Raw genomic sequence first — 288,358 nt, forward strand, 5'->3', positions numbered from 1 at the left:
TGTAATTGATGGAACACATTGTAAAAGTTTCGTCTTGATGAGTCTGCAATGTAAACCCAGTAAGTTACATGTAATTGTTCCAAGCTGAGTGATTCCAGTTGGGCTAAAGGAGTTTAAACACTGAAAGGCTACAAGTTAATTGGATTTTTATTAAGTTTCTGGTCAAGACAATGAATCTAAATGAATGAGTAGCTGTGTAGATTTAAACTCACTTTTTAAACTCCGCACAAAGTACAGCAGGCTGTCAAAAACAAATAAGGAATATGAGTTAAAGCCAAATTATCCTATTAACTTGTTCGTATTCTAACAGGCAAACTGAATCATTGGCTTCAACTTTCACCTCCACTGCATCTCTGACATCAGCGCTCAGTAAACCATTGAGAAGAATTTGGCAGCTCATATCTGGCTCTAATTAGGAACTCTGTCAGTTCTGTTTGGAACAGAGAGATGCAGAGAAAAGTCGTGGAAGGAGGTTTTAATTTGAGCAATCACAGATAGTCTTACAAAAAATTTTTCATCATAAATAGAACTTTTCACTTGCCTGTATGCTCATACTTTAATATGAACAACTCGTACCCATCAATGTTCTCCCCAAAATGTTCATGACTCAAGCATAAATGGTTTAAAAATGCAAATATATTCGTGTTCATGAAAAGTAACAGAGGTATTTTTCCCACCACATGAGGATTATGTGAAGGAAACAGCCAGTGGTTTTCACATTGAACCAACATGGTGGAAAGTGAGGGTGTTGTGGTTGGGATGGTGGATGGGTGGATATGGCCTTAAACTCTAGTGACCTGGGTTTAATTCCCAGCTCATACAGAGGACTTTCCTACTGTGAACGAAGCTTGAGTTTTTAGCAGATATACAGTATTTCTCCTTCAACCTTTACCAAAATCTTATCCTCGCTTCGAGAGTTTCTCAACCATAATCTGAACCAAATTATTTTACTTGCCTAACCATTACCCTGTTCTTAACCCTAATGCTATAATTTTTGTTTCAGGGAAGTAATCTTCACATGATTTATGTTGACAACATGCATCAACTCTGCAATCGAGATTGCAGAGTTGTGCTCATTTCACTTTGTTGGATCATGTTCACATTAATTCTACAGCCACAAGTTAGAATATAAAAACAGCCCACTTCACTGTATATTTTCCAAAAATGTATGTCTTCAATCATAGATTGCAGGTATTATATACATTAGCACAAAGCTGCATTATGCCTTAGTACAGCCTGAAAGAGCCACTAGCATGACCTTAGACTTGTTCATTTGAATTCACTGAATTCACTCACGTTATGTCCAGAATCCTAAGCATGACCAAAACATTAGAAATTAGAAAATTTGAATAACCATGAACATACTTAAATGCTCATTTACTAAACTTAATGTGGCAATAAGTGTATATTTAGGCCAAATATGAAACATAAGGAAAAAAGAGAAGTTTAAATACTAGTAAGAAGACTGCTTGTTTTCCTGCTGTATAAAGTATCACAAGCCATTGTTGTTCTGCTGACAATAAATGCCACTGTAATTTATGATGTAGTGCAACAGACAAAAAAAAATCTCCCATACAATGTCAGTACACTTCTCTAATATGGATATATTACTTTGTTGTTGCTGTTACCTCCACTTTTCTGGGACAATCTTTTGTCATTATTTATCTTGAAAAAGCATTCACACAACCACAGACTGGTATTCAGTCGATGATGATTAGATGGATTCAGGCCAGGGAAGAAAAGCAGCTCAATGCTTGAGTAAACACACATTTCACACACTGATGGCAGAGGCTCACAACGAGATCAAACCATTTCATTTGTCTGCCACAGTAAAACGAGCTATAGACTACACACAAACGTACAGAGGCAATGTGCAATCAACATTTTTAGATTGCACTGGATAATTTTGACCGTTAGCTGGGTAGATGTACCGCCAGTTATAACAGTAATTATAACAGAATTAATAATAGCATAACATTATAGATTGAGTAATGCTGCATTCAGCATTTATCTCACATTATGTTTAGGATTGCCATTGAAAACACTTTTATAGGATCACTGAGTTTACCCACAAACACTCTGCCTAAGTGAAGTTATGATTACTATAATGATATAATGTGCTAACCACCTCCAATTTTTCCCCCCTCAACACTGAAAGATTGATGGTGGCCAGTCAGACCGTTCCCCAAGGAGTCCTTTGAAACCCTAAAACAATGTTGATATAACAAAGATTCATTGTGACTTTTATAAAATAAGTTGTCTAATAAGATTGTGAAAATGATTTATTGCCTTTAGAGGGGAACATTCCTAATTCCTAATAAGCTGCAATAATTTTAGAGCAATACGCTTCATCTAAACTACAGCAGTTATACTACAGCAGACGTAATGTCTTTTACTTGCATTTGCAAACAATGATTTTTATTTTTTTTTTCTGAGGGCTTTAACCACAGGAATTTGACAAACTCCAGCTATTAATCCTGGTTAAATACCAAACTTCAGACAGCACAAATATAATTGTAAGCCAATACAAAGTCTCATCTGGGTTCACAGTTTTAATTTGTTTTAATGTTGCAGTGTCCTTTCTGTTTATATTGCTGAATTCTACATTGTCTTTGAAAATTTTTAACTGATTTAGATTGACGTGGTAGAGTATTCATTGTGAGTGAGTAACAATTTTATAGGATTCCTCTGGAGTCGTGTCAGCATTTCAACAGGAAACTGCATTCCAGAAAACATCATATCTCTCAAGACTGTGAAAGATTGTTCACAGTGTGAAATGCAGTGGTCCCTTCCAAAAAAAAAAAAAAAATCTGATCAAAAGCTGAAGCTGAGCTGCGAATCATCGGAGGAATCAATCATTCTATGATCATATGCCACTGCTGCCTGATCCAAGTGTTGATCTGACTCATCACAAGCTTTTAAATCAGCCCTCAGATCCACTAATTATTCACTGTTACTTTTGCTGTGGTTCACTGGCCTTTTTAAAAATGGATGGAGTCTCTCCTGCTGACTGAAACATGGTTTCAATAACAGCACTGTAACGATTTGACAATCATCATGGTTGCCATTTGCCACATCTGAAATCAGCACATTCTTGGCTCGACGCGTCACCTTGAGGCAGCTCCAAGGAGCCATACCTCTTGTGAAATGAATGCACGCTCCTCTTATGATATTTCTCGCCAAGGTCAAAGGTTAAAAAGTCTCAGCTGACAAATAATAGTTACACTGACCTGAGGCAATCGCTTGAGATACTGTTTTGCAGTGAGTGAAAAGGAGCTTGATTTGTCGTTTGGCCAGTGAAATGAGCTCATCATTACCACATGAGGCAACATCTGGGGTGTAATGAACAACGGCAACAGCTCCGATTGAGAATGGCCAAAAATGTCTTTTCACCTTTACAAACACACAAGACTTGGCCTAAAAACTTGATGTCAGATGTTTAGTATTTCTTTGTCATTTTCATGAGTAAATATGCAGCATTTAAGTTAAAATTCTGAACAAACATCCTTAGACATAATTTGCTAAGAGTTTTACTCTCAAAAAGAAATTTGGTTAATAAGGGTTGTGCTTTAATCAGAATTAATTGACAGTGGCCTTTTAATATAAGCAAACAGCTCATTATGTTTTGATTCAAATGTCACTAAATCCTGATTTACAACTAAGCTCACTTCACACCAGTGAGATGAGACAGAAACACAACATTTCTTCACCGAGATAACCAAATGTATTGTTAAGTTTTTCAGATGAGAGGTGAAACATCCTCAAGAACTTCAAGCAGGTCTGAAAAGACTTTAAAGAAATTTAAAGACTTAAAGAAACTATGTATTGATATAGGTGTGCTTTGCTTATAGACAAATTGAGACAGATTGAGAGGATTCAGGTTTTCACTGTTTTTAAGACTGAATCCAGATCTTTCAGATCTTGATTTCTGACTCGCCCTTGACAGTAGTGTCCTATGGACATAAAACAAAATAAAAACTACATTTTCCTTAAACTGAAGGGGTCTTAAATAACCAAATGCAGCAACACTCAGACAGCCTTGGCACTGCTGAATGGGACATTTATTCTCTCGAATCACACTGCCTCTCAGGCCTGGAAAAAATAAAGTTAAAATAAATAAATAATAAACTGTCTTGTTTGCGCTATCTGTTTACAGAACCAGTGATAGAATGTAAAGTGTATTCACTTTAGGAGGATATAGGTACAATTATCTGACAGCTATGGACGCTAGCTACCTTAGAAATTAAAATTTTACATACAAATATATACATGATAAATTTCTTATTTACCATGTATTATAGATATACAAACTACCCAACAATACAAACAACACATAGTTAAACATACCTCAGCCAACTACAACAGTAAAATGCTGCTTGCATGCATCATTACTCCAATTATTCCAGTAATAGAATGTACTGTATATTAGGGGCCATTTTTCTGCTTCAGATGTACTTCTACCTTTGTTTTTTTTAACTCTATGCAGAGTTTTCAAATGTAGGGCACTGCATCCTCTTAAATTCCATTGCCATAATTGCCCAAAATGCCTGATTACATCATGTCAAATATCCACAGAACAGCATATGATGCATCCATGAACACAGGATGTAAAATCCATGAACACAGCATCATACCTCTCCATTTTCAACACTGTCAACACACTTGACACAAAACACCGCAACCTGACATCATGCTGATGGGTTTTTACTAGGTGTCATGAGGAGAGGAAAACAAACATAACATATGTTTTTTAGCTGTAATATGCTTTTCATTACATTCTGGGGCTAAGAAAATATATATTCCTTTTTATTCCCCTGCCAGGTAATAAAACCCTACTTGATTATTGTGCTAAAAATTAAATAAACCTTAAGCTGGATTTTATGACTCCAGACTTCCTGCCGAGTTTTGTAAGCAAACTGGAGGTGACTATCAGGGCACTACACTGTAGTATCAAACTCAGGGAATGACCTCACATCAAACATAACACAGTGGTTGACTTTAGTGTTGCCATTCTTTTATGACCACAGTTATTTCATTAAGCTTAGCAGTGCGATATTTTGGACTGAGTGATAGTGTTGTTCTGTCTTGCTCAGAGTCAGTCAAGAATATCAATAACAATTTCATGCCTGCAGGTTCCGCGGGGTGATACCAGCAGGTTGTGTTTGCATACCTTAGCACTTAGTGGAAACACTGGCTGAATCATTAGTGGAAAGTAACAACTGTCCTGTTGACACATTATCTCAAACAGCACATTCTCACGTTATATCTCATTTATTTATACGGCTTTTGAGGCAGTTACCAGTCTTGAAAATGTATGAATCCACTGAGCACTTCTGCACATCTCCAGCTGCAGGTGCTGCAGCTGCATTTCCATTTTGCCAGCAAGGTGAAACTTTGAAATGGAAACTTTAAGTTTCCACTTCCAATGAGAGATATGGAGTTAGAAAGCGACTTGAAAACAAATATTGTTTATAGTTTTTCAAACACATGTTGCCAAACACATGTTGGTTGGACTGACAGTGTTTGCCTGTGTAATTCATCTTAACTGTAGTCTCTTCCTTTATGTCACAAGAAATCAAATACATCACTCTCAATTATTTAGCTTTTTCTTTGTAGTAAATTTGATGGACAGTGGAATGTTTTAGGTGTCTCCCCGAGACAGTTCGTCCAGAAATCTAAACTACACTTCTAAAACCTCTCAGTGAAGCAAATCTGTCATTGTAAACTAAATGTTCAATTCTCCCAATCAAAGCACATGGTTTTATTAAACTGATAAGCCTCAGAGACTTTTCTACAGTTTGACAGTGATTAGATTCAGGCCAGAAAAGGGTGCAAACTAAGTCAAGGATATCCTCACCGCACCCTGCCTCAGCAGACGAGCTGCCTGCTGCCTCATGCGCAGTGCTATGCTTGCTATTTTCCATCGTTCAGTCTCATTCCAGCTCTGATTTCAGAAAAAAACATGTTTATTTAAAACATGCGGGCCCTCTTGCACCTCTTTCCCTGTTTTTACCACTTTTCCCCCTCCATCTTTCTTTCTCCTTGCCTCTGCCATTTTCTTGCCTTCCTTTCTCTGTTTTATCCCCCTCTCCCTCTCACTTTGTTTGTCCTCTCCAGCATGTCTCCTGTCCTGTGGTCTTTCTTTAGTGTCCATATGCTCTTAGAATTAAAAGGAGGGAATGGAGGGAGAGAGGAGGTGGGCAGCTCAACCCTCCTCCTGAGGGAGCATCTGCTTCTCTCTTTCCTCTTCTTCACAGTCATCTCCCTTTCTCTCTCTCTCTCTCTTTCTCTTGCTTTCTCTGTGGACCAACAAACAGCTCTGACCTCAGACGGTTGGACACATTATGAAGGAGCAACATGATATAAAACAAGAAATATGCAGCCAAATGACAAATCAGGTTAGGGATGTGGCCGAAGTCCAGTACATCACAAATATTTGCAGATAATTGAAATAACTATCCCCCTCATATGTTGTAATCTGACAAAAACACCTTTTCAACTCTGATACTTTCTGATATTGCGTTTAGTAACGTCTGGGTAAAATTAAAGGTCATGTTCCCCTGGTGTGCTTCATAACAACCTACAAAATGTCTAAGCTCAGCTGCTGTGTTTTTCTTAGTCGTAGAAAAACTGACATTTTGGAGTATTCGCAAAGCAAAACCACAGTAGAAGGTCACCACACACATGCACTTACACATGTACTTTGCATAAAAGGCATAGCAATTTTGCTTTAAGCTGGTTATTCCAAAGGGGCACCAAAGAGGCTCAGCACTGTCATTGCACAGCAAAGAGAAAGAAAAAAAATCTGAGTCAGAGGTGAATGTAAGTATGAATGTCTTGGGCTCTATCCCTGTCTTCTGTCTAGCTCATGCTGGGATGTTTATGGTAGATATGCTGCATTGCCTACTGTTGCATTCATGTTCAGATATGACACCATTTCCACGAATCTGGGTTTAACTGCATAAAACAATGAACTTTGACTAATGTAAGGCATCTTTTTTTTTGTTTTTAGGCACTTCAATATTAGTAAGTTCCAAGTCAGATTTATCAGAGCTCTCAGAAGAATCTAAGTTTCCCACTCGTAATTCAGACTTGGAAGTTCATGTAAACCCTATTTAAAAGTCAGAAACGTGTAATTACAATAACTCTGATATGACATGAATGAGAATAGGTCTCAGCAAGTCATGAATATTAATCCATAATTACTCTCAGCAATCGAAACATTGGTGAGCAGGATCGTGCTTCAATTAATCCTCTGGCTTTTCGGCATTTAGGGAAATATACTTATTTGCTTTCATGCCAAGAGTAAAGATGAGGAGATCAATAGCGCTCTCATATTTGTTTGTTAGATATGAAGTTACAGCCTGGAGGTGTCTGGCTTAGCTTGGGATAAAGACTGGAAACGTGTAATCCCTGTAAAACCACAGATTGTCATTTTCACACTTAACGTATAAACTGAACAAACTTCAACACTGAATGAATCTGACTGTTTACTACTTGTAAAAGTATCTTTTCAGCTATTTATGTGCAGATAATTTGAGATTTGAATGCTGTCTCACGGTGTGAACACACATCTTCATTTATTGATTCTATGTTTTCCCAATATCCATCAATGAACATGGAGAGCAGTGTTATGCACTCAACATGTCTATAAATTACCAATGAACCCAATAACACACCCTGAGCAGCCATTTTCCATGAGCTATTCATGAAATGACTGATATAAAATTTCATATCTCCGTACAATACTTTGAAACGTCCCATGAAATACATCATCCTCATGTTGCCCATGAGAGACTGAACAGCTGTTTAAAGTGAGCCGAGTAACAAACTTGGCCCCTAAAACACAGGCGACATGTACTGTATGTCTCAGCGGGTGAAATAAATGCTATAATAAAATTATGATAGTGTCAATGTTTCCAACCTCCATGAAGGGAGAGAAGTGAGGTCCAGGCACTCATGTCAGAAACAAGGGTTTTTGTTAAGCGACATATAAATTTAAATGAGTCCTGTTCACATGTGATATTTAACCAGTATTTCACCAAATTCAGTGTCTGTGGTTGGTGGTGTTGCTTTGCTTTTTATCACTGATCCATAAAAACCTCCCTCTTCTGCCAAAAGTATGAAGCTACGAATTCAATTTTGCGTCATTGCATGTCAGATTTTTACCTTTTAGATGATGTGGATTCCAGATTTCAGCTTACTCAAATATCAACCCTAACAAAGCAAAGCAGACTATTTTTATTTTTAAAAAATATGGAAGACTGGAAGTCACTTAATTGTATTGTGGTACAACAGAACCAAACCCCATGCTTTTCTATGATTATGTAATTACCTCTCAACTACCTTTTCACTCCTTCTTGCTGTCTATGTCATTAAAGTTGCCTAAAATACAGCTCAGCTCTTGCATGTCTTGTGTACAAAATTACCCCCCCCCCCCCCCCCCCCCATTGTCTGCACTGCCCCAGTCACACAAACATGGACTAAACCTGCAGGGCACCATGCCTGCTCTGCTGACTCAGACCAGATCAAGGCGTGGGGAGTCTTCTTTTTGGCATTGGGGCAGGAGTGCGGATCTGGAATTGCTGGGCATCACGCCATGTGACGATGGTGTCACACTTGTTTTTTGCGTGTAAATGCATAGCAGCGTGCTTTATATCAATAACATTACACAAAGGGCTTTCCTCACCGCATAGAAAAGGGTGTGTGAAGGGAACATGCTTCCATACAGTTGATGATTCATGTGTCCTCTTAAAGATAAGACTCCTTTTTCAGGTTTCCATACAACATGTCTGTGCTTGACCGCCACGTACTGCCTCAAGGTGAAGGGTTTGGTCCATTTCATAAAACCATAAAGCTCCTGCTACATTAAGCTGCAAGCCTGCTGCAACTGCATCATCGAGTAACAGATGTTTGTGACATTTTACATCCAAGCTCTCTCTCCCTCATGAGCTTGCCTCACTCTAATTCTTTTCTATGTACTTCCCCCTCATGCAGTGTAAACTCCTTCTTTGATGTCAGTGCACCTTCTGGGACATGTACCAGGCTTTCCCGTGGGGTTCACTGAATGCATAGTGATGATGCACTTACCTAAGCATGATTAGATGACAGGCAAACAAAGCAGCATACCACAGCAACCAGAGTTTCAGCGTGCTGTAAAGTGGGGGGAAAAAAAGGGAGAATGGGGAAAACAAGGATAAGAAATAATGACAAAATCATGCTGTTCGTTTGGCAACAAACGCAGAGCAACACTTCAGAGGGAATCCAGGGAGACTGAGTAAGCATATTTGCTTTTCTCTCTGGAGTGCCTTCAGCGCGTATCGAGGTGGACCGAAGATTAGGCTGTTTTGAGTTCAAACTTGTGAATGACAAGTGATCTGTCTGTTTCATGCTTTTCATCTTCCACTCCGCTTCCCCTTCTTGCGCAGATACAAGGTATGGTTCATTAGCAGTGTGAGAAATGGGAACAGATCTCTCACGGCGAATGAACAGCCCTGTGTTTTGTAGTGAGGAGTCTACCAGATTTCTACTAATTACAGGCCAGAGGGGGTACAAGCTGAACCAAACAGCTTAACACACATCAGAGAAGAGAATGTTTCTGCCCTTCAAAGCCTCATGAATGAATGTTTCCCCAAACCACAAGCTGCTAATATACTGTAAAGAGAGCTATATTAAGTGGAATATGAGCCAAATAATGACTACTCTTATACAGGCCTCTGCATGTTTATGTTTTATCTGCTTTATGCTTTTTTCTGTCTTACTACAGCCATACCTGAATACCTCTGTAATAGCTCTGGACGAGTAAATACAAGACACATTCAAGTATAAACCCTCAACAAACAGTTTTCTCCTTTTGTTTTCTGTTCAAAGAATAGTTCAACATTTTCTGAAACACGCTTTATTTGTTTTCTTGCCAAGAAAAGATCTACCACTCTTATATCTGTTTGCTAAAAATCAAGCTACAGCCAGAAGGTGGTTAGCTTAGCTCAGCATAAAGACAGGAAGCAGGGGAAACAGCTAGTATGGCTCCGGTCGGGCCAAGAAATATTCCCATACAAAACGCTGTAACAAACAAGATATAACAAGTAAAGTAGAGAGCTTAAGAGATGCTGGTTTGTTAACTTTTTGACAGAGCCAGGCTAGCTGTTTTCCAATCATAAAGGTAAACTACATGTAAGCTTGTGACACTCACATGGAAATGGTATCAATCTTCTACAGAGGTCTGATAAGCTCATTTGAGTCTAACCCCACACTTTCAGATTATTTTCATTTTCAAATTTGTAGTCTTCAGCCCAAACCAACGCTGCCTTTAGTTACACCATTTGAGACAGTTTTTATGGATGGCTCATTCCATGAAATATAAGCATTCTGGATGTCTTCTGCATGTTTTATGTATATGTTCTCAAATTCAGCTTTTCATACTTGGTATGTTTGGAGAGTTTAGACTAAAGTTTTGTGTTTGAACAATGTTTGGCTGCACAGCCTGACTTTGGGCATTGCTTAAATGGACTGACCCCCCATGTGTCTGAATTTTCATGTGAAATATATAAAATAACCTTCCAGAGGTGAAACACGTCTGCATGCTTATCGCCCCCTAACTATGTTCTGCAAACTCTAACTCCCCCCATTTTCTTTTTCTTCTCTCTCACGGACACACACACACACATACAGTGTCAATGCACACACAGGTGAAACAGACGGTTGGAAATCCAAGCTATTGATGGTTACCTTGGGAAATGCCAGAGTTTGGGCAGAATAGACCTAGCCATTTCTTCCCACACCTGCTGCTTTGTGTCATTTTATCCCAGAACATCCTCTCTGTTCACCTTATCCTGGCTTTTCCCGAGACAAGTATAGGATGACTGGCAAGTGCTCCAAAATAACAGTCAATTAATAAAAAGCAGTAACAAAGGCGTTTTGGGTTTTTTTTCCTTTTTTTTTTTATTTCAGAATATTTACTGTAGCTTCTATTTTCTTGCAAAAATAAACATAGAGACTCAGCAGAGGTAAAGTTGTTGTAGGTCGCTATGAATTGTCCATTTTACTTTTTTAAATGGGAAATTTGTCATGTAGAATTTATTGCAGTACAATTCATATATAGAATATTATTTTCACTCTCCCTCAGCTTTCCTACACTAGGATACTGAGGTAACCAGAGCAGCTAGTGGATCCAGTGACATTGGATACCACCAAGGAGAATTGACTCCTTTCTCTGAGCCACGGGAAACACAGGATGCAATCTAGGCCTCTCACAGTCGGCACGCTATCTGGCAACACTGGCCCAAAGCTTGGGTTACCACCTTACCCTCTTCTCTTTGTGCATCTCTCCATTCAGAGGAGAGAAGGATAACTATAGCTGTTTTAGGCCCTGAGGTCAGATTAACGGCTTTTACACACCAAAGTGGCTTGTTGAGATCATTAGGACTAGCTATGAATCAACAGGAAGCAGCTTAAAACCCTGATTGTCGACTGCAACATTTGGAAATATTGCTTTGAAAACACTTTATAAAGTATGTTGGTAGTTTATTCCCGTGTGATTTCCTCTGCGTTCATATGAAGAAAACACCGGAGGTCTACAGAATTCATACACACGGATTTTACTCAGTCCTGGGAAACAAACTTAATCTGAATGATCCACTTTCTCAGCACATAAATTTCTGACATAATTAAACACTTCTTAGCACATCACCAAAGAGGCGACTGATGGTAGGAGCGTGTTTCATCTGTCCCAACTGGAGCTGTAATGTTTGGCCAAATAAATAGAGGGTATCAGCTTTCCCACAAGCCCACTAATTAAATGAGAAGGCTTTTTTTAGAGCAGCGCTGCTTTGAATCATATCAGCATAGGTTAGATAAAGCTACATCTTGATACGTACAGCATGTGGAACTCAAGCACAAAAGCTGGGAAGTTAGAGAAAACGTGTGAGTCTGAAATACTTAGTCTTTGAATTTTAATCAGATTTGTTTCCAGAAAAAATATTTGCCCAATCAATCATTTCCCTTAGAGAGCAAGACAAACAATCATCACATCATGGATCATTAGGCAAAATGGGCACCCGCCTCGATATGCCTGTGCCCAGCAAGCCAGCTAAGAGTGGTATAGGCTGTGGTTTTGATCAGCATTAACTATCTTACATAGAAAAGTATGCTGTTCGCTTCAGTGGAAAGAAGCTCTCATTAGCAGATATAACAACTGTAGGCACCAAAATGCAGTCTGGGAGACAATGGCCTCGGGCCGAGTTTATACAAAACAGTGATTGGCTTCTGATTAAAATATTGGCAAAATAAAAAGCTGTCAGTATGTCACTAAAAGTCAATTTGCCACTCGGTAATTACAGCACTTCATTGGCAGGAAAAAAAAAAAGCACGGCTGGGAAGAGACGTAATACACTGTGATTTTATACAGAGGAAATACGGTTGAGTGAAGGAGGGAAGAGCAGCGTTGGAATGAAGGTCAAGCAGCACCTGTTTAACATCAGCAACTAACAGCAGGAACATGAATCTAACCATCTGGGTACAGCTCTGCCCATCAGATTACTGCTTGGCATGCAGCTGCATGGTTTTGTCTATGTGTGTGTATGTGTGTGTGTGTCTGTGTGTGTGTGTGAACGAGAGAGAGAGAGAGAGAGAGAGAGAGAGAGAGAGAGAGAGAGAGAGAGAGAGAGAGAGAGAGAGAGAGAGAGAGACAGATATTCAAGAGTATCTGAAGAGAAAGTGCCAAAAATGAAAAGCAGTGCTAATTTCCAAGACTACTCTGCTGGTGGAAGCGCTTGAGGAACTTAGCAATTATCATGTCTGACTAACAGGGCTCTATGGGTTTAACCTCTCATCTCCGTGGATCCATGTACTAAAATCTGCATAAACCAGCCAAACCGAGACTATCCCGCCAATATAAGACCAGAAAAGGGGGGACATTCACTAACCACCGCATCCACTAAAGTTCAGCCTCTTGTAGCAGAGTTAGAGGGATCTGTCTGGGCTCACAGAATTTGAAGATACAGTGAAAAAATAAATAAAATCCAGTTTTAATCATGTGTCCTTGTGTTGGTTGTTTGGGCATTCATATATCAATATCCCTCTTTTGTCACTTGCTGTAAAAAAGTAAAAATATTTTTGATGATCATCTTGAACTCGGGGGCGTAGACATAAATTTATCCACTTAAATACGCCACAAGTTAACCCTGCTCATCAAATGAAACCTGATCAGTAGCCTGTGGATTGTAGTAGCTAACTGATATCCTTTCAAAAGCTTTGTTTACATTTCCAAAATGGGTGACCAAAAATTAGGTCTGTTCATTTCCGGTTCATTCATTTCTCCCTCCTGATCTGACAGCATGGGTGAGGAGGATGAGGAGGCGCACTGCTCCTTTTGACAGAAAGTTTTGAGCGATCCGGTGATGCATGAAGCATGATGCATGAATTTGATTCAAAGGCCTTGTAAACTTTGATTTTTGATGCTGTGGTCCTTACCACATAGTCTTCTGCCACAGGAGACATTTTTGTCTGTATTGTTTTGTCTGTGTGTCTCTTCTCACTGGTTTGAAGTGGGCAGGGCTCTCTGCTGGAGAATATGATACTTCTGTGCTCCAGTCAGGCTTTAGCAACAATTGAAGTGTGTGTTTTTTTGTTGTTTTTTTTTGCTGACGTTTAACTTTAATTGTTGTTTTATTTAGCTGTGAATATATGCTGCCATAGTGAAAGACTAAGGATTTGAAACCAGCTTTGCGAGGGACCCTGCTGGCTATACCCAAACATTCACATTCCATCAGGTCTGGTTGACTTGCTTCAAAAAATAATGAAGCATGCAGTCGCAGTTATCACAACCATCTTTCTAGTCAGTAGTAAGTTAATTCTATGCAAATTTCAGCGTATGGATTCAGATGGATGAGCGGTTAAGCCCACAGAGCCCTGTTAGAGGGTTCACCCTGTGTGAAATGAAACAAAAGATATCACATTTTTTGCTGTGAGTGGATTTAATGATCTCAGTACTGTGGTCTAGATCCATAGTCTGCACCGAAAACATGACCCTCAGTTAATAAAACACTGGCCCGGGATCGTTATTTACCATTAAACCTCCTTGTTGAGAACTTAAGTCTAACACAGTCAGTAGTCAGTATCTTCGATATCTCCTACAATAAGTGGAGTTTACTGCAGCCTTGTGGCTCTGCTGAGGGAAAAATAAACCTAATGAACTGTTGTGCATTGACAAACAGGATCAGGAAAACAGCATGTACTAGTTCTTTTCCTCTGAGAAGGAAGAAACAGACAAGAGATACAAAAGTGCATCGAAGCAGCCTGAGTGTGTGTGTGTATGTGTGTGCCAGAGGGCCAGCTAGGCATTACTGCCATTGCAAACAATGCCTCAAGTTTCTTGTTGTGTTACCCAATCTACTGTATGCTATTTTAGCTAATCTCTTCTTAGATGATCCCTCCAGGCCTCCCGCATGTGACACCTGTTGTTTACCTCTCAGTCATCTGGACACAAACAGCCTCGCTGAAGCCCTGACAGTTGTTCTCTGGGGAATGTTGAGGAAGCACGTGGAGGGTAACATCTTCTGTCCCCACCTCCTCCCCCCCCGTCCGTCTCTCCTCTGGACTCCACCACCGACAGCTGTGGAGTGGAGAGTGAGGGGATGACGTCCTCAGGGGTAATTGCACTGAAAAAAAAAAAATTGAATGTGAGGTCTGAGGGGATAAGTAAAGAGCCGTAAGCCAGGACCAAAGTAGCCAGGCTAACAGAGAGAGGGAAAAAGCAAGGCAGAGTCACATAAGAGAGAAGGGGCAAAGAGCGTAAACCGACACCAGCCTATTATGACGAGCATCACCAGCACCACATCTGCCTTATATATAGCTTTTAGGCTGCTGTCAGTTTCAGTTTTCCCTCTCTTTCTTTGTATCTGTGTGACTCTCACTCTTCTTTTCTCCACAACTTCCACCTTCCTGCAGCCCCCCCCACCCCCACCCACCCCCCTACTCCCCCCACCCTACCCCCCAACTGTCTGTCAATCACAGAGTGGTGTCATGGTATAAAAAATGTATGCAGGCTTACCCACATTCTTGTGTCTGAGCTCATAAGTGAAGGTTTCATGCACATGGAAATGACTGAATACATATCTGAGGATTTTATAGGTGCAGTGGAGCATAGTCATTCCCTGAAATTTATCAGTGTTGGCACATGGACTTCAGGTTGTGTTTTTTGCAAAGTAGTGCAAAGTTTTTGCAAAGTTTAGTTGAATTTCTTGTTGTTCTGTGGGAAATGCATTAGGAGATGTTTAAGACAAAAAGTACATTTTACCAGATTTATAAGTGAATTTCCCAGAAAAGACCTCTGTGCATTACTGTACATTTAATTTACTTTTATGGTTCAGACATTCCAAGAAGTATTTCAACCCAGGACACTTAAAGGGAACAACAACAAACTCAGTGCATTAAATAGGAGCCAATAGCATTAAATGCATTTACTCAAATCAATTTATGCAATTTGTTGCTTGAGCAAAAACCTGCAACATTTACTCATAAATCACTAAAGGGGAGAAGCATAGTAACAAGGAAAGAAGGCTGCTATTGGCAAGTTTGAGTATATCCACAAATACATTTAGTTCAACCTACTGTAAACTTAATCATGAAGAGAAATACAGTACACAGTATAGGGTGAAAACTGTTTAAGCATGACTTAGGGGCGAAGCAGAATAATTGTACTGAAGACAATTTGTGAGATATCAGTTGTCAGTCAGAGTATAACACCTAAAATAAACCTTCATGAAGTTGCAAATGGAAAATGTCACAGCAGACACAGAGGGAAAGTCAATAGTTTTACAAGTATTTGGTCACAAAGTATTGTAAGTTGGTGCTAGATGAAAAGCTAAAGGTCACCAAAGTGAGGAAGAGCAGGAAACGTGAATGGGAGTAACAAATTTAATGGAAATCTATCCAATATATGTTGAAACATTTAACTTAAAACCTGCTGTTAAAGTGATTAAAAACATTCATCTTAAGGAATTTCTATCAGAATAGCATGACATAAACACTGTATAAGCGCACCATGTATAGGAGCAGAAAAATAAGTGGCTCAGTCAGTCTGAGCCTTGGTTGTTTTGCATGAATTCTCATGCTATTTGCATGAGAGTCCTCCCACAGTCCAAAGATATGCAGTTCAGGTGAACTGGAGGCTCCAACTTGCCAATAAATTCAATACTGTACGTCAAATGTTACAAAATACAGTACACTTAATTTGTGCTGCCAAATACTTTTAGCAGGAGTCATAATTGTTGTTTTGACTGTGTTCGATATGTGATGGACTGGCAGCCTGTTCAGACAGTTTCCCTGGCTTTGCCTATCGGCAGTATCAGCCATGGCAAATCACATAGATCCACATGTTTGCAGTGCTGACATTGTTTGTAGAAGGTTTTGTACGGCCGAGTAACAACTCACTGCAAGGAAGGTATATGCATAAAACACTGCACATCCAACCTCCACTGTGTGTTTAATGTGACACTATCTTCTCAATCTTGGCGAGCAGTTTTGGCTGCAGGCTACAGAGTTTTCTTGCATCGTATCTGATACACAGCACAGCTATTCTTTTCCTATCTCAGTGTGAGAGACGCTTGGATAGACATGCAGACGGTTCCTAGTTCCTTGTGGTTCCTCCATCAGCTCTGAGCCTGAGTGGGTGGCTGACTAACTGGTCGACTGGCATTTCCCCAGAGACACAAGGAATGACAAAAACTTAGAAAAACAAAGGCACACCAAAACCCCAATTGACTTGCACAATAAAAATCCTAATTAGCTACTGGCAATAATGATAATAAAAATATAGTCTAGACATGCTGTATTGAATAAAAAGTGGGGATTTTATGAGAGCGTAATGCACAGTTTAAAAAAGCCTCCACAATATTGTCTGCAATGCCAGTGACAGCTTATATTATCTTGTTTTATGAATAATAAAAAAGCTTTGCAGTTTTCTTGTTTGCTGATGTAAGGGGAAAGTATGCGGGTGGGTGTGAGTGAAGTCTGGGTCAGACTCGCACGCTGGAAACAGCTCAGTGTTTCATTAGCTTGCCTACTGTTGCTTTATTGTTATTGAAGTGGCTGTTAATTTAAGCTAAGTATAATGAAGAGCCAGTAGAGTTAGGGATCATGGTATACTCTTCAGCACAGTAATTCTTACAGAGGGCTTGTGTGTGTGTGAGTGTGTACTTGCATGCAGTATTTGTTTAAAGTCACCATTTTGTTTTTTACTTTTACACACATTTTAAGAAGCAGAGCTTAAAGGAATAGTTTGACATTTTGGTAAACATTAATCTTTTTCTCTCTTTTCTTGCTGTGACTGATGAGAAGATTAGAAAATGTTGCAATACTTCTTTAACAGCGTGTCCTACCTGTATCTGGAAACTGGAATTCAACCCCTTCATTTACAAATCTTTGCTAAACTCAGAAGTTACAGCCTCATTTAAAGACGTCCCACAAAGTGTTTTTGTTACAGTCATAAAGTGTTCCTGCCTTTAAAATCTAAGAAGCAAGTTCAAAACTACAGACTGCAAGAGTCCAAAATGTCATTTCATTCCCAGTATGCAAAGTTAGATATTAAGAGAGAAAATATTTTTGATTAGATGCATCAACATACTTATTTGGTATCTAAGGGGCCAAAGGGCAGATGGTTGATAGGCTCTCAGATGTTCGTTTGAATTGCTGGCCTAACTGAACATTGTTTACCTTATTGGGAAATGTGTTGAGTCCGTGCCATGTTTTTAACAATGAATGCGACCAGAGTCTTTGTCAAGTAACATACTGCCACTCTGTTTTATTGCGTAGAGACAGTGTGGCGATGCTGGTTGTCGCCACAGCGGACGCACATAAAACAAGTCGTTCTGTAATTTTGTTAATCATTTACTGCACGTAACAAATGTGGAAAAATCTCTTGCACTCTGTCGTGTTCATTCTATATTATATAGTGCACTCCACTAGTGGAAATGTGAGCGGATTTTCAAGTATGGTTGAATGTAAAAAGGCATCTATTTTTGTAGACCTCTGGTGAGGAGCTTTTCCTGATGTCTGCAGTGTGCGGGTTCCCTTCTACTCTCTTTGATCTTTTTCTGGAATCAAATGTAATGATTGTGGCTAACTTTGAAATCTGGAAACACACTTGCTGTGTCTCATTGCAGAGCTCCTTTGCACGGCTCTCGCTGGCACATTTCAGCTTCTGTTTTCTGCTGTTTTATTTATTTTAAATATTGGACAGTTTTGAGGTGGGCTGATAACTCTCTCACATCTGTCCTGTAGGCTAAATATAAATATACAACCAGAGGGAGGTTGGATTAGTTTAGCATAAAGACTGCAAACAGGGGGAAACAGATAGCCTAGCTCTGTTCAAAGATGTAAATAAATCTACCTTCTACCTCTGCTAAAGCATAACTTATTAACATGTTACATGTATATCTGGACTACTTCTCAATGGTACTGCTCCTCTGATTCTCATTCAGATGAGTAAGGTTACATAAAACTGAATGGTGCCACACAGCTAATAGCCTATAGCTTCCACTATGTTGGAGACTCCAGTTTTATCCATTCCCTCAAAGGTCAACACTGTCTAGAAAGTTTGGAATCAATCATTAGCAGGAATTCACATCAGAGTTCGCCAAATTCAAATTCAACGCAAAAAACACCACACAAATCTACTTCACCTCCATGAGCGAGTGCACTGATCACAGTGAATCCACTGTAATAAACTTGTAAAGTTGTTCATGTGATAGAGTCATTACGCTATACATCAGCCCAGGAATTCATCTGTCATGATCGGCTAAAATGAAACCTATGCACCCCGAGTCCTCCTTTGCATTACAGTGTTAGTGGACCACAACGGAAGCGATGGTGAATTACAAATTCCTGGAAAGCCCATGTACTTTTTATGTCCACTAATGTTATACACTTTGATTTGACAGCTTGAGTGAGTAATGTACATTAACTGAATCTACTAAGGTTGATGTAAACTACAGCCTCACTTTATACATACTCTAATCTATTTTCTGCTGGAGTTCATTATTATTTACTTGGTAATAAAATAACATTCCTGCTTGGTATAATATACCACTTCTTCAACCTGCCACATATTTATTTGTTGTAACTCTACTCTTTAAATGGCCATACATTTGTGCTCTTCACTAGTTGGAGTTCTTCTGCTCTTCTGTTGTTTTTCTTGGTCATCAAACATTATCAAATATCAGTATATAGGGAAACACTGATAAACAGAACCTCTGTCCCAGTCTTCTTAGGCTATAATGGTAAATGGAATTAGAGCAGAGCGTGTCTTTTATGTGGTAATAGGCCTATTTGTTGGAGTTGGGGGACCCTGCCTTCATGTTACTTGAATGGTTTTATGGGGCAATATATCTATATATAAAAAAGATCGTTTTACCACAAGTGCCATGGAAGGTTTTTTCCATGTGACTGTGCATTTTGTAGTGAAGATATAGAGTTTTTGGTTTCTCTCTCAACCTACTTCAGTATCATTTAAAAGTAAACTGTCTTTAACCATCAACACATGCCAATATTATAAATGTGGTACAAGTAAAAATAATGAATTTTGTGTTTAAATACTTGGAGAAAAGCAGTTTGTGAATGATAAAGTCCCTTTATTATTTTCTTTTATTTTGCATTGTGCCATTTTTACAAGGTGTTTTTTTTAGCCATGCAAGTGGCGCCGCTCTATGGATGATGCTAACTTGCTAAACCAAGATGGGGAAAGTGGGGAAAGATTGTGTGTGTCACAGTGAGCATGTTACCAAAGCACCACGGCTCCTCAGTCCAGCGTCAGAGAGCCACGAGCATGGTGTTGTTATTAAAAATTCTGAGGAAAGTTTAGTAATATATCAGCAGGTGCTTCCTCTCTGTGTGATTCATGGGGTTTGAGGCAGACGAGTGAAGTCAGTCGTGTTTTCCTTGACATGGGAATACCCGTGTCTCAGATGTGCCAGCGTATGCTGCATCTGGAATCTGATTTCCGCACCTTCATTATACAGTGTAATGAGGTTGGGGCACTTCAGGTTAGGAAGTTTGTATAGACCATAAATCTGTCACTACATGCATTTAGACTTCATATTCCAACTTGTTGAGGGCTAATTTGGCAATATAATGAGCTTTTTAAAAGGATGTTTTCAAGTCCTGTTAGTGTGAGTAACTTAAAAAAGTGTTTTGAGTTGTTTGACAGCATGTTTCTGAAATGCTGTGTTACTCGTGTGCTACTCGTCTTTACAGATGTCCTAAGTTTAAATCTTAGGTACAGAGCAGTTATCATTATGACGCACACAGCACCAGTTGACACATGCATACAAGGTCCAAAATAAGAGTTTATAATTTCAACTGAACAAAGAGTCTATTATGGCCGACACAGGGGTAGAGAGAAGACGCTGACTGCTGATATTTCTGTTTGTTTAAACTTTTTACTCACAGTGAAACAACGTTAATTTTGGTTTGCGGGATGTTGGTGGTCTGGGATTGTAGAGCGGTGTGAAGAACAGATGGTCTGAGTAAAACCTGTTCAAAAACACACAGTGCACTGTGGCAGTGAAGCGTCTTTTCTTCTCTTGATTGTGAAATTTCTTGTTTTGTAAAATAAAGTGACAGATCACAGCCCTGGTGAGACGGAAAATGTTTGTTTTAAGCTTTTGTTTGATTTTCTGTATATTCAGTACAATACGGTAATCACAGAAGAGAACCATCTAAAGACACCATACTTGTTTAGCAATCAGTGAACGCAAGAGAAAAAGAAAGAGCCCCATTCCCAGCCGTAGCACACACATGGGAGTCTGTTCCCACTAGTGTCTTAAAATAGTCTCCGAGGGCTTTTCAATTATACAGGCCACGCTGTAAGAAGGGACCCAATCATAAAACCAGAGTGTTTACCTCCTCTCTAAATCTTTCTCTGCTTTGATTAAGGGGACAGAAGGCGGCTGGGAAGCTGGGATAGAAAGGACAAGGCCAGGGGGAGATAAAGTACAAAAACTGTAGGAAACACAATGAGAGCTGTAATTGTCAGTCATCTGTGACTTGAGGCCAGCAGAGTATCCGCCATAGTGTTAGAACAGTCCTGTAACACTAGAAGTACAGAGGGAGAACATGAGTGGGGTCATTAAAGAGGCAAAGTTAGGTCAAGGTGTGTGAGGCTGAAGTTCAGGTAAGTCTGCATTAAAGGGGCATTTCTCCATTTTACATGTCAGAGTCGATTAACTCATCATGAGGCATCAAGTCTGTGAAAATCATTCACCTGAGAATCTCAGCTTAGTGTGAGTGTGCTCTCCGTTTGTGTAAGCTCACAAACGGAGAGCGTGAAGGTGGGGGTATACCAGGCAGGGAGGGTTTAACAAAAGAGGCTATCAAGTTGCATTATGGGAAGTGTAGGATCCAGTGTTTTTGGAGCTTGACCCATATTAAGGAGGTAAAATCAGGATATCTTTGCTTCTACTGCTTCAACTTTGACCATTCTTTTTTTTTTCCTGTCCCTTGAAAGGCCCTCAACATTATCACTAAATCTCTGGAGCACTTCCAAACATCCAATCACTGAGCTTACAATTCTGTCACATGCACCATGAACGACAGGTGGAAGGTTACTGCGTTGAGAAAACAGACAATCGGCATCACCTCCTGGCTCAAACTTCAGGCTTCATGCACATACACGAGAATGGTATTGATTCTCATGTAATTCTTTGCTAGTGAGCCAATTAGCAGAATTTCAGTGCTCTTACAAATTAAGCACAAAACATGTCAACATTATTGTCTTTTCTGTGTGTCATCATCTTTAATGTTTAACACAGTTAGAAAAGGTTTTGTCCTCAGAGCCACAATACCGGATTCCCTCACTGTCATGACGTAAAATGGAGCACCACCTGCAAGCACACACACATCTGAAAATGTGTGTGTGTTTTACTTTATGTGCCTTTATAGAAACAAAGACTCCATACAAGGGTGTGGATGTGGTTATAGAAAAGGATTTTGCTTGTGTTTCCAGGTTTCATTGTCCATTGCTGCTTTGAGGAACCAGCCTGACCTGTTTCAACAGAGCCCCGTCTCAGTAAATTACAACGTAAAGGACGTCTTTTATAGCACACATTGCCATTCATGTCGCACTGCAGGCGAAATCATGATGAGTCGCCTTTCCCTCAGCTAAACAAGCACTAAAAACAGGACATTACTATCCAGGGAGCAAACTGTTTACTGCTGTCATCAAGGAGCTGATGTGGAGGCATCAAATCCTCCTCAGGGCTTAAAGACTGCTGAGTTTTTATCTGCTCATGTCTTTATCAGGACATATAAACAGTAATGGCTTTATTATTCGTTCTTCTCTTCTGTGTGTTCATATTTATTCATTTCCCCAACCTGAAACAACAATAAAATGAGCTTGATAATCTAGGTTCTGCCAGTTGTATAAAAGCACTGTAACCGATAGACCCGGTGATATGAGTCACTGGGTTCACAACGAAAAGCAGAAATCGTTTTCAGTTATAGCTGTCAAACACCCACATTTCTCAGACAAGATTGTGTCCATTTGAAATTAAGTATATTAAAGAAATACTTGTTTTTAAATGTCGGACTTAGGCATAAATCATTGATGCTCATTTAAGGGTAAATTTGATTTTTGTTGATCTTTAATTCAGCAGGTCAACCTCAGCATAAACAGCCCGTCTGATCTTTTTCTGCTGGCTGGATGCTCAGGGGATTATGTTTTTTAACGAGCTTCTCCTCACAGGAGGTAGATCATCCCTAATCAATATTTCAACGCATATATTAACATTATCCAAATTGATTAAGTGCCTTAGCATCCTTAAATGTTGTTTATCAAAGGAAAGGTCACTTGATGTATTTTGGCTGTCCAACAGGGTATCTTCCTGAGGCTCCATAAGAAGACATGGTGTAATATTGATCAATGGTTTAGCTTAGCTTAGGTTTATCATCACTAATGATTCATAAGTAAATGTTTACAGATCCCTTCAGAGAAACAATACCGGAAACAACTGTGTGTGTGTGTTTTACAAGTAAGAGAAAATGTTAAAGGCAAAGCAAAAATAAATCGGGTAAGACAGTTAAATCATTATAACTGCTGTATGCAAATCAAAGATCACATCAGTGAGAAAACACAAAATTTGCCATCAGAGGCAGATGACTCATAGTTCACACTCTGCAAAATGTCTCACCCCTGTGGCTGTGTTAATCCGCTGCTCTGTCTGTGTTGGTGCAGGGTTCTCCAAGGTTTTAGGGTCTTCAGCAGTACAGCAAAACGAACTAAGACATGTTGAGAGGAGCTCCAGCAAACACGGTGTAAAAGACCTTCCAGCACGAACCTGAAACAAAACAAAACAAGCTTACTGTTGTTATTAACATCAAGGCAAATGATTCATTTTCGATTCACCCACAGCACAAATATGCTTGTTTCGACAGTGAAAATGGAACATGGCAGTTGTGGCCAAACAATGAGTGCGAGTGCTTCTCATCTTCTTTTCTCCTTTTATTCTATGTCTGCAGGCTGATGTAAGTTCAGTCACTGAGTACGACTGAGTCCAGTTGATACATCATTTGATTCAATTTGAGAACAAAGTATTAAATAATTAATCCTGGCAGAGATGGTGATTTTTAATGAACACACTGTGTTGTGTGATGCCTGTTTAATGCGCCGTTTGGCACATAGAAGGAGGCAAGATGATGTTACAGAGTGAAACTCGTGCGTTACTTATTTTTTATTATTTTTTTGAAGACAATGGAGAACAGAGAAGTCATTTAAAACAAATCAGCACACTCCTCAGTCATTCTGCCTCTGTGTGAACAAGGGATTCCAGAAGAAACAAAGCTAAAAACATTGTTTTGGGTTTAATTGCATGTGCATGAATCAGCTTCCTGAATTGAAAACAGTTTTGCTACTAATTTGAGACATAGCAATGCTCACATCAAGCTGCTTTGGTCCATATATTTTCAGATCAGAAATGTGGCCTTGGTGCACTCTTGTTTGGAAATCCCCATCCTGAATGATAGATGTGAGAGAATTTTTCAGATGTAGAAAATTAAGTCATGTGAATAAACATATTTTTGAGAATTCCCACCAGCTGACACAGATTGTTTCTCTGGCTTTTCAAGCGAGGGAACCTTCCAGTCTGTGATCCATTGAGGAAACATGGTCAACTGAGGACAGAGTCACTTGTGATTTAATTTTTTTTTTTTTTTTTTGGAGTGTACTGACTGGAGTGCCATCCATGCTCTGACACAATCTGCTCCATCTGTGTAGGTTGTGTCAGCTGTGTGAATAAAGACAGAGATTTCATGTGTTTTTATATCGAGTCATCAAGATTTTCAGTTTTCTCATCACCTTCTGTTCTCTGCAGTATGGAGATGCAGCATGCAGCTCTCAGCTTATAGGCCTCTTATCATATCTGGTAACATTTGTCATTTATAAACCCACATTCACAAACATTTGATAGGTAGGAGGTAGAAAAAAACAACATGTGTGCATTTTGGTATAACATGACACCCCACTATTTTATAGCATTCGAGATTCCACTGTATCACACACTGAATCCCCATTTGAAAGCATAGGCCAGATCTTAAGTCATGAAATTCACAAAGCACTACACAACACTTACAACACAGTGGAGAGAAAACTGTGTCGCAATCACATTCCACATTCTGAGCGAGGTTTTAAAATCCAACCCTCCCTGTCTCTCACAAACATAAACAAGCCTATGGTTTGCAGCTCATTCATGAATCTACGTCTTTGGAGTTCCTGCTTGAAAGTGTAAGTCTACCAGTTCTGACTCAAAGCCAAGGGACGCCCTTTTTCTCTTTTCTCTGTCTCAGCTTTGCAACCATTCATACCCAGTGGAGCGTACGCTCCACCCAAACAGTATCTCCATGGTGACACACATACTGTATATAGACCAGCCTTTAAGGTGTGTGTCTGTGTCTCTGTGTGCCTTTTTTCTTTTTTTTCCACTTCTACCTAAACGGCCTTTGAACCGTGACAAGGTTTGAAGACAACGTCAGCAGATAAGGGGTTTCCCTCTTTGTGGCCTCTGGTTGCCCAGGCAACATTCCTGAGTCGATAAACATTAGCCCAGACTTTAGCTTGCATACCAGAGGATCTCCCAGGAAGTCCGAAAGGTTTTCCTGGTGTGTTGTTGTTGTTGTTGCTATAGTAGTGGCTGCCAGCCAGCGAGTGCGCACAGGTGAAAGCAGGTACACCTACTGCTCCTACTTCTACCTGTTTCCTTTTGATGGAAACAGAACACCAGCTTTATAAATAGGCAAGGACACACCTGAAAAACGTCACAACTGACATGACACTGTGGGCTTTCCCAGATACAAAACATCACAGTCTGACATGTTTGTATTGGAAAACATAGACAATGTACCAACACGATGTCTGCATTGACTTTATAGTTTGTGAGGAGCAGAAACTGTGTAATGATCCTCACTCACATCATCCAGAAGATCATACTCTGGTCTGTAAAAGAATAATTTGCACCATCAAAGCAGCACAGAGGGACTCTAAAAGACTAAGGAGAGTTTTCTGACCCGACCCTCGAAAAAGACAGCGTGCATGGTCGTGTGTGTGTGTTCGTATGCGTGTGTGCGCACATGATTTGTCATGGTCACTAGGGAGGCGAGAGGCTTGCAGCCATTCATTGCAAACACAAACCAGGGCCATCTGCATGCCTGGATCCCCTCCAACAGCAACACTAACACACACACGCACACACACACACGCACACACACTTTACATGATATCATCAACTGGGTGTCAGTGGCTGTAGCACCTCATCCTTCGACGTAAATGTATACGGTCTGGGACCAAAGCAGATGTTCTATGTACTGTGATAACCTAAAGGAGTTTATGGCAACAATTCAAAACTCACATGTGATGTTGAACAATTAACCCTGCATATTAAGTGAAAACGGTTTAAATCGAATAACAGCTCCTACAGTGTTTGTAATGGTTTTACATTACACAGATTGTGAATTTGATATGTCTTGCCTCAGGTCCTGGTTTCACTGTTGTTGGGTAATGTTGAGAAAACAAGTGAAGCATGTTGTTATGAAACAGTGACTGATGCTGTGTAGCAGCAGGCCAAAGTGAAAATGCCTCTTTCCCTGCCAGAGATTTGTATTGGAAACCACAGAACCATGGCACAGAACTACACGGGCCTTCCTCTAGCACTACACAGATCCAATTCCATCGAAAAATTTGTGTATGTGTGTGCGATGGTGGGCCCAGCACACTTATGGGTCTAAAAAGGTTTCATTTGCTTTCAGTCGTAATCCTAACTGAAACTTTCTCGAGTGTCTTGTCAATTTCACAGCAAGAAATCAAAAATGAAGATAAATGATCTGCAACAAGTTGCCAAGCTGCTTACTGGAGACGTGATCAATGCAATGTCATGTTATAATTTGTGAGTGAGCTTCATGAAGCTCTTGGCAGTCAAACAAAACTCCAGGTGAAGATAATTCAATTGGCCAACGCAGGAAAAAGTTGGATCTTTTTCCTTTGCAAAATATGAAGTCGATGTTTTTCTCAAATGTAAGCTGCTCTGGAAATTTCAAGGAATTTTCAGAGATGGACTCGTCCCAAAACAGTCGAACCTTGAATCTTCCATCTATTATCCACTCTGTCTTTGTCTTCTCTCATCTTAAATGGAAATGTTTTGAAGAAGACATCCTTAACTAATTAAGACCTTGAGGCTGTCCTCTTGATCCAAGTTGCTAGGATACACCAACAACAGCAGTGGATTCCCAGCTGTATATACTGTACAGTCAACCATCCATCACGCTGGTCCCCTTCCCTCTCAAACTCCAAAAACTTGCCTTTGAACCTATGATTGCGAACTGAGAAAGAAAAACATATTTGATAGTCACAGTGTGCGAGTGAATCATGACACGAGACGGTCTGCTGTGTCCTCTTATCAACCATCCAGACAGCTTATACGTATGGATGATTAATCACAGAGTGTCCAGATTGTGCTGGAGCCTCTTGAGCTGTAGAACTGTCATTAAGTGGACAACTTCATTTACCAAAAGGCTCATTTGAAGTTGTATGTTTTTTTTTTTCTTTCACTTTCAGTAAGTTAATGGCGAAAGCAAACCCAGAGGGAACACTTGTTGTTCACTGAGAGCGCTTTGAAGTTTAAAGGGACAGAAAACAGATTAGATTAAATGCAGCCATGAGTTATCACTTATCAGACAATCTGATCTTCAGCAATCCCTGTTTTTCCAGGTGGGTTTTCAGATGAGTCACTCAGAGGTTTCGCAGGTTCTGCTAGTTTTGTGCTTGGATGTTAATAGATGCAATAAACTGCTACCAGCATGACTGACAGTCCTCACTAAGGAAGAACTAAACACAGTTACGTGGCAAAGCTTCATCATAAACTGCAATCTCACTCTCACTTCTTATCAAAGATATTTTCATGTGGTGTTATGTAACGGCTATCATTTAGATAATTAACGATAAACTAACGAACTTCCATGCTTAATTTGTCTCATCACATCATTTCTCATCCTTTTGGTTACACTGCCATCTTAACATATAAATCATATCTGCATTTCTCCAACACTCGTTTAGATGTACGGACTTCTTACCGAAGTGACATTTTCTTGTTGAATTCCTGCCAGCTACAGTGGACTCACTCACCAGACCACCTGCCTAGACTGCTGATAATCTCGGCATGATTGTGTACAACAATCTGTTGAGTCAGGCTGATCACAGCTGCACAATTCACGCATATATCCCAACATCTCTTAAAGAAACATTGCTTGTTTATTACCCCATCCCCTGCTTTCATATCACACACGCTGAATATTTTCTGTCTCTATTTGTGCGGTTTTCAGAACTTTCTTTCTGCTATCTTTACCTCACAATTAATGGCAACTTTATAGAGTTGCAATCAGAATATTGCATTATTCGGCTATTGCATTCATTAGTGTAATTTTGTCTGAATAATGATGTCAGTCAAAGAGATAAATCCTAAGTGTGGGTTGTACAATAATTTCAAATATGTGTGAAAACAAGCCAGATATCTGTTTAGTCTACATATACAGAGGGACTCTACTCAGATGTGACACTCCCTGCTGTTTTGGTATCTTATGGTGCCATCTAGTGACAGTTTCTCGGTGCAGGCAAGCAGTTATCATACCAGGTTACAAGTAATGCAACAGAGGTGGGAGAGGTCTGAAGAGGTGTTGTGCAAGGTAAGGGTTGATCTGTAAGGTATCACCCCACTCCCAGTATAATTGTCTTAGTCATAGTAACAGGGGTCACTCCCTAGAGACGATCATATAGTGCTTGAAATTTGTCAAACCATCCCTTATATCCTGTGTGACTCATTAAATATGGGGGGGGGAGTAGAGTTGGTTTCATTGATTTCATTTAGAATATCTATATAGATCAAAATTTAAAAAAAAAATCTCTTGCAAAAAAATGTATTTATGGTTGTAGGTTGTAATGCACCCCATGGTTTACAGCGTAATTTTGTTGTTTAAGTGAGGTACTAATAAAATATTTACAGTCTTTATAATTAAAAAGAGAGAACAGCTGGAAACAAGTTTACCTCAACTGCACTGCTACTGAGGTGGGTTTCTATTTTCAATCAAGAGGGGAAAAACTATAACATACTGAAGTAATGCAATAATATAAGACAAAAGATGTAGGTGGATGAAAGACAGAGAAAGCAAGGAGAAGGCTGTCATTGTAAAAAAATGCATAATGTTTAAAGCAAAGTAAATTAAATTCAAAAATCAATATGATTCAAAGTGTAAAATGTTTGCTGTGAAATATCTGGGTAAATATGCTTCCAGGCACTATATGGAATCAAATGATGCTTAAATCAGATGCAAAACCATATTTAAATGTAACAGTGGGGCACAATTACACAGCTGAACGTGTCAAAACCTGAAATTAGCAATCATTCTTCACTTGGTAGCCACAATGACACACTCTGGGGTGCACTTAGACACCTTGGACACAAACAAGTAATAGAACAAGCACAGAGACAATACAGATGATCACCTTTTCACCTCTTGCGGCTGCACCCGCCTTCAGATTGGATCTGCCAACGCCCAAGGAGTGACTAACTCACTGACAAACAGTCATCACTCCTCCACGGTCTGCCAAGTGTCCGATGATTCAAAGCATGGACAGCGTCCAGGCAAATGCAGTGAGAGTGAGAGCCTGTGAGCCATTATTGGGATGGATGCGTCACTAAAAGAAAAAAAAAGAGAAAATAAGTTGTTTGGATAATGTTGAGGGGAAAAGCCTAGAAACGTTTCATCTTAAAACAAATTAATCAAACAGTAATTCAAAGACCAGGGAATTTGCAATTCAGTTTTGACAATTGAAACTAAATAACAATGTGTAAAACAAAGAAACAGTTTACATAAATGAATAGCAGTGCCTGAAGAAGGAGATTCAGTTATAATGGAGAATGCATATTTAGTAGCCTAAGTGTTTATGTGTTAGCAAGTTTTGGAAGTGTAAATCCAATGATTATGCGCTCTGCGGTTATGATTGTTGTTTTGTGTGCTTTGTGTTGAAGCCACAGACAACATTTTCTGAGCAGGTGTTGTTTTATTTTTTCATCTCTGCAGTTTAAAAATCTTGAGATTTCATTATTTAAAAAAAAAAATCAACATTTGATGGATTCATTCAACCTGATTCTTCAGTGTTGATTCTTCTACACAGAAAGTGTTTCTGTGGTAGATGACAGACATGTTAGCCAATTAAGGGGAGACAAATGTCTTCGGAAATGGACTGGGCCTGTCTGACATGTGCTCTTAGTGCTTCCTTTACCTCTCTGAGACAGACATAAATCAGCCGACAGTGTCACTTCTAAGACGATTTAAATGCAGTCAGAGTCACAGCTGCATGTATCTGAGTGATCGATGGGTTTTAATATCTCTGGTCCTTCTCTCATTCAGGTGAATGGGCTCAAACAGCTATAGCATACATCCTACAGTAGGTGGCACCACATAACATGAAATGAATTCACCACCACCACACCTGAACTTGCAATGAATAACTGGTATAAATGATAATGGTTGTCTGACGCTACAAGCCAGACATTGTATTGTTTCATTATTATTAAAGCCATTGGTAGCAGTACTGGTGGCAGTAGAATTGCTATTGTAATGTTAATTAAACAGGTTTATCATTCGCTTAATTGTCAGTGTGTTTTCAGTTTTCAGTCCCTCAGTCTCTTTGCAAATTTAGATCTCAGTCGGTTCATCTTTAATGAGGCCAGACTCCAAAAAAAAAAAAAAAAATTAATCAAAGTTTCACTGTAAAGTTCTGTGCTTTTTTTTCATCAGCACCAATCTGGTTTGGATCTCCATGCACACTCCCACACACATAAACCCACGCACATACACACACACACATAGAAAAACAAAGAGAAAAAAATATGAACAGACACGGTAATTACTGTGTGGCCACTGGTGACAGCAGAGCAGAGCTCCATCGCCACACTGAGGTTTTGATGTGTCTTTATCCATATAAGCCTCTTTCTTTATGCCTCACTGGTCACTGTGCAGCACCAGTCTGTGTCTTCCTCGTCTCATGCACACACTGTACTGTCCTGACAGCACTGTGTTCAGTTATAACAGAAGAAAAAGAAGCCTAAGCTGGTTATGCAAACCGTACAACATATGTACAAAGGATGGCGGCAAAGCCTTATTCTGAGCAATGTCTATCAAAACACTCAAAAACAGATTCTGAGACACAGTTTCTATGACTCATATTATGTTATCTTCCTCGGCCATGAATCACTGAGGGTGGTCATTTAGAAAGAATTCAACAAACTGAAAAAATAAATGGGTCATTTTCTGCCATTCACAGTCATTTTGTTTTGTGAGTAAGACTGAAGTAGACTTTTCATTGATCAAAACTTCAACAGGTTTTTCTGGTGGGCTCGTCCTGAACAGAGGCACGTTATTGTGGATTGCTCATTATTGATTAACATTGCTGACTGCATTTACATGACATTCCTCTCTCAAAGCTGCTGAGGGAGTAAGAAGAAAGTTCTAATCTACTACTTTTGTCTGTGTTTGACAGCTGTTCGGTGATTTACAATAACAAACCAATCATTCTTTATTGTCAAAATGATCTATGATGTTAGAGCATGTCTGAGAAAATGAGTCTACCGTAACGATCCGCAGGAGTCCAGCCGACAGCAAGATGAATTACAGTGCTTTGCTGGCACCCCTGCCCTTTCTGACCTAATAAACAACAAAATATGCCACTACCTGCGAGTCATGTCTCTGATTGGTGCAAAAGCCCATATGGACTGCAGTGTCAAGTGCTATCTTGAATAAGATAGGTGGTACAGGGCTTTGTGTTGAGCTGAGGAAACTCTTTCTGCCAACTGTTGGCTGTGCATCACACCTCTCATCTTTTTTCTACTATAAGTATAGATTATAGATCAGTTAAAGATCAGTTACTGAGCAATTGCTCTCAGTGAAGCCCAATTTAGTATCTGACACTTAATGTGACTATCAGGCTGAATAATTTAGATCAGTGAATAACAACTGGGGGTACTTGTACCCCAGGGGGTTCTTCTACAGTTCACTGTGGGGTACATGGAAAGATTGTGGAGAAGCTCAACTAACTAAAATAAATTTTAAATTCTGATTTTTTTTTTAAATGTTCACACAATGAGTCAGCGGCAAAGCCAGAAAACCTTACTGCAAGTAAGACTGTGTGAAAAAATTCAAATCAGAATTATCTGAAAAGAAAATAAATAGTTAAAAAATGTTCAGCAATTCATAATTTCATGTTGTCTCTCAACATCAGTCACAACAAAACAAAAATCATCATAGTAACAGCTGTATAAACACCACTATGCATTTATCATCCAGACCATGGGAGGATTATAGAATTTCTACATATATTAGTCTGAAGAAAAGTCAATGCTACATAGCTGTTAGTGTGGAATCCATCAGGTCCTTTAATTGAGCCCGTGGGCTGCTGCACTGCCACTGATGGTACTGAGCCTGGGGCTCACCAGCACAGACAGTAATGAGCCTGACTTTTCCCCCCGTAGCTAGTGATAAATGACATGGGGCCATAATGGCTCTGCTCTCTAGCATCTGATTGACAGCACAGTGCAGCAGGACTCTGCCCAGTGACACTGTGAGGGTTTGAACACATAACATGCATTGAATTTTCATGTAACTGAAAAACATGACAAGAAATGTGTTTGGTTAAGAAGTGTAAGGGCAAGGGGTCACCTCTGTGATACTGCGAGAGGGAAAGTAATGATGTAGATGCTAGAGCTTTATGTGCTTTATGTCACTCATGTGTCCATTTAATTAATAAACGATTTTCCCTTTGCAAAATTTTTTTTTCGTGTGTGTGTGTGTTTGATCAACAGTGTGAACAGTGAACTAAAACTGCTTTCATTTCCCTTTTCTACACAATCTCCCTCTAAAAAAAACCTTTAAAAAAATCTTACTAAATTGAAGACTTTGATATTAAAGAAAAAACTTGTTTTTTAGCAACAGAAACATGATATCTGCAAAAAAAATCAATGACTTATCTCTCTTAATGCCATAAAACATGCAAGTTGGAATTCCTGCCACTTTGAAAAGACAGTACATTTGCTGTGTTGGCCACAACCCCATAACTGAGGCATCACAAGAAAGACCAGCATGTCCACTTAAAAGGACAGTACGATTGAGATAGATTCTATAAATGATACTTGACCTAGGGGTCTCAGACTCATGTCTTCCACAGAGGACAAAAATGAATTCCCGGGTCTCAGGAGGATAAGCCATTAATAGGGAAAAAAAATTATTAAGTTAAAGCTATTAGTAAGAACAAGTTTAGGGTTGCCTTTTTTCCAATTATGAATGTCATCAAATCCTGTAAAATTCAATATGACTTGTGATTGTATACAGATATATCATGAGAAAATTCTAACATGGCCTTTAAATTTAAAGTGGAAAAAGAAAAAAAAAACATGGATCTGCTTTGCAGCTGTACTTAACATCCATCTCAGCCCAGTAGTGTTATCTTGCATAATTACACTGCTGCTAATTGGTAGTTCGGCCACAGATGCATTCAGCCGACTGATGATTTTGAAGGGCTTGCTGCACCTACACGCTGTGGACAACCCACGTACAGAGAGAGCGACGTAATCTTTGTGTGTTTGTGTTTGTGTGATGTGTGTGTGTTGCAGACAGAAGGACAGAAGGACGGACAGACAGGCAGAGGAGGATCTCTTCTCTTCTCTCGCATCAGCATCGCGGGGTTTAATCGCTCTTTCTCCATCGCCGAAGCGTGGGAGGCGTCTGTCAAACCTGTGGAGCGTCTGTCTGTCTCACTCTCTCTCTCTCTACCTCTCTCTCTCCCTGTCTCTGTCCGTCTGTCTGTTCGGAAGACACTACACACACCGTCTGTAGTAGTAGTTTGGAGACAATAAACCAGTTTCACTGCTCTTTGGGGGGGGGGGAAATCTCCGCTGTCATCCCGGAAGACTCATCACAATCTCGCCTCAAAGGAAGTTGAAGCAAACAGGTGCGTGGACCACAGCTCTTTGATTTCTCCTTCTCTTTCTCCTTAAAACATATATCTTTAAAATTCTTAATTATATTCTCAGCTGCTAAATTATTTAATTTTCCTTATTGCGCTTCAATACAATAGGCCAGCTTCCTCTGTTTATTTATTTATTTATTTATTCAAATGAATAGTAAATCCATTCATGGTTTCTCAGCTGGGCTGTAACCAGTTCCTACAGGTGGGGTTTTCAGCAGCATCAGGGCAGAGCAGGGCTGCTTGTATCAGCGGCACACATAATTTCAGACGGTGAAATATTGGCCTGACAATATTAAGAGAAAAAAGAAAGGAAAAATATTGAGAGAAAAAAAAAGTAGGGCGGTGGCACCGTTTCTGTGTCTTGTCACTTGGTTTTTAATACCGAGCGCTTCAGTTGATCCGGGAGCGCCTTCTCATTGCGCCTGTTTTGACACCTTCGCAGCTGTGGTGTGCGAGTGATTCGGGAGCCATGGACGCGTTAATGAAGGGTTTCTCTAAAGCCAAGGATGGGGTCGTGGCGGCGGCGGAGAAAACCAAGCAGGGAGTGACTGGGGCAGCTGAGATGACGAAAGATGGGGTCATGTTTGTCGGTGGGTGCTGGGAATTCATCTCATTGATGGTCAATTTATTTGAAAATGGGACAGGAGGCTTTACAAGTTGTTCTTTTATCATTATTGTTAATATGACACACACCTGTGAGCCTGAATGGAACACTTCTAAGCTATTGTATTCATATTTTTTTACTAACTGAGTTTCATCTGCATTTCCTTTCAGGTACCAAAACAAAGGATGGAGTCACAACAGGTAAAAACCATACATTAAAGCAAACCTAAATGCATTTTGAAAAATCAAATGTATGAATTTACACATTTTGCCACCAGCTTATCTTGTTAACGCCCAAGAAGGATTTTTACACAAGTAGATCTTAAAGGCAAAAAGAGTATAATCTCACTGGGTCCTCTGGTGGTCGATGAGAGCCACATACTCTAACTCCACAGGTGAGTAAGTGTCACATTTCATGGCCTAACTCAACACAACCGGCCTAACTCCCCATGGGCCATTCAGACCTTTCCATTTCTCATGCATAACAAGCAGAGAAGCCAAGGGAGGCTGCTTGCTGTTGGCATCCAGGGAAATGGCTGTATTGCAGGATCCTATGCATTGCAGCAAGTAACGTTCATGTTTTGGAAACAGGGATTATAAGAGAAACACAGGATGGCAGAATGTATTATTAAAGCCTCTAAATAACGGAGGACGGATGATGTATTTTCTCACACTGGGACCAGGTGGCCTACATTAGAGCCATGATCTGATAATCTGCTTTCAGGACGTCCATAGGCAGAGATGATGTCATGATTAAGAGCCGCTGAGTCATGATTAATAATTATGTGTTGGACTCCATCATGACACCGTGTAGAGAACTGGTTCCCAATCTTTGGGGTCACAAGTAGACATCACTTGTGACTTGTGACTAACTGTCTACCAGGTGTGAAGTCCTGGCACTTACATTTATCTAGTAATGCTCAAGAAAAAGGAAAACGCTAGACAAAATTAAAAAAAAAGAGAGATTATTTTGTGCCCTGATCTCCAGGTTGGGAATCTCTGGAGCAGAGTTGCATTAGTTGTATGCTAAAAATGACAATGTTGATAGATATTTGCGTTGTTTTTTTTTTGTGAATATGTTCACATGAATTTCACAGAAAACAAATGTAAATGCAGATCCACTGATCAGGAAAAACCACATGACACCACCATGCATTGTTCAGACAATAAAAGGCAGGGTGAAACTCAAGGAAGACTATGGGAGGGTTTTGAAAGGAAAAAGCCTCCAGGCTGTTCCTGAGGATTTCCAGTCAAACAAACGACAGTATAGGTGATGATCCAGTTTTAAATTATTCTGTAGGGCTTTTCAAAGAGAGGCAGCAGAGTATTTGATAACTCTTATAACTCTTTGCAGATCTGCAGTGATGCATTAATGGGTTGGATCACTTCAGTATTGACTTGTGATAATCCCCAGTGTTTCCAGTTTTATTACTTTTTTTTTTTTTTTTAGCATTTGCAAGGAATTTCCTGTTCAGTAGGATCAAGCCCTCTGATTTTGGTGACCTTACAATTGTTCCTTTAGCAACTTCCATCGGATCAAACTAAGCTCAGTGAATAGTAAAATCCTGTCACTGATTGAGACACAGCTAGTAGTAATTGTAATTTCTATTTCCCGTCAAAATCTATCACTGAAAGCTGAAGACAAGCCAGTAAAGGGCGGAGCCACTCAAATTACATTTCCTTCCGATCACTGTGGAAGCTTTGAAATCGAGTATTGCGAGATCTGTGTCATGTTTATCCTTTTATACGTGCCAATCCTCACAGGTATTGATACTCTGTAGGGATACACCCTGCTGAAATGTCCTCCCCCTCTCTTGTCCCTCCAGTTGCAGGTAAAACTGTGTCTGGAGTGTCTCAGGTGGGTGGAGCGGTGGTTACCGGGGTTACGGCTGTGGCCCAGAAAACTGTGGAGGGTGCAGGCAATATCGTTGCTGCCACTGGATTGGTCAAGAAGGATCCAGCCAAACAAGTAAGAAAGACTTAAAGTCGAACTGAACATGCAATTCAGTTTTGGGAGGAAATCATACATATATCCTTGGTGTGTGTTTTGATTTGACTTAAAATGCTAGATGACAACGCATGATGGATGTTTCTCCAGACATATCAGTATACAGTGAAAACATACCTTTAGCGATGGCAGTGTGCAGCACAACACATCCCTCCATTTCATGCCACTGGCTGCCAGCTATGACTCTTCACGGTGTCAAAATGGCCTCCTGACCTTGAGTCATTTGTCATCACTTCTCATCTGCTGTGTGTCTTTCTTCTCTGAAATGAAAGCCGTTACATATTGTTAGCTTTTCCTGCATTGTTCATCAGTCAGTCTGGCCTTCGTTTGCTCAGAGGAGAAGGAGGTAAAGGCAGTTTACCGTAGAAAACAATTTACTGCTGCACCACACACGCAAATATGAAAAATGAATCTCTTTGCTCCTTTGGGTTCTTTTAGTCTATATTTTGCTGTCTGTGTCTTTCTATTTCAAACTTTCCTTCCGTTTAGTTTCAGATTTTGCTGACTGTTCATGTAGATATAGTTAGGGTAACGTCTTCAGTATTTTTTGGGGAAATTTGGGGGCTTAAGCAACGTGGGGGGGGGAGTTACAATCTACAATTACAAAATCCATGATTTCCCATTGATGGCAAAGCAAAACTCAGACAGACATAGCCCCCGGGAGGAACCCGGGGCTGTAAGGTGCACTCAAGTGTTGATAATGATAATGATGAAGAAGACTGCTAGCAAGTAAACATGGTTGTAAACAATGCAAGCTTTAAAATAGTCACAAAAATCTTTATGAGGAAAGAAATGCATCCAACTCTATTTTTTTTAGATTACAAGTTTAGAGCACTGCTTGTAAGCACAAGTTTTGCTTATGTACAGGAAAACCTTGTGGAGCGCCTTTAACTACAACTTGCATCATGTACAAGATCCTCACCCTGCGTCAATTGCACATTTAACTAACACCAGGTCTTAGAAGTGCAGGAACAATTCAGCATTCAAACAAGACAAATTTTACAGATGGACCTCATGCTCTGCTTTGCACCGAAAAACTCTGCTATCACTGTTTTTCTTGTTGTCAAACGAGCGCAGTGACACCTCCCCGTACCTCCACTGTTATGTATCTGGATTAATAAGGTGTTAAAATCGGATATAATTCTGAGGGGAGGACTAAATTTGCCTGTAATTACCCTCTTCTCTCATAACATCGCTGTGAGTAGCAGGAAATGATAAGCCAATCAAATATTTCCCTTGGCAACGCAAGCACTTTGTTAAATGTTTGCTGTGATGCTCGATCTCCCATCCCTTAATTAGCGATGAAACACAGGGGAATCCATAACAACAATGCGATAACAGCACATGCACACACATGCACGCACACACATTTCTTCAGCACTGCTTTAATTGGCTGTGATTAGTGAAAAATGCCCTATAAAAAGATAAGATACCAAAGAAATTATGAAGTTGTTCACCTGCCACTGGTAACAACTGGCACCTGAGCAAAATGTTTTTCAGCAGTTCTGTTACTGAGGTAATCAGCAAATTTTTTTTGTTGTTGTCATCTTTTGTTGCCACCGTGCATTGGATTTCACTATCAAAAGGTGGTATTTCCCACAAACGTCCAATCATCTTTCGTAGTACTTATTAAGGCAGCTAGATAACTAATCGTGGCGTACACCCCGAAGGATAAAACAGTGACGAAGTTCCACCTGGAATGTGATCAGCCTCATTATGAAGAACCCTGACAAGCCAAACTGGCAGGCAGCACAGACAAACAGATGGACAAACAGAGAGTTTGTGGACTGATTGATGGAAAGATGGCAGACTGACTGATAGATGAACAAACACACAGATTTAAAAAAAAAAAATTATAAAATCCTGGTGTTCCCAGTGAGAGATTGACATGCAGACAGCAGCAGATTGTCCTCATTTAACCATCGTTCCCAGGCGGCTCAGCCATTAAACGTCATTAATATTGATTTTATTTAAAAATTGATGCCAGGTTGAGAGAGCCCATCAAAGATTGTCTCCTGTGTCTGACACACACACAAAGACACAAAGACACACACACACGGGCAAACAGAGGGTAGTAGGAAGCTGAGCCTCGATTAATCTCCTCATCTGGTTGTTTCACCAATTCATCAGCTGCTGGTGACTCATATCAGGAGACACAGAAGCCAGAAAGGTAGAAGGAGAGGAAAATGACAATGAGATAGAGGAGCAGACACGGTGGTGGGTAGAGTGGTGGACAGCAGAGGAGGATCCATGACAGAAAATAGAAAATGGTCTCAACAAACACGTCTTATTGCTCAGATCTTTTCAGCGACATGCAATAAAAGAGGCTGCTGTATTTCACGTCCCCAGAAAATTGCTCTGAAACAATACAACAGTCATTGTAGGTGAGGTATTACTTCGATTTTGCTTTTGAAGGCTGTGGTTTACACGAATGTTTCAGGTTTGATTTGTCCTAAAAAAAAAAAAAAGACTGAACAAATCTTAAACTTTTGGCCAAAGTTTAATCTGACCACAGTAAATATAAAAGGCGACATTTGTTGGCATACTGTAGTCCAAGTATGCGTTTGTGTATGTGTATTAACATGAGCACACGTCTCTCTGGCTCTGCTGGGCGAACAGATGGATGCTTGATGGGTGGTGTTAAATGCAACAGCATGAGGAGATGGTGCAGTAACTGGTTTAAGGTTATGTCAGCCACCAGTGAGCGCATCTCACACACACACACATCAGCAGACTGTGACCACTCTCCATTAAGGAAGGTCAATTCAATGGCACGGTGCAATCAAGGCATCCTTTTAGCCAGACAGGAAGAGACGTCACTCCCCCCTATTCATTAGTGGTTCATGGCTCGTCTCTTCCTCTGCAGCCCACGGACTCAAAATGACCACCAGTCATAATGACCCAGACAAAATGAGTGCAAGTGCCTTTTAATCTATCAGGGGACGAAGAAAGAGTGGGATGAATTCTGTGTGTTGTTTAGATTCAAACGTTATTTATTTTATTTTTTTGCTACGGGTTCATCACAAGTTGGCCGTCTCCACTCTTTTGTAAAGGCCATGACAGATTGATGTGCCAGAGCAAGCAAGGCCCAAAAATTCATCATCTGTAAATGCCCTTCAGAATGACAAGTTTTTTCTGGTCCATCTGTGGGACAGTATCATTTGTAAGTCACATCACGTTTCATAATTTTTCTCGAGTCTCATCTGAACAATCACTAGAACATTTTTTCTACACCTATAGCACCTTTTTTTTTGAGATCTTTCTTAGCCGTCCACTGCTCATCTGGTTGAAAACTGAAGAGGAACACCTGCAAACTAAAGTCTGCATAGTGTATTTAATTATATTCATGAGTATAAATTATTGCATAATGGTAGTTAGTACATTCAGATGTTCTTGTTCCAGTAGTCTGGTGGTGCATTCTGTGTCTAGGGCTGCAACTGCTGATTATTTTTCATCAACGACGTTCATTATTTTTTCTCAATTAATAGATTAATTGATTTCTGTATAAAATGTCTGTGGTCATTTCCCACAGTCCAAAGTGGCGTCTACAAATTTGTTGTTTTGTCTGTCCAACAGCTCAAATTCTAACATTACACATACATGCTTTATGTCTTGTTCCAGAGTGATGACGCCTCAGCGGTACAGAACATGGCAGAGTCACCGGTTGATACTGACCCTGCTGATGCTACAGAGGTAAGACTCCACTAACAACTGGCTACGACCAATAATATAATATGAAGCTGCATGCACTAAACAGTTGGGTGTGAAGCATTTTAGTTACAAGAGTGATTTAAAACTCCCTCACCTGTGTTGTTATACTTCAACTACACAAAGTCTTTGCCAGCTGAAGCCCAAAAACATTCCTCCTACCATGACATCTTAAAAGTTATGCACAGGTTTGTGTATTGTATGGCATTCAGTGAAGATTTTAATCCTTAAAGCTTTTTAAATTGCTTACATTTTTGTTGGCTTGTTCTCCGAAACTGTTTAATAATCTTCCTAGGCTGAAAAACAAATCAACATTTCTAAAGAGAAACCCTGCTAAGGACAAAGACTGACTTTGAGCACAACAAGACAGCAGCCAGAGTAATAAATGAGCCATTTTAATGGCTGTTGTAACATTACCTCAACTGGTTCTCACAGTTTCTGAGATTTCATGTCATTATGCTGTATTGGGGAGTTTGGTTCAAGGTTAAAATGATCACATCACAGAAAGTCATTTGCCTGTTGTCCCTTGTCTCTCACAGGAGGACACCGATGACAAAACTGACTAAGAACTTCACAATCAAAGATCAATGATCGAAACATTCCATGTCGCTCTGCCAAGTCCCGTCGTGCCTCGTTTTGGTCCTTTATGGAGTCTGTGCCCAACGTCTGTGGGTGTGTGTGTGCGTGTGTGTGTGTTTGTGCTGTTACGTATGTCTGTAGAGCTGTAAATGTTGTAAAGAAAGACAGCTGCTGTATGAGTGTGCACATGCGTGGATGTGTGGGACCTCAGGTGTGTGTCCCCTGTGACCAGCTGTCATTTACAGTGACTCCCTCCCACTGAGAAAGCCACCTGGTCAACGTGTGCGTGTGTGTGCTTGAGTATGTGTCTATATGTCTGTTTCCCGTCAACTGTGTGGCAATGTCAACAACTCAAACATGGAAATATACCACAATTTACCACTTCAAGCACCTAAGTGTCTCTATATAAATGAACAATTTACAGTGATCTGGTTGAAATGGAAGCATAATGATAGTCTCTATTTTTGTCTGTATACTGTCACTGTTTTTTGCGGTGGACTATAAAGTGCTGAGCTCTTTGTGCATTCACATTGTATTTTTTAAGTTATCACTGCTATAAGAAATATATCTCATACTGAATGGACTTTTGAAAACCAAGAGCATGTAAACTACTATTCAGCTTAATCGCTGTGATATGAATTTATTTGGATTTAAGTGTTGAATAAAATATGTAAAAAGTTGAACTTCTGCTTGTTTATTTGTATGCTAACATGTGGGGCCAATAATGTTTTTAGACTCTATATAAGAAGAGGTCTCTGTGAGGAATAATCAAGACTATAGAAATGTGAGGATATTAATGGAACGCAGAGGTCTAATAACAAACCACAGATGACGCTTTTGCATTCACTCCATGGAAATATGCAAACAGACCCTCTCTGAAGATAACATTTGCCTGTGACCCTCTATTAGGGCATATTGTTGCCCAGAGGTGACAAAAACTATTCTCAACCTTCACACCCTCCCATTTATAAATAGTTTAAATTTTACATATTAATAATAATATCTCATGACATGATGGCAGTGATGAGTCAGATGAGGAGCTAAATCTAAATAACTTGTGTAAATTAAATGAATGTAAACACCGTGACGCCTGAACTCAGCTGAAAGTCAAGTCATCTTATTCGTCCCGTCACCATCTCATGAGACAGAAGAGCGAAAAAAAAAAACAGCTGGTCAATCCCTTGACAACAGCAACTACAATGCATGTGTAAGTGTGTATGTGTGAAAGCACAGCTGTGAAACAATCACCTGGGAGACAACAGAGGACGACATGTGCTTGTGCACCAATAACATGTTGCTGTTTTAAGGATTTTAGAAAGATAAGAATTTATGATTAGATGTGCCATTTTATTTGGCGCATTTTCATCAGAAGAAAACACATCTTTTGACATTTGGTTTAAAGGGAGTAATAATCCTGCCTGTGGCCACTGAACCAACCAGTGTGTTATTATAATAAAGCATGTTGGCCTTGACTATGTGCTGTACCCAGCTGTCCAGTTGCAGGCTGTAGTGTGTAAGAAGAAAGTAAGAGGAGATCAACATGCGTGTACAAAGATCTGTCCTTTCAACCAACTCCAATATTTGTCCTCTGAGAGACAGTTCTGCTCCATTAACACCACAACCACCAAATGCATCAACAGCTCCTTCCTGAAAGGTGTCATGTCTCACCACCTGCACTGGGATTTATTGCTTACTACACATCTGTCTACAGCTGCAGTCCATCTTTCTCTCTTTTTTTAACCTTTTGTAATATGCTATCTTAGTTAAGCTTGACAAATCCTGATGTAATTTGACTGTTAAGCCCCAGCTCATGGCACTATCCAGTGATAAAACATATTTACCTGGAATGATGGATCACAGTTCAGAGTTTAAGTTAGCATGTGGAGTAACTCTAGATACACTGGCAGAATGTCAACAAGAAGGTGGAAAAATACAGGAGGATATTAGGTTTGCATAGAGAAAGTGGAGGCACTTCAGCAGAGGAATGCTGCTCTACAAGCTGAGCTTCAGGCCCTGCAGACATTAGTGAAGAGTATGATCTTAAATTAAAGGTGACGAGGGAGCTCACGGATTCCCCTGCCAATCAGAAAGAAGGGGCTGATATCGAGTGGGGATACCTTGAAGACGAGGCTGATATTTGGAGACTCAAACCAGAGTATGAACCTGGATGAGGCTCCCAAATGGTTGTAAAAGACGTTTATGTATAAGTGAAAAGACATACAATCAAAAACAAGGACAAGGCTTGATGTGACGGCTTACCTGTGAAACATGCTTCAGATGTCGATGAAACAGGTGCCCACAGAGAGAGGTGGGGGTTGAACAGTGGCACAAGGATATGTCAGACATTCTGAAGACTTGTATATGGACACACGAGAAGGCCACCGGGACCTGTTGCACATCAAGCTGAAGCTGGATGCAGAGACTGTCGCCTTCAGGAAACTGATGGAGGGCAAGGAGAGGAGGCCTGTTCTCGTCACTGAGGCTGCAACAGGTGAGATGATTAAAAAGGAAAATGATGAAGTTGTTTAAAAAATAAAATCAGTTTTACCTGTAGAATAAGAATCTCATTTCCTTTCTCCTAACTAGCATAAACTGAATAATAGCAACTAAGCCATCTTGTATTGCTGGGGGTGTCTAAATGTCAGTCTGGGCTTCAGGGACCTTTAAATCCAGGGTGCGGATATTTTAGTACAGAATAAACCTTTGGGATGACTGTTGTATAATAAAACCTTAATATTCTTTCAATGTTTCTGTATCCTGAGCAGCAGCAGTCACACAGAGAACCATAGATCTTTCAGCACTAAAGGCCAAACCAGCCAAACTTTAACCAGCTCTTCCTGTCAGACTTGTCAAACCATACATGTAACTCGTGTGTACCAACTCACCTGTGAATGCCTGTTGTACTGTGTCATGAGAATGGCAGGTGACAAGGCATGTTAGAACATGCCGAAACGGTCATACGGCAAAGCCTTTGACCTAATTTCTAAAACGAACCTAAAACGAAATTAGTTTTTGTTAAAAACCACTTGAACCTTGGAAATGTTTAAATGACATTTTAAAAAAATGGTTTTCTGTGTATTCCAGTGTAGACACTGGTGCACTGCTGGATGGTATTTTCCTTCATTAGGATGAACAAGGGGAGGCTAATGCAGTTTACGTGGAGACAGTCTCACTCAGCATGTGCTAATCTGCAGCTAAAACTGCCTGATGAGATAAAAGTGAGAACACTCGTAACTGCCACAATAATCACAACATACCACATCACCCCATAACTAAAACCTTGTCTCAATTTGCTGACGCCTGCCTGATTACCCCCATTTAATTGTATTCCATTGAAGATAAGTGGATCTACAGCTGTCACTCTGTTTAGGGAGGCTGTAACGCTTCTTTGTGTATCCGTCTGTCCTCACACATTCCTGCGAGGCTGTGAGTTAATTCTCATTTAAAGAATCAAAAGATAAACTGTCTTCACTCTCGCAACGACAAACACAACAATCCAAATGTTTTGTGTAACTGGACTGCCTGTCATACATACTGTAACATGTAAAAATGACTAATGCAAGTAGTCTTCACTGTGTTTGCATTATTAATTCCACCTCTACCATAGCATTCAGCAGTGAATTTATTTCACTTTTTTTTTTTTTATTTGTGGTGGGAGTAACCCTGACCTTACTTTACTGAGCTTGACTAGAAAACCTAACAAGCTGTTTGCAAAAGACATCATTAAACATTAAAGTTATTTATTTTTTCCTGGATTTTAGCACACTGCAGTGATGGATTCTGGAGGGAAAAAAAGGGGGGAATGGAAACCAAATATTCAGTGCTTTGTTGACTGACACTTCCAACAACAGTATCCACAGTCACGTCAAACGCCTACATCTGAATATTTGACAACTTGGTGTTTAATCCTGACAGCCATTTCTCAAACAGTATAAAGCGTGTTACAAGTTGAATTTGTCCTCACGATAAAAGAGAAGCTATACAGTTCCTCAAATTTCAGCCTTGTACAGGTTTTTATCCAAAGCCGAGCAGGAGAAGTCCATATGAAAAGGAACAGACGAAGGAGACAGAAATTCCGCACTTCACTTCCTCTTCTTCCTCTTTAGTGCCTTCCACTCGCCCTCCTGAGTGGCCAAGCTGCCAAAAAGCTCCTTCACCTTCCTCTTTCTCTCTGCATCTCTGGAACACATAATTTAAAAAAAGGTCAGAGGCTTTTACCGGAGACATTTTAGTCCACTTCCACATTGTAGTTTCAGTTTTATCCGCACCTGCTCATGACTTCGTTGAGCTTCTCTCTGGCCAAGAAGCGCGAGTCCTTCCTGATCTCCCTCAACGCGCCCTTGAACTCCTTCTTGTATTTGTGCTTCAGTCGCTCCTTTTCTCTCTCCTCTCTGGTGCCGCCACGCTTCTTTCCATAGTCCAACCTGACAAATATCAAAGATATGAGCGAGACATTTAAAACAGATGCACAACCAGACAATTTTTCTCTTTAATCCCATCTTCTGGATGAGACAATTCATTTTGACTCAATTAAAAACAGTCTTTCAATTCATATCATTACTGCATACACTTCAACAATCTTGGGTGTGAGCAGTTTCAGAGGAATGGGCTTCTTCTTTTCAAAAACCAGCGGACTGTGAGTCACAGGGACACTGCTGATGGCCTCCAGGATCCCACTGTGAAGCTCCTGCAACAAAAACAACATTAGCACAAACTTAAAATAAGATACAGTTTCTGATGGCCATCTGATGAAGATCCAAACTGAAAAAGAGAGAAACAGACTTGCTATATCAAGCTTATATGGCACCCAACCTGTAAAACCTCTGGTAATGTTTGGGCTGGAAGATGTTTGGAAAGCAGTGTTTGGATTGGCTGGAAGATGTGTGGAAAGGACTCGAGGTCTTTGTAGATCAGGCAGCACCGCTTCACCAAATCCAGGCAGGTAGACAAACACATCAACCTGTGGAGAGACACATAAACTTAGATGAACATCTCAGTTTTATCATTTACTGTTCGCCTCATGGTTATTAGTGTCCCTACATCAGACCTCTAACATCTCAACAACAGAGCAGTCACATGTAGAGAACTCACCATAGCAAATGACACCAATCACCTCAATCCATTCTTCTTCTTCTACTTCTGTCAGGCTGTAGATACAAGACTTTAAAATATTGGCAGATGTTTTGTCCCTTCTGACACAATCTTTCTGAATCCTATGTATATGTGTGTACCTTAATGTGACCATTTGTATATGAGTATATTTGGGGGTATATGTGGGGGAATGAATGCATATATGACCATATGTCCACTGAATGTATTTCACGCAGCTGGGACGTGGTTCACAAATGACTGTTCCTTGCAAATTGAAAATAAATTTGCAAGTCCCACAAGGCCCTTGTGTGCTCTTAGATGAGCTACAGGTTTGGCATTTGTTTTGAATATTGAAATGTGCTGAAATTACCACGTGAGGAAATTATCTTCTCAGGTTGCAAACTGAAGATTATATGTTGCAAATTTGGCGGAGCAGGCCCCTGTATGTTTTTCTTGCACAGCGTAGTCATGTTACTGCAAATGCTTCCATCTTGTGGACTCCAAGACAAATTCATGTTGTTCTGGGGACCAGCAGAGTTGCAAAACACCACAAGATAGATGGAAAATGATTAAAACTTCCAAAGTGGAAGCTCCTTCTACTGTATATACAGTGGGTACGGAAAGTATTCAGACCCCCTTAAATTTTTCACTTTGTTATATTGCAGCCATTTGCTAAAATCATGTAAGTTCATTTTTTTCCTCATTAACGTACACACAGCACCCCATATTGAGAGAAACACGAAATTGTTGAAATTTTTGCAGATTAAAAAAGAAAAACTGAAATATCACACCATAAGTATTCAGACCCTTTGCTTGGTATTTAGCAGAAGCTCCCTTTTGAGCTAATACAGCCATGATTTTTGGGAATGATGCTTCAAGTTTTTCACACCTGGATTTGGGGATCCTCTGCCATTCCTCCTTGCAGATCTTCTCCAGTTCTGTCAGGTTTGATGGTGAACGTTGGTGGACAGCCATTTTCAGGTCTCCCCAGAGACGCTCAATTGGGTTTAAGTCAAGTCTGGCTGGGCAATTCAAGAACAGTCACGGATAGCCACTCCTTCGTTATTTTAGCTGCGTGCTTAGGGTCATTGTCTTGTTGGAAGGTGAATCTTCGGCCCAGTCTGAGGTGCTGAGCACTCTGGAGAAGGTTTTCGTCCAGGATATCCCTGTACTCGGCCACATTCATCTTTCCTTCGATTGCAACCAATCGTCCTGTCCCTGCAGCTGAAAAACACCCCCACAGCATGATGCTGCCACCACCATGCTTCACTGTTGGGACTGTATTGGACAGGTAATGAGCAGTGCCTGGTTTTCTTCACACATACCACAAAGAATTAAGGCTCCATGTGGGCTTTCATGAGTCTTGCACTGAGGAGAGGCTTCTGTTGGGCCACTCTGTCATAAAGCCCCGACTGGTGGAAGGCTGGAGTGATGGTTGACTTTCTAGAACTTTCTCCCATCGCCCGACTGCATCTATGGAGCTCAGCCACAGTGATCTTTGGGTTCTTCTTTACCTCTCTCACCAAGGCTCTTCTCCCCCAATTGAACCACCTCAAGGATGATCAGAAGAAATGGACAGCACCCGAATTAAATATACGAGGGTCACAGCAAAGGAGCTGAATACTTATGGCCGTGTGATCATCATCATCTTCGTCCACTTATCCAGGGCCGGGTTGCAGGGGCAGCAGTCTAAGAAGGGACACCCAGACTTCCTTCTCTCTGAACACTTCTTCCAGCTCTTCCAGGGGAACCCCGAGGCGTTCCCAGGCCAGCCAAGAGACATAGTCCCTCCAGCATGTCCTAGGTCTTTGGCTCAGCTCCTTCTTCACCACGACGGACCGGTACATCGACCACATTACTGCGGAAGCTGCACCGATCCGCCTGTCAATCTTATGCTCCGTCCGTCCCCCACTCGTGAACAAGTCCCCAAGATACTTAAACTCCTCCACTTGAGGAAGGAACTCCCCTCGAACCCGGAGAGTGCAAGCCACCCTTTTCCAGTTGAGAACCACGGCCTCGGACTTGGAGGTGCTGATTCTCATCCCAGCTGCTTCACACTCAGCTGCAAACCGCCCCAGTACATGCTGGAGGTCCTGGCTTGACGGAGCCAAAAGGACGTCATCACCTGCGAAAAGCAGGGATGAAATCCTGTGGATGAAATCCAAACTGGACTCCCTCCGGCCCCTAGCTGCGCCTACAAATCCTGTCCATAAAAATTATGAACAGAACCGGTGACAAAGGGCAGCCCTGCCGGAGTCCAACATGCACTGGAAACAGGTCTGACTTACTGCCGGCAATGCGAACCAAGCTTCTGCTCCGGTCGTACAGAGACCTGACAGCCCTTAGCAGAGGGCCTCGGACTCCATACTCCCAGAGCACCTTCCACAGGACGCCACAAGGTACACGGCCGAACAAAACACATGTGGACTGGTTGGGCGAACTCCCATGAACCCTCGAGCACCCTATAGAGAGCATAGAGCTGGTCCAGTGTTCCACGACCAGGACGAAAACCGCATTGTTCCTGCTGGATCCGAGGTTCGACTATCAGCCGAATCCTCCTCTCCAGTACCCTGGCATAGACTTTCCCAGGGAGGCTGAGGAGTGTGATCCCCCTATAGTTGGAGCACACCCTCCGGTCCCCCTTTTGAAAAGAGGGACCACCACCCCTGTCTGTCAAAAGAAAAAGTGAAATATGGCCGTGTGATGTTTCAGTTTTTCTTTTTTAATAAATCTGCAAAAATTTCAACAATTTCGTGTTTCTCTGTCAATATGGGGTGCTGTGTGTACATTAATGAGGATAAAAAATGAGCTTGATTTGAACTTGAAACGATTTTAGCAAATGGCTGCAATATAACAAAGACTGAAAAATTTAAGGGGGTCTGAATACTTTCCGTACCCACTGTAGTTATATACATGAATTTCTGCTCCCCTGTGCTCAGATACACATATTCATCTCTCTACATTCACTTTAATGCAGTGTAAACTCACTCTGTCCTCCCTTACCCGAGGCCTGCTGTATCACCCTGGCTGTAATTACCACAACTACTACACTCGGCATACACAGCTGTTGGTGTGTCACTGTACGGCCTGAAGGAATGCAGAAATTAAAATATGACTGGGCACCAGGTGTGAGGAACAGGAGTCACATGCAGCGCTGTTTTCATATCAGTGTGGGGAAGACTGGACGAGGTCAGACCGCTTAAAGACGATTTACCAAACAGTATTTAGGCTCATTATGACTTAAAATACTGCATAAGAAGTGCTGCTTTTAAATGAATACAATGGGTTAATTAGTGAATGCTCATCTTTTCAGACAAAGATGTTTAATGATTCTGAATCTTATTAACAGATATAAGATGCATTAAAGATTAAATTACAGATATAAGTTTATTCCTTGTGATGCATAGATTTACTCATTGTATTTTGTTTATATTTACAAATGATGCAGATAAAAGAAATTTGAAAACATTTCTTTGTAACGTAACCACTTCTGACTGAGTGTTTTATGGCATGTTATGGGCATTAATTTTAGTTGAGTACAAATAAAAATGTATGTTCTCACAAACAGTGCACAACCATGGTCCACTGAAGCCTGTTTGCAAGCTTTGCTTTGTGCCCACACACCAGCTGCTGTGTGAAAACCGTGCTGGCGACTCATCAGAATCACACGAGTGGATGTATCAGCGCTGAGCCATAAAGTCTGTACAGGTAAACAGACATGCGGTTATAGGAGAGATGTGTGTGTCATGTTTGCATGCTTCAGTTTTCACAGAAAAACAAATGAGCTTGTCTTTTTTTCACTTGCATAAATTAATCGCTCTCACTTTATCTCTTCCTTCCTGTCTCGCCGCTTCGTTCTTCACGATCTCATTCAGGTCCAAACTGAACATGAGAAGCTGTGTGAAGACAAAAGGTTTTCTCACACTTCGTCTCCCTTCATCTCTTCCTACTGTGCCTATAATTGTCTCCAGGCAAGTGTTCACGCCTGTTATTACATGGTGTTGTTACATACATTCGATGTGAGATCTGTTGTTTTTGAAGTCTCTGTAGTCAGCTGTATATACACAACATGTCTGACACAACATGTCACTTATGGAGAGTGTTGGCTCAAATTCTGAAATCAAGTCTGAAATATGTAAAAGAATGTTAGTGTCGTCACCATCCTGCTGACGCAGCTGGTTAAAGGACAGGTTCACATTATATATTTATTAGTCGCTGTAATCTTTCCCTTTGTCTGTACTGGCTGCGAGAAGATCCACGGTCCTCATTCTGTACCAAAATGCATCTCAAAGCTCAGCTGAAGCTAACACAAAACTTGAGCAGCTTGAGACACATCAGGTTACATTTTCCAAAGCATCTCCTTGACGAGCTGAGGGAGGTCTAGTAAAAATTCTATGTCATTCTGTGATACTGAAACAATTTGTGACTGATAAAACGTTTGATCAGTTTATGGTTTTGGGGTTAGAGCAGATTCTTTGCCTTCAGGTACACCACACCCACACTCTTACCTGTGTTGGTCTCTGTCGAGGTCATTTTTGAGTTCCAGGTGCTGGGCAGCAGACAGTGGAAGGCCCTTCTTGCTCCAGCTCTTGCAGGACTCGGAGTCTGACAACACCAGCAGATCACTGTTTTTCCCTGATGGCCTAAAAGGAGGCACCACAGTGTACCCTGCAAGACAATGTCAGTCTGTCAGCTCTGCTTCACCTTACGGAAACTGAAATGTGCTGTGAAACGTGAAAGTCCTGTTACCTAGAGAGGTCTTATCCTGCACGGCCAGGTGTAGCGTTCCAGCCAGGAAGTTGATGAGCTCAGGCAGGAAGCGCTTTGAAAACGAGACATACTCCACTGCCAGGCAGCACAGCAGTAAACCTGACGTTACATCCTGTAACGATCTCACTGGACACTGAGGATTTACAAATCATGGACAAAAACACACACAGGTATGTTTGAGTTACAATTCACTCCAATGTAACAGCCATGTAAATGCTGAGTGTTTCAGCTGCAGCTCTGGAAAGAAAACTTCACACACCTGTTGTCATCTCTAAATTGTATAATGAATAATTGAAAATGTCTGAGGTGTACATATGAAGAAAAGCACAAAAAAAAGAATGATGGGTAATGACAGGACGAAGGCTGGATTCAAACAGGATGAGAGAAGGCTCTGTGTACCTTGGTGAGGGCCTGGCTCATGTAAAGCAGTGCTGGAGTAGTAACTGGGTGCCTGAAGTCTGAGGTAGGAAACAGCAGGGCTGTCACCTTCAGGTAGATAAGCTTGAAACAGACACACAAAAACACACAGATGAAAAACTGCATTTGCTAAATACATAAGAAAATAATACACAACAGATATTTTCAGTTGATGCCAAAAGCAAGGGCACAAGTTCCACCGGGGACAGGGCAGAGTATGTCTAAATCACAAATCTATACAATTCCACAGGATCGCCGTCCAAAATTATGATACAACTGAACCAACACCTCTTTTAATCAGTTTCAACAAAATCTGAAAATTATAACCTTCAATGAAAGAATTTTTAGTGGAAGACAGGTGGAGGTTGCTTTATAAAGGCTGACACATCAGTCATCGGCCTTTATGCTGCTCGAGAGGGAGACTGCAGGTATGACTGAGGGCTGAAATAAGCACTTCACCTACATGGTTCTGGATAAAAGAAAAATTCTAGTGGATATTCAACATGTTTATGATATTCACAGCTACTCATCCATACCATGTCTAATGCTGGGAATGCAACATGCCCTTTGACCTCAAGCACCTCCTCCATGCTGTGACCGGCATCTCCGAGGACACTCTGCATATCCTTACAGGCTACTTCCGGGAACATCTGACACAGAGCGTACAACTCTCTACAAAGGATTAAAGGAAACAGTAGAGAAAGAGTTGAAGAAACACATTTGGGTTTGAGCACTAAATATTTATATTCAGGTGTGAGAAGGAAAAGACGCTCTCTGGACTCACGGTATGAGTTTATCTATGGTGGTGAGTTCAGGTGGACTCCTAGTGGCCAGTTCTCCGATGTACTCCAACAGAAAGCCAAACAGTTTCTGAGACAAACGGAGATAACGTTGTAAAGTCATATGGCACTAAATGAAACCTGAAAGTAACCACAGTAATTTACAAAAATAAAAGCCCATTCCATATTGTACCTGCAGTTTGAGCTTATTGCCTACAGCCAGACTAGGGTGGTTGCACTTCTGAGTCCGGGCCACGATGAGGCGCTGGTTGTCAGGGGTGTGGCCACAGAGCAAATCTTTCAGGTCAGCATAGCTCTCTGGAGCTGGAGAAACACAGAATATAACAATTTATTCAAATGTGGTGAGGATAAATGCTCCTCTCAGCTTCACTCAGGATAGTTATATATATCTACTAAGTCTCTATTTGAGATGAAAATCAGATTTAAGCCCCAAAAAAAGGCAACATAAGAAAAGCACCTAAAAATTAAACGGTTTGCTTTTTTAAAAAGCTTTTTCTGTGTGTATTTACCAGTAAACGTGTAAGGAAGCTCTGCTTTAGCTGCCTCCTGCTGGGCCTTCATCTCCTCTTTGCTCAGACTCTTCTTGGGTTTGGCAGTGGTCTCTTTATCCTCCTGTTTACTCTCCTCGTCCTCGCTTTCTTGCTCAGAGTCCAGATCAGAGTGGCCATCTTCTTCTTCACTGCTGCCCTCTTCCTCCTCCTCCTCCCCTTCCTCCTCTTCCTCTTCATCTTGCTCCTCTGCCTCTGAGTCATCCTCCTCACCGCTCTCTTCCTCTTCTTCATGTTCATCCTTATCTTCCTCAGACTCCTCTCCAATATTCCATTTTCCATCCTAGACATACAAAAGATAAGTGAATGAAAAACATTCTGCACTGAAGCAAAAATCGAGTATTCCAGAGAAAAATGAACCCACAAACCCTACATATCGTGTTGTCTCATACCTGATAAGACAGGGTCTTCTTGTCATCTTTATCCAGGATGAAGCCGTCATTGAGGTCATCAGCAGAAATGTGGCTCTGACTCTGCGCACTGTCCCCGACTTCATCTCCCATCATCCTCCTCAGACGGTCAGCCTGAAAAAGGCACAGAGCAAAAGAGATCCACTATCAAACACAGCATTAAAACATGTTAAAACTGAAGTACTATGTGATAATGACAAGAAGCTGGTCGCACAGATCACACTCGCACGGTGAACGTACCTCTAGTTTCTGCAGCTTCTCCCTCTCCTCCCTGGCGAGCTCCTCTGGGGTTTTCATCTTCTCTGAGGGCTGAGCCTTCATCTCGAAGCCGAGCTCTCTCACCATCATGTCGTACTCGTCCAGCTGGAACCCACAGAGGAAGCAGAAGGAGAGCAAAGAGATATCAGGCTCTGCCACTGATGAAAGACAGAAAGCACAAAGCGGAGGAACAACAACATGCTGCTGTTTGATTGGTGCATCCCTACCTTGGGCTTCTCCATCTGCTTGTCGGCATGTTCAGCTTTGGGCGTCTTTTTTGCCATCAGAGCCTGGATGCTCTTCCACTCCTGATCCAGCTTCTCAGTCAGCTCCTGTGCCTCCTCTCTCTGTACCTGCCTTTCTCGCTGAGAGAGGAACCCAAAAGTTAACCATCTGGACCAAGCCACATCATCTCCTCCCGAATATCATTACCATCATTAGCCAGAAGAAAACCATGACCCTCAATGAATAAAATGAAATTCCACAAGATAAACAGTTTAGTCTGCTTGTTAGCTTATATACACTAATAAATACAATGAAAAGGTCAGTGTGGACCCAAATCGAGATGTTAAGGAGTCTCATCAACAGGAGTGTGTTACCAGCTCACCTTCTCCTGCTTGGACTTCTGGATGAGCTCTTCAATGAGCTCCTGTCTGGATTTGGCCCTCTGGCTTCCCTCCTCCTCCTGCTGCTCCCCTGATGTTTTCTTTCTGAGGAGGCCCCCTCCTCCTCCTCCGAAGTGGGAAGCCGTCAGTTCAGCTGGATGAGAAAGAGAAATACTGTCATTATTATATATCCGCATCGTCATCTATAATATAACTTATTTGACTAAAGCACACAAGAAAGAACAAGTGATACATCCCAAATGCATGAATTCAAGACACAAAAACAAGTGTTTTAGAATGATAAGAGGAAACAAGCTCAAGGTACCATATCAACTCGTGTTAAAGTAAGCATCAGCATGCAAAAACTTAATTTAATAAAAACCAAATTTAGCATTTAAACTTGGACAACACTCACCTGACAGAAGTCCTTTCTCTTCTGATTCATCATCACTATTCATGATGTCATTGAATTTCTCCATTTCAGCCAGTGATTGGCCATAGTGAGTCAGCTCTTCCTCCTCGTTCAGGTTGTACACGTCCTTCTTATCATGGACACGCTGAGAGATAAAGCATAAAGTTGATGCAGACTGAGAACTGGGCATACATCATCAAATTTTAGTTACAGAGCAAGATAAACAACTTAATGTCTCAGATATAAGCATTCTGATATATTAGCTCTTATTTTCTAATTTTAAACTTTACAAGTCATATTCCGAGCCCAAAGGAAGAAGTGCATAAAATCTCGTCTTAGTCTAAAAGTTTGAGCATCAAATGATTCATGTAAACTTTCAGAAGGCCAAAGTCACAGAGTGAAGTTAAAGCAGGGACAAAGGGAGCATTAGACAGTGATTACGATATCCGTTTTCATGTCAAGACTTGATGTCCCTTCTGTCCTTACAGGTAATACAAATGCATTTCCACATCACTGACCTGTCTCTCCATCGCAAACCTCTGTAGGATTTTGTCTTCTGGTGCCATCTTGGTGTCATACTCTCCAAAGCGTCTGTCAATGAATTTGTTGGACTTGTTCTTCTGTTTGTATTCTTTCAGGAGGGTCTCTTTCCTCTGCACATCAAACATTAAAAACACTGCATGTGATTCTTTTTCACTCCCTCTCACACAAAGATCCAATATGCTTCAAAAACAGTGATTATTTCTCAAAGAGTGAATTTGTTCACTTTGAGTGAGTTAAGTCCAAAACCACAAAAACCCCACATGTAAACATATAAAGTCATAACATAGAACAAAAATGTAGACTCGTACAGATTCTACTTTGTTTTGTTCACAGTTCTTTCTGTCCTTACAAAACTCTCAGTCCCTCCTGCAGAAAATCCCTCTCCCAGCATGATGCTGTGAGCACCAGGTTTCACAGCACAGAAACTGTTAAATGAGTGGTGAGCTGTGACCCACGGCTGCCAGATATAGTGCTAGAAGTAAAAGTTTTAATCTTTTATTTTGTTTTCTCATTTCATCTGAAACACAGAATATTTTGTATTTTACCCAGAGGCTGCTTTCATTTGATTTGTATCACACTGGCATTTTCCTCGTTTATGGCCTTTATTAGCAGTTTCAGTTCCCTGGGTGTTTGTTCAATTGGGGCATCATATTTGCAAAACATCAAAAGCATTTCATAAATGGCTGAGTTAGAAGAGACTCATGGAAATAAAGGCCATGTCAGTCTTGGGCTTAGGGCTCCTAAGTTTTTGGTCTAAGAGTAATTCATAGAGCCTTTTATTGCTAAAACCAGATGATATATCAGTAAGAAGTTAGAGGAAGGCCAGAGAACTTTCAAGACACAGCACTGTCTGTCAGACACAGGTAATGCACCAGCCTTTCCTAAAATTAAACAGATAACGAACTTTCAAAAATACAATTTGATGGCGGTTATGTTCATTAGGATCCAATCAGCCCATCAATTAAGGTCAGTATTCATTACATTAAATAGTCTTCAATTACAATGAATACAGTTGATTTCATGGCCATCACTGGATTACCCCATAAAACTGGTGCTACATGTAGAACAACCACATCAAAGGGTGAAGATTTGTTAAGTCAGCTACAGAATTTCACAGCTTATAGCACACTGATGCTTTTAAAATTCTTTTATATGGGGCAGGCCAGCATCCCCACACTGTCAAGACCATTCATTTTGATTAAAAATCCATTAGATAGTATGGAAGAGCAGCTAATGTTTAAAAGCTTTATTATGAACTTTTAAAGATTTAAAAGGCCACCCAAAATGAGAGTTTAAATACAGTTATCCTTCATTTGAATGAAGGGCTTTAAATACACTAAAGATGTGTTGCAATATAACGATTTTGAGAAAAGTGGCTGGCAGAAATGCTCTGGCTGTGTGACTGCTTGCAGCGCAGTGCAGTGCTCTGTGTGTTGGAGAAGGGGAGTAACAACATGAGATGTTCTCTTACCTTGATAATGGCTTTGGACCGAGACACACCAGGCAGACCCACATCATGCTTGGTTTTTCTCCCCAGAACATCAAATTTCTTCTTGTTAATTTTCACCTCAAAAGGGTTGTTTTTGATCTCAGTAGAGGCCTTTGTCTTTCGGACCTTGTCAGCAAGGCTCCTCTTCTTCGGTGCCTTCCCCATCTGTGGCAAAGCAGCCGACTGATGAGCTAACATCACTGACTTACAGCGTCATTGTACAACGTTTTCAATAAAAACTCAACGTTAAAACTTTAATGCAGGGAGAACTTAATACAAGTGCAAGGGTATGTTGTGTACGCTGTTTACACATTATACATATATTCAGAGTGGAGTATATTCATAATTGATTCATGAAATCAACCAGAACATCTTTTAAAACTCTTATTCAAATGAACACTGAATAACAAAAGTGGAGGATGGTAACCTAGCTAACACTAGCAAGTGTCAGCTAGCTAACATCATTGACTTACAGCGTCATTGTACAAGCTAACACTAGCTAACCTGGCTAACACTAGCTAACAGCATTTTTTAGCTCTACACTGACACACGTGTAACTGCAATATACGCATCAAAGCAAAAGCATAAAAAGCAATAAATACGATGTGATAAAAGTAAAAAGTAGAGCCACTTCATAGATAACTACCTTACATGTGAACCGACACCAGTTTGAAAACAAACTAACGTTATCAAACAGGCGGTGTTTACCTTTCAGTCGCGTTCAGGAGTGAAGTTATTAAATCCAGGCGGAAGGAAACATGGAGCTCTGAGGCTCCGCTAACGCCGAATTTAACAAAAAATACTTAAATGTTTGACTATCCACGTTGTTTCAGAGAGTCGCCATTTCCAGCGTGCCTGAGGTCAAAGTTTAAAACAAAGGAACAGACAGAGGCGACTTCCGGTGCAAAACGGCCTGCAGCGCCCTCCAGCGTCCATCCTTCAAAATGAGGGCACGGATTATACAGAAAACTGGGTATTTTTTAGAGCAGCCCGCAACAATCGCCAGGACAAATACACAAGGTCTTATGCAGCAGCTAACAATAATACTCATTTTCATTAAGCATACAATCTGGTACAGGTATGGTGAATCATTGGATGGTTCACTGTGAAATTTGGTTCACACCTTCATGGATCCCAGAGGCTGAATTTTAACAACTCTGATCTCCTTTTGTTTTGTCAAGAACAACCATCAGGTCATTTTGTCCAATGCTTTGGTCAGCTTTTCAGCTGCTTCGTAATATTTTGGCCTGCTCCTCCTTTGACAGCAACTTCCACTGTCAACTCACAAAGCAACACACAACTACATGTGATGACAGACTGACACAAACACAAGCATGAAAACATTATCAAATACACAAATCCACATTAAGAGTTCTGGGTCATCATGCCTCAAGGAAGCCTCCCCACAAAAAAACAGGTGGTTGGACAGTCTGAATCACCTGTGTCATCTGTCCACCAGGTGTCAGCGTTTTCCCTCTCTTTAAGTCACAGTAAATGCTTGAATGAGCTGCAGGAGCACTTGTGGTGTGAAAAACATATCTGGAGAGTCTATGATGCACAGGTACATAACCATAATAGAGCAGTGAATGTTTCTGCAGAAGGTCACAGAAGACAAGAGCATGAATTCAGGCGAAGATGAGACCACAGAAGAAAATGCCTGGCAAGAGCCAAGCTATCAACTTACTAGCAGATATCTGTTTCGCATGTAGCCACATCACTGAAAGAAAATCCTGTCAATTTCGCTCATTTACCAATTCAATTAATCTGCACTTCAGTTTAATTATGTGTACTTGAGCTCAGCCAGTAAGGTCTTACTGGGTGTGGATAGTTAGCTAGTTAGCTAGTTTTAGTAGACTGTCAAATAAAAAATCATAATAAGCACCACAGGAACATATTTTGTATATAGTGTAAGGTAGTTTCAGTGGCTTCAAGCCATGTGGTCAATCCACTCTACAAGGTTAAAAGATAAATCTGAGGGGTTGTAATCTATGTATTTTATTTATTTACGCTGAGATTACATGTAAATGATGAATGAGAGAATGAATACAGTCACACAATACAGATTTTCAAGGTAGTGTTGTTTATTCATGGCTGTAAAAGAGGCAGAACCATGAGAAAAAAAAGAGGTGGAAGTATTAAGTCTGTAGATGGTATAATGATGATGAGACATTTAAAATTGGAAGTAGTTCAGACAGAGAATACAAATCGGCATAGCTGTGGGATTAGAAAAAAAACTATATGGTGGACTCAAATTAAAACCATGAATACAAGGACTTCAGTATTATTATCAGCACACTAAAGCTAAAATAAAAATAGAAATCAAATAAAAAGGAGTAGTTACAGTCTTTTAAAGGACAGTACACGCTCTAAGCACTCTACACATGCAGTCCTTCAGAGTTAGACATTCTCAGCTTATATGTAGCGCTGTAGGTAAACCACCTGCAGTGAATTAAAGGCCAAGGTTTTTAAGCATCTCAGATTAGGTGAAGCTTCCTGTTAGTGTTGCCTTTTGGTTCACTGTGAGTTAGACTGACAAATGACTAACCCTTTAAACACAAGTTAGGAAGCAATGCAAGGAGATGGCCTTGGTATTAATGCCCCGCAACCTCAAGCACAGCTCAACTGCAATCACACCGATGCTTACGCATCAGTGACAAAACAAAAATGTAATTGCTTCTCCAGTGTACATTGCGTCTTTACTGCAACTGGAAACACACAGGTATTCAGTGAAAAAGTTCTGTTTGCGTCTGTCGTACACAGGAAAGTCGAGGTTGAGGGTTCTGAATATATGATTGATCATGCAGCTTCGCAACAGTGACAATGTCGTTCACATGTTCCGTAACAACTGTATCTACTTCTATGGCTGACTGTGACTATCTAAAAGCAACGTGTGGGATGAGTTCCCCGACAGTGGTTTATAAAAGAGGAAGTTCACAGTGCTCTCTCACAGCAAGTCGTTATGGCTCAATCTACTTTGTGAGAAAAAGCGTAAAAAAAAGACATACTCAAGAACAAGGTGAAATGTGTTATCTCACACAATACATAGCACATCTGCCTGTTTCTGTCTTTCTCAGAAGCAAAGGGAAATCAAGGAGCAAATGCAAAACAAAGCCAAGAACCAATAATTACAATAAAAGAAAAACATAAAAACTGAGAATTCAGGGTTTTTTTGTACACATTCCTTCAAACTGAAGACTGAAGAGCCAGTAGCAAATACATTATCAACCCCTGGGAATGATCAGCAAGCGCAATGCTTAATTACACTTCCAGGGATGACTCACACTTCGCTGTGTGTCACGCTCATTATGACTATGCTCAAACGACCTGCAGGTTTGCAGCACCGCAGACGGGTGTTTTTAATGAATCCGGTTTGTGAAATTCTAAATCAAACTCCCACATCATATTAAGACCTAAAGCACAACACAATAAACCGGTACGTTAGGGTTGTGCCAAATGCTTGTGGGTAAAAGATCAAACCTCTGATGTGATTAATTATGAATGTAGATGACGTCAAAATATTGGATTGTGGACACATTAATATGGATTCTGCGTGACTGCATATTCCACGGGTAAATAATCCACTGAAAATATTCCAAGTGTACTTCTCCTGGCCTGCTAACATGTAATTACATGGGTGCACTGTGCAATTTGTAGTTCTCACTGTCAGAATTGACCACCAGTTAAATGAGAGGGTACAAGCTTCTCTTTCTGCGTTCACTGTATTTTAAAAGACACTTTGACATTTTGATACAATCCCTATACATTCTAGTGGTTTCAACAGTTTAGTAATACTCTTTTCTTTTTAAAAAAAATGCGGGTGATAAAACCCTAAAACCTCACCTCGAGTGTGTGGGCCTGTAGTAATAGACATGCGTAAAAGGCCAGAAGGAGTGGACAAGACTGAATGCATCACTCACTCACAACTAAAAGCCTCTAATAATTAAAAACCTTTATGCAATCATTTTTACACTGTATACAAAATTGGCACACACTAACGAGGAAAAATAGGTTAATAAGCCAGCGAGAAATGATATCAAAACAACAAAAAGCGTAACTGTGTGTAACTGTGGCTTGCTCGGGGGGGTGCAACGATAGCAGACAAAAAGCAAAAAAATGAAAAGAGGCATTGGCCAGCCTTGAGGACCGATCCAACATTCTCCAATCTAGGACTCAGTCTTTTTTTTGTTCTTCTTTAGGAAGGAAGGAGTGCGGAACTTCTTTTTCTTTTTGGAGGGTGATTTGCTGGGAGACTCGTCACCCTCCTGGTCGCCAGCGTCAGTGGGTTCCTCCGCCTCGGCCGCGTCTGCGGTGGCAGGGGCAGGGGCGGAGTCTTCGGCAGGAAGTGCTGGGGCATCGGAGGGGTCGTCGGGCGTTAAATCTGGAAGGGTCTGTCTCAGGGTGGCTGCATCGCTCTCATCCTTATAGGTTTGGTCAGGCAAGGACTCTGGTGGGGGGCGGAGACGGTGAGAGTTATTGATCTCGAAAGACAAACCGATGGATCTGAGCCGCTGAGCTTACACATCAATGAGGCTACTACAAACTGACCTCTGGATAAGCTGTAGAACCCACGATTTTCTGCTAAGCCTCTTTAGTCTGGCTTCTTTAGTCTACAGCATCTATCCTTGACTTTGAGCCTTTTAAAAAATATAATTATGTTCTCTATTGTGCCTTAAAGTACACTTTAAGGCATTTTTAATATTTCCATAAGCAACCCTCCTAATAAAAGCCAGAAGAACACATCACAAAACACACTCTACTAAAGTAATACACCAGACACCTTAACATGCACTTTTTCTCAGGTCTTAAAACCCAGACCAAGATGCATATACAACTACAAAGTTTCTCTTTGGGGCTCATTATTTTACTTCTTACCTTTGAGACTGATGCTAAGCATCAAAAATAAGACTCTGCTCTTATTAATCAGGATCTGTTCTTTCTCTCTGACTCCTTTTACACTTCCTATTCTGACAGGCCAAAGCTGGTGCACACTCAGCGTTTTTGTTTTACCTTCATTTAAACAGGCAAATCTTAATGAGCGCAGTTCCCTTGCTCATTTGCACCCTGTGTACAAACAAACAAAAGTGAAAGTCTACAACACAAAAAAATATTGCAATGCTTTCAGAGATTTTAATAAATAAAACCACACAAGTGAGGTTACGGAACAAGTCCGAGGAGGGTCTAAAAGGCAAATGAATTCCAAACTGGTGCAGCTCTCTGGATCAACTGGTGTCAATCCAGAGGGTCTGCTTCAGTAGACCTCCAGGGATCAGTGGCCCACACAGCATTTAAACCACTGCTACAGGCTCACGCTGTGCAGTCAGGTGCCAAACGACTACAGCCCTGCTCATTTTTAATGCTGCTCACATGCTGCTGAAACTAGTGCGAAAACCATTCGCCAAGACCTGATCAAACACTACACATCAGTCTTCATTTCACATCTCTCATGTCCATCAGAGAACAGAGGTGAGGCCAAACAACATAAACAGGTAAAATGGACACTAAACACCACACAGACAAGCTTTGGGCTTCAACCGCCTTTGAAGCTGAACCAACAGTGAGTCTCAGCAAAGCCAATCAAAAGCCACACTCAGATAAAGCACTGATGTACCTGGTAAAGGACTCGTCTGTAAGACAAACAACATTCAACACATTTTCAAAACGTTACCTGAATTTTCCATGAGACAAAAATATACACAGTCATATAACACTGACAGAATGTGCATATGTGCAAAAGAGGTTGGTTAATTTGATAGTGACTCGTTGGCAGGAAGAGAAGAGAAGTTATCTAACGGAAAAGGTTTGGTAGGTTGTGAGGTTTACTTCAGGAACATCCTCCACTTTTGCTCAGAGCAGGTTACCATCAATCAGGTAAATGGGACTCGAAAGCTTGATATTACAGATCCAGGGATCACTTCTCAAATAGGACTGCTAGGGAAAATGTTTCAGTATGACCTCTTCTGGTAATTTCTTGCCATGGTCATTTCATTTTTTAAAAATGTTTTAACAGAATTGGGGCAAATATGGGAGATGAAAAATGGAGGAGCTCTGAAATAACCCCCATCAACACCGAGACAGATTCAGAGGAGTTCAGAGAACCGAGTTAAGACCGACTGAACAGTCACAAACCCCCGGCAGATGGGTTAGTTCAGACCACAGAACAGCTCTGCTATCGAAGCCATGCAAAGAAAAAGGGGTAAATGATCACACGCAGGCGTTGGAGGGTGACGGGGAATTAAGGAGGGTGGTGAGGAGGTGGAACAGTACGTACTTACTATGGCAACAGGTACTCTTTTGAATTTCCATCTCCTGATTGTAATCGCAGCCACAAAGAAGAAAAAGCACAAGTAGAAACAAATGTCTATGCAGATCAAACCACAGGCACCGAGTTAAAATTAAAAAAGGAAACAAAAATGTGGAAGAGGAAAAAAAAAAACCACCAGAAGAAAATTTTTAAAAAAAGAATGGTTGGGAACCATTCTTAGTAAACCCCAAAAGATGGAGAATGGAAGTGAAAGGGTAAAGGAGATACTGTACATAGAGAGACATATGTTATATAACAACATTTCGGGTATTAGATTACACCTGCGATCAAAGATTTCCATCCCCCTCCCTCCCTCATTACACACGATGTGTAATGTGATGTGTAATATTGCCAATTATTGTTTAAATACATGGCAGTAACATAAGATTTTTAGGGCCAGTCCTGGTATCATCACAGATGATACTGCTGGCATAGGTGTAATCCAATAGTAATAAAGACCAAGAGGGAGAAAATAAAATTAAAAAAACAAAACAAAAATAAACTGAAAAGTCTGCACTGGGGTCCATCACAGTAGCTATATATATCATATCTTTGTCATTTGCAGTCTTTCCAAACTATTTCCTGACATTAAGCTTTGAGACTGCCCTTTTACTAAGATTATCTGCCCCTGCAATTATCCATCTCTTAGGATAAACCTGATGAAATACTCTTTAACCTCTTGGCCTGTTATTACAGAAAACACAGCACAGCATCTGTAGTAGTATTAATAAAGACCACAACAACAACAACAGACCCCAAGACAGACAGGCAGATGTATGGGCAGGAGGCTTCGCATTCCCTTTGTTGACCCTAGAAAGATTCAAACCACCCAGCCAGAGGGCCGGAGAAACCCATGCTGAGCCAGACAGGTCGGGCCACGAGAGTCGAGTATGTCAGGCCAACGTACCTTCCTCTGCTCTGATTGGGGTGCTGGGTGGTGTGGAGGTGGGTTTCGGGCCTTTGGGCTCCTCCTCAGACTCTACGAGCTGCTCCGGGTCTGAAAGGAATTCAGCAGAAATCAAACAGTAAGAACCTATTTACACCTCATGAACAGTGAACACTGACAGCTCTGCAACACAAAGGGAAGACAGCACACAGAACCAAACCAGGGAGGAAGCTTTAATCAGGAGGACACTGCAAACCCTTTAAACAAATCCCAGTAAAATCAACCTTTAAATGTCCCAAAGAGCCACAAAAACTACCATTAGTTTTTATGGAAATCAGTCAGAGGCACAAGAGGGAGAGTGGACACCAACAGAGATATTTTCAGGACAGGTTAGCAAGAAGAGAAGGATGACACCATTTTTCATGTCCACACATGGGATGCTCTGATTGGATGACTGAGCTCAGGACACAGCTTCGTCAAAGGTTAGAACAACACTCCAATGCAAAAGCGTTTTTTAGACTTGAGGAGAGAGCATCCTGAAAGAGAGGGGATGGGTTTCTGTCTCAAAATGAGCCCTTCCTCACATCCTCTCTCTCAGCTCCTCGTCCAATCAAACCGCAGAAAGGTATCTGATCTGCCAGAGCTCTGATGCCTTTGGACAAGACATCAGAGGGGATGGGGGGGAAAAATAATCAAGCAAAGGCTTCAGAGATTGAACTGTGGGTAGGGAGGGTGCTTGCGCATGTTTAAAAAAAAAAGGCAGCAGACTCCAAACCCTCAGAAAGAGGAGAGGACACAGCAGACTGGGATCCCCAGGTTCCCAGTGCAGCAGTATGTAGTGAGGCGGACCAGGGCTCAGCAGGGGAGGAGGCGGGAAGCGGAAGGCCAGAGTTTAGGCAGGACTCCGCTTCATCTGGTGTACCTGGAGCCTGATCTGCCTTAGCTGCCACTACCACCGACGGCTCCTTGCTGAGGGCTCGCAGCACGGCACAGTGGAACTCCTTATGTGGGGAATCCGGTGCTGAAAAAACCTCATCTGCGGTCGAAAAAACGTCATCTGCTAGCGTCCCTGCAGAGTCAGCCTCGCCCTGAGCTGGCTCAGCCCCACTGGAGAGGCCGAGGGAAGAGGAGCCCTGCTCGAAGGCTGGTGCAGCAGGTGTGGCTGCTGTAGGCGGGACTTTCTCTAAGCTGGGCGAGTCAGCTGTAGACTGTAGAGTTGTGGCGACTGAGGCTTGACCTCTCGGTAGAGTTTCAGGCTCAGGACAGGATACACTGGAGGCTGATCCCTCCCTACTAGCGTCTTGTCCCTGCACTGTGAATCCACATGCATGTGTGTATGTGTGGAGAGATAACATCACAGTTTGGCCAGTCTGAAGTTTATTAGGTTTGTGAATAATTCTGCAGAATGGCAAATGTTTTTCTCCTTTATTACAAGAATATTTTACAAACAATTATATGTCATTATGTTTAAAATAACTGTACATAACATGTAGTATAACCAGAGAAGAACAGCTCAGGTGATCCCTGCTTAATTCCTCTCCTGTATCCATGCTTGCTGTGTAGACTTATCTAACCTACATTGTTTTTCTCAGTGTAATTTTCTTTCCTTGGGGAAGGTCAAGTAAAAGTGAACACAGAAGGAGAGAGCTGTGAATTAAACAACACAATTCCCTGATGTCCTTGCAACTTTACCCTGAGAAGGATTTAAAAAAATGTAAGTCATTAAATTCTCATCTGCACTGATATAAACCTCATTATACACCATTATCAAAACAGAGGGGGATATAACCGCAGCCCATTACTGAGAAAAAAAAAAAGCTGCCATTTTGACAGATAATGCTGGCTGTCAGTTTACATTACTGAAACTTGGCTTAAAAAAATGTACAAATTGCTGGTAATTTCTGTGAGACCTGACCACTGTGGTGAGCAGACAACTAATTTTTGCGACTATTATTCCATTCATAACAAAATACCAAAAATTCAGAGCCTTTACCTTCAGACCCTTTCTGTTTCTGCTCCACCTCCTTGCGGTATTCCTCCAGCTCCTGGTCGGTGAGTTTGGTGAAGGGGTTGGGACCCTGCTTGCTGACGATAACCTTGGGCTGGTACTCCTTTTCGATGATGGCCTTGGATGCGGTCACAAGCTCCCCCTTCAGGACACACAGAAGAAAGGTGGAAAAAGATGTTGAGGTGACACAGACGACAGTCACTCTAAGGTTACACATTGAAGGATTTAATCTACTGGAAAATAGCTGCAGTGTCAAATGCAGAAAATCTCAGTCAAATAACTTCTCTTCAGAGCACAAGCTAGAGCCAATAGGCCATTTGAAAATGTAAGTAGCAAATGTTATGATGTAAAATCACAGGTTACTTCTTGTTATATAAAGTCATAGCAGGATTTTTCCTTTTTCATCCCATACAATAAGGCTGCTACATAAAAGCCAAGCACTGACAGATTTGGAAAAAATTTCAAGGCAACAGTACATTACCAGGCACACACGCTAATCAAGGCACGACTAGAGTAAACTAACATAAACGGCAAGAGTTGAGCTCTTTAAGCCAAAAACATTAATTTTAACAGTTTTGGCTTCACTTAATGTTTTTTAAAAATTGTGTGCAATACATGCAGTAAACACCACCGTCACTGGATCTAATGCCTGCCCTCTTCACTGCCCACCTCAGCTTGAAACAATACACTTCAAAACAATGGTGAAAATCTCTCCTGCAGACAGACTCATGACAGCCGGGGTCTATCTTTGGCCTCAAGGATCCTAGCTGGCACAAGAACACATTAATTTAACTATCTAAAGTTCTTTGGCCCTAGAGCGCATATACATGCAGAAAAAGACTAGGTCACAAGACCACAGAAACATAACAAGAGAGAAATTTGCCTCATTCTAACACTGTTATTCACTTCATTCCCTTCATCTGTACAGGCCCAGAAATCAAGTGCCTATCTGCAGGCTCAGAGGAATGACTGGAGGGTGATGTGAAGTACAGGTGAATAGTATTTGTGACTGGAGCAGTAAGTACCTTTCTAAATGATTTAGCAGGACTATAGGACCCCTCGGACACATCAAGGCCATCAATAGTGTCTGTACAGTCAGACAGAGGGGCGTCCTGCAATAGTAAACCCAGTGAGGTGGGGGGCACAACCCAGCTCTTAAACACCAGCACATTCAAATTAGCAGTCTGGCAGGCAGGCGTGAATGTGTGCAGACATTCACAGACATACCACCTTTCACACACACACACACACACACACACACACACACACACACACACACACACACACACACACACACACACACACACACACACACACACACACACACACACACACACACACAAAGGTGGAAAGAGAACAACAAAATCTCGCTCAATTAGAAATTCTATTACTTATGTTACTCAAACAGAAATCTCTTCATTAAAGAGAGTGATATAAGTAACTACTTAGGGTAACATATTTATAGTCACAGCAAATGGGGCCAATTTGTCAACATCATCATAACCGCTTCACAGTAAGGACACACACTTAGAAATCTCCAAAACGTTTTAGAGCTTTAGAGTGCTTCATTTTAAGTGGTTACAGTTCAGAAATGATTAGACAATAACAACACAACTGCAGGCTTATATGTAAATCTGTCTTTTCAAAAGTAGATGCATTCTTTGTTAAAAATTTGTGTGCAAAAGTAGAATTACTTGTTTACTAATTACTTACTTTCCACCTCTGCATCCACTCATACCATACACACATACACAAACATCGGAAATGCATGCAAAGAGAGATGGTTCTGGAAAGAGATGTGGGATTGTGACAAGCATAGCAGTGATGGAACAAAGAGCCTGAAGCATGCATTGTAAAGACAACTATTCACACAGGTGGGGGGATATACAGTATGTGGTTCATACGATCTGATCCGTAACAAAACAACAACTCATCCAGGGCTCCTTTGGTCTGACTATTGACATGCTGGTGAAGTTTTAGGGACACCTAAAGCTAAATTAAGACTTTTAATTTGACTGTGTTCTGCTTCTCGTGATGTTTAGGTTAAAACATTTCAAGTCCGTGTAGCAGATGTGTGAAGGGAGGGTAAACCATGCAAACTGAACTCAAAAGGCAAATTTTAAGCAATTTTCCCATGTTTTGCATTTGTACCTCTCAAAAAGAGGATAAAGAGATCATGCACCGGAAAAAAAAGATATTATCGGACTGTAATGGAGACATTTTGTTGAACTTTTCAAGGTAACAGCCTTAACTCTGAACTACTGAGAAGAAAAGGCAGAACCAATAAAATCCACAAAGAAATGAAGAAAAAAAAAACAATGCATGATAATGGAGACAACCTGAGCTGGCAGGTCTGGAGAGCAGAGTGAGGTTACCTCTCCCACATACTACTCACCTGCCAGATTGACCATCTCTGTGGTTAAAGAATAACGTCACAGTTACAAAGTCACCCCATGAAAAAATGTGGAGGACATGTTTCTTTCTCTTCGTTATTAGTGGTGAAGTTACTCCTTTAGAAACTGACGTCTGATCAGATTACATTGTATTTTTAATTGCAACAAATTTCTTACATTACAGCTCAGTGTCGAGGACAACTTCACACACAACATTCACACACTGCAGCGTTTTGCTTTAAGGGGTGACTCCGGACCTGGACAGAATAATTTTTTTAGTTTTTTTGAGTTTAATTTAGCTCAATAGAGGAAACCAAACGACACAAACTCTCTGGTATTTTATCAGTATGTGAGTCATATTCATCTCCAGGTCAGGAAAGCTGTAGCAGCCAGGTTTTTTTTATGTGCTTAGTTCACAGACTGACCTGGGTAAAGGTACGTTCCACCACCGTGCTGGCACACAGAACCTGTGACTGGGGCCCTGCTGTCTTTATGTCCTGCAGGTTCTGCTCCCGGATCTACAAACAACATGAAGGAATAATAAACACCCAGTACATCCTGCTCAAAATGCTTCCATCTTATCTTAGATATGTTTCACAAATGCACAGGCAGTAAAAGGAGTAAAACATTTATTGAGCTAGAGACACAGAGACAGCAATACTAATAACCAGAAATCCAACTACAACCAAATATAAAACAAAGCTGTGTTACCTTATTCCTCATTTCCAGGACTTCCTTTGGGTTGGTGTTCAGTGGGATGAACTGATTGGCTACGGCAGCCTGGCGGAGGCCGTCTTCCTTTGTCCACTGTAAACACCACGTAACGTGTTAGAACACAACTAAAACCAGAGATACTGACTGACATGAAAACCCAAGCACAAACTATGCAGGCTTCACAATACAAGAATCATGCTGAACTGAAATGGACAAAGTTGGATGACTGTCAAAAGGTCTGAATGTAAAAAGTGAACCAATGATGATGAGACACATTTAGGAAAAAAGGTGCAAGTTTGGTTTGTATTTTAGTACGCTGAGCAGGGGATTGTTCTGCATCATTACCTCTGTGATGCTTATTCATCAACCTATGGTATTAGATTATTTTCCCAGTAATGTGGGATGATATAATCTAACTGAGTCTAGAATGTTTGATTTTTGTACAAGACCCAAATGGAGCGAAGCCTAAATTATGTAAATGGAGAGCATTAGGACACTCATGATACATGACAGATTCTATTTTTTGTGAGTGTTTTTATAAATTGTTAACTAGAGAAGGAATTTATAAAGAAAACGACTTGAGACTATGAACACATTTTTGATAAATTTAGTTTTAAAATTTATAAATAATCCTACTCCTTCACACAAACTTGCTAACCTGCACTAAGCTTGTGGAAGTGAGTTATACAAGTTATATAAGAGAAACAGATGTTTTTAAATTGTGCTTTTACATGTTACCTTGCATCTCTTGGTATATTTCCTGTGCAGAGGAGCTGCAAAATGTGATATGCAAAGGAGATGAAGTTTATAATTTTATAAGCAGCTGAGAAGTTAAGCTTGCATGACAGATTTTGAGAGCCAGCACCGAGGGGGCTTCACACAGGAGCCACTTTTATGTTTTTAAAAATAATGTGTAGGTGATTTAAGAGAATATGTGGCATTCATCAGTTCCTTATGCGCTGTGAGTTTATGAGTGGTCCAGACCTCTTGTATGAGTTATGTACAGACAGTCTGACTCTCCGAAACTAGGGAACAACAATGATTTAACCTGAAATCCTTATGTCTTAATCTGTATGGATTTAATTAGGATAAGATGTCGTTTCTTTTTTCGTCTGCTAATTTCTGACAGCAGGACAAGTTCAGCACTATGAAGGTCTTCTTTTTTCTCTATGGAAACATCTCTGTAAATGAAAATAGTCCACAACCTGAGCACAACACGTATCCTTGAAAGGCAATTTTAGGACTGAATACAGAGATTTAGGATAAGAATACAAGAATGTTCTTCCACAAGGACCTCTGTGTTTTTAAACATCTCTCAGGTTATATGCTCCTCCGGGCTTACTGCTTTAAAGATGATCAGTGTCAGTGATGCTCTGTCAGAAACTCATGAAAAAACCTTGTGCAGGACAACAACCATTTGTCATCATCATTGATGTACTATTAGAATCAAAAACAAACAGAAGGAGCACACTGAAAATCAACCGAAAACATCACAGAATGAGAAAAACGGTGAGAGGGTAGGGGAGGGAGTGGGTGGTGGCGAGAGGTGAGGGAGAGTGAGGGGTGGCTGGGTGGGTGACTGAGACGATGAGGCTGGCTTACGAAGCGAGAGTGGCAGTGAGGGGTGAGCTGGCATCACCAAAGTCATTTCCCAGGCTGATACACAACAACAAGGACGACAGAGATAAGAGAGAAACACACCCGAGGACACTCGCCCACGTTGGGACAAAAATTTAAAAAATGAAAATAAAAATAAGAAATTCCATTGTCACAACGCTACAATATAAAATATTTTCTCAATGTGAAAAAAAAATATCCCATCTACTTTTCGTAAACCTGGTAATGCTCAGCATGATTAAGGGGAAAAACAGTCTGCACCCATTTCTTGCACCAAACTGAATGAGCAGCGCGTGAATATACAAATCAAATCGTCAGCTTCCATGCAAAATATTTCATTTAAATCTTTTTAAACTAAGCATGTAATCTGCAGTGAAAAGCGTAAGCTCATGACTTCATTCCTGTGTTTACTCTAAGCTTGGCTGGTTAGCTGCCAAACCAGGGGCTAGATGAGGAAGGGTTTCTTGATGGAAGTAGCTGGGTTGGGTTGGTTGAGTATGAGATGAACATGTAAACACGATATACTCACTGAGATAGAGTCTCACAACACAACATTTCCTACTTTCCCAACAGGAGATAATTGATTCAAAAGTCAGGTCAAATTTCATGGCTTTTGTTGCTTTGTTTTTTTTTTTTTCTTCAAACAAAATCCATTCATGCAGGCCTTGAGGTATTTAAAACAATTTTCAAACTGAAACCAGAAATTAGAGAGAACAAAAATAATAGAGGAAACGGAAACATACAACTGGGAGCAGTTGCAGGTGTTTGAGAAAATTAGAAAAGCAGGCTGCATAACTCTTTTGCCAGCAAAGTATTTGCTTTCTGCTACCATACTATTTTTTTTTTATCAAATATCTATCATGTGTCTAGCATTATTCTGGAAGTTGAATATTCTCAGCTAGAGACATGCCACCTCCCTCCTTTATGCAGGCAATGTAAATCTCATGAGATGTCTAATAAATACACTTTGTGAGCAGCCTAAGGAGCAAACTCACACTTGGAAAGTTTTGACTGATATTCCCTCAAATCTCACTGAATCTCCCTGACTCATCTTGAGCAACAAAGTTAGCCAACTTCAAGATGCAGAGACAAAGCTATGTGTATTACAGGGTGAGCAACAATGTGGCAACAACATCACAGAGTCTCTCCACATTCACCTGCCCACTCGAGGACTCATGCCACACCCCTGCCTCTCGCTCCTCTGGGAAAAACATCCAACACCAACAATGCATTTCACTACTACACATGCAGTGGGGGCATGCTGTGGGCAGCTGGCCCGGCATCATGAAGCATTAGGAGACCAGAAGGGAAAAAGAGGGTCAACAAATAATCACAGCTATGCCACAAGGTAATTAACAGAGCAGAGGTAGCTGCATTAGAAAGGTGGGTTAATAGGACATCTGAAATTACAGTGTGAGTGAGCTTGAAGGTAGTGAAAAGCAAGAATTCCCTGACTTGCATTTTTAGCCTGTGAGAAGTTAAAAAGGAAAGATAATCAGATTTTGACTCCTCACTGTCCCCAGGCCCTCAGGATGCCGACCACCTACCCAATTCCACCAACAAGGTAGCTGTAAAATCTATACTATGAACAATAAGGTAGGCACAGACCAAGCAGTTGGTTATACAGCTTGGCACGCAGACACCGGACGAGAGAGACTGCAGCAAGGGTTTGACGTGATCGTGTGTTATGTTCGTCCACACCTTAGGCTTCGACTTGGGGCTGCTGCCGTCGGGCCCGTCCTCGTAGGGCTCGTCGGGCCGGCCGCCGGCATTGAGCCAGCGGGTCTTGTCGCGCTGGCCGCGCTGGAAGCTGTGTTTCAGCGGGGAGCGAGCACCTGAGTCGCTGTCCTCCCCGTATGAGTAACCACCGTGGGCAGAGGGAGCGATCTCCACATCACTGTACTTTTTACCTTTGTCTCGCAATGCCGGGCAGCGGTAAGGATAGCCCGTCCTGTAGCCCTGGGAGACAGGAAGACACATTGATGAGAAGTTTCTTTTTATTGCTGTGAAATTTTCATTTTTTTTAACCTTTTCTTTGTACCTACCAAATTGTCAAGCATTCTCATGAGAGCCTCAAATTCCTGCTCCCCGACTTGCCACTTGGGGTGTGCAGAGGACCCGTCGCCAACTGGCTCAGGGACCCTCGGACGTGACTTGTATTTCCCCGGGTCCAGCATCACCAGATTATCTGGCCCTCCAGCGCTGGCCAGTGTTCGCACCTGGAAAATATTAAGGGGATATACAGACAGAGAAACCACAGACAGACCCAGAATACAGAGGGGGGGAAAAAATGTTGACATGAGGACATAGACAGACACACAAACATCCAACATAATGCACACACATACGGAGAATAATGAAGAAAGTGAACATATACAGAGAGATATGGAGAGACAGGAGACAAAGACAATTGTTATGAAAAATGCAGACACACATATGGAGCAAAATACCACAACACCAAATGGAAATACATGATTTTCTCTGTCATACTATAATGCACAGTAACAAAGTGATAATCTGTATTTTTAAGACGTAAATTAACGTTTAGTTGCAGCCAAGAAATGATATATATCCGAGGGTATATTCTGTTGTACAGAGAGTGATATAATTTACATTTAATGTCACAGTAAATCAGGTCAACAACAACAATCACTTAAATAAGTTTTCCAGAGCTCAGCGTGTGTCCTACCTGGATCTCACAGGCAGTGACCAAGTTGTGGATGTAGTAGAAAGCTTCTTCCACTGTTTCGCCTACGGAGACCAACCCATGGTTTCTCAGGATGAGCACCTGGGACAGAGGAAAAATTAAAACTGGGAAAGAACAGCCACACAAAAAACATGACCACTGGGCTAATTAACAAAAAGCATAAATTTTATGTGTTTCTGAAGTTATAAAATAAGACTAAACTTTCTAAGTAACATTTCTCGTTTTCAATTTCACATGCACACTGACACACACACACTGCTGTTACCTTGCTGTTAGGCCCTAGGTTCCTCTGTATAAGAATACTTTCCTCCTCATCCACCAGTATGCCATGGTAGTCATGGTAGGTCACCTCACCCAGAGACAGTGCCTCAGGTGAGATGGGCAACAGGCCGCATTTCATGGCTGATACCTGTAACCAAACAAACAAGGTCACATGACATATGATGTAAGACTATAATGAGCCTATGTCTGAGTTTGTATTGTATATAATTACTGTGTACACACTGCCCCTTACCGCTGCACCCGCAGGTGTGTGTACATGTACGATACACTTGACATCGGGTCGTGCAGCGTAGATGGCAGAGTGGAGAGTGAAGCCGGCCTGGTTGACCCCGAGGTTGGTGCTGCCCCGGTCCACTATCTCACCTTGAAGGTTTATTTTCACCTGGAGGGCCAGGGACAAAAATGCAGTTCATTTTTTTGTCAAGTTCTAGTTAAGTGCAACATATTTTAATCTTATTAGAAGTGAATTTATCTAAAGAGGAATAAGAAATTCAGAATTCAGCACAGATTCTCACCAGACTGGAAGCAGTGACTTCACTGTACAGGAGCCCGAAAGGGACAATAAGGAAACGCTCCTGGTCTGAATTCACCCTGACCTACAAGACCAGAGGACAGATTACACTGTTACAGGGAAAGTGGCTCCAAAAGGGCTGGATAAAATCAGTTGACATGGTCTGTTGTATTTTAAAGAAACTCACTGTGAGGTGGTTGTAAATGAGCTCGGACCAGCCAAACAAGTCAGCGAGCCGATAAAAGGCAGCCAGCTTGCAGCGAAGTAGCTTCTCGCCCTTGTCATAGGAGATGGAGTCTGAGCCGCGCAGGTCATTCACAGGAGTCACCATGCCCAAACCTGAGAGGAAGAGGTGGAACAAACAGAAAGACAGTGTTCGCTTACATGGAAGAGGTTGAAAAATAATAACAGAAAAACGCTGAGAAGAAAGAGACTATGAGTGAAAAAAATACAGTGCTCTGTACAGAACAAATTAGGGCCATTTCTGATTCTCTGACAGCAGGAAAGGAAAAAAATCTCACTCAACAGATAATAACAAGTAGATGGAATCTGCCTGCTGAAATCTGACTGGCCACTTTGTCCAGAGATTAACTCTGGCATACGCCGCATTACTCATTGTGAGCACAGACGTAGCAAGGTTGAGGTCAAAAAGTCGCACACACTCATTCTCTTCTCTGCTTACTCATGTTGAGCGCTGCCATGCCTCCTTGCGGTGCAGCGGGATACATGGAAGGCATGCTGGTGGTCATGAAGTCTGCGATCTGCTGCAGAGCCAAAAGGCTCGTGGGCGTCTTCCCCTTCTTCAGCTGATCCTGGATCATTGTCTCCAGCTCCTCGCAGAATGCCTGCCGGTCATCAACACAAACACAAAAACATGTCAGTGCAAAAAAAGAAACTCATAGAGGCACAATGACCCAAAAACAACAGAAACAGATAAAAGAAGGTTTGCTAATGATAGATTTTAGCCAATTTATTATTTTCAGTTCCCGCAGAATGCTTCATATTTTAAGTTGCCTCTGTTTTCAATTTATTTTTTCATTTTGGTATGAAAATAAATCTGCAGGAACTCACATGCACCATTCAGGGCCTGTTTTTCAGGGCTTGAATACATCAGTGCTTTTCAAACATACAATAGGCCTTTAAACAGTGCAGTTCTCTGTCCTGGGCATTCAGCTGCTCACAGACACGCTGCTGATGGAGAATAAACTGGATCCATCATGTGATGTTGAGAGGGGCTGCTGTCTTTACACTAAAAACAGCCTTTTCACATTTTTAAAAACGTCTGTTATGGCACTGTGTATTTATCAACTGTGTCCTTAGCATTTTGTCAGTTCATGTAGTGAATAAACAGCAAATGTAAGGGTTGTGTTTTGTGCGTTACCAGCCTGATCCATGATACAGAAACTACTGAATCTGAATATATAATAAACACGTGAGTTAAATATATATGGTCCACTGACCGGGCTCTGTAGTATCATGGAGACCCTCTTCCTCTGCTCCATCATGTTGAAGTCCTGCCGTAGGTCGGGCGCCATGTTCCTCTCCCTCTGGTACTCCGGGTTGCTCTCATCCACCCGGTCAAAGTACCGCTCCTTGTGGGGGGCGGTGGTGGGAGGGGGGGCCGTCACTACTCCGGCACCTGACTCGCCGTTCATCCTGGGCCGGTGACCTCTTTATAACAAGGAAAAAGACGATGTGATGTATATGCCTACCTCTGACCCTCTGCAGCTTTCTGACCATCTTTTTTCACACATCATAACTGTTAATACTGATCAAAACTAACTGTCTGCGGGACGGACGATTATGGCCTAATCATTCAGTGCATAAAATGTAGGGCTCGCTTCCTAAATGTGCAGAAAATACATATTTATCATTAAGTAATATGAAAAATATCAAGTAGGAGACATTAAGATGCTGATAGAGGAAATACAGAGAAAGTTAGTATGAGCTTGGCCAGTCATTAGCGCAGAAAGCCAATCACCCCCAGACCACACTCGCCTCTACTTCCTGTCATGGTCATGTGGCCGCTCTTCCCTGCCCAGAGAGGTTTTAATTGATTTCCACAATGTGTTTCCTGGAATCCACTCAACTGTCAAGGCTGGGTGAAGGAATGGAAAATAAACACTGGAAATATAACCATAGGTTTCTTTACCATTCAGCCTCAGAACAAAATTAGAACCAAGGAGTGTTTGTTATCATGGATAACAGATTTTTGATGCATGTTGTCAACATAACTATTATTGTATACCAGGGCTGCAAGTAAAACTTATACTTCATTAATATCATAAACTTATCATTATAAGTTTGGTTTCTAAAAATTTCAGAAAATATTGAGAAAAGTCCAAGGTGATGTATTCAAAAGATATTCAATTTACTATAATTGAACAATTTTGTCAACAATTAACTAGATAATTGACAAAATTAACTGGCAAATTAATCAATAATGAAAATAATCGTGAATCGCAGCCCTTGTTAATACATTACCACGCGTTCCATTAAACTGTTGCCCCAAAAGAGTTAACTGACAACAACAGAGAGTGATTTAAAGACATAGAGAAGACAGAGACGGATTTCCAATGGATCCATGTCCATCCAACTGGTGGGTGTACGTGAGGATAAATATCCTCCAGCTGTCTGTCACAGAACAGACGACTCAAGCTCTAACTCTGAAGGATGCAGACAAACCTATGCAGCATAGGAAGTGTGTGTGTATGCAGGCATGCATGGGTAATGGAGGGAGCGCCCTGGCAGAAACTGATGCAGCCCATTAGTCCGCATCAATACAAATGTTCAGCCAAAACTGCCATGACAACTGCAGACCAAACCCAAAGCATCCAGTATCACACTGAGAGCTGACAGGCCCTCTCTCTGTTTCTGACCACTTTTATTGGTCTTCTGAGATTTTCCACAAAATCAAACCCAACAATTTTCACAAAGCTCAGGTCGCCTGCTCCAGTGAAGGTTTCTGTGTCTTCATGCTGTTCGGCTAATTCTAGGCCAACACTTTTTTTTGTCTATTTTCACCTCATAAATACATAACAATAAAATTTAAAGACTGAAATGTTAAAATGTATAACAGATGGATAGGATGCATGGCCTTCATTTTACATCATTTTGGACTGACAGATTATAGTTAATACCTAAAAACTGTCCATACTTCATTAGTTACTTTCACATCAATATTATACATTAATTTACAGTTAATTACATTTAAATATGTGGTTTAAAAGCAGCTACATACTCTCTCTGCAGTCATTCAGGAAGGAAAGCTGTTCCCTTCTGTCACACTCGTGTGATCAGAACATCAGTTACTGAGAGAAGAATAAGGACATTAGCAATTAGCTCTTCTGCCAAATACACTCATTAAGGAAAGCGTCCCATTCCCTGGCCTGTTATTAATATAATTTTACCTCCAAAATGTAAAAATCTACTCAGATTAGTTTCATTCTGCAAATGCAGCAAAAACAGTGAGATGCACATGAAGATCTGCCACATATAAATTCTTGTCAGCCTTGTTTCCAAGAAAAGGGGCTTAATGCTTCTGGACCACCGGTCAGCTCTCATTCCCTTTGGTTTGACTTGTTTATGCTACGTTTGTTTATTGCTAGAGGAAAAGAGAAAACAAACATGTTTATTTACTGATGATTACTGATGTCTCATTTTAAAATATTATTATCCACTGTGGTTTGTTTATTGTGCTTTTTATAAACTGCCAATTATTTTTCATTAATTGACAGTTGATTAGTTGTTTTGTCTATAAGATATCCAAAAATAATGAAAAATGCTTATGATGTCCAGCCAACAGTCCAAAAGCCAAAGACATTCAGTTTACAGTGATATATGAGAAAGAGAAGCAAGAGATCTGCACATTTGAGAGGCTGGAACCAACCAATCAATTATCAAAATAGTTGGCGATTAATTTTGTGGCATTTTACTAATCTTGTGGAGAAGTCCATTATGGTTACAACTGCTGCCACAGGCAATAGGTATAGTGACCTACTGGAGTTTTACCCAGAGCTATTTTATATCTAAAAATCTGTATTCAGGCTTGATATTAATGCTAATCTTGCTTGCTTAAAATGACCCGTCTCTGCACTGCAGGAATAGTGTAATAGGATCCTTTCAGTTGTCTCTTGAGGCTGCCATTAGTCCAGACAGTCCTGCACTGCAGTGCACACCACAACAAAACTGCCAACACCTGCAAATACAGGGTGAATGAACCTGTGTGTTTGTTTAAGTATCGCTAAAACTGCCTGAAGGAGAAAGATAAAAAGAGGAGCGGCTTTCTTCTGTTTTTTTTTTTTTTGCTGTGTGTCAGTGCTATCACCCTGATACCAGAGTAAACAATGTAAGGAATGGTTAAAGAGAATACAGGACGTGTTGTGCATTAACAAAAATTACGAATGGAGTAAAATCAGGTAATTTCCACTGCCATCTAAAGGAGCATCTGAGTAAACTCATTCCCCACTGCACTCTGCCTCTCCACAAATGTTAACTGAATCACTCCATCTGTGCAATACTAGACACCATTCTTTTTCTGTTGCATATAAACTGTGCTAAAAACAAATGTTCAGACCCCAGAGTTGTTTATTTCTTCTGGACAGCGTAACAATAACAATGTCTGTAAGATGCAGGAAGCTTTACGCATAACGTTGTCATCTCATAAACGCAGGCGCCCCCGCCTCACCGTTTCTCCTCTCTCCTCAGAAATATGTAGGTGCAGGGGCTCGGCTAGCCTCCGCTTCTGTTAAGAGTACGATCGCTATGGCAACCAAACACATTACCATGGCAACTCGGGACAGCCTTTAGAAGATTAGTGTTATGTAAGAACAGCTGTAGGCCAACATCACACTGCAAGCCAGTCAGTGTCACACGGCGCACACCTTCAAACTAAAGTGTTACTCATTTTGAAGATTTAAAACATCTGTTGATAAAATTAAAATAACACGAGTTGCCAAGGTTACAAACAATCTCACACAAATTACACGACCTGGTTATAATCCAGGCATGCCGCGAAAACTACGACGTTTTACTGCACTTGTCCTGTCCTTGAGAAACAAACCGAAAATTCAACTCCAGAAATGTCACTGTGCATCAGAAGCACCTGTCGTTTTGCATCAGTGAGCGAGTGTCATACTACATTAGGGCAAATCATGACAACCAGAAAGAGCTCTGCTCTTCCACCTGAACCCTCTTCAGAAGGGACAGAAAAAAACTGAACATAAAAATGCAGCAATTATACAAACAGAACATCTTGTGATGGCCTGACTTCCCACAAGCAGAGTCGCCCTTGCTTCCATAACCTCACCCATTAGATAAACTGTATTGGAAATTACCCCCGTCCTCAGTGAGTGGAACCGTGGGTGTGTCTGAAGCTGCAACTTATGAACCACCCTGCAAATGTTGGGGATTTTAAAGCAGCTCTGACTTATCAGCATCTGGTCTTGGCACTGCACTGCGTCCTTGTGGATTTCGGAAAAAGGTTCAGCTTCTCGAAAAATGTAAAAAAAACCCTTTTTTTTTTTTTTTTTTAAATCACCCAGTTGTGGAATTACCACGTAAAGACAGAGTTGCACTACTGTAGTCTCAGACTGGAGAAGAAACAGTCAAACGTTTTAATTCTGAGGCTGCGGACAGAGGAACCTGCTATGGGCCATCTCTGGCTGATAGCAACAAAAGAAAAATCACCTTGTTTGAGCCTTTGCCTTTAAGATGCTGCCATAAAGTGCCTGCCATAAAGACCTAATGAAGACTTGACACACTCTAGACTGTCTGTGAAGCTGCTATTTCTGCCTCCATTTTCACTGTGAATGTGGGAAACCCTTGGACTGTACGTGTGTGAGGATTTTCTTCGTCTCCAAGCAACAGGAAAATGTTATGATGATGAATCAAGGATCACATTCAGCTGCTACAGTCTAAGCCACCTGCCTTTGTGCGAGAAATTAGAGGAGACATTTTGATTTGTCATTATAAGAATCAAGTGTTTTAAAACTTCATGCTTCAAAAGTACCAAAAGGAGATGAAAGCCAAACGATGAAAACACTTGAGCCTGCTACGCCATCTCCCAGAGGAACCTTTGCTCATTGCACTGATGGTTATAAACTTGGTGGCAAATGACAGCAAGTTAAATCTCTTTACTTAGACCAAAAGTTACATTGACAGGAATCTACTGCTCAACTGAGAAAGCCAGGAGCAGCCTGGTGAGGATGTCTCCACCAACCAACTTATATCTCACTTTCAGTGAGCTGATTGTGCAACTCCTGTTTCATACAACTCTATTACTCCTTAGTCAAGTTCATTTGCACAACTATCTGCACCATCTGATGGTGGAAATGGTACAAAAGTCTTCAATCCAAGTGCCTACTGGGATGATGTACATCTATACGTACAAAAAAGGAAAATAAACAGGATGCTGTTGCGCTTAACAAAGGGTATAATTTCCTCTAGATGAGTGACTCAAACTGATGTCTTGAACTTTCTGTGACACCACTCAGTACAGATGTTTCCATTCTGCACAGATGCAGCTATGAGGCAATGATGCAAAGAGAAAAAGGAAGAGGTACTACATGAAGAGGAGCATCAGACTCCCAGCTCTCCCACGGTGCATGGCTCTTTATAAGCTTTAAACTGCTCAGCATATATTGTACATATTTCAATTTGGTCATAAATCTCCTTTGAGAGACGGAAGCTTGAACTACAAACATCTTTTCAGCGTGACTAAGCTCTATGAAAAAAGATCCATTTAGTTCTTTCCAAAAATATGCCAATCAAACAATCGCCAGTGAAAAGATTATTGTGTGTGTATTAAGATAGCCTCAATCTCTTGCTGGTCTTTCTCTAACAGACTGTGTGTGTGTGTGTGTACAGTTGGTGTTTCAAGCAGTTTCCAGACATTTAAAAGAAGCACTCAGACAGGGCCCTTTATATCTCTGAGCTGGATGCCTGTCATTACTGGCAATGAAGAATCCACGAGCAACTGCTCTTTAGTGCACACGTGTATGTGTATATGTGTGTGCGTGAGTGTGTGTTACAAAATCCTAACTACTATGAATGGTAGGAATGCTTTAGGTGTCATTTAGCACTGCCCCATGTATGGCCTTGTGCACCAGACAGTAATCAGTGTACACAGATAAGTCATCTTACTTACAACATGAGCTAACAACAGAAAAACAAAAACACAGTATTTAACAGAATGAGTATATGAGTCCATGTTACTGACTTCACTGCTCAAACCACATGACTTGAGGAAAGGAAATCGGGTCTTTGCAACATTACTCGTGATACTCTGCTTGAATTTGTTCCACTATGTTTCTCAGCATGAATATCATACCAGACTATATGAAAAAAAATGACCTTTTAATATCTTAAATTCCTCTCACACACTCCACATGTAAACATATCCTTGATTTCAGAGTCAAGGGTAAGTATTTCAGCACAACAATCCACCAAGCAGCACTTCTTTAGAAATAAAAATGTAATTTTCCAACAATTTTCTCATTTAGTCAATTAATCTTTTGGTCTATAGCTGCAGCAGTTAGTTGATTCATTGATTGATCGATCAACGGACAGAAAATGAATCGTCAACTATTTTCTAGTTTTAGTCACATCTGAAGCAAATGTGCCAAATATTTTCTGGTTCCAGCTTCTCAAGACTAGTAAACTGGGTATATTTGGGTTGTGAGTTGTAAAACAAGACAGTTGTGAGTATTGGATATTAAGGTATTGAAAAACTGTGCCAAGCTCTGTTTCCGCTTTGAAGTCAGGTGGACCGACCTGAACCTGTAATGGAGGATTATAGTTCATGCCAGCCAGGAGGACAACACTGTAGCATCCATCCACTCACTCACTCACTACATTATATTTCCATTTTACTGTATGTAATTATGTTCCAGAGAGCTGTTTCCAGGTATTTGTGCTTAGTCAACTGATGCTAACCTTGTGAGAAAACAGCTCGAGTGGGATCCAGTGTCACACAGCATCCATCACTGTTTTGGAAAGTAATGTGACTTTTTCCAGGTTGATGTTTATCCTAAAATGTGATTAATGACCCCCAAGACAGCTTTCAGCCAACAGACACCTAACTGTCTCATTTGAGAAACAATAAAATTAGCTCCACAGACAAAGCCAACAAAATTATTTTTTAAAATGTAAAGCTAAACCATCAGTGGGACTATCAGCACGGTAAAGGTATTATCTGTCGCTGTCGGCCAAGGCCAGGCATGACACTGCATTGTGTTAACATGCAAGTACAGTGATCCAGGGTTTATCTGGTTGTTGCATGTCATATGGGACAGAGTGGTGGGAGATTGCTCTCTGTAACAACACACCCCTCCCTGTATGGCTTCCTGTACTATGCTGTGTGCATCTGCATAACATTCTGCTGGCTAAATATTTGAGTCAAACATAGCTACACATATTGACATGATCTTTAGTGACCTCTGTGACGTGAATGCAATTTCAAGAATGTCTGTTTTTACATCTTCAACTTTTTAAAAAAAGCCTCCTGAAACCCTGCTAAGTGATCGCATCTGGGGAGGAAGGAAGGAAAGAGTGAAATAGAGAGAATGGACTTGAAATCAGGAACACATTTTCAGCTGCACTGCAGTCAAGGGTGTGGGCGTGGGGAGTGGGAGTAAAACAAACACAGAGCTCTGTATCTAGAGTGTGTGTGTGTGTGTGTGTGTGTGTGTGTCTGTGTGTGTGTGTGTGTGTGTGTGTGTGTAGTAGTGGAGTGTGTGTCGAGGGTGGCAACATGGAGCCAGACTGACAGAGCTGAGCTGGGGCCTTTGGGAGTTTCACTCATTCTAACAGAATTACCAAATCCAGGGAGTTACCATCCCTTAACACAGACACACACACAATTTATCTTGGCAGTTTGGCTTTGTCTAATCCTCACACTGTATGAGGGGGAAGGGACTTCACAGTGCACTTAAGAAAGAAGCCAGACAGCAACAGTTTAGTGGTTACCTTCTTCAGTTTGGGCCCAAATACAAAGCGCTCACTGTCGGTCAACAAGGCAACAAGGGACATTAAAAACCTCCAGGTTATATCAGCTTCTAACTGCTTTTGCTTTTGTCTGAAAAATACCACAAAGCAGTGAAAAACCATCACAAGTTCCCAGAGCCTAAGGTGGTTAAGCCAAACTGCATGTTTGATCCAATCAACAACCAAAATCCAAGATTATAAATTTACTGTTACATAAAAAAAGGGGGAAATTGAGCAAATCATCATAATTGAGAAACCTTAAGCAGCAAATGTGAATGACTAAAACAACTCATTAAAACCCTTGACAGTAAATTTTGTGCACAGTGTATGTCCATTCATTATTACTGTATACTGTAGAGTGTGGTCCAAGTTTTATCTCAGGAATTGTTTAAACGTATTATCTGTGTTTTGCATTCTGCCATGCCATACACCAGTATGGGTTAGGGTTAGGCATGGTGTTTTTTTTTGTCCTAACATGCACAACCTGTTTTCAACTTAAAACGAAAGTCCAGAGATATCTTTATACAGGACATGGTGTTGTCTGTCTGGCCTCGTACAGGAAACTGCCCCATCACCACACAACTGAATACAGCCCAAACCCCCCTGCTTTCAACACACGCCCAGACCATAAACAGTATCCGCTGCAGAAACACTACATGAGGAAATGCAGAGACCTAAACTACCGTACCTGTGCGCACAAGAAATGCAAAATAATGCAACCGCAGGCCCGCTCGGGCAGCGGGGGCTAAAACGATACTTGGGGCAAAACACACCGGGCACAGAGTGTGCGTGGCCCTGCGCTGTTTTTGTTCCACGCAGGAGACCGTCTAAGCGGAGCTGAATTCATTAAACGGCACAAAAACACAGAAATGCTCGTTTTACGGTGGGGGAAAACGTGCTCGGCCGCCTCTCCGCAGACTGCCCAGATTAAAGGCAATACAGCGGCAAAACAGTGAGAGAGCTCGCCACTTCGAAACACAAGGAGAAAGACCATGGCACCAACATTAAAACACACACACAGGCCGTGTTGCATCGGACAAACACTGCCGCAGAAACACAAACCGTATAGGCTATGTCAGAGCTTACCCTCTCTCTGAAGAAGTGATGAAAAATAAACAACGCTCGGTGAAAGCGGAACGGCGGTTTTCACTATTTTTTATCCCCCTACCCTGGTGGTTTCAGAGCGGGTTTATCTCCCTGCGCTTGTAGTCCCTGCGTCGCCGCTCCGCCCATCCACCATCATCCCACTTGGGTGCGGCAAACGGGTTAATCTGCGGCTCGTCATTGGCCACCCGAAGCCACGTGATAGTATCGGGGCGCGTGATTGGAGCATAAGATGCAGGGGCCCGCCCCACCCAGAAAGGGGCTTTGGGTTTATTGCTAAAAGCTAAAGCCATGAAGCTTAGTCGAGGAGGATAGATCCTGGTGCTGGTCAGATAGAGATACTCACAGTTTATATTTCAGACTCATACCTGCCCCATATGTATAATGAACATTTCCAGCGTCCATAAACACTGAAGGAACAAATAGGCTCATAAAAAAAGTCATCTGCTATTTTCAGTATGTATTAATCCAGTGATAATTTTCTTGAATCACTAATTCACTTCATAATGCCAAAGCTTTAGAGTTTATCAAATTGCTTGTGTTCCCTGACCAACAAAATGTTCAATTTACTATCAACTGATCAGAACAGGAAATGCAAATAAATATCCACACTAGGAAATCCAGTTTCATAAGCATGTGGTTGTCTGGAAATGTGTTCCTGCTTCTACACCATTGTTTTAAGCAGGTACGGGGTGTATACATCATTCAGAAAGTGGCACAAAACAGTTAAAGCATACAATAGCTTATTAATACTATTGTTCAGAGACATCATGGCTCTGGGATAATACACACGATTTTGAATTTAGTGCAGCCAAATCATCAGAGTAGCCAAACCCATTTTCATGGGCTTAGGGTAACACTTTAATATTTTAGGTCTTAGTCTTTGTTCCTGTGCAAATTTTTCTGATTTTTATTTGCATCTTAGCTTCTTCTTCTTGTAATTTGCAGCCAAATTCTATTTACAGTTGTGTTGCTATGGTACATTAATAGTAAGTGGCGGTTCGGTTCTACATTGAATTATTCCCTGGTTAAATAAAACTTGCACTTCTGTGCAAGTTTTATTTAACTTCATGAGATATTGCAGACCCTGGGAACTCCTTGCACTTTGTGCAAGCTGTCTATTGTCTAAGATTTTAAAAAAAGCCACACAAACCTTTAACGTGTTGCAAATCTGAAAAGCTGTTTAATAAACATATGCTTAAAGGCATTTAAACAAAGTTAAGTGTTTAAGTTTGTATTATTCAATACAAATGAATGTCGGCTCCAAATATCAGTTATCCGCCTCCTTGACTACTAATAATTGGTATCGGTATCAGCCCTGAAAAGACAATATCGGTCTATCTCTAATTTTGATGCTTCAAATTACCCTGTGAAGGAAGTGTATAAAGGCAAAACCCTGACAGCTTTGTATTGTATTCTATTCTGTTTTTATTTCTACTTTTATTTGTACATACTTTTTTATGTATTTAGATTTGGCTTAACACCTCTTCTAGGCTGCTACAATTTTGTTGTATTCTTGTACAATGACAATAAAGGTTTCTGATTCTGAGATGGGGGCGGCTCCCACACTCACCCAACCCAGCCAGCCTCCTGAGTCAGGGTGCCACTTTTATACATGCATGATTGTGGTGCATGCTGGGAGATGGAGGCGGCTCCCACACTCCCCCAACCCAGACCCCCTTCTGAGGGTTTTTTTGTTGTTGTTGTTGTTGTTTTAACGTGGTTGTGCCGCCCCCCTATGTGATGCCGTCCCGGGCGGCTGCCCGGTTCGCCCGTGCCAAAAACCGCCACTGATTACATCACACTGACAGTAAGTACACAAACATTGCACAGTATATTGTGCACAAGCGTAAAAATTTAATTTGGACCGCCCGCCAGGGGGCGCGGTTGGCTCATGTGTTGGACAAGTGAGACGGGATTTCAGGTGAAAGCCTTACCCACTGTCCCCTTTAACCTCAAGTATAACACCTTCAAGGTCTGTTAAGGTTTTCCGGAGTACAGATGCCTTCATTACATAACTGCAGCAGAAACTTCACAAATGGGCACAACTACAGGATTTCATCAAACATTTAGGATGCCATGTCTTGTATTTGCCACTAGATGGTGCTGCTCTGACACAATACTTGCACAACACTGATGTAATTTCCCAAAGCCAATGGAATACATGGAATAACCAACATGACCAGAGTTTATACACTGAGTTTCCAAATTATTGGGTTCACCTGGAGCTAAAACTAATGCAGTCTAATACAACCGTCCTGTGATAAATCCTACATTCCTGATGATTATTATTGAAGTTTTTGTTGAAACTATTTTAGAAAGGTGTTGATTTGTTGTCATTTTGGAGACTGCAGTTTGTATTGTAATGCATCGTACTGACAGGTGTTTCTGTTGGTTAGTTCAGCCCATTTATAACAATGAGGGCAGGCTAAATAAGAGAAACATCTCTGATGCAATACAGTTTCAACAGCGCCACAAACCACAGCTTCCAAAATGATCAGCATCTCTCTAAAACAATTATAACACAAACTGAACATTATAGTCTTCATGAAGGGAGGATTTATTGCAGGGCAGTTGTATTAGGATGCATTAGCTTTAGTTAGCTTTATGTAGCAACTAGCAATGGAGTGTACATTAGACTATTATTAGCTTAGGGAAATTTGTAGGCTAATAATTAAGCTTAGGTATAAGTATATATGACGATCCCTCAGAACTGTATATTCACAATATTTTTATATCCATGGAAAAGTTAAACAGTGCCAGCTCTTGTAATATCAAAAGCTGCACAGGGAACAATTTTACACTTAAAACTCCTGAGTTTAGGGCATATATTTTTAACATGAGTCGACCACTGGCCCTGACCTTTGACTCTCGTGGTGTTAATCCTGTCCCGTACCACTCAGCACACATGTACTCTCCCCTTGACTGATCTCAGACCAGCGCTGGCCCTTTCGGTGTTGTGAATAATTGTGGCCTGCCTTGTAGCATGGATACACCAGCTAGGGACTCTAAATATATCCAACTGGTGTGTCTGAAGAGCTCGGGCATGAAGATCATATACTTACACTTGAAATCTACACCTTACTCTATTACTTTCTCATCCATTGTGTGTGTGTTTCTGACTCGATGTCCATGCTACATTTACATTTTACATTTACATTTTGGGCATTTACATGATACTCTTATCGACAGCAGCATTAAAATAAGCTTCACTGTGCAGTGTCGTTGTGTCCCTGTGTTTGCATGTTCCTCCTTTTTAACGCCTACAATTTAGGCATTAAAATGATATTTGTATGCTGAGCAACTGTAGATTAACCACCAATTAATCAACCTTGTGTTTCCCTGAAAGAGAGACAAGAATAAGAAAAGGCATTCTGACAAGAGAGACCTACAAGGACAGAGAATTTAATAATATAGAAACCAGATAAGTAAATAAAAAAATGTCTTCAGAAATGCAGATCTGCCTAAGTGGCAACAAATCATTTGAGCTCCAGTATTATGTTTGGGTTTCAGCACACATTCCTTGGTCACCTGTTTTCTCTTAGCAGCACATGTCACAGAGTGAGTGAAGATAAACCCAGCTGCTTTTCGTATTCATTTCAGGCAGCACTTACCGTCCCCTTTTAACTGCAGCCAGCCTTCAACTCTAAGCTCTCAAATCACCAAGGGCTGATATGAATATAAACAATTTGTAGTATAGCTGATGATGCCTGGGTATTGGCATATTCAAAAGTCTAGCCTAAGTTATTCCCAGTGTAAGTAAAAGGACATTATAGACTTATTCAAGCTCAGTTGGGCAGGTAAATTTCTCTGCATTTGTTTTTCAATTAACCCACAAAGCAGCCACTGAGGTAGACAGCGACGCTGTTCTATCTTACACCAGCAGCAATCTGTCTTTTACTCAAAGATGGTATTGTATTCGGCCTGCAGTGCCATGGAAAGCCCCATTCCCTCCTCCTCTGCCCTGCACAATGAGACAAGGGTCAGCCTGTCCTTCCTCTACTGTGTTTTTGATTCACTTCTCCTTTAGGAAAATGTTGTATAACCTTTGACCCCGAGCAATGACCTTTTAAACCCACTGGCCCCACCTACAGAGTCCAATTCAGCCAGGGCTTTAAGGTAACTGATTCCTAAAACCAAGGCTGTAGCTATCCACCACAGAGGACACTGAGGTCACGTCCTCAGTTATATTTCTGGAAATCTCGGAGGGTCCAATGACATGAAAATGAGTTTACGTTCTATAATTGCACACATATCACACGTTGGCCTGTTTTAGGCTGATTTTGATATTTTTTTAGATTAAAATAACTTAAAAGAGAAATGAAATAAAATGGCTTTAGTATTTTCCATCAGATAACCATTCAGAAGAGTGAAGAAGGCTTTTGAACAATAATATAAGAGACAAAGATATAAATGAACAGTTTCATTAAAAATAAAAAGTGACATGTTGTGAATATAGGGGAGTTTCATCAATTTTATAGATGGTTGGGGCTCTGCAGGATCAAATTTAGACTCAAAACCTCAGGTTCCAGTAGGTCTATGGGAAATGTCCATGTATTTATATTCTGAAGCAATAATAGTAAAGCTGTCAAATAAATGTAGTGGAGTGAAAAGTACAATATGTGCCTCTAAAATGTAGTATAGTCTAAAGTAGCCCTAATGGATAGCTCAGGTAGAGGACAGTAATGAAGTAAATGTACTCAGTTGCTTACTACCACTGTTTTTTTTTTTTAAAATATCTGTGGGAAATGTCCATTTTTAAATGATTTATTTTATAAAACATAATATTCTCTTGTAACATTCATAAATTCAGACTGATAACTTTCATCAGAGGAAGTGTTCAGATCCTCTACTTCAGTAAAAATACTAATACCACTTTGTTAAAATACTCACTTTCAAAGAAAAGACGTGCATTTAAAAAAGTATTCGCATCCTGCAAAATCTATGGATTTATTATACAAGATGTGCAATTTTTGAATAATTTATAGATTTCGAAGATTATTACTGATACTTTTTACATAATCCTAAACCCTAACCGTCCTGTAGGTAGGACTAATTTTAACGTCTTATATATTCCTGGGTAACTTATTCTATAATAATACACCTTAATTTGTTTGTTGGTTTTATTTCGTATTAATAATCTAAATCTGAAAAGTGACTATACCTGTCAAGTGAGTGGAAGAGTAGAATAAAACGTATTACTGAAGTAAAGTAAGAAAGGTCCAGATTGAATCTGTCTATGGAGGATACCTTGGTCTGTCACCACCACCACCTCCCCCCTGTACCCTCCCCCTGTCTGTAGATAACACAGCCCGGAGAGGTTTGAATCCAGTCAGTGGCCCCAGTCGCCGCCATGCTGAGCTGAGAGAGAGCGAGAGAGAGAGGATCAGCCAAACCAAACTTTGTCACGCTGCTGTTGCTGCTGCTCCGACGCTCATCTCCGCACACACACACACCGGGACAAAGAGGAAAAACCTCCCCGCGGTGAGTACCCGTCGCTTTCAGTTCCGTGCAAACTTAAATCAGCGCTACTGGACAGCGGGTGGAAGTAACAACCGACACTTTTCTGTTTGAAATCTCTGAAGTTATTCCAGCCTGAGCCCTTGCCTGGTCGTACTCATGCGTGCTGTCGCGGACTTCAGGCTCAGCTGCACTTGTTGCACCGTAGCCGAAAACACCCCCTCAGACACTAAGAAGAGAGAGAGGGGGGGGGGAAACATGCATCGCGATTATTTTCTCTTTTCGTGAGCCTTACCGCGTTTTAACGGCGCGTAAAAACTTTTTAAATACCGCCACCCCCCCCCACGCGACGTTTTCAAAGCCCAGTTGCGGAAAAATGAGATGTTAGCGGACGAACGTTGCGCGGAGGAGTCCATGCAGTCGCTGTCACTGTCCTTGAAGCGCAAAATAACTCGTGAATATAATATTACGCGTCCTGCAGACTTGCCCGCACAAAGCTTTTTAAAGATTAAATTGCCCTTGCACTTTCAGAATGCCATTCTGGCACCCAGAGGTCATTCAGGGGTTTCTAGCCTTGGCATGCATAAATCAAGGGTGCTCTTTCACTGCAACAACAAAAGACCTTTATTGATAGCAGAGGAGCTCATATCCACACAGTCACAGTTTATATGGAGACTGGCTGGAGCATCAAGTGAAGCAAATACCTGCAGCATGGAAGGTCGTGTCTGTTGAGATTTGTTTTTGTAGTTTGTGTCAAGACAAGAGGGCAGTCCAGTGCAGCTGGGTCTCATCAGTGGATGGCCATAAACCTTTCACCTGCATGCATGTGTAGTCTAAGATGGTCTGGGCCTGTGCTGACTGGAGGGAGTAATAAGAAGTTATGGAGCTGCTTTCTGTCTCACCACTTGCCCTCTGGCCTGGACTTCTAACTGAAGTCCTGCGTCTCTGTGTGACTTTCTTGGCTCTGTGCAGTATAATTCAAAGCACACCATCATCACCCTGTTACTTCTCTTGACCTTCTTCAACCCTGGAATTAAATACTTTTGAGATACTGGCGGAGAGACAGATGCCTTCACAGGCTCGAGTTCTTCTGCACAGTGCTCCTGACTTGAGCTGAAATCATTATTTGAAATAGTTGATCAAAAGAAAATGAATTGATTTGAGGGCTGTAACTAATGAGGATTTCCATTATCACTAATCTGCTGTTGTTTTCTGGTCTAGAAAATTGTGAAAAATGTGCATAGTGAGATCTCTGAGTCGATGCTTTCAATTTGCAGCCCAGTACCCAAAGATATTCAATTTACTATCACAGAAGCCTGAGAAAGTCAGGAAATATTCACATTTGAGAAGCTAGAACCAATAAAATGGAAAATGACAATGAATGCTTATTTTCTGCCCATTGATTAAGTGTTTAATTGATTGAAAATAGTGAAATATGCATGTTACAAAGTCCCTGCTCTTCAAGGTGACGTCTTCAGGTGTCTTGTTTTGATTGCAGAAAATAATCGTTAGTTGCAGCCCTGTTCCTTAGACACAGAAGGTTTTATGAAATGACACCATTTGTCTTCTCGCGTGCCCTTTTAACATTTCAGGAGCGGTATGAAAGAACTAATTTTCTTCACTTAAGTGTATAGAAACGCCCCTCACATTATATACAGGCTTAGTTTACATTGCATAAGCACTGTGGAATTTTGGAGCATGCCAGCTCTTTAGTTTTTCCCTAAATACAGCTGTTGTGTTCTCTAAATCTGTTTTCCACAGCTTCATGAGTGACATTAACCACCCTGCCTCTCCCTCCTCTTCGCTCAGCGTTTCACCAAAGTGGAGGGGATATGACATCCCTTCCCTCGCGACCTCAATAAGTAATTCTTCTGCCTCATCAAGTTTTATTCCACAGGTCCTTTGCTGGGTCACTTCGAGCATGGGGACAGCCACCCAGATCTTGTCAATATGATGGGCTGGCTGGCGCTTCGGTGGCACCCGGGCAAGCCAGAATCATGTCAGTCAGACCCTCGGGGGGGGCCCGGAGAACTAGCCAGAACAGGATATTGCTGTGCGATCATTCACCAGCAGCAGACAAATCATTAAACCACTGCGTGCTGCTGAGCCATTCAGGCATTTCTGTCTGTCTGTCACACTGACTTTCCCTCAGGTTAGAGGTTTTGTTTGTGTTGTAAGGTTGTCATTACTGCAGGTTTTGGAATTGCCATTGGAAAGAAGTTTAATGTTTTGTGCTAAAATAGGGAGGTTATAGGCACTGAGAGTTAAACACAATAATTTTTCAGCTCTTTTCTCCTTAGTGTGCATAGTCTTGAAGATAAACTATAGCTTTGATTTGTTTTGTAGATTTCTGTGATGTTTATGCAGCTTAACTTGCCCTTACCTGCTCTTTGTGAGAGGAAATCTTTGCACACACCAAGCTTTCCCAGGACTTTCCATTTTAGGAATTCTAATTAGTCCATTTTTAACACATGTGAGTCTGTTCAATATCCTTTAATTCTATTTTTGGGAAAACTGATCTGTCTTTAAGTTGCTTCATTGGAAGCACAGGATTCGCATGTGCTAAATGAAATTACACAGAATGCTCTTGCGTGTTAATGATAACCACCCTTAAACACGCAAACCCTTCTTTAGAGTCTCTTTTTTTTAAAAATCAATAATCAATTTAAAATGGGTGGGAAATGCGAATCCAGTCAGGAACTGCATGGCTGAAAGAGAGCTTTGTTTTAAACGTGAACTTTGTGCAGAAATGGCACTTGTTTTGGATGTCAGGGGTTATTTACTTGGATGCCTTTTGGGTTTCAGACCAAGCTCTGGCTGTTTGTCAAATTTCTTTCTTGTAAAACGTTGGAGCATTGAAATTGGTTCTTTCTGGAGCATATCCAGTGTTGCATATAGGGCATTAAGCACACATACTGCATTTGTGCATTTCTCCTCACATCCAAATGCGATCATTCGACCGCCTCAAAGGAGACTCCCTTTTTTTTTCTTTTTTTTTTTTTAATAGGCGTCACATTTCTTCACATGCCTACAGTGAGTGACTGTCAGGTAATTGAATAAACTCTTAATGGATTTCAGAGTGACCATTCATGAGCCTTCAGAGGCTTTTTTCTCATCCCTTTTGCTGAGTTTGGTCGTCAGCCAGCTCCTCTGTTACAAAAGGCTGGAATACCTGCAAACGGTCTGGGCAGCACACGTTCCACCTCCTGCTGTGGAGGTCACTGTAAAAGGTGCTATGTCTTTGACACAGACACACACGACCCCTTATTGTTCCCCTCTGCTCATTAGCAATCTAATTATCAGGATTCTCCAGTCGAGTTAGCAAACCATGCTCTCACTATTTAATTCAAAATCATATGAACTGCATACTGAATGATGAGACATACAGTGTGTGTGGAACAGTGGTGATTTTTCATATAATCCTATTAGATGTCGTCCTTTCAGGAAATAAGGTGGCCATGTTTGATGTATGACTCGCAGCAACCTCATTGTTCTGGTCCTGCAGGAGTTAAAGGGTAGAGGTCAGGGGCCAGTCTGTGCTGCTCTGATGTTGAGGTGTGCTGTGCTTGGCTCCATGAAACAGACATCTGGGGCAACCCCCACCTCCTTTTGAAACACACAAACCTCGGCCCAGCCACACCCTAGTACCCCAACACCCTCAGGCTGGAATAATTTCCTATTGGCAAAAGGGAGTAGCATCTGGCTCTGCGTCGGCAGCAGTCAGTGGCATGTGTAGGCACTTTGTGTGTGTGTGTGTGCGCGCATGTATGCATGTGTGTTATTGGCCATGCATAATGCATCGCTGCATTCCAGAGATGTCTCAGCAAAATTGTCTCATGATTGAATGTTGGCGTCAGATCAGCTGACACAAAGACAAACACGGATAAGCTTCCTGTGTTTCTTCATTTTGCATGTGAGGTAATAATAAAGGTGAGGAACACTCCACACCCTGGAAGGCTCAGACGGGTTAATTGTTTCTGAGTGACTGAAAGAAGTTATTGTATGAGCATCCGCCATACAGCAGTCGTTTATTTGTTTGAAACCACATTAATGAAAGCCGAAGTCTGTGAGGATTCCCAAGACGCTGCACCCACTGCTATGAGTGATATTGCTGAGAGTGCAGGGAGCTTACTGATGCGTTGCTGCAGCGCTATTGACAGCTTACTTGATGTTTTGAAAGGGTTCCCAGCGTTGTGTTGCTGAGAGCAGGGAGCTGGAAGGGAATGGAGTGGGGAGAGCTAGCCTACATACAGTACATTCTGTGACTGAGGAGGATATTACTGTCTGACACAGCTGAACGGAGAAGGTGTTGTCTGTCCTTGTCCAACTTTCATCTGTTGTGAAGCAGCTCAGCGGTGTCAAACTCAGTAACATTTGTTTTTAAGTGATATGGAAAATGTTGCATGACAGAAACATCATTTACAGTCAGTAGATTTTTATCAGTTCTCCCTTTATCAGGTTGTTGTCACTCACAGTTTGGTTTGTTTAGTGTTTGCATAGAGAGAAAGAAGTCCCAACATCAGCGATACATTGCCTGGAGATGCAAACTGTCTGTACAGTTAACATCTGTGTGTGTGTGTGTGTGGGTATGTGTGTGCAGTTTACATCACCCTGGGCTCAATTCAGAGAGCAGCAGCTGGACCTGCAGTCCCCATTCATTCTTTAAAGGAAAGAGAGAGAGGGAGAGGAAAAAAGAAACGTCCGCACAACAATAGACACACTCCCACAGAAGCACATACACAGTACCCTAACCTCAGCCCCCTCCCCCCCTTCTTTCCTTCCCTCACCCGCCACCCCAAATTCCCCCTCCCCCTCCTCAGCAATTGTGTGCATTGAAGCCTTCCAGAGGCGCGATCTCTGCGCTGTCGGTCTCCACTGGCGAGCAGCGCTTGACTGCTGTGACAGGGGGAGAGGCAATGCTGGCTGTGTGTGTGTGTGTTTTTTTTTTTTATACACTCAGATGGAGACAGAGTCTGCTACTGACATGCGTTAAAGCGAAACAGCCCTTTAATCCAAGCGCTGTCTCTCCACCCTTTGCAGCTTCTTGTGCTTTTTTTTTTCCCCACTGTTTGTCGCGCATGATAGAGAGAGGCAGACCGAAGGAGGGAGAGTGAGAGAGACAGGAGTATGACCAGCGAGTAGCGAGGGAGGAGGTGACAGACTGCGGGATGATCATATTCTATTTTTCTTTTCGCATCTGTCATGCAAACCACTGGTGACTTTCCCTGTAATGACAGTGTGACTGAGCCGGGTTGGAAGAGCCTCTCCTACATCGTTCCCCTCTCTCTCTCTCTCTCAACCTGCAGGATCTTCACAGTCAGATTATGGTAAGATTCACATCGCAAAGAGCTTGTGCCATCGCCTGCAAGTGTGTTGACTGCTGGGATCTCACAATGTCAACACCTTCTTCTTCTGCCTTGGCAATTGGATATGGTTTTTAAGCTTGCTCTGTGCAGTGGAGAGAGTCTTCAGTTCAGTGCATGCTATTTATACCCAAATCTCATCTGGGAGGTAAATAATTCAGTGTGGTGGATGGCAGGTTGTCATGATGCAGTGAGTTGGGGCTCTGCTGTGCCTTATTTGAGGAAATACCCACACAGTTCACTCAGAGTAGCTGCTTTTTGCTTCACCTTGGCTGTATGAGTTAAGCTGTGAAATGTTTACGGAGGAGAAAAGGGCAGTATTTTTATGATTTTCACCAACGTCTGCTGTTTTGTTTACAGCAAGATGTGGAAAGAGTATGTACATGCTGGTCGGCTGCTGTCAGGAGTTCATAAATCTCCCTTTAGGGGAAGGAGTGGCATCACCCTCACAGCTTGAGCATTTCTGATTTTTCTTTACCATGCCACAAGTTGCTCTTCTCAACTGGAAAGATGCGTGGTTTAATTGTTTGTGAGTTGGTGTAAGTAGATCAAGGCTAGCTAACATTGTTTTCTTGGGGATTTTTTCAAGCGCTCTCACATCACTTCAAAGAGCACTTCTCTTCTTGCTCTGAGCAGGTTCCTATCTATGCTGTGCTCTGGTAGAAACCACACTGTCACTCACACAACCTTTTTTTGAAAACACCAGCTGCACATTTCTTGCAGCACAGTTTGACTGTTCTTAATTTTGCACTGCAGTCAGTATTGTGTTGAATACTGAACCAGAATCCAGACACTGTATTATTGCTTGTATGTGGAGGAGAAAGCAAAAGTTTAATTTTGGCTTTTGAGTAAGGAACCCCTCACTTTGCAGGTAAACATTACATACTTCAGCACCACAGTGAGCATTGGACATTTTTCACATGAAGCCCTCATACTGCACATTGTGCAAAAAAATGACCTCTTACATATTTAAAGAATTTAGTAATGTAAGGAGATGTCATTTTGAAATGGACTTCATGTGATTCTGGAGAGAAAGGCTGCAACATTTCATCACAAAAACATTCTGGTGGAGCCTCTTTTTATTTAACTCAGCAAAGAATTATAAAGATTATGATTTGGAAGATGCCTTTATCTCCCCATTAATTCAAATTTGTCTCTCAAATTGACATTTTTATTTGTTCAAATTCCACTAAAGGTAACTGTGATGTTGGAGTTGAAAATGTTTCCCATAAACACAATGACTGAGAGACCAGAGGAAATGGAGCTAAATTGATTACCGGAAATTATTTGGGTGTATACAGCAAATGACTGCTTCTAAACTGAAGACAGACAAATGGACAAAAGTTCAACGACCACATATTAGATAGGAAAATGAAAGAGACTGACGGGTATACAAATGCACTGGAGCATCAGCAAAGAAAGAGGTTAGGACACAAAGTTCAGGATTTAGGGGAATGATGTATGACAAAAACGGAAAGGAAAAGAAGGTACATGAACCTGTTTAGCTTCAGCCCCCACCCAGACAGAGTGCTCTTGGCTGGCTGGCTCCGAGGCTGGTGGCTGTCTGCCTGGGTTGTGGGGGGGGGGGGGTGGCGGGGCTGATATGATTGGGTGGGGTTGAGACTTTACCTTCACTCCTGTGCCGTATATCCCTCCATTTGTATCCCTATCAGCTGGCAGCGTTAAAAGCATTAAGTCCTCTTTAGTTAATCAGTGTTGGATTATTAACTGAAATAGACATGTTTTTTAGGTGAAACAAATGATTTAAGCTCTCTCTTTCTGCTTCAGGGCTATTATGTATGTCTGTGAATTGGTATCTAACCTTTATCTGCTTAGGGAACTTAAATCCCACTCTGGCAGATCACAGTTTGTGTTATTCTAGCGTGTTAACACATAACAGGCTATAATCTATGAATCTAATGTGCTGTTGTCATAATCTTTTATAGTAGATACGCTAAAGAGCTGATGTCAGGTTTTGGAGATTGGTCATCAGCCAGCAGGATACAGGATGTGTCTCGTCTCATCGCCTCATTAAAATTTCAAAATCAGAATGCTGGCAGGAAACATCTGCTGATTCATGTGCATTCACAAACATACATGATTAGCAGAGGTGTGTTTTACGGGTTTCTTTAAATAGCATGGCATTTGTCACACTGGATCAATTTATTAGTGATTGATGGATCGTTCATGCTTTAAAGTTACATGTGGTCAGCTGCACTGATCCAAAATTGTCACCATTGCTTCTTCATCCTCCTCCTCCTCCTCCTCCTCCTTCATCTGTGATTGGACTCATATTGCCTGCTCGCTACCCAGAGGATTTCTTGGTGCACTCTATTTATGCTAGCTGGCTGGCTGGTTGGCTGCCTTGGTAACTATGGTAACAGTATCCCTCAGAAAGTTGAAGAGACCAGGCCTTGCTAGGCTAATTGTGAGCAAGTGAAGCATGTCTGCAAAGTTAGACGTTGTCCCAGGGTGGACGATGGCCTGTTCAATGGATTTTTTTTGTCCTCATTGTCTTGTACAGACATTCAGCAGCCGTCACAATAGTAGTGATTTGCTCAGGCCTTTGCATTTTAAAGTATTTGTTTCACAATAGAGAGCACAGAAACATTTAGCTACATGATCTACATATATGTAGAACAAAATAGTGTATTCAATTCATGATAAAAAAGACTTTGAACTGGCCCACCATTACAAAGACTGTTACAAAGGGGGGACATATTATGCACACTAATTATTAACCTGTATTCGTCCAATTCTTCTTAATATATTTCTGTTGTGTTTGTAACTGCAAATACACAATGATTAGTCAGTTAATTGATTAGTCGATGGACAGAAAAAAACTAACTTTCCCTTGGTCCAGCTTTTCTGATGTAAAAAGCTGTTGTTTTTCTTTATTGTGAATAATAGTAATCTGAATATTTTTGAGTTTTACACAGTTGAATGAATTAAATAAAATAATTATTAGAACACATCACTTTGGGTTGTGACAGACATTTTCCCCATTTCTTTTACGGTTTCTACACTAACATCTCTTTTCTTCTCTCTTGTAGACCACTGCTGTGACATTTGCCCTGGACCTTTCCCTTCAACCATTTCCAACTGCGTGAAGAAAAGTGAAAAGAAGTTTTAATGTATCAGTATTCGCTAGCCGACGCCATGACGGACAAGTAAGTGGTTTATCTTCCTCAAGAGTGTGTTTGTGTAAAGGGCCCACTGTACTCTGGCCTTTTGTTTCAGTGTGAAGTAAGAACATGCTGTCGTCTCTTGCGATTACACTTCTTTCGCTCTGCGCAAGATTGTGTCCTGGAAGTGTTTGTGTGAGTGTGTTTCAGTTCAGAATTGAAGGAGAACTGGGGGGGTGGGTGGTGGGGCGGGGGGTGATAGTACAGAGAGAAGTGTGTTGTGGTGGGGGGTTGGTATAAAGACAGTCTGTTTTGCCCCTGAAGACCTATGACATTTGCATCAGGGCTAATTTGCATTCTCGTTCACTGTGCTGGTATGTTGCTGCTGCTGTTAGTTGGTCTTTATTTCCCTGACAAAACACAGTCATTTATAGGGTTTTTGCGCCTTTGCCGTCCTACCTCTTCTTTGCTCCTTCTCTGTACTCTCCCGCTTTTTCTTTTTTGTGGTGCCTTCTACATCTTTTCCCTACCCCCTTTTCATTTTGGACCAGTTCTCTGCCAATGCTCCCTATCTCTTTTCTCTTTTTTGTCTCTTTTGTCAACTTTGTCTTTATCCCTCGGCCTGGTGTTTGTTGGATTTGAACTATAGAGGATGGAGAATTTGGGTTCAGTAAGCAAAATAATCTGCTGTCAGCGTTCATAACAAGCGGAATAAGTGGTGCAGGCCAGTCAGCTGAAAGGGATAGGAGCAAACATGGTGAAGGCCAAACAAGGCCAGGCCTGTTATGTGCATGAGTTAGAGAAAATGAAAGAGGAAGTTAAAAAAATAAGTTTGGCCCGTATTAAGACTAAGGAAACAGGTTGTTTCCAGAATACTTTGATGTGACTGATAAATGTTTGCGGTAATGAATGCTTGTGCAGGAATCAATAAAGAGGTAGGGGAGATTTATATGCATTGGATGAAGTTTCTAAGATAGTGGTGGTAGATGAAATGAGGTTGATGGGGTTTCGTGTTTGCATCCACTTATTTCTAATGCACCTGTTGACCCTTTCAGAGTAATAGAGAGAAGGGTCTGGTGAGTCATTCTGGATTCCTATGAAACAGGCCTCAGGGTAGCTCCCCTGGCTAACACCAGCACACTATTTGATGTCAGCATAAAATATTGTGCATCTAACTGGTTAGTAGAGCCGGATAATGCTATATTTGCCCAGAGGGGAATTTCTCTTGCAAATTAGAAGGTTCTACCACTTTAGGATGCATTGCAATTTTTGCAGAGCCAGACATTCAGGCTTGGAAGTTTTTAAGTGTTTTGGATGCAACATAAAAGGCAAACAAGAAAAAGATGTTCTTTTAAACTTTATTTTGAAAACAAGACGCAGCAGTATTTTTTTAATAAGGCTCTGCAAGACCAAATCAAAGTGAAGTGAAGGTTGGGAGTTTCTAAGTAAGTGATGATGTTGTTGACAAGCTGTCCTGTTGGATGAAAGGTATCCAAGCAACCAGAAAGGGACAAAAAGGGGGGAGGGTCGTAGTTAATTGTGCGCTAGATGCTAGTCCATGTTGTAGGATGATTGTTCGTCTGGGAAGAATGATAAATGTTATGCCAAAAGGAAGTGAGGGGAAAAGTTGGAGGACGTGCCCCCGACAGTGATGGTGAACAAAGCCTCCCTCAACATGGGACTACTTAAGATTCATACAAAGGCAGAAGAAGAAGGCTACTTATTTTCTTTCCAACACACACACACACACAAATGCCCCCTGTTTTTCTCTAGCTCACTCCTGAGCAAACATTTACACATAGCAGGATATCAGTGGACATTCCTGCAGACATGTGCATTTCAGTTGGTGTTCCCAGATACAAGCTGGCCTGCAGATATATCTAGAACAATTTGGCATTCACAAGTTTCTGACATTTTCCAACAAAATGCATGTGACCCTGAAGTGCACAACCTTCAAACTTGTTTGGTAAAAGAGCTTTGCGACTGTGTTTTCCATGCAGATGTAGCTATTGATGCAGCAGCTGATTATCCATCTGCAAATGTGCTCTTACATCCTCAAAAATGAACATGTTTAAATTGCAGGATTTTAAGTTCAGCCCTCTATTGTTCCAGGATGCTCTGGGATGAGGAAAGTTTCTAAAGCCAGATTTGCTCCGTAGCGCTTGTAGACAGGGATTCTTTCTGTTGAAATTCAAGCCTGCATAATCCTCTTCAACACACTGCTCTGTGTGTGTGTGTATGTGCATGTATGTGAGTAAAAGTACAGAGTCCATGCACCTTCCATCCAGGATTTGAATGAACGGGACGTAGTTGTTCTGTTTTTTATTCTTTCAAAAAGATTTGCACCAGGGTTGGCTGTATTGCGTCATATATGAGAGCAAGACCGAAAAACAATGCCCCAGATCCACAGGCAGGATGTAGTTCCTGTTGAAAATGTCACTTTATATATGGGGGAAAAAAAGGAAAATACAAGTGTAAAACTCTCAGTTGTGAAGTATACCTCAAACTGGGTTCCTCCATTCTTTGTGGAGAAACACAAAAACAAGATGGAAAAATGTGTTGCCCTCAAACCATACGATCATATTTCTTTATGCAACGGTTTTGTGCTTGTTTTCCATAAGGAGAATCCTCCTCCTACTCATTTCTCCTCGTTCATTGCTTTGTCCTTTCTCTTCCCTCTCTTCAACCACTGTATGAATTTGCACGCTTGAATGTTCTCCCTCATACTAAAGCCTGTTTTCTCTCCCTTCCTCTGTCCCACTCACTTTCCTTCCCTCCCCCACCTGTGGTGGTGCACACTGACAGCCCTGTCAGAGACTTGGGATGTTTACAGATGGACAGTAAGGATGGCTGCACAGATGAGAATGTGTGTGTATGGCCGTGGGGTGGGGAGGGTTGGTGGGCTTTTACTGGAACGACCACACTGTCATAGAGACGAGTGGCCTTTCCCACTCTGCTGTGTATCTGTGTGCTTTGTGTATCTGTATCAGTCAAGGTCCCACATGTGTGTGTATCCATGTCAGTCTTATGGGAGCGAGGATCCAAAACCACCAACAGAAGCTGGTTAAGAGCTTTCTGTCACGTATACAAGACTGCAGCACTTACACGCAGTTAGAAACCTGCTAAACACCCAAATGTTTGGTCTCCGTTCTCCGTTGTCTGGAACAATTTGTGCTGAAAGAAAATTGTCCAGCTGGGTTTTTTTTTTTTGCCAACTTAAACTTTTATAATGTGCTTTTCTGTTAACAGTGACAAGAGGAGAAAAAAAATTTCCTCTCAAAGTTTGTGTTGTGATTGACGATTCAATTGGAGACTTTTTGGCAGGTTATTTAAGGGGCCGTATTAAGGAGTTGGTTCAAAATACCTGAATTAAAAGCAGGAGTGTTGTGTTGCATTGGGTATTGGGGAGGGAGATGGAGCTGTGGTGGTCATAGGATACCGACAAAAGCTCAAGCTGGGACCTTTTTATCAGCTTAGGGAAAATCAGGTGTCACAGTGGAGTGAGCTCAATAGCCCATCCTGTCAGTATGTTTACCATAGGCTGAGTTTCTGAAGTAGGGCCATTAATAAATTTGTTCTGGCTTGAAGAGTCTTCAAAAGACCAGCTTTGCCCGGTCCTCATTCAAGTCCACTCATCAATTAAAAAAAACCCAGACCCCTGACATCTCCACTTCCTTTCTGTCCCCTCTCCAGACCACTGTGTCACCAAGGGCGTGGTCTGGGGCACCGTTGGGCTTGCACCCAGGCTCGACAACCCACTCAGGACAACCTGAATTGAGACATGTGAAGGCGTGGTGTCATTGGGATTCGTGGGTGCATAGTAAAAACTCTGTATCAGCTGTCACAGGGTTTTGTGGGAGCCGAGGGAAGCCAAGTCAAAGTGCTTCCGAAGGATGTCGAGGGGGATGCACCCTTTGACCCCCGGCTCATCAATCTTTTGCAACTGTCATCTTCTCCCAGTCCACCATTGATGCTGTCAGAGGAGGGCGAGAGGCAGGGACTCGTTGCATCATGTATTTGTGCTTGTTTGCATACATGTTTTTTTTATTTTGTGTGTGTGTCGCTGAGAGAAAACATGATGAGAATTGGGAAAGTCTGCAGGAAGATGTAAAAACACAGGTTTATACTTGGGCATATTGGAGGACTGCACTGTCTATACGTGGCTGCACACTACAACTATCAAGCATGACTCTTGACCTTGATCTGTGTGAATAACCATAGACTGTGATCAGCGGTATAATGAATGTGAAACCCAGAGGAAGAGCAGTTTTAGATAGTTAATGTTTATGCACATCCAAAGCTCTTTTTTTAACGTGATCATTTGTAAGTGGACTTGCCTGTGTTTGTAGTCTGGTGTGCATCATCTCTGCTTAACATAATCTGATTATTCTTTTATACAGTAGAGCAGGGGGCCTGCATTACAGTAGCTTAACCCACCAAGCACATGCTAATGAATCTGCATATTTGGGTTGATTTGGGTGACCTGAATTCAGTTGTCTGGAAGATTTGTCTCCTTAATTGTTCTGGGACACTATTTGTTGCATTTCCAGCAGCATCCATTCTGTCTGTTATCTTGTGGATTTAATGACTTATTTTATTGTTTAAAGATAAAGTTTTTTTTTTTAGGATGTAGCAATAATTAGGCATTGATTCACAGTGAAGTAGTATGAGCGGAATCTGACCACCAAGTAAATATGTAAGCCCCTGTTTTCCACTCAAACAGAGTTGGATTGTTGTCGACTGTGGGAATAAAGCTTGTGCACTTCTGCAGGGAGAATGTATTCAGCCTTGTTGTAAGGGTTTTCATTTTGCTCAGGGAAGCAGTCTAAGGGAACAGACTGGAAAGTGTTGTGAATGGAGGCCCAACCATCTGTCACAATGGCAATAAGAAGATTTCTGCTTTCCCTCCCTTGTTTTCATGCACTAAAAAGAAATGCAAAAGAATTTTCCAGCTGACTGTTCTGTTACTGCTCTGATGCAGATTATTCCCTAATGTCTTTGTTCTCTTTTTGTTTCACTAGTGATGCACAACTCCAGTGCTGATCCTGTACAGATAGTATAAAGGCCCTGAAAACAAATTTTCTCACTCACTTTTTGTGAGCGATGTGGTTCTACATCAAAAGCATTTTCTTTTCATTTTTAGTTGAGAGATTTCTGTTTGTGCTTTGTGTTGTGTTTTTTTTTCTCTGCACTCTTCTCTGTGGTGAATGTTATTTATTTCTAAACACCAAAAATGATTTGGCGAAGTTTGTTTCCAGATCTGATCACAGCTGTGGGTTGTTTGCTCATGTTGTGATCAAACTGTACAGACACAGTCCTGCTGAAGCAGATCTGAAAATATGAACAGATGAAATCTGACTTTCAACTATAAATCACAATATCTACAGCAGGACTCCTGTTAACCACTTGCGTTGACTATAAATCCATCTTAAGGCTTCCTTTCCATGCTTTTCATGGGCTTTAAAGGTGGTATTGGCGACAAGTGGTTTGACCCCACCTACAATGGAAAAAGGACAGAATAAAATATGGGTCATTTTAGCATTAGCTAAAATGACCTCATATCATTTTAGCTAATGCATAATACAACATGTCTCCGCATTCCACTATCAGATTGATAACCCTATAAATTGCGCAACCTGTTCTCAGAATAGCGGTTGTACATATTTAAGGCTTGGCCATGGCTGACCTCTCGTGGGATTTTCCCACACAAGGGAGAGTGCCTTTACTTTATTTACATTTGGTTGATTCACAGACGTGGCTACCCACAGCCTTACATTTATGCTCACAGACTGGAAAATGCTATGAGGCCGCAGTGAACAAAGAGTCATCAGCAGTAGACAAAGAGGAAATGAATACAGCACAGATCCGTAGGTTCCTCTGATGGTATTCACACAAGATAATGTTTATCCTTTGTTTGTCCTTGGTTATAAAAAGTTAGCACAGTATCCTGGCAGATATCATATGATATCACCAGCTTAGTGGTCAGTGGATATTTAAGTCACCGTGTAATTGTTTTGTCCTTCCTAGAATACTTATCTATCTCACATGTGTGTGTGTGAGTGAGATTGTGAGTGTGTGTATGTGTGTGTGTGTGTGTGTGTGTGTGTGTGTGTGTGTTTTTATTGTAATTGTTACTTAATGGCAGTTTTTTTGTGGAAGATGTGTTTTCATTGATTCAGCATTATATCTCTGACCATTGTCCAGACAGCTAACCACACATACACTCTCAGCACGCACACAAACTGCTTCCTCCCTCTTGTAGGCACAAACACACACTACATAACTGTCTTGTCTGATCTTTCTGTCTTCTCCCCCCTCCCTAGCTTGAGGATTTTATAATTCTCTCCGGAGGAAGAGCGTCGCATCTTATAAGGAGCCACAGGTCAGAAACTCTACTCCTCTCCCTCCTTCCCCTTTTTATTGTGCGGACCGACACTGAGCTGCTCAGAGGTCTGCAAGCTTCAGCACGAATGCCGCATGCTTCTCCAACACTCCCTGTAACCACCCCAGGGCTTCACTCCTTTTTTTATCCCCCCCTGCATGATCACGCCTGGGCAATCCAACTTTGATTTGAATCCGCTTGGCTTTGGTGCTTGTGGAGTGTTTTATGGTGATTCCTTCCTTTTCCCCAATCATTTTATTATTTGCCCTCACAATGTGATTTTGTTTTCCTCTCCGCTTTAAGTTGTGGTTTGTTTTATATCTGCTTGGAAGCAAGCTGATGGTCTGTGTTGTCTTAATGGTATGTAATAATGTTTTAGTGACAGACATTGTGTATGCTCATGCAGCTGCTTGTTTCCAGTGGCCTCTTGGAGAGCCAACTTTGCTCTGTGCTCTGAAAGTGCTCTTTCCCTTATCCCTTCCCCTGAACAGTGATCGTCCAGTCCTAGCTTAGCAACCATAACTAGGCACAGCAGCTCTGTCAAGCTTTGAATTTATCCAAACATGACTTTAGTGAAAGCCATGACCTTTATCACCTTTCTAAACCCATAACAATAGAGCAAAAGTGTAAGAAATGGATGAAACAGTGTTGTTTGTCTGCTTTAAAGTAGGCTGCAAAATTTATAATTTCTTGCTAACTAGTTTAATACCTACAGCAGTAAGTAAAAATCTGCCCCTGTTATTTTAAAGTGTATATATGCTGTGGTTGAATCAAAAATGTGACAGATGTAGCTGTGTAAACTACGGGAGGCACAGCCTAGCAGAGGGTCAGTACTTTCAGACGTGCTGCCCATGCATTTTCTTCTTCCTTTACTTTAAGATGTATGCATATTTAAATATATATATAAATTTTATGCAGCTACTTGAATTTTAAGTGACCTAGTTTTCTTAAATACGTTCAATTATTTTCACTAACATAAGGACGAAAGTGTGCCCAAAATCTGTCAGTCAGATCACGAGAAATCTGTGTGATACGTGTTAAAAGTTTTCAGCTTGGCTTTGTGCTGTTGATCCCTGTGTGTGCTGAGAAGGGAACGGTGAAATCTGTGTTTTATCTCCTGGTATGGCAAGTTCAGGAGGACACACTGTTGTGTTGTGGCAGCCTGTGGGTGATGGGGTGCGTTTTCACACAACTCTCCAAAGGAGGTTTTTGTTTTTGCCGGCCAAAATTACCACCATGAAATCAGTGCCTGCTGAAGACTGCACTGGGAGAAAAGCACAAGAGAAAGGAGTCCTCCTTAAAGGCAGAAAGGAGAGGAGAAAATATAGCAGGGTTTTAGGGATGTTTACAGCCCCTTCAAATGTCCCCTGACTGGTGGGAAAGCCTAGTAACCATAATTTGAAAGATGATTTGTGTCTTTATTATTTTCACTCCTGCTTGAAAAAAATCAGTAAAATTTAACTTAAAACATTTGGAATCACGTTTAGATATTTTTAATCCACATCAGTTGATTTGAAACCGGGAGCTGAAGTCACCTGCCCTTGGCTACTGCTGTTTAAACAACTACCACCAATGTGACTACCATTCACCAACTTGGGACCGCAAGGCCTTCAGCTGGGGACCACAAGACCTTCAGCTGGGCTTTCGCTGTTTCCCAAAATAGTCCCATATTATACGCCCCAAGGCCTGGCTGGCATCACAGTAGCCTCAAGGAAATTACATCAAGTGAAAGGTTTACTGTGAGTGTTGGCTTCCCTGTGACCCCAGGCTATTTCGATGACCAGGGTTTACCCCAAGATAAATGTCTAAACTTTAACTCGTAGACCGTTATCACCTGTGCGATTTTTATTGTTATTTTGCTGTTGTATATGCCAATAGTAAAACTCTTCAACTTTTTTTTCTCCTTTAATTAAAAGAAACAGTGCATGGTGATTATGTTTTCATGTTAGACTACAGAGGCACACTCGGTACTTGGACGGGGGACACCACATTGCAGTCCTTGTTCCTCTACTTAGCTTACTTCACTTGCCTGTATGTTTATAGGGAAGTTTTTCAAATCTTCCCAAACCATGTGACTCAGGGAAAGGGCGTGTTGTTTTTAAAAAGCTTGCCATCGACGGACTAAATATACCCTTTACTGGACCTGACCCCTCATTTGCCTTTGCTGTGGCCACTTTAGGTCGACATGCTAGCTCAGCAGGGGCCCTACAACTAGTAATTATATAGGAGGGTTTCCATTTTACTTCCCCTGTATAGCGTTGCCTTCACACAAGCTCTTTTCCTCAGTTTAGACATTTGGGTTGTCATTGATGGTTTACCTACATTTTCATTCTACCTACCTCATCTTAATATAACCAGAAGTACTGTAGTTTCTGTTTCCAGCCTGTCGTGTATCAGAAATGAGCACCACGTTCTGTCATCGTTCTGCCTTAAATGTGGATGTGAATTGACGTTATGAATGTAGTAGATAATGATGTTAATCCTCGATCTGACTTTTTAAAAGTTGAACTCTCCCTCCCATCTGTCATCCATTGAGCTCACCATGGATAATGTACGGTGACCGCAGGATCATCTGTTTTTAGTTTTTAGATGAGTTTCTCCTTATGACCAATAGTCAGCTGTGCAGCGGAGGTCATACAGCTGTTCGCTGGGTTTCAGATGACTTGATGTTAACATGATGTGGCTTTGACACGGTGGCTTTGCATTTCACAACTGAAGGTTGATGTCTATCTCCAGTGGCTTCCAGATGGTTTGGACCAGAGCTGCACAGTGCCTCAAGCGATGTCAGTTTGAAAATTAGTTAGTTAGTGAAAAATACTTAACCAGTACTGAGAGGCAGTAAAGCTCTGGCTGTCTATACTCGAAATGTCAAAAACGGTTCATCAGCCTGTGGGGAGACACAACCCAAAACTGATGCAGCTGGCAGTATTTTAAGATGGGCTCTCGGTCCCTTTCTAGTCTTATAAGAGGGATTTGCCCACAGTTGGCATTATCGTGTACACATGCGAGCGTGCTAGAGTCTCTGCCACATCTATAGCCAAACCCCATTAATCTGTAAATGACATTGGAGCAGACATCTGTCCCCATCGCTGTGTCATTTTCTGTGGCCTCTGTATTTTGTTTCAAGTGAAGGCTCTCTCGCTCACTCGCTTTCTCATACCGGCCTGCTTCCAAGTAACCCATAATACCCCTGGAGAATACAGAGGAGAAACAAGAGCAAGCCCTAGAGTACTTGGAGTCCTGCAGACACTGAATCTCTACCTTTGTGTGTGTGCTTGCTGACAAAGCAAAGAATAATCGCTGGCCTAATTTTCATGGATGCAAATATTCATTATATTTAAATGTATTGTGGGGAGGACTGGAAGCCTTTGTATTCAGTTAATGCCTCTAGGGCTACAACTATTACTTCAATTAAGTTGCAGATTATTTTCTCATTCAATAAATAGTTTGAGAAAATGGCAACTAAATGACCATCACAAGTTTTGAAATGTCTTGTTTTGTTTAACGGTGTAATACCCAAAGATATTGAATTTATTACCACAGAAGACTAATAAAAAAAACTGTGATTTTTGAGAAGCTGGAATCACTGATTTTCGCTGTGCTTGCCATAAGATATGTTTGGTTGCCCCGGTCAGAGACTGATCATTAATTTTTTAAATGAATGCAACCTGTGCTGTCATCCGGCCCCTTAATTAAATTATGATGGGTCTATTAGAAAACCACTAGTAAAGCAGCCTGATCATCATAAGCTGCTGGTGCTGCGTTATCACCCTTCCCACAGCTGGGTGGGTACTGTACAGATGGTTCTGGTGATTAAGTCAGCAGCCAGACAACCAAGAAAGTGTGATGAATAGTTTGTATTGCAGAGGGTGGAGAGAATAACTGCCAGTGCTTGTGCCAGCGAGGCTCTCTGTGCCATATCAGCAACCTTCAAGGAGTAAACACAAAATAACTGTTGTTTCTCTTAAGTGCTGAATTGCCTTTACTGGAGGTGTGAATGGGGACTTGACAACAGCAGAACTACCAAAAGAGACATTCTTTCCATAAAATGAAGTGCTTAAAGCACATTTCCCAGTTCACAGTTTGTTTGCTGGTATTGCGGCAACAGACGGGGCCGGAGAAGTTTTCTCCTGGCGTGCTGCAGCAAGAGCAAGAAGAGCATCTCTGTGCATTGATGCTGATGATGCCTGAGTACATGGAAAAGCGAGCCAGTGAGGGAGAAGAGGTGTGGGGTTGGATATGTTGGCAGGCAGTGAATGTCCTGGTCTCTCACATCACCCTCCACCACACTCTGTACCCTCACTATGCTCTCTGCTCACAGGATGTTGGAGCTTCTTGTCTGAACTCTCTGCATCAGAAATGAAGGGACAATTGGTGAATAATCAGCAGGTACATCGCTGCAAACACCCCCACCGAGTGGTTAAATGTGGTTATTCAGTGATTTACTATGATGATCAGTTCAGTCAAAATGAAATGGTTGGCACACTCCTGATGATTTGTTTGGGTTGCACAAACAGACTTTAGAGCACTTTCCAGATAAAGTTGATTGTTTTTTTTTTTGTCTCTTTCACACTCCTAACACATTCAAAGTTCTCGTGAACAGATAGGCAGAGCTCCAGTTTCCCCCCTCTCTGTCCTCAGTGGGCAGCCTGCCAATATCTGTGCCCAGTTAACAGCCCAGTGCTGGGAACCCCAAGGCCCCAAGCAGGTGTCAACCTCCCTGCCCAGCCAAAGGAGCTGAGAGGGGAACACAAAGGGCTCAAAGAGACCTGCCAGCATGGTAACCGTCTTAAATATCCCAGGCCCAGTACGACCACTCCTCCTAAATCTCTCAGCAGCATAGGGTAGCTGCCAGCATGCTCTTTCTGCTACTGTAACACTGACTCTCAAAGGGAGTTGAAGCTTTTTTAAGCTTTGCCCTTAATGGGGCTCAGAGGGTTGAGATTGATAGACGGCATCAGGAGCGCACAGATAGAGGGATGAGTCTCATTTGAAGCTTTTATTTATGCAGTGTGCCACTAGAGGACAAAAACCGAGAGAAGTTTTGTCTGTCTGGGATTTTCATCATGGTTTCAGTGTAGTTATCTCATCCACTCATTCGGTGTCTGCGTCAGCCCCTTTCTTTCACTCTGCTTCTATTTAACAATCAGTTTCAGCTGCTGTCATTAGAAAGTTTATGGATCATCTTTACAGGGTGCTTCCAGACCCAGATCTCATGGGCTTGTGTGATCTTTGAAAACGCTGGCTTGGCTCAGGGCTTTCCTTACGGCTAAGCTGTCCTGGCATTTAGATTGGCAAGACTGTAAAAGAACTGGATGAGAGGGAGAAGTGATGCTCTTCTCTCTCCTTCGCTCTCTGCCCCCCCCTTTCTCTCTCTGTTCATTGTTGACTACTCCGTTGTGATGATGTGGATGTGGACGGGGGCAGGAGTGGAGTGGAGTGGAGGCTACCCTCATCTTCAGTAAACAATAGGTCCTTGTGTATTTGACCCCCTCTATAGCAGAGTGGAGTCCATGGCTAGGGCTGAAGCCGGGATGGAATTCCATCTTTGCCTGATTTATTCGGTGAAAACCCTCACAAAAAAACAAACAGACAAAAAATAAAAATAAAAATAACCTACAATCCCAGCATTCGAAAGGTCATACCTCTGGGGCTATTTGTTCTCATTTACAACCAAATCAATAATCAATTATCAACCCCCCTTCTTGAGCCACAGTGGCCCTCATTCATTGTCTATACATTCTGTGCTAAATGATATATCTCCCCCTCGGCCCTGACTGATTGTTAACCTATATTTGAGTGGAATGTACCACAATGGGGCCACTAGGTCATTAAAAAGTAGTTGACAATGATTTATCTGTTCTGTCACTTTATCATTTCTTCTGTAATTTTGGTTTAAAAAATCTAAAATGAGGACAAATTACCTAATAAAGCACTTAAAACACTCTACAATTTTCTTGGAAGATAGGATCTTGTCATTCACTCGGTTTCTCGTCTTTGAGTGAGTGCAGTTCTTTTCAGTAGACTGAAAGCTAATTAAACCCTTGTTATTGGGACATGGTGAGACAGCTTTTTGCTTCCTGTGAGGGAGAGGTTTCATCTCAATCCTCGTCTTACAAGACATCCGATAACCTTTTATCCCCTTCTTTGCGTGACTGGCGCACCCATTTTGAGGAGGTGTGCTGCGGGTACTTCAGCTTCGTTTGAAAACCAGAATAACCAGTTTTGTGCCAGATCGCTTTACTCTCTCAGAAAAGTGAAGAAAGCCACCTTACCGGCCAGACCCACCATCCCTCTGCTTGTTACTGTTTAATTGGCCTTCGGTGAAGGCAACATCCAGGCAGCAAATGTTTTCCACAGCAATCTACAGTCATGTTTAATGTTGTAAAAAACAAATTCATTGGTATTAAACATGAGCAAAGGCAGGGCACAAGGCTGGGGTTGTACAGACACCCTCAGACACTGTTCCTTTCTCACGATTTGATCAAGAGAACGGAAGCACCTGAGCCTTACAACTGAATTATGTCGCTTCATCACTTTCTGATTTAATACCATTTCAGTGTTCGTCAAGTCAGCTCAGTTTTATTAACATAAAGCCAAATCATAACGGAAGTTATCCCAGAGCTCTTTTCATGTAGAGCATGTGTTAATAATATTTGCAGAGTAAAAGAAGGTCCGTGACAGAATTAATTCAGTTGACAGTCATGAAAATTGACCTGACGATTACCGTGAATGTGGTCTTTAGTGCACTAAAATTTGGCAAACATGGCATGTATTACAAGCAGGACTGAGAACAGATTTAGAGATTTATTTTAATATTTTACTTAAGCTTTAAAGCTTGTGCTTTACCCCCAGCTTTTCTGTTGACCTAAAACTGCCATCTTTAAACATGGTTTGGGCAACTGTTAAGATATTAACTTTTTTTTTTAATAGAAATGAGCCTTAACAAAATGACTGAAAGCACCAAAATGTCATTAGCAACAGTAACGGAACCCTCTGTATTTGAGACACATTCCCCCCAAAAGCAGCATCTCACAATAAAACCATATACTTGTCCTGAATTTTAATGTGAGAATTTTGACATTGTCTTCTATTTTATAACATGTCAGGATTAGTTTACATCACTTTAAGGACATGTGGCAAAGAAAAATGCCTGGATTTAAATGTGACATTCAAGGTTTTATTGAATATGACAACATTAGCCTCCTGGTGGGTCTGGATAAGTTTAACACTTACACAGATGGCACAGGGCACCCTAATGGAGTCCTTATCAGGCACATCCTGAGGGGAATGCACCAGGAGAGAGCTGCTAACAGGCAGAAGGATCACGGTGTTTCTATCTTCTAAATGGAAAGAGAAACCTGCACCTGATAAGAGCCGACAGATACCAGCTATGCTAGTCATCACTGTCGTCATCATCAGCTGAGGCAAACGGATACACCTATTCCTGTGTCTCAACAATAGTGCCGTGCAGTATAACGAGTTTTTAATAAAAGGGGGATTTTCTTAAGCCTGAGGTGCATAACACGCAACGGTAAACTGAGGTGTCATGTCATTCTTAATAACAGACACCGCAACTGCACTGCTCATACAGTCAAAACACACTCATTAATTTGTGTGTCAGAGTGTTATGACAGGTGTGTATTTTTTTTTATGTGTCTGTGCTTCATACAAACTAGAGCGGGTGATTTTCTGCCACTGTTGTTTTAGGTCAGGACCTCATCATGTGCTGCGTCCCTCACTCCTCGCTGCACCCTCTCTGAACTCTTCATCTATCTGTTTTGCCGGTTTGTTATTTAACCCCTACATTTCCAGAGCACAGTTCCAAAAGCAAGCAGTCAATTACAAGATAGCCTTTAGTTGTTCTGCCTTTAGATGAAATACTGAAAACTGCAAATGGCTTTGCTGTTTCACAACACAAGAGAGTTCACTTCCTTTGTTTTGTGGTGTACTAAATAAAATAACAGCTGATTCCTGAACATGAAGGAGAAAAGACATGAGTAGTATTAGCTCCTGATATATATTCTATAAAATGTCCTAAGTTGGTGAACATGGTGATTACAATTTCCCAGAGCTCCAAGTTACATCTTCAAATTGCTTATTATGTCTAACCAACAGTTAAACCCAAAGATATTTGACTGTCATATATGAAACAAAAGAGAATATCCTGACATTTTAGGGGCTGGCACTAGTAAATTGTTGCTTTATGAATTGACTAATCATTGCAGCGCTAGTGTCCTAAATGTTATCTGTATTTCACATGTGAAATACAGATAACATTTACGACATTTAGATAACATTTTATAACATTTTAGATAACGTTTTTTTTTTACATTGTTTTTACTGTGCAGCTTCTGGCCAAAAAAAAATCGACCTTTGCTGATTTTGTTCAGATGCATGTGACATGCTTCTGAGGGACATAAAAGAGGATGAATCAGCCATGCCAGTTTTCAGTATGAGGGAAGTGGATTTGATGCCTGTCCCCTTTTAGCGTTTGTGCTGCATGATAAGATCAGGCTGTGGGGAACTCATTCATTTCTACATTCTTGTAAAATGCGTGTTCGGTGCATCTGGTTTTAGTGTGTCGCTTTACTCTGGACTGTGTGTGCGATTGAGTGATTGTGTGCATGTGTCATTGCAGAGGAAACTTCACAGTTCCGAAGTTATCAGAGTCTAATATGGGGTTCGGCGTCCTGGGAGTGTTTCTGGGGCTGCTTCTGGAGGTCTCCACCCATGGACCCCATGCTGTGCCTCGAACGTCCTGGAGACATCAAGGTAAGGTGTAATGTACATAACATTATATACGTGCCTTAAAAATGCCAATCATTTTCTGATTTTAATATAAGTTAGCCTGCATGTACATTTGACAAGCAATCAAATAGTCAATGTATTAGTTAGTATTAAGTTTTTTTGGTTTGCAGCATCACAACACTTCTGTGTTACTTGTACAGCCATTTCTTGCCTTTGTGATGTCAACCACTTCTGGTAGAGGTCACTCAGATGCTGCAATGCTGATTTAAATTGAAACTTTGTTGGAGTCAATTGACATCAATTCTAAAGCTGCTCAGTTTGGGAAGTCATGCTTACTGGTCTGAGGTGGCATTCATGAGCTGACACGATCTCAAAACGAGAAACAGGAGACACTATTGTAAAGTTCAGTTCCTCCACTGGCAGTGCAGTGAGAACTGAACTTTAAAACTGTGTAGGTGGATCTTAATAATATGTAAAAGTTCTCACGCACCTCAGCGTATCTCAGGGTTCTCAAGAGATTGTGTGGCTTCCTTAAGTTCTCAAAAAAAAAAAAAAAAGTCCACGGTCTCACCACAGGCTCTTGAGGTAGAGCGTTTACCATCAGGCACAAGTTGTTTGCATACCACCGTTCACATAAATAGCTCAGTAACTCAGTTGCTCTCTTAGAACCAGTACAGCTCATCCTTTAACAAAGTTTCTCAGCTCACTGTGGCACAGTCACTGTTGCAGTCAGTCAGTCAGTGAGGGTATTTGCTTTCATCATTGTGGTGTTTATGTGCAGGCACCTGCAACCCGAACCCACTTGCACCTGGCCCAACCAAAGCCATCCAAACACAAGCTCTCTACTAGGTTTGCCATCCATCACGGCACACACTACAACAAGAGATACACTCACATAATGCCAGTGTGTCATAATTAGAAAGGCAGTAATGTGTGTCTCAAACATCTCTGTTTGAAGGTTCAGCCTCCACTGTAATCAAAGCTGTGTTTTGGTGGCTTTATCCTCCCTACTACATCTGTCACCTTTGTTGACATTGTTGGTATTTACTGGCGTATCCCTGATGATACGCCAAGGTGCAGCTTAACCCTACTGCTGCTGGAAACAACACCGATGAGGATGATGAAAGTGAACCCAAACTGTAAAACAGTCCCAGACTGTAAAACCAAAACAATGAGCTCAAGGGCTTTCACATTAATCATAGTCATTTGATCGAGCAGCTCGAAATTAACTTCTCAAAACTGCTGAACACAGATTTTGATGGGTAAAAATTAGCATGTTTATTTTATGGTCGTTTTGTGCTCAAGTAACGTGATCCAATCCTTTTGTGCCCAGATTTGGATCTGATGGAGTTTTCAGAGCCTGGGATCTTCAACTACTCTACACTGTTGCTGAGTGAGAAGAGGGATGCACTGTACGTGGGAGCCAGGGAGGCCATCTTTGAGCTCAGCAAGAAGAATGTGACAGTCAGAAACAATAAGGTATTAAAATATAAATGTGATTTGTGACAAACGGAGATAAAAAAATAAAATGTTCATTTAAAAAATTGGGTAAAAATTTTCTTCTCTCTTTTTGTCAAACCATTTTAAGGTTCAGTGGACAGTTGCAGAAAACCCTGTGATGATCTGTACACTTAAAGGAAAATCAAAAGAGGTTAGTTCAGTAATTCATATTTTAATATTGTTTTATCCGTCTTAACATACATGGTGTCAGAATAACTATTTCTAGTGGTACGAATGAATTATCTACAATGGAATATCAACATATCTTAATTTGTTTATCGAATGTTACTTTCCAGAAGGACTGTCTAAACTACATTCGAGTGCTCCAAGTCGTAGACGACGAGCGGCTGTACGTCTGTGGCACGCACGCCTTTCAACCTCAGTGCGATTACTTGGTAGGTTAATACTCAATCCCTCCTTTACTGGGGGCATAACACTGCACAAATATATGTGTATGGGCTCACCAGTCAACGCAGCAACCTTTCACTGAAACTTAATCTCCTCTTTCAGAACCTCGCTGACTTTTCATTGGATGGTCGACCTGAAGACGGCAGGGGGAAATGCTCCTTTGACCCCTCACAAAGCTTTACCACTGTCATGGTTGGTGAGTTGACACCAGTTTTTATCTCATTTCACAAAGATCTCCTTTGGTTGTCTGCCTGCTCTAAAATGCATAATAATCCCCAATAAGCTCTCTCTTTTTTTTTTGAGGGAGGCAAAAACGCACTCACTGGACAATAAACTGCTTTTTTTGTTTCTTCATTGTCTGTTTCACTATCAGATGGAGAGCTGTACTCAGGGACAGCTTATAACTTCTTAGGCAGTGAACCCATTATTTCCAGATTCTCTCCATACCAGTCCCTGCTAAGGACAGAGTACTCCACGTCATGGCTCAATGGTGAGTTGGATGTGACAAGTGAACATCTTGAATTAATTTAAAGAGGTTCTGAGCAGATGTTGTTGCAGAGAACAAAACGTCTGAGTAGCAGGTTCTCATTTTTGTGCTGGTACTGACCGACTGTCACTTTCACTGGTTAAAATGACAGATGTCACAGATGGCAGCTCTAAAGTGGAGCCAGTGTCCTTTTGTGAGAGAAGAAAAATGAAAAACCTTTCACTCTCTCTCCCCTCTCTGTTTTCCTTGCAGAGCCCAGTTTTGTTTTTGCTGACGTGATCAGAGAAGGGAGGAACAGAGCATATGGTGAGGACGACAAAATCTACTACTTCTTCACTGAGGTGTCAGTGGAGTACGAATTTTTTGGCAAGCTGCTCATCCCCAGGGTGGCTCGCGTCTGTAAGGTCAGTCCACGTCATGGACCATCTGCACATACCAGCAGTATCCATCTTTAGCCTTTATCTTCCTGTTGTCTGTGTGTCCATGTCTTTCTCTTCTTCTTCTTCCGTTATTTTATAATTATTTTACAATCTGAAACAGGACACTTCAGTTCATTTTATAATGAGACTTTAATTGCTGTTGTATATATTATTAAACTGTACATACACCCATACACCTGCCATTCCCTCTTACTCCTTCAACCTCTTTCCTGTGCTTCTCCCTGCACCGCCTAATATCTTATGTCTCACCACAGGGTGACCTCGGGGGCCAGCGCACTCTGCAGAAGAAATGGACGTCCTTTCTAAAAGCTAAACTGGTGTGCTCCATGCCTGAACTCAACTTTGTCTTCAACGTAGTGCATGACGTCTTCATCCTGAAGGAGTCAGACTGGAGGGACACGGTCATCTATGGGGTCTTTACCTCCCAGTGGTCAGTGATTTGAGCAGAGGATCAAAAAGTGTGGTATTGTGCTTTAATGCAGGCCCATAAATTCACCTCTCTTCTTTCCCTCATTTCTCTCCATCATCATCCTCGTCCCCCAGGGGTAATGTGGGCTTGTCAGCAGTGTGCGCCTATAACATGACTGCTGTGGAAGATGTCTTCTCCAAGGGCAAATACATGCAGAAGGCCACAGTGGAGCAGTCCCACACCAAGTGGGTGCGGTACAATGGCATCACTCCTTCACCACGTCCCGGAGCAGTAAGTACCTTGAACACGATTTCATTAATAAAGACTGAGCTCAGTTTTGCAGAAACATTTGTGCTTTTGATAGAAAAACTTACATTATACTGTGCATGCAGTGGAGGTTAATATAATTTCTAATCTTTTTTCTTCCACCAGTGTATTAACAACCTGATGCGACAACAGAACATAAGCAGCTCTCTCCACCTGCCAGACAAGACCCTTCAGTTTGTTAAGGACCACCCCCTGCTGGAGGATCCCGTCCTGCCCATCGGCAACGGGCCTCGCCTCATCACCAAAGACGTCAACTACACTCAGATCGTTGTAGAGAGGGTCCGAGCGCTCGATGGGAACATTTATGACGTAATCTTCACTGGAACAGGTTACAGCACTTCAGTTAACACTTCTTAATACAAATCTGAAATATAAGTTGTTATAAATGAGGGTATGCTAGTGCCTGATGCTGACCTGAGTCATTTTAAGTATGTACTGGTACTGGTACTGGTACTGGTACTGGTACTGGTACAATGGCCCAGTATTTACAGTATTCTGTCATGTTTTTATTGAAGTATATCAGAGTCAGTTTACACATGGAAAATGTTCTTGGCAATTAAATATCTCTGCATTAAGAAAGGACCTTGGCTGAGTGACTGACATTTTACCATCTTCATCTTCAGATAAGGGAGTCCTGCATAAGTCGGTGGTGTTCGAGGGAGACGTTCATATGGTGGAGGAGATCCAGCTCCTGAAGACCTCTGAGCCCATCAAGAACTTACTGCTGTCCTCAGAGGTCAGTGTTTTTTGTACAAAGACAAAACTGCAGCTCAAGAAACGGAAACAGACAGATGTTCTCAGAGAACACTTAGACAGGCATTGCGTGTCTGTGTGATGGTACATATATATATATATATATATATCTGTATGAGAGACCGAGATGTGGTTACTCAGCTGTGAAAAAGCTCACCATAGGAAGTTACCAAGAAGAAGGCATAATTGGTAAAAGCAAAATCAATAGTTCCTCTAACTCGAGATACTGCTGAGACTGTTTAGTTTTGCTGTAGCATGTGTTGGTGGTTTTCTTGTTTGCATTTCATACAGCAATTTTCATGATTTTACTTTTTTATTTGTAGACTTGTGTGTCCTAAAGCATGCCTCCTCTTTGTGACCCTAAAACCTAGAAAAGTTCCAGTGTTTTTAATAAGCGTTTAATGGTTTTTATGTGGAGGTTTGTGCACCCTTTCTTTGGCATGTTTATGTGAACAACCCCCTGCTTCCACAGACACGATCCCTCTATGCTGGTTCAGACTCGGGCGTAGTCCAGTCACCCACAGCCTTCTGTGGCAGGTATCCGTCCTGTGTTGACTGTATCCTGGCACGAGACCCCTACTGCGCCTGGGACCGCCACACTGCTGCCTGTGTCAATATCTTTGATGCTACTGGCCAACGGCCCGGGTAACTCACCACCAAGCTAGTTTTGCTACGTTCTATCATTTGATCTATCACTGTCCTCTTTCCACATACCAGTACTCCAGTCATGCATTATTATACTGGTAAAAGTAAAACCACCATTGAGAGACATCTTTACTGATACTCCGTCCAGTCTGACCCGTTCTACTGTCTCAGACAAGATATTTCCTCATTTCAGGCTGAGTGCATATTTTACGCTCATGAAAATAATACTTGTTTGTTTTTTCAGGAAGCTAATCCAGAGCCTGAATGGTGACGCAGACAAGTGTCCTTCAGGTACGCTTCAACACGCTCACACCTGATAAAGCCTGATAAAGGAGCTTCACAACATGTGACACAAGACACATGTTGTTCTTTCAGGAAAAAAGAACCCACCTTATAAATGACAGGGCTGCTTTAGTTGAGTTGAGTGAAACAATGAATTTCTCTGCGTGCTTATCCTTCGTATGACATTACAGGATTGTCTTTGATTTCCTCAGGACAAAATAACTTGGGATGAATAGCTGCCCCCAAATACTGTCATGCAGTCAAAATTTGGGAAAGAAATAATACAGTATTTGACATCTGTTTTGAGCAGGATACACAAAACCTGTTACTAGACGAGACTTGAACCATCCAAAAGTCATTGTTCTCTCTCTGTTTTGTCTCATAGCATCACGTCTGTCTCTGAAGGATTACCTGCGTGTGAAAGTGAAACCAGGGAGCTCTGTTGAGCTGCCGTGTCTGGTGCACTCCAACCTAGCCCACGTGATGTGGAAATCCAACGGCTCGGGTCTCACTGAGGCCTCTCGCTTCCACCTCATTGGCGAAAACGGTCTCCTTATTTACAGCGTGGCTCCAGAGGATCAAGGCCACTACGAGTGCTGGTCTGTGGAATGGGCCCCCACTGCTGGGAAGAACTTCAGCCGCCTCCTGGCTGGATACGTCCTTACACTGGATCTCCCGCCCAGACCCCCACACCAGGCGGGCCACGTGACCACCACCCATGGCAGCCAGGAGGAATCTAGCACACATGTTGCTGAAGGTAATGTTAAGACAGACAGAGACCCACTAACGTCAGGCCTTGCCCCTCCCAGCTTCACAGACTCAGTCCTCTTCACCTCTCCTCCCCAAACTGACTCATCACTAACCCCACCCCCTAGCAGCACAATCAAGTTCCAGCCAAAGCAGTATCGTCCCCCAAGCTCCAAAGCTCCCCGCCCAGACAACCGGGACCCAGCGGCTGAGTATTTACAGCACAACAACAGCATCGCTCTCCTTTTGCTCTTCCTCCTGTTCTTCCTCCTCTTCCTGGCTGCACTGGCCTACAACTGCTACATGCAGTATCTTCCAGCTCCCTGCCTGCGTATGCGAGCTGCTCTGCTGGGCAGTCACAAGAACGCCCATCAGCCAGAGTATCGGGCCTGTGAAGCAGGTCTGATGGAAGCCTCCGCGACTGAAAAAATTAACATGACGGAGCAACCAACACAGAACGGCAGCCAAACCACCCAGAACCTACGGGCGCTCCGTGACACCGGGTATGAGACTGAACCCGAGTATGGCAACGGTCAGATCCCCTCTCACAGTTTTGGAGACAACAGCCCATCCCAGGAGAAACCCTTTGATGTGGACTGTGAATCTCAGCCCATCCAGTTTGCAGATGCAGATTAACTTTACTGCTCACCAGAAGCCTCTGCTTTTGTGTTTCTCTTTGCATAGAGATGATTTACTGGGGGGGTCACGCTCTTGCTGCATCTTCCCACGGCTCACAAGCCTAAGTGGTGTCCTCTATATGGAAGTATGTTCAGTGTACGGCATCGAGAGAAGTTTAATCATTACAAGGCTTAAGTCAGGCGTCCCACTTACCCGTAGAGATTTAACTCCTGCTGTCTGATTTAGGGTTTTTGATGGTAAACCAAACTGTCTTCATGGAAGCTGCACCCTCTCAGCTTAGTCCAGCAAGTAAAGCTATTTCTTAAATTCCAAATTGGAAACATTGTTTACCAAATTGGTAAGTTACTGGGATGTTTTCCAAATTGGAATCACGTTTTTGTACAGCCTGGGTGAAAAATGATCTCTTAAAGCTTTTGCATCTTTTTTTTTTTTTTTTCTCAAAGCAATGTGTAGGCTATTGGACATGGGTAAATGCTTCAACATTATAGTGTTTTCTCAGGGAAGATTTGCTCAGTATGTTGTAGCCTTGCTTTGTTGTAAAGTGTTGCCATCTGCAGCACCTGGTACGTGGGCCTTAATCTCACCCCGTGAGGTGGAAGTGTCGGGTTTGAAGGTCAGAAAAAGAGAAAACGTGGAATAAATCAAACCCATCTTGTGGAGAGTCCTCCTGCGTGACAATGTTGAGTCTCTCTGTTTTTGTTTCTTTTTTTTTTCCTCCCTGTAAACATTCCTACATGGAGACAAGTCTGATGGTCCTGTGTATTAACCTTTACTAGTCATCTTCCCTCATGTGGTTTGTTAACATAAATATGTACAGTGTGACATGATGCTTGAAAATATCAATCAGTTTTTCTTTTTCTAAAACAGCCCTGGAAACAATCTGAAGTTATTTTTACTATTATTTTTTTAATTCAGTTTTAGAACATTTTCAGAGAATTATTATTTAAAATGAGTCACATCTGTGGTAACATCATTTTGTCCATTGTATAAGTAGTTGTGATTTTCCTCTTGTTTTTATTTTGTTTTATTTATTGCAGCAGATTTGTTTTTTAGATCCCAGCCCTCGTTCATTAGTCTCCCTTTTGCCTGTTTTGCATGTCCTCCCTTGTTTAGATTTCCTACTTTCCTCAATACTCTCTTTTTCCATCACTCCCTCCTTCACAGCCTCCTCTCCTGTCGAAACTCCATCTTCCCCGTCCTCCTCTGGAAGTAGCTCTCCCTTTGCCCTCCCCTCCTCCTCCTCCTCCACCTCTTCCTCCTCTACTTCCACCTCCTCCTCTGCCAAGCCCCACAGTGTGGAGGCTCGGGAGGCAGAAGTGAGACTTTTGCCTCCCCTGCTAAAGGACCAGGCCTGGGGGGTTCATGCCCAGGAGGCCTTCCTGCTCTTCTGCCTCGCCTTGGGTGAGTGGTGCCTCTGACAATGACTCAGCTCACACCCCAAAATCTAAACTGTCTCCAGTTTGGAAATCCTCTCCTCTCACTTTTTTAACCTTATCTTTTTTCTATGCCATTGTTTTTCACTCATTCTCTCTCCTTTCTACTTCTTGCATGCAGCCATTTCCCAAAACATAAACTAACTAGGAGTGTGTGTGTGTGTTTCTGGATCTGCTTTTAACAAGCCTGCCCTTTGTTTTAAGATGTCTCGCTCGCGGAAAAGAATTCATCTCAATTTTAGATGTCTCACAAGATACCTTTATCATGAGTGTTGTTTAAAAAGATGAAGCTGGGATTTGATATAAAACTGTCCACTCAGTGATCTGGCTGTCTCACAGTTCTCAATTCTGTGTCTGAAAGGTTCAGTTTTATGTATATTATTGTGTAACAGATGTCTGACGTGAAACATGTAAAAACTAGAAGTGGATCCTTCTCATCCAGGGTGTTGAGAATCTCTCCTCAGAACAAATTATTGTAGGCTTAGATGTCTTACATCTCAAACTTTCAATTTTTGTGCCTGTGAACAAGTGTAAATATATTTGTACATAAGAAAAAATCCCTTTGAAGATGTACATAAATCTAGGGGACATTTTGGGGATGTTGCTCTTGGTAGGGAGGCTAAATAAATCTTAAAAGTTTTCAACACTGGCTTGTTTTCTTAAGAATTTCCGTTATTTCTTGTATTTTAGGGATACAGAATTCTGCGGTGTGTGGCTTAAAGACTGTGATCCTTCTCCATACGCTGAAAATATGTTGAAAGTACTGGTGAATTAACCTGAAAATAACGATGCATCAACGTAAACTTCAGTATGTTAAATTAGCAGTTCAGTTAGACAAACATGAAACTCAAAGTTGCAAATTAACGATAAAGTAAAGAAAATCAAACCTTTAGAACTATTTATTGAAATACCACAAACAGACCTGTCAATGTGTACAGTACGTCTATGTGGAGTGTCCATGTCTCGACCATTATTGGTCAACATGAAGTCCGATTCTGTCCCTCAGGTCCCAGTGATGTCCACATTCACTGGCTAATAAATGGGCACAGTCTGGACACCCCCATAATGGAGTACCGCCGGCCGCTGGGTCAGAGAGAGGTACTAGTGAGCAGCTGGCTCCGAGAGGGGCCACTGATCAAGGATGCCCGTTACAACTGTGTCGCTGAGGCCAGCACAGGAAATGACATGTCTGAGGTGGACCTCCACCTCGCTATTGGAGGTATTTGGTGTTGAATGGCTGTAACAGTGATGTTTTCGAGTATTGAAACCTGTTATGTCTCCAAATTACGAGATACACTGTGATCACAGTAATGCATGTCGAGTGGTAATAGAAGTGCCAAGACCAGGCCCTGGGATTGGTTGTTTAGTAATCCAGAGAGGGACACTTATAATGGATTCTATCCATTAAAAGATGTTGTTATTTGACAGATGAGGAGAGCATTCCGTCCAGGGATTTGAACCAATGGAGAAGTGCACTCACAGAACATGAGCAACTGCTAAAAAGATGGGAAAAGGCCTGGGTAGGTCTATGTTCTTGCATGTGAGTGTTTTGTACCAATCTCTTAAATGGTATTGTGCAGTTGCCCAGGTTGACTCACATCATACACACCAGTTTTAACCTGCTCTGCATATTTGGCTTTAGGCAAGTGGTTTGAACTGTCTCTTTGCACTAGAGAAGTGCAGAGTCCAGATTCATTAGGCCAGTGGCAGATAATTCAGAACGCAAATCTACAGTAAGCCAGTTTTTGTACTTCCATGAAATTAATGGTTTCAGTGCTGATATGATCTTTATTCTGCAGTGTTTTCCGTAGTCTGAATAAGGTGTTTGCAAACTTTAAAGTAGGCTAAACCCCTACTGAGCTAATTCAATTCCTGCAGCTTTTTTTTTCTACATTTAGCCACCACATTTAACTTCACTGGATTTAACTACATTTCTGTACCACATGAAATTAACCACATTCAGCTAATCATGTCGTAGATAACAAAACACCTATATGTTCCTTTAAAATGTACAAAATTACATGCACAAGTCTTATAGCATTGGAATTTCTTATCGGTAGCAAGTTCATGGTCCTGTACAGATTTGATTGTACCCCACATTTCTTTCTCCTGGTTCTTCTAATTTCCCCCCATTTAGGTTTAGATGGTTTAGTTTCACTTGCATGCATCATGTTAGCCTGAGAATCAGACTGAATTACCATTCAGTTTCATTAGTCCAGTCACTGATAACATCAGAAATGACTAGTTTCACTGGGATTAAGTGCATGTGGTGATTTTACACTGAACATCTAGATATTTCTGTCATGTTTACATCCTCTGCTACAGTACGACTCTGTTTTGCCTCCACAGGAAAGCTGTGATGACCACTGAGCTCTGTGAAGACGTCGTGAGCTTCACTTGTGTTGGCTGAATCTAGGTGTGAACATGGTCCTCAGCCCAGACGGACCACATTTCTGACACTGAAACAATCATAAACAGCTAGAATATATTAAGATGTCCCAGTGTCACTTCTTATATGGGAGTCTGATGGACCGCGAAGCGAAGAATTCACAACACCTGCCTTCAGCAGGGGGCTCACCTGGCTGTGATGATGGATGGTGCTGGGACTACCAAACCTGACGAGGAGATGAAGCTCACTGCTTGCCTCGGTCTGAGGACGTGTGGGCTGCCTTTCTACCAAAAATGCATTTATTTCTATTTTTATTGACAAAATGAACGTCCTGAAAGCAGTGCTTGCATGGAACAATAAAACCACTGGTATATAAGCAATGCTGATAAATGTCTACAGATGATGCAGCATCTGTTACAGGTGTGTTTATAGTGTGATTTATTTAAAGATATTTGCCTCTGTTTGGTCTTTAAGGCCTTTGTCTTTAATCTTTATTGGGCATTTTGTCAAAGCCAAAGCTTAAGCGAAGGATTTAAATGGAGCAGGTTCCTGTGAAAAGTCTTCTCAGCAACAGTCTGACATTTAGTAAGATTATATCACCCCAAGTGAAATTCAGATAAAACCACAGCATTCAAAAGGACTTAAATCCAAGGATGGCATCGGTGGATGTGACCGCACCTTCCTGCTTTCTGTCTGCAGTTTGATTACATACTTGCCTTTGAAACACAATTAAATGGAGCTTGTCTTATCTGTTGCTTACATGGATTTAAATGGACACATTTCTGTCATGTTTGAATTAAGGACATGTATCACTTTTCATGTCAGATGGTAGATAAGTTATTACTCCTGCAGGATCAAACTAGAATGGCGCAGTGGCATGTCAGCCTTTTCCACAGGAACACTTTCTACCATCTGAATTATGTATTAACCCACCAAAGCACTTTTCCTTGGAAGCCAGTTATGACATTTACAGAGGAGACAGCGGTTTACTTGAATGGAAACTAATTTCCTATACAGATGATGAGAGATGTTTTAATAAAAACAATTAGGAGTAATTAAAAATCAGCAGAACTTACACATGAAAAATATCTACAAACAGTGAAAATCTGGTCCTATGGTATTTATAGGCCAAACCTCTGTATCTCAGCAAAACACTGTTTTCATGTTTGTTTTGGTACCGTCTCCCCGTGTAGACTGTACCACAACTGGAGCTACAGCGTCCTCTTGTGTCCAAGTTAAGGATCACAAGGGAAAAAAAATACATGGGCTAGGTGGTTCACCTATTTGAAATAGGTCGCAATTTGAAATGTCACAGCAGCAAAGATAAGCAAAGTTATATAAATATTGGGCTGTAAAATCTTCAGACACACAATAACAATAATACAAGGCGTGGATTTTCAGTTATTACATTTTGGAGAAAAAAACGTGCAACGTGCTGATTCTGGCACAAAGTCACACACCAGCTCTGTTCCTCCCAACTTTATGAAATCGATGTTGTCAGCTTCAGTGAATATAAGCTCCAAACATACATCAGGCATATATCACCAGGCACAGATCAGAACCAGATGATTTACTACTACTGCGACGGTTAGCTCATTTCAAGGCAGTCACGGGTGGTCCTATAGAAAAACAAGGGGAAGCGGCTAGGCGCTGCTCTTTAAGCGACCCGGGGCGGTTAACCAGAAATACGCTGGCCAAACCAATCAGTTAGTCTTCATCCTTTAAGTCTTTTCTCTTGTGAAACCGAAATTTACTATTTGAAAACACATATGAGAAAGAAAACAGTCCTCCTTTGGTTAGTTTGTCCAAGAAGGAACTCGAAAGCGGCGTCTTCTTCGCCTTATTGTGCGGCACCAACCCGTCGACGGCTCACCACTGCCCCCAGAGGCCGAGGAGCAGAAAACAGTTAGTGGTACCTGAGTGATGTTTTCCCCCCAACGGTCATAAGGGGCAACAATGAGCCGGCTCCACCCTTAAACGCGAACTTCGTCAGACGGCAACATGGCGAGGTCCATGCTGAAAAGGTTGAACTTTAATACATATTTTTCGTTTTTACACCGAACAAGATTTAAAGGACGAGGACTATCTGGCTGTTTTTGGTAAATGTACGTCTGGTTTAACGTACAGAAGTTAATTCGGCTGACAGGTTTGCAGTAAGTTAAGGATGCAAGTGATAAATTCTCACCTGTACTCACAGTGGTATCTGTCCGAGTAGCAGATTTGGTTTCAGATAAAGTCTAATTATTTAGATAGCTTTTACAACAAGGAAACATCAACAAAGCGACAACTCCCTTTTGTTTTATTATTATTATTATTATTTTACTTTTTTTTTTTTTGGCGCGTAAATTGCACAAAAGCTTTGATTGGATGATCTCGACCATATGACCAGAATCTCGTTTCAGGTAATCCTTCCAAGGCGCTGAATCGTCATAAAAACGCCGGTGAGCATTGTTAATATTTCAACTGAAAGAGGTTGTTTTGTTGTTCTTATTATATATTATTTGTTCTTATTTAAGATGAGCTGAATATGTATTGGATCTGTGACTTTCACCACAGGTTTAAAATCCTATCTTCACACTTTTGGCGTCTAGAGAGGTTTATTTTCTTCTTCTTCTTCTTCTTCTTCTTCTTCTTCTTCTTCTTCTTCTTCTTCTTCTTTTTTTTTTTTTTTTTAGCACGTCTCAGTGCATTTATCCTCAATGTTATGGAGCAAGGAGTATTTCTGTATTTATTTGTTTTGGAATATATATTAATATACTAACTAATTTGCCCAAAATGAGATGAGGGGTATTTCTTTTTGACTGTTAGTGATTTATTCGCATGCATCTTTAGGCGCACGCAACAAGACAAAAATAGTTTAAAACTATAATGTATATCATTTTGTAACATCATGTTTTAACTTGGTTAAAAGCAATTACTATATACTTGAATAAATTTGGGTCTAAGCGCGCACGTGTGTGTGTGTGTGTGTGTGTGTGTGTGTGTGTGTGTGTGTGTGTGTGTAGATATATAGCCAACTATATGTCTATGTGTGTGTGTATATGTATATAGCTAGATGGATAGGTAAAGATAGACAGATTTTTATACAGTTGTAAATATTCTACTTTCTGTTCATACCTATATATTATAGGAAGAGAATAAAGATTATATGGGTGCCAGGGCTGCAGTACTGGACTGTGTAGAAATATTTGCACAATGATGATGATACATAATGTATATATTGTATATAATTTTTTTTTTTAAATTTCTATTTTCTTTAATTTCTTCCTTTAGTGTTTTCATCGAATTAACTGAAATATTTGTCTGTTTTCTTACCTCTTAGCCTGTGTCTGTGCTATTGTGATGTCTGAATTTCCCCTGCGATTATCTTATATCTCTCTCCCCCCAGGTTGCACTGGTCTTTTATTGCACTTGTATCATTTGAATACTGCAGTGCTAAAGTGAGGGAGCATCATAAAATACTGTATTAATGACTTTAATTAATAACTCTATATACTAAAGAGTTTAAATTAGCAATTACTAATTTGTTGAATACATTTTCTACAGGTGCTCTTTGGTTGATTGAATTTCAGAAGTGGCTTGGGTGACATGTGCAACATAAGGTTAGTGGGTCAGTGGGCTGAAGGCTCATACACACAGAAATACACTCATGCATATTTGATCCTCTTGTGCTTCTGCTGCTTCTGCCACTTTTTTAATGAACCATTCATGCAAAGCTCAAATGATGCCCTGACAGGATTATGAAAATGAGCTTTCAAGGCTGTAGATGTTATTGTCCACACAGGAAATGTTTTCATCACTCTGCTCTTCAAGTATGACCTAAATGTAGTTTCCCTTTGCTGTTCTTTTTATTATGTTTCATTGAGCTTTTAGGAAACATGACACACAGTTGCACAACTACAAACAATAATGTTGTTGAAATGTGGTCACAAACTCATAGATGTAGGGCACAAAAATTACACTCTAAAATATTTCTGTATATATTGGTACCTTGGTGCTTTTTTTCCCTGTACATATTCCTCTCAGATTTAGTTTTCACCAGCGGTTTCATCATTTCACATATGTGTCCAATGATAAATACAGCTCTGCTTCACAAGATCATGTGTCTTAAAGTCTATAGGCATTATCCCCTGGCTGCTGCTGTTCAAAATAACTTTAGCTTTGTGAGCATGGAATTTAAAAAAATGTTGAAATGTTGAGTATGGGAAAATTTTTTGTCAGACTCCAGAGAATGAATTTCAGAGGGCCTCAGAGAAAATAACCTTTTAAAAGTATATTTGATATTAAATTGCTGTAATGACATAACTTTCCCATAACTTACTTAACTTACAAAATTACGAGATTTTTTTGGGAATGTTAAAAATCTCCTCAAATGTTACAATCTTAAATCCTGAGCCAAATCTCTGCTTTTCATCTCTGTTGGTGAATAATGCATAAAAAAAAAAAGAATAATAAAAAATTGTCACATTTTACCAGTTGCCTGTGTCTGCCCTTTCTGTAACATTGGTTATTTTGCTTCTAGCTAGTCTTAAAATAACTCTTGCTTTTTTGAATGTTTTTGGTAACCTGGCAACAGTAGTCAAGTAGAGAAGTGTCTGCTTCTTTCCTTGCCAATGGATGCTCTTTTCCTCTGTCTCTCCTTTCTCATTTGTGCTTAATGTATGTCTAAATATCCACCGATATTAAATCACATGTATTTGCGATTTACTTACTATAAGAAGTTATTCTTATGACTTGGGTGATTGACAGAACTTGTATATTAAGAATGTGTGTTCTTGGCTAATTCACATGATTTATGAATTGGTGGGAGCTTCATTCATGTTTACATTATTTTGAAAGGATTTCCTGTCAATCACCTACCACATCTGGGTTGTGTTGTTACAAGTCGTCCATTAGTTAGTTTGGAAACGAGGAGTCCATGATAATTTTCCCTTTTATATTAGGTCAGATCCCTTTTTTATGATTTGATAGATGCTTTGTGACCTCTCCACAGTTGGACCCCATCACACCATACAGTAAGGTTCCACAGCCACAGTAAACAAGCAGGAAATACCCCCAGCGATCAGCCATCATCAACATTTTCAGCAGCAACAGATATTCTTCACAGGGAAGCGGTGGGTGGGCCTTTGGACCAAGGCCTTTCTGGACACCTGCTTACAGAACACTACACTGTGTGAGTAGAGGTTATCTGCAGACACTTTTCTTGCTTCCACATTTAGATGATGTATTTGTGTGTGTGTATATGTATGTATTATTTTCAACGTCTTAGATAAGCAAGCCTAATGTCCCTTTTGTTAGGCAGACATGGCTGTTTTTGACAAAAACTTGAGCAGGATGCTAGTTTTCTTTGACAGGTGTGTTCAGGCCAATTTACTTTTTCTAATCCCCACCCCCTTACTATTTCTATTTCTGTCCATTTAGCCTGCAAGGTTTTTTTTTTTTTTTTTGATTGGAGTACCACAGTTCGCCACTGAGAAAAATTGCCATCAAGGCTGAGTGGCTGCCCCATCTAGCCCCATCTAATTTATGATTATTAAGGTTGCTAAACTTTGATTGAATAATAAGTGTTCTGTGATTTTATGTCCTGCCATCTGGCTTTGATAGGCAACTTGGACAGACTACACAAAACAAGCTATTATTCAAATAAAACCACGAAACTTTTCATCATTTTAATATTGGCATCTCAGAGCTTCCATACCCTACTGACTCAGCTTGCACTGTTGCTACAGCTAACCATATTGTCATGGATTGTGTTTCTGGTATCAGTGGTGTTTATTACAGTTAATAGGGGAAATAACTGCTTGATAAGGGCATAAAACTGGAAGATGGTGATGGGTTTTAGTCCTCCATACAATATCAAAGAGCAGCAAATACACAGTTCATAAAGCATAATCTTTCCTTGTTAAAGTGATTTTTTTATATGGTCTAATAGCAAGGTAATGTAAAATAGATGAAGATGAAAAATGCTTGTGCTTGCCCAGTAGTGTCTTCTGATAAATTAAAGACTATATTAGCTGATAAATGTCTTTGCTGGTGGCAAGAAAGATGTGCTTAAACGATAACTGTCTTTCAGATGTGTGTCTTAAAGGGTTATAAATTCGCAAAAGACTACTATTATAACTTTTATATGATTCAAGCATATGATAAAAGTCACCCAAAATCCTGAAATATATCAGAACCAGGATGCTAATTATGTATTTTCCAAACAAATGTTGTGGCAATTATGGGTAACCATAACTGTCAGAGCAAAATGCATTTGTTGTTCTTGTGCATTCATACTATCTGCCCTCATACACATAAACAGTAAATTACTAATTAAATGTGTAGGTGGTAACTGTTCACATGAATGTGGAAAAAAAAAGCTGATAACAGTGACAATGAAATCACGGGGGTGGCATTTTTAGTTCTAATTTCTGTCCTGGATATGTTTCCTTGTTCCTCACCTTGTCAATGGAGCATGATCTTTTTAAATTAAGCAAACGTCTCATATCTGATGATGTATATAACATTTTAAAGGGCAGTTAAGAGAAAACAAAATGTACACCTGCATTTGAAATGGTCTCTTCCACTATTCTGCAAGCCTCCCCTGAATGAGTCATCCAGCTGGCTCCTCATTGGATAAGACCATGCCATCCCTAGGGATTGCCTTGCAGAGGCAGAAAGGCCTTGCTTCCATTCACAGAAACATTGGTATGCCAGCCTGCTATTTCATTCACATAAAAGACTAAATATTGCATGCTTTTTTGTCCTCTGCTCTTTTTCTCCTTTGTCTTTTTGCCTCCTCTTTTGATTTGCGAGGGCCTGCCTTTTCTTCCTTGCTTTTGTGTTTGCCTTTGTTTCTGAGGAGAGAAGGCAGACGTGCTGTCTTTTTTTTTTTTTTTCCATATTTGCCAGGCAGGAAAGAGAGATGTTGGGAGGGACTGCAGTGCGAAATCTGCAGCAGAGTGAGAGCGGAAGCTGCTTATGAATGAGTGTCAGTCTTTCAGCTTTGCTATATGCTCCTGAGGACATTTTACATGAATGGTGTCTGGCTGTGTGCTTTCCGCTACCGGGGAGACAAAGATGCTTCATTGCTGCTGCTGCTGGGCTTTTTCTGTTATCCTTTCGGTTGTTTCATTGACTCATCTGCCTTAGAAACATGTCGTTCATACTGTGTCTTTTTTTAGTTGTACCATTCATGTAGTTCAACCAGGACCGATTACTGGGTATTTTAGACAAGCTGTGAATCTGTATCTGCTTCCTTGTAGAGGAAGTGAATTTTTTGATCCTTTGTTGCAGAATGCTGATAGAGAATTAATGCTACACGTTAGACAAATGGTGTCAAAACAGTTTTATGTTTTAAAAAAAAAAGAAAAAATGAAAAATGGCTTTATTCCTTTTAGCATTAATGGCTGTATTGTCTAGTCATAGGTTTTTTAAAGTACAAACCTGAGAACCAGGAGTGATGTCTATCTATATTCCGCAGCTATTATAAATTAACATGGACAGTATATTAATGATGTTACGAGTTTCCATCCAAATCTCACTGTATTGTTTCTTTCAGTGATTTATAGAGGTTTCTTTTACATCTGTTGAAGAGAATGACATCTTTATGATACATTTAAATAGATATTTATTCTTCTGTCAAAGAAGTCTGCATTTTTTTTGTTAGAGAAGATTTTGGCTGGCACTGTAATTGTAGGTGTAAGTTCATTGGATGCTGATTTTCATTACATGTTTCACTTAAATTATCATAAATTCTGTGATTAGTTCATTGTGTCTGTCATGCTATCTAAACTTTTATCAGTTCATTCATCCATTTTATAAGGCATTAATTATTTAAAACACAAATTCATGCAAATTATTATGAATAATTATTTTACTAAGTTAAATAATCAAGCTACCTCTCGTTCTTCATTTCCTTTTCCCAGAAAAACAAATAAGAGGGAAAGAATTACAGCGAATTAATAGCAGACTGGGGAATTTAAAAATTGATTGGTTCTAGTGTGCTGTAAGTGGGAGGTTTTTTTTTCTCCCTCCAACAGGAAGTGATTTGCAGTGTTCAGCAAGCCTTTTGTTGAGAAAGGTTTTCTCAGATCAGTGAGTCATGCTTTAGCTCTGAGCCGGCAGGCAGGCAGCAGTCAGTAGAGAGTATTTGCTCTTCCCTCGCAGTATCCGTGATCATCGACAACATAGACCTTTCTCTGTTCTTTTACTTTCTGGATTTTTTTGAGGCTAGAAATCAGCAGCAGTAGCAGCATCACCACTGGAAACCAAACAAGCTGCACCACAACACTGGGAGCCTTTTAGAGACCCTTTTTCTCCCCATCCTTTTTTTTCCTCTGGTTCAGTGTTGTGCTTTCATGGACTGTGTCTGTACATTTCTTACTTACGGACTGGATTGCAGCTCTGGATTTTACTGAGAGCAGTTTGGACTTTGGCGACAGCAGCAGCAGGAGCAGCCCAGCACAACCACCACTGTAACCTCAGTAGAGAAAATTACAGTCAGGTAGCCTGTGATTGCTAAAAGGCGTTTGCTGCCTGTACTGCTTCTGCTATGTTACAGGAGAGGGTAATCAGCACGGCTCAGCCACGTCTGCCAGCACACTTGTGAAAGAGGCAGGCTGTGCATGTCGGTTGGTGGAGAGAGGGAAGAGAGCAAGAGAGAGAAGGGTATGCTTCACCGTACCAAATACAACCGCTTCAGGAATGAGTCAGTAACATCCGTCGATGAGCTTCTCCACGGCCTGTCCATGAACCCCAAGGTCTCGGCCACCCCCCAGTCTGCAGCCGAGACATCTTACACACCCCCGACTGAGGTCCAGCCCTCCTCCACCACCACTGCTTCCAGCACCCCCACCAGCCACGGCTCTGACCACCTGGAAGATGGAGGCACCACCCTCTGTACCCTCATTAACAAGGTGTCCAGCCTGAAATTCAGCAACTCAGGCAGCTTGCTGGGCATCAAGGGTCTGCCCTCGGCTGTAAAGGACCTGGCTGTGTCTAAGCTGCAGGGGGGTGGGGGATCGGGCTCAGGCAGCGCTAGTGGCCCGAGCCCCAGTTCGGCGACAGCAGCAGCAGCGGCAGCAGCCTCTGGTGTGGGCGGCTCTCTGTGCAGCTCAGCCTCCCATTCAACCCCCTGCTTGCAGCTGGAGCCAGCTGTCAGCATGAGCAAGAAGAGCAGGCTGGATGAGCTTCAGCCCAGTGGAGAGGACTGGAATCCAGGTGGAGGTGGTGGACTAGTGAGCAAACCCTCCAGAGGATGGCTACATTCGAGCGAGAAGATCTCTGGTCCAGGAGTGACATACATTGTGAAGGTTGGTGGTCTCTAATGCTCCTCTGTCTCATTTGTGTTTTTGTCCTCTGCCTCTTTTCTATTCTTTACCCATTCTCTGTTTTGTTTCTTAGCTACCTGCGAGTGGGGTATAAAGAAGAGATAATGTAGTTTTACTTGCACATCACAACATGCCCTTGAGTGGGTGTATGTAGGTTGGCAACAGCAGAAGGCTGAGCGAAGGAGGAGCAACCAGAAAACAGACATTGAATAATTCAGAAAAATGAGAAGGTCAACACTGGAGAAAAAAAGTAAAGGAAAAAAACGTGATGGCAAAATGAAAACAGCATTCATCAGTGTCATTTTGAGCATGCTGTAAACATTTTCATTTATACGGTGTTTCTGTCTGTCTTGTGTATGTGGAGCCACAACGTTATGCTTTTGTAACCATGGTGATGTGTTATTTCTGTACATTGTGCATCTGTATGAGCTCTATGGCTGTTTTAGCTTAGCAATGGTGACACGATGGAAGAGGAAAGAAGACATACAGCGCGTGTTTGTCTCATCACATCTGTATCTCACGTTAATGCTGTTCAGCCATCATACATCATTTAAAGGAGCACAAGTTGGCGCACAACTACGAGAGCTGTGAATGTCATCATGCCGGCAATGAGTCACTAGCATGAGGAGTGATGATGCTGAGCCCTGGCTCTTCAAGGTGTGAAGTGAATGAGGAAAATGGAGCAAACCATTTTCGCTGAAACCACAAAGCAGCAGTAAATTGAACGTTTGTCTGAAGGTATAATCTTTCTGTCTTCCTTTTATTTTATGTAGCATATTAAACAAAAAGCAAAATTTAGCTTTGGGGAGCTGAATGAGCATACTAAACAACGATGCTCGGTGAAATGTGTTATAGCCCAAATCAAAATACGCAGCATGATTGCCATCATATGACATCTACTACAACTTGCCTGAACAAAGCCTACAGTATCTGTGACCAGTGTGACATTCCATTAACTGCATTAAGGCCGAGAGCGCTTATTTGTCCAGTCAATGCTGCTGAAAGCATCCACACTGTGATAGGGGAAATGGGTCCAGTCTGCCCCCCCCAATCGCCTGCTTTTCCTGTGGTTTGAGTCCTGTGTGTATTGAGTTCAACGTGGTGTTCTGCTCACAGCACTTTTAATTACCATCATGCGGTCAGTCATCGCACATCATGAGCCATTACTCTTAACGGGACATTGATTGACAGTGACACTGTTTACACTCACGCTTTTAGCCCATTGTATCTATGTGTTTATGCCAAAATTGTATATTCACACAAGGTTTTGAAGGTTTTTGATGTTTTGTGACTGTTCCTTTGTTTTGTTTTTTTGTTTTTGTTTTTTTTAACTTAGGACTACATATCTAAAACTGCTCTGTGAGAGTGAACCAAAGCAGTAATGTAGCAGGCTAGAAAAGCAAAACAGCTGAAAGACGCTATAAATAAATCCCAGGGGAACTATATATTTGGGTCATAATTCTCTGTAGGTTTATCACTAATCCATCCCTCCCATTGATTTTCATAATTAATTGAATTTACTGTGTGAATCATGTATGTGTTTGTTGTACAGCATTAGAGAAGAAAAGTCTCCATGTTGTGCTCAGGATAGGTCTCTACCAATTTTAGAACTGTTTGATATCGCTTTGGCCCTGCTGAATTGTGCACTTCAAACTCACTATTCTAATAATAGAGAACCTTAAAAATTTGCAAACGTCATGTTGACAAAATGGTATTTGTTCTCTGGTACTTGCAAAACGCTGACAGGAGAGAAGGGGCCTCATAACATAAAAGTTGTGGTTTGCATAACTTCAGTTTTCTCTGAAAAGGAGTGGAAGTAGTGTGTCTGGATGTCTGTTTTGTTTACAACAAGATTATGAATGTGATTCTGATAATGATAGGAGCTCGTCAGCACAAAATGTTCCCAGTCTGTGCAATATTAATTAGAAGAGGTGTTGTAATGTGAGTAGGTGGCTGGTACTGAAGATGGTTTTATGGGATAGGAGGACTACAGTCACCTCGTTTGACATAGTAACACGCTGGTGCTGTTTACAAATCATTTTATGATGAACGAGCATTGACTTGATTTATTTTTTTCCAACTTTGTGTCAGACTTTGGCTTTGTGAACTCCTGCTGCATGTGTCTATTTTTAACTAGGAAACGATGATACCAGCAGGTTTATGAAAACACATTTGCCGATGTAATATGGGTTCAAGTCTGCTTGCGGCTCTTGTTTACCTGTGCATGAGCAGATGAAGGTGGGGGTGAAAGGATAACAGTTTAATATTCAGTCACATCCCTTACGTATCCTTTTGTAAGATCAGTGTTTAAAAGAATTTGTACTCAGTGTATTATGTGCAGATTCAGTATTAAACTCAGTGATCCACTCAAAAGCAGCACAGCCTGGGACTATACTCAAAAATGATAAACTTAGTCAGAAAGTGACTAGTTTCTCTGGCAGGCTTTTTTTTTGTCATCTGATATAAGACATGGATGTATTATAAGAACTTGCTAATCAACACTGTTGGCCACTGGGACAAATTGACAGCAAGGTTTAGAGGTGTTGCTGCATCGAGCACTGTGGATACATCTATTATACAAGGTCACAAATTTCAGCTTCCTGGTTGTTGTCCAAAATGTTAATATTGTGCTTTGATACACATTGAAGGACTGCAGTTGTGTTGGTTTAGTGAGTTTCAGTTGGAAGCTCAAAGAAATCAGGTGTGTTCTTCTGTACGTAGTGATGTGCCAGTCATGGAAACTTGAGTGTTACTCTTGGTATCTTTTTGAATATTTATTTCACACAGGCTTTTCATTCTTGCTTTCCAGTATCTGGGCTGTATAGAAGTTCTTCGGTCGATGAGATCCCTGGATTTCACCACAAGGTCACAAATAACAAGGTATGTGTAGTTTTCTAACTTATCAGAGTTTACTAGACACAAACCTCGGACTATTTAATGTTCTAGCAGTTTCTAAATCCTTTATTTAAAAAAAACAAACAAAAAAAAACAGTTTTTTTTTTCTGTCACTCTCTACTGACCCGGAATAGTTTATGTAACATTGTGGTGTTTAGGTGTTTATGACCACAAATGTGGTCATAAACACGTCATTTGAAATTATATTGAAACTGACTGTAACTAGTTCAAAACCTTTACTCTTTACCCAGATCCTTTTTTAGTCATGAACTATTCAGTGGCAAGCGGCTCTCATCCATCATGCAACACCATGAAACATTATTTCCAGAAATACCTCACTATAGTGAGTTTACACCTTTCCATTAAAAGTTATAGTACTCTCGCATCAACAGTGTTGTGATTAACTGACTTATGAGTCTTACTTGATCTTTTACGCATAGTGCACAGTTAAATCCAGCAAATTCTCTATAGATTTACAAATTTTAAACTAAACATTTAATCCAAAGCAGAATCTCCTAAGGTATCGTTTTAGATGGTATTTAATTTTAGATGCTGTTTGAGCCTATAGAACAAATTCCTAACCCACATTATCAGAGTAAGAAGTTTAATTCCAAACTTTTCCATTTTGTGATTGAAAAATAGGATAGGATTTTAATATTAAATGTACTGTATTAGAGTATATTTAGGCTGTCCGTTATCACAATTTGTTTGCATGGAATTTTTCTGTGGCTCCATGTGTACTTTTAAAATCATTGACCAGTGTGCAATGAGGCAAAGGCCAATAGTGAATTGGTTTGTGTCATGTCTACTTTTCTGCTTGACTTCCTGAAATCAGTCCAGTGTTAACGTTAGCCAGCAAGGCCACATGGTGGTAAGCCTTCACTCTCTCTCACACACACTGTCTCTTTCACTGCGTGTGTATGTTTCTCTTTTTCTCTAAGAAAGAGGAAGATAGAGGAAAAACAGAGAGAAATCTATATGTCTCATGCTGTTGCTATTATTAAATTTATCCTTTTCTAAATTAACCTTGTGCTGTGCTGTGTATGATTTATCCACATAGAAAAGACATAGAAATTATTTCTGTTTCCGTTTCTGTCATGAAACCAGTGTTCTCTTTGTCTCGGAGAGGAATTATACTTTTTTCCATCAAATCAACTTTATCTTTAAGCCACTGTTTGATCCACATATTGTTGTATTTTAAATAAAAAATGATAACATGGTGATGGATGTAATGTTACTAATGACAACATATAAAACACTCTGCGTATTCTGAATCTTGATGTAAGCCCCTTGTGGCTGAGGTGATTTCATTGTATATAACAACCTACAGAGTTCAGGTATGCTGTAAATAATGTTTTCATTGTTATTTATTGATTGATTGTCTTTTCTCTTTTAATTATAAGTCACATTTCATCTTATATTTGAATAGACAATACAATCATCAGGTCAAAATTTTAATTTGTCCAATACTTTGGTTTATTACCAAATGCTAGCAAAACTAATGAGAGTGATGGGAATTGTGGTAATTCCACCCTGCTAACATGGTAAACTAAGATGGTGAAGATGACCAACATCACATGTGCTGAACATCAGAATGTTAACATTGTCATTGTGAGCGTTTCATGTTGATGTTAACATTTTGCTCAGAACTCTTCTGTGCCTATGTGCAGCCTATCAGAGACACTAGCGTTGCTGGGAACTTTTAATCTTATTCCTACCTACATTTCTCGCAGAAGTATGTAATACAGTCTAACTTAATCCCCAAATAACTGTGGTCCTATGGCTGTCTGTGGTCACCATCTTGGCTTCATCGTCCTCTCTTCCTCCCTCTAGGGAAGCCATCAGCCTGGTGTGTGAGGCTGTTCCAGGGACCAAAGGAGCTCTACGGAAGAGAAAGGTACATGGACTGAAAGAGAGGGAAGGAGGGATAGAAAAAAGCAAGTGATCGCCACACTAAGAGAGCTGAGAAGATGAATGTTAGTGAAATGTACAGTAGATAGAAATAAGAGGAAGCGGCATTAGATATTAATTTATCCTCCCACGTTCTATATATAGCATCACCTCTGTAAGTTCTTTTTCTCTCATCTGTCCTTCATGTTAAAAGAGAGGGAAAACAGATAGAGGAAGGAATGATGAGAGGGAGAGATTGTACTTAGAGAAGAGAGAGGATGAGGAGAAAGGAGAGAGATGAAGAGGTATGGGACTGTATGTGCGTGGGCGTAGCTCCAGCCCACGATGCATTGCACACCGCGCACAGTGCTTAGTGACTCATGTAGTGCACAATATCTGTGATCAGGAGGCTGAGCTACTGTGTGTGCTCGTGTGCATGTTTGTGTGAGTGTCTGTCTTCTGTGTGTGTGTGTGTGTGTGTGTGCATGTACATGGTGTGTGTCCATAGCGTGTGAGGAGACTGTGTCTTAATGTGGGGTGTGAAATGAAGCATTACTCTGCTCTCTAGAGCTTGTTCAAATGTCAGGGAAGAGTATATAACACAAAATCAGCACTGACTAGTTTCTCTTTCAGAACAGACGTAAGATATAAGATAATGTCATTTTGGAAAACACACTCTGGTGACATCAGCTTGATACTAAAACTTCTGAATGGATCTGACTAATTTTATTTGGCCTCTTTGCCTCTTCTGTCCCTTAAAATCACTATTCACTACAGTATTTTAAGCATCCAACACTTGACAATCTCCTTATACAGCATGAGATGAAATTAGTGTGGCCCAATCTGTAATCAATACAAACTGAATGTTTCCTCTGTATTCATTCATTAGTGGTGAAATGGCGATTCAGTGAGTAATAGTGGTAAACAAGAAGTTGAACAGACTGATGTGAGAGTGGTATTACTCTTTTCATATAGCTCTCAGCAAGAAAGTGAATAATTTCCAAATATGTCAAATTATTCCTTTAAGATATACTGTATCTTTAGTTAAAAGACTTAAATTTGTTTTTTCTGTGTGTCTGTGTCCTGTGTCCTCCTCTGATCCTCTCAGCCACCGTCCAAAGCTCTGTCCAGTATCCTGGGCAAAAGCAACCTGCAGTTTGCTGGCATGTCCATCAACCTAAATATCTCCACCAGTAGCCTCAACTTGATGACCCCAGACTGCAAACAGGTCAGTTGGAAACCTTTAACTATGCATAAATGTGAAAAATGATTACTGATACTACTGTGATAGAACATTTAAGAGAATAGCACCATTGTGTGAGAGGGTCAGTCCCAGCAACCACATATAGTTTTTATGTTAACTACAGCTGTGGTCAAGTACGACTTGGTTAAGAAAAAGGGAGATATTAAAAAAAACTATTCACTGAATAAGGGCATGGACTATGCTCAAGAAAATGGTGTGTCAATGGTGAACTAAAAAAGCGACCAGAAGACTTTTGTTTCCAAATTCATGCTGTCGCAACAGAGGGAATCTTATTTTTGGTTGTGAAGAAATTTCTCTAGAATTTAGGAGGATTATGTAATAAAAGAGGAAGACGAGCAAGAGCACATGGCCTCTACTGATGTTTCTAGGTTTACCAGATGAAGTTAGCACCTTCATTTTCTCTTGCACATCACTGCTTTTAGCCACTTGAATGACAAAACAAAAATTATAAAACAGCTTTCTTTCTGGCAGGGGTGGTCAGTTGTAGTGTCATGCATTGCTCTTGACCCCACTGTCATTCTTGATACTAACAACAGATGGTGCTAAAGTAACAAAATAATCCAAACCTAAGTCACACAAGACATAGTAATATTTCTGGTATTGTGAGGACCAACTCCTCTGATAAGAATGCAGAGGACTTAAGCTGCAACAATTAGTCAATTAACAAAAAAATAATTGGCAAGAGTTTTGATAATCTAATAATTGTTTTTATAATTCTCAAGTAAAAATGACTTGTAGTAGCTCTAGTTAAGCTGAACAAGCACCTGGTTTTTGCCTTCGTTGGTTTGAGCTAATTACAGTTGCTTTGTAAATCCAGCAGTGATAGTTAGCTGACCAGATGTTAAAATATATGTGTGTGTATTAATTTTCTTCTGATAAACTAATCAGTTGCAGTTTTATACACGTGTAGAATCTGTGTAAAAACTTTGCGGAAACGTTGGTTAATCCATATGTACATATATGATTTTTACTCCTGACAGATCATAGCTAACCATCACATGCAGTCCATCTCCTTTGCATCAGGTGGAGACCCTGTAAGTAACTCAGTGGCCTGCATAAGATTTACTGCTATTTTTGTTTTATGATATTGAAAACATACTTTATAACAAAAGGATTTGATTTACTCCTACAACCAAAAAACTTTATTTGTATTTTAGGACACGACAGATTACGTTGCCTATGTAGCAAAGGATCCTGTTAACAGAAGAGGTAGGTGTTCATTCCTTTAATGCTCTGTAGAGTGTCTCACATGCAACATGCTCATCAAAGTTTGTTGCTCTGACTTGTCAGCATGTCACATCCTGGAGTGCTCTGATGGTCTCGCCCAGGATGTCATCAGTACCATTGGCCAGGCCTTTGACCTTCGCTTCCAGCAGTACCTGCAATGTCCCTCAAGCAAGCTGTCCTCCACACATGACAGGTGAGTTGTTCATGACACGTTCATAAAAACCACAAAAGCAATTGCAAACTGATTTTACTACTTAGTTTCATGATCAAACTGTATTTTCCCCAGGGTATTAAACATGGAGGAGTTACAATGGACAGAGGAAGAGGAGGAGTCAGCAGAACATCCGTACTATAACAACATCCCCGGCAAGATGCCACCCCCTGGAGGCTTCATTGACACCCGGCTGACCAATCAGAATGCAGCACCTGATGGATGCCAGGTACAACTGAACAGAGTTACTTTTATTTCCATATGTACTCAGGTTGGTTTGACACCTGCAGTTTTGGTCACTTGGTCCAGACCAAGGGAGAAAATTATACACTGCTGTATGTTAGCTCTGGTCTGGTTTGTTTACAGTGGCTCTTTTTTAATACAGTGAATTGAATGAAGTCATACAGACTGACAGGCAACTCACTGACTTGACAGTTTTTGTCATCCAGCATCATCAGATCTACATGGATTCAGATGGGGCAGTCAAATTCTGGTGACTGACAAGTCGTGCAGCTCATTACTGCTTCTGTTGTGTTTATTTATGTTTTCTGGTGTTGCAAAGAAATAACTGATTATGATCATCATGATCTATATGTTGCTAATGGATTGCAAATGTGCCGACATCTATGTGTTACCGTGGTTACCAAATGATTTGTGCAGTCCATTGCTTATGCAGATAGTTATTTCATGAGGTTTGTGGTTAGCAGATGGATTTAATAGTAATTTAGCATCTGAAATCATTTTAAAATCAGACCACAAACGAACCACACCACAGTCCACTTTTACTGAGGTTTACTGAGATCCTGCTTTTCAGACTTTCTGAGTCTGGTTCTTTAGTCCACAATGTTCACACCAGCCCAAAATGAACCACACTAAATAGGAAAATGTACCAGAGTTCATTTTAATGGAACCTTAATCTCAATTTTTGCACTTTACATAATTAATATTGGGTCTTTTTTCGATATCAACTCATGATATCCATTTCTTAATTCAGAAATATATTTATATATATAAATATATATCCACTGTGTGTCTGTATGCCATCAGATGGGCCCAGGTTCAGTAGATCAGACATATTACCAAGGGCGGCACTGTGGAGAAAACTGGGGAGATGAAAGAAAGCCCATATTCATACAACAGGGTAAGAAAATCCATGCTTCCCGCTACTTTAGTACATAAGACATGTTTAATTTTGCAGAGTTTCATCTGTTCATCACTGTGCCCAAATGTCTAGGATCGTTTGATATAAGCAGTCTGCCTGAGAGTAAAGGTCAAGGACCAAAAACGGCAGAGATGCCCACGTATGTGAACACCCAGCAGATTGATGCCCAGGTGCTCGCAGCCCTCCAGGCAGAGGCAGAAAATGTGACAAAGGGCATGGCAGCTGCAGCCAAAGAGAGCCCACAGAAGGACCTGTTTGACATGAGTAAGTCTTGGTTGGCATTTATTGACGTTTCAGCTTGTGTTTAGCAGGTGTATTTGGTAGCACTCTTCCATTTAAACAAATTTTAAATCTCAGTTTTCACTTAGTTCAGTACATTTTAATTCAGTTCAGTGCGTACCTACTGTAAATTCCAGACAAAGCAAATTCAAACCTCACCTGTTGAATGAAGCTTTACAAAGTGTCTGAACGGTATCTGTGCCTTGCCTTCAGAATAACATAGTAAGATGACTTTCCAATCACAGTTCTTAATTATAGAGGTTTCCTAGCTTTTGTTTCCCAGTGACATTGGTGTGGCATTATAATAACATCATGCCAGTATGGAGACAATAGGAAGACAGTGTTAATGTCAGTGTGCAGCATTTCTCTTTCCTCCTTTCAACTTCAACCTTAGCTTTGTTATTGTTATGCATGAGAGATCGGTTACATAAAGACGTGTGTAACTATGCATGAAGAATCCATGACACAAATTACATGTGAGCAGCCAACGATACAATTCAAATGTGAAGTTATTAAATGAAATTTAAGTTGTTATTTAAGGTCTTATTGTCCACCTACGGTGGTTCTTTAATGGTTAACAGTAACATTTAACATTGTTCCTCTGCAGATTCTTGCATAATACTATTCAGAAAAATGTGGCCTTTCACTCGCCTATCAGATATAATCATGTTCAAACACCACAAAAGTGGTTTTGCATGCTCTGTTCCATGTGGTTTATACAGTAGTAAGTGGCAGTTAAAAATATTTCAATTAAATTATTAAATGGAATTAAATTAAATGTTATCTTGACTTCTCAATTGCGGTCCTGATGAAACAAGATGCTTGCACAGGACATAGCACAGTGAGGGAGTTTTTTCAACTGTAAACCAAAGGGATGTCTCTCCAGGAGAGAAAGACAGTTTCATTGGGTTTTTTTTTTGGGATTTTTGGTTGCACTGACTAGTACAACTTAAGGTCACCAGATTCCCTGTTTTCCTGGAATTGACTGTTTAATCAGAAAGTTAAAGGTGCCCAGTGTAATTTCCTTGCAAATAAAGTTTTTGTTTGCATTAAGTGTTACTCTAACAAATACATTCTATACGTTCTTGAGGTGTAAAAATGTTTCAAACACATTTCATAAAACATTTACAAAGCCAGTTTTTTTACATTTTGAAACCTGCATCACTTGCATCCATGTTTACTCGCTTTCCTCTACTTGTTTCTTGTGTGTGGCTGCATTTCTCGACACATTTCCTGCATTTGTTGATCAGTGGAATAGTGTGAAACCATTGGTAGGAATGTGTATCGCATGCACAAGAGAAGCAAAACTGGGACCCACTTAGAACATTGGTCCATAGCACTACTAGTGGTCAAAAATTCCACAACAGACCTGTTCACCAAGGTCCAATCTTTTTTTGTGAAGAAATTACAACACTGATCTGAAGCTAAAGCAATGATGACCTTGTACTTCCAAGAGACATTTTTAGGTTTTCATACCAACAGTTAATTTATGGAGTACCATACTTTACAAATCTTGACAGCTATAGCAGTTAAAAACTGTGATGCAGAACGGTGATCCTCTCTTAATTAATTATTTTGGCAATACCCTTACCTGTACCAGAGCCCTTCGAGGATGCTATTCAGTCTCAGTCCCACCCACCGTCCCAGGGGCAAGCCCAGTCCCAGGTGTCTAGTCTGCACAAGGCAGCATCTGTGGACAACTCGAGCCCTCTTCTTGTGCGCTCACTGGCCTTCCGGGCGCAGGAGGAGCTGGAGGACCAGACGTGGTACCATGGCAAAATGAGTCGTCGCGACGCTGAAAAACTGCTGAAAGACGACGGGGACTTCCTGGTCCGCAAGAGCACTACTAACCCAGGGTCCTACGTACTGACAGGCATGCATAATGGGCTTGCCAAACACCTACTGCTGGTGGACCCTGAGGGCACGGTAAGACGGGGATAAAGGACATGCAGTGTGTGTTTGAAAGAAGATACTGTAGATAGAAATGGCTGAAGGATTTTTTTTATTGTGCAAGAAAAAGACAAACTTATAACATTTCTTTCTCTCTTCAAAGGTACGGACAAAAGATCATGTATTTGACAGCATTAGCCACCTTATTGGCCATCACCGTGACAACAATCTGCCGATTGTGTCAGCTGGGAGTGAACTGTGTCTCCTACAGCCCGTTGGAAGGAAACAGTGATGCTTGCAATGCCTGATGGGAGATAGGAAGCTCTGAACAGTATCTACTACCATCCTGAAACTTGAAGATGAAATATGAGGAGAAGATGCTGAAAGGCTCTATGCGCTGACCAGATTTTTGGGAAAATTGGCCCACAGTTACTTTACTGGAGGCATTGGAAGACGCAAGATTTGTTTAAGATAAAAAATTATTTATAGAACTGTTATTATTTTGTTGTGATGACTGAGATGCTATATTTTTGAGAAGACATAGGTGCATTTGGACATACTATCTTGATTTGGTGTTTTAAAAGATTAAAAAAAAGACAGTTGTTCTTGTAGTTTAGATGAAGTGCAAATCAAACCTCAAAGAGGTGTTAACAAGAGTATTTTAGAATAAAAATCTGAAATTTTAGTTTTGTCTGTCAAGCACAACCATATTTCTACAGGAACCGTTGGCTAAGAGGTCGGAAACAAAAACAGTTTGGACAACAAATGCTATTTATAATGAATTACTTTAGGAAAAAAAAAAGTCCTTTAATCTCACCAATAGCGTGACAGCTCACACAATTAGTCACTATACAAAATCTGCTTATATCGGGGATTAGAACTGAATGTGTTTTGCTTTGCAGTAGTCACAAAGTGTTGGGGTGCAAACAGACATCCTTCATAGTGCTGTTAATGGCTTTAAAGATAACCTTTTTTTTATAAAGTATTTTCTTGTGTCACAGTCGCATGACTTAAAATCAACTGTTCTTGTGGACATTGTTCGTAGACCTTGATACCCCTTTATTTGAAAGAGGTGCTTGTGTATGCTGACACTGTAAAAATATTTATGCTTTTCAACCAGGGATTATTTCTGAATTGGTTTTCTCTGGATTCTTCTTTTAGGTGTGTAGTCAATGATTAGTTTTCAGGGCTTGAGTCACGCAATGGATATTCTCACATTCTTAATTAACATTTTCTGCTTTTTTGTGAACTTTTAAAAGATATCATTATTATTGTTTATTTGATCACAAACGAATAGCACAATCAGAAAGTTAGATCACTTAGATCATCTGTGTCAGTTGTACCGAGACGAATTACCAATGTGTTGAGACGTAATTTACACTTTTTACTTATGAGGCTTAATTAGATAAATTTACGCACCATGTGCACTCAATACAGAATGTTTGATATTTGGTCACCTTCACTTATTGATGTTAAACAAAGATCTTATTTCTCAGTGTTGAGATCTTATGGCAGTATTACTTTATCGCCACTAGATGTCATCACAGAAATACTTGTTTATCCCCATCAGTCACACTCACTTCCCTTACTTTATCTCTTATTTTTAGCAAAGGATGCTATCTGGTTGTGTATTGCTTGAAGTGCTACAGTACACGGGAAAATCCAACTCTAAGAACCGAGTTTTCAGCCATTATTCCTTGACAGGTCATAGTTAATTTGCATTTTGCAGTCCACTGTACGCAATCGTTCCTCAGAACAGTTTATGGTATTTAGGTTATACAGACTGTTTTTGTAGAGTGGGAATCCAAATTTTGAAAAGGCTTATAGGAATAGTACACAGCAGTTCTGGCAACAGACTTTTTAAATGCTCTAATCCTTACTATTATCAGTACTCTGATGGATACCAAATGAATGGGGCATTGTATTTGATATGCACTGGACCACTTCAATTGAACCAAAATCAGCATGTGTTCAATGAGTTTGACAGATGACAGATGCAATGTAATATAACGTGCCTGTATTTTGCTGCAAAAGGGAGTGTACAGTACACGCATCTCACAACAACACATCATTAGCAAAGAGCGGGATTGGGATCTTTATTTTAAAAAAATCACTAGATCCATTTTGGTTAAAGTCAATTAAGACTTTCCCTGATTCCTTGTGTCCCATGACCCAGGTTGCTTCTCAGGATTCCTTTGAGAAGAACGCATGAGAGAAAGAGCCTAATATGTTGGTATTTTTTTAGGTAAACATGAGAAGAAAGGGAGCAAAGAACCATTGAGGAGTTTTATTTTGACTGTTATCTGCCATTAACTTTTAATTTGGTTTAGATTTTAATTCTTTGTGACATTGATTTTTCATCAGATCGATTATCTTGGTAGATGGAATAATGCGCTAAATTTTTAAAAAGCACTATGCTAATGTAAAGAATTATTTTGAGATCCGTGTTTGTTTCTAAAAAGCAAATTTGTAGAATCACCTTGGCAAAATGTGCAGAAGTTTTGAACAAAGCGTATATACAGCAGGAACAACTCCATACTTGAACCTCTCTGATAACACGATGATAATCTGTGTGGCATAAAGAAATTATACAACCAAACACACTGGGACACACACTAAAAAGAAAAAAAAAAGAACATGGCTTCTTTCCAGATTTCTGTTGATGAAAATGTGCCTTTTATTTGTACAAATGGTGTTTTTATTTCTCTTTCTCTCTCTTCAAAGTGCAATAGCTGATCTTCAATGGGGCATGCCTGTTCACTAGAGGTTGTGTTTTGCCCTGCTGCGTGTTGCTGCTTGAGACTACTGTTTTCTCTCTATCTCTGTCTCTTTATCTCCCTCCCTCCCTCTCTATTATATATTATAAATGTATCATTTCCAGATTCTAAGTATAAATCTTTGTCAGAGGGAATCACACAGAAACTCGCTATTTTGGAACAGGTACAGAAAAAAAATGGAAATAAAAACAAAGAAGTCCAAATGATGTTTACAGATTTAATCTTTTGGTTGTATGGGTTTATCATTATTCTGTATGACTGTTGGCAATAAAACCGTGAATGTGTATTTTCTCTCTGTTATGTTCTATAATGATAACACATTTCTTTTTATGGTTCTGAAAACAAAGATTTAATCCATGTTATCTTTTGTTCTGTTCACAGTGACAGGTGCTGTTTCTGTAAGGAGATGTTGCTGTTGACTTTTTCAGATGTTACTTCAATGCTGTGTGCTCCACAAACACAGGTCTATTCCCCTCCCATGTATTGTTGTGGCTGCAGAAATCAGGATATAAATCTGGATGCACAAAAGTAAAACTATTTGCACGGATAGATCTCACTAGAAATGCAGTGAAAAATGTCTTTATTTGTAATTTGGATGAACTAACCCTTTAAGTTATTTTCTCAAAGGTGCGAGGAAGTCACTACGCATGAACCAAGGCAGAACTGAGCTCTCTGCTGACCACATCATGTGATCAAGGTGAATCATCCTTACACAGTATATTTACGTTTTTCTTTTCTTTTTTTTTTTTTTGTTTTACTTTATTGTGTCAAAGCTAATATTCTTTTATCATATAAAGAGCTGCACATGGTTAACTGTTTCTTGTTCACATGCAGCATTCACATGCCTCCGTTTACCAGCTTCATGCCTTTAGACTTCATGCCAAACTTTTTCACCTCTGGAATTATCAGATAAAAACACACTCAAAACAATTTCAAATCTGTTACTAAGATGAGGATTGAAGATATTATGTATTGGACATGCAGCATATTGTGACAATATCTGGTCACCACTGTTAACCAGCAGATGGAGCCCTGGTATTGCTAAAAACTAATACTGTCGAATGAACTGCGTCAGTTACATTAAGTGTCTGTGCAGTGGTAACGAATGCAGGTCTGTCACTTTGAACACGATGCTACTGATATAATGAAAAAGATTGAATGTTTGACACTTACACATGTGCATTTATATCAAATATGCTATTTACAATGTGGTTTTCTTTACAGTAACAACAGTATTCTGTAGAATCACTGAATGAACACAGAATAGACTGTGTAGAATAATAAATAACTTAAATTCTTCATCATTACACTAATAATTGTCTACAATCATTCTTCATTACATTGTTTTTTGCAGTACTATAATTGCACTTGTTAATATTTGCAGGTGATTTTTTCACTTCTTAATTGTCTTAGATGGTCACGTCTGTAACCACCAGAGGTAATTTTTTTTTTCTGTCAAGGGTGAGAGCGTCATCATCATTGTCCTGCAAAACACATATGTCTCTGAAATGTCAACTTGTCATGAGCTCAGAAAAAATGAGTTGTTTTCAGTTTTGTGACAATGTAAGTTTTGGAGATATATGGTTCTCACACGACAGTGATGAAAAATGACCTGTACTTGACAGAGAGGCAACACTGAATGAGTCATTGAACATATTGGCTTCATACATCAATCCAATGTCAAGTGCAAAGATTTTAATGAGCTTTCCGATTATAGGTGATGCAGCTATATCAATATTAAGCACAAAAGAGAAACTGCTGCCCTGCAGCCAGGCCTGAAGTCCACACTTCTTTCCAGAAATCCATCAGTCAAAACACATATTCCTTTTCCTCATTTGTCCACTGCACAGGCACATGTTAGAACCACCCTCACCTTCTTACTGTAGACTACTTGCTTCTGTCTTTCAGTTTTTCTTTTCACTCTCGAGGACCACCTGGGCGGTCCCTCCTGCCACCACTGAGACCTCGCCATGGGCCGTGTCTGTCTTTTGCTCCTTGTCCTGCTCTGTCTGCCTGGAACCCTGCTGATTCTGGTTGGGGTTGTTTTGGCTGCTCCACGACTTGCTCCTGCTACGGCTGGGCTCCAGAGACTGCCTGTTCCCGCTGCCATTTACAGAAGTCCTCCCCCTGAAGCAAATGCCACACACCAGACCGAGGAAGGCCCGTCTCATCTCTCGGCTGGCCAGCGTGTAAATTACTGGGTTCATGGCTGAGTTGAGCACAGCCACTGCGATGAACCAGTCAGCCTTGTAGAGGATGGACCAGCGCTGCTCACATGCCACATCCACCAGGAGCAGGACAAAGATGGGTGTCCAGCAGATGATGAAGACCCCAACTACAATGATTACAGTGCGCAGCAGGGACATCGCATGCTCAGAGTTGCTGTGCTTGCTCACCTTCCGGCTGCTGGACTTAACCAGGATGTAGATTCGGGCGTAAAGGACTGACATGGCTAAAAGGAGAACAATAAAAACTGAGATACAGAAAGCCACATACTTCTTGCTATAGAGAGGGAGAACGGTGGAGCAGTCTGGGAGGTTGTCCAGGCAGTTCCAGCCTAGAATAGGCAAAGCTCCAAGAGATATGGCAATCAGCCAACAGGTCCCTATAAGCAGAAACACTCTGTAGTTCTTGTTGGCATCATAAGGCCTCATTTTGATCATAGTCAGGTGTCTCTCTATGGCAATAGCCAAGAGACTGAAAATGGATGCACCAAGTGCCACAAACATGCTGCCCTCTCTGACAAACCAGAGAGCAGGTGAGAGCTGCAGGGTCTTCTCTCCTGACAAGAGCAAGTTGACCAGGTAGGCGACTCCAGCCAGCAGGTCGCACAACGCCAGGTTGCCGATGAAGTAGTACATGCGGTTGTGGAACCTGTGGTTTCTCCATATGGCCACCAGCACGGTGAGGTTCTCCAGGACGATGAAGCTGCATATGACCAGAAACACGATGGTTTTGGTGTCCACGGTGCCGGCGTTTGTGCCAGCGCTGGGCCGGTAGTCCAGCTTCCCTGTGTGGTTGTAGTGGAGGTGTATCTGTGAGTTGATCATCTTCAAAGCACCGGCTGCTGACACTGGATGTCAGAAGTGAGCAGGGAGTCCAGTGTCAGCAGATCCACCGTGTTCAGCTGCAGGGGCAGATGTGAGGAACAGGAATGTTATTACAGAAAGCAGCCAATTTATTGTTCACATTGTGGTCATTATCCAGCAATACAGCAATTCATAATTTAGTCTGATGGATTTAAACTGAATCATCTAATTTTTCTGTTTCCTATGAAAACAAAACATCATGAAGTCTAGCAAACAGCTGCAGAAAACTACAAGAAACTAAAATTCAGGAAAAATATGGTCTATTTAAAATAAACCATGACGTACCATGAAGTACCAAGAGGCACGTATCAATATGCAAATGAGTCTTTAATTCGGCTTTTCAGACACTAGTTTGATTTTGAAACAGTCATATACAGTAGAAATGTTGATTTCACTGACATGATGAGGCAAACGTTAATTCACATATTTGTGCCGACTCAAGCCGTTCCGTACCCCCCACCCCCACCCCAAAGACAACCTCAACACAACTTACCGCAGGACGCTCGCACTTCAGGTTTTACTTGGAGGTGAAACTCACACTGAGGGACATACATTTCATTGCTTAATAGTCGATTCTCCGTCTTTCCAATATTTGCTTTAGGGCTTTTGTTCCTTCTTGCTCGCTGAATGGCAGAGAGCAGCTCCTCATCTTCTGCTGATCTCTAAACTCCGGAGTTTTCGACATCTGGCTGAAAGTCACACCCCTCCCTCCCAGCTCTAATCCGGACAGGGGGAGCGGAGAGAGGCTGGGGCGGCCGCTGTGTGAAGGGTCACTTCGATTCTCTCCTGAAAGCCCGGAGGTAAGTGGAAACTCATAACGTTTCTAAAAGACACGTTGCAATAATTCATTCTCACTACATTTGTCCCAGATATGTTTGGAAGAAGTCCCTCAGGAGATATGTTTCAGTTGTAGGTGTAACGCAGGTGATGTGAAGGAAAATGAATTGTCCTAAAGGACTTTTAACTTTATTAAATTTTATTTCATTGTGTTATAGTAACAAGAGTCTAATTTATAAATTAACTTAATTCACTTTTTTTTTTAACTAAAAATGTCTTTTTCTACATTTTATGGAAGCTGGGAACCATTAATTTGTATTTCTTAGCCTTTCAGACATTTCAGTTGTTTTGTCATTTATACAAATATGAATCAGCAACCATGAACCTGATTTTTTTTCTTCCTTTGATTAAAAGGCTTTTGAATCAGTGAGTGAGAATGATTTAAGGAAGCTAGCTAGCAGTCTAGCTTTCTAGAATATGTAATTAGTTTAAAACAGAACTAATACAATTCAAGCTAGCAAGTTAAATTTACCTTGCAGTCTAGACAGAGAAAGAAGACAGAAAACTATAGATTTATACTGTATTACAAAGGGAAACTCTAAAATCACAGCTGGCAGGTCACATACATTGCAAAAACAAATGAGGTAGATAAGAAACAAAATACAAAAAACAAACAAATAAGTAAAATCCACAAATAAAAGCAAAAACTATGATAAAATAAAAACTGGACTGAGAATTAGAAACTGAACTAAAAATAGGACAATAAACTCTGATACCTGTTAGTGCACAGGAATATTATTCCCAAAGGTCAAACAAAAGTCATATTACTTCAGTGCAATGCAAACGCCTTTTCACTGCTGGTTTACCCTCACATCATATATAGCTAACTATAGCAGAAGTTCAGGGTGTGTGGGAGTACACCCTGAACTTCTGTTGTGAAAAAAAAAGGAATGAGAGAGAATACATTATGCTGTAAGAGTTCTAGTTAAGATGCCTGCAGCCCATCCTTTGTTCTGGTTCTTCTGTCATGACCTCATATCCAGGAAGGATGGGCAGGGCTGGCAGCGAGAAGAAGAACTCAGGGCGTCTGAGAGGCAGAAAGACTGATGATGACTCTTTAAAATAGATGATGGAGTTAAATGTAAACTGTGGTGATTTTAAGACTTCCCTGACTAAAGCTAAAATGAGCAAAATGTGACTAAAACAATAAACCTCATCAAACAAAATCCAGAACTTGCACCAAGAATAACTCAAGTCATGAGCATTGTGCAGTGCACATGTGCACTACAATATGACTCAAACGCAAAGAATCTTATTGCTTTATTTTATATGGTGCCACACGTTTAGCTGCTTGCGATTTTCCCCAAACGAAGCACATACTGTACTGTACTACAGACCAAATCATTAAATAGTAGATCTCTTCCAGTGTCTGTGGTTATTAACCCAGAGGAATGTTCTGTGTCGTTGAATAAACAGCTGTGGTCTGGCATTGGTCCATTAGCATTGTTATAGTCACAATTCTCAGTCATTTCCTGCATGTCTCGCTGTGCCAGCAGCAATGGGAAAATCTCAGGGAAAAAAGCTAAATAGTTACTCTGGACCCACAGCAAATCTGGGACCAATCACAGAGTGGGTCTACGTAAAGGCAGCTGGATTAACAGACCGGGAACATGGTTGGAAAAACCTTGGGTTTTTCAGGCAAACTACAGTGATGTGGGGCTCGCATCTGCATTTACATAAACTTTGGGCCAAATATGAAACCATCAGCAAGTACAAACCCATAATATGTGGTTAGAGTGAGTCTATGTCTATGTGTATTCATAGACTACTGAAGAGGAGCATGGGTGGAGGGCTCTCACTTTTGCAGGACCACCCTCACTAAGATGTTGCTTTGTAGGCAGCCACTTCTTTGGTTTAAGCCAGCCCAAACTTTCCTGTCATCTTTGACAGCAGGACGGTAATTAAAGTTCTCTATAGGTGCCATTTTCCAGCATCAGGGGCTTCCCGTCTCCCCTAAATCATCAATGCACCATATGTGTGATTTCCTGCTATTATAATGCTATATCATTTAAGTATAAACCTACAAGCTGCAACCCCTCATTTGAAAGTACTGTACAATATAACCCTCCTTCCCTCAGAGCCGCTGACCTCACAGCTGGTAAAACCATTCCTCAGGGAAAGTTTCCACTGCTCAACTACAGACCTGGAACTTATACAGTATACAGTTTCTGTGTGACACCATTAGTGGTTGGAAGAAGTATTCACATCGTTTATTTAAGTAAAAGTAGCAATGCCACACTGGTGAACTAATCTCTTACAAGTAAAAGTCCTGCATTACAATTCTACTCAAGTACAAAGTATCATCAGTAAGATGGACTTAGGAATAAAAGGAAAAGTACTAATTATACAGCAATATGATTAATTATTACATATTATTATGAATAAATCGTACATCAATTTATATAAATAATTCATATTACCCATACGTTAACATGTCAAGCGTGGAAGCTACTTTATACACTGGATGTTGAATATTTTAATCTATAACAAAGCATTTGATTTTATTGGCTAATTGTATGTTTTGTATGTAAAACCTCACTGTAATCTGCAAGGTAACCATTGCTTACAGCGATCAAGTGAATGTAGTAAAGTAAAAAGTACTTTTGCTTCTGAAGTGTACCGGAGTAGAAGACATGAAGTAGCATAAAATGGAAATACTCAAGTACAAGTACATCAGAATTTAAGCACGGTGCTTGATTAAATGTAGTTAGTTGCTTTCGACCACTTGACATTGTTTGATGCTGACAGTGAAAAATAAAATAATAATACCACAGAGATTAAAGACAAGATAGATCTGATTCACAAAAATTGCCTTTTCTCTTATCTAAATAGCTCTGTACAGGAAATGTTTGCTATAGATATAGAGCATTTAACTAACAATTCTTGACTCAGGGCATGAACATGTCAAAATATTAATTATTAATCATAATGCAATATGAAAGCAGAACGCACTTACAAATGCCTACATGTATAAAGTATTCTAAGGACATTCATAATTGATTATAATGCATTTTATTTGACTGGTAATATATTTGCCTCTCATTCAAAGCGGAGAGATAATGGTTAAATGAGGATGGCCGGATAGAATAAAGATAAGGACCCTGTGCTTCAGTACTATAAGCACATTACAAAATCTATTGCCGCGCTTTGCCTTGTTCAAGCTCTCAACCCTTCATTAGAGCGCAAGAGCTGGGGTCAAAGCCGTGGGCAGTGGGCACATCCATGTACAATTACATGAAAACCCTGCCTTTAATTTCACCCTCGCCATTTTGAGGCAAAAACACACCCCGTGAGTCTGGGCTATAAATCTGAGGCGCAGTGTCCCCTCCTGCCCTGTGGCTTTGTGGCGGCAGTATTTCTGGGCACGGCGGCCTCTTGCATGCAACTTAACAGAACAAGGCCTCAGAGACGTTTCTGAGGCATAATTTCAGCTGTGGCACAGTTTAGTCTAGATTTGCCAACTTTGGAAGGCCACACAAACAGAAATAGGTCCTGAGTTCTGTCACTTCTCTTTGCTGCAGAGAAATTTAGTGCTCTTACCTTTAGTTCTCTCAATGTTAAGTGCAGCGCTTTTAATTTTCCATTTCATTTGTTTCCAGCTGAGAGATTAATCGAATGGTTTTATTGAGGTACTGCCAATGAGTTTGACTTCAATAATACTACAGTGGCTCTTCAGCAGACTATCCAGTGTCAAACTGGCTGACATTACCATATGAGCATAAATTTAATGGACTGAAATCACTTAACACTGAACATGGAAAAAGAAAAAAAAGCCAAACTCACAGTTTTTCTGTAGTGGACTCATTTTGAGGGCTTCCGTGATAATCGCAGAGTTCCCAGCCAAGGTGACTGCCTGGTCGGCTGCATGTGAGCACATATAAAATTTTCCCCACCTCCACACACAGTTTAATATAATAACATCCACTGAAACCACTCAAAACTTGAACTTGTAAAACTGTCATGTATAGAGTTTTATGCGTCTTTAACATTATTCTAGAAGTATAAGTTTTTGCTGTACCACCATCTAATAGGGGCCCTCTATTAAGCTTATATATTGTAATTTTTGGCTTTATTAATGCACAATAATAATTATTTACTAATAATATAATTATTTACTAATACTTTAGAGATCTGTTATAGATGAAGCCTCAAAGTATTTAATATTCAATAAAAAAGACATGAATTTTGACTGGTGCCTTCTGTGTCTGACACATTTTGAGACTTATTGTGTCGCTGTCTTGACCTCACGCTGAGGCATGTTTTTGATCCCAATAACTTACCAGACAGGCAACGATGCCTCAACTGCATTCGGTAGCAAGCCAAGCCACTTCCTTCTCTTTCTGTTGAGTGCAGTTGCATTGGTCTCGCAGACAGTTAATGAGAGTGTGCAGCAGTAGTCCATTTATCACAAGGTTGAGCAATGCTTTTCACTCCCAGGCCCATTAGGTCTACAGCACTCAGAGCTTGTTGTATTGATGTCCAGCAGTCACTGGTCATTGCCTGACTTACTGCTGAATGGATGGCTATTATATTGTCGTTAACCAGAGAGGAGTCTGGAGTCTGTGAATCACAGGGCAAAGTTCATAGAGGGCCCCTAATATCATGGTGGGTCACGTATTATATTTATTTATCACTCAGTTGTTTTCCCCCACTGTTTATCCATTTCATCACTATTTTTAGAAAATAATATCCAACGTGATGAATCAATAAAAGAGAATAGTTTAGAAAGAAAGTTCAACCTGTGTTAAACCTGCGTTCTATTTTCATAGTTTTGGCAATCATTCAAGCAGCTTGAATTTAAACAAATAATTTAAGTATAGTTGGCAAACCTGTGCTTGTGTTTTCAGTTTAACCCATGTGCAGCCTTTGCTGACATGTTATTTCCATGTTGTTATTTTAGCCCACAGAATAAGAGCTAACGTTATCTGTAGGTATCAACACCACAGTGTAACCACAGGACAAACTTTGTTCAAAAACTGCACTGAAAATCAGATAACATACACTTAAATTGAAATAAAAAGATGGAAGATTAAAATGTTGCACATCTTATATCACAAGCTTTTAAATCATTAATATCTTATGAAACCACCAAAGATTTTTAAAGTTCAGTTCTCACATTGAAGGAGAGGAAATACCGGAAAGCCACATGGAATTGTTTACTTAGCTTAAAATGCATTTAAGATCAATTTTTTTTCTCATGCCTGCTGTTCATTTTTATTCATCTCACATAACCTAAGTGCTGGTACCATAGGAAAGCATTTAAAAACAGTTCTGTCCACAATATACCGATGAAAGCCTCAGTTAACATGTTTATATTGCTTATTTGTACAAGTCAGACAACATTAGTTTTATATAATAATATATATATCTATGCATTAGATAATAAGGTTATCTAAAGAAAATGTGCTGTTGGATCAATGTGCTTTATCTCCATTTACGTCCACTAGATATGTAGTGTGGTAACAGCCTGTTAGGTGTTGCTGTCCAATACTATGCAATATTTTCATTTTCATTTAATTGTGAAACAGTTTAATTCGTGTAATACTGACATAGTTGAACTCAGAATAAATTATTCATCTGAGACCAAAAGTCTTACCAGTATGATTTTTGGCCAACCCTTCTCAAGAGAGATCCCTTTGTTATCGCTTTCCTTCCTGTTGATGGAATCAATAAGACTGCTCTTTAGCAAGCTAGGAACTTACTAAGATGCCTGGTAAGTGTACAGGAAACCATTACAGCCTGCCTGATTAAATGTAGGTGTACATTATACTACAAACTCGCTGGCACACATGCCAGCACGTGTGCCTCACATGTATACGTGTAAGAGTGTATACGTTGCTCGTGCTTGTAAAAACTCCTACAAAAAGTCCTCTGACTTAAATGACCATGTCGGGCATTTGTTCCTTCCATCTGATAAAATCCACAGGGTCATCTCCAGGCACCCTATGTATTCTGTCAATCTCCATCCGCCCACCAGTTGTCCTCAGACTTTCCTGTTTTGGTCACCTGACTCCTGACAAACACCTGCTCACCTTTCTCTCATTCCCTAATCACCCATTCCTGACCACCTCACCTGTTAGCCAACCAGCCAGTCTGTACACCAGTCGTCATTTGCCAGATCAGTCGCGTCATGTGGACTGTTGTGTTCCAGTTACCTGTCCCTGCATGTACAACTTTAGCCATGCCATAAAGTTAGGTCTGTTACTGTGGCATTCACCTTATTGTGATATTTTGTTGTACATGTCCATTTGATTGAGACTGGTGCATTTAAATGGCGACTTAACCTGACTGGTAACAACTGTAAAAATGCTCTGTATGGTGAAACCTTCCAGTATTGTATTCCTGTATACATATTTCATTAGAAGCCATATGACTGGTGCCTTCCTGGTGTCTGGCCCCCTCAGAGCACACACACCACACACACTCACACTTGCATGCACGCACACTCACACAATTAGACTGTAGAAGGGTTGGAGTCTGAGTGAGTCTGGTGCCAACAAACAAAAGTCTGAGAGGGCAGCTGATAAACCGTCTGCAGCTGCGAAAGATGCTCACAGTGTGCTAGACGTGCAAAGGAGGGAACTGTCAGCATCATTCGTCGTATCTGCTAATTCTACCGAAGGCTTTGTTGTCAAGCCGAAGTGTTACAAGAAACAAGAAGTTTGAAGTGTACTTCTCTATTACTAAGAATTTACTAAGATCTGTTACAAGAAGGTATTACATGCACATTTGCATTTTTCAATATCACTTATTAAGCAATAAAAGTAATTCATTGTCCCAACAATATATTTTTAATACTTAGCTTACTAAACGTGAAAATCAACCTATTGCTTCTTTTATTTACAGTTTCCGTCTCTTTTGCCTGTTTTGAGAAATACAGCAGTATCATATCCTCTTCTAGTAAAAACTAACCCTGTAAACAGTAGCTGTTCATTTCTATTCATAGCAACGGAGTCATCTGATGGTGATGTCAACCAAAATACAAAAATAAATAAATACGTGCACATACGCTGTTGTCAGAGCGAGCTTCCCTTTAATGTCTTGCAAAACTTATTTTATGGTAACTCCCACAAAGGTAAAGCGAATTTACAGATCATAGTTGAGTCATGGTTGATCATAGTTTGTGTGTTTTTCAGAGAACACACAAAGCTGTGTGGATGTAAAAGATCATTTGAGATCAGTATAAATATTGGTAGGGGCAATGTGTCCCTACAATCCATGTCCAAATCTATGCCCATGAATGGTTGGTATTAGTATTCCACTCTGTAGAGTTTGTTGCACAGTGATCAGAGAAAATTAAATTAGTCTCCTGCTCATCCACACTCAAGGAGGCAGTTGAGGTAATTTGGACACTGGGCTGTGATCCACAGCAGACCTCACTGTGAATTTAGGACATGCTAGAGGCATTACATCTCCTGGAAGAGCTGTGGGGAAGTTTGCTGTGGTTAAAGGATGTCTAGGCTTTTGTGCTCACCTTTTTGTAAACAACCGCACTATCAAAGAGATTTAAGACATCCACAATATGAAACAATGAGTGAACAATGAGTCTGCTGACTCTCCCCGTCATTTTGTGCAGAGTGAGGACAAAGATATGTGAAGTGAAATTAAAACCTGGATGAAAATCAAAGGCTTCACATAAGGCCTTTTTGCAAAAGAAAAGTTAAAGTGGCTTTATGTGAAAGAGGGGGCTTGTCGTGATTATCCCAGGGGGAATTTATTCAACTCTACAGTTTCCTTCAGCTGTACTGTGTCTTTTAGCATCTTTTAGCTTAATGTCTTTGTTTTTGGGGCCTGTGACTTTATTGTTCTGGGTCACTCTCATTGTTATTGCTGGATATCTGCTGGATGTGTAAATAAGCAAGTGTTTGTGTTCACCCATAGACCAAGTGTTCACCATGTCAGCTTTCTCAGTTGGTAATGTCTGCTGCCCCCAAATGGCCAAAGAAATCTATTATGACAGGTTTAAGAAACTTGGAGAGCCATGTAGAAAAACAGATGCTGCTTCATGTGGTTATTTATTTATTTGCAAAGTTAGTTTCTTTTGAAAGGAAGGGTCCGTGCCCTGTGCTACAAAGGGCATTAGTGACCTCTTTTTATATAACCACTGGAGATTATTATCATAAACATTCTCTTCTCTTGGCACCAAAATAACTGGAGCAGTCAGCAAAGTTGGAGCTGCTGATGTGTATGTCAGTAAGTTCCTCTGGAATCATGTCATACATATTGTTCCTTGTATTCGAGATCTTGTCACAGAACTGTTGCCTTTTCAAGGCCCTTTGTTTTGAAGGTGTTTCCTCATTGGCCCCTCAGAAACCCCACAGAGAACATCAGACCGTGTTACCTTGGATAGTCCCTGTGGTCTAACTTGTATTTGCATTGTGTAGCTGCATTGTCACACAGCTTCCTCAGAGGATGTCCCATTAGAAATGCTTTGTGTATACAAAACACACACACACACACACACACACACACACACACACACACACACACACACACACACACACACACACACACACAAGCAGAGACAGCAAGGACCAGTGTGTGTACCAACAGTGTTTAGGTAATAAGAGAGAGGAGCCCAGAAAGGACTGCAGGTTAATGGGTCAGGAAGTCACACCTCGGGAGGGTTGGGGTTCAGGAAGGTATGTACACACACACATAGATTTTACACTTTGTCTTGCGGGTGTAAATTTTCCACTGGTACACGTCTGCCACTGACTCACACTCCGGTTAAGATTGAGCTCACCAGACACAGTTCACAGAAAGGCTGTTTTATTCCAAAGTATATGAGAGGTCCATTAAAAACGGTCCAGCACATTTAATCACCTTTAGATCAGACAACTTCAATAAAGACAAATTCAGCCAAGTAAGGCTGGCTTTGTATTTCCACCAAACACAGTGGAAGAGAGAAAAACTGTGTAATGAGGTGTAACAATAGGCCTCTTTCATGGAAGACATTTTGACATGTCACAGTAGGAAAAGCACAGGTATAAATAACAACTTTAATTATGAGTGAACCCTATTTTGCTACTTCATTTTCAGGGTTTTGGTATATTACTTGTGCTAGCTCACTGTCTCACTGGGACACAAATGTCTGCTATCCTCACTGTGTGAATAAAAACAGCAGCCTGCTGCATGTGCAGCTGATGAGAGCTGTGAGGATTAACCAGCATGTACAATATACAGTACCAGGACCCTGAAACTGAAGCAGCTAAATGGAATTCAGCTGTCATTAATTTTATAATTCACACCTGGGTTTTTCCTGATCTTGTTGGGTTATAGTTGGGTTTTTTTTTTACCTTATTTGATTAAACTCACTTATATTAGTCCTCGATCATATGCAGGACACTTTATATTGACGTATGTGCAATCAAACTAACATTTAACAGCTGGCCATTAGAAAACTGCAGTCAGCTAAAGAAGTACAGATATGTAAAATAGAGGCAAGTGTAGGGTACTTACAGCAATGTGACAGAACTGAGTCAACCACTCGCATCACCTTCCCACCTGAACCACAAGTCAGTTCTTCTGAGTTGGTTAAATTTTCCTGTCAGTCATTTATTGACGCATTTGTTGTAACTTTGTATTATAAAGGTTTAAAGGAAAGGACACTGACTGAGCGCATCATTGCGGAAAGGTTCTTTCTCATTGTTCCATCAGAACAAATTACTTAAGCCCCCCCCCCCCTTAAAATCACATTTTGCAGATGTAAGCCTGAAACAGTGGCTGACGGCCCACCAAGTTATCATACTCATTCATTAGTAGAGATGCACTGTTCATCACAATAACCATTCATCAGATCAGTTACCCCTGTGCAAAGAAGCATGTGAAGCAATCAGGAAGCAGCTGCTGTAGGTTGTTCCTTCCCCATATGAAAGGATGTAGTTTGTACTGTGGGCAAGCCATAAAGAGTTTTGACCACAGTCTCTTTATTTATTTATTTTTGTCTTCATTTTAACTTTAACAGTTTTTTTTAAGAAAAAAGAGATCAATGCTCTTTCTACTGTAAATTATTATTTATTATTATGACTCATTTATGATGCTTTTTATTAAATGAGTAGTTATTAATTACCTTTTAAATGGCATCCATGCCAAGTGTATTTCACTGTGAAGGGCTGAGATCAGATGAGTCCTTGACTCAACGTTTGGTTGAAGGCAAACTTGAATCTTAGTGTATAGCGCCCTCCAGAGGGATGAAGCTGTATCACAATGGTTATTCAGGAAGATAGGATTGTATCTCATATGTCCACTCCATTTGTTAAATTATTTTTGTGATTTTTTTTTATATTAATATTCTTTGAAGATGTTCTTTTAGTGTTAGAGAATATACGGAGTCAGTGGCAGTTAAAGATACAGTACCTCTTATCTTCCACTAGAGGTCAGAGGGAAGAAACAGACGAGTACTGTACAGCACTGTGTGAGACACGGTCTTTGAAATTAGCACTTAAAAGTCATAAAGAGGCTTTTGTGAGAAAATGATTTGAATGTTGAAATCAATGCTTTGTTTTTCATGATGATGATTTCACCTCCTCTGTCGTAATCATGTATTTAAAAGACCAATGAACAAAAAAACAAAAACAAACCAAAAAGAAATGTGAATGACCAGACTGTAAAGATTTGACATCTATAAAATATTACATTCATTAGTTCAGTATGAGAATATCAATATATTTATCTGTTTTTTTTTTTTACTGTGGAATTTCAAATGTTGTATTAGTGGTCACTTGTAATGTATAGTAATTTTGAGGAATCTTTTTATCTCCTAACCCTAACCACCTCAGCAACGTGCCTAACCCCAGCCCTGACCCTAATCTTAACCTTAAAACAAAGTCTTCACCTCAAGGAACACCATGGAGTTAGGTCCAACCAAAATGTCATCACTTTCTAAAAATGACATCAGAATCAAGGCTTAAATATCAAATGTACAGTGTTTTTGTGGTAATAATACTCCCAGACAAGAGCAAGGTTCAACATTTAGTGTCTTTATAAAACAGATTTGCAAAATATAGCCAAGGCTCATTCATTTAAATACGCATAAATAGCAAGAAAATACTTTCCCATTTCAATTCAAATAATTTTTGAACTTATTTATACACAAATCAGAGATGAACATTATATGAAAAATGGGCCTGAAACCCTCTTGATTTGTTGCAGCAGGAAAAAAAACACAAGCATACTGTATAGCTAAAGCGGCAGTTTGATTTGTCAGAAATATACATCCTCTGAAGACACATATTCATAAACATTAAAACAAAGTCTTATTCAAGTCTGTGAAATATCAAAGTACACGTCTTTGGATGGATGCCTCAAAGTATTTTAAGAACAATATATATATTTTTTTCTTTTTACATCATCAGCAACGCAACCGTAATTAACACCACCATGGCCAAAAGTTTGTGTCTATGTACAATAGTGCAGACGAGGAGCTTACATGAGAACAAGGCAGTGGAAGGATAATAACATGTTTTCAAACATCCTGATTTATTAGACCTTGAGTGTTTTGGAATATTATTAAATAACCATGTTGTAATCAAATGTACTTGCAGGGCATGTGCCAGACTACACCCTACTGTAATCAAAGCATTTATGCTTTTTTTGAAAACACTGATCCCTTTTTTATGCCTAAACACAGCTACCCAAAGTAAAACTCACTGTGAATTGTTTGGACGAAGGCTTATTTACCTACTAAATTTTTATTTTATTGATTTATGTCTTCTTCACGTTCTTACTTCACCACGGGAGGGAAATGTTTCAGTCATAATCACCTTTTTTCTACAATGCATTTTTGATTATGTTTAAACATGTAATCTTTTGTTTGGCATTCATCTCAGTCACTAATTCAAATTACATAGGTCCTGCTGTGGGTGTAGAATGACATTTTCTTGCATATAAATACTTTTCAACATAAGAACCTCATCTAGTCTTGCTTCAGAGAACATGGTAGAAATATGGTGGTTATTAAATGAATACCATTTTAGACAACCTTGTAGATAAATAATGCAAATAACACATATAACAGGTATCCTGATATGTTTTCCTCATTAGCAGTGTCAAACTTTTTGCTTATTTTTAAATGCTATCAAAGTATCTGTAAACATTCACAGGGCTGAAACAATTATTTAGCATGACATCTGTGAAATTATTTAATTAGACTGTTTTCCAAAAAAAAAAAAAAAAGTCTATTTTACCACTGCCACATCAGCAGGCTTCAAAAGGTTCACTGATCTCACTCTTTCACTTTTTAAAAAGGTGCTTTAGCTTCCTGGAACAGAACAGACACAGAGATTAAAGAGATTTTCATTCTTTATTTTGTCTTCTTCTACAGACCAGAGTTCATTTGGCCGGCTCAGAGATGGGTGGAGCACGCTCCAGTCTCATGGTCCAGGGGTCAGAGGTCGCAGCATAAAATGGAGAGTGGGTAAGCATTTCTTCTCCAGCCAGAGCGAAGGCAAACACTCCCCTCTGCCTCCCTGCTCCTGCCTTCTCCTCCTCTGCGACGTGCTTCCCCTCTGCTCGCCGTTCCTCCCTGCTCTCCCTTCCCGCACCATCCACACTCTTAAAACTCAGACCCCTGCTGCCGAGGCCGAGCATCTCCCCGAGTCCGTGACTCTTGACTCCCTGGTATGCAGGGCTTAACCTGTTCTCCTCAAACCGGTTAGTGGCAGCACTGGGGGGGCACAGGAAGTTGCTGGTGGGTGTGGACCGCCAGGCGGCTGGCTTTCGTCCTCGCCGAGGGCGGGAGATTCGGCAGCTCTGCCTCTTGATGTGTCGATGTAGGTGGTCAGACCGTGTGAAACTCTTGTAGCAGTGCTCACACTGGTATGGACGGACGCCCGTGTGGATTCGCAGATGGTTCTTCAGGTCGTAGTTGTGGACAAACTTAGAGTTGCAGTGGAGGCAGATGTAGGGGCGCTCACCTGTGTGCTTCCTCATGTGGATCTTAAGTTTGTCTTGTCTGAGAAAAGAACGAAACCACATGTTTTCATACGTTATCTTGTGGGTTGAAAGGTTAACACATAAATTACAACTCTGCATTTCTTTGCCCTTTCAGATCCTGTCTCACCAGCTCAGAAGCACTGACTTGTCTCTTGTGGCTGTGTAACTGAGCCAGTACGTAAAGAGGATTTGATCTAGCATGATATACAGTTTCTTCACTGACAACACTGATAAAGTTCTGCTCTAAAATACAGGTGGAAAATATGCCAAAGAAGAAGGATGTAGGTGAGTGAGATGTCACTAATGCAAAGAAACCAGCGGAGGGGGCTTTCCACTTTCAGCTCTTTGATATTCAGATGAGGTGAAAACAGATTAACCTCAGTCAAAAGAGCTTGGGGTACTTTTCCGTTAAGTGTGCTGTTTTACATAGCCTGGTGCTTTGTAGTCAAAACACAAAGGAACATTAAGATCTCAAGATGATTTCTGTGTGACTTGTTAACATGAAGTAGTTTTAGGAACGAACTGGTGATGAGATTATTCGTGCTGCTTCACATACCTGGTGAATCGTACTTCACAGATAGTGCACATATACGGTTTCTCTCCTGTATGCGTCCTCATGTGTCGTGGCAGTTTCCCAGCTCCTTGGATGACCTTGTTGCAGATGGGACACTGCTGTGAGGCTTTGGGCTTCATCTTCCTCTCCTCCTCCAGCTGCCAGGGAGGGAACAGCGCCCCCAGGTGGGATGCAGAGCTCAGGAAGCTCAGATACGACCGGAAGTCGGCTTCGTCTTTAATCTGACCCAGAGCGTGACCTTCTGATGGCACTGACCCAGGGTTCAGGGTGCTGCCTAGGCCCGAGCTGACAAACTCCTTCAGGAAGTCGCCGTGAAGCAGACTGGGTGGGACTTCCTCCTTCATCTCCTCCTTTATGATCTCTCTTTTCACAGCTAGATCGAGGGGCCTGGAGGCCTCAAGTGGGGCAGAGGGGAAGGCATGGGGGAGCCTTGTTTGGGGTGAAGCTCCTGCGTGGGGATGCGGATGGTGGCTGGGGTCAAGCAGCTGCTGAGGGAAGGCCGGGAACTCAGCAGCCCACATGGAGGGGTAGAAGCCTGGGAGGAGAGGAGAGAAGTTGGCCCTCCGGTCTAGTGTTGACATGCGTGGATACAGCCCTTCCTGGAGGAGAGACTCGATGGAGAAATCCTTCAGAGCTCGACTCTCCATACTTTCCTGTAACACAAAGACAGTGTCATATGCATTTTGAACTTAGGAACATTCATTCAAAGTTTTTTTTTGCCTTGAACATACAGGATTAGTTATAAAATGCCCAGTGAACGTACCTGTTTTCCTCTCATGTTGTCCGGAGACTGTGACTGGGACGACTCTCTGTGCACGTCAAACTGCTGGTGGTATGCTGATGTGCTCGGAGGTGGCAAATCCTCCGTCCCCGGAGGCGTCTGCTCCCCTCTGCTCTCCGACGACTGCAGTGACCTCTCGCTGACATTGTCCTCCTCTTCTTCCTGCTCATCCTTCCTCGACCCCACGTCCTCCTCCTCATCCTCTTCCTCTTCTTCCTCCTCCTCATCTTCCTCCGCATCCTCCTCCTCCTCTTCATCCTCCTCTCCCTCCTCCTCTCTCCTTCCTCCGCCTCCACCCCCGCTGTCCATGATCTCCAGGCAAACGTTGATGATGCAGGGGATCTCCAGCATCTGAGCTGCGTTCAGGATCTCTTTAACGTTGGATGCCGTCACGGTCAGAGTAGAAGTGTAGGCAAACTCTAGGATGGCTGTGAGAGACTCTGGAGCCACAAAGTCGATTTCGTACACAGCCGCTGTGTGATGGTGATCTCCCCCGTCAGTGGTGGCCACTGTGAAGAGCTTCTTGAAGTACTGGCTGCAGGCGGCCAGAACAGAGCGGTGGGTGCGATACTCCTGGTCGCGGACGATGAGGATGACATCGCAGAGCAGCCCGTCACGACGCTGCTCATTGAGGCTGCAGAGGACATCGCTGCTGTGATTTGGGAAGGGGATCCCAATCAGGTCCTCTTCTCTGTGATGGACCATTGTCCTCTCTCTCTCTCTCTCTCTCTCTGTTGGTTATCTAGATGGGAGGCAGTAACATTGAACCGTTTAATGACTCTTGAAAAAGAAGTTCAAGCTAGAAAAAACATTTTTAATTCCATTAATCTTCAATCAGTTTATTTTCATTTTTAAATTCTGCCTCAGTTTGAGTCTCTCATGTATCGCATTATTGAATCACAGAGCTAAGCATGTGTTTTTCTAAAAGATAAAACCTTCTGGTAATGTCTCCAAAACTCACAAGGTTCTTTAACATTTACAGCAGTTTAGAAGATATTTCAAGAATCCTTCAAAACTCTTGAGTCTCGCACACAATAATAGAAGTATTTTCGAGATTTGCAGAAAATAAGATTAAAAAAAAAAAAGATGACTCTGCCTCCAAAAATTCCAAAAAAGGGTGCATGATAAATCCCTTTGCTAATTGTGTACAAGACAAAAAAATATAAAGATGCTTTGATGTCAGAAAAAAATGAAATAATCAAAAATAACATTAATATAAATAAAACTTGATAATAAAACTTTAAAATTTTGATTAATGTACACAAGTTTCTGGTCTCTCTTGCAAAAAAGATCTTGCAGTTACACTTCCTGAGTAAATAAAGCCCAACTAACCAATTTACAAGGCAATGTGTCACAAGGGTACTATGCCAGTTTGAATTACAAAATAGAGCCACAACTTGGGAGAGGAGTAAAAAATAGTTCTTGTTGTGCAGAAGATAGAATATTTTTATTCCAGATGAAAGGAAGACTCTGAGCTTTCAAAACTGTGGTAAGTTACTAACTGACCTTCTGGGATTTTGAAATATCACCAGTGACTTCTCTTACAGAGAAACAGATGTTTAACTCTGTGACTTAAATGCAGAACACAGTGTGAGAGACACAGTTCAGGGGATGTTAAGCAGTGATCAATCTGAACGTGCCCTATTTGCACATTACAGCAAATACAGAAACAGGATCTGAAAGAGTGATTTATAGAGTGTAATAAGACAAGACAAGTGGCCCACAGCTCGGCTCACACCTGCACCTTAGTTTGAAATAGTGTCACTGATAACAAGCAGCATCTATTCATCAGATGAAGGATTTTCAAAAAGCGTTGATATTTGAATAGAGGGGGGAGGCTCTTATCCGAAGCTGATATTGTTAACACAATGAGTGACAGTCGAGCTTCGTCGAAATATACTGTAGGCATGCTTGTTTGTGTGCCATCTGTGCAGCAAAGGCAACAAGTGGTAAATACAGCATGTCTCATTTTGAGCAAACATCACATCGGGTAATATTTATTCTTGAATGTGTTATCACGATTTCTTGTTGGAACGTGTTGCAATGAGTGAGTTAGGGAAACCCATCATCTTGATAAGCATTTGACTTCTTTTAAAAGCAGTTTTTTTTTCTGTTTGACTCTCAAACACGTAATAAGGTCTTGATAATAAGTGCGTGAGAGATTCTGTGATAAGGTCTGTAATGTCCATCCCACTTGTCTTTCTCTACCCGATATGAGCACGAAGCAAACTGATACCTTAGTTTCAACAATACAGTGTGTGATTAGGATGTGGTGAGAAATGAGGGGAACGACAAAAAAAGGTCAGATTGTACTCTAGATGCTGTATCCTGTCAAAATGCTTTGTTTGCAGTCTGTCCTCACCTCATTCGTTTGGCTGACAGTAGATCTTGAATCAACGTGCAGGCAAATCTGTACTGTCAGTCTTAAAAATCTTCATCCTACAGCTGCCTGAGTTCCTACCTGTTGATTCACTCTGCTGTTGTTTACAGTTACAGTGATAAAACTTCCTCTGGCAGAGTGCTCATTCATTCACATCTATGAATAGAGCTTAAACTTAGCCGTCCACACTTGGTGGTCACTGGAGGCATATACTTTGAAGCGGCCCCACTCACCACAGCTGCATTGTTGACTGGCTCTAAATGGGCCAGGGCTGAAGCCGCACAGACTCACAGACACACACAAGTGTCTCACTTTCTTGTTTCTTGTACTGCAGTGGATCACACCAGAGGAGAAAAAAAAAAATAAAAAAAACTATTTCAGAAAATCCCTTAGTTCACCTGCAGGCACACAACTCGGATACCAATCTCACATGTAGTTTATTCTTGTCTATCTTGTTGCTAGGTAACTGTTGCTATGTTCATACCACTGATACAGTGTGGACATAATTAAAATGTCTATAGAGGGGGTGGTTGTATAGGATATAGGCCCGCAGATCTGTGCAACTTCATTGAGGGGAAACTGGAACAAAAGCGCGACAGAGAAAGTTACAGCGGCCAGGAAAACTGGCAAGATTATGTATTTAAAATTAAAAAAAAAATAAATGAATAATGACAGGGAAAGGGATTCTATCTGTACTAAAATTCATATGAATACAGTGTACTATAATTACATTAAAACTTTATTCACCAATTCTGCTGTGTCCTCTACAGATTAGTGTTGCCTCTATAGAACAATGTCCGTTTTCTATTACATTTCACACCACATGTAACATCCATAAAAGTATTAGCCTGGGTAAAAGGTGAGAGAATCTCCAGTGAAAGAGCAAAGGAGAGATCAGATGGCCTTAAAAGTTCCCTAACAGGTTGCACAAACACCAGCGGAGGGGCTCCTCCCTGTAACAGCCTGCCAAGGCAAACAATAGTGCAGAACTTGGAACAACACCGAGTGGATAAGAGGGAAAAAAGAGTCTGACTGGGAGGGCTTGGCGAACTCACTGTCATTCGTTTGCTCTCGATCCATCCCACCCACTCCTGGAACTATGGGACACGTGCTGCTGTTGCTGTTTGTTCGCCTGGTGCCCCAGCGAGCACCACTCCCCTCTGTTCCCACTGTTTGCCTGCCACTAGCTAGCGCTAGCTCTTAGCGGCCGGCCCCTAATTACAATGTGGAGAGGATCTAAGGAGGATGTGCCACATAGACAGGGAGGGGAGGAGGGCACAGCTTTCCCACCACAAGGTCCTGGAGCGACATTTCATCAGCCAAACAGCCTTAACCCTTTCCACTCACCCCCCAGGGTGGGGACGTCTTGTGAAAGGGCTCTGATAATTACTGTTTAAGTCATTTGGCTCCATATTCTCTGGCAGAGTCGTGGAAGGACAATCAAACTTTTTCTTTAGAAATAAAACTGACTCAGTAAATGACTGTCAGCCTATATCAACCTGCCATCATAGGGCGACATAATTTTTAAAAAAATAACAGAGAAAGTCATATTTTGTTACGATTATCAGCTGGCAGAGCGTGTTTCTGTTGATCACACAAGCATCACTGAATTAATTTACTTAACGGGAATTTCAGTTCCATGCGTGACACTATCTCAGAATCAGCTTAATTATTGAATTGACCTATAATGCACGGTCTTGCCTTTCTGTCTGTCTCTCTTTCCGCCTGCCTGTACTGGCCACGTCTCCTCTCATGCCTCACTTAGTCACTAACACTTTCAACTCAGCACTCCCACCCCAAATTATGTGTCACCTTCATTCAGTGTCGTCTTTCTCCCAAGAACTTCATCTGCTTTCCGGACTCTGACCACCACCACCACCTCCTCCTCCTTCTCCTCCTAATCATTCTCCTCTTCCTCCTCTCCTCCTCCTCCTCCTCTCTCTGTCCCTGTTGCAGCTGTATCATCATTATACCCAGAGTCGAGCGACTAACTTGTCCCCAGCCCTGACCGCTCAGGCCACAAATCAGCAGCTAATGTCCATCTCAACCCTTGTCACGGGCAGACACTCATTTGGCCTATAAGCTACAACACCCAAAGCCTAGTTTATCCCTGTCAGGCCATTGCATCCACCTGACCCACATGCTAAATCACCAGCAGCTAAAGTTTACTCCTGTCACCAAATGCCCATAGAAAACACCTGCTAAACAACTGTCATAGATGGACAATTGCACATCCAATAATTTATAGTACTGACAGACAAAATTCACCCCCTTATTAGGAGAAGACATTCATTTGACCCACGGTGTAAGGAAGTCCATTATCACCAGTAATACACCAGTGCACCTGTTTTGCGAGGCAACTCCTGCTTGGTTGGTGTTTTAAGTGTCAATTGTCTGGAGCCTATAGGCCTCACACAGAGAAGTTTTAAATTTTATCATAATTGCTGTCAATTACAGCAGGTGAGCAGCATATAATGGCAGTTACACAACATTGGTTCTGTATTTATCTTTACAATAATGGTGAAATGTCAGGGCCAAATTTGAGCATTTAACTGCACAAGTTTCGCTTAAAAGTTGAGGATCACTTGGAACTTATGTGAAATTCACACATTGGAGTTTGGAGCACACTTATACACTGTCACAGAACAAATGGGGGTTAAGGAAGTTAGTGTGCTGCCATACATATTATTCATTTAAGTATAGACGGACTAACGTTAAATAATTATTATCATTTTGATGGAAAATCAGCCTGTGAGTTCAACACATTTCCTAAATCTGGCAGCATAAATTTCACTATAAACAACAGATACCTGTTAAAATGTTTCAACAGGTTTACCTAAAAAATCAGTGTTTTATTTCATTGTTCACTGGAATTACTTCAGCAAATGATCAACAATTTATGCCTTTAATTGACACTTAATTTATATTCATTAGGAGTATGATAAAATGAAATAATTTGAAGTAAATACCCAATCTGGTCTTAAGAGATCTGGAGGCCAATTTAACGTGCTCAGCTCCTTAAAGAGCCTGTTTGCACTAAGTGCCATCTCTCGAGCCTTCAGGGGGGCCCACAGCTACACACCATTATCTCTCTCACCCCCAAAGTAAACAAAAGTTTATGGTTCGCTGCTGAATATTGGTTGACTGATTAAGAAAGTCACTTCTAAACTATTCACCGTAGAATAAAGGACAGATTATTTCTTGTTCTGCGTCATCTTATGTTTTTCTTTGTCTTTGTGTGGCCTGAATATAGACACCCTAAATAACAGGAAAATGTTATATTTAGTACCACAAGCAAGGATGAAACAATATTTATTTATTTATTTATTAAACAGGTATATTATTACAGATTTGCCTTGGTTTAAATGTAAAAATGTAATCTTCTTTTGTATTTGTATTTTTTGACGCTCACAAATGAGGCCTAGATAAACAGAGTCAGCTCAAATAAACATTGCCAAAATGTATTGTTTTTTTTTTTTTTCAAGGCTCAAGAATAAAAGTTAAAAGCCTTTATGATACAGTGGCAAGTGCGGGGTAAAAACTGACAGGAGCTAATGAGACATAATCAGAGTTAGAATTGTTGATTAAGATAACATGTCACTGGTTTGACAGTGATCTATATTAAATTTCCTGTCACAGTTTGTGAGCCTGTTGAGTAGGTGTGTAACCACATGAACTCTTTTAAAGTAACTTTCACGATATCTGGTAAACAAGCAACAACAGTTTTATATGCAAAACAATTCTCTGTATTTTACTTCCCACTTACACTGAACTGTTGTCTACATTTTTACAATTATTAACAATGATTTTAATTTTTCGGCTCATAATTTCAGTGAAGAATTTAGTGAGTGCAAACAAACCTTAACACCTGAATGAAAAACAACTGCTGGTAAACAGTTCTAATGGTATTCCTGGTCATTGCATTTTGTAACTACATGAGGTAAGAGGTCTATAAGCTGACTGGCTGTAAACAATAATTTGCAGCTCAGCCTGAAATCCATAACATGTTTTTATTTTGGCCACACTCCCAAGCACGTCCTCTAACTTTCTGAATTACCTGACTATTTATTTTGGATTTAAAGGAGAACGTCGTATAGACATGGAATATCTAAAAGTGAAATGTATAATTACTGTTGGAGACAAAACACATACTTAAGTCCACTAAAATGTTTGGCATTTCAAAGACACGTTGTGATGCTATAAACACTCATGCTATTTCCAGACTTTTACAGCACAATGTTTGCACTACAGCCTAAATAATTACACGAGTCATTAAGTGGCTTTATTGACCTGTTTGCACCTTGTCAGGCCTTTATGATCTAGAGCAGGAGGCTACAACACTCACATAAACTCTAAGTGATGCACGTGTGCACACTGTAGCATAACGCACAAGTGGAAGCTTGTTCACAAGCGCACACACTGTGCAACAATGTGACAAATTATTACGGACTAATACGCACAGACACACGCCCATGTGCATGCTCCAAAAGTCTGGCATCCACATAAATTCACACATGTCTTGATATGTTCTCCAGCATTCCACAGCTCTTAGCAGCCTTCACCTACCGTGCCTTCGGTCCCTCGATTCCCTTCACGTGTCTTTGTATTTCCAGACTACTAAGAGGCTCTGTGGCTCCTCGCTTGACCTCTCAGCATTGCCCTCTTTAATTGAAACACAGCTGCCTCTCCTCTTTGCCAGTCTGTCAATCAGTCAGCCAGGCAGTCAGTCCATTCACAAGCTCCTCACACCGGCTACGGTTGTTCATTCACAAAAAAAAGAAGAAGAAAAATTAAATTAAAAAAAAAAAAAAAACACCCAGGCAGGAATATCCAATGGAGAGAAGCAAAAGCAGCGCAGCAGAGGAGAGCAGAGTGTGATTCTTAGGTCTGTCTGTGAAGCAGCGTGGCTAGTGTGGAGTTTTGAGTCAGGCTCACTGTTGTGTGTGGCTCATGTAGGACGAGCGAGAGAGAGTGAGAGGAAGGGAGGGAGGGCAGCAGCACTGCGCTGTGGAGATGTCGCACCACTAGTTTTTATAGCAGGGTGGGTAGCTGGAAGATAATAATACCCCATCCTCCTCCACAACACAAGTTTAAGCGCACTGTGTAATAAGCCCATGGCGCAGACACCCTCTGATTTAGGTCAGACAAAATGAATTTTTAGTTGTGTTAGAGTGGATTTTGGTATAAAGGGACCGGGGCAAAGAAACTCGAAGGGGTTGTTTGGGGAGACTGAGGGAGGGTAAAAAAAAAGGAAAGGAAAAAGAGAGAGAAAAGTTGGAAAACTATTTTGTGCACCTCTGTTGGTTCGTCTCAAGCTGAGATGGGGAGATGTACAGAAACAGAAACGCAACTGCAACTTAAATCCAGTCAGTTTCAGTTTTACACCTGTTTTAAATGGAGTCATGCTATGCTCTCATTTCTCTTAAGTACCGTTGCACCCAAAGAAAAATGCTTAAATAAAACCAGCTCATAGACTTCTATGTATGTGTTCAAGCACCATAGGGTCAAAAACAGGCAACAAAAGGTGCACACTGGGCACATGTAGACCTGTTTTGTCACAACAGACTAATTACTGAAAACATTTTATTTTAAGGTGTGGCACCCTACATTCAAAATCCAATCAGACTGGCTGATTCAGTCAAATGTGTTTCTTTGAGAGGAAATATTACATAAAAGCTGACTCTGTGACAAACATAGACCGCAAACAATGAAAAATACCACAAGCGATTATGTACATACTTAATTTCCTTTTTGTTGAAACGTTAAGCAAGGTTTCAAAAAACAAGCTGAGGAGAACAGAAGGCCAACATTAGACTCCTGTTTTGAGTCAGAAAGCAGTTGGTGAGTGCACCACCGCCTCAGTCTGTGGAGGGGAGGAAGTTTATGCAGAAAGGTGTAGAAATAAGACAAACGGCTGAAGAATGTATAGAGGAGAAACCTTGAGATGTGCAGATGTTTTGGCATCAAAACTCAGAGAATGGAAAAGAAAAGACAAAAACTGAAAACAGAAAAGAGAGAAAAAGTGTTTGCATTCACAGACAGAGCAAATGTTTTACTATGACATAGCATATTCACAGGATCTGAAACAGCCATTGGGCTTTCCTGTATGACATCATAAAACCACGCCTTTTGTTGTACTTTTTTTTTTTTTTTTTTGCAATCATGTTTCCTTATAGAAGGAGAGCTTCACCCTCTGAGGGATGTGTTTTGCACTTAAAAAGAATTGTTATTTAATTTTAAACTTGACTTTTTAATTCAGAAATAATATCAAAAGTTGTGATGCAGATGATAAGACTAAATTTAACAATCCAATCTTAGCAGTTTTTCATTCATAAAGGTAGAATATGCAGTGAGCCATTGTTTTCTTAACCATCCATCCATAAATTATAATCATACTATGAAAGCAGTCAAATTATGTCGAGTTAACCTCCGCAAACAAGTAGACATCAGAGTGTACATCAGACTGCTATGCCCACTTCCCCCTTGGGAAAACACAGACCAAAGAAAACCACAGCCCATGCCCTGGTGGTTTACACTGTTTTGTACAGGGTGAGAGCTGAGGCCAGCTCACACTGGCATCTAGTATATATAAACAGGGTTAGCCACTAACTGCTAGCAGGCCAGCCAGACGGCCAGAAAAACAACATTTGCCATCCTATAAGATCGGCTATCCATTCTAAACACGTCGCTGACCATCATAGCAACACACTGTAAGTGGTACCTGTGAGGACCGCTTTGTGACTGTGTGAAACTGCAGCCTGTTGTAGTGCAAACTGTCATAGGCCGTGACTGACACAAACCAGTGGTCTAATGGTGCAGACGTACACTCTGTAAATTACACCAATTTGCACTGCAGCTCATTTAGTGGTGTAATTTCAGAAGTTTCTCAGCCTAATTAATGCGCTGTTTCATTTAATCACAGATGGCTGAAAGGCAGATTTATAATGTGATAACGCTTGCAACAGTTTCACATACTGTGGTGCAGGCATTAAATCAGCCTTATTGTTGTCTGTAGAACAAGAAAATTTATCTCGGTGCTTCTGTGTTTTATATTTCTGTTATCATCAGGCTAAATATTGATTCTTTTCCTCCCTCCTTCTCGAGTGTTAGGCTACACCATGAAGTGGTGAGTCTTGTCGCTCAGTCTGAGTGCTAACGGTCACAAGACTCGAGGATTCAAGGGGCTGAGTAAGAGTCATCTGTTTTGTCTCTCTGTCTGTCTATCTGTCTGTGTGTCTGGCGTCTCAGAGTACCTGTTTACTGCCGCCTGCTGCGCCCAGCAAGACACACATACAGTAACCAGGGCACCAGATTGGCACTTTGGAGGGGGGGGGCGGGGGGGTGGAGGGGGTGTGAAGCATCATTACTTAAAGTTGATATCATGGAGACTTTGATGCTGTACTTGACTTGGCTTACTGTACAGTATCACAGACACAGTAAGCAGACTTCTAACAGAAAAATATCTTGAATCTGAACTGAAATTGGCTCTTTCCCTGTCTCTCAGAAGAACTCATCAGAATATCTCCGGCTGTAGTGTAGCAGCACCACAGCCACATACCATAGAGCACCAATTTGCATGTGTCAGTTAAACAAAAGGACACACTCACTGACAGGCTCGTCATTATTATAAATTCAGTTCCTTGAAAGTAAAGACCTTTTAGCTCTGAATGTTGATCATTGATAAAAGGTTTCCTCCCATTGCTACTTGCTCTCAGAAGCTCCATTGTGTGACCTCGGCCTGCCTGACTGTCAGGCGTAGCTGTTTGACACACAGCAACCACATCGCTGCTGTTCGAATGCATCATTTTCCCACACACAAACACACACATACACACACACACACACACACGCACTGGCATGCATTCTCACATCCCCTATTCAAAGTCACTCATTTTGATGTCCCCAATCTCTGCACCGAGTGTCACCGCTTTCAATACATCAGAACTTGCTATTCAGTATTCTGCAGACTTGCAACGTTCAGTCGGCTGATAACGTAAATTATGTGTTCTTGTTAGTTGCACAGCATTCACCCATAACATCATTTTGGTAGGTGGGTTTGCAGTAATTACATCAGTGTCGCAGCACTGCCCATAAAACTAGTGAGTGTTCACTTAATAAACAATGTATTCCAACTGCTGTTTGCACTTTCGGAGCTACAAAATTGTGCCTGTCAGACCATAGCATCACACTGGTAGAGAGACAAAGTAATGGATAGTTCAGCCAAAGGTCAGGTTATGCTTGAAAAGAACTTGTTTGCACTAAGTGTTGTTCAATTATGTCAGAGGGCAAAAGTGTTTATAGTTTTTCCAAACGGCCAAACTTGAATGCGGGGTGAAAAGTTGGCCGTCATAAAGTGGGAGGGGATGTGATAATTGTTTAAACATGGGGATTACAGAGACTGTCCTCCCAAGAAAATCGCCAGCATCAGATGTTTTGCGTCAATACAACGTATGTTTACACCTTAGTGACAAAGCCTTCCAGCGGCTCTAGTAATTGTGACTGAAGCAAAGGAGGAACTCAAGTGACATTGTGATAGAGTAACAAAGTCCATAAAGGGACGAGGTCTGGGTGGATGGATGGGTGGACAAATTGGTTAACATGGTGGACTGGACTGTTGTTCATTTCTAGTTTCCAACTGCATATCAGTGTTGTTGTTTTTTAGCACTCTGATGAAGGCAAGACAGAAGAAAACGTTTTGCAAATGAAGTGTGGCATTCTGGAGAAGAGTTGACTAAAGCCGTTTTTGATTGACTTGCACTAAAGCCCTAAACCTAACCTTGCTGTCTGTGCATTCTTAAAAGTAAGAAATTGTTTGAAAGCAAGGCAACGACCACAGACACACAAATACTGTACAATCAGCCTGACTTGTGCCCTTTAACCTAGTGTTTCTCAAGCCAGGTGTTGCCTGGTGTGGGGGAGAAGTAGGAGAGGGAGGCAGTCGTCCCCCCACAGTCTTAGAGATAGAGCATCGCATAAGTCTCCCAGGTCTACACCCCCTGTCTCCAGAAGTTCAAGGACAGAGACACTCGCACAGATGCAACGTTCCTTAAACACAAAGGGAGGCAGGTCTGTGAGCAAACCTACTGTACACACTGCCTCGTTCAGTCATAGGCAAATGCTCACAGAGACACGCTCCCATCTGTCATTGCACTAAAGGTCTCACTCACCTTGGAGCATCGCATTCAGGTGAATGAGGTGAGGGCATTTACTTGCCGTTGACCTGTCTGTTTGTGCTTTAACTTCTTCCTGTTTTGTCTTCTTTTCAAACATCCTAATCAGTATTGGAAGCTTTGCCAGAAGGGAGGTAAAGTACACAAGCTGCATATTTAGAACTGCGAATGCTGGGAGAGACAGCGTTACAGTGTTTCACAGGTGGCCGTAATGCGTTGTATGAACCCACTGCTGTGTGTAAAGATAACTTCAATGTCTGTGATGATGTTTGTTGAAGACAAATATGATTATTCTTTATGTCTGAGGCCACTTTTGTCCACTTTTATTTTTATGTCCTCACTATAAATAAGTATGGAAATTTATTCTGGACCTGAAACCGCAACAAAATGCACAAGGAGCCAAACCTACCAACCTCCACCACCTTGTCGCTGCTTCTGAATGCATTTCAGCCATGTGTTGTGTTCATTTGATTGACTTTGTGCGAATGTTTGTGTGTGTGAGCGTGTGTGCGTGTTGGGAGGGTCGTGGGGTGAATGAGGACAACTCCGTATGGTGATAACGAGAAGGAGGCCAGCCTTGGTGGGACAGCCTCTGTCTGCCCTCAGGTAGAGAGTGTGTGTATGCATGTTTGTGTGTGCGCATGTGTGTGTGTCAGCAGGAGAGCCCTCGGGCACTCTGGCACCTCCTAATTAAAACCAGTCAGGCTGCAGGGCAGGGGAGACAGATGCCTGTCATGACATACACACATACATACACAAGCACACGCACACACACACATGCACGAGGTGGCGGACCACATTCAACCACATGCACGCTCAGACATATACCAGTGTGATGCGTAGGTCAGCTATTTTTGGACAATCTCATCCCACCCACTCAGGTATCACACAGGTAAGTAATCTGTATCTGACCCAGATGGCAAAAAAGAAGCAGTGAAATCAACACAGCGGGAACATAATTCATGTTAATGAGGCTGCTCAAAATCGAAAACAAAGAAAATTTTAACACACATGAACGTGTGTGTGACCTGACCTGTTTATATTCTAGTTTCATAATTGAATTTATTACTTATTTTTAAAGGTTAGCCTGAGGTTAAAACAAATGTGGCTAATTTGGTTTAAAATCTATTAACTGTCTCTCATTAGTTTTATTTCTACCTGAAAACCTGCTGGATTATGTCCAACTTGTTCACCGACGACACACGCCATGCATGCCTCACACTCTCTCACATGCAGTCGTGACCCACAGTAGCTTCCAGATTGACACATCTCTCTTTCCCCCCAGCACAGAATGAGACATAATTGTGCCGAATGTCTGTTACCTGCAGACTCTGTCACATTTTATCTCCGTTCCCCCATGTACGGCCCAGAGCTGCAGGCGACCACATATAGTACTTAGCAGGCTAACTGCTGTTTGTCTGGGGTGGGTGGGTGGATCAAGGCATGCTGCTCGCCTTTCTCTCCCAGTGATTAGATAGCATAAGCAGGCCAGCTAGCCTAACCCACACACTCATGTCTCTAAAACTGCCATCCAGCCCTGCTTTCTCTCTCGCTGCCTCTCACACACAGGTGGGTGGACCCACTTATTCAACCCAGATCTTTCTTTTAGACATTATGAAATCGTGCTCTTTTTTCCTTTCTTCTTTTTCTTCATCTAACTCCCTGATGCTGAATGACATTCGACTCTGTATGTTTCCCACAGTGTCTGTGCAGCTCTGTTCTATAAAGTAGAGCTTTAATTTTCTAATTTACTAGGTGATTATTTTGCCTCATTGTCAAGCTGAGAGTTATGTCTCTTTGCACTTGTCACTATAGGCTGAGGCTCGGTGGGTTGCCAGTGGTTACAGGGGCCTATTTTCTATTATCTAGGTAACACTCAGGAAATACCCACAATTTGTATGTAAAATGCTGCATTGCACAATCACATTACACATTGTGGCTGCCACTGACATTTCAGATGTCGAAATGTGTGTCAAAAACAATTCTCTGATTACTTTGACTCTGCTGCCAAGACAAAAACTGCTGCAAAACACACACAACCGCTATACTATTGTAAGCAATTCATAAAAACAGAAGGGAAAATAAAAGTTAAAAGCAGTTCACAAAGTGGAAAGTGAGTGTGCCTAAGCAGCTGATGTGTTGAAAAAAAAGTCTTAAAGAGTCTAGAGAGTCTAGAAAGTCTAAAAAATGCACCTTAACAGTAATGTTATATACTGATGCAGATAAATAATTCTTGTAAGGATTAAGTACAAATCAAGCATAATGTAAAGACATGCTGTAGTTTCTCATAAGTGTGTGCTTATGAGAAGCTATGTGGTTAGATGTGCTTCCAGGAGACCTATTGGTTAAACTGTGTGAACACTATCAGTCATTTTTTTACAAGAAAACGACTGAAAAGTGACAAAAAGCAGCCGCAGCAGGATTAGGAAGGGGAGAATGGTGGAAATGGAGAAATTGTAAACGGAAAGAAAGTAATATGGCTTGAAAAGCAGAGAGGCTGCGATCGAGCTGACCTCCGGGAGTGCGAGTGCCTGCCTCCCTGGCTGCTTTGTCGTTCGAGCCAGGTGCTGTGTTTCGTGAGGAACGCAAAAGTACACAAATCCCACAGAAGGAGCTTTTTTGGCAGGGCTCGGGCCTCCCACCCACGGCAGCCTCTTCAAGCCTCCTCCCATCCTCTATTCATCTGTGAGGGGCGGCTTACTCACCCAGCCCAGCTCCACACAACAAAACCTGGACCTCGATCCTACGGAGGAGGGCGGACACGCACACATGCACACACAAACGGCTACTCGGCAATTCTACACATAGAAACACACGTGTGCATGAACCTCAACACAAAAAGTTGTTTCGATGGTACGCACTTAACTGATCAGGTGACACTTTGCCGCACAGATCAGATTCTGTCTCTGTTGTCTGAGCAGGTTTTGAAAACGCTGAATCTGATTCTAGACAGCTGTGATAGGATGACATCTGTGTCATAGGAGGTTAAAATCAGATTGTGTATCCCCGTGTAAATGCTGTTACTTGGGCTTGCCCACACGCTGTCAGTTGGGAAGAAGGCGTGTGGACTCATTCACTCTGTCAGTCTCATAATGAACACATTTCTTCATTTTTGCAATTATGAAGCTACACCCTCATTCACTTGACAGATTCAAGTCTCTCTTTCTCTCAATCAAGTGCTTTCACGCTCTCGCATACATTTACACACTTGCTAAGATACATTTTTTTGTACAAATACAAGGTCACTTCCTTCATCACGCGACTTGACTGTTGGCTTATCATATATAGCGTGCTATAGGTGAGATTGTACAAACATGAATGAAATCTGCCTATTTGTTAAACACACTGATGTTTGAGAGGCCTTGTAACAAAAGACCTGCGTGGATCAGGTTAAATTCAGATAATCCTGGAGAGAGAAAAGAGGCAGACAGAGCACATTTCTCTCTCACCTAACAAGAGTAGGTGTGGTGGTGTCTACTTGACTTTTATCTTCATCTAACCCCCCACTGTGACAGGAAGATAGCTCTGCTTATATATATTTTTTTTCATTAATGATGAAGGCTGATAAACATTTCAGGTTGAGATACATGTGATGTATACATGCTGCTTTAAAGTTTTGTTTTTGTTTTTTTTTTACAAGAAAGCGCAGGTTTTAATTCAGTTTTGTTACATCTCATCCGGTCACACCTATACATTGGCTTATTATTTTAAGCACACTTTGAGTAAGCTTCATTTTCTTGTATCGTTTTTTTCGTGAATTATCCATCATGTGTCTGATAAGGAGAACAAACAGAGTGCCTGTGGTAAGAATTTATAGTAATTTGTGATTAACTGTAACTAATTTAAATTACATTTTAAATAGATGAGTAGTCATTGCCAGCTTCTTTTTAGGCACTGAATGGTTTGTGTTAACCACTGAAGCCCAGTGGTTGGTAATGCAGTTCTCACAAACATGCAAGAGTAGGACATATAAAACAATGCTGTGCCTGTATCTGATACATAAGCCAGTATGGTACATTATAACCATTTAATAATACCCTTGAAAGTTAACAGTTACTTATGCCATTTGATGGGGGGGTCACAGACAGGAAGAGAGAAATAATTCTGAATGTCACACCTCTGCCCCCACATCTGTTGCACAGAGAAACTGAATCTACATTTAAATTTAAAGTAAATCTGACTGTATAGTCTCTGACTGACGAGAAAGATTCCTGGAGGACAGATGTCATCCCATGTGTCTTATTAGTGCCATGTAATTTAGAGATGTGACGCACTTTCAGACTGTATTAAATATAATCTTACAACCACTCAGACAGCTTCTTGATTGTAGAAATGTGAGGATGACAAGCAAAAATACCAAATAAAAACAGAAATCATGCACAATAATACATCATGTAGTTACATTAACAAAGTAAGAGTAAAACTGATATCAGTCTTTCTGTCTGTTCCAGCTTTGTCATGCTTTCACTTGCTTCCTCCTCAGTGTGTGGCTGTTACAGTATGTGAAGGGGGAGGTTTTCACTGCACGCACATCTGGTGCAAGATATGCACAGGAAGATTTCTGGAGAGCGTTGAGCAAGACTGGACATCCCTTTTTTACTGTATGTCCTATTATAAAAAGTTTGAGATGTGGAGCCATTTGCAACTTAAAACGGGGACACAGAGGAACCTGATTCTACAAAAGGTCAGCCATCCTTTAGTCTGATTCTGGCACTCAGTGCATAGCAGACAGCTCTTGCATGCTTTGAAATTTTGCCACAACACAGAAAATATGAACCTCTCATTATGACTTTTTTAGGATATGGGAAATAGTAGTACAAGGAAGAAAAAGAAACAGAAAAGAAAAGAAAGTGAAAAAGACAGCGAGATGTTACTGACCTTTTAAGAATAGAAGTTTTGAGTTCAGTTCCACTCTCAGGCACTCAGTCCCTGTCAGGAAAGTCAACACTGTCTCAGCACAGGCAAACGTGTGAAAGTGAGAGCAGCCGAGATAGAGACTGAAATTTGCTCTGAAGGTGTGTCAGTGATTTGGGGGAGTGAAAAGGTACCGTTCCACGAAACGGTTATCTAAGAAACACAACAAAACAAAAACTGCTACACCCACCAGCCTCAGCCAACACCCCTCCCTCCCTCTAAACCAAAAGTATTTGGCAGCATTCCCTACAAGTCCACCTGTGCTTAGGGGAGGGGAGTGACACACACTCACACTCACAGGCCAAGCCTAAAAACCTGCTTGCAAGCTTAGACTGGGTGGTATGGCTGTGGTTGGAGATGGAGGCCTGAAGGTCTGGAGCCAGAGACTAGGCTGGAGAGCTGGTGCAAAACCAGGACCAAGGGTTGGAAAACTGAAGCACTGAGACTGGAGCTGGTAATAAAACAGCCAAACTGAGGCTGATGTGCAGCTGGACAACTGCACTGAGATTCAGGGTAGAAGTAAAAAAAAAAAAAAAAAAAAGAAAAGAATGGGGGAGCGGTAGTGCCAATATAATGCAGGGCTGAACCAGTGGGTGGGCCTTTGCCTGTGCCAAACAGGAGCTAGAGGGGTTCGTATCAGATGTCGAACAAAAGACATATCAGGGGAGAAATGAAAGGATTGAAGAAAGGTAGTGTGATAGAAAGTCAGCGACAGTATCTGAGTGTATTTGGGTGTGTGCTTCGGTGTACTAGCTCGTACCTGGCAAGACGTAAGAACTATTGTGCAGCTCTGAAGCCCATAATGCAGCGTAATGGGAATATAATTAGAGGGTGTAATGAGTGATGTAAATGCTGCTGAAGGTGTCATATTGGGTGATACGGGAGCAATAGTCATCATGAGGTCTAAAGATTATCAAGCTGCAGAGAAAAGAGTGACTTTTAGGCAAATATTAAATAATGGTGAGAATGTCTACTTTTTACCGGTTGTATTTCTTTCCATTTTAAAGCTGGCTCATGGAAATTTCATGCTTGTCAAAAACAAGCAAACGGGTCATTAAAAATGTCTTTAACTGATGTTTTAAAACAATATATCACATGATAATGTGAAAACAGTGCGGCAATGTAAAAAGGGTCGCTCATAGCAGTGAAGCTACAAAGAATTATCACTTGAACCTAGCAGTTCCCTTCGGCTTTACGGAGCTTCATAGCGAGTGTCAGCCCATTGTTTAGCTGTCAAACCCGCAACGTTACTGTTTTGGTTCACTCCCACTTGCAGCAGCTGTTTTTAACAAAAAAAAGTTCTAAACACCCACTGTACACTACCTTCTCAGCACTTAACAGAAGACAAACACAGTTAGAGAATAACTGGTGAACACTGTGGAGCATTTAGCAGCTGAAAAGCAAAATATTTTCCCTCAGGGGATGGTAGTGACCAAAAACAGAGGTAAAAGAGATAATGAATATTGTATTTATGTTCACCAGGTGCCCAGAAATTAAACTCCAAATGAATGATGTCGCTCAGTTTCTGCTTTATGTGTAAATAAAAAAAACTGTTTGCTAGCAAGGTTGCACTACCAACTTCAAAGGTGATGATATGTCAGTATTGTGTTCACAACTTGTTTCCACTGCCCCCAAGTGGCAAAAAAAAAAACACTTATGACAACTGCTTTAAACAACTGCTCACTGCTTATCAATATATACAGTGTGTGATGAAGGGTAATTATGAGCCTGTGCTTCATTTTAGCCAGTACTCTAATCAATCTGAGCTGCGTGTTGGAGGGAATCTACACGAACATGAGGAGAAGATGAAGACTCCGCACAGGAAGAACCAAGACCAAGACAACACATTTTTAACTGTGAGGTGCAAAGTGGGCCGCAGAGATGTCAACTGACATTAGAGAAGAGAAAATGTTTGTGCTTCCTATGCAAACCATGCCATCACAGCATCTCATGGGGGCTTCCCCTGTCCCAGATGCCACAAGAATTCAGGGTACAATATAGGATACACATACAATAATTAATTTGACAGGTTTGTTCTAGAAACATCTACTTTACCTTGAGCTTTGAGATTCAGGATAGTTAATTCCAACTTTTCCAAGCAAGGAGCAAATAGATTATGATTTGAACCAGCTAGTAACACATACTAGTATGAGTTAAGATTGCAATAGCCGTGCCCTCTTTTGTAGATTTATCTTCTGCAGGATCTTAGAGCCCAGCCTGAAGTACACTGCATTTGTGTATAGATATACACACCCAGCAGAGGTTTGATCATTTTGTGTCCTGTCCCATGTAGTGTCTTGTCCTGTGGAAAGAGAGGTATAATATTTAACTTCTCTTGAGGCTAAAAAATTGCTTGAGTAAATTTGCTCAGTCAATATATTGTTTGAACCGAATCATACAAGGTTACAACAGGGCAGAGAGGCAAGCGTAAAACATGTAACGTGGTGCTTTTCTTTCTGTGCAGTTACTGTAAAGATCCTTGTTTTTCTTCTGAAACCTGAATAGTTCTTGACAACGTCTGCTTGATTTGGGAAAAGTTCCTAAAGGTTTTGCATTGTTAAATTAAATGTACAGTTCTTACCTCTGACAGCACTGACTCCTCAACTGTGATTATGCTAAGTTTATAATATACTTTCATTATGAAAAAGCTGCAAAGTGCAAAGCAAGACAGATGCAATTTAACTGTAACAAGCAGAGTATTACTGGGGAAAAATAAGAACTTCAATATCAGTTCATGACAGTACATGAATACTTTGATAAGACAAGTTCAAGTGCCCTGTCCAAAGAGAAGGAAGTTCATTTCTGCTTCAGATTTAGGATTTCCTTATAGGATTAATTCAAAATCTTGGGGGACATGTTAACAGGCTCTCTTGCCATGAGTTAGAATATCGGCAGTACATTCCCATTTGTCCAGTCCATATGAAGCGATGCAAACCGAAGCAAAGACACGTCTGCGTGAAGTGAAAATGCTTCCACTTAAAGAAGAAATTCTTGCTTATTGTGAGCCTTTATGAGTGAGCTTCAAAAACGTTCTCAGAAAAGAATAAAACAAGCAACTGGAGGGAAATGATGGAAAGAACTGGAGTCCTTGGTGAGTTTGGAGATAAGTCTCAGCTGACGTCTGTACAAGAGGTACATTTTCTGTTTGTGGTGAATAAACCTGAACTGCGTAAACAGTCCACTGTACAAATTTACGTGAATAATAGCAGGAGAGGAAATTTTGCTTCACTTTCTACCTGACCACACCTTTAAGGTCACAACTAATTGTTTGATATCTTGTTCATTTGAGCCATACAAAGACCAAATGACAGGTTGTGGTTTTCAAGGGGATTACCTTGAGTCTTGTTGTCAGCTTGAGGTGGTACCTCCAGACGACAGGCAACTGCCAAAGAGGCTCCATTGTGCCTGGTTAAAATATTGTCTAGCACAGAAACCCCTGTAAAACCCACATTTGTTGATTTTACACTTAAGTTTTTGCTCATAGTGCACAAAAGAAATTTAACATGTTAACCCTGTGAGCTTCAGGGATGTTGAGATTTTGTTACAGAGCCAGGTTAGCTGTTTCCCCCTGCTTTTGGTCTTTATGCTAAGCTAAGCTAACCGGTTGCTGGCTGTAGCTTCAAATTTAGCTGACAGAGAGCGACGGTGCTATCAGTGCTCTTATCTAACTCTCAGCAAGGAAGAAAATAAATATATTTCCCAAAATGATGAAACAGTCTTTTAAGTCAGATGAGTCCCATGAGTTGTAAAGCACAGCTATTATTATACAGCTACTGTATAATTGATTTTTTTGGTGTCAGTTTGGTAGCTCCTGCTTTTAGTTACCATGGATGCTCACATACACATAAACATAAAGTGCATTATTTTCATAGAACGCTCCCACAAGGAATGATCCATAAGAACTCTGTGTGGATACACAAATACAAGGCCTTAACACTTAAGGTTTAAATCAATATAAGGTTCATACAAAGTCCAATCATGAATCTTTGAGATTGTCCTAAACTTCTTCTCATAGCTGCTTGGAACAAACATTAGGGGCTGGTTCACAGTCATTAGCATAAATCCATTGGCAAGGTTTGCCACCCTGTTAATTACTGGGGCTTCTCAGAAACTTTAGCAGGAGGAGACACATCAAGGGCAGTGCAGCAGAGCAAAGGCAGAGTTTTGAGAATTTTGAATTTCTTGCCAAATTAAAAGTGAATAATCTTGTGCAAATTCTGTTTTAGTACAAACAAGTTTTCTCTAAGGCATGCATAAACTCACCTCCAACACTGATTTAAATCAGGATTTTTAATTATGTTTGCATGTCTCCTAACCTGGAGTATTTTTTAAATTTTTTTTCAAGTACATGAAGCTGGGGTCCAGGGTACAAAACTACCCCATTTGATTACAATAACGAAAAAGATTTACAGTACGCAATGCAACAACTCTTAGTTACACCCACATGCTGCTGTTGCTTTCATCCTGCCACCTGTGGAGTGGGTGTCACCATCCTATCCACCAAATCTGTCAGATAGACCTGTTTCTGCTCATGGGCCATGTTTTGGGTGATGGAATCTGTTTTATGAATAGCTTTTGTGTTGTTTTGAGTTTTGTTATGCTGTAGGCTCTTTTCTTTCCACACAGTGAAAAGAAAAAGTGGTAGTCATTAAGTACTGTGCTTTGAGACAATATAATGTTTAAGGTAGACTAATGTTGCTTATAAACTAAAAGCAAGAAGAAAACAAAACATTTATGTATGTATTAGAGGATAAATGAAGTACTGTCTTGGTTAGCAATTATTTTAAAGATGTTTTCCATGATTTCCATGAATTCTTTGTTTATTGTTATTTCATCTATTATGTTCCAAATATATTGTATGTCCATCCTTCTATCTTGAAAACTGGTCCATCAGGCTAACTAGAACTAAAGGCAGTAACATGGGTCAGAGGTGTGTAGGTGTGTGTGGGAGGTGTCAGTTTGCAACAACATCACCAACATTATCGGCAGCTCTCTTTTCTTTCAAAGGTTCAAATATGTGTGGCCTGATGCCCGAGATGCAAACCACCTTTTTGTCTTTGTCCACCGCCTCCGTGAGTGGGGGGTGGAGTATGAGGCTATTGATCATCAACACTTATCATCAATTTTGGGTTTGTCGACTTCATCCTGCATGATTTTGAGCTCTGAAGTCCTTCTCAAAGTTACAGTAAGTTCCACTAACAACCTAGTCAACGCAGAAACTTCATTTCACTTAAATCCACAAATTCAACCTCGTGGTGGCACTAGAGAAAAAGTCAGAAAATCACAAAATCATTCGAATTTATCCTCTGGGGACCATGAATTTCTGTACAAAAATGTCATTCGTCTCAGCAGTCAAAGTCAAAACACTTCTTCAGTCATGACTTTCTTCAAAAGTAGCTTCACTCAAGCAAGTTATTGTTAAAACAAACTCTAATAAACAAAGTTATCTCCACTACTTCATCTTATGTTCACCAAATGTTTTCAGCTGTATCGGCTTCGTCAGGGCAGTGATTAAGGTTCTGATGAGGGCAAGAGAGCTAAAATAGTTGAGTGAGTTGTGGAATATTTTGTTAGACTTCCTGCATGGCAATGCCTAATTGAACACATCTCACCCATCACAAGTATCTCTTGGATATTTACACTAAGGGGATAGCAGAAGAGTAGTCTTTAACTTGTTGGTGTGAGACCAGTGTAAACAGACAGCTTTCCTGCTCTCTGTTAGCTCACTCTCAGGGCAGTGCTCTAATGTACTGACCTCAGACCAGCATTCTTAGTTGTAGCCTGATGTAGCGTGAGCTGTGCTCTGTTGGCATGAGCTGTGCTGTTTGAAAGTGATACTCTGGCAGAGTAAACATTTGAAGAAGTGAGGCCAGGGAGATTTTTATTCATCTAAATTCGCTGCAGTACAATCTGAGTATTATTATTACATAAATGTAACATGGGTGTTTACTCATTAGTTCCACTACCCTGTAATTATTTCTATTATAAATGGGGCATTATCAGGGAGGCCATGGGGACAAAGCAGCCCCATGAACAACTCTTTTTTTGTTGTTGTTGTTGGCATAACCAACTATAATATGGCCTTTCATAGTCTCTCTTTATAGTGTTAAGTATCCAAACTAGACCAGAAAACCCTGTTCAGGTCTTCACCATTTCTGGCATTAGCCGATGGTAAGAAAACAGACAGAACTGGGAACACACCCAGGGGTGTGAATGTTCATGACAAGGTGGGGCTGACTAAGACAGGTATATGTTGGTTTAGGTGCTAACACACCATTATTCATCAGCCATTCAAATCATGCCACCAAGAAACCTTCCCAAAGATGCAACCATAAATGGGCCACGCTGATCATCATAAAACCAGTTTAACATGCCTTACCGTGACAGAAATGGAGAGGAAGCCAACGTTACTCTAAAGAAAGAGGGGAAGACAGAAAACGAAAAGTGAGGATGATGGACAGCATGAGACTTAAAGAGCTCAACTGTTGAGCTTATAACGGGCAAATTTACTTTGACCAACAGAAGGTTGCAGAAGGTTACACAGATAGGCAACACAAAGAAAAGAGAAAGCAGATGTGCACATGTCCCCAGCATACTGCATCTCTCCAGAGCGTGACAGGCACTCATCTAACTGCTGTATTTTCAGTGGAAATATATATTTAGATAGATATTTTTCATTCAATACTATGGCACATTTCAAACCTTTGACTTTCAAATGTCCATGTTCCCTGACCTTGAAGGAGATTAGTAACTGAGAGAGATGAACTCATCATTAACTCATGGTACTACGTGTTGAAGGAAATTTTACCTTTAACAGTACAGTAGTATTGGAGCCTTTTTTCTGAATAGGCCTGCTGTTCACTCAACCCCTTGTTGACCATGGTCACCATAGAGACTGTGGAGTACTTTACCGCCCTTGACTGATCATCTGTATCACCACTGCAACAACAAGGTATGTATCTGATACCAGCCCGAAGTTTGCTAGCATGAGTTCCTATCTCTGTTTCCCACTTTGGCTTTTTGGAGGTGACCAGACAGTGATACAGACCTGGTCAGTCTTTGATTTGTACTTAGTGCATTACGGAGGCCAATATTTGAAAATTTTGGAAAACAATAAAAACATTATTTGCTTTTTTTGCCAATAGTGGGATGAGAACATTGATACCACTCTAATATCTGTGTGTTAGGCATCTAATAAATTTAGTTTAGCATGAAAAGCTTGCTGTTGTGTGTTTGTCTGTTTGTGTAAGTGGGACCTGATTGTATCTGCTGGCTAAATCCAGAATGGATTACCATTTGGCTCCTACGAAGGACCTCTCTATCCAGGTCAAAGGGAAGGCATCTTCGCATGTCATGGCATGAAGCTGTACATTCATAGTGAATCCACTACAAAAGGTGACCTGGGCATTAATATTTTAAAGGTCAACATTAATCATCATCATCAGGCTCATGACAGTGGAGTCAGCAGGAATGTGGACAGTCATAGATTGCCAAAACTGGTGCTTCTGCATTCCAGATTCCAGTTAAGGATTTTCTCTTCCCTGGTTTTACCTGTAATGGATGAGAATAATCAAGTTTCCCAAATTCCCAGGTACTTCTGTCACTGCAAAACAGGAGAGCCAGGTGGAACTCAGAGAGTTTTTTTCAACTCTACAGGCAGATGTCAGCTTCCTCGGTCCAATCTTCAAGACAAAGACCACCAGGAGAGTCAGAATCAGCAATAACAAAAATAGGGCATCTCCTTCTATCACGTTATATATATGTATTCCTATCAACCCTGGCCATAGATACTATTTGTGTTCCGCTTACAGGGACTGTATTTGCTCTCTTAACATTTCTATTTGTTCAATTTCTGACAGAGTAACACTAAAAACAACCCTTAGAACAAAGGCTAAGTCTACAATAAATTAGCATGTCCGTAACAAAATTAATGGCAGTCAAATGCTGGATTTATGGCTTTTTTGTCTTGCAGCTTATGGACTGAGAGCGGTAGGCCTCCTCTATCTTTGGTGTGGATTACCGTTTGCTGCACCAAAGCTTTCATATAAAATCTGACACTACACTGGCAACCCTCCACACAATGACTGCATATATCCTGCCAAGTGCTCCAAATGTAGCAAATGCAGATATATTCCACAACAAAATACAGCAGTATTTACTGAAGGCTTACATAAAAAAGAAGCTTAGACATTTAGTTATGGAAGAATTTGTATTCACCCTAATCTCAGGCAGGAATTGTATCATTTCAGGAATGTCTTGCCCCCTTAATCAAAATATTAGCAGAACGTAAAGAAGACTAAGAGTCTACAGCTTTTCCAGCACTCTGGGAGGTTAAAGGCACAGTGGTGCTTTGAGCATCAACATCAGCAAGCTAACATGCTCACAATGACAATGCTAATATGTTGATGTTTATCAGGCATTATGCTTGCCAGTTTCACATCTTAGTGTAACATGCTAACATACTATTATTTTTTAGCTCTAAATACAAAGTATAGCTGAGGCTCATGGGAATGCCGTTAGCTTTGAAGGAATGTGGTCATAAACTTAACTACTGGAAATAATAAAACTTAAACCTGATTATGGTGAAACATTAAGTGATCACCAAAGTTATTTGAATTCATGATAGGGCCATGAATGTCTGTACTACATGTCATGTCATGTCATCATCTGCCGCTTATCTGAGTCTATGGCACCTCCCACGGGTGGTGGGCCCATGGGAGGCGGTGCTGCTCAAACCCACGTCTTGTGCTGTACCAACCGAGCTAACCAGGCAGCTGCCTGTATTACATTTCATGCAAATTGTAGACACCTTACTCAAAACTACCATTGTAAACTTTGTGGTAGTTACTAGTAGTTACGACCAACATGCTGCCATGCTACTAATATGGCTAAATACTATATATCTTACCCAACCAAATATCTTAACAAACTTACTGTATTTGGCCATCTACAAAAAGTCCCTGCATGTACTGAAGTACCCATAGCAGAATACTGTGAATTAAAGTGTTACCACAGTCACAGAGAAAACAGCATAATTAGAGTGATTTCTGCCAACTTGTAAGTGCCTGTCTCCTTGATATGTTTAAATTTGGTACGTTTGTTTTTTTTTCTGCCAGTGTGAATGATCCAATTTATGTTAAACTGTGGGAAAAAGTTAACAACTGAGAGGCCAGTGACAGAGAATGTCAGAGAGGAAGAGAAAGGTGGAGAAGAGCTCGTGTGAACCAGTCTTGCCACTTCAGGGGCGTAACACTTCTGCTGCTTTACTGAGAACCGTTGGCACTGCCCATCTCTCAACCTTCTCCACCCATCTTTCACCATATTCCTTCCTACTCCCCCCACCTCTCTTCCTCTCCCTGTCTCTTTCTCCCTCTCTTTCTTTCTCCGTCTCTCCATCCCCTCCCTCTCTTCCAGCCGGCCCCACCACAAAGCCCCACCCACAGCATGAGAAGACAGGGGGAGGAATATGATCTAACCACACTCCCAGAGATATTACCTCAGCAGCCACCCCCACCCCCTACACACACATGCACACACAAACATACACTCCTACCTCCCCTCTGTCATACCCAAACCCATGCACTCCACTCCCCCTCTCCTCCCCCCCAGCGTTCCCTTCCCTTGCTCCCCCGATCTCCTCCTCATCCTCCACTCCCTACAACACTGCTGCCAGGCCGTAATGTTTTTCTTAGCCTCTCCTACACAGTTTTCACACAGTTTCCCTCTCCCTCAACATACAGCAACATCCCACACACCCTGGGCCCAGCTGACCCACTGAGAGAGGAGGTGGGAGAGCTTTGGGTGGGCAATAAAGCCATCATTGAGGGACAGGCAGTGTGACTGTTTCACTAAAAAACAATTGCCAAAAGAAATTTTAATCAGCTGGAAGTGTGAACGTGGTTCCACGCACGTCCTCTTTTTTTCTTTTAATGAATTAGAAAAATTGCGGGCTTTCACAGAGCATCTTTTTCCAGGTTTCGATCCTTCAGCTGGCCCACATTTTTGCTCTGCTTATTGCATGCTGTGTTTGCAGCACTCTCATTGAGGCCGTGATGATGTGGGGTTGACAGGATGTGGTGTAGGATTCATTCCTCTCCACAGAGAGAGAGGCAGCTTTAAAGGTTAAGGTGTCTGTTATCAGCAGGTCTCAATAGCTGCCATCAATCTGTTGTGGTTTTCTTAGTAGGGCCCTTAAACAAAAACAGCATCCACCTGTGGGTCTCAGTAGATACATTCCCCTCGTGTAAATGTGACAACAACCCTTGAGAATGAGATTGAGAGAGAAAGTTCATAGCTACAACTTGGCTGTCTTCCCATTGTCTCATGTAAAATATAACACAACTTCTGGGTAACACTATATATGCATCCACATACTTTAAAGTAATGTGTAAAACTTAAAAGAAATCTTGCACAAGTAGCAGAGGAAGCTGATTTTTTGGCCACCTGGGGGCAGTGGAAATAAGCTGTGAACACAACACACTGACATATCATCACCTTTTAATTCAATGCGGTGTTGGTTCTCTTAGCAAACAGCTGCTTATTTACACATCCAGCAATTGCAACTTCAGCATTAGGATTCATTTGTAATAAGCTGTGTTTGTGTTGGCCATCTGGTGAATTTAAGTCCACCATTTACTATTATAGCTCCATTTTGGTCTCTACCAGCTCCTAAGGGAAATATCTGACTCACTAAATGCCCTACTATGTTCTCTAGCTAGTTGCTAACTGTGTCTGTCTGCTGTTTGGCGCTGCTAAACGCAGTGATATGAGAGCAGTGACAGTGAATCAAAACATTTGCAGGACCTAACAACTAAAGATTAAATTATATTTTTTTATCTTACTACAGAAAATACTGTATGGTTCCCACTTAAAAGGACAAAACAAAGCAAAATGAAATTATTTTTCTGTATCATTGACAAGGCTCAAATATGAACAAATTAGTTTTCTTCCTCCAGACTGACGTACTCCATTTTCAACATTGAGTGGTAAAATGTCAAATCTCAGCTGGGTACATATAGAATCACTAAGAGCTTCCTTTTCCTTTTCCTTTTCGACTCTCATTGAAAAATGTGTTGCAGTTCTGATGTGTAATGGATTAAAACAAATTGTAGAATATTTTTATGTTATGCAGCATGCAGCGGCGGTTCATCAGAGGTCAGATTCCAACTCGTAGCTGTCTAATTAACTGCTGGCCTAAAACTCAGGCAAGAGTGGTTGTATTAAAAATGTTTTATTTGGACACCAAAAATGTGATGTTTTGCTCTCCAAACAAAAGTGCATGGTGTTGACCTCAGATCCACCGAGCAGGCAATTTGGGCGGCTGATTTTATTAACTCAGATGAAGTGAACTAAAATAAATAAATAAATAAAAATAGAGAGCATGCCAAACAGAAAAATAAAATTGTTGCTTTCTTTGATGTTTTTTCTTTAATAGAAATGATATTTGTCATTAATTTTCTGCATTTTCCCCATTGTTCTTATGTGTTTGGAACATTTTTGGTAATTGCTGTTAGCTGTTTCAATATAGACATTCTTTAGCTAAAATAGTCAAACTGTTCATATTGTGGGGCAACCTCAGGTCACAGGAATGGAAAAAAAGCAGAGACTGACAGAGAGTGAAAGAAGGATACCGTTCTCCTTCATGATTACTTGTTTACTGTTTTCCAGATTGAGCCAGTCACATGCAGGACAATATAAAAGTATATTCAGTGAATGATAATAATCCCCCTGGTCTATCAATATCCACATAATCATTATGGCCAGCAAAGAGGAGAGGGCGCTGGTCAGTAGAGGATTGTGGGTTTTGCAGTTCAGAGCAGCTAAAATAGCCATGCCACTGGTGGGGCATGTGACTACAGGGACCAGCGAAGCTCGAGAGCGTCCTGGCAGGGTTGATGAAACCACACGCTGACACAAATGACTGGCCTCGATGTCTTTCATCTCAACAGGGAATCAGAGGCCCTTGTCAGAAACAAACAGGCAGTTATAGGCCACAAAAGCACAAGTTACGAGTGTCAAGCCATGCTAGTGAGAGGGAAAAACACACACTGCTGAAAGGACAGGAAATGTTTTATTTAAACATCTTCATGGTAGTTTGATTGAAGAAGATAGCTGACTTTTATTGGGCAAGGCAGCGCTTATCGTCAGTAAGATAAATGGATATCCACATCTGAAAATGATATCATTAAGGACTGGTATTTCTTTGAATTAGAATATTTAAAGGAATAGCTTGACACTGGGAAATATTAATATTCCTGCTGAAAGTTAAATGATAAGATTCATACCATGCTCATATCTGTGTGCTAAACAAGAGGATTCTTAAAGTATCAAAAGCTAATTTACTTGATGCAGAAACATGGAACCTGAAAGTATTATACATACAAATACTTATTATATACATACAGTATACTGATGCATCACTGTGTAGGGAGAATTTTGCTGTTGCGGTTGGTTGTAGTGCAGTTAACTTTAAACTGCTTTATATACTATTGTGTAGTTCAGTATGTAATTGTTTCCCCATTTCCAGTCTTTATGCTAAGCTAAGCTAGCCAGCTGTTCATACAGTTTTACAGTCAACAAGAAGGCGAATAAGTTTATTTCCCAAAATACTGAACTGTTCGTTTAAGTACTGTGATCACACAGTACAGGGTATTTAGAGTTCAGAGAGCATTTATAATTACAGCTATGTAACTAAATTTATTGGTATTTTCATCACACTTTAATTGTGCTCACTTGTTTTCATTTTTATTTTTACTTTCATTACAACTGTATTTTTTAAATGATATTTTATAATATTTTATTTAGCAACATGTTTTAATCCTCAGTTTTTAAGTTTTAAAATTCTAACTTTATGTTTCCCATTTAAATTTTCCCTGACGGTGTGGAGACAGTGTAGGTGATGCGTGTCATGTTTACTGTCTTTCAGTATGGAAGCTAACGTTTATTGTATAACTTGTTTAAGTGCTGAATAAAACAGGACTAACAATTGATAAAGAGGCAATTGTGTGTGTGCAACATGGGAACGTTGTTTGACTTACACACAATGGTTCAGAAGTGTGCACACCTGCAGGTGTTTGTGCTCCTGTGTATGAGCATGTGCTTTTGCATGTGCACACTGCCTTGTGCTGGAGCCCCCTCACTGGGCGGCAACAAGGCTGAGGTAACATCAAACGTTCTTTTTTTTCTTTCAGTCTTTCTTTTTTTTTTTGTTTTGATAATATATATAGCTGGAAGTAAAAAGCTCTCATAACTACTGTGGTTTTTAGTGTTGCCAGGTCAACCTGCCCACTCTACACTCAACAGCTCGGGGATGGGATGGGTTGAGCAGGGGAAGAGGTGAGAGAGGAGAAGTGGGAATGATAGAAAGAATTTGGGGAGGGGAAAATGATGGCAGGCAGGTGGTTGGTGGGTGAGAGGGATAGTAAAAGAGAGGAACGGCTGAGGTGGGGATGAGCTAAGAGGAGAATAGAACGGTTGAAAAACACTCAGACCGAAGTAAAAGAATTAAAGAAATTGATGCATTTAGGAGATTATGATGATAGAGAACAGAAAGAGGATGATGAAGGCCAGTGTGATTAGGAAAAAATGTACATTTTCAACTCCATATTGATTACTTTTGCTCTTTAACCCCAGCACTTCCCCCTGCGCTGTAACTGTCAGACAGCGCTGTCCTGGCATACCCTCTATCCACTCATTTTACATGAGATAAAATGTGTGCCTGCGTGCATGCATCCATGCATATCACTGTGCGTGTGTGCATGTGTGTGTGTGTGTGTTTGCACTGCCTCGGCCTGCCAGCTGCCAGTGTGTAGCACTCAATCCAGCAAAGGCGAAGCCTAATTACAGACGCACGGCTACAGATTTAGCCGGCATGCTAACCATAACGGAGGAGGCAGCAGGGAGGGGATCGCTTGGAAAAGTCACGGCTGGACGGGAGCTTCACAAGAGCGGACCACAGGGACAAGGGAGGGGGGGTACTCTATTTTAGGATCTGCTGCTCTCATTATTTATCATAGTAGAAGTCTCGACAAGAAGAGGCAACCTGCAATTGACTACACACATCAGCGCAAATGGGCATAAGCTGAGCAAACCCCCACCCCACCCCACCCATGCCCTCCCACCCTAATCATGTACGTTTCCATCTACAAGCTGTTCAAAACATCAAACAAAACAATCACACAGCTGCGTTTTTTTCCCTCATTTTCATGCACCAACATTGGCATAACTGTAGTTATAACGCACTTGTCTCCAACAATGTAACATCCAGTATGAGCAGGGTGTCACACAACGCATACGACTCATTACAGGGATAGATTCCTCATGTGTCTAGTGTATACGAAGTGAGATGGAAAGTTTTCCAGGTTGTCAAGCTAAAACTCTGCGTGCAAGTGTGTATGTATGTGCAAGTGAGCATGTATGTATGTGAATGACTGTATGTGTGCGTGGAAGTGTGTGTGTGTGTGTGTGTGTGTGTGTGTGTGTATGTGTGTGTGCGTGTGTGTGTGTGTGTGTGTGACGGACAGTTTGTGAGACCAGGGAGGGTTGGCAGTTAAACTCTGAGCTCACCCACGACTCTACCACTTCCACCCACAGTGTCCTCTATACAGCTGCTCTCACTGAGCCAAACTCACACTTCATCCTCATCCCTCTCTCTTTTTCTCTCTGTGCTTCTCTCTATCACTCTCTCCCTCCCTTCTCCCTCCATCCATCCATCCATCCGTCCGTCCGTCCGTCCGTCCGTCCATCCATCTCCTCTTAATTTACTCCCGTCTCTGTCTAATCTTTCCTTCTCCTTTCCTCCATCTGTCTCTCTTTTTCTCAAATGTTACCCTCTACCCACCTCTTTCAGTGTGTTCATTTTTATGCAGTCTCTTACCACTGGCAAGTCTTTTGCCTACTATTTCAAACTTCTGGACCTTAACTCTGCCTACCCCTGTGCATTGTCTTAGCGTAGGAAGAATTATTTTACATATGGATGAAGCATCAATTTGAAGGCAGGGCAGTCTACTTAAACAATTCAGTTTTTGTTGGGGTGATCAGAAGATCAAAAGGGATCACAAAAGTCCGAAAGAGAAAAGGTTTGGCACTGGACTGTAAAGTAATAGGTGAGAGGTATGGTTGCAATTACATTCAAACGCCATTAGAGTACAAAGTTACAGTATGTTGAAGACAAGAACTCCATAAATTTCATATTTAGCGTCCAGTGTTTTAACACTTCTTGTGTTCATTCAATTACTGTATAAATAATCCATCAGCCATTTGTACTAAAACATGACTCAGCGATGAAAAAGAAAAAGTCATCCACAAGAACAGAGGAATTGACTCACAAAACAACAGCTCATACTCAAAACCAGCTCAGTGTTTATCTCCTGTTTATCAGGGGTTAGTTAACCACAAGTCGCACAGTACTCTTAGAGTTACGTACATTTCTCTGAGACTCCCCGAACTCGATCTGCTGACGCGGCTTCAACACTTCCCATCAGCTTTATAATAAATGTCCATGAAGTAGCGGCTGTCCTCCTGAAGCTGCCAAACAAAATTGACAAAATTGGCTCTTTTTGGATATGGCAAGAACAATTGTGGTGATAGTGGTGGGTACCAATTTTGTTGTGTGCCCTTAAAGCAATTTTCATCATTTAAAAATAGGCTTCACTCCCCTTCAACCTGCACTCACAGGTACACGCATTCACACACGCATTCACACACGCGCGCACACACATGCAGACATAGTCAGGCTGATTAAAGGTTTACATGACGTCTAATGGTTTGCTGAGTTTTCACGCAGCAAACTGGAAAACTTTGCCCGAGTAACAAGTACATAAGAGCCTGGCACATCTTAAACAAGGGTAGAATTGCACTGTAGAAATTTTGCTTTTTTAAAAAAATAATATATATTATATTTTCTATCCACAATTTTGAAATGCAAATGTTCATTTCAATAAAAAGACCTATGTATTTTCTATACTTATATACCTGTTAAAGCATGTTTTGATATACTCTGCTGTACAACATTACATAGATAAGTATGTGTACTTCATAGTGGTGGAAGAAGTACTCTAATTTTTGTGAAATTGAAATTACCAGTACAGCAATCTAAAAATACTCCATTAGAAGTTAAAGTACTGCATTCAAAATCCTTGTTAAATGTACTTCAAGTACAGATATATAAGTATATATACACACACATATGTACTGTACATGTATTTATTCTGTGTGTATATATATATGGTATACATATGACTGTAGCCAGTAAGTTGCAGATAATGAATTTAGGTCTTAACCCCAAACCTCACCTTTAAAAGCAACGCCTACCACTGGTTTCAGCTCTGCCATGTCAGCAGTGCGGTATGGGAAATGAGGAGTGGGTGGGTGTATAACCTGACGACCTATCAGCAACTTGCTCAGGGCCCAGCCGCACACCATCAACATCTCCCTGCACTCAGCTCCAGCTCAATCGATTGCCCTCATTTTCACATGTACAGAAGGAAAACCAACTGCTTTACAGTTGTGTTGCAAGACGTGTGTGAACTGGGGGAGGTGGAGAGGAAACTGCATCGCAGATGGTTGTTGTGTTTCTTGAACACTCAACAGTTTACTCACCTTCTGGGCTTGTTATCAGTTTTACATGGTAGTTTATGGGAGAGAGGACATGAGCTTATGGCTTGTTAAAGTATATTATTTTTAACCTTATGGTTAACATGATTTATGGTGTCTGAAAAGTACATTTCTACATTTAATCATGTAGTATTTGGGGAGGCTTGTTTGCCTAGTGAGCTTCATATTAGAGTTCAAAGTCAACTCATTACTAGAAGTTTGTGTATATTGACCACACATCATCCACACTGGATACCTTTTGATAATGAAGGACAATAATGACAGTCGACTTTGACATGATCAGGTCTTGGTTGATCATGAGTTTTACCAACACTTCAAGCATAAAGTAATTACTTGTATTTGCTGAAATGTACTATACCATTGTGAATGAATTGGAGTTTTGGTTGTTAGTAGTTTATTAAGTGATAATATATGTTAGAGACAGTTTTGTACCATTCTCCTGGGTGAGCAATGATCTATATATATGTGTGTATGTGTGTGTCAGTCCAGTTTAACATACTAACCTTTATATGTATTTATAATGGCATATAAGGTGTAATGATATCGAATAAGAGCAGTAAGAACAGTGAAAAGGGAAACCTCAACTGTGCATCAAGGTTATGCTGAAATCCCCAAACAGGGTAGCAAAATGATCAGATAATCATCTTTCACTGTTCGAGGTCACAAACAACTGAATCCTCTCTCAGCATGCAGTAGACATGAGGCAGGAAATCACCCTGGACAGATCATCAGTCCAGCAAAGGTCTCAAACAAGTGTGTAGTCGTCAACATGTTCGACCGCGGTGCTTGAAGATGTCAGCCCACGATCACAGACGTCATGTGCTGACAGTCAGGTAGCTTGGCAGTTCGACAGATGGTACTGGTATTTCACTCTTGCTAATCACAAAACTCACACTCAGCAGGGTGGCTCAGTGTTTACAGAGATGATCCTTCAACCAGACCAAGTTCAAGAAGTCTCAGTGGTACAGTTCTATAACCGAGCCTGACCCTTGACTATACCTGGAACATGGTAAGAATAAAAAAGAAATTTCCCTAAGCTTAAATAATATACAGCATATTGTTATAAAACCCTGGATTTGGACACCTTGGCTTGATGCACATATAGATATGAAATGCTCATGAATGTCTATGAGTCAATGAGTGTTGAGATTCAGCAGGTTCAATGTCTTTCGCACCTTCTCTCAAACTACTTTAATTAAAATGCAATTCATTGTATATTATTTGAATTAAAAGGATAAAATTTTCAGGAGCAGGGTTTAGATTCGCATTTGTTCATCTGCTTGTACACTTATATGCAATTTTGATTTTATAGAATGATAATTTATTTTATCACTTCAGTGTGAGGTGCTCTTATACATTTACGCCACTTCATTTCTGAGAGAAACACACATTCCATTTATGTAGTGGGTGTAGATACTGATTAATTTGTCAGAAGCTCATTTTGTATTTATTACTGAGATAATAAAAAGAAGAGACATTGGTACTTTTCCCACAGCGTCAAAAATACACACGCTGGACATGAACATCTTTACACTTTGTAGGCATCTCAGAATAAAATCAGTACATCCTCTAAAGAAGATGAAGCTGGGCCTCATTCATTATCAGATGTCAGTATCTTGAATAACAAACTGAAAAAGAGAGGAGTCTATGTTCTTTTCACGGTTGTGACCTTGGACAGCTCTGATAAAGTCATTATCACAGTGGGCTAAACAAGACGCATGTACACTGATGAGATGATTAGGAGCCGAATGAGCGTTCTTTGCTTTCCTGACACAGTATTTCCACTAATTAGGGTTCACGATAGAAGAATAGAGAGTGACACATTCTCTAGTATCAAAATCTTTTTTTTTTTACTGCACCCTTGTTGTATTCAGCTTGATAAACTATATCATTGCTAAAGCAAAGACTGTTAATCACTTTAATTGGTACTCCAGCAATTTAGTATTGCAATTCCTGGCAGTTTGGCGAATCATGAGAGAGAGGTAGAAAGAAAATCTTCAGGTTTTTACCTGAAGCAGCTGAAGGCAATGTGTCCTGATTTTTAGTCTCTATTATGGATAAGGCTGGATCCTACAACTCTCTGCATGTAAATTCCCATGTCATTCAAACTCCATGCCCCAAGTTTGGCATAGAGAGGTTTTTTTTTGAAAAAAAAGAAAAAAAAAAGGAAAAAAAGAAATCTTAAGTCTATTCTCAGATTATTTTCTCAAAGTTTCTTACTTTATTTTCTCAGGAAGTTCAGCCCAAAATGACAGATAACATTATACAACTGTTTTTTTGTTATGGCTGGGTAGTAGTCATCATGAGTAAAGTGAGCAACACATGTAAAATCCATTGGTGATGTTTTTAATAAATATTACTCAAACAGGAGGAAACAGTGGATTTGTTGGGGGCTATTTTCAGTGGTGGGTTGATACATATTTGGTAATATACATATTTAGTGTATGATATATGTAAGAGTTGGACTTGGACCTTTGTATGTTTGTGCTTGTATGAGGAGAATGATGAACAGGGAGACGCTGAGGACAAAGGAAGGAGGGAAGGAAGGAAGGGGTATCATGGGAAGGAGCTGTGGCCAGTGTGTACAGCTGATGGGCTGCTCTTTGTGTCTTGGGGTGTAATGCCAGAGGTGAATAATGAACTGGAGACAAGAAAACAAGTAAATGGGGAAACTGAGGCTGGCATGTGCAGCTCTGTCATAATAAAGACAATGTCATATTTGCCAGGACAACTGAGGCTGCTGTATTCGCTCTTGTTACTATCAGTGTTGGGGAAGTGCTGTGATTTGAGACAATGAGCTGAAATACAAGTGGAGGCACCCCAAGGACAGTGGCCATGTTTGACAGATAGTGTGGAGCAAGGGAGAGACAGAGCCTGGAGACTGAGTGGCAATGAGAGCTGCCATGATGAGGGGGAGGAGGGGCTGTGGTGGGAAGTAACTAAGTACGTGACTGTACTTAGTTACTTCCCTAAGTACAATTAGTATACTTAACTACAGTAAGTACTGTAGTTAAGTATAATTTTGGGGTACCCACACTTTACTTGAGTATTTCTATTTTAGGCTACCTTATATTTCTACTCCACCACATTGTCAGGAGATATATTGCTCTCTTTACACTATTACATTTACTCATCAGCTTTTATTGCTGTGACTGGGTACTAAATCTGATGCATGACTGTAGATTAAACTTTACAATCTGTACAGAATTTAAAACGGGCCTGACTTCTTACAGCCACAGTATTAAAAATTTTGTTTGCACAGGAATGTAGTGATAATCATGAGCTGTTCATATTCAAAACATTTAAGTGAGACTGGGAGAAGTTTGTAGCATTTCCTCTGTTTCTTCTGCTAATTAGTGCACAATGTATTTGAAATTTTACGTATAATCGTGTTGATAATGGTTTGATGTATCTTATTTGGAATGGGATAAATGTTTGTCATGACACAGAAGTAAAAACTCAGTAATTATTGATTCCTATATGCATGCATATACATGTAAGATACTGGAAACACCCTGTACATGTGGGTTATATGTGATTGTTTTCTCTGACAAATGTCACACAGTAGGTAGCGTCAAGAAAAAATTACACCCACCGTCTCCTACGCACTCAGCCAATATATATATGTATACACACATATATAAAAGTGACAGGTGAGAGATTTTTCCTCTGCTGTTCAAAAATTACCCTGAAATCAAACAGCAGAACAATGGTGACACACTGTAGGGCTGCAGAGTCTATAAGCACGTTCTCCTTCAGTGCTGGATCCTACTGAGATGCACAGAATTTAAAAACAAGTCCTCCAATTTGTCCCTACCGTCCGACAGGACCCACTGGACCATACCAGCGACAGGCATTCCAGACCTTCTGCATCATGGTAACAATAATAAACACACAGTTAAGGTTGTGGGATGGTTATGGGTTGGTTAGGTTTAGGCACAAAAACTACTTGGTTAGCTTCAGGAAAAGATCATGGTTTAGGCTAAAATAAATACTGAGGGTTACAAACATAAACATGTGGTTAAAGCTGTGGAACAATCATGGATAAAAGCAACAACTGACAACTATCAGTTTCACATCGGAGACAAGCAGCGATCTCCCCTGCAAGAGTCCTTTGCTTTGTGAATCCATCTACTCAAACCTCCTCCTAACGCAGACTTTGTCACTCTTTAAACTACGTCACCTGACTTCCTCCTTTGCTCCCATCATTACCACAAGAGGTCACCTAACAGTAAAACTTAACTATGATTTGTAATAATTTGCTTTCACAGACGACCTATGCGCTCGTTTTTTAGAGGAGGACAGTCTGGCTAGTTTATGGTAAACAAGTTGAGTACACGATAATAATTAAATTCTATTTGTATTTTGAATATTATGCCAGTTTTGTCCATACACTTTACTGGTACACGCACCTCCTCTGTGCCTGCTCAGGTCATTGCTGCTGTATTGTGTGATGCAAACATACTCTAATCATCTTACTTCCTTGGGCACCAGCCTCTGGCCGCCGGCACAAAAGGCCACGCTGGGACCACCGAAATCCTTCCTGGACCTCTCACTACCCCATTAAATACCACAAACACACCGACACTCACAAATGCGTGCTCACACACACACACACACACATACAAACAACTTCATATATGCATGAATTTTGGGTCAGCACACTACTGGATTTAGATTTTGGATTTGGGAATTTGGTTTAATTTTGACAAGTCAGGTGATAGTGTTTGTTGAATACTTTATTTTTTTTCCCCCCTTTTATTACACTATCATTCAGAATCCTTCTTTTCCCCATGCAACGTTTTCTATTTCTATTAAACTATTTTAAATAAACTAATTGCTACATACTTTCTGTAATATTCTTTAAGGCAAGCTATAAAAGTTAAGAAATGTGACATTTATGCAAAAACATTTTCGTTATGAATATTGAACACAATATAGCTCCAAATAAGTTTTATTTTGATGAAGTTTAGTAATATTTTTTACTTTCCTAATTGCTGAAGTGCACTAATATTTCAAGTTATTATTTAATTCAATTTTATTTATTTATTTATTTTTATCGGACCTAATTTATGTTATGTCTGTATTTTATATTTGGCAAATTTCAAATTATTTGTAAAGCAAACTAAACTAAACTGCTTCAGTGGCTGAAGCAGGATTATTGTTGTACAAACAGAATACAAAGTCTGACAGTTGTTGTACATTCTGTCCTGCACAAGTTGCTGAAGCTTTCATCAGGAAATCCAACAACCACCTGCAGATTCTGATGCTTTCATAAAACTGAGCTAGTGTTTCTTCCTTTTCTGAGGAGATCAGTAGAACACCCAGGGTGAGTTTTGCTATCTGTTGCATTTTTGTAGATGAATAGTAAAGGGCCTAAGTTTCTGTGTCTAGTGCTGTGAGCAGGCCATGTAAGGCCATCATGAGGTGTGCATTTCCACTTCATGTCTGAGTCACACACTGATAGCAAAGATGAGAAGGATGTGTATATGATGACCCCTTTAGATTAGAAAAGATCTAGAACGCTTTGTATGTTTGTGTGTGAGGTTATGTGCACTTTGCTTATTTTTTGAATCTGTTATTGTTCGATTGCCCGTTTTTGTATTTTAAACTGGAATTAAACTTCATTTTAGCTAAGAAATCAGCATGTACATCCTCAAGGTTTCTTTTTGACTTTTATATTTATTTGTTACAGTTTATCCAAGTCATACTACTTTAGTAGTGCCTAAACATAACTATAAAAAAAGTAATAATGCTTTAGTCACTGCAAGTGGATATTGTACAGCAAGACTGAATATTTGAGCAGAAAACATTTTATTGATACATTCAGCATCAATGTATTTGTGACTCGCCAAATACGGAAATTAAAACTATGTCCTTGTTACGTCAATAGAAAACGTGATCCAGCTGCGAATTACATTTCCTACAAAGTGTATTTGCTCTTGCAGTTTAGCTGTATAGAAACATAATTTCTTGGAGACAGGGTTTGTGTTGTGGCTGTGGGACATTTCACTGGTTGCCATGGTGCAGATGGAAGTAGGATCTGGCCAGGGTTATCACCATGGTGACGCATAAGCCCTTCGTCTTTGTGTCCTGTAGGATGAAACTTCACAGCAGGCAACTGATCTGTGTGTGCAGGTATATCCAAGTGTGTGCGCAGCAGCTGACATTCTCACACACTCCAACCAGTTTCCCTTTACTCTTTCCATGTCCTCATCCCTCCACCCCGCTTTCCACCCCTCCCGTCCCCTTCCGATGCCTTTCCTGCCTGTCTGAGAGCAGAGGAACGGCCTGGTGGTGTTGACCTCACCCTTAGACCCCCAGGAGACACTGACCATTACTGCGATTCCGGCTGTCTCACAGTCCAGCCAGTTATCCCTGCTCAGACTAAAATAGAATCAGCCACTCACCCTTACATCCTGTGCCCATTAGCAGTCACATATGCCCTTACCACTGTCCCTGTCATTGTTTCATAGGCGGACTGGTTGTAGAGTGTTAATGGTACAGCACAGGCTTTACAAAAAGCATTCAGTAAAAACCAAACATGAGCAGGAAAGACAGAGGTGTGATGGAACTGATTTTTTTCAGGGTAAGCACATTGATTCTCTCATATAATGCTGATCATATGAATTTATTTTTCTTTTCATTTTGTATTTATTTCCATGAATCATTTCATATAATTGTTTCCAGTAGGAGATTTTACTGAGCAGCTATTTGCATTATATACACCAGGTATTTCCTGTGAGATGATTAATGGGAGAGGAATGAAGAAACACAAATTCTGATACACAAATGCATATTTTTTCTCTTCACTTTTTTCTCTTCACATTGAATACTTTTATTTAATCTAACTGAAATCATTTGAGAAGTTTCGAAGGGAAATGTAAACCACTCATATCTCATCTCATCTGAGATGTGACTCTTTATTACAAGGCCATAAGCCAAAAAGGTTGGGAATCCCCAGCTTAATCTTTAAGTGTGTTGTATTTTGTATGTTAATCTGAAAAGTAAAGTAAATCTGAAATACAAGTACCTCAGAAGTGAACTTTAGGGCAGTACTTGAATAAATGTACTTAGTTACTTTCCCACATTGTGTTTAACACATGGGAAATGATGCACAACAGTGTGCAAACCTCTTACATTTTCAGCACTGACGCAGTGGAATGAGGTCACCTCCGAGACTGAGTAGAGCTAATCCATCGCTTCTGGACTACGCTTGGCATACAGTATTTGGAGAGGAGGATGATGTTATGAAGTGGCATGGGAAAGAAAAGGGAGGAGGTGGCACAAGAATCCAGTTTCTATTTGACTCCCAGAATATGACTATAGCATAAAACATTTCCCTAGTCTGTCAGGCCTGGTCCCCATTCTAAACAAGAATCAAACCTCTCTAACTGGTAATGAAATAGTAATTCAGGTGTTGGGGGATCTAGTGGGCTCCCGGAAACAGGAAGCACTTTAAAAATACAGTCCAAGAGAAAAAAAAATGGTTGGTAAATGTTGTGATAAGATTAAGATCTTTGGCGTCAATAAGCGGATGTACTGACATCGCTGGTTGAGCGTATGAGTAGTCTTGTGGGGCCAGACGTACGTGAGTATGCCTGTGTGATTTGTAGCCACAATTTCAAATGGTTTTCTCCAGAAGTGTATTGTTAGCACAAAGTGACAGAATCACATCTGGCTCAGTGAGTCCAGCGTCCTTGAAGAGCTGGTTGGTGAATGGAAGATTTTAGCGCCGCTGGTGGAAAAGATACAGCACTGTGAGCCTGACAGGGAGGAGCGGTGTCCAGAGTTTCATTATGAAATCGCCATGTAAGACTGGAGGATTTAACAGGGAATTGGCACAGGTTCACCCACAGGTGTACTGCAGTCAGTCTCTTAATAGAGTAATAAACTGTAATAGAGACAGTGGTGTAATTTAGATCTTTACTCAAGTATTAACATGACAATATAAAAATATTAATATCAAAAATACTCAGATACCAGTAAAAATTAAATAAAATAATAACAATAAATAAACCAAATAAAAATAAAACAAACACTTACACTTACTGACAATACTTGCAGTATTGTCAGTAAAATGTTCTTGAATTACCAAAATAAAATGTTTGTATATTATACAGTGTTATCACATTATTCTGATATATGAGTGTGCAAGCAGCATTTTACTGTTGTAGCTGGCTGAGGGTGTTAATTACTAGAACAAATTTTAATTGTTTTATATTCATGTGGTTGTGGTAGGAAAGACAGTCTTTTTTCTTAACCTCTTTGAGCCACATACAGTTATTTAAATGAAACAGTTTGGTAAGGTTAGAGGGGACAGCTTTTTGGTGTAACAGCAAAAAACTCACTGATATCTGAAACATGACAAGGAGCCGCAACCAGGTATTTTATATAAAAGCTGTACATGTAGTTCAATATGCTAAACTAAAGGTCAAACTGATGTTAAAAAGTAAAAAATACATACACACATACACACACACACAGTGTAGTGTATTGCGCACTGAATTACACTGTGATATTTTAGTTCACACATCGAACATAGACAGGAAATGACAGTGCCGTAAAAGCATTTCTTGAATGATAGTCAAACTACTAAGATAAATATGGAAGAGTCGTATTTTAAATCATTAAATTCTGGGACTGAAAATTGATATGATTCTAACCCCTTGCTGGTTTATAGCTGTTATGTTTCCAGTAGCAAAACAGCAGTTTATTTTGGAGCAAACAAAATAAGAACCTAGTAGTTAGAGCAACCACAAGAGAACCCACAAGACACAGAAAAAAACTTCCACCTAACGAAACTTCATTAAAGGAAATGATTGTATCACAGGTGCCCCTTCAGGTTGTAGCCTTTGTTTTATAGGTTAAAAATGAAAAATAATGTCAGGTTTCGATTTTTCAAAAACAAGTTATGCTCTGCCAGTTTTCACTCACGATTCAGTGACTGTGCTTCATTAACCCACAGTATTATTAATTGGGTTGCAGATTGTTTAACATCATTTCTACAGTTTTTTGGCCTTGGAAAACAGTTTCAATGGAGAAACTCACTGTTACCCCTTGAATAACGGACTGAGGAAGTGACTGACTGCCTTAATAGACTGACTGGCTTTCTTGTGGTAAAATATGACAAACACCTAATGAGACATACGTAAGGATTTGAAACTCAACAGGCTTAATAAGAAATGCAGGAGAGACATTTTGCTGCAGTTAGCAGTCCCCCTAAATTCACTGTGAGCCCCACACCCCAAACCCTCCCCAAAAATGAATTAAACCAAAACTGTTTATGCATTCACTCCATATACTCTGTGGCACATTACATTCTGCATTGCAAATGGTGGTGCAGGTAATGAAGCTTATGCAGTGTGAAAAGGCCAATTACTCTGGTGTGTGGTGACTGGGACTAGAGTGTGCTTGGGCTCCCTCCAGGCTAGAGACAGAAACTAGTAAACACCTCATCAGCTGATGAGACACACACACACACACATACACACACAGTGCTGAATATCCGCATAGTATGACTACTGTGAGACGCACAAAAACGCACGCTTCAATGAGTAGTGTACGTGTTGTAGGCATTCATAAAGGCACATGTAGACATGTGCATGTAAACACGAGTGCACAAATGCATCTGTGAAGTATTAAATACATACATGCACAGGTCAGCACTGAAACATTGTGTATACAAATGAAAAAAAAATTATCCAACTTTCTCCATATTCAAAAAAGTAACCTTGTCAGTGGAAGAGTTGGGAGGAGAGGAAAGAAGAGGCAGAGACATACCATGAGCTGAAGATCCCTTCTTTGTGCCCTCTAATACTTTGAATGTTTGCTGTTCATTTGTTGTTTTGCTTTGCTTTGCTTTGCTTTGCTTTGTTTTGCTATCCTGAATGAGGACTTGTTGCGTCTTGTTTTATGTACACTCTCAATAGTAAGTAAGTACCCTTTCTTCTAATGTATGGCTGAGAAAAGTAAAGAATAGTGGGAATGAGAGCAAATTGAGGAGACAGGAACATGGGGCAGACGGGAGAGGAGAAAACAGGAGAGACGTGCAGCAGGGGGCCACTTGTGTCACCAGTTGCAGAGGGTCATGGTGGGGGAGGTGAAAATTAAAGCGCGCGGGCAGCGTCTTGCACCTCAGCCCAGACTGAACCCCCTCCTTTGCCCTCAGTGGTGCTGGTGGCTTATATGTGTGTGTGTGTGTGTCTGTGTGTGAGAGTGGAGGATGGGTTTCTGGGGGAGTGACAGGTGAGGGATATCTCAGGGGCGCGGACACGTACAGGTGAGTCACAGGTGTAGCTGCTGTCACACACGCTGCATATTTGAGGACTATCATCACGGGGTGGAGGGACACTTGAGCAAGGGGCGCGCCATGTGCCTCCCTGCTCGTCAGACAAATTATTCTGATGTCTCATTGTGTAAAGCAGGCAGTGTGCACCGGAATTAAGCATAGAGGAGAGACCTGTTGGTTGTGCTGGGAGACAAGTGTGCGGAAGAAATCGCACTTGCAATCATGCTCTGAATGCTTTAAAAGAAGAAGTTTGTCAGCAGCCACATTGACATGCACGTGAAAAATTTGTCAGTGTGTTGTCTTTGATCCCTGCTCACTGTGTTGTGAGGAAGTTGAAGGAAAGATGGCGTGCGATGGCATCACTGTTGGTGTTTATTAAACAAAAATATTTATCCACATCCCAGTGTATGTAATGCACAGCTACAGCTACGCAAGCAGCTCTGTGAGGCTGTACTTTGGCACTACGCTGCTCTGAGCTAAATGCTAACTTCAGCATGCTAACATGCTCACAGTGACAATGCTAGCATGCTCATGTCAAGCAGGTATAATGTGTACCATCTTAATTTAGCATGCAAGCATGCTAATGTTTTTTTAATTAGCACAAAAAGGTACATATGAGGTTGGTGGATAATAACATACAATTCAAAAACATTTCACTGATAGTAGTGCACTGAGCTCCGTTATTTTGTGTACATTATTTACAGAAAATATTTTTTTAAAAATACACTGGAAACAAGTGGAATTATCTCATCCTCTACCTCCTCCTTTTATTTCATTCAGAAATTGGATTTTGATCTGAAATTTTAATTAAAGTACATGTTATTGAAATTGAGTCCTTTGGCCGGAATTGGAAAGTAAAAACCTATAATTCATTTTTTTTTAAACTTAAGTTCTTATTTAAATGCACGGTTACACAGACAGAAACAATAATTAAACCTTTCGTACAAAATTAGAACAACAAAATTATGTACATTTTTAGACATCTATAACCACTGCTCACGTGAAAATATATATATATCCCAGTATGTACTGTAAATGTTCTATGACAGGTGTAGAAAGAGGCTCATAATCACAAAACAAAAGATATTCAAACATTGAATGTTATGATTCAAAATACAGAAATTTACAGAATAAATTTCACAACAAAATATTTGTCATTTATTTTTAATTTCAGTGAGAAAGTTTTTATCTGTAATGTGAAGGCCTTACGCCACACAGCTCAAAAGTGAAATTTCATGTTTTAGGCCAGACCTCTTGTCTTCCATCCTGGAAAATATTCTTTTAGTACTAAAGCTTCAGATTTCCAGCTCCAGTACTTTATCAAAACGAGGCAACAAATTGGTTAATCAGCCTATTAGTCTGCATGTGTTCATGGAAATGTACTTGTTAACAGCAAAGATGAAAAATGGAAGCTTACTTGTAAGTTAAATAATGCAAATCATGTAAGAAACGAATGATGTTACATGTCCATGTGATGAAATTATCACTGAGAACATTTCAGTCTAGCCGCGTGTGTGTGTTTGTCTCTGTCTGTGTGTTTGTTTCATTCACATCCTATCTTGACCTATGTGACTCAGCATGGGTTTTTGTGGTCATATAATCGGGATGCCCTAGCACATAAACCATAATCATCTCCCTTTCCATCTCTCAACATTAAAGGCCACTCATTTTTTCTACCATGTAATAATAGGGAACTTCCAATTCATGCCTTACAACGGCTTGTAACTTTGTACAAATCACATGCTCATCAAAAAGCTGGCACTTCCCTGCTGGTGTTTATTTCATTTGCTGTGGAAGCTACAAAAACTCAAAAAAAAAAATAAATAAAAAAAATAAAAAAAACCCAGACAAACAGAATTCTAAAAGATAGATTTTCTATATATTTGGTTTGCTAAGGCAGTGAGTTGGCGTGGATATCAAAAGGAAGTGTAATTGAAATTGAGAGGGATCAAGAGGAGGAAGGAGATGGAAGAGCGAGACAGATAAAAACAGAGACGTTGAAGGTCAGTGTTGTAGACAGAAGGAGTGACAGGAGACGAATCTCTGAGAAACACTCCAAATAAAGCAGCGAGAGGGGAGGGAGAAGGGAGTAATCTCTCTGCCTCACCAGAGGAGAGGAGGGTGGGGAGAGTTTGGACCTCACTACATACACACACACACACACACACACACACACACACGCACAAATACACACACAGACGTGTTTCCATGCAAACAACTTGGCCATGCCGGGTGGTTAGGTGGGAGGATGTAAGGGAGAGGGCTACACCCTAGTGCAGAGCTTTGTTGTGTGACACATACACAGCCCACCCTAGCATTCCCACCCCTATATTTGGCCTTGAATACAATTGCAGGTTAGAGAGTGACAAATCGGACTGGGGCAGGCAGGCAGACTCAGCCGAGGACAAGGGCAAAATTACATGAGTAGAAGGGGAAGCAGCTATAGTGGAGTGTCTGTTTTGCAGCGATATGAAAGATAAGTAAGATACCGTGCAGCACACAGAGAGCAAACAGATTTTTAAGTCATATATTCAACTTAAAAATGTAAGTAGGAGGGTTCTGGATTTAAATGTTGCAACTGGTTCTTCCACTGTGGATTTTGTTTTCAATAGATGTGAATGAGAGAGTTTTTCTCTTTGTTCATCCAGTGACTGACTGATATTTCTGTCCATTCAATTAAACTGCTGTCCACCTGGTGCATGCTGGGAAACACATTGCTTTAATTCTGAGAAATAAAAAGGTTAAAGAGTGTGAGGTTAAGGTAAATGTAATTTTTTTTTCTAAATATATTTAAAAAAAAAACTTTTTTTTAATTATCTATGTGGTTTCAATGAAAATGAACCTGATTCAAGTTTTTTATAAAGGACCATTTTCCTGATAGTAATTAAGTTATCTCCCTTTTTTGTCTTTTGTCATTTCTTGGTCCCTTGGTAACCCTGTAGGCCAATTTAAAATTTCTGACTTCAAATATTTTATGTTTCAATTTAACCAACCCAAAGTGAACCACTTGATTGTTAGGCCTGGTTTTAATTTTTAGGTCTGGAAACAACTGAATCTGACAAATTTTACTACATTCTTTTCACTAGTTGACCTCTGTCTGGATTTGTGAAACCCTAAGTGAAACCCTAAGAGTTTTTGAAATTTCACCATTTGACATTACCTTCTCAGATTCTAAAAGAAAGGAATTCGGACCAACTAAATTCAGATAAAAGGTTTTAAAATAAAATATTTCTGCTGGATTAGTTCAGTTGCATTTTAATTTCCGCATTGATTACATTTCACCATTTAGCTGCTTGTAAGAGCCTTTCTTTGCTTCCACAGACTTATTCTATTTCCATTTTTCTTGAGCAAAGATCATGTTTCAAGTCTGAATATAAAACTAGACTGTGTTGCTAAGGTGAGATTTTTGCAGCATAAACAGATCTAAAGAAATTTAATTTTCCATCTAACTATCTCTCTCTCTCTATCTCTCTCCAAAAACATAAAACAGTAAAATAGTTTAGGTCTAAATTGAAAGCACGCAAACACACACAGCAACAATAATTAAACCCTGAATGCAGAAATAGAACTGACAAAATAACTCGTACAACCCAAGGACTTCCGTCAGTGCAGCGCCCATGTTTGTCTATGCATTGTTTTTTGTTTATTTTTCTACCCTTGTGTTACACGTTTTACCCATGTGCGTACATGAGTGTACAGTAAGTGTGTGCTTGTGCTGTGAGTGTAATTTTGTGTGTGTGTGTAATTCTGTGCCTGTGTGTGTGTGTGTGTGTGTGTGTGTGTGTGTGTGTGTGTAAGGGTAATTATACAGTAGTGGACCGGTGGTGGGACAGTAAATCAACTGTAGAATGACTTGGATTGGTCCACTTTGCCGGCAGCACTCCTCACCCTAACCGGTCATCAGGGAGGGATACACTCTTAGAATAAATACTGAGTGTGTGTCTACAGTATGTGCGTGTGTGTATGTATGTGCTTGTGCGCTGGCATGCATGTGTCTGTATACACCTATGCACCCACTGAATATAATGTATGTTTCCGTCCACATGTACACACATCTTGTGTGTATGCCCTGTAAGAAGTGGTGTGTCTCTGTGTGTGTGTGCATCATGCTATGTGCGCATATGTGCACATGCAGCATGGGCGTGTCTCTGCATGAGTGTATTTGTATGCGCGCAAATGTTGGTGGTGTGTCAGCAGAGTTCCTCACCCAAACAGGTCATGAAAAAAGGACTCTTGACTGCTGCCTTTTTACCGCAGCGGCCACTCGGCCTGCAGCCACACGGTTAGCTGCTATTAAAAACACTCTCCACAAACCCAGAGTGAAAGAAATATTTTAGTGCGTCACTCACAATCTAAAAGCATTTCTCAAATTTTATGAGATGGCCCTGCCTACAGAAGTGTAATCAGTTACAGTATATCTTTTTTTTGTAATCGTAAATGGTGAGTTATTTTTGATATGGTTTTGGTTTTCTCTGTCCAGGTTTTGACACATCTGTGTTTGGTGATGGAAGAAGTATTTAGGGCCTCTACTTAAGTAAAAACCACAATATAAAAGTAGTCTATAACAATTAAAGGTACTGGATTCATAATTTAAGAAGAAATACACAAGTATCACAACAATGCATGCAAAGTAAAACTGTTTAGTATGCTGAAAAATTACTCCCATGAGTGTTATATCATTACATATTCTACCATTGGTTTATTATCAATGACTACGTTTTGAGGGGGATCTCATTTGAACTATTTTGCATGCAGTTCAGTTCTTTATTTTACAGCAACATAATTTATGTTAGAGTTGTTATTAAGTTGATCTTTGTAGGTAAATAAAGAATAACTTTGTAACTAAATCTATTAAATATATGTGGTAAAGAAAAAGTACCTCAAAATTGCATTGAAGTACAGTATTTTAGTATCTGAGATTTCTGCCTCTTCGTCTGCCCAAAATATGTTGTGGCGCTCACAGCATTGAAAAATTACTTTAAAAAATTTTAAACGGCTGTGTATCTTTCTAAAAACAAATTCCTGGTTAGTCTGAATAACCTACAAACTCCACTCTGATCAGTTTTCATAGAAACTAGTAGTTTCATTGTGTGTTAAATGTTATGTGTGAATGCTGTGTATGTTGAGAAGTATGTGGCCTTATTTAAACCCAATAACTGTGTTAGTATGTATGCATGTTTGTGTATGTGTGTGTCTTCGTGATGATGATGAAACTGCCACTCCTGCCAACACACAGACCGTGACTGACTATAAAACTCAGAAATCTGAAACACAGGCATGTTCCAGCATGAGTCACACACACACACACACACACACACACACACACACACACACACACACACACACACACACACACACACACACACAGACGTTCCAAAGTATTAGAAACAGCGATTATTGGCAATAAACACCAATCAGCTTGTTTTTAAGCCGTGTGCACAGTGTGTATGTGTGTGTGTACCTCTCCCTCTACAAGGCGTAGATGTGCTCTACAAATGCATAAATATTGCCGTTTCCCTCCACATTGTGTGTGTTTTTGTACCATTTGTTCATGATGAAAAGAAACCCACACCCCGTCCCTGCTGCACGCACAACCCATAAAGCCCCATGCGTTCCTGTATGGGGGCGAGCCACTGAAGCCACTGCTACAGTCAGACGCGCACAGAAACTTTGTACTCTTGATCACGTCTTGTAGCTGCAACTACAGTGCAGCCTCCAACCACCCCTCACTATTACAACCATGGGTTAACCACAAAACCACACACACAGACATGTACACACATCCCCTGTCTCTCCAGGGTCTTATTAGGGTTCTGACTTCAGGGTGACGCCCCACAGGTGTTTCACTACTTAGTTCAGGCTTTATCCGGACTTTATGTCTCTTCTGGGGAGACCAAAGTGTTTCCATATTCATTGTTGTAAATTGTTATGTCAACATTCTTATTTTCATACTAACAGAGTCTTTTCAGAGATTATTTTATCTCATAATAGCATTTTCCCCACTTTTATTTCATTTTTTTTTTTTTTTATTGTCACTTTCCCTGATAGTGGAGTTGTCTCACTTTTTAGTGTACCATATGCCCACTTAGCTCTTGTTAGCCAGAGAAACAACAATGTCAAAGTAATTTTGAAATAGTTTAATAATTGAAATAATTATGTAGCTGCTGCAGTACATAAGCACAGTTCACAGACAGAACCTAACGTGTACTTTTATTTAGCTTCATATGGCTGCACATGTGACCAACAAAGTGTAATAACATTGAGTGTTGGTTGTTTTACTGCAGAGTTGGATATCTGTGGGTTAAAAATCTCAGGACTTTGCCGGTACGTCTTTACATTTTACCGCCAAGTTGGACGTATCAGATAGCGTTAGCTGGTTTATTCAGAGTTCCCTCTGTCACATTTTCAATCTGAAGATGTTTCTCAAAGACAGGCACACAACTCTGTAAAGAACCAAACAACAGACAGACTTTCTCTGTGGTCGCTCAGTCCAACAGGAGCTAGTTTACTACAAGCTTACAACCCTTTGTAGCTAGTTAGCCGGCCTGGGTAGGTGGCATGAGTATCCTTGTCATGCTAAGAGTTAAAAGTAAATAATTTTAGTTTCTGTGTCTGTGTACGAAATAACACTTCATAAGTCATTCGTGTCACAATTATTCATTTCACAGTGCCTTGTTTACTTATTTAATACTGAACATTTTGAGGTTCCAAAGGATTTCATTCTATTTTATTGCGCCTCTGAAACAAAAGAGAAATCAGTGCGCATAAAGAAAACATTTTAAACTCAGATTAAAACTCTGTGAAATGTATTTGAATTGAATTGCCTTTAAAGAGACACATGAGCTTGTATTTCTTACATTGACGCAGAGATGGTTTTTAAAAATAACTTAGAGTTCAGTAACTAAAAATATTTGCAAGTAAATACCATAGCAACTCTCATCTGTAAGAGTTTACCTGCGTGTGTTCAGTGTGCAACTGACAATGCCTGACCTGTAACTTTTATTTTCTAAAGTTACAGAGTTCAGCCCACAATAAAATGTCAAGTGTTACAAAACAGTTGATACAGAACAAAAAAAAAAAAAAAAAAAAATACACTGCATTGTCAATAGATTATGTGATATTTAAGGCTTTGACTGACAGAATGAAAAATAACTGACAGGATCTATTTAATTTTGAGGATACCAAATACATTAGAGGAAATTATAAATAACTATTACTATGCGTTTAATTTATTATAATGGAAACTGATTTAGTTTCAGTTGCTAGTTTAGTTCTATTTATTGTGTTAATTAAGTTGGCTCTAATGATGAAAAAGAAGAGAGCAGCTGGTCAAGTAAACACAAATGCAGTCATTACTGTACTTTATGGCTATTTATATATTTACTTGTTTATCTTTTTGTTGAAACTGAGGCTATTTAACTTCATTAATAGCTGCAATACAAATCACACTCACATGCCTATATTACAAAAGTCTGTATGCGTTAAAGTGACTGTACACTACAAACACATGTATAAACACATAGAGAGAGAAGTGAGGAGTTTTAATTAAAAAAAGGTCCCACAGTCTCTCAGCCTTGTGTGGGATGTAGTTTGGCTGGGCACGGACGCTGTATAACCAGACACACTCTTTTCATTTTCGCCCTCCCAGACAAGACACAAACAAGCATACGCACACACACACACATACACTTACACACACAGATGTTAAGTTGGATAATTTTAACACTCTAATTTGACCTGAAGGTACATCATGCTATCACTGTGTGCTCTGAGCAGTTCAGACAAGGTCGGTTAGTGGGCTGAGATTTCTGTTTTAACACCCCTAGTTGGAGTCCTCCTGCTTAGCACACACGCATACACAATTAGACACACAAGTGTCCTCCCATGCGCGCACGCATACACACACGTACACACGAGGTAAGGAGTGAATGTGAAACCATGTAGCCATCTCATGCAAAGAAATATGCATGGGAAAGCAAGTTACTGTAAGGCAACAAAAGGCTGCTGTTAGAAAGCAATTCTTTATCAAAACAGAGAGCAACATACCAGACCTCATTCATATCACTAAACAGAGGCAAACAGACAGTGTGTGAGAAGTGACATTGGAAAGATAGACCAATTTTCTCCAAGTTCTCCAAGTTCTTGCTGATCCATTTATACCATGTGAACATTGTGGGAAATCATAAAAGTTAGGTTTAAGCAAAATGATCAAATAGCATAGCATGCTTTCCCAAAGCCAGGCAAACACACATTTAAATTGGACCATTGTAAGATCGGGCTGTAAATGTAATTCCTCACATTTTTAAACTTTCCTTTTGTCTCCAAATGGCTGAAATTACTCCAGCACTTACTCATGTCCAGACAGCATAATGTCACTACGTAGCCCACAAATGAGAAAGACTAGACTAGATTAAACTGCCAGCGCATTGACACGGGGGAGATGGGATAATGAAAAAATCCCTGAAGGCTGACGTAAACGAACAGGAAACATGTCACCCACATCTGTCGTGAACATTCAGACTAAAACGTTAGTTTAATAGATTTAAGCAAACACATTACATCGAATTGGGTAGTGTCTGTTTTTGAAAAGTGGTTACAAGAGAAAACAGATATGGGATGTTTTTTTTATGGTTAATATGAACTTTCATTCTTCTTGACACGAAGTATGTAAGAGGATTGGGGTCCACTGTGCAATTTCATCAAAGTCCCACTCAAAATGGGTTTTGCTCATTATTATTATTTCACTTGGATGTTGAGCATCACTGCAGAATGATGTTTGAACATAGTTTGACACTAGGAGGCTGTTCTCACTTTTACCTACATTCATCTGCCTCTCTGTACTCACCTTAAATCTGAGACAAAGACATATATTTATTTTATTTTTATGGTGTATGAACTATAATTTCGATGCTAATATGCTTTTTTTTTTTTTTAGTTTCAATAAGTACTTTATTGGCTTTTGGCTTTCAGGGATGTTGATAAAACATTTTTTGACCTTTAGAAACAAATAATGTGTTCTTTTTTAAAAACTTTTAATTGCATCAACTCAAGACAAAACAAAACAACTCATAATCACAGAGGAGATGATCTTGACAACAAGAAGGAACAGATAATAAACTAAGTTTATCTCCACTGTGCACTGTTTGGAGGCTGTAGCTTTAAGCAAAGACTGTGTTCTTGTTTTTCTATTAAAATCAAAAGCCTTTATAGATAACTAATATTATCCTTAGGTATGTTGTCAGAAGAATAAAAAGTGCTGGCTTCAAAGTCACATTAAAACCCAAAAGTCTGAGCTATTTTTCAACGTTTTGCCAAGGAGTTTTGGGCACTCCCAAATTGTTAAAGTCCCCCACCAAGCCACAACCCCTCCAGCATAAGTCAGATGACTCATTATCCATATATTCTGACATAAGACGAGAAGTGCAAATAACTTTTTGTGAGAGAACATCTCAATTCCTTTTTTTGCCCACATCCAACTATTAAACTATTCCTGAAGGTCAAAAGTATCTTCCTCCCTCCCTCCTGTTCTTGCACCAGCCACCCAACCTGCTACCCTCTTGCACCTGATATCATTATCACCCCCCAAACCCCAACTCCTCCACCCTCCATCCCTACCTGTCACCCTCCCTCCTACCCCTGCTGCTCGTCACCTCTCCCTCTGGTACCTGACACATGTCTCACCTCTCCTGCTCCCCTCTCCATCTTTTACTCTGCCTCGCTCATCCTTTTACCACCCGCCACCCTGCCACCCTTTCTCCCTGCATATCTGTCCCCTCATTCTCTCAGCTTTGCCTCCTCTACCTATCACTGTCCCTGTGGCTCTTGCTGAACCCCTCCCTCTCCGTCCCTCTCTACTTTCTGACACTCTATGTGTCGCTGGTGAACTTCCTTCTGTGTTCCATCTGCCCCTTTCCCACCTCTCCCACTCCCTTCCAGCAGACCCACCTACTCAACGGGTGCTCACCATACATGCAGGCGGGCACACGCACGGCCCCAGAGCTGTCAACGCACTCCTCGGACGGTCCGCGCTCTACCGCAGTTCAACAGCAGGGGGAGTGTCAGGCTGCCAGGGACAGGAGAGGAGTGGGGGGGCTGAGTGTAGAGAGACAGCTCAGTCTCTTATCCTGAAGAGAGAGGCTGAAGGACAAAGTGAAGAGAAAATTACTTGTGTTTTATTTACTTTTCTTGTCTGTGTTTTCAGAAAAGAACTGTTTCAGCTTGATCAGTCTCTATTTTTGATGTTTGTTCCTGTTAAGGGTTGAGTTCTTTGCACTTGTTCAGGCAAACATGGCAAAGAAATGTAATTTTTTTCTTTTCTTTCTTCTCTTATTGTTCTGTTTGACGTGCCCTCTTGTTACAAAATGAGCAACTTGAGCCACTATGATATTGTGATCTTAAAATGGAAATGCTTACACAGATAGAATTAGGATGCTTTGTGCTTTCAAACGACATATCATATGTCAAGCTTGACTGAGGATTCCTTCCAACCAATATTCAGGTCACTGAATAAAAAAACAATAAACAAAACAAACAAAACAAAACAAAACAGCCAAAAAAGAGCATCTCAGAGAAGATCTTACTTTTTGTAGAGATGTTGTGTTAGATTGGATTGTTATGCCCCCCCCCCCCCAACATAGGTTGCAGTAGATGTATGACAGCACATTATAATAGCACTGCTCAGTACACAACAGTCCTATGATCTGTCTACTGCCCCCACCTGCTGGTTAGAAAGCTATCATGTTTTTGTTACTCAACAAATTGAACCCCGGCCAATCTCAGTGTGTTTATTTGTCTGAGTGTTAATGTGTGTGTGTGCATGTGTGTGTGTGTGTGTGTGTGTGTGTGTGTGTGTGTGTGTGTGTGTGTGTGTGTGTGTGTGTGTGTGCGTGTGTGCGTGTGCCTGTGTGTGTGTGCGTGTGTGTGTGCCTGTGTGTGTGCCTGTGTGTGTGCCTGTGTGCGTGTTTTACACAAAGATATGTTCAGTCACTTCCACCCACTTAGTTTCTCTCTATCTGGTTCACAGTGATCTTTCTCCCACACCTATCTCCTGCACCCATTCGACCTAACAATAAAAGAGCAGAACTGCAGTAGACTGCTGCATCAGGGCCGCTGGCCTAATGAACTTCACATACTGACAAGTGCAAATAATCAGCCGCCCTGTTAAAAAAAACCTACACATACAGTAATAACAGTTTGCTGGCCAGTGTTGTTTATATCACACCGTTGCTCTCATAAGCCGCAGGAGGGGAGAGTCTGTGACCTTAAGAGCTGTGGGGCCTGTACTGTCTAATTCCATGTTTATGGTTTTGCCTTTTATAACACACACAGACGGAGCTGCCCAGGCCACAAGCACACGGAAATATCATCATGCGCCCTCTCCACTGCTAATTGGTGCCTTGGTACCATCCCTCTGGTGGGGATTCAGCTTTGTGCAGGGCGACCTGAGGAGTAATGCCAATTTCAGCCTTTGCTTCTCTTCTTCTCACTACACAGACTTTACTGTAAGACCATCAAACCAGCACTGAATTGGGTATTGGCAGCAAACTTGAACAAAAAGAAAAGAGACAAAATAAACTTGTAACATGATGTATGCTTTTATGTAAATTCATGTATGTTCATAACCTGTTGCGATTCCCTTCAAAGACATGTGACTGATCATTATATTTTAAGATTCATAGGACTTTGTTTGCTCACATCCTGTGCATTTTTCATTAAACACAATAAAGCAAAAACATTTCCGTAGAAAAGAGTCACATCCTCTGTTCCCCTGTGGGTGTCTTTAATACAATTAAATGCACACTACTGAGACACATGCAGTGGAAAAAGAAGTAAAAATGAATGCTAATAGATTAGCTTTTGTGAACAACGTTTCAAGGATTGCGTGCCATGCAAAAAGAGTTGACCATTTTAGAACATTGAAATTATACAGCAGTCCAACATTATGGTTTCCTTGGCAACAGAGCAAATCACTTTGAATCGTACACAACTTTTACAACTTAGCTTTGCACAAGCCTTAAATCTGAAGTTTTATCGACCCATTGATTTGAAAGAGATAACAGATTTATAAGACACAGAGAGAACTATAAATTCAACGCACTCAAAGCAACGGCATTACATTTTCTGTCCAGCTCAAATTCAGTTCATAAACAAACAGCACAGATTTCAGAATGGCACATGAACTGTTTTACTTTTTCCAGGCAAACATTTCAAAAGAAGAAAGCTATAGGTCCATACATGTAAGAAGAGATGATATAAATGAAGCATCTGCACAGAGATAAAACACAGCAGTATGGGAGGGAAATGGAGGGCTGTAAGACTTGCGGTGATGTGGGTGATGTGGAGAGGACAACAAAGTAATTATGGGACAACTAAGGATAGACTAAAGATAGAACTGGGCAAGGGAGTGAGAAGGAGGGGGAGACTGAAAGGAAGAAGATGAACTGGGGGTGGGGGGTGTAGTGACCTGCTGGAGTCTCCGTCACGGCATGGTAGTTAATTAGCCTCTGACAGTGACGTACGTAACATACGTGTATTCTGTGCCCATCTGGAGCAGGGGAGGGGACTTACCACTCAACTGTCTGTCTACCTGTCGACACACTTTCAGACTTATAAACTTATCTTCAACTTTTTTTTTTTATTTCATCAGCCTGTCTCATATGTTATTCTGTCTGACTACCAAACACTCTGTTTCACGTTCATATGCAAGTCTATCTGTCAGTCAGTCTGTCTGACTTCATCTTCCAGCTGTCTACCATACTGACTAAGGACCCTGATAAATCTTTGTGGTATGCATATTCATAATACATACAAATCCAACATCTACATCTTTGCACTTCTCTCATTTTCCACAAGGGGTCAGAATTACATTGAAAAGATTCTTCAGCAGGTTTTTAACTGTGCAGCCGTTTGTGTTTGGTTTTCAACATTTGACCTGTTAAAGTGAATTCACAAACATTCATCTGCAATACAAAGATGTGACAAATAAAGCTGTCAAAGCATAAGCGCAAGGTAGTGATCATAATATGCCAGCAATAGCTGCTGCCTTTGGCTTCAACTGCAAGAACAAAAAAATAAATATATAAAGATTTATTAATATTTGTTTATTTAATATAAACAAATAAATGAATAAATAAGAGGGTTATATCATTTTGTAATTAATGATCACTGTGATAGCTATTTTGGACTGTCATCAGTGGTGGAAGAGGTACTCAGATCTAAAAAGTAGCAACACCACAAAGCAGAAATACCCTATTACAAATATAAGACAAGAATTCGGAATTTTACTGGATTAAAAGTACAAAAGTATTAGCATTAGAATATACTCATTATATAGAATGGTACTTTGCAGGATAATGTATATTTTAATTTTTGATTATAATTATCAATGCTTTAATTTATGTATCACTGTAATGTTGCAGCTGGTAACGTTACTTTATTTATCGATCATATTTTGTAATGAAAATGCAAATCTGCATTGTACTTAAAGCTTTAAAATAAATGTAATGGAGTTAAAAAGCACGAGACTCAATCTCTCGGGGTCGTGGGTTTGAGCTCCACTCCGGACGGCACCACCTCCCATGGGCTCACCACCTGTGGGAGGTGCATTGTGGACTGGGCGGGAGTTGCCCCCGCGACCTGGCCCTGGACCCAGATAAGCGGCAGATGATGACATGACATGTCCCACGTATTTGTGTTTAGCTTATTTTATTATCCTTCCTGAATCCAAACTGTTTGCCCCGTAAGTAAGGAGGCACTAAATGTGGGTTGTGTGGCACTTTAAACCAGTTAGAAATCAGGTAACTCAGGTAATCAGATTACTTCAATGTTGAACTACGTTTCCCACAATGCTCGACTCCTGGGTGCGCGTGTCAACGCTGCCAGCAAACCGGACTGGACGTCACATTCCTGCATTCCCTCTTTCCTTAGTCTGGGACGTCGGAGTTACCATTAGATAGAAATCATCCTTCCCACTTCTCCGTGAGAAAAACACACCCATGACACCGCGGATTTGATCTCAGGGGGTGATCCCGGGTTCACCAGGAGTGATAATCTCACGTTGGGTAAGGATTTATTTCATTTTAAGCCGGCTGAAGGTGTGTGTCGGTTGGAATGCTATAGCAGTGGTAACCAGATAACAGTTTTATGGGATGCGCTGGATTTACTGTGAGTTGTCGCTGTGAGTGACCTGTTTTCGCTCTGACTTCAGCTGTCGGACCTGTTGATGTTGCACAGTTGACGGAGGCTGGTTTGGATACGTAATTTGTGGCCTGTTATTGTTTACTGTTGCACTTGAGAGCTAGCTAACGTTAGCCGGCTGGTTAGCCGCAAAGCTTGCGTCACCATTGTTACCGGTGAAACGCGGCCAGATAAGACACACCAGGGCGTGGAGGCGCCTCCAGATGTGGCTTTGTTGCTTTGACAAGGACACTGTGGTGCATTCATGTGGGTAACGTTACCACAAACGTCTTGACACCACCACTTGGCTAGCGGGTACACACACCACTAGCATCCCAGACAGCATGGGCGTGGTTATGGGAGTGCAAATTATATGTATATATGTTTATATGAGAACTGTAGCTAAGGTTATGATGGAATCGTTATTATCAGCTTTGCGATGAGTTCGGTTTCAGTAACGTTACGTTACACTTGCAGGACAGGAATGACAGGAATAGCCGTTCAAAATGTTATATGTCAGTCTGCCCTGTAAAGGCGCTGAGATTGCTGGCGATCAGCAGCCTGTATCAGCTGTTGATCCTCATAACAAAGACCAGTTCACAGCTGCTGCTAGTCAGGACAGAGGGAAATCACGGATATACCTTCAGCTCATGTCTAAAGTAGGACCTGTCATCACAACTGAGGCAGCTGAAGCAGATACAAACAGTTGTATCGGTAATTGGTTTGCATAACGTTTACAGCGTTAGCACATAATGGGACAAACCTAAACCATGTGCTGGAATGAATGTGTCCTTACAGCTTAAATATCTGTGTAATTATATACCATTACTTATACATTTTAAGCAAACAAAGTCTCAAAAGTGGTGATGGTCTATCTTAATGGAGTTCTGACTGTTGTTTTTATGTTATACACAAGTCCAGTTTGCTCATAACATTCCTTAGATTCCTGCTGTTCAGAGACTGATTGGATCAGAGTGACTTTATAGAGGTAAAGGAATGTTTGCGTGCTACTACGAGTCACATAACAGAGACCCTCCTGACTTGATTGAGATGGGATTTCACACACTTTGATGCTGAAACACAAGACCAAATATCTCTTACACAGATAGCTTTTTCATCAGAGAGCAGGTTAATGAATGAATGAATGATCAGATTTATCTAATCCTGCTGAGAGGAGCATGTGTCGCTTCGATTAAAGGCTGTCTTCACAATGTATGATCCTTGACCAAGTTGCAGGCATTACTCTTGTGCCTTAACCAGAGGCATATGCAGATACCAGATTCATTAGTCTGCCAAGTGGTAGGTCAGGTTCAGCCAGTGTCTTGTTCTGCATCCCGTATTCATTGTTAAGAGACATTTAGCTTGGCTAAGTGCCTGTCTTATAATGTCTACCCAGACTGATAAAGTCATTTGTTAACTTTTGTTCCCTTCGTGAACATGACAAAGTCACGCATGTATGGATTAATTAAAAATACATTACTTTGATAGAATGTAATAAAAGCCTGCAGTAGTCAGTCTTGTGTTATTTTGAAAGATAACTATTGAGCACTGAAATAGAAAAACTATGGTGGCCTTATCATGGTACCAGAAAAATTAGTTATTGCTGACGTTTGAAATGCAGCTTCACTCAGACCATCTAAGCAGAGTCAGTGCAGTGTCATCATCCCTATGATCTCCACTCCCAGCACATACAAGCGCTGCATTGATGTGATGAATGACTGAAGCTGTGAACTTTGCCCTCAGAGGTCAAACAGTGCCAGGAAATGAAAGAATGATCCTATAGTACCACCAACAAATAGTGATGCCAGGGTTCATGTGAGTGGCATCATGTAACTCTTACCTCTGTGCCTTATGTTAAAGCAAACACTAAGAAATGGGATAGTGTTTAGGGTTGTGATGCATGCCAGTTTACATGCATGCAGTGTTTTGAAGAATGTGGAGGGGGGGGCTACTACAGCTGCATGTTGTGGAGAGAGTGGGAGTAGCCTGCAGAAAAAACAGGATCACCCTGAGTCAGGCTGCGTAGCAGAGATCTAGCCTCGTTTCACTGGGAACTGCTGCTCATTCTGTTGCCTGTTGTCACTCATAGTGTATGAATGAGTGAGTGGGAAAAGAGGAAAAGGGGAGACTGGGAGATAACATGGGTCATTATTGAGGAAAACATGCAGCAGCTTTGTGAGAGGAGAGATATCAGGTGGTGGTTCAAAGCTGAGAACATAAGCCCTTCAGCTTAGTGCAGGAATGCAGAATAGTTCTCTTGCATATTATAAACCCCATATTTTTGGAAACAAGCAGTTGTGGTCGTTCTATGGTTGACCTTTTGTTCTCAGTTACTTGTTCTGTCATCATCCCTTGTGTTCAACCCTAACCAATAATGGCCACTGCTCTGTTGCAGACTAACCTTTGTTGTCTCTCTTTTCACTTCTGTTGCTGTTCAGCTTTGAGGCCTCAGAACTACCTACTCTCCATACATGAAGGCCGTTAGCTGCATTACACACCCTCAGTTATTTGCCAGGACTTTGCATTTGTGTGTGTGTGTGAATCTGGACAGAATGGCATTGTTGGGCAGTTCCACAGTACTGCACATGCCCAATCCTCTCCCATTAGGTCACTACAGGGGCACAGGGGTACAATGGGGCTATTGTTTTAGGTGTACACACATATACACACACCCCGGGACCCCCCCAGTGTGGCATGTGCAGGCTATCTTCTGCTGGTCTGTTCCCTAGATTCAGGTCATTCAGCTCTCACACTGAATGAGTAAACACATTTACTCACAGCAGCTTGTTACAATGAATGGGAGGCGAGAATTGCAAAGGACTCCTTTGAAGTTGGTTTGTAATTTGAGCTCTTCAAACACATATTCCTAAATTTTACTGTAGTGATCATCCTTGTACCTATAACAGCTTCCTGTGCAATGGTTTGTAAGTGCCATATTCTAGTTTATGGTACCTGTTGTTCCCCCAGCTGAGGATGTTGCGTGCGACTTTCCTCTATTTCAGTGACATCTTGCATGTGTGTGAGTTTCTACATGCTTCTGAAGTGCACACTTTGGTTAAAAATTGCATTCTGCAAGTCTTGAGAGATCACACAGGAACAGGATTGGGGCAAACTAAGGATGTGAAGGCAGTGAATCACAAAGGTGTGAATGGAGACACTTTGAGTTGAAAACTTTGCTACTATTTCAGCCACGTTTTGTAGGTGCACCACATGTCTAAAGTGTTGCTGAAAATTGCAGGTATTGTGTTCATGCCAGGTAGGAACAGAGGCTACACAAATCTTGCCCAAATCTCATACTGGCATTATGCTTTCCATTCAGAATGTACAAAATACTAAAGGATGCCATACAAAATTTCATAGATTTTGAAGATTCAAGGGTATTATTTGTTACATGCTTATACAGTATGTACAGTAAAATGCAGGGTAGCTTACTTGAGGCTGTGCTAAAAAAGCTGGTGTTGTGGTAGAGGGGTAAACACCATAGAAAACCATTCATGGGAACCGAGTTGTGCATCTGTAGTCACATAGCAGCTGAAATTTGAAAAGAACATTGGACAGATTATTTTCTTGCAGCACCACTCAGTTTTCCACTCAGCTGACTTGCATGCATCCACGAGCACACATAATGTACATCATATTAACAAAGTCACAGCAGTTTTTTTTTTTTTTTCGGGACATTTTGCTGTTATCACGCAATTAGAAAAATCAAGATTTGACTTAACACGCATGCTCACATACAGTAGAAAATATGTCAAACGAATTATTAGACTCAAAGATACCATGCTGCTATACTGCTCTCAGAAATAGAGTACTCCACATTATATTTAAACCCAAGTGTGAGTTTGTTTAGAGAGCCCGTCAGTAGTAGACCAGATTAGGCGTATTAGCAGCTCTCGCTGCATGGGGGGGAGAACATTGACTTGGACTCCCACTGGGGAGACTGGGTCTCATGTTCAATTCTGTTTGGGTTGTAAGGATTATGGTTCTTACTCTTTGGTTGTTGTGTGACCATGTCAGAGACTGCAAATCACTGACAGCTCAGGGCTTGTTTTAATTTCTGTATGATAATATGTTGTTATATATGTTGCTGTACTGTATGTACTATAATGTATGATACAGCCAGTATGATTTGTTAGGTTTACATGGTTGTTGTGCTATATGTTAGTTTCGTAGAGAAATTACTTTTATTATGTATAAATCTTGCAAACAGTAAATTCATTTGATTTTTCAGAAACACATCCTTAGATTATTGGAGCCACTTTAAATGTCCGATCTTGTTTAAATCAGTACAGTTTGACAAACGAGGGCTCTCCCAATAGAGTCGAGCTGTCTTTGGCAAATCAAAACCCATAAAGAAGCAGTAGAAGAGAGAGGGGGACGTATATCCTCCTTAATGGAGGACAAGTCAGTAATTAGGAAGTCCAAAAAAAAAGTACTGGGCATTGCTCTGACTTTCTCGAACACACAAGTATTCAACACTTCTCATTCAGTGGTCCTGGGAGTGTGTGAATTCACTACATTATCAGGCCTTCTGAACTACCTACCATACAGTAAGCATTGTTCTTAGTTTAGGAAGACTTAAGATAGGAGGGGATATTTCACAGGATTTCATAATTGCAATTGTTTCTTTTTGCGAGTAATTAATCTCTATATATCTAATAAATCTCTTCTTTTTGGTGACGCATCCTATCGTGGAGCTTACATGGTGTAGATTGGCATTTCTCTCTGCCTCTCAAACAAAGAAACAGTGTGCTGTCCAGTGCCACGCTGTGTCTGTCTGGCTCATCTTTTATATCTGTCTGGTTGGTGCTGGGCCTTGGGCACAGTCTACAGCTTGGCCATACTGTAGTACCCGCTGCTTTACATTTTACAGTCTCGATCCATCTCTGCTCGCCTGCAGTGTCACTGGCTGTGTCAAGTGTCATTCTGTTTCCTCTGGTTGTACGAAGAGATTCAGAAATAATCTGTCCAGTTGTTAGTTGAAAACTAAGGTCATACAAATACTAAGCCTGCTTCTTGACCTGTGAATCACTGCCAACACCTCCGATTGGGCGTGTTGGCAGTGTGCTGTCAGGCTAATAGCAACTTAGCAGAACAAACATGACCGTGTTTCACGTGAAAAACACTACTTCATTTAATGGGTATGGATAAGGCTAGGTGATGTTTCCTGAACCAGATGAATGAACAGGGTTAGAAGTATACTTTGATGATTTGCCAGCCCCTCGCTGCCACAGCACAACAGTGAAGCTGAAGGTGTCCCAGGACAGTGTGGTCGGCAGCTCTTTGTTAGAACAGCTGGTAAACTTGAGGGAGGGAGAGCAGACGGGTGGAGACAGGAAGGAGAAGGGGAGGAGTCTATGTGGGATGGGGGACTGAAAGATGTAGTTTGAGAAGGATAACAGACAAAGATCGAAAGAGGGGGCTGTCACAAACATGACCCATGTACTTACAGGCTACAACAAGCAGACACTGCGCATGAAAATTTTCACAGTGCAATAACCGCTGTAACAAATGGCTTCTTCAGACATGAACTTTGTCTGACTGACAGCATTTCTTTCTTTCCTCACTCCACTAAAAGCTTTGGTTCTTATCTTTGGGTTTTGTAGTGATAGTCAGACAAAACAAGCAATTTGCATGTGTCATTATGGGCTTTTGGAAGTTGTAATAAGCATATTTTTATAATATCTGACATTTAATGGGCCAAACAATTAATTGATTAAAATAGTGTGCCACTGAATTAGCACTGCACTTCTAAAACATTTTGCCAGACTCAAAATCGATGCAGCACATCCAGAGAAACCATCTCTTTTTTTTACTCCACACATTCTTCTTCCTGGTCAAAATTAGCCACTTACATTACCCACAATGCAACTCAGCCACTTTGATTGGATATTTAGCTGTGTCATGCTAATACAGCTAACGCAGCCTCAAGCTGAGATGAGGAGCGGGTTACAGAGGTCTCGTAAGCTCTGTTCTAACTCCAAATCCCCAGATTTTGTTTATTTTACAACTTGTAGTCTCATGTCACATCAGTCAAAGGGCTTTAAACTACTTTTTCATATATACGGTAATACTCCCGAAGACCTGTAAACAGTCTTTGATCTGTAAAGTTGCTGCACTTTCCCTTTAATCAAGAAACTAATCAACAGATTATGAATTCGATAATGAATATAATCGCAGTTGCAGCCTTGACTCATTCTCTCTTTATGTGTGTGTGTGTGTGTGTATGTGTGGAGGAACAGGCTGAGAGATCATTACTACTAAGTTCAAATGCAACCAGTTTATCATTGCATCATCTTTAAAGTGTGTGCACTGCCAAGACAAGACTTGTGTTTGTTAAATGTGAGATGCCTTGTGATGCTATTTGTGCTCCTGACCTTGCAGAGTCAGTTTCTTTGTTTAGCCAAAGATCAGAGGGGCCACCGGCCTGCTGTCCATATGTGTGTTTGTTTCTCTCATGTATGCTTAAGACAGTAGCCATTTCTTTGTTTGAGTCAGATGAATCCTTTGCTTTAGTCTCCTCGCTGCCTTCCCCTCTTTCCTACAGCCTGCAGGAGTGACTGCAGTTTGGCTTGTTGACTCTCACATGAGCAAATTTGTGCCACTGTGGAACATCAGACTGGTATTATGTTAGGAAGGCAAACTTGTTTGTCCTCCAGCAGGAGAACATTCATATTATTGTTATTAAGCTGAAGGATAAACCCTCTGCGAAAGCAAAGTAGATGTAGAATGATGTGTTGTGAAACACAGCAGGATAGTGAGGACTTTGATTCCCAGTTCACATACAACAGGCCAGTTCTATGATAATGCATAACCAGTATTTACTTTGGATACTGAGGTCCATGTCATTTTGGGTGACTGACATGCACACACAGGCCTGGTAATCTGTCAGTCCTATACAGTAAGCATGTGAAATACTTTGAAAGTGTCACACAAAGGCTAATATAGAGAAACTGACAGATACCGATGCAAAACGACAGAACTAGATGAGAACTGTATTAATGGATGGGTCAATAGCTATTGGAAGCTTCCCCTCAGGCAGTAATTTTATACTACATGTCAAGGACAACAGGAGACATCAGACTGGACCCTATCCACTACAAATGCACATCAGTTAACCTAGTGTTGCAAAAAGACATTGCCTTACAGATGAATCAACACCTTACTGACAAAGTGACAAATATTGAATACGAAAAGTCAAGCGCTCATAAAATCAGATTTAGAGCAGGGCTGGTGAGTTGAAGTTATGGTGTATGGAAGTCCTTCATAAACTGGTAACATAGTTTACAAACAATTCAGTTAAATAAAGTGAGACACTTCATAATATTACAGTGCATGGCCCACTGAAAATAGATGCTTGACTTTATAAAGCTGTAAAGTGTCCACATGTTAATGTTTGTGAATATTTGTTTGTCTGCCAAGTGTACGCTGTTGTGTCAGGAGGCTGTTAGTGCTGATGGAGACAGGGTTGGCTGAGGAACTGGAGAGTGGTCATGACTTGGATGACTGGATGACATCTGTCTTGTTTGAGCTGAGCTAACAGACCTTGGTGTTGCGACATAAATGGCTGTGTTTTGGGTCAGCACATGTCCCAGCTAGAGCTGGGACAGGAAAAGGACACAAAAACGGGGCCAGTAGTTTAGTTTTAATTTGTCTTATGCTCTCAAATTATCCCAGTCATTCAAATGCAAATGCAGTGCCTGAGATGTGTCTCAGCTTGCATATGAAGATGATGTTGGTGCAACTGTCCACATACACACATGTATGGATGTGCAGTGCATGTATGCTGGTACTTGTACACGTGCATATGCAGTAGTTCATGTGGGTTGTGTATTGCTGTGTATGTGCTGTTTGTTATTTCCTAAGGGCAAAAAAATGTCTTCAAGCCACTTGGTCTGTGTGCTCATGCTTCTGCACACTGCTAGCTGCAAATCACCAGGCTAATCAAAGCTCTGGGATCAATGTATGGATGGATTATACTATTGACACTAGTTCAGATTAAGACATATAGACTGTGCTGCATACTGTGAAGGGATTAAAGCGTTAGTCTTAAACTTACATAAAGGAAAGCAGCAGGGTCATCATCAGTAGGGAGATTATGAAGTGCTAAAATGTCCTTGAACAAGAGACAGGTATAGATTCCACTCTCGCTCAGCAGGGGTGCTGTCTTGTCGCTGACCCTGAGGTCTGATCCTCCACTGGAGCATTTCCCTCTTGGCATTACTATCACAGTATAAGACTTGTAAACATTGCTGTTTGTATTACTGGTACTCAAAACGGAGCATGCTAATGTTATGAGATGTTGTTTTGTTCAGTTGAAAAAGTGTGATGTAATTTCTTTCTTCACTTTGCTGTGTTGTTGTTGTTGTTAATAATTTGATAAAATACAACATAGTGCAGCAGTTAGGAAAAAAATAGACTGAAGAGAGTTTTCAGGATATAGCACTCAATATTACCATAGTGTTAGATACCCCTTTAGCCAAAACCAAAACAAAGGCTTTAGACCTTGTGTAGGTTACTTGTTGGCTGCAGCTGACTTGTTGGCTGCAAATACACAGGGCTCCCCAGTGAGTCCCCAGGGCTCAGCAGATACCATTCTGCGTGCTCCAGGGCCATAAATCCTCTTTGCATGGCTGGTGATCAAGCCATGATGTAAAGGAGCTTAGTAGCAATAGACAGGCAGGCAGGAAGCTGCTTCCCTGTTGGCCAGGGGTCAGGTGATCACACACAACACCGACAGCACAGAGACAGTGAGAACAGGGAAGAGGTGGAAAAACAAAGAGAGAAATGGACATAGAGAGGTGTGTGAATGGCGACACCAGAGGGAGTTTGGCCAGACAAATTAGCAGACACGCATCAGATGTTTTTCCAAAGTTGGATCTGATGTAATTTGGGTGAAAACACAACCTGGGCCTGTTGTAGCTCCACACCAGGGCTCTCGCTGTTGGATACTTTGGAATTACGCATGTTTATTGACAGCAGTGAGATTATGTGCCTTCTTTGAATGTTGGAAAGTTGTGAGTGACCAAGGTGAGAGAAACAACTGTGAGTATTGCTGGTACTTAAGGCTGCAACAGATGATTATTTTCATTATGGATTCATATATGACAAACAAAAGCATAAAATCATCACATTTTAGAAGCTGGACACGAGAATATTTGGCAGTTTTTGTGAGTTGAAGACTTTAGCTCACATTATACCTGACTGACAATGACATAACTGTTGTCTTGATGTTGGAGGTCTTGTTGTAAACATAGGTTAGCCTTGTAGTCAGAGGAAATGAATTCTCTGATATGGAAGTTCCTAGTCATGTTGGATTTTTAGCTTACTCCCCTCTCTGCATCTTTCTTTTCCTCTCTGCACAGATCACTTTCCTCCTTCCCTTCCCCACCTCCTCTTTCACTGCTCGCTGAGCCTGTTGCCATGGAGAATTCTTCTGTGGCGTCTGCGTCGTCTGAGGCTGGGAGCACCCGCTCGCAGGAGATAGAAGAACTGGAGCGCTTCATTGACAGCTATGTGCTGGAGTACCAGGTGCAGGGGCTGCTGGGAGAAAAGGCAGATGGGGACTTGGACATGGACAATGGTGGAAAGGTGCCACAGGTCAGACCCTTATTACTTAAATAGATGACATGCTTTATCTTCTAGCAGCAGTGGTTATGTTTAGGTAGAGGTTTTAGTGGTGTCTCTGGTTTGTATCTTCCAAAACACACTGGAGAGTTACAGCCTGCATCAACACCGCTGCCCTTTTTGTTGTAATGTATATGTAAACCTAGACAAAGGTACCTGTGCATACACTTCCTACGCACTCACGCATGTGTCAGTTTGCCTACTGTGCATCTAAACACTTTTGTGTTTGTTTGCAGTTTTTATTTACACACAAGTATACCCCCTTTCTAAGAAATGATAGCATCTTCTGCCCCTGTTTTTCTCCTCCAGTGGACAGACGACTGCAATGACAAGAAAGATGGCAGCTGGACATCTTCACGGGGGAGAGGCTCATCCAAGCCAGTAAGTGTAAAAAAAAAAAAAAGCCATGCCCTATCATCATACTCTACCATTCATCACCAGGATCGTAATGGATGGAAGGATGGAGCAATCAGTGTCTATCGAAACAGTCTCAAATAAAACACAGTCTATGTGAGCTTTTATTATAGATCAATGTGTGGACAATAACTGAACAACAAAAGTGACAGATGAGGTTAAATCCGTTTAAACAGCTGTTTACAAACATTACTGATGTTTACTGATGTATTTTGATTATGGCTTAAAACAATACAGTTAAATGATGAGTTGATGAGTTTTCTTCTGCTAATTTGTTCTCTCCATCACCTGATACCTGGCCTAGTCCTGAATCTTCTCTGTGCTCATGTACGTCTTTCCCTTTTCATTGTCCGTTCAAGTATATGATTGGAAGAGACTGTAACACCAGCTTTAAGCGATTCACAGCTCATCAACTTCCTTGCGGTTGCTGGAGACAAAGTATGCTTTTAATGACTAACACGGGACACCGTGAGGCTAGAGCCAGTAACTGAACAATCCTAATTGACTTATCATTCAGTTAGTCTGCTGAATATCTGTGCGTATGTGTGCGTGCGTGAATGCACGTGCGTGTGTGTGTGTTGCTCTGTTCTGACTGTACACTCTGCAGTGATTTAGAGTATTATTGCTCCTCAGAGATTGATTGCCATGACTCACCAGGAAGTGAGTAGTGAGGGAGAAACAGCATGGGTGAGAGGTTCATAGAGAGCCTAGTGCTCCAAAATATAAGGGAGGTCAAAGGAGGGACTAGGATTGTGGTGTCAGTATATTATGTGGTGTCTATATATATCAGTACATCAATTTCCTGTCAGTACTTTTTCAGTGTAGCAAAAATAGATTCCCAAAATTTCCATTTTAAATTTGTTTTGACATCAAGCTTCTGGGAGTATAATATCTGAGACTTGGCAAAGAAACTTCAAAAAATCTCGAACCCTTGTGCTGTGTTCTCTTGCAGTGTATAGTGAAAGAGAAACGATTCAGCAATAACGGAAGCAAACGGGGAGACAAAAATAGGAACCGTTATTGCAGCTCAGCAACACAGTACTGCAGCAGATTTTGAAACTGTGCTGATTTGTTTTTATATTGAAGTGTGTTGAATTTAGAACCTTGGGCTGAGCAACAGAATACAATACAGCCTGTTGTAACGTTCTTAATATGCACACAAAAAAAGTGCAAAAGCAGGAGAAATGGCTCACTGGTCTCCACTAACAAAAAGGCAGACCAACCAGTCCCACAGACAGTCTGTTAACACACCTACATTTGGGTGAAGATAAATATACCATTTTTAATTTCAGCTGAACATTGTTAGGGACTTACTTTGTTGTGTTTTTGTTTTTTTTTTTGTCTAAGAAGTGGCTGTGCTTTCCTCTGTGATTAACTGTGATAGAAAGTTAAACGCACTGAATTTTGAATGAACAGAATTTTCAGTCCTTTTCTCTGTTGTCCTCTCTCATCTCTGCAGGACGAGTGGGAACACAGCAGTAATGGCAGTACAGGGTCCAGGCCCAGTTCGGGGTCCAGACCAGGTTCTGGCTCGCGCTCTGGCAGCAGAGGCAGAAACAACCAGTTCAAAGGCCCTTCCAAGGTACAGATACATCTGTATGTGTATTTTCTTCTGCAGTCTCATGTGTCTCTTACTGCTACAACATTCCCTCAGCGGTCTTTCAGTGATCACCACTGTAAGAAATTAAAGGGAGAGACAGAATGCATGTTGTGGGGAAACTATGGCATCAGGATTTTTGGCTACTTCTGTCATATCATGCTTGTCATGCTTTTTGTATAGTTCCCTTGGGAGTCCTTACCCCTCTTTCATCATGAGCACCTAAACATATCATCACAAATCAACTTTTCATCTTTGTTAAATTTAAAGGGGCCCTCCATTAATTTTGCACAAAACCTTTGTTACAAACTGGGCTGAAGTATGAAAGACAAGAAATGAAAGAGGGTGTGATGAGAGATGAGGTTTTGTTGCATTATGGGAAGTGTAGGATCCAATGATTTTAGAGCTTGACCCATAGTAGTGAATAAGACAGGATGTTTCTGCCAGTGCTTCATGTGTTTTGACTATTCTTTTTTTCAAATCTGTCTCTTAGAATACCCCAAGTGTAAAGCTGGTGAAATACCCCTTTAATTAACAAAATAAATATTCTGAAGGAAAATTGTAGGTGCTTTTTAAGAAGAGCAGTTCCAGTAGTGTACCTGTTTATAAACATCAGATACAAGCTAAGTGATGATTTGGTAAGAAGCGTTTTGTAGTCATACCGAAAATATCCATCCTCCTTTTTCCTTGTGTGCTGTCTAGAACGGGAACAGAGATGGCTCCTTTGACATCCTGGGCACAGACATATGGGCTGCCAACACAATGGACTCACATGGGTAGGTGCCTTGCTGTTTTACAAACCTAATACCTTGTACAGTCTACTGAGTCTAAATTCCAACCATAGTTTCTAGGGGTCATGTGACAGATTTAGACACAGTTAGTCTCTGAGCTTAGCCTCTTGCTCTCATACTTTGTAATAGTCCTTTATTTCTTTTGGTTGCTCTTCTCTGTCTTTCCCTTCCCCTCAACTTGATATTGGTTGTCTTATCAACATTTTTTGTTCAATTTCACTGTGACTGATTTATTTTTCAAACAAGAGCTGGACTTGAAACTTAGAGGGAAAAAAAAGGGAAAGAGAGGAAATGAGTGGGACACAAATCAGTTGCCCTGGAGGGAGGACTGGTTGTCATGGTAACAGCTGCACAGCAGCTTCTGATACCTAAGTTCCGGCCACGTTGGCACATCTGAGCACACAGTGAAGGAGTCGGCACAGTAGGATGATGCAAGAAATTCTACCCTCACGCAGACAGAGACGTCTGTGTGAGGGTAGGTAGTACAGAGGGTAGAGTAGTATGGATTCAATACTGAATGAGAACTGACTGATAATTAATTAGGAGTCATTTCTGCCCTTCTAGTTGAAGCTGTGTGGAAAATGGCCTTGCAATTGAAAGTTGTGCTGTAGCTCTGTCTCAAAACAAACAACTGTGAAAGGTGTCCAGTAAATGCATATAATGTATAATAATGCTTTTAGGAACAATTAATATACATAAAAAAGCAGTATATGCAGATTTGAAGTACCTGTACTTTACTTGAGTGCTTCCACTTTATGCTACTTTGTACTACCCCACTACATTTCAGAGGGAAATGTACTTTTTACTTCATTTCATCTAACAAGTATATTGTTTACTAGTTTATTTTCAAATTAAAAGGTGACAAGGTGATTTTTTTCATCTGTAAAATTTCTCATTTGGTATGCAGCTTGGTCATATTTCTTAAAAAAAACCAACAACAAACAAATCTAAGGGATCTGTGTCAAGATTGTTTAAAAAAAACTGTATCAGCCTCAAAAGTCCAGTATTGGTCAATTTATACTTTGTACACATTTTAATGTAGTTTTTTATTGCAATTATTGAAGTGAGTGTCTTGTCAGCCAGCGTCATCTAGTGGTGACAAAAGTCTACTGTAGCATCATGAGGTCAGTGGTTAATAGAGCTTTTTATTAAATGTAGATGCTCCACACCTCACCTCTTCCTGGGCTGTTGCATTATTATTGGTTTGCCTTACGCAGTACTCAGCCTTTCCTCCCGCTAGCCTGTTTCTTTGTATATAAAGCCATCTTCAAAGGCAGCATCTGAACTGAGTATTCAAACTAAGCCAGAGGAGATCCAATATCACATTTTGGACGAACAGGTCAAGCTGGAGAAAAGACTGGTTAATATAATTTGTTTGTAAAGAGCTCTTGATGGATAAAGGAGGCTTGACTTGGCATGTGTTTGATGTAGTTGAAAGCCAATGAGTGCTGAGAACAAATACCATGATAGATACTTATCTTGCACTACTCAGACATACTGTTACCAGGACTCTCTTCTAATACAAGATAACCAAGATCTTTAGGAACTTTCAGTTTTCCTCTGCGGTGTCAGATAAAGCCTAGTTTATCCAGGCAAAGAAAAAAATCTGTTTAAAATGTAGAAAGTTGTATAGCTTTCCCCACTTTCCTTGTGTATATGTATTGATGCTGGCTGTCTCAAAACTTTGATCTGTCTTTTTGTCTCTCTATTAAAGTGGTGCAGGCTGGGACATGCAGCCAGAGAAACTGGACTTCAGCCATTTCCACAGGAAACACTTCAGAGGAACACCAAAGCACCTGCCACATATTGACAGAGAGGGGTAAGACCTGAGCTTTGGGTCTATTTTTGAGTTTTTATCTGCAGTATTTGGTCCTGCTGGTGCTGCCCTGCTCTGTTTGATTGCTTCTTATTGTCTCAGCAATGTCTTTAGAGTTGTTATCTTCACTATTTGATCCCATTTATGTCTGTATCATCACTGAGGGTTACAGTTCATTGACTCACTCTGGCTCTCTCACTTTTTCTCTGCCAGGATGAACAAAAACAAGTTTGAAGAGGATGATGGCATAGACATGAATGATATTGAGAGGTTCCTACCCCATTTGCGCTCTGTAAGTCCTTAATTTTTCACTTTTTCTCAAACTAATTGCTCTTATCTTGATTGTTTTCACACTCTAATATGTAATATTTTTTTAATATATATGTTTTTGCTGCACTAGTAGCATTGTGTGTTTTGTAAAACAGCTCTTATAGCAGCTACATTGATTGGACAAGGTGGACTATGACCTGTAGACAGAAAGCATCTCTCCATTAGTTGTTAGAGAGCGACCTCTTGTGGTGCAATGAAAAAATACAACAGGTGCACTGAACAGAGCGTTGTTGCTGTTGTCAGGTTCATAACAACATCGGCAGAAAATTAAACACCACTTCAAAAAGCAGGGATCAGCTTTCCTTCCTTAGAAGAAAAAAGTTATATAAGTTAATTTCTTTCTGTTATAGAAGAATTAATACATGTAAGATCACTCTGTGTAGAGTAATTTACAGTTACAAATAAGACTGGTTGATCATTAATGAACCTTTGGTGACATCTACTGGGCAGATGTTTAAGTGAGCTGTAATTGATATGAAAGTGGCTAAAATATTACACTGACCCCTGGTGGTTATATCTATGAATAACAATTATGGATTATAAACTCAATGTTTATCTGCTGAGCTTCAGCAGAGGAGTAGTAAAAAAAAAAAAAAGGTGGAAGACAGTAACTTTGATAATACCCACCTGATTTGGTTAACTCAGGCTTCAAGAGACTGAAGGATTAGAGGTACAGAATGCTTCTCTAGGGCGGATATCAGTCCTTTCTGTAAAATACGTATTACAACACCACCTTCTTAGTTGCATTGTAATGTATCTCTGAATATGATGTATGTGTTGCAGTCAACAAAGTGAAATTAATTTAGCAGCTGTGTATACCATTATAGGCTACAAGGTAATAAACATTGTGTTTTCCAAGGTGACTTGTGATTTACTGGGGTGACAGAGTTCACTGTGGGTCACCAATGTCACCCTTCTCTCTTCCTGTCCTGCTTTCTGAGCCAAGATGTCTTCCATCTTTCATAGTGTTTGAGCCACAGTGTCTTCCTCTTTCCTTCCCGCCTTGGCCTCTGAGCAGAGCTGTGTTTTGTCTCTCAGAGACTTTCAGCCAAGATGGGCCTAGTTGTGCTACCAAGATGGCTTCCGCATTGTATGGTTCCTGAGCCAACACTGCCTTTTCCGTTCATTCAGTTAGGGCCAAAAGAAAGATTGGGTCAACTGCGTCTGTCTGATGTGCTTGGGATCGGATGTGTGTTGGCACTGGGACACAGTAAGGTCAGATACACAGAGCTGGGGAGTGAGTGCTACATTTTCTCTTTCCCTCTCTCACATTCCTGAGCTGTTTCTGACTTTTACCATCATCGCATAGTCTCTCTTTCACATTCAGTGCCCAGTTGTTTCTCATTCTAATGAGAGGACCCTCCAAGTATTGTGTCTTCTAGAAATGTCAATTGTTAACCAATCAGTATCAGCTGGATAAAATATTAATTTTATTTTAAATCATTAACCAGTGTATCAGCCACTGAAGGGAGTAGAGCTGAAACAGTTAGCTGATTAATTGATTTGACGATTGCAATAAAAATAACATGGCAACTATTTTGATAATCAATTAAACGCTTCACTTATTATTCAAGCAAAAATACCAAATATTCTCTTCTGAAATGTGAATATTTGCAGCTGTAAAGGGGAGTCTTGACTGTCAATTCTTTTTTATTAAATGTGTGCTGTGAAGCTGTGTTATATAGGAAAATATCGATATTGATCTGACACTATGGGCAGATGCTCTGTGGTAAATTACTCAAATCACACTTCATACTTTTTCATAAAAGGGAATATACTGTTGTATTTATGAATTTACTGGGCGTGTGGGAGAGAGTTTGTTTTGTGTTGAAAATGTTGGTATTGTGGTTTACTGCTTACAGCTGATGCTTTGTGGCTGTGCGGATCTCTCTGCTGGCACTTTCACTTTTGTTAGACGTACATGTCCATCCTCCTTAAGGTAACCACAGCAATATTATGTGGCAGGGGATTTTTATTTGTTGCTGTCATGTCTCACTTATTAGCTCGTGGCAGAGGTGGAATATTCCAAAGTACATTTACTCAGGTACTGTACTTAAGTACCATTTCAAGGTACTTGTTCTTTAGGGATTAGGGACATTTTACTGCAGAACCAGTACAGTACCAGTATTTTTAAATTGGTACTTTTACACAAGTGAAGGATCTGAATACTTCTTCCACAGCTAGCACGTAGTTCAAGCTTTGTCACAAAAATGACAATCCAGCATTTATATAATCATAATCAGTGTAACCAAGCAACAATAGCAGGTCTCTTTTCCACAGTCACCGCTTCCAGCTCCTGTATTGCAGGGCTACATCATTCAAAGTTCCAACTACGTTCCACACTTCCTACCAACGCTCACTTCCCCTTTCCAGGAGCCAGAATAGATTTACAAATAGCCCTGGGATGTGGAAAACATCTCGTTTGTGTGTGTGGGCGTGTGAGCAACTTGGTGAGAATGGGCTTCCTCCTTTCGGCCTCAGATTCTGCTGCACCTCTCCTGGCCTCTCTGGAATGTCAACCTGCACATACAATAACCCCACCCTCGCATCCAGTGTCAGGTCATAATGACAGAAGCATTCAGGGGTCAGAGAGCAAGTATTTGATCTGTGTATTCGTGCCAGGTATCACATGGATCCTGAATAATATGAAATATGAACACCAATAGTTTTACTGAACATTAATAATAATATTTAGGTTTATTTGTATGGCATTTGTAAAACCAGCTTACACAAAATGAACAATTAAAACAAAGATATAGAAATGAAATAAATTCATAACAAAAGAAAACCAATAAAACCAATAAAACAGACATAATTAAAAATCTATAATACACTGCTTTTGAGACATGATGTATCAAGGGTAAAACATATTCATAGAGTGGTTGATAAGTGATGATTGATTCATTGATTAATCAATAAAATAACAACAGATTAATCAATACTGAAAATAATTCTTTGTTGCAGGCCTTGTCCTCTGTCTTAAAGTCAAACTGCAAGATTACTTTTTCCCATACATGTTCTTGGGAAGTAAAAACTTAAAGCCGCAAAATTAAATTCATCCCAGCTGCTGATTTGATAATGTTGACTAGAGTTCATAATTTCTTCAACAATGGAGGGCACGAGAGAAGGAGCAGCAGGCTAGGGTGAGACCTAGGAGAGAGGGAGAAAACGGCTAGTCACTGAGGAGACATCCGGTCCGGTCTATGGACAAAGCCGTCCAACAGGGGAACAAAGCAGGAGTCTGGAGCTGGGATATTACAGACTGGTTGGCCCCTCTGTCTGGAAGTGTACGTGCCGCAGAGCAGGAGTCCGGTCGAGAAGGGACGCTGGGGGTGGAGTGGGCTTTTTTGGTGATCTGTCTATCAGCTGTCTGTTTGTCTGAGACCAGCACTCCACTCACAGTATTTACTCATACATATTTACTGTTCATCTATGTTTCTGCTCTCCTCAAACATGCTCGTCTGTCTCCTTCATGTCTTTTATAACATTGTTTTACCTCGTCTCCCTTTGCTTCTTCCTATTTGCTGTTTCCTTTTTCCTATTCTCCTCTGTCCACCATCATTACTATCCGTCCTCCTCCCTCCTCTCCTCATGTCGTCCTTCACTCCTCCCCTCCATCCTTCAAATGTTGGTGGGCAGCAGAACAATATCCAGGAGGTCATGGTGACCGGCAGCCCCCTCCCTGTGGTCTCTTCCTGCTATTGTCCCTGGTCCTACTGCTGTTTGGCTCCTACACTCTATCAACTGCACACATACTGGCTTAATCACCACTGTTCACTTTTATGCTCTAGGCTCAAGCATGAGGGAAACGCTGGAGACTTGAGTACATGCATGAAAGCAGGATACCTTGGGAAATTTGTGACTAATCCCCCAGAGATGTAGCTCATGAGTGATTTGATCTGTTAAATTTATCACATCTGAATGACAGCCAGACTGTGTATGTACAGAAAGACAAGACATTTATTCTATTGCAAAATCTTGTATAGGATGAAAAAGGAAGGTAACTTATTTAACTCCACCTTTTTTATTTTCTCTTCTTTAATTATTGAATTGGTTTATGTTTGGCATATTACTGGTTGTGCTAAATTCCCAAGAAACAAGGTAACCTGTAATCTGTGCCATATTTAAATTCATTTTCTATCCTTAGCCTCCGTGTGTGTGATTGGTCAGTCACCTGTGTTTGCTGCCCACATGTAAATGTATGCCTATAATAGAGCAGTAAAATCAGCTTGTTTCACTGTAAACAACAGCCAGAATATCCTCACAAGAGTTGGGGACTTTCAGTAGCTGTTCTTCACAAGTAAATATAAGACCAGACCACGCATGCAAACACAAAGCACCAGGCCGTATCCTACAGAGAAGATAAGGTGACTGTCAATGTAATGTAACACAGAGAGCATATATGTTTCAAGTCTTTTTTTTTTCATCATTGAGAGAGATGGCAAAAACAGAGCTGTAAGCATGTGAAACCTGCCGCTGCAGCATTGGTTATCATATGATTACATGTCTATGTACAAAAGGGTTTTTTTCCCTCTTTTTTTCTCTGACACTATGATCCAACAATGGCTCCATCTCTTCCTGTAGTTAGACCCTCAGGTTCTTTGATGTACCTGTCTATCTGTGCTCTGCTGTAGCCCCAGCCTCAGATAACATATTAAATGAGACACGGATGTCAGGACCTCACATCTTTGCCTCTTGTCACTGATCACGTGCTATACCTGACAGTGGCAGCTCTAAATCTCCTCTTTCTGTGCTGTTGGCAGGAATCAGCTTCACAGTAAGTTACATGAAAGGCCTAAAGTGGGGATCATGAAACATAGAGCAAATCCCTTACTACAGGGATTTTACAGAAAAACAATTTGAGACGTCCTACATGTTAACTTAAATCTAACATGAGTGAGCTAGGCGCTGCATAGCCAGGATCATGGCAGCAGCGTGCCACTGCCAATTTCAAATGATGTAGTATTTCCTATTACTGAATTCTCAGGGTAGGAATGCAATTTTCAAGCATATACTGAGAGAAATCTAAAAAAATCCACTATATAATACCTGTTCAGCACCAAACAGCAGACAGACAAAGTTAGAGTCTCACTCGTGAGCATAGTGGACCCTTTAGCCGTCAAAAAGCCAGACATTTCTCTCATTCATTCCCTCAGGAGACCAAAAGAGCTAAAAGAGACTAAAAGATGGAGAATATGGGGACTTGGATTTGACTGAACCACAACTCCAAATTAATGATAATGTTGCTCTGTAACTGCTGGATGATGCAACTTAAAAGGTGATGTATGATGTAAGTTTGTTTCCTCTGCCCCTACATGGCCAAAATGATCACTTCTTGCAGTTGTAAGGACATTAATATGTTCTCCTTTTGGCAGTTTTAAAAATGCTTATATGTAGCTGTGTGTCACAGTCGTGTGACAGCGCTAAAACACACATATTATGACACAGGAAGAAGCATTATTCATTCAGGCTTGGTTTGTGGGCAAAATGTCCAAATATTTTCAGCGTATGCATTTCTGCTTCCCTCTCTCTCTTACGTGCCTGCTATCTTGTATTTACAGTCTCTCTTTGTTGTCATACTTGCTCTCCCTCTCACCTCTGCTCTCAACAACCTGTCCTGTAATGCCACCCCTGGGGCACTTTTAAATTTATTGCTTTTGGCTGAGGGCCCTAGCAACATAAATAAGCTGAGAGAAACAATGGACTGACTGAATGAGCATCATAGCAGAATTGTTATACACTAGAAGTGACAGGAAGACATGCACTTCACTTTCTGTGCTATTGCAGAGAAAGTTCTATAATCGTTATTCTCCGTTTCTATTCTTCACATTTCCATCCCTGTTCGCTTTTCTCATTTCCTTACTTTCCTTCCTTGTTACTTATACCCCTTTCACACTAAAGCAGCGTCATTGTTATGAATGGATTAACAATGGTATCTGACCCAGGTCCATGACCCTTTTGGCAAAATTCTTGGAAAAAATGAAACCCTTTTTAGATACCGCCAGGGGTAAGCAGTGAAATTTGCTTTAGGAGGTCAGCCCTTTAAAAAGTGAAATTATGCATTCTTTTCAGAGGAGGTATTTTGTTATTGCTTGGGTTATGTGGTTTTGTTGTAGAAAGGGACACATCCCCTCTGTTAGCATCCCAGGTAGCCACTCCCAGTGACCTGTGATTTTCCCTGGAATGCTGGAGGGTATGTCAACTTCCTCTCAAGGCAGGTCCGCACACCCAAGCACTTAATACAATGCACACACAAGCACACACCTCAATTAGGGTTGTAAAAAAAAAACTTGAAAGCAAATTCATTTGGTTTTTGGTTGTTGTGTGAGCTGGAGGCTCGTGGCACTGGGTGTGACAACTGAGATTCTCTGTTTGTTTGAGCCTTTTGATGATTGTTCTTTACAATAACTTACTGTTTAACCTGTTTGACATATTCAGTCTCAATGTCTCTGTCTTACACAAGAGACTGAAAACAGTTTACAGTAGGGGTGAGAATTTTTAGCCACTTAAATACAAGTGTGGTGCTAGTCCCTGTCAAAAATGCTAGCACTTTCAGCATAGGCTTTGGTTAAAACAAATGATTAATGCTTTAGATTGTAACCCTGACTCCAAATTTGCAAGAATCTACTAACTAGCTAGCCAGGGTTCACAGCTGTCAGTGCCTGCTCCACTATCACCAGCTGCCTCGAGGATATAAAAACCCAGAAGAAAACCAGTTTTTCTCAAATTAACTGTCATGACTCTGAAGTCATGATCACTGATCTCAAATCCCTCAACAATACATGCAAAGCTTCTCCTTCTGTGTTGACAGTTCCTGCCATTTTTCTCTTGCATTTTGATCCTCTTCTTTCCTTCAAATCTCACATCACTCACACTGTCAAAACTGTCTTTTTTCATTTAAAAAAATATCTACTGCATATTCTATCCGTTTTCCTTTCCTGCTCCTACAACGTTCATCCAGTCATTTTACTCTTCAGTACTCCAGACTGCTGCAATAATCTCTGTGGTCTTACCTCCAGACTCCTCCAGAATTGCGCATGGCGCTGGCCAACCAAATACATTGCAGCACACATTGATTGCTGATAACTTTGTAGTGCGAAAGGGGTAATTCTAGTGTTTACCTTGTGATTGTGGCTGTATTATCAACCACTGTGAATTGTTTTGCTGTCTGATGCTGGTTTGTGGATCTTTTACTCAAACTGGACCCCGTGGATAGCACTTTCTATTATATATTTAATCTGTCTCTTCAGGAACTCATTCACACCAATGCAGCCACACAATTATAAAACAAAAAGACAAATGGTTTTGGATTTAAACATGTACAAAAGGCAAATGTACAAATATGTCATAGATGCTTGAGAATTATATAGTAATTCTCATGTCATATATCTTACATGTCCACATTAGCAGCTCCTTGCTGCCTTTGTCCTACAAATCTCTTTATTTTTCTGCCTCCTCTCAGTCTTTCTTCCACTTACACAGCCAACCCCCCCCTCGCCATCTTTGTCACGTCCACAGGGCTCACGCTGCCTGCCTCGAGGTGAGAGGTCTCCTGTCTGGGGACCAGGAGAGCACACGCCTCTCTTTGATCTACCCCACACTGGCTGCTACCTGCAGATAGCATATTCACACACACACACACACACACATACGCACACAGACACACCGCACTCTCCCTGTCTCCCCGCCACAGAGACAATTCTACATCTCTCGCTGCCTGCCTCTCTGTTTCTGTCGGATGCATTATAAACTGTGTGCACACGAGTCTAGAGCAGTAGCTTTTCTCTAATGCATTGCTGTTGTGCAAAATAATGCCTTTGTTCTTTGGACATAGATTTGCTTGACTCAAAAGAGCCATTTTTTTTAATTTACAGTAAAAATCTGTGATTTTTTTTAATGCAATCTGAGCTACCAATGGAAAAATACTACTACTACTAAGTTAAAGAGTTTTGGTAAATATGTGTAGTGTGGATTGTTTACTTTCTTCTGTGCATGTGTGCGTGTGTGCATACTCACTGTCATCTGGTTACCATTTGAAGGCAGAATTACAGCTAATGATATCCTAGAGGAAAACTACAGTAGCTAAACATGCAACAGTTCCTCTGTTTCTTTCTCCACCTACTTTTTCTCCCTGTCAGACTCTTCCAGTGGCAAGAAGTTAAAGTTTTGGGGAAAATAAACAACAGAATTTCACAGATATCCCTACTTTTGGGTTTATATGTGAAACCTTTTAAATTGCTCTGGTCAGAGTAAAGCTTTGTGCTAGCAGACAGTTTAAGTGTGTGTTTGTCTGTCTTTTTTTTTTTGCACTGTGCCACACTAATGTAGTGTCTCCCCCCAGACACACACACTCACACACACACATACACACTTTCTGCCTCTCGCATCTGGATTCAATCAGAATCCAACGATCCCCCAGCAGCCTCTCTAACAGAGAAGTAGGTTAGAGCAGCAGTGTCAAATATCAAGCTCTCTCTCAAACTCATTTGAATATCTACAGTATATGTTTGTGGATGTCTGAATGTAAAGTATATTTGTGCAAAAAAGAAAATCAGGGAAATCTAAAGATTTTTTTGCTGCAACCAAAAATATTAGTAGATTTTTTAGTAGATTGTTTGGTGTGTGTTCATGCAAAACGAGAACGTGACGATGCTTTGCAGATATGGTGTATGGTCTATACATTCACATGAATGTTGTCCTTGTGGTTTTGCAAAAGATTGCCTTAAGCCTTTACAGCACTACAGAACAGTCAGAACAGTTCGAAAACATTTTCTGTAACTCTAACTCTCTTGTTTTCTTTAAAAAGATTGGAATCAACCAAATATGCATTTTGGCTGCTTCTAGATCTAATAAAAAGATCTTGGATAAAGGAGAATTAGACATTAATGTCATTACTTGATGGACATTAACTGGCCATGAGACAAGATACGCTGAGATCAAATTCTTTGGTTCCCATTTTTTTGTTATTCTTCTATCAAGAAATCAAAAAAGGAACAATAACTGAATGATACTGTTGGAGAGCAAACAGAGCTCTGCTTCCTTCTTACAGACTGTGGTCACCTTCTTGCAAAATGCCATGGTTTGAGAGTCTGGAGACATTTGGGGCTTATTGCCTCACCCTGCAGCTGTCTGCTGCGCAGCACACACGCATGCATCCCTGATCAATGACTGACGCTGACACTTATTGACTCTGATTGTCGATGATGCAGGTAGATGCTTCTTCAGCCTCGCACAAACTCAAGTATCCACCCCTCACATTATGCACAGTGTCTGATTTTAACATAATGTCTGTTTACAGCAGTACGTTTATGCACCCATCACGACATTGTCAACCACCACATATTGTATATTATTGAGTACACTACAGCACTAGTCCTAGGCCACCTGAAACCATGGTAACAGCACATGGTGATGCTGAGTGAAGAGGGAGTGTGCTGTTTGATTGACAAGGCTGATGTTTAATGTATGATGGATGGTCTTATTTCCTTTTCACAGGAAGTGAACTGTACAAGTAAGGGACAGTACTCGACAATCTGTACATTCCATAGTCACTTTCCAACAAAATTACGTGTGTAGTCAAATTAAAAATACCTGTTGTTCATTTACTTTAACTAATTTTGATCCTGGGTTTTTTGTTTAAAAAATGAAATGTAGTTCCTGTACTTGCTTGAGTTGATGGGCAAATATCTTAAACAGGAAGAAGTATGATTCACCTGGCTGTGGAAGGAGTCTTAAAATCCTGGTTTTTAAATGTTTAAATCAAGAGAGAAAGAATTTTGACTGATTCCATGAAGTTTTGAACAGATATTATTAAAACCGCTTTTCTAGCAGTGACAATTTATGTATTTTCATGGATAAAGACATCATATTAAGTCGCAAACACTCTTCTCCTCTGACATTCTTAGCCGCAACTTCTGCACATCTCCTAATTTTCTGTGTTGTATTGGTCATGTGTGTGTCCTCTCTGCTTTCCCTTGCCACTGTCCTTTAGACTCACAGGCTAGCTGGTATTAAATTTGAGTGGTTTTTGCTGAGAAGCTATTTATCTACTTGCTAAAAGCTCTTTCATGATGTAATTAAGCCTCACTATTGCATTACAGGTGCATTAATTTAGAACAGCAAATTAAGCATTTGTCCAAAATTGTCAACGTGCCACCATTTTATTTGTCAAATTCAATGTGTAAGTTTATCAGCTATATAGTCCTTTAAAAATTCCCACAATGGAACATAAAAAGTTGTACTTTCTGCTAACAGATGTGAAAATTACCTCTGTGTGATTGAATCTCAATTTACTGCTCACTATAGAGCAAGTTACTGAGTGGGGAGTATATAGGTGGAAGTGAATTAATAAATGAGGGAGTGATTTTGGACACTGGCAGACACCTGCATGATGCTGCGTTTGCTGTGCTGTTGCTCTGTCCTGTTACTAAAAGTCAGGACTGCAGGGTATCCTGAACATTTTCCTGAAAAAAAAAAAAAGACTGGAATATATCTGTTCTATTTATGAGAAACGTTTGCACGTTTCAGTGCACTTCTTCTTGTACAGTGCTGAAGAATTCTATAGATACTTTCCATCGTGATATAAATTACTGGTCTTGACAGCAGCCGTCTCTCTCTATGATTTGTTTCTAACAGGTCTTCCCACCCCTTCCTAACGAGGCTGAGATCGCACACACCAAAAAGCTCTTCCGACGCAGAAGGAATGACCGACGGTAATGACGCATGAGAGCCTGCACGCTCACACACACATGCACACATATACACACGACACAAACACACACACGCGCACACACACCTACCTCAGTGAGAGGGAATGTTTTTTCTGCGTTGATGTCAGATGTCAGTGCACAGCCAGTCCCATAGCCTTAACATCTCTCCCCGGCCAAAGCAATGTCAAGACAGGAATGCAGGCTCCACACTTCACTGCAGACAGGAAAAAGAAAAAAAAAACTTTGAGGAGACGTTCAAGGTTTTTTTTTTTTTTTTTTTTTTTTGTAACATTTAATAGGTCACTCACACAAAAATTAAGCCAGTTATTCAGTCACCCGTTTTGCCTTCAATACTCAAGCGTTCTCTCCTTTTCTGAGTATGTATTTACTTGTTTGCTTTGCAAAATTTAACCTGTTATCCTGCCCCAAAAATTCAAACTCTGCCACTCTGGCACAAAATTTTGAAGAGGTACATCTGCTCTAATTGTATACACTCTGAAATCTAATTCCACCCAAGTCTGACTTCATTGAAACCAGGTCCTTAAGAGAAAAAAAAAAATCTCTTTCTCTCTCGTTCTCTCACTCCCTACCCTGATGTCACTGGAAAACTGTTCTTCAGTTGCTAAGAGACAGGCAAAGAGAAAATATTTGGGTTGTATTTGTGGTTAAAAAGAGGACATTTTAGCTATACCAAATGGACAAAAGCACTTTCATCCTTGTTTTTAAGTACAGAGAATAATTGGTTCTGTCCAGAGCTATTGTGTGTATGTGTGATGGGTGCAGTGCAGGCCTGGCAAAAAGAAAAGAACAAAAATATAAACTTTGACCAACAGCAGTTTGCTTAGGTTTCAGTCCATTTGTTTTTTCGAACTGGAAATATTAACAAGAGACAATCCTGTTTTCGTGTGCACTCTGCTTCCAAGCACATTTTGTCAGTACTTTACAGCTTGTATTTAAGGGCTAACTAAATGTCCAGTTTTGCATACGTATTAATGAGTATATCAGTAATTATATGCAGTTGTATGTTGTGGTGTTTGCCCATGTGTATGTGTAGAAATATCATAAAACTTAGTTACTACCCAGAAGTTGAACGTGTAGAGTGGGGCCCCAAAAGTTGTGTAGTTGTGTAGTTAAGATATAGTCAGTACAAGAATTGTTAAGTTTGAGGGTTTATTCTTATACCTTGAAACATTGAAACATTATGTACTTAATCTAAAGCTTTCAACCACAGAGAATGAGAAATTCAATATAATTAGACTAAAAACATGTTAGTTTCTGCTCAATTACTTTTTAGTCATGAACTCAGACATTCTGAAATGTGAACACTTGGGCTGACAACGTCTCTGCTTGTGATTTTCACACCTTAAACTTGCTTCAGTGGTGAGTACCTGCTGTGAAAGGTTTTGATAGGGATGTCGCACCAGGCTATAATGTCCACCCAACATTAGTTTTGTATTAACATTCATTCCTTATCTGGTAGTGTTATGGGGTTGCATGCAACCTCCAGTCTCCTTACACTGAAGATAGGCATTGCAGAGGCTGGCCAAATATATTTGCACTGCAGCAATGGAGAAAGCAGGAAGACGCTTAGGATGAAAAATATCTAAGGACGGACGAGGCAGAACATAAGAGGACTGGACAGACATGAAAAGGGGATCAGTACAACTGTTTAAGCAGACTACAAAAGCACATGTTAACAGCCGACCAAATCATTCATCAGAGAGGTCTCTGCTTCAAGGGATCTCTGCATGAATCTTGGATTTCTTTTTTTTTTTTACCGTATGAAACTGTTACAAAAAGAGATGGGGGAGGACAGAAGTGAGGAGAGTAAAATGGAAAAACGGAATGAAACTTTATTTTTCACAAAAGTGGAAAAATTGCCTTTTGGTCCGTCTGGCCGATCATTACAACATACACTCACCAAGCAGTTTATGCAGAACACCATACTAACTCTGGGTAGGTCCTCCCTTTGCTCTCAGAACATGAAAACAACAGTGACGTATGAATACTCCAAGTAATAAAATAAACATTTGGTAAATAAGATAATAATACTTTTATTGTACTTGTAATGGTAATAAAATAGACAATTTAAGAAAAACACCTTTAGGAAGTTGAGTTGAGTTGCCAGTTGCCTGTAGGATATATTATTTCTTCGTATGTTCTTTGTAACCATAGCATTCTTTTGTGGAAAGGTTTGTAAAGGAAGGGAGAATGTCACCATAGGTAATACTTAGAAAGGCTTTTATACACAGTAGCAAGGACCCAAGAAAACTATAAATCCATTGTGAATGGAACAACAGGACTATCCAACTTGGCCAAGTGACCCTGCCCCAGATCAAAGATTTTGTATGGAAGTGTTGAAACTGATTATTGCATTAGAGAACTAACGCAGAAAACAGCCTCCACGGCTATCATTACTCCATATTGTCCTTTATGAAGCTTAGCTTGTTTGCTCATCAAACACATTAACTGCATATGTTTGTCTATCAAACATGGTAATCCTCATATGTCGATGTTTTCCTGCATGCAGGCTCCCTGACAGAATCAGAAGCCTGAGGCAATAAATATTCATTCCAACGTAAAACCTCATAGATGATGTTAGATTTGTGTTTATTTCCTGTTGTGTTGTATTTTCTATCGGTGAAGAAAAGGTTAAAAGTAATCTTGTTGGAAGCAGATGATGAAATATGGCGATAAATATTGATCCTTCGACTATATGTGCGGAGCACGAGGGTTAAGGGCTGTATTGAATAAAGCACAAGAAAGAGAAACAAAGTGAGGCCGTGAGATTGAGTAAAGGAAAAGTGTAGGCTGGCTGTGGCAGGAAGGAAAAGAAAGGGGAGGTAGTGCATGTGTTTCTACTTTAGTAGGCACGTCAAGCAGGGCTGAAATTAGTTGTGATTTACTGGAATGTGCTGCTTACTGCTTTCTGCTCCATAACAGAAACGGGGCAAAGAAGGAGCTAATATGCTCTTTATTCCTCCCTTTTATCTCTTTCTAAAAAAATCTGTTAATTGTTGAGGAGCTTTTACACATCTTTATTTTGTCTGTTTTATATGACTTGCTCTTCTTACACAGCACCATTTTCATTGTTCTTGGAATTAAAGAAAGATGATTTTAATACCAAAGACTAACCTCAGTCTGCCTGACTCAGCATCCAGTTTCCACACATTGTTGTTATAAAGTGATATCCTGAACAAACAAGTACGATTTAAACTGATGTGTGCTGAAATGTGTCACCACACCGAGCACCCTATCTCCCTATCTTTGAGCAAGATGATGTCTGCTGTGTGTGCCTGCATGCATTCATGCACTTCAGTAAAAATAAACTGCAGGGGCCAGATGCATAAAACTGTGTGTACACACAAAGACAGAAATATGTATGCACATGTTTCAGTCACATTTATAAAGCTGTGAGTATGCATGGCTCTGTTTTATAAATCTCAATCACTGTGGAACTGTGCACACATGCACAAGCCTTATTTCCACTCCCACACATAGCTGGAAATTGATGTAAAAACGCACCTAATCATCCGTTTGCATATGAAAACCTCTGCCTTTCCACTATTCATTAGACCCATGAATGACAAGAACAGCAAAGAAGAAGTGCAGTTACACCAACTGTGTCACATCAGCGAGGCTCTGCAATAGTACAAGGACAGCTGTTCTGACTGTTATGCTTGTATCATTAACACATCACATTTTCAAGATATATTATCGCATGCACCTGTAAATCATCATTAAAGGTTAGAACTCAGTCACTGTTAGAAAATGTCAGAAAGATGATCAATGATGAATTTTTAGCACTCATACTGAAAAAGACTTGAGAGATGCTTCACAGTCGAGGGTACGATGAAAAGATAATTAACACGAGGAAATGATGGCTCAAGTATGGATTAAAAAGAAGGATAAAATTCATCATTCATTAAATGGGATGTCACAACATGAGTAATTTTGTCAGTGCCAGTACCATTGAATATTGTGAGGTGATCCTTCTTTCATCGACGAGCTCAGTGTTGCTGTTTGCATGCTGTCTTTTGGTTGTCTCAAACTTGTCCATTACATCGCTACTCATGAATATTTATTTAATATTAATTTCATAAATGAATCTTTTGATTGAAATGCATTACTGTATAAACAGTAACACAGTGAGTGAAAAAAGCAAACAATCTAAACAGTGTTTTGCTTTCAGAATACATCTCTCACCTTATATTTAATCTTTCCCTCGTCACCCACAGCTGGTTCTAGAAACGGTGAACACCTGAGTTGAAGTATCTGTGAGGCACATGCATTCTCACATTAAAAAAAAAAAAAAAAATACCAGTTCGTACGTGAGAAATGGTGTGTGCATGGTTTTTATGTATGCGCATAAAAACATATGGCCCCAGGTCTGCTTGTTTTTCTGCACCTCCTATGAAAGGTTGGCTTTTCTGCTTGTATCTCATGGGGTCGATGACTCAGAGTTATTGAGTATAATCTCTTAATTAATTTATTTATTCATGCATGTATGTGCACACATTCAGTATGGTTTAGTGAGTTTTGAATAGTGCTGGGCAATATAGCCTATGAATAATATTGCAGTATTTTTAGGCTATATCATGATACACAATATATGTCTCAAAATTTTAAAATCTCCTCTAAAGCACTTCATAAATCCTCAATTTAACCCTTTGATGCTTTAAATCACACCAGTAAAATGATTCTAGTAGACCCTGCAAATGAAAATAAATAATGGCATGATGCAGGCGTACATACTGTGGCCTAGTTCTGTTGAGCTCGAAGCAACAAAAAAGTGATTGATTTGGACAATGAAGAAGCCAGAGTGATTTGCTTCTGGGCTGGTTTCTTTTGGCGTTTTATTTGGTGTGGGTCGAGATGTGGAGACACAGTGTTTCAGGCATTCTTCGTTTTGTAGTGGGTGGCGTTTGAAATGGTGAAACAAATTTGTGGTACTGCTTGTGGCAATGGTTTTGCTGCACATGTTGCAGCATCGTTATTGCGATACTCAAACCACTGCGATACCCAAACCGACAGCTTAAAATTATGTCAGTTTGTGCTCTATGTTTGAAATATAGTCATTATACATACTACATCCCACATAGAACAAGCTGCAATACATCGATTATATTCGACATATCGCCCACCTCTAGTTTTGATTTTGAATCTTCATTCTTGTAGAAAATTGTGTAAAGAGTGATGCAAATGTTCAGTCAGGCAGTCACAACCTGTCTCCCCACAGTCCATTAAACCAGTGTGTTGTGGACTGTATAAAGCTTTGGCTGTGTTATTGACTGTGTGGGCTGCAGGCTTCTCTTCCCCCTGGGCCAATCGATTCTTTAGTCTGGGCCAACCAGTGGTCCAATGGGTCCATGAATTCTCCATCCACATACATGTAAACCCACAGCATCCAATCCATGCTTGACGATCAGTATCCTACCTCCTCCCATGATCATCATCTGCCAATTCATTTCACCTTTTTAGTTTTTTTAGTTCCCATAGCATTCTTCACTTCCTGTATTTCTATGCATGTTGTTTGAATGACATAGTTATGAATCTGTAGGTTTTTTTTGTTTGTTTCCCTCTTCGTTTCCCTGCTTCCCCCCCGCCCCCCTGCCTCCCGCCTCCCTGCCTCCCGCCTCCCTGCCTCCATTTCTTTTATTTTCTCATGTCTCTCCTGCAATCTACAAAAAATTCTCCGCCGTTTCCTACAAATTGTTCGCTTAACTTCACACTTTTCATCCATCCCTCGTCCTCCTCCATCCTTCCAATCTCCTGCATTGTGGCATACCCTCTTCTCCTGCTTGTAGAGTGGTTGATCAGTTCACCCGAGACCAGTTAACCATACTTCTGCCTACTGGCCCTGGGGGAAAGCGGCAAGTCTCAGCCAGGTTAGTGACAACATAAGCCCAGACCCAGAGCACAAAATGGGACCTGAATACATTTTCAAGTTTTTACACACTGTAAATTGCATTTTATTTATTTGCCTGAGAAGCAGGTGGGTTGAAAATTAAAGATAGATTCAACAAGGCAGCATCAAACACTAATTTAAGTCTGACTGATAACTTTATGTTGCCAGACACATCATCTGAACCAAATAAAAAATTATTTTCTCATTTGATTAGACAGTTGATCGTGCCAGAGCTGATCTGTTTAAGTAACAAGATATTGTGAGATGAAATTTCATCAGTGGCCCCGTCATTTATCCTTAATGCAAACATCTCTCTGGCACTAATGTGACTGATAAATGGTCAATCTAAGCAACACTCAAGCTACTGCAGAGCTCAAAGTCATTAAACGTGATTAACATTTTATTAGTGTCTCACTTTCACCTCTCTGCATCACCAGCAGATCAGGAGAAGGGCTTATTAGAGATGAGCATAAACTAACAGCTACTGTGGAGATCAAATTAATCATCAGATGAGCAAATGTGTGTGTTTCAGAGAGGGAGATGATATGTTCCTCAACTCTTAAGAGTGTCACTGAGTTGTATGCGGCTTTGCAAAAGATTATGAAATCTCACTCTCTGCAGTCATATTAAATGAAATCTCAAACAATTTCTGTCAGTCAGTGTTAAGCTATTACACCGAATTTGATAATTATGTTATAGTTAAAAGTTTGCTGTAGAAAGGAAAAATGAGATGTTGGAGGTTGTTGATTGGAGTGTCTGAAAAGGCAGTGTACTTTAACCATGAGGTGTGTTTCTATCCACCTATTCACTCTTGCATAAAAGTGGAAACACCAGAAATCTCAAATATCAGAAAGTAAATCTTAAAATATCGCAAAATAGTTTTTAGGCTTTGCTGAAGTGGAAAAATTGTTGCATTGATAAGAGAATAATGAAAGTGCAATGGAAACAGATTCAGCTAAATGATCATGACATGCACGAGTCGTGACTTAAGTGTTGGGAAAAAAAAGGAGTTGAAAAATGGTAGCAGACAAAAACAGATCTGTGTGGAGCTATGAGGATGTTGAGCCACTTGTGTACTATAGAAGATCTTAGTTTCACCATGTGATTAAAAAGCTGTGTTGAGCTGATACAGATCTCACTTAGAAAGATGCTAAGAACATTTGCAAAGTGTTGGAGGCTGCTGGGTACAGAAGAGAGTCAGAAGATGAACTGTCTACCAACCTCCCCAAGAGAGTGGAGCGAAGAGGCCAGGCAAGACATAAACCAAAAAAGACTATAAATAGACTCAATTTCTGCCAACACACACACACACACACACACACATAGACAGGGGTGATACACAGATGGATGACAACCACTAAGGCTTTACAGAGGTTAAATTATGATATTATTTCATTGATGATTCCAATTAAATGGTGCAGTGATTCAAAATCTATATCTTAGTTATTTTCACCAGACCTCACAGTCACAGAGTCCTTGTTCATTTTCAACCTCTTTTTTAAAAAAATATTCTTTTTAATTCCTGCAAAGGTCAATTTTGCAGGTGCATTAAAATCTGTTTTCTCTGTTAGAGTTGTGGTCTCTCTAACTTTCTGTTGAATTGGTTAATTTGTTTGACCCGTGCATATGAATATATTAGATTTCTTTTAAGCTCTAAGAAAATGTCCAAGGTTTTTCTTATATTAAAAAATTTGGGGAAAAATTAATCAGTTTGCAAACTTAACTTTTTAGGTGGAAGTTTTTGTTCCACTGTGTGAAAAAGAACTTTCACAAGGTGAAACAGAACTTTGACAAGGTGAAAGATCTCTCTCACAAGGTGGAATATTTTATGTGTTTTTGTTCTGTAGCCTCAAAAATTTCTGATTTATTATTTTTTCAGATTTTGGTCTAAAAATCAATTGAAGGTTTGTTAAATTAAAAAGTGCAAGGAAAAGCTTTTGTGAGGAATTATGTAACCCACATTGCAGTCTTGGCATCGAAGAACTCCTGCAACTTGCCTTTCTTAGCTTGTCAGTCCAGCCTCCCACAGGCTTATGCAGTATAATGGATGTCACAGATTTTGCTTTTGGTTTTTTTGGTTAATATTATTTTAATTAATTTATTTTTTTCATAGTATGTCTTTGCCAAAAAACTCTTGTCCCTAGTATCTGAAGAGTTTGAGTTCAGATCCATGGAGCTCTCGTGCGTTTTGTGCGTTTCTTACAAAGACACCAAATGAAATGTCACTGACTAAAATACAAATGCAAATGGAACAAACTTTTATTATTTTTCAAGACTCAAAAGCATTGTGTTTCTTTCTGTCCCTGCCCCAAACTGTCCATTTGAAGACAAGCATAATAATGTGTAGTAATGTGCTTCTAGATGTTTTAGCAAATTGTCAAAGTTTGAACGGTTTTGTTTATTATCCTTCTCTGTGGACCATTAGTACAGCACATGTAGCTAGAAACTGTGGCTTTGTACTTAGACATAGTGTATATGTCTAAATGTCATATGTCCTGAAGTACTGAGTATTGCCTGATTGTTGAAATCTCACCTCTTCACTTCATAAAGTTAGAATTAGACATAAAGATCTACTATAATTACTTAGATTCAGGCTCAGGTACTGTAGTTTTCTATCAGTGTCAAATATAAGGGCTGGACATTTTGTCCAGATAATGAAGTTTCAAAATCTGGACGGTTTGAAATTGTTGTGGTTTGTTTAGTGGCTTAACCACTTATCCCTCTGTCAACTTCAAGCAAACCAAAATGAAATTGAGCATTTTGATGATTTCACTAGCCTTGATTGACAAATAATCTGTCACCAATGAGGGAAAATATTATGACCACTCAAATATTTGTTATTAACAACGGCACATTTCAAGGTCTGGAATATATTAGAAGGTGAACAGTCTGTTCTCATGGTCAGTGTGTTCGGTGCAGGTTAAAGGGGCAGGTGTAAAGACTTGAATGACTTTGACAAGGGCTAAATTGTTATTGCCAAACGACTCGGTTGGGGCATCTTAGAAATTCCAGGGATTATGGGGTGTTCCTGATCAGCAGTAAGTGAGAACCATGTACAGACGAATCACTGATGTGCGAGAGCAACACAATCTATCCCGCCTTGTCTGAACTCACAGAAGGGTTACTGCAGCACAGTTTGCACAAAATATTAATGGTGGTAATGGGAGGAATGTGTCACATCACACAGTGCATCACTCCCTGCTGTGCATGAGGCTGTGTAGCTGCAGACCATTCAGAGTGCCCATGCTGGTCCTAATATAATGGCTCATCATTGTATACATCCCTGTGCTCAAAAGATGCAAATCCCCTTCATTTACTGAAACACCTATGTATTTAAACAGGCAAAGATTTCCTCAATGTTCAGATAATATCTTTTACACACAACCTGCAAAAAGTAGTTATGGAGTCAGTTGTGTCTGAACAAAGGTGTGCTGGCTGCTGCTAGTTGAGTTTGTGCTAGTTCACAGGCTGCGGCAGATAATAGGTTGCCTCCTGGGTGCCAGGGTGACTAATCCCCTGGACCATATGTCAGCGGCTTGTCAAGCCCAGAGCCAGTGCAGCAAAAGGACAGAGCTATGCAGGACAGGAAAACACAGACACACTGTGCATCCACATGTAAGCAGGCAATGGGCTTTTGAATTTTTAGTTGCTTAAATATTGTATCAGTAGATGATAGGTTACTGTTTGTGTCTGATTGTGAATTATGATAGTAATATTTACAGAGGGGCATTAGTTAATAATTGACAGAAAACTTGCCTTTTTTTTTACACAAGCACTGCAAGTAATAGTGTGTTTTAGGCGGGTAGAGGGGTTAGGAAGAAGTTTTAGGCCATAATGGTGCCAGTATGACACAGAGTGGTGGTCAGAGTGAAGTAGAGCAGTGTAGGTTTGAGGCCAGCTGCTGCTACATCACAATGAAGCTAACTGAAACCTGCTCTCATTCCAGGAGACAGCAGCGGCCTCAGGGAGGAGGAGGCGGTGGCGGAGGAGGGAAGAATCAGCCTCAGCACATACAACAGTCACCGCAGCACCAGAGGGATCAAACCCAACAGCAGGCTCCAAACCAACAGCAGCAGAATTTAACAGAACTGGGAGATAACAGAAACAATAGTGCTGACCGGCCGCCTCGCCAGTACCAAGGAGGACATGGGCAGCGCCAAGGAGGACCCCCACACCACGGTTACAGCCAGAACCGGCGCTGGCACCACAATCAGAAAGGTCAAGGGCACGGACAGACAAACGCTACAGGTGATAAAGGAGTGCCCACAAGAACAACCAAAGAGACTGAGAATGTAAAAGCAGGTGACGAGCAGATCAGACCGCCTCAAGACTGCAGCAGTAAGAGTCCCAATGAATCACCCAAATCTGAGTCAACACCCATTACAAATGCTTTCCCAGATCTGACAGTTAATAAGGAATCTCCCAACCCAGCAGGAAGTGGAACAGCAAGCGAGGGCCAGTCCGAGCAGCCCAAAATCAGCTTGCTGCAGTCGTCAAAGGAGAGGCTGAGGAGGAGACTAAAGGACAAGGTACTGAAAAGCAGCTTAGTGCCTGTCAGTCAGTATTAAGGCAATCAGGACTAATGTGTATGTGTACACACGTGCTACCATTTGGTATTATAATTACTTTCATTATGTTCATGCACACACATATACTGTCATTAATATATGAACGTGTAGACACACACTTTTCTCACTTCTTTGCTTGAGTCATTTATCTATTTAGCATTCAGATTGACTCACACTCATGGGGCCTTCAGACACAACGCAACAACAGCACCACAATGCTCCAAAGCCCGTTATTTCCAATGGGTTGTGCCGCACTGTGACAGTTTGTTCGCTGCGTTGAGCAGATCGCACATGCAGTGCACCACTCGGCATTCTTTCTTGTTGACTGCTCTGCGCTGCAAACAGTGCACTGAAACTAGTGGCGAGCGAAGTGTCGTGTTGTGTCTGAAAGGGCCATCAGACTGGCAAGGAAGGGAGTACATGTTATCACTAAGGAGGTAAAGAAACTAAAGCAATATTAGCAGTTTAACAGTTTTTTTTGTGTTTTCCACTGTGGGCAATAAACTGGCAAATCAGCCTACGGTGTTGCTGCTTTTGGCTTCCTCTCTCTACAGCTAACTCATTAACACCAGGAGTGGTTTGATTTGACAGCATGGGACCCCTTAGCTGGCAGCAAGGCGGGAATTAATAAACATATGCGTGATGCCAGTGAATAAATGCATCCGGTCTATGAGCCACGTTATGCTTGACTGGGGTGTTCGGAATTCGTAGTATTTACGTTATTTGTTCTGTTTAACTAGTTTAAGGTTGGCATAGGCCTTTGACCCCAACTGAATTCTAGTTAATTTGGTCAGTATGTTGCGTAATGTGTTTTATTTTAACCATCATTATTTTGTCTTTATAATGTGGTAAAATTCATAGACAACGGACTAAACCAATATAAGATCTGGTGTATTGGTTACATGCCACAAACCACTGATTGGGATGCTTACGCCATTTGCTACTGATGTGAAAGCAAAGTGAGTGTTATTTGTCATGCCAGTGTTTACATTAGTACAGTGATACCCAACCAGGAGCACTACTAGATTGTAGAGCAGCTCATTTAATTGAAAAATGGATAATAATTTACAAACAAATTTATTTAAAAAGCAAAAATATATATATATATATACACACACACATATACATACAGAACCAGCTGTAACACTTGAACACCATGAATTGGCTTTTGACATTCAATTTGTCCTTAGAAATTTCTAGGTTGTGGTCAAACCTATACTGAAACTGAATATCGTCTTTCATCTATCACTAATGTCCTATCTCATCTCCCATCCCAGGAAGAGGCACGTGTGGAGGCGTCAGGCTCCGGGTCACAGAACATGGACCGGCTGGTGGACCTTCTCAACAGCATGAGGAGCAACAGCAGCGGGGTGGAGCAGCAGCTGGCGTCTTTCATGGAGGAGGCACAATGCTCAGCAAGGTCCGAGGAAACCCTGGCTCAGGTCGTCAGCACAATCTACTCCAAAGCCGTGTCAGACAGGAGCTTCGCTGCCACAGCTGCCAAGCTCTGTGACAAGATGGCGATGTTCATGGTGGAGGGGACCAAGTTCAGATCGCTGCTCCTCAACATGCTGCAGGTGAGAGTGCAGAGAGAGTATCGGTAAGTTGTAGGTACAGCAGTGGGGAGATCTGCTTCAAGCTTTAATCATCTCTTTTTCAGTAACTGAGATTTCAGTTTAACAGTCCCACAAATTTCATGTACCTGCTTGACAGATTTTGAAAATCAACACTAAGTTATTTATTAACTAGATTTGATGAATGGATAATGTAGGTACCAAGCTCTTCTAACTAGAAGCAGTACAATAAATATTAGAGCCTAACCTTGATACGTCGGTCAATATCAGATATATGTCGGACTCCAACACCACAATCCATAACAATCATAACAGTCATAACAATCTCAGTATTTTACAGGTGTGCAAACATTTAAAACTATAACTTATAACCTAAGACTTTTTAAGACCAGCAGACACATTTAAAACAAGGTGCTCTCAAAATGCCCTTTTAAAGTTCATTTTACGATAGCGGCACTTGATAACACAGTAGATGTTTTTGGCAAATCATCAGCTGTTTATAATTCATGTTTTAACAAAATCCTCTCTGTAATTTAGTAGTTTCATTCCACCTTAGAAGCACTCTCAGGCAGAAGCCAACTGTTAGTGATGCTGTAAATGTCAGTGGGCAAAGCAGCTGATCTAAACAGCTACAGCCCCCAACCCCCCCCCCACTCTCCCACCCATTCATGCACCCATGATGAAAACATCCTCTCAGCCGTTATATATATCTTACTGCTGCTCTCCCCGTCCCTCACCCCCTCCCTCATGAGCTCTCTATTCCCGTACTCCCCCAGAACGACACGGGCCAGTGCCTTGCTACTTCTCCTTGCACACTGCCCAGCTCTCTTTTTCCCTCCCTCCCTCTTCCCCTCTAACCAAGCTCCTCCCTTTCACCCCTTGCTCCAACCTGAGAGCCAAACAACCTCGCCAGAGTGGCAGACTGTCTAGAAGTAGGCAAACAAGACATATATGCTGTCTTCAGATAACATTCAAGGTCTAAATGTTAGCCCACCTGCTGCCTTGTCATGTCTCCTGCTTTTCTCCCCCTTCACTCCTACTCCTCTTCTTTCTCTGCAGATGCTGTTTTTAGCTATTTTCTTTTTTTGTCTTTTTTTTTAGTCTTTTTCTATTTAAACACCTTTCTTTAGATGTTGAGATGTGTATCCCAGTCTCAGCAGTAGTGAATCCTGCCTTAATCCTCTTACCCCCACTTTTATTTATTCCCCCTTTATCACAGCTGTGTAGTCCCCCCCCCTTTTATTTCTCACTTTAATTCCCACTTCCCAGCCAGCATGGACCCCCTCCTTGTCTTTGACATTTTGGCTTTTATGCTTTTAAAACATTTTAAATGTCATAAGTGGGCTCATGAAGGCTGTCATTAATGATGTTGCTTCCAGACCCCTGGATCTCAATATGGGGGTAATTAGTGTGCCACTGCTCTGCTTATTAAAATACAGGCATCAGGGTTTGTTGTTGCTTTAACATGGCCAGACTGTTTCCTCTGGAAGATGCTCTTCACTGAGCATGGCTGAAAACAGTGGCCTTTCTTTTCTTTTTTTTCTTTTTTAACTAATCCCGTTGGCTCCTTCATCTTCTTTTCTTACCTAAACTTGTCTTGTGCTGTTGCTAACGCTTCAGTCACTTTTTTTGGTTTCTTTGTGTGTCCAACCATTTTGCTGGCTTGTTGTTTAAGTGTCAAATACCATGGCGATGTCCTTGGAGGTGTATGAGAGATGTGTGTGGTTGTTTTTGAGTGTGTGTGGTATGTTTGTTTTTGACGGTGTGAGTGAATTTTCTGTTGGATCCATCCAAGGCTGCATATTTTGTGTCTATGTACATGCAGAACCTTCGACAGAGTTGTACGAGTATATAAGCTCCTCGTGCTTCCAGTTCACTTCAGTCCACCATAATAGGCAGGACACACTAGAAAAATATGCGAAGCAGAGTGAGTTGCTCTGACTGTTAATAAAGTTTCAGTTTAACCTGCTGTATAACATCTTTACAAGTGCGCATTAAGCATTAACCCATATTAACCTCAGCTCTTTTACAGCACTGACACAGTTCACTACCCTTCACTTTCAAACCAAATTAACATACTCTCCTCTACTTTTGGCAGATAAAAGAAATTCATGAATTTGTTTAATGTGTTTTTCAACTGCTTTTTGGCTTTAAGTACTTTAAGCCACAGGGTTAATACATGTGCCACCTACAAAAACTCCCTGTCAGAGAGTTAGTAAAGATGTTAATGGTGATTACCTGCACTGCTGATAAATTTATGAAACACTTAAATATCCACCTACCTACCGCCTACTTAGAACTCCTATTACGCATTTACAAAGCCAGTGTTTCAGTGTCTTTTCTAAACTAAATCTGCATCTGTCTGTGTATCTTTTTCCTCTCTCCACCTTGCCACAGAGGGATTTCTCACGTCGTGAGGAGCTCCAGCAGTCAGATGTGGAGAGGTGGTTGGGTTTCATCACCTTCTTGTGTGAGGTGTTTGGCACCATGAGGAGCAGCTCCGGAGAACCATTCAGGGTGCTGGTGTGTCCTATCTACACCTGCCTACGAGAGGTCTGTATCCAAATCTGTACCTTTTTGATCAATAAGTATGTCAGTAACCAATTAGTCAATCCCACCCACGAGTCCAGTGGTAAGAGGAAAGTGTCTGTATATCTTGTTTGTTCAGACAGATACATGAACCAAGACAGAGTTTCCTGTTTTTGACCAGACCTAGTCTAGACTCAGGACACCACATTGGGGTTTGGTTAGTGGTGCAAACAGTCAGGACACTATCAGTTCCAGGAAAATGCGTGACCCCAGGTTCAGTTCCCATCAGCTGGTCATACTCTCTTACACACATCATGGACAGGGTAGCCACAGCAGACACACCACGATACAGAAGTGGTTAAGGACAGAAACGGGAAGCGATGGGTGGGGGTGGGGGATAGGGCTATGTGGAGGGCGGGGAGAAGAGGTGAGGGGAAGTGGAGGAGACTGTGGTCAGGTTGACAGTTAGTATACAGGAAGTTTACTCATGGCATGACAGGTAGAAGAGAAAAGAAAAGGGAGAGGGAGGTGGCATAATCTGGGAGTGAAAATTATTTTTAATGCATAGTTTGAGTGTTAGAGAAGAAATAATGGCAGGGTTGAGACACGTGCCAGGTAGTTTTACTGCCCACATCCACACCTCTGCCGGTCTGGCACTCAACACACACCCTGTGTCTCGCTAACACAATCACATACAACTAATGCCATCCACACCCTGTCTGAGCTTATGCCCAGGGCATTATCTCAGCTTGTTAGAAGGCTCAGCAACATAACCAAGGGTGTGGAGTAACCAGACAGAAATACACACAAACACACCTCCATAGTCCAGAATCAGCAGTGTTATGTTCAGTTTTATGATGTCTGAGGTCAGGACACATGAATACTGTCAAAATATATTTGTGTGAGTGTATGTGTGCAGGCAGGTCCATGTGTTTGTTTGACAGTCTCTATTTCCCAGAGCCATTGTTCCTGATTTTTATCCATCTGCTGTTTTGACTATCCTGCTGTAACATGTAGTTGTCAGACTCCAGCTACAAGCTATGTGCCATAATGTGTGCTCACTTGCGTGTGTGCGTGTGTGTGTGTGTCTGTTTGCAAGCATATAAGCATGTGTGTGCATGGCAGTACATTTTGCAGCGGCTGTCTTACATAGATGTAGCCTGCAGAACAGGATTAGGTAACAACCGAGGTGTGTTAGAAAGCATGTTTGAGCACACATGACAGCTGTATGTATAGACAGAGTAAGTTAACGAACGGTGGTCTCATCCATCCATGACTGACAGGCTGTTATATGGTTATATGGTCTGTCTCACACAAACCAATAGTGTTTTTATTTTAAAAGAAATAAATTAGATAGTCCTTGACTAAATCTACATTGAAGAGCACCTTAAATTATTATTATTATTATTATTCTTTTTTTATTCTTGCTATTTATTTATTTATTTACTTACTTACTTACAAGGTTTAAACGGATGTATCATTAGTTCTACCAGTTCCTGCTTCAGCGTGTCGCTGTGGCTACATAGGTTGTTCGAAAACTTTGTGGCGAGTGCATAAATTTACACCCAGGCCACACCGCTTACCTCACCTGTGAGTGACAGCTACCTCGCCGAACTGCTGCGGCTCACACACATATACGTCCACACTGCCAACGTGCGGAAGTGAATTTTGAGCCACACCATGGTATAAAAATGTGTAAAACATAGCCTGTGCTAAGCTGCACAGACATAATGAATGTACTGTATTCTTATTAAAATAGGAACTAACATATCACAGCCACATAGTCCTGGAAAATCAAGAAGCAGGTTACTTATTAAGCATCTATAACATAAAACCATATTTTACTGAAGCAAATGACCTGCATGTGACCCACAAAGGACTTCATCAGGATATTGGTTGCAGTTGCACACTGCAGAAGGCATGCACTTGCGCTGTTTGGTGGTGACATCAGAAGCTATTTTTAGTGTGCCTTGGTTTCCCTCTTTGAAAGACAGCATCAGCCCTGAAGACTCAACTCAGAATGTTCATTAAGACGATGACTATGTACAAGCATGTCTGCTTCAGGAATCTGTACCTAGATATTCTGAGCCTCAAGAGTTTTTATTTATTCTTTTTTACTTTTTTTTTACTTTTTGTTTTGTTTATAGGCCTTTTTGTGTAGCAGTAAAGTACAGCACTAATGCCACAGAAATAGAGTAATCTTATGTAATGTAACTAAAGGAAGTTCTTGTCCTGACGCTACACCTGCTGTGCAACTAGATGAGACCCAGTTAAATCTGAAGTAGTCAAATTGATCAGACTCAGTGCTTGTACAGTTTTTAAAAAAAAATTTTTTAGTCAGCACTCTGATGACAGGTTTCTACGTACACAAACATGGATGTGTTTGAGTAATTAAGTTAAACTGAAAGACAGAAGAAGCCATAGCAGAAAATTTAAATGAATAAGGATGTTTTTCTAGTCGACATCCCTGAGGTGTTGTCATGCTGGGTGCATTTCTTCATATCAGTGCTACAAGGGGATCACAGTTGTCCTAGTTTTTGTTGCTTTTTATGCTCCTGATCAACTGTCTTTTGAATGAAAATACTGTAAATGGAAATGAAAACCTCAAGGTTTCCCTCTGCAGCGAGTTTTGTTTCTTGATGAAATAACTAACCAGAGACCTGGCTGACTGTTTTCAGCTTCAGCAGGGAGACTGTGTGTTAAGCAGTCTCACAGAAACAGGTTTTTTTCTGCAGAAGATCCTTTTCTACTTACAAAACCAAGATAATATGGGGTGGTGGGATGCTTCTCATGGAGTAGTAATTCATTTTTTTCCCTGATCAGTTTACACTCAATACCCCATAATGAAACCTGAAAATGGCTGTCCACTCCCAGTCTCCATCTAATCTGACAGAGTTTGAATGGATCTGCAGAAAAGAATGGAAGAAAATCTCCAAATCCAGGTCTGGTTTTTGCTCTCATGTGGATTGTCAGCTTTGAGACTTTAAATAAACAGGTGTGTAAAATTGAAATTACCACAGGTAGAGTCCAATCAAGGAGTAGAAACGTATCAAAGATGATCAAGAGAAATGGGAGGCACCAGAGCTAAAATTCAAGTGTCACAGCAAAAAGTCTGACTACTACTACTACTACTATGTAACTGTGATATTTCAGTATTTCCTTTTTTTTAAATAAATGTGCAAGTATTTCTAAAATTGTTTTCGCTTTGTTATTATGGGGTGTTGAGTGTAGAATGACAAGTTCATTTATAAATCAATTTAAATGATTTTAGCATAAAGCTGCAACATAACAAAATGTGAAAAAAGTGAAGGTGTCTTTATACTCTCTGAATGCACCAGACCATTTTAAACGCATTGAGCAAAATTTCACCCTCAGTTCCCCAGAGAACTCATTACGAGCTAATCCCACTTGTCACACTTCTCTGCTGCTCTGGGAACGACGAGACTCGTGTTCCCACATCAAACAGCCACACTGTCACCACACCCGTCTAAGCATACTGAGGAGCTGACGTCTGCGCAACTGCTGGGCCTGAATGATAGGTGGAATACCATTAAGCTTACTCTGTGGAAATAAGAGGCCAGCTCGTATTGAATGAGGCTCCTAGCATCAGATGGTGGTGATTTCTGCTGCTTTTATTAAGATTCAGACATCGTTTCCATGACAGTGTTTTTCTAAGAGCTCTTTCGCAAAGCATGCTTTTAAGCATGCTTTAGTCTGTTATGGAGTTATACTACAAATGTTAAAATTAAACACAGAATTTGGTTAGGTTATATCACTTGTATACAAAAGCAGAGAGAGGCTGCAGGTTCGGATGATAATCCTCTGTAGGTCAATCTCTACGAGTGACCCCTTTCACACAGTCCTCACTTTACTGTCATTTGATTTGCTGTTTTCAAAAATATATAAAATTTTCAATTAGAGATGATTGAAGTCACATTACAGTCACAGATCCTGCTCCAGAACACACAGTTTTCTGTGTGATCACTGCATGATCCCACTTACTATTTCCAAAACTATGAACCTCTACCCTGCATTTATACATTATTTTGCTCATTGTGCAGCAGGTCTGCTCTTCCAAGCCTTAATTAGACATTCCCCTAGCAAAACAACCTCCCCCTTCCTCCCTGTTATTTCCTTCCCTCCTTCAGGTTAATCAAAGTGCCACTTTGGAAACCCACTTGTGAGAAGTAAAATGGCCTCAGAGCTGGAAAAGGAGTGGTTAATCTGTAATCTGACAGTAAATGCCCATAGTTTAACATAGCGGGCTCTGTCTCTATCGCTCTACCTCCTTTTGTCGCCATCCCTCCCTGCATTGTTTGAAAGTGGCAGTTGCATGCCCATCTGTGCATGGGGCCAGCGTGGGGGGAAAAGGCGGCTAACATGTTTACCAGCTCCACTGTTTGTTTTTGGCTAAACTGTGTGTGTACATTATGTGCTTGCATTTATGTGTGTGTGTGTGTGTGTGTGTATGGAGGGGGCCTTGGTGTGTGATGATCAGCTAGCTTGGCAGGATGAAAGCATGGTCTGTTGTCTTCCAAGATTTAAAATGTTAATGTAGAAAATATTTACAGTCAGGATTAGGTCTTTTTCTTTTTTTTTCCTTCTCTTGTGAACTGATTAACGCACACAAACACTTGCATTTGCTTAATCCCCCCATGTGGCCAATGTCCAAATATACATATATTTATACATCTGCTTCCCTTGTTAGATTATGCTCCCTGTGCTGGACTTCTTGCTGTCACTACATTTGGATTTCTCTCTTACTGTATTTTGTGCATCTCTTTACTTTGCAGTATATTCATATAGTGTCTGTTTTCTTGTCCCTTATAGCTGTTAGAGTCCACAGACGTTAAGGAAGACGCAGTTCTCTGCTGCTCCATGGAGGTATGCACCCCCCCAACACACACACACACACACACACACAAGCAAGCAAACAAAACTAAAAAGCTTAACCCTCAAAAAGCCCTTTGAAGGTCTGTTCCTACATAAGGACCAACCAAAACGCCGTCACTTTGCAGAAGTATCCTCACTCCCAAGATCTAAAACACAAATCAGTCCTCCCAAAAATAGAAATACAAGACACACAAATGCAGAATACTTGTGTCTTGGAATAAAGCAAGATGCTGATTTGAAATTCTTGTAAGAGCCAGGCAACAAAATTAAACACAGTAAAACATCGGAAAAAATATGTACTAACAAAATACCTATTGAAACCCATGAAGCCCACAATAATGCACTGTAGTGACTGTGTTTACAACCAACTCAAACACATACAGTCCAGACCATAAGTATTTAGACAGTTACATATTTTCTGTGCTTCAGTAAAAGAACAGGCAGCACACAGACAGGTGTGCTCTGGTTAGCAAACAGTTCCCAGATGCTCACAAACAACCACAACCTTTGCTGCCTTGATTTATTTACCAGCATGCCCTCACCCACACACTCAGACACACACAGCTCTACGGCCAGAGGGTGTGTGAACCTCTGCTGTCCGGCTGTATCCACAGTAACAAGGTGCCAGACGTTGTGTCTTGCTCCCAGTAAGAGACCCACACACTTTCTCTGACCTCCTGCCTCCTTACTTCCTCCCTCCCCTCCCTCTATCCTTCATTCCTTCACCAGCTGCAGAGCGCTGGGCGTCTCCTGGAAGAGCAGCTCCCCGAGATGATGACAGAGCTCCTAGCAGCCGTCAGGGACAAGATGCTTTGTCCGGCTGAATCTCAGCTGACCCGCTCGCTCCTCATGGAGGTCATCGAGCTGCATGCACACCGCTGGAGCCCCCTGGAGGCCCTCACCACCCAATACTATAACCGTACCATCCAAAAGCTCACCACCACTGCCTAGGTGCCAGCTCCCGTGGGAGGAGAAGAGACATTTTCCAGTTAGCAACAACCTGCTCTTCTAGTTTTACCACAAGACAGGACGTTAATAGCAGTGTCACTCTTTTGCCGAAATAAGTTAATACTTTATGTGGTTATTGAACGTAACTGTTCATTACTTTCCCCAGGATGACCACTGCCACAAACAAATCGCACACCAGCCACCAGACAAGTAGCCCTCAGCCAAACAGGCAACATTACATGTGGCGTTCAAACAATGACAAGCCTATCGAACACAGATTTGAGAAAACACTACGAATAGATGGCCAGTAGGGGCGTGCTTGGCCACAGGGAGTGTGAGAGCTCGCCTGGTTGTGGCTGCTTAGGGTTAAAGGAGGGAACAGACAAGAGAGGGGTCACACAGGGGAGAAGAGGAAAGGACAGCAGCCTGTCCATAGGGAATAGAGAGATCTGTACCCAAAGATGAATGGAGCAGGGAGGGGGGTCGTCAGGGTAGTCCGTGTCAGTCTCTTCATTGTGTTCATTTGCCCCACCTCCCTCCCCTTCCCTCTGTCTGCTTCTCCTTCCCCCACCTCTGTCTCTCCGTCAGCCCCTGGGGTCTGTGTGGCTGATAAAAGAGAGGAGGAGGAGGAGGAGACAGGGAGCAGACACGGTGCTGTCTGTCTAGGCCGTCTGCCCCGCTGGGCCAGGGGACCAGGTCAAAGGGCCTTGGTGTGGAGCTCCCACAGCTCCTCCCCGCCTTTGTCTCCCCTAGTCCCCCTCCACTACTCCCCCAGCAGGAAGCCTTTTTGTGGGGATGAGACAGCGGGCCTGCTGGGCTGGGCTGGGCTGAGGATCAGGATCAGGCTGGCTATAGTAGGGTGGCAGATGGCGGCTTGAGCCCTTGTGAGACGACACACTTCTAACACACCCCTCTGGCACCCGGGCCTCCTGCTCCCTGAGCTCGGGCCGGTGTTAAAAGCATTAAAACAGACACTGCTGTCTGATAATTCTTTTGTTTTTGTCCTACAGGGGAATGTCTCTTCTCCTCTGTTAAGCCGTGCATGTCCATGCTTTGTTAACCACATCATTGATATTATTATTATATTATTTTTTTAATCATTTATTGTTTTTATTATTGTTGTTTCATTTTAAAGTCTTGTTTTTATGATAAAATGTACGTATGGGATATTATAGTGGTAGGCCTTATTGCACAGGTTTGATTTGTTTTGCACTGTTTTGAGGCAATTTGCTTTAAAAAAAAATTCAAAGTAAGCAAAAGTTTGAATTTGAATCAGTGCTTGTGGTATTATAATATGAAAAATCTCAGTAGTGAGAGAAATGGGTTGAGCATAGTGAGGGACTTTAGGACGTTTTAATGGACTAGTGGCCTTGTCAATTAATCCATTTTTATAGGAGCTCTCTTGTTTTGGGGCCTGCAGGGCTTGTGGCAGCAGGGAGCATGCTGAGGACTAAACAGTTGGACTTATTCACGTTGTTTTGCTGTTCAAGAAGAAAAAAACAACACATTTGAAGAGGGAAAAAAGTGGCAAAAAAAGAGCATGGCATACAGAGAAACAGAAGTGAAATGCTTCTTTCAATTTTTCTCAAGCCATTCTTTGCAGTGGACATTTTGCAAGTGTTTAATATCGATTGTATTTGATCTTGCTTTGTTTTTGAGAAAATTGACAACTATTAACCTGTGTATTTGAAGACGACAATGATGAAAAGCAGAAAATCTTATTGTATGACCTCATTAGCTTCTCATGTGTGACCCTTATTCCAGCTAACGTGTGTACTATGATATTGACGTACCAAGCCAATCATGTACCATTTGTAAATGGGCTCTATATATAATCTGCATACAGTATATTTACAAGTATTTAAAAACAATTGAACTAGAGGGGAATAGTGCAACAGAGATGTTACACATAGGAAGACTGTGGCTATGTGGCTAGGAGTTGGCCCTCCCATGCATTTCTATCAGGAACTAACTCATTGCTTGGGAGTAGACACACACATACACATACATGCACATATGCACATTCATACACAAACTTAGTTTCACATTGAATCTCTGTGGGCAGTTGTAAGTGTTTTTATATTATTTTCTCTGTCTTGCATCAAGAATAAAGATCCTGTGTGGTAGAAACACACTCCAGAAGATTAGTTAGATGAGAAGGGTGATTTAAAGCTCACAAATGTTTTTGGAGGTTCAGCCTAATTATCTGTAAGTGTGTGTCTGCTTAAAAAGTGATTTGTTTTACTGGTTTTTTTTTTTGTTGTTTTTTTTTTTTTTTTTGTCTTTTGTTATTTTATTTTATTTCTAGGTTTCTATTTATATTATATTTAGCTCATTTATATATATAATTTTTCCCTTCTGGTGGGTTTTCGAGACATCTGAAACTGTTGTGATACCTAGCTTGCTGGCAAGTGTGTAAGTGTGGTATTACCGTGTTTTTGTTTGTGAAAAGAAAAAAAAAACAAAAAAACCCATCGTTCAGTTTCCATTATGCAAAGAGCGGCTCGCTCTCACAGCAGATGGGTGCAAGTGGGGATCACCCCCTTCGTCTGTGGCGCTGGAGCCTCCCCACCCCGCGTGCCCTTAGACCCCTTTGCTCGGGTCACATGACTTACCCGACTATTGAATGAGATGCACCTTCATTTGCATATTCTAATGAATATTTAAAAAAAAAAGAAAAAAAAAAACGGGGCTCCGGGCAGCACACGGACATGGTAGATTGGCAATAGTGGATCATCTGTGAGCTCTTGTTTGTTTTGTTTTTCTAAGCAACTGAAAAATAAACTAACAGGAAAGAAAAAGACATGACAGAACAAACTGTGGTGTGTTTTCTCTCTTCTCACTGTTCAGCACAGTCACACGGGAGTGCGTAACTAATCTTAGCACCACAGTAGGTCATTATGCTACCAATTCATACATGTGCACACTAGAGCTTCTCATTTACATGTCTTCGCCTTTACATCGTCACACATTAAACACACCACACTTTCCACCAGAATTTCAACAGGACTGTGTGTGTGTGTGTTTGCATGTCGTTGGCCACTGATTTGCCTTTGGTTGGCCCTCGATTTCTTCTTTTACAAACCAGTACCCAAGGCTTGGAAAAAAACCTGTTAACATGGCACAGATGAGGCTGGGGTACACAGAAAATGCTTGACTACTTGATACAGATTTGGGTGTCTATCTAATTTATATAGTATATATCTATTGGTCTATCTACACTGATTCCCCAAAAATACACTATCAACACTACTAATTCTCAAAACACCTAACAACGGCAACAAACCAAGTGCCACTATATAGAGCTATCCTATCCCTGAACACACTCGATCCCACCACGTGATTCACATGACAAACTGAAGTGATTCAAACGACACCTTGGCACAGTGGTTCAATACAACTGCTTCATGAGCTACTGCGCATGTGTCGGAGCCTTGGGTGTCAGAGCACCATCACTACTTATGGCCGTATGACGTTTTTTATGACATTTTGAGGTCAAAAAATTTTTGGACTTTTTTTGATCGACTTTGACGCCTTACTATACTATGACGTTTTTTATGACATTTTGAGGTCAAAATTTTTTTTGACTTTTTTTGTCCGAAAAAAACGCCATACTATAGTATGACGTTTTTTATGACATTTTGAGGTCAAAAATTTTTTTGACTTTTTTTGTCCGATTTTGACGCCTTACTATACTATGACGTTTTTTATGACATTTTGAGGTCAAAAATTTTTTTGACTTTTTTTGTCCGATTTTGACGCCTTACTATACTATGACGTTTTTTATGACATTTTGAGGTCAAAAATGTTTTTGAGTTTTTTTGTCCGAAAAAAACGCCATACTATACTATGACGTTTTTTTATGACATTTTGAGGTCAAAAATTTTTTTGACTTTTTTTGTCCGAAAAAAACACCATACTATACTATGACGTTTTTTATGACATTTTGAGGTCAAAAATTTTTTTGACTTTTTTTGTCCGATTTTGACGCCATACTATACTATGACGTTTTTTATGACATTTTGAGGCCAAAAATTTTTTTGACTTTTTTTGTCCGAAAAAAACGCCATACTATACTATGACGTTTTTTATGACATTTTGAGGTCAAAAATTTTTTTGACTTTTTTTGTCCGATTTTGACGCCTTACTATACTATGACGTTTTTTATGACATTTTGAGGTCAAAAATTTTTTTGACTTTTTTTGTCCGAAAAAAACGCCATACTATACTATGATGTTTTTTATGACATTTTGAGGTAAAAAATTTTTTTGACTTTTTTTGTCCGAAAAAAACGCCATACTATACTATGACGTTTTTTATGACATTTTGAGGTCAAAAATTTTTTTGACTTTTTTTGTCCGATTTTGACGCCTTACTATACTATGACGTTTTTTATGACATTTTGAGGCCAAAATTTTTTTCACTTTTTTTGTCCGAAAAAAAACGCCATACTATACTATGACGTTTTGACGCCTTACTATACTATGACGTTTTTTATGACATTTTGAGGTCAAAAATTTTTTTGACTTTTTTTGTCCGATTTTGACGCCATACTATACTATGACGTTTTTTATGACATTTTGAGGTCAAAAATTTTTTTGACTTTTTTTGTCCGATTTTGACGCCTTACTATACTATGACGTTTTTTATGACATTTTGAGGCCAAAAATTTTTTTGACTTTTTTTGTCCGAAAAAAACGCCATACTATACTATGACGTTTTCTGACATTTTGAGGTCAAAAATTTTTTTGACTTTTTTTGTCCGATTTTGACGCCTTACTATACTATGATGTTTTTTATGACATTTTGAGGCCAAAATTTTTTTTGACTTTTTTTGTCCGAAATAAATGCCATACTATACTATGACGTTTTTTATGACATTTTGAGGCCAAAAATTTTTTTGACTTTTTTTGTCCTAAAAAAACGGCATACTATACTATGACGTTTTTTATGACATTTTGAGGTCAAAAATTTTTTTTGACTTTTTTTGGCCGAAAAAAAAACGCCGTACTATACTATGACGTTTTTTATGACATTTTGAGGTCAAAATTTTTTTTGACTTTTTTTGGCCGATTTTGACGCCTTACTATACTATGACGTTTTTTATGACATTTTGAGGTCAAAAATTTTTTTGACTTTTTTTGTCCGATTTTGACGCCATACTATACTATGACGTTTTTTATGACATTTTGAGGTCAAAAATTTTTTTGACTTTTTTTGTCCGAAAAAAACGCCATACTATACTATGACGTTTTTTATGACATTTTGAGGTCAAAATTTTTTTTGACTTTTTTTGTCCGAAAAAAACGCCATACTATACTATGATGTTTTTTATGACATTTTGAGGTCAAAAATTTTTTTGCCTTTTTTTGTCCGATTTTGACGCCATACTATACTATGACGTTTTTTATGACATTTTGAGGTCAAAATTTTTTTTCACTTTTTTTGTCCGAAAAAAAACGCCATACTATACTATGACGTTTTGACGCCTTACTATACTATGACGTTTTTTATGACATTTTGAGGTCAAAAATTTTTTTGACTTTTTTTGTCCGATTTTGACGCCATACTATACTATGACGTTTTTTATGACATTTTGAGGTCAAAAATTTTTTTGACTTTTTTTGTCTGAAAAAAACGGCATACTATACTATGACGTTTTTTATGACATTTTGAGGTCAAAAATTTTTTTGACTTTTTTTGTCCGATTTTGACGCCTTACTATACTATGACGTTTTTTATGACATTTTGAGGTCAAAATTTTTTTTGCCTTTTTTTGTCCGATTTTGACGCCATACTATACTATGACGTTTTTTATGACATTTTGAGGTCAAAATTTTTTTTCACTTTTTTTGTCAGAAAAAAACGCCATACTATACTATGACGTTTTTTATAACATTTTGAGGTCAAAAATTTTTTTGACTTTTTTTGTCCGATTTTGACGCCTTACTATACTATGACGTTTTTTATGACATTTTGAGGCCAAAAATTTTTTTGACTTTTTTTGGCCGAAAAAAAGGCATACTATACTATGACGTTTTTTGACATTTTGAGGTCAAAAATTTTTTTGACTTTTTTGTCCGAAAAAAACGCCATACTATACTATGACGTTTTTTATGACATTTTGAGGTCAAAAATTTTTTTCACTTTTTTTGTCCGAAAAAAACGCCATACTATACTATGACGTTTTTTATGACATTTTGAGGTCAAAAATTTTTTTGACTTTTTTTGTCCGATTTTGACGCCATACTATACTATGACGTTTTTTATGACATTTTGAGGCCAAAATTTTTTTTGACTTTTTTTGTCCGAAATAATGCCATACTATACTATGACGTTTTTTATGACATTTTGAGGTCAAAAATTTTTTTTGACTTTTTTTGTCCGAAAAAAAAACGCCATACTATACTATGACGTTTTTTATGACATTTTGAGGTCAAAATTTTTTTTGACTTTTTTTGTCCGAAAAAAACGCCGTACTATACTATGACGTTTTTTATGACATTTTGAGGTCAAAAATTTTTTTTGACTTTTTTGTCCGATTTTGACGCCATACTATACTATGACGTTTTTTATGACATTTTGAGGTCAAAAATTTTTTTGACTTTTTTTGTCCGATTTTGACGCCTTACTATACTATGACGTTTTTTATGACATTTTGAGGCCAAAATTTTTTTTGACTTTTTTTGTCCGAAATAAATGCCATACTATACTATGACGTTTTTTATGACATTTTGAGGCCAAAAATTTTTTTGACTTTTTTTGTCCTAAAAAAACGGCATACTATACTATGACGTTTTTTATGACATTTTGAGGTCAAAAATTTTTTTTGACTTTTTTTGTCCGAAAAAAAAAACGCCATACTATACTATGACGTTTTTTATGACATTTTGAGGTCAAAAATTTTTTTGACTTTTTTTGTCCGAAAAAAACGGCATACTATACTATGACGTTTTTTATGACATTTTGAGGTCAAAAATTTTTTTGACTTTTTTTGTCCGATTTTGACGCCTTACTATACTATGACGTTTTTTATGACATTTTGAGGTCAAAATTTTTTTTGACTTTTTTTGTCTGAAAAAAAAACGCCATACTATACTATGACGTTTTTTATGACATTTTGAGGTCAAAAATTTTTTTGACTTTTTTTGTCCGAAAAAAACGCCATACTATACTATGATGTTTTTTATGACATTTTGAGGTCAAAAATTTTTTTGACTTTTTTTGTCCGAAAAAAACGCCATACTATACTATGACGTTTTTTATGACATTTTGAGGTCAAAAATTTTTTTGACTTTTTTTGTCCGATTTTGACGGCATACTATACTATGACGTTTTTTATGACATTTTGAGGTCAAAAATTTTTTTGACTTTTTTTGTCCGATTTTGACGCCTTACTATACTATGACGTTTTTTATGACATTTTGAGGCCAAAATTTTTTTTGACTTTTTTTGTCCGAAAAAAACGCCATACTATACTATGACGTTTTTTATGACATTTTGAGGTCAAAAATTTTTTTGACTTTTTTTGTCCGATTTTGACGCCATACTATACTATGACGTTTTTTATGACATTTTGAGGTCAAAAATTTTTTTCGCTTTTTTTGTCCGATTTTGACGGCATACTATACTATGACGTTTTTTATGACATTTTGAGGTCAAAAATTTTTTTGACTTTTTTTGTCCGATTTTGACGCCATACTATACTATGACGTTTTTTATGACATTTTGAGGCCAAAAATTTTTTTGACTTTTTTTGTCCGAAAAAAACGGCATACTATACTATGACGTTTTTTATGACATTTTGAGGTCAAAAATTTTTTTGACTTTTTTTGTCCGAAAAAAACGCCATACTATACTATGACGTTTTTTATGACATTTTGAGGTCAAAATTTTTTTTGACTTTTTTTGTCCAAAAAAAACGCCATACTATACTATGATGTTTTTTATGACATTTTGAGGTCAAAATTTTTTTGACTTTTTTTGTCCGATTTTGACGCCATACCATACTATGACGTTTTTTATGACATTTTGAGGCCAAAATTTTTTTTGACTTTTTTTGTCCGAAATAAATGCCATACTATACTATGACGTTTTTTATGACATTTTGAGGCCAAAAATTTTTTTTGACTTTTTTTGTCCGAAAAAAAACGCCATACTATACTATGACGTTTTTTATGACATTTTGAGGTCAAAAATGTTTTTGACTTTTTTTGTCCGAAAAAAACGCCGTACTATACTATGACGTTTTTTATGACATTTTGAGGTCAAAATTTTTTTTGACTTTTTTTGTCCGATTTTGACGCCATACTATACTATGACGTTTTTTATGACATTTTGAGGTCAAAAATTTTTTTGACTTTTTTTGTCCGATTTTGACGCCTTACTATACTATGACGTTTTTTATGACATTTTGAGGCCAAAATTTTTTTTGACTTTTTTTGTCCGAAATAAATGCCATACTATACTATGACGTTTTTTATGACATTTTGAGGCCAAAAATTTTTTTGACTTTTTTTGTCCTAAAAAAACGGCATACTATACTATGACGTTTTTTATGACATTTTGAGGTCAAAAATTTTTTTTTACTTTTTTTGTCCGAAAAAAAACGCCATACTATACTATGACGTTTTTTATGACATTTTGAGGTCAAAATTTTTTTTGACTTTTTTTGTCCGAAAAAAACGCCGTACTATACTATGACGTTTTTTATGACATTTTGAGGTCAAAATTTTTTTTGACTTTTTTTGGCCGATTTTGACGCCTTACTATACTATGACGTTTTTTATGACATTTTGAGGCCAAAAATTTTTTTGACTTTTTTTGTCCGAAAAAAACGCCATACTATACTATGACGTTTTTTATGACATTTTGAGGTCAAAAATTTTTTTGACTTTTTTTGTCCGATTTTGACGCCTTACTATACTATGACGTTTTTTGACATTTTGAGGCCAAAAATTTTTTTGACTTTTTTTGTCCGAAAAAAACACCATACTATACTATGACGTTTTTTTATGACATTTTGAGGTCAAAAATTTTTTTTACTTTTTTGTCCGATTTTGACGCCATACTATACTATGACGTTTTTTATGACATTTTGAGGTCAAAAATTTTTTTGACTTTTTTTGTCCGAAAAAAACACCATACTATACTATGACGTTTTTTATGACATTTTGAGGCCAAAAATTTTTTTGACTATTTTTGTCCGAAAAAAACGCCTTACTATACTATGACGTTTTTTATGACATTTTGAGGTCAAAATTTTTTTTGACTTTTTTTGTCCGAAAAAAACGCCATACTATACTATGACGTTTTTTATGACATTTTGAGGTCAAAAATTTTTTTGACTTTTTTTGTCCGAAAAAAACGGCATACTATACTATGACGTTTTTTATGACATTTTGAGGTCAAAAATTTTTTTGACTTTTTTTGTCCGATTTTGACGCCTTACTATACTATGACGTTTTTTATGACATTTTGAGGTCAAAAATTTTTTTAGACTTTTTTTGTCCAATTTTGACGCCTTACTATACTATGACGTTTTTTATGACATTTTGAGGCCAAAATTTTTTTTGACTTTTTTTGTCCGAAATAAATGCCATACTATACTATGACGTTTTTTATGACATTTTGAGGTCAAAAATTTTTTTGACTTTTTTTGTCCGATTTTGACGCCATACTATACTATGACGTTTTTTATGACATTTTGAGGTCAAAAATTTTTTTGACTTTTTTTGTCCGAAAAAAACGCCATACTATACTATGACGTTTTTTATGACATTTTGAGGTCAAAAATTTTTTTGACTTTTTTTGTCCGATTTTGACGCCATACTATACTATGACGTTTTTTATGACATTTTGAGGCCAAAAATTTTTTTGACTTTTTTTGTCCGAAAAAAACGGCATACTATACTATGATGTTTTTTATGACATTTTGAGGTCAAAAATTTTTTTCACTTTTTTTGTCCGAAAAAAACGGCATACTATACTATGACGTTTTTTATGACATTTTGAGGTCAAAAATTTTTTTGACTTTTTTTGTCCGATTTTGACGCCATACTATACTATGACGTTTTTTATGACATTTTGAGGTCAAAATTTTTTTTGACTTTTTTTGTCCAAAAAAAACGCCATACTATACTATGATGTTTTTTATGACATTTTGAGGTAAAAAATTTTTTTGACTTTTTTTGTCCGAAAAAAACGCCATACTATACTATGACGTTTTTTATGACATTTTGAGGTCAAAAATTTTTTTGACTTTTTTTGTCCGATTTTGACGCCTTACTATACTATGACGTTTTTTATGACATTTTGAGGCCAAAATTTTTTTCACTTTTTTTGTCCGAAAAAAAACGCCATACTATACTATGACGTTTTGACGCCTTACTATACTATGACGTTTTTTATGACATTTTGAGGTCAAAAATTTTTTTGACTTTTTTTGTCCGATTTTGACGCCATACTATACTATGACGTTTTTTATGACATTTTGAGGTCAAAAATTTTTTTGACTTTTTTTGTCCGATTTTGACGCCTTACTATACTATGACGTTTTTTATGACATTTTGAGGCCAAAAATTTTTTTGACTTTTTTTGTCCGAAAAAAACGCCATACTATACTATGACGTTTTCTGACATTTTGAGGTCAAAAATTTTTTTGACTTTTTTTGTCCGATTTTGACGCCTTACTATACTATGATGTTTTTTATGACATTTTGAGGCCAAAATTTTTTTTGACTTTTTTTGTCCGAAATAAATGCCATACTATACTATGACGTTTTTTATGACATTTTGAGGCCAAAAATTTTTTTGACTTTTTTTGTCCTAAAAAAACGGCATACTATACTATGACGTTTTTTATGACATTTTGAGGTCAAAAATTTTTTTTGACTTTTTTTGGCCGAAAAAAAAAACGCCGTACTATACTATGACGTTTTTTATGACATTTTGAGGTCAAAATTTTTTTTGACTTTTTTTGGCCGATTTTGACGCCTTACTATACTATGACGTTTTTTATGACATTTTGAGGTCAAAAATTTTTTTGACTTTTTTTGTCCGATTTTGACGCCATACTATACTATGACGTTTTTTATGACATTTTGAGGTCAAAAATTTTTTTGACTTTTTTTGTCCGAAAAAAACGCCATACTATACTATGACGTTTTTTATGACATTTTGAGGTCAAAATTTTTTTTGACTTTTTTTGTCCGAAAAAAACGCCATACTATACTATGATGTTTTTTATGACATTTTGAGGTCAAAAATTTTTTTGCCTTTTTTTGTCCGATTTTGACGCCATACTATACTATGACGTTTTTTATGACATTTTGAGGTCAAAATTTTTTTTCACTTTTTTTGTCCGAAAAAAAACGCCATACTATACTATGACGTTTTGACGCCTTACTATACTATGACGTTTTTTATGACATTTTGAGGTCAAAAATTTTTTTGACTTTTTTTGTCCGATTTTGACGCCATACTATACTATGACGTTTTTTATGACATTTTGAGGTCAAAAATTTTTTTGACTTTTTTTGTCCGATTTTGACGCCTTACTATACTATGACGTTTTTTATGACATTTTGAGGCCAAAAATTTTTTTGACTTTTTTTGTCCGAAAAAAACACCATACTATACTATGACGTTTTTTATGACATTTTGAGGCCAAAAATTTTTTTGACTATTTTTGTCCGAAAAAAACGCCTTACTATACTATGACGTTTTTTATGACATTTTGAGGTCAAAATTTTTTTGACTTTTTTTGTCCGAAAAAAACGGCATACTATACTATGACGTTTTTTATGACATTTTGAGGTCAAAAATTTTTTTGACTTTTTTTGTCCGAAAAAAACGGCATACTATACTATGACGTTTTTTATGACATTTTGAGGTCAAAAATTTTTTTGACTTTTTTTGTCCGAAAAAAACGCCATACTATACTATGACGTTTTTTATGACATTTTGAGGTCAAAAATTTTTTTGACTTTTTTTGTCCGAAAAAAACGGCATACTATACTATGACGTTTTTTATGACATTTTGAGGTCAAAAATTTTTTTGACTTTTTTTGTCCGATTTTGACGCCTTACTATACTATGACGTTTTTTATGACATTTTGAGGTCGAAATTTTTTTTGACTTTTTTTGTCCGATTTTGACGCCATACTATACTATGACGTTTTTTATGACATTTTGAGGTCAAAAATTTTTTTGACTTTTTTTGTCTGAAAAAAACGGCATACTATACTATGACGTTTTTTATGACATTTTGAGGTCAAAAATTTTTTTGACTTTTTTTGTCCGATTTTGACGCCTTACTATACTATGACGTTTTTTATGACATTTTGAGGTCAAAATTTTTTTTGCCTTTTTTTGTCCGATTTTGACGCCATACTATACTATGACGTTTTTTATGACATTTTGAGGTCAAAATTTTTTTTCACTTTTTTTGTCAGAAAAAAACGCCATACTATACTATGACGTTTTTTATAACATTTTGAGGTCAAAAATTTTTTTGACTTTTTTTGTCCGATTTTGACGCCTTACTATACTATGACGTTTTTTATGACATTTTGAGGCCAAAAATTTTTTTGACTTTTTTTGGCCGAAAAAAAGGCATACTATACTATGACGTTTTTTGACATTTTGAGGTCAAAAATTTTTTTGACTTTTTTGTCCGAAAAAAACGCCATACTATACTATGACGTTTTTTATGACATTTTGAGGTCAAAAATTTTTTTCACTTTTTTTGTCCGAAAAAAACGCCATACTATACTATGACGTTTTTTATGACATTTTGAGGTCAAAAATTTTTTTGACTTTTTTTGTCCGATTTTGACGCCATACTATACTATGACGTTTTTTATGACATTTTGAGGCCAAAATTTTTTTTGACTTTTTTTGTCCGAAATAATGCCATACTATACTATGACGTTTTTTATGACATTTTGAGGTCAAAAATTTTTTTTGACTTTTTTTGTCCGAAAAAAAAAACGCCATACTATACTATGACGTTTTTTATGACATTTTGAGGTCAAAATTTTTTTTGACTTTTTTTGTCCGAAAAAAACGCCGTACTATACTATGACGTTTTTTATGACATTTTGAGGTCAAAAATTTTTTTTGACTTTTTTGTCCGATTTTGACGCCATACTATACTATGACGTTTTTTATGACATTTTGAGGTCAAAAATTTTTTTGACTTTTTTTGTCCGATTTTGACGCCTTACTATACTATGACGTTTTTTATGACATTTTGAGGCCAAAATTTTTTTTGACTTTTTTTGTCCGAAATAAATGCCATACTATACTATGACGTTTTTTATGACATTTTGAGGCCAAAAATTTTTTTGACTTTTTTTGTCCTAAAAAAACGGCATACTATACTATGACGTTTTTTATGACATTTTGAGGTCAAAAATTTTTTTTGACTTTTTTTGTCCGAAAAAAAAACGCCATACTATACTATGACGTTTTTTATGACATTTTGAGGTCAAAAATTTTTTTGACTTTTTTTGTCCGAAAAAAACGGCATACTATACTATGACGTTTTTTATGACATTTTGAGGTCAAAAATTTTTTTGACTTTTTTTGTCCGATTTTGACGCCTTACTATACTATGACGTTTTTTATGACATTTTGAGGTCAAAATTTTTTTTGACTTTTTTTGTCTGAAAAAAAAACGCCATACTATACTATGACGTTTTTTATGACATTTTGAGGTCAAAAATTTTTTTGACTTTTTTTGTCCGAAAAAAACGCCATACTATACTATGATGTTTTTTATGACATTTTGAGGTCAAAAATTTTTTTGACTTTTTTTGTCCGAAAAAAACGCCATACTATACTATGACGTTTTTTATGACATTTTGAGGTCAAAAATTTTTTTGACTTTTTTTGTCCGATTTTGACGGCATACTATACTATGACGTTTTTTATGACATTTTGAGGTCAAAAATTTTTTTGACTTTTTTTGTCCGATTTTGACGCCTTACTATACTATGACGTTTTTTATGACATTTTGAGGCCAAAATTTTTTTTGACTTTTTTTGTCCGAAAAAAACGCCATACTATACTATGACGTTTTTTATGACATTTTGAGGTCAAAAATTTTTTTGACTTTTTTTGTCCGATTTTGACGCCATACTATACTATGACGTTTTTTATGACATTTTGAGGTCAAAAATTTTTTTCGCTTTTTTTGTCCGATTTTGACGGCATACTATACTATGACGTTTTTTATGACATTTTGAGGTCAAAAATTTTTTTGACTTTTTTTGTCCGATTTTGACGCCATACTATACTATGACGTTTTTTATGACATTTTGAGGCCAAAAATTTTTTTGACTTTTTTTGTCCGAAAAAAACGGCATACTATACTATGACGTTTTTTATGACATTTTGAGGTCAAAAATTTTTTTGACTTTTTTTGTCCGAAAAAAACGCCATACTATACTATGACGTTTTTTATGACATTTTGAGGTCAAAATTTTTTTTGACTTTTTTTGTCCAAAAAAAACGCCATACTATACTATGATGTTTTTTATGACATTTTGAGGTCAAAATTTTTTTGACTTTTTTTGTCCGATTTTGACGCCATACCATACTATGACGTTTTTTATGACATTTTGAGGCCAAAATTTTTTTTGACTTTTTTTGTCCGAAATAAATGCCATACTATACTATGACGTTTTTTATGACATTTTGAGGCCAAAAATTTTTTTTGACTTTTTTTGTCCGAAAAAAAAAACGCCATACTATACTATGACGTTTTTTATGACATTTTGAGGTCAAAAATGTTTTTGACTTTTTTTGTCCGAAAAAAACGCCGTACTATACTATGACGTTTTTTATGACATTTTGAGGTCAAAATTTTTTTTGACTTTTTTTGTCCGATTTTGACGCCATACTATACTATGACGTTTTTTATGACATTTTGAGGTCAAAAATTTTTTTGACTTTTTTTGTCCGATTTTGACGCCTTACTATACTATGACGTTTTTTATGACATTTTGAGGCCAAAATTTTTTTTGACTTTTTTTGTCCGAAATAAATGCCATACTATACTATGACGTTTTTTATGACATTTTGAGGCCAAAAATTTTTTTGACTTTTTTTGTCCTAAAAAAACGGCATACTATACTATGACGTTTTTTATGACATTTTGAGGTCAAAAATTTTTTTTTACTTTTTTTGTCCGAAAAAAAAACGCCATACTATACTATGACGTTTTTTATGACATTTTGAGGTCAAAATTTTTTTTGACTTTTTTTGTCCGAAAAAAACGCCGTACTATACTATGACGTTTTTTATGACATTTTGAGGTCAAAATTTTTTTTGACTTTTTTTGGCCGATTTTGACGCCTTACTATACTATGACGTTTTTTATGACATTTTGAGGCCAAAAATTTTTTTGACTTTTTTTGTCCGAAAAAAACGCCATACTATACTATGACGTTTTTTATGACATTTTGAGGTCAAAAATTTTTTTGACTTTTTTTGTCCGATTTTGACGCCTTACTATACTATGACGTTTTTTGACATTTTGAGGCCAAAAATTTTTTTGACTTTTTTTGTCCGAAAAAAACACCATACTATACTATGACGTTTTTTTATGACATTTTGAGGTCAAAAATTTTTTTTACTTTTTTGTCCGATTTTGACGCCATACTATACTATGACGTTTTTTATGACATTTTGAGGTCAAAAATTTTTTTGACTTTTTTTGTCCGAAAAAAACACCATACTATACTATGACGTTTTTTATGACATTTTGAGGCCAAAAATTTTTTTGACTATTTTTGTCCGAAAAAAACGCCTTACTATACTATGACGTTTTTTATGACATTTTGAGGTCAAAATTTTTTTTGACTTTTTTTGTCCGAAAAAAACGCCATACTATACTATGACGTTTTTTATGACATTTTGAGGTCAAAAATTTTTTTGACTTTTTTTGTCCGAAAAAAACGGCATACTATACTATGACGTTTTTTATGACATTTTGAGGTCAAAAATTTTTTTGACTTTTTTTGTCCGATTTTGACGCCTTACTATACTATGACGTTTTTTATGACATTTTGAGGTCAAAAATTTTTTTAGACTTTTTTTGTCCAATTTTGACGCCTTACTATACTATGACGTTTTTTATGACATTTTGAGGCCAAAATTTTTTTTGACTTTTTTTGTCCGAAATAAATGCCATACTATACTATGACGTTTTTTATGACATTTTGAGGTCAAAAATTTTTTTGACTTTTTTTGTCCGATTTTGACGCCATACTATACTATGACGTTTTTTATGACATTTTGAGGTCAAAAATTTTTTTGACTTTTTTTGTCCGAAAAAAACGCCATACTATACTATGACGTTTTTTATGACATTTTGAGGTCAAAAATTTTTTTGACTTTTTTTGTCCGATTTTGACGCCATACTATACTATGACGTTTTTTATGACATTTTGAGGCCAAAAATTTTTTTGACTTTTTTTGTCCGAAAAAAACGGCATACTATACTATGATGTTTTTTATGACATTTTGAGGTCAAAAATTTTTTTGACTTTTTTTGTCCGAAAAAAACGGCATACTATACTATGACGTTTTTTATGACATTTTGAGGTCAAAAATTTTTTTGACTTTTTTTGTCCGATTTTGACGCCATACTATACTATGACGTTTTTTATGACATTTTGAGGTCAAAATTTTTTTTGACTTTTTTTGTCCAAAAAAAACGCCATACTATACTATGATGTTTTTTATGACATTTTGAGGTCAAAATTTTTTTGACTTTTTTTGTCCGATTTTGACGCCATACTATACTATGACGTTTTTTATGACATTTTGAGGTCAAAAATTTTTTTTGACTTTTTTTGTCCGAAAAAAAAAACGCCATACTATACTATGACGTTTTTTATGACATTTTGAGGTCAAAATTTTTTTTGACTTTTTTTGTCCGAAAAAAACGCCGTACTATACTATGACGTTTTTTATGACATTTTGAGGTCAAAAATTTTTTTTGACTTTTTTGTCCGATTTTGACGCCATACTATACTATGACGTTTTTTATGACATTTTGAGGTCAAAAATTTTTTTGACTTTTTTTGTCCGATTTTGACGCCTTACTATACTATGACGTTTTTTATGACATTTTGAGCCCAAAATTTTTTTTGACTTTTTTTGTCCGAAATAAATGCCATACTATACTATGACGTTTTTTATGACATTTTGAGGCCAAAAATTTTTTTGACTTTTTTTGTCCTAAAAAAACGGCATACTATACTATGACGTTTTTTATGACATTTTGAGGTCAAAAATTTTTTTTGACTTTTTTTGTCCGAAAAAAAAACGCCTTACTATACTATGACGTTTTTTATGACATTTTGAGGTCAAAATTTTTTTTGACTTTTTTTGGCCGATTTTGACGCCTTACTATACTATGACGTTTTTTATGACATTTTGAGGTCAAAAATTTTTTTGACTTTTTTTGTCCGATTTTGACGCCATACTATACTATGACGTTTTTTATGACATTTTGAGGTCAAAAATTTTTTTGACTTTTTTTGTCCGATTTTGACGCCTTACTATACTATGACGTTTTTTATGACATTTTGAGGCCAAAAATTTTTTTGACTTTTTTTGTCCGAAAAAAACACCATACTATACTATGACGTTTTTTATGACATTTTGAGGCCAAAAATTTTTTTGACTATTTTTGTCCGAAAAAAACGCCTTACTATACTATGACGTTTTTTATGACATTTTGAGGTCAAAATTTTTTTGACTTTTTTTGTCCGAAAAAAACGGCATACTATACTATGACGTTTTTTATGACATTTTGAGGTCAAAAATTTTTTTGACTTTTTTTGTCCGAAAAAAACGGCATACTATACTATGACGTTTTTTATGACATTTTGAGGTCAAAAATTTTTTTGACTTTTTTTGTCCGAAAAAAACAGCATACTATACTATGACGTTTTTTATGACATTTTGAGGTCAAAAATTTTTTTGACTTTTTTTGTCCGATTTTGACGCCTTACTATACTATGACGTTTTTTATGACATTTTGAGGTCAAAAATTTTTTTGACTTTTTTTGTCCGAAAAAAACGGCATACTATACTATGACGTTTTTTATGACATTTTGAGGTCAAAAATTTTTTTGACTTTTTTTGTCCGATTTTGACGCCTTACTATACTATGACGTTTTTTATGACATTTTGAGGTCGAAATTTTTTTTGACTTTTTTTGTCCGATTTTGACGCCATACTATACTATGACGTTTTTTATGACATTTTGAGGTCAAAAATTTTTTTGACTTTTTTTGTCCGAAAAAAACGGCATACTATACTATGACGTTTTTTATGACATTTTGAGGTCAAAAATTTTTTTGACTTTTTTTGTCCGATTTTGACGCCTTACTATACTATGACGTTTTTTATGACATTTTGAGGTCAAAATTTTTTTTGCCTTTTTTTGTCCGATTTTGACGCCATACTATACTATGACGTTTTTTATGACATTTTGAGGTCAAAATTTTTTTTCACTTTTTTTGTCAGAAAAAAACGCCATACTATACTATGACGTTTTTTATAACATTTTGAGGTCAAAAATTTTTTAGACTTTTTTTGTCCGATTTTGATGCCTTACTATACTATGACGTTTTTTATGACATTTTGAGGCCAAAATTTTTTTTGACTTTTTTTGTCCGAAAAAAAGGCATACTATACTATGACGTTTTTTGACATTTTGAGGTCAAAAATTTTTTTGACTTTTTTGTCCGAAAAAAACGCCATACTATACTATGACGTTTTTTATGACATTTTGAGGTCAAAAATTTTTTTGACTTTTTTTGTCCGAAAAAAACGCCATACTATACTATGACGTTTTTTATGACATTTTGAGGTCAAAAATTTTTTTGACTTTTTTTGTCCGATTTTGACGCCATACTATACTATGACGTTTTTTATGACATTTTGAGGCCAAAATTTTTTTTGACTTTTTTTGTCCGAAATAAATGCCATACTATACTATGACGTTTTTTATGACATTTTGAGGTCAAAAATTTTTTTTGACTTTTTTTGTCCGAAAAAAAAAACGCCATACTATACTATGACGTTTTTTATGACATTTTGAGGTCAAAATTTTTTTGACTTTTTTTGTCCGAAAAAAACGCCATACTATACTATGACGTTTTTTATAACATTTTGAGGTCAAAAATTTTTTAGACTTTTTTTGTTCGATTTTGACGCCTTACTATACTATGACGTTTTTTGACATTTTGAGGCCAAAAAATTTTTTGACTTTTTTTGTCCGAAAAAAACGCCATACTATACAATGACGTTTTTTATGACATTTTGAGGTCAAAAATTTTTTTGACTTTTTTTTGTCCGATTTTGACGCCATACTATACTATGACGTTTTTTATGACATTTTGAGGTCAAAAATTTTTTTGACTTTTTTTGTCCGAAAAAAACGCCATACTATACTATGACGTTTTTTATGACATTTTGAGGTCAAAAATTTTTTTCACTTTTTTTGTCCGAAAAAAAACGCCATACTATACTATGACGTTTTGACGCCTTACTATACTATGACGTTTTTTATGACATTTTGAGGTCAAAAATTTTTTTGACTTTTTTTGTCCGATTTTGACGCCATACTATACTATGACGTTTTTTATGACATTTTGAGGCCAAAAATTTTTTTGACTTTTTTTGTCCGAAAAAAACACCATACTATACTATGACGTTTTTTATGACATTTTGAGGCCAAAAATTTTTTTGACTATTTTTGTCCGAAAAAAACGCCTTACTATACTATGACGTTTTTTATGACATTTTGAGGTCAAAATTTTTTTGACTTTTTTTGTCCGAAAAAAACGCCATACTATACTATGACGTTTTTTATGACATTTTGAGGTCAAAAATTTTTTTGACTTTTTTTGTCCGAAAAAAACGGCATACTATACTATGACGTTTTTTATGACATTTTGAGGTCAAAAATTTTTTTGACTTTTTTTGTCCGAAAAAAACGGCATACTATACTATGACGGTTTTTATGACATTTTGAGGTCAAAAATTTTTTTGACTTTTTTTGTCCGATTTTGACGCCTTACTATACTATGACGTTTTTTATGACATTTTGAGGTCAAAAATTTTTTTGACTTTTTTTGTCCGAAAAAAACGGCATACTATACTATGACGTTTTTTATGACATTTTGAGGTCAAAAATTTTTTTTGACTTTTTTTGTCCGATTTTGACGCCTTACTATACTATGACGTTTTTTATGACATTTTGAGGTCGAAATTTTTTTTGACTTTTTTTGTCCGAAAAAAAGGCATACTATACTATGACGTTTTTTGACATTTTGAGGTCAAAAATTTTTTTGACTTTTTTGTCCGAAAAAAACGCCATACTATACTATGACGTTTTTTATGACATTTTGAGGTCAAAAATTTTTTTGACTTTTTTTGTCCGAAAAAAACGCCATACTATACTATGACGTTTTTTATGACATTTTGAGGTCAAAAATTTTTTTGACTTTTTTTGTCCGATTTTGACGCCATACTATACTATGACGTTTTTTATGACATTTTGAGGCCAAAATTTTTTTTGACTTTTTTTGTCCGAAATAAATGCCATACTATACTATGACGTTTTTTATGACATTTTGAGGTCAAAAATTTTTTTTGACTTTTTTTGTCCGAAAAAAAAACGCCATACTATACTATGACGTTTTTTATGACATTTTGAGGTCAAAATTTTTTTTGACTTTTTTTGTCCGAAAAAAACGCTGTACTATACTATGACGTTTTTTATGACATTTTGAGGTCAAAAATTTTTTTTGACTTTTTTGTCCGATTTTGACGCCATACTATACTATGACGTTTTTTATGACATTTTGAGGTCAAAAATTTTTTTGACTTTTTTTGTCCGATTTTGACGCCTTACTATACTATGACGTGTTTTATGACATTTTGAGGCCAAAATTTTTTTTGACTTTTTTTGTCCGAAATAAATGCCATACTATACTATGACGTTTTTTATGACATTTTGAGGCCAAAAATTTTTTTGACTTTTTTTGTCCTAAAAAAACGGCATACTATACTATGACGTTTTTTATGACATTTTGAGGTCAAAAATTTT

At 40.0% G+C, this 288,358-nt stretch overlaps 8 protein-coding genes and 1 long non-coding RNA gene across 30 annotated transcripts; 5 read left to right on the top strand and 4 right to left on the bottom strand.

Annotated features, from left to right (window-relative positions):
* Positions 1-1,108: 1,108 nt before the first annotated feature.
* On the top strand, positions 1,109-18,391 carry LOC121195670. Its single transcript, XR_005895498.1, has 3 exons — positions 1,109-1,120; positions 17,734-17,736; positions 18,309-18,391. It is a non-coding gene; the product is annotated as an uncharacterized LOC121195670 (long non-coding RNA).
* A 14,839-nt stretch (positions 18,392-33,230) lies between these two features.
* On the top strand, positions 33,231-41,098 carry LOC121195669 (alpha-synuclein-like). Of its 2 annotated transcripts, XM_041059291.1 has the most exons (6): positions 33,231-33,538; positions 33,999-34,146; positions 34,331-34,360; positions 35,986-36,128; positions 39,789-39,860; positions 40,415-41,098. In XM_041059291.1, the coding sequence occupies exons 2-6, from the start codon at positions 34,026-34,028 to the stop codon at positions 40,439-40,441; spliced, it is 393 nt and encodes a 130-aa protein (XP_040915225.1). In that variant the 5' UTR covers positions 33,231-33,538; positions 33,999-34,025; the 3' UTR covers positions 40,442-41,098. The 2 variants fall into 2 exon arrangements, with proteins under 2 accessions (XP_040915225.1, XP_040915226.1); XM_041059292.1 differs by lacking the exon at positions 33,231-33,538 and having other exon boundaries at positions 33,805-34,146.
* A 3,079-nt stretch (positions 41,099-44,177) lies between these two features.
* Positions 44,178-56,657, bottom strand: nop14 (NOP14 nucleolar protein homolog (yeast)). Of its 2 annotated transcripts, XM_041059276.1 has the most exons (19): positions 56,506-56,657; positions 55,780-55,962; positions 54,284-54,418; positions 53,769-53,910; positions 53,356-53,507; positions 52,976-53,113; positions 52,731-52,853; positions 52,473-52,604; positions 52,042-52,363; positions 51,705-51,835; positions 51,517-51,602; positions 51,269-51,404; positions 50,715-50,816; positions 50,295-50,448; positions 50,054-50,213; positions 45,267-45,414; positions 45,023-45,141; positions 44,723-44,878; positions 44,178-44,633 (listed from the first exon to the last, which is right to left on the bottom strand). In XM_041059276.1, the coding sequence occupies exons 2-19, from the start codon at positions 55,960-55,962 to the stop codon at positions 44,537-44,539; spliced, it is 2,616 nt and encodes an 871-aa protein (XP_040915210.1). In that variant the 5' UTR covers positions 56,506-56,657; the 3' UTR covers positions 44,178-44,536. The 2 variants fall into 2 exon arrangements, with proteins under 2 accessions (XP_040915210.1, XP_040915211.1); XM_041059277.1 differs by lacking the exons at positions 44,178-44,633; positions 44,723-44,878; positions 45,023-45,141 and adding an exon at positions 45,546-45,601 and having other exon boundaries at positions 45,277-45,414.
* Positions 56,658-57,858: 1,201 nt separating this feature from the next.
* On the bottom strand, positions 57,859-83,422 carry add1 (adducin 1 (alpha)). 13 transcript variants are annotated; one of them, XM_041059290.1, is made up of 18 exons: positions 83,288-83,422; positions 74,677-74,885; positions 73,899-74,061; positions 73,404-73,555; positions 73,221-73,301; positions 72,938-73,087; positions 72,689-72,832; positions 72,406-72,504; positions 71,762-71,935; positions 71,418-71,675; positions 68,097-68,192; positions 67,811-67,903; positions 67,388-67,405; positions 66,018-66,104; positions 64,978-65,134; positions 63,907-64,296; positions 63,006-63,095; positions 57,859-60,241 (listed from the first exon to the last, which is right to left on the bottom strand). In XM_041059290.1, exons 2-18 carry the CDS (start codon positions 74,869-74,871, stop codon positions 59,961-59,963), a joined length of 2,628 nt encoding a protein of 875 aa, XP_040915224.1. In that variant the 5' UTR covers positions 74,872-74,885; positions 83,288-83,422; the 3' UTR covers positions 57,859-59,960. The 13 variants fall into 13 exon arrangements, with proteins under 13 accessions (XP_040915224.1, XP_040915212.1, XP_040915219.1 ...); XM_041059279.1 differs by lacking the exons at positions 66,018-66,104; positions 67,388-67,405 and adding exons at positions 60,805-60,858; positions 61,406-61,421 and having other exon boundaries at positions 60,120-60,241; XM_041059281.1 differs by lacking the exons at positions 66,018-66,104; positions 67,388-67,405 and adding an exon at positions 62,066-62,103 and having other exon boundaries at positions 60,103-60,241.
* Positions 83,423-88,644: 5,222 nt separating this feature from the next.
* Positions 88,645-123,306, top strand: sema4d (sema domain, immunoglobulin domain (Ig), transmembrane domain (TM) and short cytoplasmic domain, (semaphorin) 4D). 4 transcript variants are annotated; one of them, XM_041058903.1, is made up of 18 exons: positions 112,138-112,410; positions 113,720-113,865; positions 113,975-114,037; positions 114,183-114,281; positions 114,397-114,490; positions 114,668-114,784; positions 115,034-115,185; positions 115,476-115,651; positions 115,765-115,921; positions 116,063-116,285; positions 116,581-116,693; positions 117,183-117,355; positions 117,600-117,646; positions 118,023-118,394; positions 120,188-120,424; positions 121,463-121,675; positions 121,885-121,976; positions 122,806-123,306. In XM_041058903.1, exons 1-18 carry the CDS (start codon positions 112,263-112,265, stop codon positions 122,824-122,826), a joined length of 2,643 nt encoding a protein of 880 aa, XP_040914837.1. In that variant the 5' UTR covers positions 112,138-112,262; the 3' UTR covers positions 122,827-123,306. The 4 variants fall into 4 exon arrangements, with proteins under 4 accessions (XP_040914835.1, XP_040914836.1, XP_040914837.1 ...); XM_041058901.1 differs by lacking the exons at positions 120,188-120,424; positions 121,463-121,675; positions 121,885-121,976; positions 122,806-123,306 and adding exons at positions 88,645-88,789; positions 97,182-97,298; positions 103,577-103,635 and having other exon boundaries at positions 112,277-112,410; positions 118,023-120,144; XM_041058902.1 differs by lacking the exons at positions 120,188-120,424; positions 121,463-121,675; positions 121,885-121,976; positions 122,806-123,306 and adding exons at positions 93,898-94,092; positions 97,182-97,298; positions 103,577-103,635 and having other exon boundaries at positions 112,277-112,410; positions 118,023-120,144.
* Positions 123,307-130,941: 7,635 nt separating this feature from the next.
* Positions 130,942-145,544, top strand: shc3 (SHC (Src homology 2 domain containing) transforming protein 3). Its single transcript, XM_041058568.1, has 12 exons — positions 130,942-132,141; positions 134,969-135,039; positions 136,888-136,951; positions 138,053-138,172; positions 139,189-139,242; positions 139,366-139,417; positions 139,499-139,628; positions 139,722-139,875; positions 140,694-140,787; positions 140,881-141,072; positions 142,688-143,013; positions 143,141-145,544. The coding sequence occupies exons 1-12, from the start codon at positions 131,455-131,457 to the stop codon at positions 143,267-143,269; spliced, it is 2,073 nt and encodes a 690-aa protein (XP_040914502.1). The 5' UTR covers positions 130,942-131,454; the 3' UTR covers positions 143,270-145,544.
* A 456-nt stretch (positions 145,545-146,000) lies between these two features.
* Positions 146,001-149,467, bottom strand: LOC121195242 (sphingosine 1-phosphate receptor 3). Of its 2 annotated transcripts, XM_041058572.1 has the most exons (3): positions 149,337-149,467; positions 147,628-148,881; positions 146,001-146,246 (listed from the first exon to the last, which is right to left on the bottom strand). In XM_041058572.1, exon 2 carries the CDS (start codon positions 148,802-148,804, stop codon positions 147,659-147,661), a length of 1,146 nt encoding a protein of 381 aa, XP_040914506.1. In that variant the 5' UTR covers positions 148,805-148,881; positions 149,337-149,467; the 3' UTR covers positions 146,001-146,246; positions 147,628-147,658. The 2 variants fall into 2 exon arrangements, with proteins under 2 accessions (XP_040914506.1, XP_040914504.1); XM_041058570.1 differs by lacking the exon at positions 146,001-146,246 and having other exon boundaries at positions 146,367-148,881.
* An 11,184-nt stretch (positions 149,468-160,651) lies between these two features.
* On the bottom strand, positions 160,652-180,542 carry LOC121195241 (zinc finger and BTB domain-containing protein 7C). Its single transcript, XM_041058569.1, has 5 exons — positions 180,400-180,542; positions 170,918-171,103; positions 163,954-164,713; positions 163,173-163,843; positions 160,652-162,635 (listed from the first exon to the last, which is right to left on the bottom strand). The coding sequence occupies exons 3-5, from the start codon at positions 164,674-164,676 to the stop codon at positions 162,014-162,016; spliced, it is 2,016 nt and encodes a 671-aa protein (XP_040914503.1). The 5' UTR covers positions 164,677-164,713; positions 170,918-171,103; positions 180,400-180,542; the 3' UTR covers positions 160,652-162,013.
* A 40,720-nt stretch (positions 180,543-221,262) lies between these two features.
* ctif (CBP80/20-dependent translation initiation factor) lies at positions 221,263-269,734 on the top strand. Of its 4 annotated transcripts, none has more exons than XM_041059373.1 (15): positions 221,263-221,400; positions 230,881-231,115; positions 231,452-231,523; positions 233,016-233,138; positions 233,856-233,929; positions 235,659-235,763; positions 235,974-236,052; positions 246,726-246,802; positions 252,607-252,687; positions 256,654-257,045; positions 257,139-257,236; positions 258,553-258,852; positions 261,247-261,402; positions 266,209-266,262; positions 267,001-269,734. In XM_041059373.1, the coding sequence occupies exons 2-15, from the start codon at positions 230,939-230,941 to the stop codon at positions 267,220-267,222; spliced, it is 2,010 nt and encodes a 669-aa protein (XP_040915307.1). In that variant the 5' UTR covers positions 221,263-221,400; positions 230,881-230,938; the 3' UTR covers positions 267,223-269,734. The 4 variants fall into 4 exon arrangements, with proteins under 4 accessions (XP_040915307.1, XP_040915308.1, XP_040915305.1 ...); XM_041059374.1 differs by having other exon boundaries at positions 257,142-257,236; XM_041059371.1 differs by having other exon boundaries at positions 256,654-257,236.
* Positions 269,735-288,358: the final 18,624 nt, after the last annotated feature.

This window comes from Toxotes jaculatrix, chromosome 16 (assembly GCF_017976425.1).
Source record: "Toxotes jaculatrix isolate fToxJac2 chromosome 16, fToxJac2.pri, whole genome shotgun sequence".
NCBI classification, from domain to species: domain Eukaryota; kingdom Metazoa; phylum Chordata; class Actinopteri; family Toxotidae; genus Toxotes; species Toxotes jaculatrix.

Bases quoted from the DNA above. Each gene is read 5' to 3' on its own strand.
- LOC121195669 (XM_041059291.1), top strand. From the start codon at position 34,026: ATGGACGCGTTAATGAAGGGTTTCTCTAAAGCCAAGGATGGGGTCGTG. The intron at 34,361-35,985 runs GTAAAAACCATA...TTGTCCCTCCAG, and splicing joins AAAGGATGGAGTCACAACAG to TTGCAGGTAAAACTGTGTCT. The intron at 39,861-40,414 runs GTAAGACTCCAC...TGTCTCTCACAG, and splicing joins ACCCTGCTGATGCTACAGAG to GAGGACACCGATGACAAAAC.
- nop14 (XM_041059276.1), bottom strand. From the start codon at position 55,962: ATGGGGAAGGCACCGAAGAAGAGGAGCCTTGCTGACAAGGTCCGAAAG. The intron at 52,364-52,472 runs GTATGAGACAAC...TTGTATGTCTAG, and splicing joins AGAAGACCCTGTCTTATCAG to GATGGAAAATGGAATATTGG. The intron at 51,836-52,041 runs GTAAATACACAC...GTGTTTCTCCAG, and splicing joins GCTTCCTTACACGTTTACTG to CTCCAGAGAGCTATGCTGAC.
- add1 (XM_041059290.1), bottom strand. From the start codon at position 74,871: ATGAACGGCGAGTCAGGTGCCGGAGTAGTGACGGCCCCCCCTCCCACC. The intron at 68,193-71,417 runs GTGTGGACGAAC...TGGTGTTTACAG, and splicing joins GCCCCAAGTCGAAGCCTAAG to TGGACAAAGGAAGACGGCCT. The intron at 60,242-63,005 runs GTACGTTGGCCT...GCCCCCCACCAG, and splicing joins CCCAATCAGAGCAGAGGAAG to AGTCCTTGCCTGACCAAACC.
- sema4d (XM_041058900.1), top strand. From the start codon at position 112,263: ATGTGTCATTGCAGAGGAAACTTCACAGTTCCGAAGTTATCAGAGTCT. The intron at 116,286-116,580 runs GTTACAGCACTT...CTTCATCTTCAG, and splicing joins CGTAATCTTCACTGGAACAG to ATAAGGGAGTCCTGCATAAG. The intron at 116,694-117,182 runs GTCAGTGTTTTT...CTGCTTCCACAG, and splicing joins ACTTACTGCTGTCCTCAGAG to ACACGATCCCTCTATGCTGG.
- shc3 (XM_041058568.1), top strand. From the start codon at position 131,455: ATGTCGGTTGGTGGAGAGAGGGAAGAGAGCAAGAGAGAGAAGGGTATG. The intron at 139,629-139,721 runs GTGAGTTGTTCA...TATTTTCCCCAG, and splicing joins CTGTCCTCCACACATGACAG to GGTATTAAACATGGAGGAGT. The intron at 140,788-140,880 runs GTAAGAAAATCC...CCAAATGTCTAG, and splicing joins GCCCATATTCATACAACAGG to GATCGTTTGATATAAGCAGT.
- LOC121195242 (XM_041058572.1), bottom strand. From the start codon at position 148,804: ATGATCAACTCACAGATACACCTCCACTACAACCACACAGGGAAGCTG.
- LOC121195241 (XM_041058569.1), bottom strand. From the start codon at position 164,676: ATGGTCCATCACAGAGAAGAGGACCTGATTGGGATCCCCTTCCCAAAT. The intron at 163,844-163,953 runs GTACGTTCACTG...TTTGTGTTACAG, and splicing joins ACAACATGAGAGGAAAACAG to GAAAGTATGGAGAGTCGAGC. The intron at 162,636-163,172 runs GTATGTGAAGCA...TTCTTTTCTCAG, and splicing joins TGTGAAGTACGATTCACCAG to ACAAGACAAACTTAAGATCC.
- ctif (XM_041059371.1), top strand. From the start codon at position 230,939: ATGGAGAATTCTTCTGTGGCGTCTGCGTCGTCTGAGGCTGGGAGCACC. The intron at 236,053-246,725 runs GTAAGTCCTTAA...TGTTTCTAACAG, and splicing joins TCCTACCCCATTTGCGCTCT to GTCTTCCCACCCCTTCCTAA. The intron at 252,688-256,653 runs GTTAGTGACAAC...CTCTCATTCCAG, and splicing joins AAGCGGCAAGTCTCAGCCAG to GAGACAGCAGCGGCCTCAGG.